Source organism: Microcaecilia unicolor, chromosome 10, assembly GCF_901765095.1.
Source record: "Microcaecilia unicolor chromosome 10, aMicUni1.1, whole genome shotgun sequence".
Lineage (NCBI taxonomy): Eukaryota > Metazoa > Chordata > Amphibia > Gymnophiona > Siphonopidae > Microcaecilia > Microcaecilia unicolor.
In genome coordinates this window covers 197,486,604-197,694,579 of record NC_044040.1, presented here as the reverse complement: position 1 = coordinate 197,694,579, position 207,976 = coordinate 197,486,604, and the positions used below count along the sequence as shown (strand labels likewise).

Below are 207,976 nucleotides of genomic sequence, written 5' to 3'. Positions count from 1 at the left end.
GTAATATCTGAGGAGCTAGGGAACATTTGTATCTACTGGCCACAAAAAGGCAAATGTTTCCCTTTAAAATATGAACAAAGCAATATACGTATTCTTATCAGATTCTGATGATAGAAATGAGGAAATTAGAATGACTAGATATATGATCTTGGGAAGATCCCCAAAACTGGGTAAGTCAACATTAACGTCAGATGCCAACACATCCAAACCCTCCTCCTGTTCAGACTCTTTAACAATATTCCTAGAAATATAATACATCTTTGAAATATCAATATCCCCTCCAATTAGGCAACTTCAAAGTATCATTAAGATACAATTTAAATAGTTCCTTAAGGAACAACAAAAGATATTGAGGAAAACTTAACAAAACGATTGCAAACACAGGTATTGAGCTGCTTTGCAGAATTATAAAGTTCAGACTTGTTTTGGTACAGTAATTGTTCATCTTTGTAGGATTTTCAAGTCCAGAGTCTGAATGCGTTCAGTGATAGCAAAGATTAAGCACTCATGTTACACGCGTATATTGACAAATTAAGAGGACCTATTACTAAGCCGTGGTAGGCCTAGCGTGTGCCTGCCATGTGCTAAAACAGTACCGCGGGACGTGATGAGGCATCTGGGGATGGAACGCCTCTCGTATGAGGAAAGGCTAAAGAGGTTAGGGCTCTTCAGCTTGGATAAAAGACGGGTGAGGGGAGATATGATTGAGGTCTACAAAATCCTGAGTGGTGTAGAACGAGTAGAAGTAAATTGATTTTTTACTCGTTCCAGAAGTACAAAGGCTAGGGGATACTTGAGGAAGTTACATGGCAATACTTTTAAAACAAATAGGAGGAAATATTTTTTCACTCAACAAATAGTTAAGCTCTGGAACTTTTTGCCAGAGGATGTGGTAACAACGATTAGCGTATCTGGGTTTAAAAACGGTTTGGAGAAATTCCTGAGGAAAAGTCTATAGTCTGCTATTGAGACAGACATGGGAAGCAACTGCTTGCCCTGGGATTTGTAGTATGGAATGTTGCTACTCTTTGAGATTCTGCATGGAATCTTGGTGCTCTTTAGGATTCCAGAATCTTGCTATTCTTTGGGGTTCTACATGGAATGTTTCCATGATTTGGGTTTCTGCCAGGTACTTGTGACATGGCTTGGCCACTGTTTAGAAAACAGGATACTGGGCAAGATGGTCTGACCCAGTATGGCTACTCTTATGTTCTTATATCCCATGGCAGTGTGCAGCTTAGCTTGCGTAATCCTGCACTGGAAAATATTTTTTATTTTCCAGCGCGGGAGGTGTGCCCATGGGTGGAGAGTAGGCTTGCCTGCGCTAATCAGGTAGCGCAGACACATTACTGCACACTGCCTGATTAGCACAGGATCCGTTATCGCCTAGTAAATAGGTGGCAGTAAGTTCGCCTGCCGTAATGGCCACGTGCGAAATGGGAAATTAGCACGTGGCTATTACAAAAAAAAGAGAAAAATGTGGCCATTTTACTGCCACACTAAAAGTGGCCGCAGCGCGTGGGAAACCCACACACTGACAATGCTAGCCACGTTTTAGTGTGGTTTAGTAAAAGGACCCTTCTAAGAGACCTTTTTACTAAAGTGTGCTAAAATCTGGGCTTAGCACGCTGCAACGCAGGATTTTCCTGCACACTAAGTCCAGATTTAATGTGTCACTTTTTGAGACATTTATTTTTGTTGTTGTTTTTCTCTAGATCATGTGTTAATGTTCTGGTTCGTGCGCAGAACCTGCAAAAAATTAACACGGGAGCCCTAACTGCCTCCTATTTAGGACTCGCTAAGTGCTCCAGTGTTAACTCTGCATTAGTGCACGCTTAATCAGAATGGGCTAGCTGGAAAACGCAGGAACGCCCATCAGGGCCGCCGAGAGACTGGGCCAGGCCCGGGACAAGGCCGCCCCCGGGGCCCCCCCCCCACCCGAGGTTGCCGGGCCCCCCTCCACCTGCCATCGGGCCCTCTTTCCACCCCCGGGCCCTCTGCACAGACCTTAAGCGCCTCACCTTCGAAAGCGCAGCAAGCAGCGGCAGACCACTCCTTCCGTGTCCCGCCCTCGCGTGTTACGTCAGGCGAGGGCGGGACACGGAAGGAAGGAGTGGTCTGCCGCTGCTTGCTGCGCTTTCGAAGGTGAGGCGCTTAAGTTCAAAGCCAGGGAGCGACGGAGGGCGGGCGGGCCGGACTGTGGTGCCGGGCCCCCCCCGGAGGCCCTCCCCTGTCCCCCCCCTCTCGGCGGCCCTGACGCCCATTCCCAAGACATGCCCCCATGTATTTCGTACAGTTTGTAACTTCCTTAACAAGTTCTTAGAGATACCAAGATAGATTATATTGCAGTAATCCAATATAGGGATCCTTTTACTAAGGTGTGCTGAAAAATGGCCTGCGGTAGTGTAGGCGTGGGTTTTGGGGCACGTGCAGAACCATTTTTCAGCGCACCTGTAAAGAGGCCTTTTTTAAAACATTTTTGCTGAAAATGGACGTGTGGCAAAAATGAAAATTGCCGCGCGTCCATTTCAGGTCTGAGACCTTACCACCAGCTATTGACCTAGCGGTAAAGTCTTCACGCGGTAACTGGGCGGTAATGACTTATGCGTGCCAAATGTCACTTGGCGCGCATCCAATACGCACTGCTGAAAATAACATTTATTTTTCGGCCGTGCGTATGGGACACGCAGCAAAAATAAAATTACTGCAAGAAGCCACGCGGTAGCCGTACAGTAATTCCATTTTGACGCACGATGGGCGTGCGTAGATGCGTGTGCGTTTTAGTAAAAGGACCCCTTAGACAATATCAAAGCTTGTACTACTAATCAAAATTTATCCTGCGTTACATATTTTTGAATTCATCTGAGATTATGCATCAGCCAGAAACATCACCTAACGTGTATTTATTTCCAAAGTTAAATTTGATCAAGAATAACACCTACCATCCTAAGAACAGCTTTAAAAGTGACCTTCATCTTTAATCTAGCATTTGACCATTTTATTGCAAGGCTGAGACTTAAACCCATACAGGGAGGAAGGCTAAATCAAATTAAAGTGAAAGCAGCAGAAGACTAAACTCACAAGTCACAATGCATGCACTTTTTTGCCCTGTCATTGAGTCCTGCATTCATCTAACATCTCTGGGAGTGGTTTTAACGTGTCTGGTAAATCCTATAGGTTCAAGGAACGAGTGGGCTGAGCAAAGTCTTAACGTGACTTCAAGGGAGTTTGGTCTGCAGAATTCTCACACTTAACTGGACTCTGAGAGCTGCTTTCTCAGATTCTGCCAGTACCGTGGGGTTACTTGCTGTTGGGGTTCCCCCCTCCCCCTCTTTGTGGCATTCTTTTTGGATACTTGGCTTCTCTGAAGAGTCAGATGAAAAAGGCAGCCATGCGCCCTCCACTCGCACGGGGCCACCAGGTCAGTGTTAAGGATGTGTTTGCTTCTTTGGGGACTAATTTTGCTGCAGAAATCCCCGCAGATTGTTGCATACGGTAGCGCAAACGTGATTTCTCCTCATCGGGGTGAGGGGGGAGGGGAATAAGACGCGCAGTTCAACTTTCTACAGAAAACTGAACCAGCAGGGCTCTTGGTAGCTTTTAGTTCTGTTTAGAAACTGACAACGAAATACTGTTTATTGTCCTGTGGAGAGAGTCAAGTCCAGCTCACGCTGGCCTGCTTAAAAACTGTATCATGGAACTGAGAGTGCCTCGAACCAAAATGCAGGTTTAGGAGAGAGAATGTAGCAGGAGGATCGGTAATGCATCACATTTTCGGATAGCTACACAAAATAAAATCACGTAGCCTTTGCACAGTTTTGCTACATTTCTTAAGGAGGAGCCTGATTTACAGTAACAAGAAGCCCTATGTGGAAGTGCTGGGGTTTTTCTTTTTCAATTTTTTTTTTTACGTGGACGTGTGTGTATTAATGGTGCCAATGCAATCCAGATCGTGCCTGTATGATACTGAGAGAGGCTGACTAGTGTTGGCAAACTTTTCTAACCCTTTCAGAAAAACCTGTTCTGCCGAACAGCAGCCCAGAATAGCTTCAGTGACGGTGGCCAGGTTTAGAAATGTTTAGTATACCAGCAGGACTCTTGTGTGTACTGATGGGTTTGCTTTAATTCTGTTTTTATTTGTGTGGCATCTCGCTTAAAGAAATAACCCTACAGGACTATGTCTGATCTTTGCAAAGAGATGCAGTTCCCGTCGAGTGTACTTGTTACGCTGGACCTCATAGCTGCTGAGGTCACCTGGATGTGACAGTTTTGCTGCATGTTTATAACAGCAATTAAGTATGCCATGGCTGTGTATATTTACTACAAGCATAGTTTCCCATGATGCCCTTTGAACCATGTAGCATAGGTTTTCACAAACTGAGACTACATTTACTTTGGACTTTTAGTGGATTACTGAATGCAAACCTTCGAACAAGCCTGCCCAAATGAACCACCCTAACTCTCGAACCTAACTCACACCATTAGTACTATCCAAACTCCAACCCTTCCCCACATCTCCCACTATTGTACTACTCTATGTAATTATGCCATCTCTGATACTTCGTTCCATACTGTATTATCTCTGTGATACTTTGTACCATACCTTGTAAGCCGCACTGAACCTGCCATCGAGCGGGAAAGAGCGGGGTATGAATGCCACAAATAAATAAATAAATAAATAAATAAATAAATAAATAATATTTATTTGTGTATTGGGATTTATTAATCACCTTGATGAAGAGATTTGGCCAAGGCGGTGTACAATAGGTACAGTTTAACATCAAATTTACAATTTAGTTGAGAGCATAACACAATGTAAAATGTGCACGCATATATGTTTGACCGATGACCCCACTTGTTGCTTTGTACCTGCACTTGAAAGCTATGTTAATCTTTTGACTTTCACACATTGTATAGATCCCGAACTGATTCTGTGGAGCTTTAGCACCTTTCTTTTACTTACCTTGGAACTAAAAGGGTTTTTCCCTATGATGACATAACTCCCAGCAAAAGTTTTCTCAACCCTTATTATTAAGTGACTACCTGGGTTGGAGGTTGGGTTAAATTCAGAGGCTTTCCCCATAATTCCTTTCAAATATAGATGCACTCTACAGAATCCATAGTCCATTGTTGAAACTACTATTTTCTTTTGCCATTACATGAGAGAGTTCTTTTTTTGTTGTATAAATGTACTACTACTACTACTTAACATTTCTAGAGCGCTACTAGGGTTACGCAGCGCTGTACAATTTAACAAAATGTACACGTATACACGTAACAAAATGTACACGTATAAACATAAATGCAATAAATGCAATAAATTGAAACCTAATAATAAGACTACCATGAAACAGGATCAAAACTATACACTTAAATGCACTGAAATTCAAATAAAAGAGACGTGATGTGATGCAAGCATAATAATGATAGAAGTGTATAAAATAATGAGTGGAATGGATCGGGTGGAGGTGAAGCGACTGTTCACGCTATCCAAAAATACTAGGACTAGAGGGCATGAGTTGAAGCTACAGTGTGGTAAATTTAAAACGAATCGGAGAAAATTTTTCTTCACCCAACGTGTAATTAGACTCTGGAATTCATTGCCGGAGAACGTGGTACGGGCGGTTAGCTTGACGGAGTTTAAAAAGGGGTTAGATAGATTCCTAAAGGACAAGTCCATAGACCGCTATTAAATGGACTGGAAAAATTCCTCATTTTTAGGTACAACTTGTCTGGAATGTTTTTACGTTTGGGGAGCGTGCCAGGTGCCCTTGACCTGGATTGGCCACTGTCGGTGACAGGATGCTGGGCTAGATGGACCTTTGGTCTTTCCCAGTATGGCACTACTTATGTACTTATGTACTTATGTACTTATGTACTACTACTACTACTACTTAACATTTCTAGAGCGCTACTAGGGTTACCCAGCGCTGTACAAATTAGTAACTAAGGACGATCCCTGCTCAGAAGAGCTTACAATCTAAAGGACAAAATGTCAAGTTGGGGTAGTCTAGATTTCCTGAGTAGAAGTGTTGTGATTAGGTGCCGAAAGCGACATTGAAGAGGTGGGCTTTGAGCAATGATTTGAAGACGGGCAGGGAGGGAATATCTAATAAGCACACAATTAGAAAATTAAAATAACATTGCTATGATACTAATACTTTCTGAGTGAGTGTATGTTTAGGAATAAATCTTTTTTATTGATATCCTGGTATATTTTTTCATGGTCATTTCCACCTTTTTTTTTGTGCTGTTCTTGGCGCGTCCTTATTACTTAAACAATCGGTAGGGATATGTGTTCATTAGCGTGCATTCAGTTCATTTAGATGCCTTTAAAAAAGTTATTTATTGGGATTTATTAACCACCTTGATGAACAGATTCACCCAAAGCAACGTATAGTAGGTCCAGTTTAACATAAAACTACAATTTTTTTTAACAACTTAACAATAGTAAATATAAGTACAATAAGGGAGTCTTTTTCTAAGCCGCAGTAGTGTGTTGTTTTTTTTAGTCTTAATATTTTTATTGATTTTGTAATAAAGCGAGAACATGAATAACAACAATTGTACTACAAAATGATATTTAAATTGAGTTAAAAAAAAGACACCTTAAAGTATGTAAGCAGGGTAAAGTTCATGCATGTGACACAGATGGTAATAATATACATGAAGAAAAAAAGAAAAAGTACAATATACACCTCTCACTTCACATCTTAAAAATAGGGTATCAGTGGAGCCCATTTTTCTTTATACAAAGCATATCGAGATGTTTTTTTAGCAAAATATGTTTCATATTTATAGGTTTGAAACAATAAATTCCACCATTCTTGATAAGTAGCTTGTTGTAAAGCTTTCCAGTGTGCAAAGACTACTTTCAAAGCTAGATTCAACATGGTATTAACAAGCAAACATTCATTAGTCTTTAAAATGGGTCTAAAACATTGATCTTTAAGTATCACATATTTATATACTATTGGAATAGAAAGATGGAATATACTACTACTACTACTATTTAGCATTTCTATAGCGCTACAAAGCATTCGCAGCGCTGCACAAACATAGAAGAAAGACAGTCCCTGCTCAAAGAGCTATGTAATAAAAGTGAGCCAAGTATAGGACAATCAAGCCATTGTGACATCACTGATGAGGTTGGCTCTTATTGGTGGACTGAGGCATTATGACATCACAATATTAGCTCTGGTTACAAGAGACTACTACTACTACTACTATTTATCACTTCTATAGCGCTACAAGGCGTACGCAGCGCTGCACAAACATAGAAGAAAGACAGTCCCTGCTCAAAGAGCTTACAATCTAATAGACAAAAAATAAAGTAAGCAAATCAAATCAATTAATGTGTACAGGAAGGAGGAGAGGAGGGTAGGTGGAGGCCAGTGGTTACAAGTGGTTACGAGTCAAAAGCAATGTTAAAGAGGTGGGCTTTCAGTCTAGATTTAAAGGTGGCCAAGGATGGGGCAAGACGTAGGGGCTCAGGAAGTTTATTCCAGGCGTAGGGTGCAGCGAGACAGAAGGCGCGAAGTCTGGAGTTGGCAGTAGTGGAGAAGGGAACAGATAAGAAGGATTTATCCATGGAGCAGAATATATCTACTAAATCGGACCATACGTCCTTCCAAAACTTTTGAATACATATACAGTCGTGTTCTTAGCTCACGTTAGAAATCAGCTGACAGTAAACGCCAAGGTGCCCATTATATTTCTGTGGGTGTCTCAATGTTTAAAGCCAGCTGATTTCTACCTTGAGCTCTAAACGCTACCACTAGTAAAAGACTCCCTAAATGAGGTAAACTTGGAAATGTGATGTTAGTACAATACAAACAGTACTATAATAGACAGCATTGAAGAATATTCAAATAACAGAGATATAAAACAATGTCAGCATAATACCAATGAAAAGCCTTATAAGCAATGCAATAGCATAGATATGATGTTAATACTTTTCTGTATAGCTGAGGGGCCAAGTGCAGATATATAGATGGGGACAAGATGGGTAGTACAGAGTCAACTGGGATAAATAGACGGGTGGCTAAGCTCAAGGCAAAATCTTTGTACAATTAAACAAGATATGAGGAACTGGTCTAAGTTATAGGGTGTGCAGCAAGTGAGTGTAGAGTCGGTCACCACATGTATTAAAGGCTTGGGAGAAGAGCCAGGCTTTCACATCCTTCCTGAAGTAGAGGGTCTTGAGTTAGATGTAGCCCCTCTAGGAGTAATTGCATGCAAAACGGATGGTATGTCTGTAAACTGCATTACCATATGAAGATTTAAACTGGACTTCTTTTGGACCTCATAAGTACATAAGTATTGCCACGCTGGGACAGACCAAAGGTCCATCAAGCCCAGCATCCTGTTTCCAACAGTGGCCAATCCAGGTCACAAATACCTGGCAAGATCCCAAAAAAGTACAAAACATTTTATGCTCCTTATCCCAGAAATAGCAGTGAAGTTTTCCTGTCAGTTTAATAATGGTCTATGGACTTTTCCTTTAGGAAACCGTCCAGACCTTTTTTAAACCCCGCTAAGCTAACCACCTTTACCACATTCTCTGGCAACAAATTGCAGAGTTTAATTACACTTTGAGTAAAGAAACATTTTCTCCAATTTGTATTAAATTTACTACTTTGTAGCTTCATTGCATCATATATCATCTGTATTTTAAACAGGTTTTTATGCCCCTTAGACGAATATGAACAGTTAAGGGTCTTCCTGCAAGGCTTAAAAATTGACCTTTTCATTGAGTCTGCACTGTGTAGATTCCTGCCATTCTTTGTATAACAGATTGACCCTGTCTTCTTTATATGGCTTACAATTGCTTCAAAACACCACAGTGAGGCTTCTAGCCTGTTAACAAGTTCCATCATGCCTCGCCCATATTCGAAAATCTATATTGGTTACCAATAAACTTTAGAGTTTGTTTTAAGGTAGTTGTTATTCTACATAAGGTCTTGAATACTGTTTCTTGATTCCATATCAATCCACCTGACCAACATGTTCTCAATGTATGAATTAACTGTATTACCACCATCTTCTAATTTTCGGTTAGAATTAGCTATGTATAAATCCTTCTCATGTTTTGGACGCTGATTCAAAGAGGGGAAACTAATTTAGCTTGGTTAAAATGGCTTTGAAGACTTTTCCTTTTGTGAGGCATTTGGAGAATCATGACGATTAGGGGTGGGTGGGGTGGGGTCCTGAGATCGCTCCATGTGTGCAATTCTGGTCACCGCATCTCAAAAGAAATATAGCAGAATTAGAAAAGGTACAGAGAAGGGCGACAAAAATGATAAAGGGGATGGGATGACTTCCCTATGAGGAAAGGCTAAAGCGGCTAGGGCTCTTCAGCTTGGAGAAAAGACGGCTGAGGGGAGATATGATAAAGGTCTATAAAATACTGAGTGGAGTGAAACAGGTAGATGTGAATCGCTTGTTTACTCTTTCCAAAAATACTAGGACAAGGGGGCACGCAATAAAGCTACTAAGTAATACATTTAAAACAAATTGGTAAAAATATTTCTTCATTCAATGTGTAATTAAACTCTTAATTCGTTGCCGGAGAATGTGGTACAAGCAGCTAGCTTAGCAGGGTTTTAAAAAGGTTTGGATAATTTCTTGAAAGAGAAGTCCATACGCCATTATTAAGATGGACTTCATATATCCACTGCATATTCTAAGATAAGCAGCATAAAATCTGTTGTACTGTTCCAGGATCTTGCACAGGTACTTGTGACCTGGAAACAGGATAGTGGACTTGATGGACTTTTGGCCTGTCTCAGAAATGGCAATGCTTATGTTCTTGTAATGCCTCTGTATTGTTCCATGGTGCGACATCACCTTGAGTATTGCATTCAGTTCTGGTTGCCTTATCTCAAAAAAGATATCGCAGAATTAGAAAAGGTTCAAAGAAGAGCAACCAAAATGATAAAGGGGATGGAACTCCGCTCATATGAGAAAAGGCTAAAGAGGTTAGGGCTCTTTAGCTTGGAAAAGAAATGGCTGAGGCAGTGGTGTACCAAGGGTGGGGCGATGGGAGCGGTCCACCTCGGGTGTCTACGGGTGGGGGGGGTGCTCTGCTGGCGAGTCCCTACCAGCTCCGTCCACCAGGCAGCTGTGTGGTGCGGTGCCTCGCGCGACACTGCACTGCTGTAAAAGAAGAAAATCGCTTCGTCGGCCCTTCCCTCACTGTGTCCCGCCCTCGAGGAAATAGGACGTTACATCAGAGGGCGGGGACACAGTGAGGGAAGGGCCGACGAGGCGATTTTCTTCTTTTACAGCAGTGCAGAGTTGTGCAAGGCGCCGGGTAGACGGAGCTAGTAGACAGGTGGAGACTGGGTTGGGGTGCCGTGTTGCCCTGCAGCTGGGGGGGGGGGGGGGGGGTGCGCGCAGCAGCGATCTGCCCCGGGTGGCAGTGAACCACAGAACGCCACTGGGCTGAGGGGAGATATGATTGAGGTCTACAAAATTTTGAGTGGTGTAGAACAAATAGAAGATAATCGGTAAGTGAACTGAAAACACCCAAAATTGAGAAAAATTCCTAAAAATCTGAAAATGTACCAAAGTGTGTTTGGCTGTGCACATCCCTACCAGGCTAGGGCAGGGCATCCAGAAGGTCAGGAACCAGGTGAGAGGAAATTTAAAATACTTCTCTGCTGCCATTTGCTCTCCCCAGAATCTTGGCGACCTAGTTCACCTAATGGAAGCTGTGGCCTATAGTCAACCCACTTGCAACTTTTAAGTGTATAAGTCAGGGGCGTATCTGCGTGGGGCCACAGGGGCCTGGGCCCCCGCAGATTTCGCCCTGGACCCCCCTACCATCGACCCTCTCCACCTCCCCCTCCCGCCCGCCCGCCACCAACCCGTCGCCGATATTTGCTGGCGGGGGACCCCAAGCCCCCGCCAGCCGAAGTCCTCTCTTCCGTGCAGGATGCAAGTTGCAACGCTTCCTGTTCTTCTGAGTCTGACGTCCTGCACGTCAGACTCAGAATTTGGAACTCAGTCTGACGTCCTGCGCGTTGTACATGCAGGACGTCAGACTCAGAAGAACAGGAAGCATTGCAACTTGCAGCCTGCATGGAAGAGAGGACCTCGGCTGGTGGGGGGTTGGGGTCCCCCGCCAGCAAAGGTAAGTGACAGCAGCGGGGGAGGGTTGGTGGCGGCGGGAGGGGGTGGAGAGTGTCATTGGTGGCGAGGGGGGGGTCTGGCAGTGGCGGGGGGGGGTCCGGAAATGGCGGGGGGGGGGGGAATCGGTGGTGCTGGGGTGGGGGCTAAAATGTGCCCCCTCCCTCTGGCTCTGGCCCCCCCTACCGCCAGAGTCCAGATACGCCCCTGGTATAAGTGCCAACCTGTGGCATAGCCATGGGAGGCCTTGGGGGCCTGCACCCCCCCCCCCCCCCAAGAAATTTGGGTTCAGTGCCCGCCAAGGTCTGCTGGTTTGGCTGGCGGGGATCCCCAAGCCCCACCAGCAGAAGTTTTCCTGCGGTGATATTTGCCGCCGCGCTGCTTGCCCTGCTTTCCCACTGCCCTGTGTGCATGCTCGTTTTTAGTGAAATTGAGCACGCGCAAGCTTCAATATGAACGCATAGTCCCACGTGAGCAATTTAACCAGTGACACTGAATATTAACCCCAGAATGTTACCCAAACAGAAAAAACACAGCCCAAGGCAAACCTGCAATCGAAAGCTAACTGTAAAAAAAACCCAAAACATGTTTTGAGTGTGCGACTGAGTATAAAAAGATCCTTTCCCTGTCGTACAGCTTAGAAAAGAGTTTTATGGTGTGGGGAATTGGGGGGGGGGGGGGGTGCTCTTGTAAAAGGTGACTTCTGTTATATGTCTAGATGTAGTGTAGATATTGTGGAGACAGAGAGGAAGGCTCTGTCCGCCAAACTATATATAGTGCGACAAATCTGGTCGTATTCTGGATTTGTGCATGCATATTAATTGGCTTAACAAGCCAATCGGCGCTGATAATTGCCACTTAACAAGCAATTATGAACACTGATTGGCTTTAATTATAATTTATCTGCACAACTGTCTAAGCGTATTCTATAAAATAATGTACGTAAACTCTACGATGTGGATTTGAAAAGGGGTTTTTGCCATGAACTTGTCGTGGCCATTCTTGGCATTTACGCACAGTTATAGAATATACCCATTCCACCCGTATCTTAGGCATCAGCATTTACACCAAGTTTCCATTGGCGTAAGTGACTGTGACGAAATATATTTACAGAAAACAGGCGTTAGGCATATTCTATAAACTAAGCCTAGATTTAGGCGTATTCTATAAACCGCACCTAACTTTAGGCATTGTTTATAGATAATGCCTAGGCGTATTTTTTATTGGCGCCGATATTTTAGGTGTTACAGTTATATAGGGCATAGAACATTTTGAACTTTAATTGCGAAATACAAATTTTGAATGTAGCATGATACCAGATAGAGAGGAAGGCTCTTACAGAGCTGCAGTAATTCTCTCCCCTCCCTCTGATAATTATTCTTCAGTTACCTGGCAGCCGTATTTTGTACGAGTCAGAATCCTATTATCGTGCAGACTTAGACAGAGTGTGCTGCAAAAATCAATTCACGAAGGTACTAAAGCATGAAGGACAGTTTGCAAGTTGTCAGATAAAGAATGCTTAATCTGCCATATGAAGTGACATTTGTGATTTCATAATAATGTGACTGTAATCACTGGGCCTAGTGCTGTGGCTAGATTGATCCGTTACTACTATTCCTGAGAAGCTTTCCCCCCCTCCTCAGTTATTTTTATTCAGTTTTCAACATTACAATAACACCACACAATAAACTCATATTCTCCAGACTATAACAAAGAAATGCAAGAGCTACAAGAGTCCCACCCCCAGCCCAATACACCCCTTTAAACCAAACCCACAGAGCATAACTACAGATGGGATGTCCAGACATCGATAAAACATTACACAGTATGCAAAGAACAAAAAACATCCAACGGAACCCAAACTCGCCGAAACTGAGTGATAGAACCCCTTTTGACAGCAGCAACTTTCTCATACTCGCACACGAGACAAACTCCAGACCACCATGCATGTTGTGATAATGTAGAGCTATTCTTCCACTTGACAAAATGTGCTGAATGGCCAAGCCAAGAAGCACGTCAAACAACCTGGCATTGGTCTTTCAGAGCAGAAGGGGCAAGGCTGCCGACCTTAGTTTAATAGGTAAGTTCTGCCTGAACGCTGAGGATATCCTGAACCCTCGGCCAAACCAAATCCCCCCCCAAATTTCACATTGCTACAAGCATACAGCATATGGCTGAAGGTACCCACACTCGTTCCACATGCCCAACATAACCCCGCCCCACTTCCCGCCATCCTGGAGACCATGCGAGGGGTCCACAGTGCCCTATGTGCTACATAGAAGAGAGATTGAGTTACCGATGCAGATAAAGTAGGCCTGCAGACCCTACCCCGAAACAATCTCCAGATTTTGATCGCAGCGCCTAATGCAGCGCACACTCGCCTGCAGTTAAACTTAACGTTTCAGTAGACTGCTGATGCCTTCCTTGACTGCCCAATAAGCTCGACACAAACATTATAAAGATCCACATCCCCAACTCACACCCACTCAAGACACCTAGAGCCTTGCCAACAATGCCGCAACAGCAGCCACTGGAAGTAATGCCAAGCATCCAGATGGTACTCCGCACACAAATCCTGGACAGCTCGGAAACGCCCACCCTGGAGCAGCCGCCTAACATACCACACACCCTTACACTGTCAATCTGCCCAAACAGCTGTAAATGTTCATAGGCCACATTTGGCTGACTACCCATCGGCATGGGCTCCAGCAAAGTTGAAGCACTTGGGTGTTTGATTTGGTAGGTTGGTGGACAGCTCTTTAGTGATTGATTGATTAAGATTTATTAACCACCTTTATGAAGAGATTCGCCCAAGGTGGTGTGTAGAGTAGGTACAGTTTAACATCAAACTTACAGTTTTCTTAATAGACCGAAATAGAAAATTTTTGCTCAAGTTGGTGGATGCTCTCATTCTGAAATGGTCGCCAAAAATAAAAATGACTCAAAAATGAAAATAATAAAATTATCAAAATATGAAAATCACAAAATATGTATTTAAAAATATAAAAACATCAAATAGACGACACTCTGTTTATAAAAATTAACTTTATTGGCCAAAAAATAGCAGGGAGAAAGGGACTCGACACAGCTAAGTGCTAACTGTGCAGGTGATGTGCTGTTACTGCTAAGTCAAACACAGTTTCACCCTCGCTGTGTTTGACTTGGCAGTAACAGCACATCACCTGCACAGTTAGCACTTATTAACAGCATCACAGATATATGATTCTGCAATAACTGGATAGAATTTATAATCCACACACAGTGAGCAGACTCCTGACGCAGGCTTATACGGCTGAAACACAGCTGTGTCGAGTCCCTTTCTCCCTGCTATTTTTTGGCCAATAAAGTTAATTTTTATAAACAGAGTGTCGTCTATTTGATGTTTTTATATTTTTAAATACATATTTTGTGATTTTCATATTTTGATAATTTTATTATTTTCATTTTTGAGTCATTTTTATTTTTGTTTGTGTTTTTGTGAGTCATCTTCGCTGTTTTGTTTTCCGCCATTGTTCTTGACCTGGTGGGGGAGGTTGGAGGTTCCATTCCCAGATGATTTTTATAAGCCTTTGGAGGGCAAACTCGTGCGTTTCCTTTGGAAGGGGTAAGCTACCCCAGATTGCATTGCGGAACCTTAAGTTGCTTAAGGAGTACGGGGCGTGAATTTCCCGGACTTCATGTTGCATCACTTTGCCTACAAGGTTGCTGCTGCAGCAGTTTGGTTTGCGCCTGATGGGGCTGAGGTGGGGGGGCCCAGGCGGTTGCTGTGGGAGATTGCAGCAGCTTATCCCTTGTGTAGTCTGCTCACAGTGCAGGTTTACTGGGTTGTGCTCAGTCCCAGATTTTGCAGGTGGTACCTCAGTGTTGAAGTAGATTGTGCAGGGGCTGGAGATGTTCTGGCTGATTCCTGAATTTACTTCCCTGTGGGGGGGAATCCGGAGGTCAGAATTCAGGATAGAGCAGTTGCTAGGGCATATTGACAGTGTAAGGGTGTGTGGTATGTTCCTGAGAAGCTTTTGTTACCGGGTGGGTTATCATTGAAAGTGTAATGATAATCCAAGGTTTTCGATTTTATTTTGGATACTACTTTATCCCTGGGGCATCAAGTTAATCAGGTTTTTCAGATTGTCTTTTTTTTTTTTTTTAGCTCCGACAGCTTCGTGCTGTTCATTATTCGTTTGAGGAGAAACAGTTCTCATTCTTAGCTTATGTACTTTAATTTAAGTATGAAATTGTGGAAACCCGGTGGTGGGAGGCGGGGCTGGTGGTTGGGAGGCGGGGATAGTGCTGGGCAAACTTATATGGTCTGTGCCCGGAAGAGGACAGGTACAAATCAAAGTAGGGTATACACAAAAAGTAGCACATATGAGTTTATCTTGTTGGGCAGACTGGATGGACCATGCAGGTCTTTTTCTGCCATCATCTACTATGTTACTATGTTACTTTAATTTTATCCCATCTAGATTACTGTTCTCTTACAGCTAAACTACATTTTAAGCTACAGATCCTCAAAAACATGGCTGCAAAACTAATTTTTCAATTGAAGAAGTATAATAGAGCGTCACCAACTCTGATTAGGCTTCATTGGCTGTTAGTGCTTGCACACATTTTGTTGAAATTAGCTCGTTTAATATTTAAACTTTTTGATGGCTCTAGTCTGGAATACTTAATTGGTCTCTTCTCCCTCCCACCTAACCCTAGAAATTCCAGAACATTAAAGTCACACTTGATTTATTTTCCTTCTTTTTCTGGAATTCGGTATTAGAAACTATTACTTAAGTACATAAGTGTTGCCATACTGGGACAGACCGAAGGTCCATCAAGCCCAGCATCAGTGGCCAATCCAGGTTACAAGTACCTGGCAAGATCCCAAAACAGTATAATATATTTTATGCTGCTTATCCTAGAAACAGCAGAGGATTTTCCCCAAGTCCATCTTAATAATGGCTTATGGACTTTTCTTTTAGGAACTATCCAAACCTTTTTTTAAACCCCGCTAAGCCAATTGCTTTTACCACATTCTCTGGCAATGAATTCCAGAGTTTAATTACACATTGAGTGAAAAAATATTTTCTCCGATTTGTTTTAAATGTACTACTTTGTAGCTTCATTTCATGCCCCCTAGTCCTAGTATATTTGGAAAGAGTAAACAAGCGATTCATGTCTATCTGTTCCGCTCCACTCCACTCATTATTTTATAGACCTCTATCATATCTACTACTACTACTACTACTATTTAGCATTTCTATAGCACTACAAGGCGTACGCAGCGCTGCACAAACATAGAAGAAAGACAGTCCCTGCTCAAAGAGCTTACAATCTAATAGACAAAAAATAAAGTAAGCAAATCAAATCAATTAATGTGTACGGGAAGGAAGAGAGGAGGGTAGATGGAGGTGAGTGGTTACAAGTGGTTACGAGTCAAAAGCAATGTTAAAGAGGTGAGCTTTCAGTCTAGATTTAAAGGTGGCCAAAGATGGGGCAAGACGTAGGGGTTCAGGAAGTTTATTCCAGGCGTAGGGTGCAGAGAGACAGAAGGCGCAAAGTCTGGAGTTGGCAGTAGTGGAGAAGGGAACAGATAAGAAGGATTTATCCATGGAGCGGAGTGCACGGGAAGGGGTGTAGGGAAGGACGAGTATGGAGAGATACTGGGGAGCAGCAGAGTGAGTACATTTATAGGTTAGTAGAAGAAGTTTGAACAGGATGCGAAAACGGATAGGGAGCCAGTGAAGCGACTTGAGGAGAGGGGTAGTATGAGTAAAGCGACCCTGGCGGAAGACGAGACGGGCAGCAGAGTTTTGAACCGACTGGAGAGGGGAGAGGTGACTAAATGGGAGGCCAGCAAGAAGCAGATTGCAGTAGTCTAAACGAGAGGTGACAAGGGTGTGGATGAGGGTTTTGGTAGAGTGCTCGGAAAGAAAGGGGCGGATTTTACGGATGTTGTAAAGAAAGAAACGACAGGTCTTGGCAATCTGCTGGATATGAGCAGAGAAGGAAAGAGAAGAGTCAAAGATGACCCCAAGGTTTTGAGCTGAGGAGACAGGGAGAATGAGAGAGCCATCAACAGAAATAGAAAACGGGGGGAGCGGGGAGGTGGGTTTGGGGGGGAAGCTGAAGAGCTCTAGCTGCTTTAGCCTGTCCTCATAGGGAAGTCATCCCATTCCCTTTATCATTTTCGTCACCTTTCTCTGTACCTTTTCTAATTCTACTATATCTTTTTTGATGTGGTGACCAGAATTGGAAAGGTCTGTTTGTTATCAAGGTGTTCAACTTTGGCAATCTTTGCCAGAAGACTTAAGAAGTGCAGGTTCTTATTTTTCTTTCTGGAAAAAGTGGAAAACTTGTCTATTCATTTTGCTGTGCTTTCTTTTTCTACTTTGGGACTTATTGTTAAACTACTAGTATGTTTTATCATTTTTATGTTTGCTTGTTAAATTACTATTATGTCTTATCATTATCATGTTACCCAAGATCCTTCCATAATACTCAATGTATAGTTTCTTATATGCTTCCACTATTCATGATGTATTGTAAGCCACATTGAGCCTGCAAAGAGGTGGGAAAATGTGGATACAAATGCAATAAATAAATATTTCATTTTTTGCTATCTGCTTTGAACATTTTGTTGAGGAGTTGGCGGAATACAAGAGCAATATTACATTACATTACAGTCATGCTGGAGCCCAGGACACAAATTTAGGAGGGGTCTTAAAATCTGCCTCTCTTAGATTTGGGCAGGCTTGGAGGCACAAAGAAATTGCCTTGGTTGCCTGCTGCCCCCTCCCCCCATGCCAGCCTTGCCCACAGAGCTGTTTTAAGGGTGCTCTGGGTGAAGTTTCAGGCTCCTAGACTCCTTCCCTGAGGTTTTTATAATTAAACTTAACAATAATGATCACTGGAACATCACCCTTCCCAGAACATTCCTGCACAAATGCAATATTGTACATTATCCCCCCAGATTGTATAAAGGTCATCCAAATTTGGGCATGGTCTCAGATTCGTGCACAAACTAATTAGTTAATGAGCTATTAACAATCAATTATTGATGTTAATTAGTGCTAATTAGAATTTGTGTACGGATCTGCCTGCATGCTATTCTACAACACTGCGCACCTAAATTGTCTTGCACGCTACCCAAAAAGGGGACGGGCAGGTCGTGGCATTCCCAAAATTTAGTCACAGTGTCAAAGAATACCTGGGGTTACACGCCCAGCTTGTGCGCCAGGATTTACACCAGGTTTCAGCAGGCATTTGGGTTTGGGAGTCCTCACTAAGCACTATTCTCTAAAACTCGGAGCTCCCTGTACAGAATAGCACTTATCATGGATTCTTCCTAGTGCCTAACCTTACTGAATCTGGCCCCATTTGGATAAAGATGTGAAGACTGACTCACCTGCTGGGGAACCATGAGATACCCTGGAAACCAGTCTAACCAGTTCGGCGTTTGAGTGCAAGTTCTACAGAGCTGGACAATGTCTGGACAGATGAAGCTACACTGACTATTGGCCAATAATGCATAGTCTAGTCATGTTTTTTTTCCATGTAATACTTCCGTACCAGTTTGCTAGGCAGAGGTATTGTGAGAGGGTGAATATTGTTTATACCTGGCTCTGATGCTCCTTCTTAAGTAAAATTGCCATGGATTTTCTCTACTGCTTTGTGACCCAACCTTCCTGAGCAATCAGTTTGGCGTGGTGGTTTAGAGCTATGAGCTGCAAGTGGGAGGGTGCCCTGTGATTTGTGATTTCCATCTCTAATCTCCGACGGGCTCTCTCTGCGGCCTTGAAGTCCTAACTGCACTACCTTGCTCTGCTTCAGTTTACCCAGGTGTAACTGGCTACGAGAGAATAAGAGGTCTTTTTACTAAGGTGCGCTGAAAAATGGTCTGCGGTAGTGTAGACACGTGTTTTGGGCGCGCGCAGAATCATTTTTCAGCTCACCTGCAAAAAATGCCTTAAAAATTTTTTTTTTGCCAAAAATGGATGTGAGGCAAAATGAAAACTGCCGCACGTCCAGTTTGGGTCTGAGACCTTACCACCAGCCATAGGCCTAGCGATAAAGAATTTGGGCGGTAATGACCTACGCGTGCCAGATGCCACTTGGCATGTGCCAGAAAATAAAAAGTATTTTTCAGATGTGGGTATTAGACACATGCCAAAAATGAAATTACCACAAGAGCCACGTGGTAGTTGGGCAGTAAGTCTATTTTGGCGTGCGTTGGGCACGTGTAGGCACCTTCACGGCTTAGTAAAAGGGACCCTAAATTTTAGTACACATTTTTTAAATCACATTTTGTATTTTTGTAAGCCTAGGCACACCTAAGAATACATTTTCTTCATTTCATTTCAGATCTGATATGGTTAAAGACACATCGTCAGGGCTGACAGCATGGGAATTTGAAATTCTCCTTATGTATATCATATCTTAGTGTTCTTTGATCCCGACCGTTGTTCAATGCTGAGCTTTTGTAGCCATGCTCGTGCTGAAGATAGCTTTTATTGGAGCTATATAAGAATTCTCCTTTGTCATATCTATAGAAGGAATCTACTGATTTTCTGAAGGGTGTCAGTGGCTGTTAGACCTTTATTGGGGTCAGTATTTCAAAGGTTTGGCCAAATAACTTGGGGAATTAACTGAGCAAATGAAATGTAACTGGTCAACTCATTGACTAGGCAAAATTTATCCAGTTGTGTTTGAGAAAAATAAGATGTATGCAAGGACATGGTTAACTTGAACCAGATATCAGATACATAAAATGTATTGTACTGTTTTGGGATCGTGCCAGGTACTTGTAACCTGGATTGGCCACTGTTGGAAACAGGATACTGGGCTTGAAGGACCTTCGTTCTGTCCCAGTATGGTAATGGCGGTTAGTGTATCTGGGTTTAAAAAAGGATTGGACACATTCCTGGAGGAAAAGTCCATAGTCTGCTATTGAGACAGACATGGGAAGCAACTGCTTGCCCTGGGATTTGCAGTATGGAATGTTGCTACTCTTTGAGATTCTATATGGAATCTTGTCACTCTTTAAGATTCCAGAATCTTGCTATTCTTTGGGGTTCTACATGGAATGTTGCTACTATTTGAGTTTCTGCATGGAATCTTGTCATTCTTTAGGATTCCAGAATTCTTTGGGGTTCTACATGGAATGTTACTACTCTGAGATTCTATGTGGAATCTTGTCACACTTAAGGATTCCAGAATCTTGCTATTCTTTGGGGTTCTACATGGAATGTTGCCACGATTTGGGTTTCTGCCAGGTACTTGTAACCTGGCTTGGCCACTGTTTGGAAAACAGGATACTGGGCTAGATGGACCATTGGTCTGACTCAGTATGGCTACTCTTATGTTCTTATTTTAACTCACCTCAAGCTATTTGGTCAGGAATGTGTATTCAAAACTGGAAACAGATACTTGATATTTTGACTGAATTTTCTTTCTATAACTGACTGCTTAATACTATTTGGTCATCCATTTTCTTTATGTTATACCAATTGTAACTTTTATTCTGGAATGGTGAATGCCATGGCGGAACATTGTAAGCCACATTGAGCCTGCAAATAGGTGGGAAAATGTGAGATACAATTGTAACAAATAAATAAATAAATAAATAAAGTGAGCAAACCAATTGATTTAGAGAGGATCTTACTTTGGATGGGTGTCCTGTCCCAGTTTCTTTTCAGGTAAAATATTTTCTTGATTATGCATTTTCCTTTTGACCAAAGATGAACTATGGAGTTAAAAAAAGCATTTTACTAGATATATATTTAGTTACTGCTTTTTTTGAAGAAATTCATGATATGCACTTGTCATGGAAGCTGAAGCCATTTTTGAGTGCCGATGACATTCATTGAGTAATCAAATTTAGATTATTCCAATTCTGAGTGTCTTAGGCTTCCTACTTGTTCTTTAAGTCCACCATAAATTGTTCAGAATGTGCTGCTAGGATTTTGACTGGACCTTGGTGAACAGAACATATTTCACTGGTTTTGCATGTGTTTCTGGGTTACAATGGAGAATTAAGATAAAGATCCTCAGGGTAGTCAGTAATGTCTTGAATTGAGAGGCACTGTTTTTGGTTCATTCTACTAAAAATTCATTGACCAACATGGCAACGAGATCTGCAGGTCATAACCTAGTGTTTGAGAAACTTGTAAGAACTTATGCCACTGTAGGCCTCCTCTTTGGAATGCTCTCCCTATGGATTTGAGGGCAGAAATTCGAACTGAAAGCCCTGTTTTTAGACCTTTGAAGGACCTCAGTATTCATTAGGCTGATATATGGACTTAGACATGGAAGTCTTAGTACTTTGAAAATGAGCCTCATAGTAACCCGTGTAACTTTGTAAGTCTATGTGCTTTAAAAATGAGCTTCCATATCCTATATAATAATTTGCACCTCCAACGTTCCATGTCTGGCTGCCGGGTTCGTAACATCTCCTGAACTCAGCCAGCCTCCAGCGTTCCATTCCCCCTCACTGTCCCGCCCTCGCGTCAAGACGTAATGATGTCAGAGGGCGGAACAATGAGAGGGAAAGGAACGCTGGAGGCGAGCTAACGTCAGGAGGGATGTTACGAACGGAACAAAGCCAGCGCCAGCCAGCCAGAGAACGTTCAGGTACAAATCGAAGGGGGAGGAGAGAATCGCAGGACATCGAGGGGAGGGAGGGAGGAAGGGAAAGGAAGGGGAGGGCAGAGGAGAATTGATGGACATGGATGGGATGAGAGGACAGTAGAGGAAAGAATCGCGGGACACGGATGGGAGGGCAGGGGAAGAGGAGAATCGCTGGACATGGAGAGGAGGGGAGGGAAGAATTGCTGGACCTGGAGGGGAGGGCAGGGGAGAGAGAAAAAAATAGCTTACATGACATTCTTCCTACAGCTCGTTTCATTGTTGAGGAAACAGGCATGGTTCCACTAGTGCCTTTATAAAATACTAGGGCCAAAATAGCAGCCTTCATACCTAGACTGAAGCTTTGGACATTTACTCCTGCTCAGGAACAGGCATAAATGTTCATCTGTATTTTATAAACATCTAGCTGTTAAGCCCGTTAAAACAGGCACGTTTTTTTGTTTTCAAAAATGTAATGAAAGAGCGTAAGCAACATTTGTGAGTTGATGTCTACAGTACACTTTTATATACTACTAGTAAGAAATGCCCGTTTCGTGAAAAAATGAAACGGGCGCTAGCAGGGTAATCCCCCCCCCCCTCCCACCGTCCTGCCTCCCTCCCGAGTTCCAGACACCCCCTCCGTGCCTCCCTTCGGAGTTCCACACCTCTCCTCTTTCTCCCTTCGTCCCTCAGTGACGTGGTTGCGAGTTTGTGAAGTTCGGAGCGCTCTCCCAGCAGGTGTCAGAGAACGTGTGGAAGCTGTGCGTTGTGTGTTCGCCGCCCTGCCCTCTGCGTCATCGCGTTTTGACGCGAGGGCGTAGGTACAGTGACTGCAGGCCCGCCCCGCCCTCAACGTCATCGCGTTTTGACGCGAGGGCGGAGCTACAGTGACTGGAGCCTGCAGGCCAAACCGGATATCTCGGGCGCCTCAAGTTTCCGGCTTGAGGCTTCAATGGAACGTTGGAGGTGCCTTTTATATATATATAGATGTTTTTTGTGTAAATAGAATTTGATCCTTGAATCAATTTTCCTTGTTCTGATGTCTGTTTAACTAATACTTTGACGTCTGAAGCCTTTCTTACTCTTGAAAATGCAACATATAGTTGTCCATGGCTCAATTTGAAAAACAGTGGGTTATGAGTCTCACCGTTACATCCCTGTTGAAGAACACAGTGTAGGTGAAAGATGTTTTAAATGTGTTGTTTAATAGAGTAATAATCTTTGGATAAACGGTCTGCAGCCTTCTTCCCTGTCTCTGTGTGTCTTGTGGGTCCTTCAGTGTTTCCCCTGTGTGGCAGTCCGTTGGTAGCAGGTGCGAACGCGGCTTGGTGAGGTAAAGGGGGGAGGGGTGTGCGTGGTGGAATTCTGTGTGCGTGATTTGTGTGCTGTGCTCGCGCTTCGTGATTTTGTCCTCCACATCATAGAGCGTCAACATTATTTTAAACTTTTGTATTTGCTTTGGATGTCGAGGAAAGAGCGCCGTGGGTTCTCTGTTCTTGTCTTCCGGTAGATGTTGAATGCAGAGGTCGCGTGTGCAGTTACCTTTCACGGCGTGCTGGACTCTGCAGTTTTGCGGGAGGTGTGCTTGTCTGCTGTGTTGCTGTCCCCTTAAGTGTCCTGCTCCGCAGCGAGTTATCTTCCAGGGTTCCTGCCCTCCGTCCCTGAAGTCTGGTGCTCCGATTTGCACGCCCCCTCCTCTCCCCTTCCGTGTCCCCCTCCTCCCCCTTCCTATTTGCTGGAGCCTGCGGTTGTGTGCGAGGGGTGCTTGTCTGCTGTTGCTCTCTTGACAGCTGTTCCGTGAGTCCAACGCACGCGCGGAACGTTGATGACAGCTGCTCTCTACTGCGCATTTGCGGGTGAGTCGGTCACCTCTCATTTATATAGTTAGATATGCATAAATCGCAACTCTGCTCATGCTTTGCCCAGACTCCGTCCCTGAACATGCCTACATGTGGGTCCTGTGAAAGTACGTGCCTTCTTGTCACTGTGTGCACTTTTATGCATGTAACCCTGGGGTAATTTTATACAAGCTGTTTTAAGTATTAAAACTCCCTTACAAAATAACCGGTGGCATGCAAGAGCATTTGTGTATTATTGGGTGGGTGGGGGGGATTGTCATTGTACAAGCTTAATTTATTCATGCACTTCTGTTGCCTTTTTGAACTTGTCATATTGCAGCCCTGTTAAGAAATCAAGCCCACACTGGGGAAAACCTTTTAGTTCTGTGATTCCCAGGACTAAAATACGTAATGTGGTCGGCCCTGGGAAAAGAAAAAGCTGCATTTAAAATGATATTTTGTAACCAGAAATCTCCCATGTTCTGCAGTGCTAAGAAAGAAATCTGTTTTACATTTCTAAGATTGACCCGAACTTTAAACCTTTCAGTAGTCCAAGGCCAGCCAGAAAGTTCCAAGCTTGAAGCTGATAATGACAAATCACTGAGAACACCCGTGGAATTGTAGAACTGCTATCTATTGTGGATCACTTTAACAGCTAATTAAAGATTTGAATAAGAAAATTAATCTTGTAATCTTTGCCTTTTTCACCCTTTCCATCATTTTCATTTCTGGGTCAATGTCTTTTTAAGAGTGTGTCCTCTTTGCAAAGAGGGCGTGCTGTTTTGGAAAGTGTGCACAGTCTTTCTTGATGGTTTGTGTATGCACGATGGTTCATACATGTGAGCAGTGTTTGCAAAGAGGGCACACGCTTTCCATCATAGTACACACTCTTTGCAAATATTGGGCACTGTTACTGACAAAGAAAAACCACAGAGGGGTATTTTCGATAGAATGTTGTTCGATTTTGGATGTTTTATAGAAATGTCCAAAACTTAAGTGCTGAACATAGCCATTTTGGAACCTGAAAAACATCTATGTCTCAAGCTTGCAGGTGTCATCTATATGTAGGTACATGTGGGTTTTGGAGGGCTCAGTGTACCAGTTAGAGTGGGATATGGGCCTGACTCCCCTTCTCTGTAGTCCACTGCACCGACCGCTAGGCTACTCCTGGGACCTGCTTGCTGCTCCAATAGGAATGGCCATCATATGTGAAGCTGTCATAGAGCCTGGTATATAAGTACATAAGTAATGCCACACTGGGAAAAGACCAAGGGTCCATCGAGCCCAGCATCCTGTCCACGACAGCGGCCAATCCAGGCCAAGGGCACCTGGCAAGCTTCCCAAACATACAAACATTCTATACATGTTATTCCTGGAATTGTGGATTTTTCCCAAGTCCATTTAGTAGTGGTTTATGGACTTGTCCTTTAGAAAACCGTCTAACCCCTTTTTAAACTCTGCTAAGCTAACCGCCTTCACCACGTTCTCCGGCAATGAATTCTGTTACATCCCAGGGGCTGGGAGGGGGGTCAGTGACCAATGGAGTAAGGAGGTTATGCCTTAATCCCTCCATTGGTCATTTAGGGCACCTTTTGGTCACTTAGTTGTTATTGAAAAAGGTCTAGCCAAAAATGTCTTAATTTTGGCCCCAGATATTTCATTTTGTTCCATTATTTGAGAAAAATGTCTGTCTTTTGGGGCCGCCCATCTCCCACCCAAAACACCCCCCCCCCCCAGCATGCCCCCTTGAAATTTGGACAAACCTGAGCAAAATGTTTAAAATCAGGGTGTTCAAAATTGCAACTTCGATGTTTTTGAGAGAAAAGTGTCCTCCTGCTACTTTAAAAAAAATCTTTTTGGACTTTTTTTGTTTTGAAAATGATCCCCAAAGTATCAAGTTCATTTTTTCTGCTGCTTTTCATTGTTAATGGCGTGCAGGGACATGGGATATGCTGTTGACATTTCCTATGTCACAGTGAACGAAAGCCCATCCCCATTGAGTATTTCCATTTACAGAGACAACAGAAATGAGGCCAGAGGAAGCTGTTGGGAAGATCAGGTTAAAGTCCACACAAAAGACAGCGCATGGAAAGCCCCACCTAGCCCGGGGCTGAGCATTTTTTAATGTCAATAAAGCACTCCTTTATGCTCATATGGGATTAGCTGTGGGGAATCAACAGAGAGTAAAATAAGGACAGTTATGGTCTGTGTGAAACAAGCTTCAGTATCTTTGAATCACCACTTTCCATAATAAGGAAAACTAAAAATATTGAGGGATGATAGGGTATGATAGGGATCTGCTCTCTACATAGTAACATAGTAGATAACGGCAGAAAAAGACCTGCACGGTCCATCCAGTCTGCCCAACAAGATAAACTCACATGTGCTACTTTTTGTGTATACCTTACCTTGATTTGTACCTGTCCTTTTCCGGGCACAGACCGTATAAGTCTGCCCAGCACTATCCCCGCCTCCCAACCACCAGTCCCGCCTCCCACCACCGGCTCTGGCACAGAACGTATAAGTCTGCCCAGCACTATCCCCGCCTCCCAACCACCAGTCCCACCTCCCACCACTGGCTCTGGCACAGACCGTATAAGTCTGCCCAGCACTATCCCCGCCTCCCAACCACCAGCCCCGCCTCCCACCACGGGTTCTGGCACAGGCCGTATAAGTCTGCCCAGCACTATCCCCGCCTCCCAACCACCAGTCCCGCCTCCCAACCACCGGCTCTGGCACAGACCGTATAAGTCTGCCTAGCACCATCTCCGCCTCCCGCCACCGGCTCTGCCACCCAATCTCAGCTAAGCTCCTTAGGATCCATTCCTTCTGCATTGACGGGAGTGTGTGAAACAATGGCAGAGGCTTATTTTCATTATTTCCTTCTGTGGTTCAGGAAGAAAAGGAGGAAGCATTTTAATTTTGTGTGGCCAAAGTATCATACATAAATTTTCCTCTGGCCCTGTAGTGTCTGCTCCCTATTGGAAAGGCGAGGCACGCATTCTCTACCATTCTGTGTATAACTGATGAATCTGCCCCTTTCCAACCTCTTATCTTAGCTAATTTCCATGCACTTAAGAAAATAGTATTTGTCAATCACATGTGTAGTGTCAGAATTATTGAGGCAAATTAAGTACTGTTCCTTATCAAAAGAGAAGAACCAAAGGGCACCACAAGGCACAGCAAACAGTGGGAATTAGCAACAAAATAGAGAAAGGGAAACCTGTGGCCCAAAAAGGTGTCCTTTGTTGAGATAAAGACAAATCAATCTCAGATGGTCAAGCACAAGAGGACGCAACGTGATTCGGCACTGCAGCATGCATCAGGTGTCCTATTCTCTATAACTGGGTTATCTCCGATATACTTTGTACTGTACTTTGTATTATCTCTGTGATACCTTGTACCATACCTTGAAGCCGCACTGAACCTGCTATTGAGCGGGAAAGAGCGGGGTATAAATGCTATAAATAGATAAAATAAATTCTGAGATAATATAGTGAACAAAGTAAGAGAAACACTCTGAAGTCCTTTTACAAAGGTGCACTGAAAAATGGCTTGCGGTAGTGTAGGCGCGGGTTTTGGGGGCGCGCCAATCCATTTTTTAGTGCGCCTGTAAAAAAGGCCTTTTTTTTGCCGAAAACGGACGTGTGGAAAAATCAAAATTGCCATGCGTCCATTTTGGGTCTGAGACCTTACCACCAGCCATTGACCTAGCGGTAAAGAATCTGGGTGGTAATGACCTATGTGTGTCAAATGCCACTTGGTGCATGTCCATTATGTGCGCCAGAAAATAAAAAAATATTTTTCAGACACATACCAAAATTGAAATTACCGCAAGGGCCACGTGGTAACTACTACTACTACTTATCATTTGTAAAGCGCTACTAGACATACGCAACGCTGTACACTTGAACATGAAGAGATAGTCCCTGCTCGACAGAGCTTACAATCTAATTAGGACAGACAAACAGGACAAATAAGGGATAAGCACAAAGAGTAACAAGATTCCAAAATCCCAAAGAGTAGCAAGATTCCAAAATCCCAGAGACTACTACTACTACTTATCATTTCCATAGCGCTACTAGATGTACGCAGCACTGTACACTTGAACATGAAGAGACAGTCCCTGCTCGACAGAGCTTACAATCTAATTAGGACAGACAAACAGGACAAAAATAAGGGATAAGGACAAAGAGAGCAAGATTCCGGAATCCCAAAGAGTAGCAAGATTCCATGCAGAATCCAAAACAGTGGCAAGATTCCGGAATCCTAAAGACTACTACTATTATTACTATTACTGCTTATCATTTCTGTAGCACTACTAGACATATGTAGCGCTGTACACTTGAAAATGAAGAGACAGTCCCTGCTCGACAGAGCTTACAATCTGATTAGGACAGACAAACAGGACAAATGAGGGATATGAACAAAGAGTAGCAAGATTCCGGAATCCCAAAGAGTAGCAAGATTCCAGAATCCCAAAGACTACTATTACTACTACTACTTATCATTTCTAAAACGCTACTAGACGTACGCAGCACTGTACACTTGAACATGAAGAGACAGTCCCTGCTCGACAGAGCTTACAATCTAATTAGGACAGACAAACAGGACAAACAAGAGATAAGGGAATATTAAAGTGAGGATGATAAAATAAGGGTTAGGAGTTAAAAGCAGCATCAAAAAGGTAGGCTTTTAGCTTAGATTTGAAGACGGCCAGAGATGGAACGCCAACTTTTTAATATCCAAAACAAATCTTAGTTGATCAGACTCTGCAAAAATATCTTTCACAGAAGTCGATAGTTGCAGTATATGATCTCTGTTACTCTTCTCAGTCTCCCCCATAAGGTCCCAACTGTCTGCAGAGAGGTTTCAACCTCCTCCAGGCCTCTGGCTTTTTGGCTAGAATGTAATAGTCCTTATTTAGAAGAGAAATAGCTGACTCCATGATTTTTATTACTTCTTGCATGTTTCTTGAAAAGATGAATAGGAGAAAGAACAGTTAACTTAGGAGTTGTAACACTTGCAGGTTCAATTGTGTCCACATTAATCACCTTATGGTTCATCAATATTTTATCCTTAATTAAATCCTTAATTAAACTTCTCTGTATTCTTCTGAAGATTAACTGTGCTCCTTATGTACCTTAATGCCCCACAGATATGCCTGAGACTTCTGCTGTTCTATAGTCAGTTTAGTTTAAATTAGAAATATAAGAATGAACTAAAGTCAAAGAGTAATCTGGACCGGTCTTACCAGTAGGAGAACACACACACATGAAGAGTTAATCCCTTGTCCTCTCAGAGAACATGGTGGAGACAAAAATAATGCATTCCAGGTATCCACTATCCCGACTTTGCTCCTGAAACTACTGTACCTCCTTGCAACTTCATATTATGATATCTAGTTGTACATCTTCCTTTCCTTTGGAAAGGAGTATTTTTCTTTTAATGAATTAATACTTTTCAAGTATTTAAATAGAAACAGAGAAAAGTGTAGGCAGATAAAGACCATCCAGCTCATTTTCGAAAGAGAAGGGCACCCATCTTCCGACACAAATCGGGAGATGGGCGTCCTTCTCTCAGGGCTGGCCAAATCAGCATAATCGAAAGCCGATTTTGGCCGCCCTCAACTGCTTTCCGTCGAGGGGACGCCCAAAGTTCAAGGGGGCGTGTCGCCAGTGTACCGATGGCCGTCCTCGGCCGATAATGGAAAAAAGAAGGGCATCCCTGACAGGCATTTGGCCGACTTTACTTGGTCCCTTTTGTTTCACGACCAAGCCTCAAAAAGGTGCCCGAACTGACCAGATGACCACCCCAGTGGTCACCAACCCCCTCCCACCCAAAAAAAACAATTAAAAAAACTTTTTTTGCCAGCCTCAAATGTCAGACCCAGCTCCATGACAGCAGTTTGCAAGTCCCTGGAGCAGTTTTTAGTGGGTGCAGTGCACTTCAGACAGGCGGACCCAGGCCCATCCCCCCCCCACCTGTTACACTTGTTGTGGTAAATGTGAGCCCTCCAAAACCCACCCAAAACCCAGTATACCCACATGTAGGTGCCCCCCTTCATCTCTAAGGGCTATGGTAGTGATGTAGAGTTGTGGGTAGTGGGTTTTGGGGGGCTCAGCACACAAGGTAAGGGAGCTATGCAGCTGGAAGCAATTTGTGATGTCTACTGCAGTGCCCCTAGGGTGCCCGGTTGGTGTCCTGGCATGTGAGGGGGACCAGTGCCCTACGAATGCTGGCTCGTCCCACGACCAAAAGCCTTGAATTTGGTCATTTTTGAGATGGGCGTCCTCGGTTTGCTTTATAGGCGAAAACCGAGGCCGCCCATCTCTAAGGTCGGCGATCTCAACATTTAGGTCGACCTATCAGATCCATACGGTGACTACATATTAGGGTTTATAAACATTTAGGGGCCTTTTCAACTAAGCGGCAGTAAGCCCAACTCGGGCTTACGGCTCGCCGTTCTGGAACTACTGCCGGCCCAATGCGGGCGCTGGCAATAGTTCCACCCCCAGTGTGCGGCATTTCCACAGGGAGTTACCGCCGGGTTAGTACAGGAGCCCTTATCGCCACGTCAGTGGGTGGCAGTAAATGCTCCCCTCCCCCACATGGCCACATGACCATTTTTGGGGGCCTTTTTACCTGCTGAGGTGAAAAGGGCCTCAGCTCATCCCCCGCCGTTAGCGCAGGGACCTTTTTTTACCACAGCTTAGTAAAAGCGCCCCTTAATTAAAAGAGGAAAAGAAGTGTTGTTATTCTAAATTGACTATCGGGAGCAGTATTAGTACTAGATAATTGTTAAGGGTTGTGAGCCGTCTTTCCTGTCACCCAGTAAAACAAGAGGGCAGCTCCCTTTTCACCTGAAGATTTTGCTTGTTTTTGTCCAACAGAAAATTAATAAATTGCAGGAGAATATTTATTTATTTATTTGTTACATTTCTCACGTGAGCACGCAGCTTTGGAATACACTGCCGCGCAACTTAAGAACGATTAACGATCAAGCTTCCTTCCGCAAGTTATTGAAGACCCATCTGTTTGAAACAATTTACGGAAAGAGCCAAAACACATAGAGTCCACACTCACTGTTCATCAATGTATCATACATCCACTTCTGATCTCTCAACCCCCGTAATTCCACATCACTCATACATTTACTCACAGAAATATATACACCATATGTCTTTGTGTCTTAATACTGCCCTTTATGCTTCCCATTGTCTCCTTCCAAGATATCAATGTTGATGTCCCATTGTTATTTTCCAAACGATACTTCGATGATCTCGCATAACTTGTACAATGTAACCCATAACCAAATTGTAACAAATGTATTTCCATTATTCATATCTTATTGTAAGCCACACTGAGCCCGCAAAGAGGTGGGAAAATGTGGGATACAAATGCAATAAATAAATAAATCCCACATTTTTCCACCTATTTGCAGGCTCAATGTGGTTTACGTAGTACCGTAGAGGCGATCGCCAATACCGGTTATAAAAAATACAAAGTGAGGTTGTGCTAAAGTAAAGTTCATGTGTTGTCAGACACATTGGGGAATCGTAAGAAGGAAGAGTTAAGTTATGTCCAGTATGAGCTTTGGTTTTGTTGTGTTGCTGGGTTAAGGCATTTAAGTTGGATCGTTAGGGTATGCCTTTTTGAACAAGTTAGTTTTTAGTAATTTCCGGAATTTCAGGTGGTTATATGTTGTTTTCATGGCGTTTGGTATTGCGTTCCATAGTTGTGTGCTTATATAGGAGAAGCTGGATTCATAGGTTGATTTGTATTTGAGTCCTTTGCAGCTTGGGTGATGGAGATTTAGGTATGTTGGTGTTGATCTTGATGTGTTTCTGGTTGGTAGGTCTATGAGGTCTGTCATGTATCCCGGGGCTTCTCCATAAATGATTTTGTGAACCAGAGTGCAGATTTCGAACCCGATGCGTTCTTTGATTGGGAGCCAGTGCAGTTTTTCTCGTAGGGGTTTGGCGCTTTTGAGTTTCGTTTTTCCAAATATAAGTCTGGCTGCTGTCTTTTGAGCAATTTGGAGTTTCTTTATGATGAGTACTGTTTTGTTGGGGCAGACAGTTTGGGATATGTGTTATGAGGAAACTGAAAGCTCTCAGTTTGAAAGTGGGAGTTTGAGGAGTTGCTATTAGAACACTATTTTTTTTTTAGTTCAAATATCTTTATTAGTTTTTCAAATCTGAACAAAATAAGGACAGTCAAATAAACACAACAAACGAACAAAAAGTAACAACATCCTGGCTGAAAAACTAAGCCAATAGGCTATCCAAATAAGCTGGCAAAGATTTCCGCGTTTTCTCTCAAGAGGGGAGGCAATTATGATATTCAGCAGCAGAACGGCCTTTATGTGCCGCTTCAATTAGTGAAAACTTTATTTTGTAAATTCATGAGAGGAGACTGCCAACTGGACCTGCGCCCAGGTACATTATTAAGGGAAACACCAGACAGTTTGTTGACTTAGGTAGCAGAGTTTATAAATTGCTCCCCGCAGAAAGGTTGTTTCCAGCTCCATTCAGGACAAGTTCTATTGAAACCTTTACTGAAAGGCACAGGGATGGATGAAACACAGTACTCAATTTATCATCCATTTGCAAAAATTCCTGTCTTGGCTAAAAGGTTGTTGAGTGGGCTGTACAATCACTTACAGCAATACTTGTTAGCAGGGCTTACTTTGTAGGCAGAAAGGAAGTGGAACTGGGGACATGGCCAGGGCCAGAAGTGAACTTACTCCTGCACACACAATACTTCGGAGGGCCTACGCGCGTACAGCATGCGCCAGATCGGCACTACTGCCCGGCTAGCGCGTGAGCTGGGCGGTAATTCTGAATTTGGCATGTGGGCTGCTTACCCAGTGGTATACAGCAGTTAGTGCGTGCTACATGCTTACTGCGTGGGTAGCATATGAGACTTTACCGCTAGGTCAGTGGGTCTCAGGTCGAAAATGGACACATGCTGATTTCAATTTTAGCGCACGTCCATTTTCTGGCCCCTTAAAAAAGGCTCTTTTTCCTAGACTTGGTAAAAAAATGGCCCAACATGCTTGCACTACAACAGGCCACTTTTTACCACGACTTATTAAAAGGACCCCGGTGGATAAAAGGAAGCTGGTGTTTCTATATATTTGGAAAATTCCTATATTTAATAAAAATTTGTTTAAAGACTATCACCAACAGTAGTATTCATATGCGACATTATGAACAAAATCCCGGACTAATCAGTGTTTTTCTCAGCATTTATAGATTTGATACCACAGCCACAAATAGCGTTTCTCCATAGGACTACATCCATCCCATACTGGATATTACATAGTAACATAGTAGATGACGGTAGAAAAAGACCTGCACGGTCCATCCAGTCTGCCCAACACGATAAACTCATATGTGCTACTTTTTGTGTATACCTTACCTTGATTTGTATCTGTCGTTTTCAGGTCACAGACCATAGAAGTCTGCCCAGCACTAGCCCTGCCTCCCACCACCGGCTCCGCCACCCAATCTCGGCTAAGCTTCTGAGGATCCCTTCCTTCCGAACAGGATTCCTTTATGTTTATCCCACGCGTGTTTGAATTCCGTTACCGTTTTCATTTCCACCACCTCCCGCGGGAGGGCATTCCAAGCATCCACCACTCTCTCCGTGAAAAAATACTTCCTGACATTTTTCTTGAGTCTGCCCCCCTTCAATCTCATTTCATGTCCTCTCGTTCTACCGCCTTCATATCTCTGGAAAAGGTTCATTTGCGGATTAATACCTTTCAAATATTTGAACGTCTGTATCATATCACCCCTGTTTCTCCTTTCCTCCAGGGTATACATGTTGTAAACAGTACTGCAACATCACTATACCAGAAAACTATAGCGATTGTGGCCCTCAACTTGCAGAATTGCAGAGTTCAGAAGTTTTGATGACCTGGGTGCGGGGATTCCCTATTTCAGTATCAGCAGATGAAAAGGATGATGTGCAAAAAAACAAACAAACAAAAAGCAAACTGAAATTACAGAAAAGAACAAAAACAATAGAACTAGTAACATAAGTGTGAGTACAAAGTGACTGTTCTGGACCAGGAGAAGATCTTCAAGTACCAAATGATGCGTTCAAAGGCCACACATAGAACACAGACAGACCCTCACCAAATAAGGTCACCCTCACCAAGTGAAAATAGAAATAAACAGACAAAATTTACACTGAAACACCAAGAAACTAGACACTGCATGCAGTACAACAGCAGAGAAATAGAAACAGATTGATTTCCCCCTGTACTTTTCGAAATATAAAGACAGCAGATACACATTGGGACATAAGAATAGCCATACTGGGTCAGACCAATGATCCATCTGGTCCAGTGTCCTGCTTCCAACAGTGACCAATCCAGGTCACAAGTACCTGGCAGAAACCCAAATTGTAGCAACATTCTATTCAGAATCTCAAATAGTAGCAACATTCCATGTAGAACGCCAAAGAGTAGCAGAAATTCCATGTAGAACCCCAAAGAGTAGCAACATTCCATGTAGAACCCAAAAGAGTAGCAACATTCCATTCAGAATCTCAAATAGTAGCAGCATTCAATGCTACCAATCCCAGGGCAAGCAATGGCTTCCCCCATGTTCAGCTCAATAACAGACTATAGACTTTTCTTCTAGGAACTTGTCCAAACCTTTTCTAATCCTAGATATGCTAACTGCTGTTACCACATCCTCTGGCAACAAGTTCCAGAGCATAACTATTCTTATATCTACCTCTTCATTTAGTGCTATATACGCTAACTCTCCCATCTTATTTTTTAGGATAAGAACATAAAAGTGATATATTACCCCCCAACACCGAGTCTAAGTTTTCTACCATAGGCAATACCAAGTTTAAATGATTTGTCCAAGATCACAAGGAGAGTCACTGGGAGAAGTGGGATTTGAACCCTCTCCTTTTCCCCAGGTTCAGCATCCCCTTTCTCTCTTCCCCCCCCCCAATCCAGTGTCTTACATGCAGCATCCCCTTTCTGTCTCCCAAGTACCCTACCCCAATTTCCAGCATTCCCTCTCTGTCCCTTTGGTCCCTCACTCCATGTCTAGCATCCCATACACATCTCTTTTCTTAGTCTCCCCTGCCCAGATGATTCGGCATCCCCTATCTGTGTCCCTATTCTCCCCCTCCCTTGTGATTTTCCCCACCTGTGTCCTTATCCCTTTTCAGTCATAGCATTTGACCTTTCTTCTAACACGGTGTCCCCTCCATCCACCCTACCATCTGCCAATACCGGTCGTCTTTCTCTTTCTAATCTCCCAGTCCAGCAGCATGTGTCCTTTCTGACAATATGTCCACCCCTTCCCAAAGTCAAATATCTCCCCTTTCTATTCCCTTCTCCTTCCCCTGTCCTGTGCCCAGCATCCTCCCATCTTCCCCTCCTCACCATTCCGCGTGTGACCCTACATCTCCCCTTTAGTCCTGCCCCCCCCCCCAATGTGGTTCATCGTTCCCCATACTTTCCTGCAAGCCCTAGCCAAGCTCACAGACAGGAACCTCATTTCAGGATGTATCAGTATACTAGACTGGATGATGAAAAGCAAACCAAAAATTAATTCAGAGAAGACAAACATTTTGGGCTCGATATTCCAAAAAAAAAAAAAAAATGAGGGCTCAATATTCAGAAAATGCTGAGCACCTATTCCTCCTAAATTTGTGCCCTATTTTCAGTCAAAATTAGGAGCACAACTTTGGAGCTGAAAATGCTCATATATTTAGGCCTGCCATTCATTTGCCTTCATTTATAAGCCTAGTGCTGAAAATCAGTGCTAAGCTCTAAACTTCTTTTCCCTACCCTAAATCTGGCCCTGTTGCCACCCACTTTTTATGCGCCTAAATTTAAGAGTTTAGTGAAATTTTGAGTAAAAATTCACGCACTCTGCCCTAGTAACTATTCAAAGAGGCCAATTTATGAGCATAACTCTCAAATTGATGGTCTTCCGGAGCAATAAGTAAATTGCTGGTTTTACAGAATGTGGCTGCAAAACTAATCTTGGGAGGGACTAACCTTGATAGGGCGACTCTACTGATCGAGTTATGCTTCCAATAAGAGCATGGGTAGAGTTTAAACTTTCGTTGATTGTTTTAAACAAATTTGTATAGCCTTGCTCCTGAATATTCATTGTGTTTTTTCCTCGGCACAGATTCATTTGCAGGAATACAACAGAGTAAGCAGAGCTGCTCCAAAATAGACAAGTTACTGCCCCCTCTTGCAACACAAGTTTGTCATCTCCTGTTCCTCCCTAGGAATAGGGTGGAAAGAGGGATGAGCACAAGGCTGACTCCTGAAGGGCCATCACGCACCTGCCAGGAAAGTGTGAGCAGCTCTACAAGCAAGAAAGCAAGGTAGTGCAAGATAATTCCGATACTAAGAATAGAAATATAATCTAAATAATTTCAGCCCATTTTAAATGCTCTCCTGGCATCCTTTCGCTTTCTTAATCTTAGTGGAAAATTGAGGGTGGAAATAATTGGCCCTACCCTGATCCTTTCATTGGCTTCCATTTCTTCTTGCTCCGCTCTGAATTGGTCACCTAAAATTTTAATGTCACTGAAATTTCTGAGCTGCAAGACAAAAAACTGCTCGAATTGTTACATAGCTAAACACTTCAGAACCACTGATGTTAGATAAAAATGCAAAACCAAAATAGTAAACAGATTGTGTAACAGCCTTAAGACAGGTACATGGGTGTGGTGTTATTGTTATGTCTATCAGAGCCCCAGTGGAACACAGATAGACACACCACCCTCAGAAATTCATCAGTTTGCAGCACTAGCACAACCCATAAATATCTTGCTGCCTATTTGAAGAGCAAGACTGGGACCAAGCTTTCACGAGGCTTCTTTTAGTTAGAATTCAACTAATGTTATTGTGGACTTTGTGACGTGATAAAACATAAGCCCACCTCACATTCTAACAAATGATTTGCCCAACAATCCTAATAAATAAGTAAAATTGGCCAGATTCATCTGACAAAGCAGTTCCATTTTGTTTCAACAGCAATGATCATTGATGCCACCAGGGCTTGCACAGGACCATTTTTCAACACTGCTCCAATGCTCGGGTATGGATAGCTCACGATTGATAAATCCGGTATCAGCTAGCTCCCTTCACCCTAAACTACCTTCTGACTCAGAGAGCTCCAGACTTACCAAATTACCCAGTTCCAGGAGTGAGATTTTAGACCAGTTCTGGATTCCTGACCACACCATCCTGGTGCATTATGGAGCCAGTAACAAGCAGTGAATTTACATGTTTTATCCGGTTTAATGCTAAGCAGGCGATGTAGGATTTATTTTATTATACATATACTAGCTTTCAGTACATTTTAACATCGAGTCACATTCGTTTTTTCATTTCCCACTTTTTTGGCGTTTAGCGTGTGACGTCATGCGTCTCCAGTTTGGATGCGCTTACATCTTTACAGTATATTCTTTACATGCCACAATTATTATATTTTTTTATCCTGTTCTCCTTTTGTTATTATTATTTTTCTAGTTTTAAAGTTTTTTAGCTTTCATTATGACTCTGGGTACAGCGTGTAGCACCATATTTATCTTTATGCATGCCAGACGATGGGGGTTATTTATAGCTCACTGCCGGTTACTTCGCGTAAGGCAGCGTGCGGCCATTTTTACTTTGCTTTTTATTTCAGTTTCATTTCCATCTTTATGTTACAGTCAATTTTACTTTCATTTTTTCTGTTTTAGGTATAATGACACTTGTATTTTTCATCATTTTTTCTTATTTTTATTTTTATTTTCATTTTTTATTATTTTTTTATTATTATTTTTTTATTCTAATCAATCACTTTATGTATTTTGATCCTGAGATCCCTGTTCAGTCCTCTGTGTCCTGTTTTCTGGTTAATATTTTTTTTATTTTTTATTTATGATTGTATGTATGGCATGTATTTATTAATTGATTTATATATCCATTTTATATATTTCTTTTTAGCAGCTCATATGCTGTTGTTCATCTGACTTACAAGGCATTTCTTTCTTCAGATATTTTTAGGTATGTCTCACATTCCGGTATTACATAAATTTTGTCAGCATTGTATCATATGTTTATCCTTATAGCTCTCATTATCTCTATGTATATTATTCTATTTCTCATCATTTACAATTTATATTTTATATATTATTTTACATTTTATTTGATATCATATTTTATTCAAGTGTTTGATGGTCCAAATATGTTTTTAATTGCAGTCACATGTTTATGTATATTGTTTATATTTTGTTTATTTTATTTTTTAGACCCCTGACGCAGGCCTTTACGGCCGAAACACGTCACGTGTCAGGCCAACTGTGTTACTTTCAATAAAGACTTTGTTCAGGAAGACACTCATTGTGAGAGGACTTTTTTTGGATCCACTGTTTGTTTTGCCTGTCTTGGGTTTCCCTGTGGAGAGCTCACCTTCTGTGGGCGTTTGCATTATGGAGCCCACACCACCAGTCAGAATCAGGGACTACAAATACTTGATAAATCAGCATCTCTGGTAATTGAAAACTACACGACAGCTTGTGAGACAAACTTACACAAAACCTTGAATTTTAAGCCCAATTCCTCTTTACGTGCCGAATCCAAAAGCTATTGCACTGTGTTCCCTCCCACTTGTCTCTGCCACCCAAATTGGTTTAAAGACAAATTCATTTTCTGCTTCTGCAGTTGACGACAGCTGTTCCTGGCTGCTGAATCTGAGCACTGAAAGAAGCTATTTCCAAAGAAATCCCGTGGTTGACTTGCGGTTCCTCATTCTCTCCCTGTCTTGCTTAGCTCCCACACTGATAATTACTGCAGAGGTCTGCACATTGAGCACTTTATTCTTTGTCAGCGTAGTAATATATCCTAATCTCCACAGTGTCAGCTTTTGTCTAAAAGGAAAACCAACATAAAAATGTGAGAAAATAGTCTAAACCCAATTGAAGTGAATTTCCTAGATTAAGGGGGAAAGTTAGCAACGTGAGCTACCGTTAATTAATGCAAGCCACATTGAGCCTGTAAAGAGGTGGGAAAATGTGGGATACAAATGCAGCAAATAAATAAATAAAAATAAATATTAAGACTAGGGCTGCAAGTTAATCACTGCTAACTGTGATTAATGCATTAATTGTTAATCATGATTTAAAAAAAAAAAATAAGCACAGTTTATATTTAAGTATGTTTTAGTAAAGTTAAACGGCCAAATATAATACCAGTGAATCGCCTCTTGAAGATACAGAATCGTATACATGAATCAATAACAGAATCGTGTTTAATATGTGGCATAGAAAAAAAAGAAAAAAAACCAACATGAACAAAGGTGAAGCAATAATCAATCCCTAACCACCTTCCCTCCCCCCCTAATCTTTATGTATGGAACAAGGTCCAACAAAATAAATACTTTGATCCCTCAAACATTAAGTAATCTACTTTGTGCTAACACAGGGTGAGTGAGTTCCAAAATGTTTCCCAAGTATGATGAATTTGAGTCCCACTGCTGTGTCAAGGTCTGTAATACCTCTTCACTTCAAACGTGCCTGAGTCACCATTAAGGATCACCAGTGAGACAAGGAAGGCAAATCTGAAGTTAACCAACACTGAAGGATACACGTTTCCCCATTAACATTGATCTCTTGACAAAGTTTCTGTAACCCTTCAAGAATGTTACATATAGGAATCTATATATATAAAACTCGCCCTCAACGTTCTATTGTCGGATGACGTCACTGAAGCCAAGGTTCGTAAGTTCGAAGCTCTGAAGCCAAGAAACTCACAGCCTCGGGGCCCCGCCCTCGCGTCAAACGTTATGACGTTGAGGGTGGAGGCGGAGCAATTCACTCACATCGACAACGGCCAGGGCGCCGCAATGGGCCACCCACTGACGACGAAGGTGCGTTGGGTAGGGGGGCCACAGTCACACATTGACGGCGGCCACGGCGGCGCAATGCCGTCACTAACAACCAAGGTGCATTCGGTGGGGGGGGGGGGGGGGGGGCACAGGAAAGCCTTGCTAGTGCCCGTTTCATTGGCTCCAGAAACGGGCCTTTTTTTACTAGTAAACTATAAATATAATTAGGGAACTGGTTTCCAACTATGACCATACATATAAATATAGAAACACAGTCTCAAAAATGTAAGCATGAATATAACTTACCCGGAGGAAAACGCCTCTAGAAGCACCTGACCGTATTCACAAGGCGAGGGCTAGGGCTTCATCATCATCGGCAGTTAAAACCCTCCTTGTTTTTTTCAATTTTTCAATTTATAATTGCATCACACTGCCATATGGTCCGCAAAATGTTTACTTAACTTAGGCAGACGAGCAGCCTATTTCAGCCAAGACCACGATCAGACCGTTTTGACCTGCACTGGCTCCCAGTCAAAGTTCGCATCATCTTCAAAGTCTGCTCTTGAACGCACAAGATCGTATTTGGAGAGGCCCCAGAATACATGCTCGACCTAATTGATCTGCCCTCAAGAAATGCTTCGTTGTTGTCGCACAACTTTCTGTGTTTACACTATCCCAGCAGCAGGACGGTCAGATACAAACATATGTTTGCTTCGTCCTTCCCGTATACCAGTGCTAAGACTTGGAATGAACTGCCGAAGCAATTAAAAGGGATATCAGACCATCATTAAGAAGGTCTTAAAGACATTCCTATTTACGAAAGCCTACTCCATACCGAACTCCTCCATTTGACTCTCTCATTGTCGTTTGAAGTGGGACTCTAACCCTATTGCATTTGTTGGACAGTTTTTTCCTTCCCTTGTCTTTTCTGTGAATTCATCCCAGCTCTGTCATCCTGTGTTTATACCTTTCTTTTATTACATAGTAACATAGTAGATGACGGCAGAAAAAGACCTGCACGGTCCATCCAATCTGCCCAACAAGATAACTCATATGTGCTACTTCTTGTGTATACCTTACCTTGATTTGTATCTGTCATTTTCAGGGCACAGACCGTATAAGTCTGCCCAGCACTAGCCCCGCCTCCCAACCACCAGCCCCGCCTCTGCCATCCAATCTCGGCTAAGCTCCTGAAGATCCCTTCCTTCCGAACAGGATTCCTTTATGTTTATCCCATGCATGTTTGAATTCCGTTACCGTTTTCATCTTCACCACCTCCCGCGGGAGGGCATTCCAAGCATCCACCACTCTCTCCTTGAAAAAATACTTCCTGACATTTTTCTTGAGTCTGCCCCCCTTCAATCTCATTTCATGTCCTCTCGTTCTACCGCCTTCCCATCTCCGGAAAAGGTTCGTCGTTTGTGGATTAATACCTTTCAATATATTTGAACGTCTGCATCGTATCACCCCCGTTCCTCCTTTCCTCCAGGGTATACATGTTCAGGTCAGCAAGTCTCTCCTCATACGTCTTTTATTGTAATTTTTCTTGAACTACTGTATGCCACATCGTGCCTGCGCTTGTGGGAAAATGTGGGATAGAAACGCACTAAAATAAATAAATAAATAATATATTTATTCTTCTATTTTGCGCATACCAAAACTGGTTCAACATGGATTACAGTGCCTAAGAAGCCGGGTACATCCTGGGAAATACATCAAATATCGCATCACAATAATTATAAAAGCAACAATAAAATACACTATACAGTAGTAATAATACATTGTCCTTTCATAAATCTGCAAATTATAATCTATAATATTACTGTGTTGATAAATCTTTGGAACAAAGAAGTCTCTAAAAGCTTTCTAAAATGTTTATAGTCTGTAACTGACCGTAACTCAGTTGGAAGAATCTTCCAAAGTTTCACTGCTTGAAATGAAGAAGACGATTCAAACAAACAGGATACTTTCATCCCTTTAGGACTGGGGAAAGCAAAAGGGTTTAACTCTCTCAGTGACCTGATTTTTGCTGAAGAAGTAAAATCAGATAGAGAACACATATATGATGGTGCTAAACCATACAGAATCTTATACAAAATACATTGCTGACCTCTTTCGGAAGCCAATGATGGCGTAAGATGAACATAGAGACATGATCAAATTTGATAATGAAAAAATCAACCTGACTGCTGTATTTTCTATCGGCTATAGTTTTTTAAGAATTCCTTTAGAACAGTTTAGATAAATCACATTGCAGTAATCTAAGTGAGAAAGAAGAAGTGACTGAACCAGTAGTCTAAAATGAGCAATGTCAAAATATTTATGAATTCTATGTAGTTTCCTCATTAGAAAAAAAGATTTCTTATCTATAGAATTAATTTGAACATCTAAGGACAATGTTTGATCAATCATTATTCCCAGGGTCCTAACTGATGGTGAAAAAACATATTTTAAATTACATTACATTACAATATACTTTTATACTGCTGATACCTTCAAGTTCTTAGTGGTTCACAATAATTACAAAACCAAGACAGTCTCTTAGGAATCAAAAAACAGAGACAAGAACTAATTTTAACAACTTCTTAAAAAGATAAGTTTTTACATTTTTCTTGAATAAGAAAAAAGATAACTGGGCAGCAAAAGAAATATTAAAATCACTCCAGGACCTCGGTGCTTGAACTGCAAGAAGTCTATCAAACATTTTAAATTTCTTTACTCCCTTAATAGATGGAAGGACGAAAAGTGAATTGTGAAATGATCTTCTATCACTATTATTACATCGTTTATAAAATTACAGAATTTATATGATGGATTACATGGAATTTATTTCCATGTGATCCATCATATGTTTGAATCTGTTTATTAAATAAATAAGAATACAATATACAGGGCTATACCAGAAAATATATAACAGAGGAACAGTAACCATGTAACAAACAGCTGTTAGCCTCTATTAGTCTAGACAGTTTTTCTTTTAATTTTGAATCCCCCCCCTTCCCCCCCTATAATCCCCCCTCCCATCCCCAAAGATCCCTTATTGATATGGAGTCAGATAGCTATTTTTCAGTCCTTCATCTTACAAGGTGACACAGCAGTAAGGTCATAGCTAAGCTACAAAACATGACTGTGTTTTAGGTCAAGCTGATACAACTTTCATCCAGGGTATTACCCCGGATTATAACTCATAGTTACCAAGGTCTTGAAGTGATAAAGGTAAACACCATCGCTTTCTTTTACATTATCTCCTTCATGGTATCACAGAACCATGTCACCTCCCTTTCTCTGTCACCGCACCGGGGCAAACCCATCGGCCCATACTTTAAGAATTCAAGATTCTACTTCTAGCCACCTCCGTTAATGAGTCCCAAAAAGGGGCCCAAGTCAAGCAAAAAAATTCCCCTCTGGGTGAGGCCAGGTCGCCCGCTGCTCTACGCTCCAAAGAACATAGAAAGATCATTCTCGCTCGCCAATGGGACAAAGTTGGAGAGTCTGGTGTGATCCATAAATTTAAGATGACCTTCTTACCCAGTAGTACCGTTCTTTTAAGAAACGGACGTAGCCCTTTAGGTGATTTGTGGGACAAGTGAAATTTATGGAATAATAGGTGTGGTTTTTGCCGCCAAGTGATCTTCCACAACTCTGACACATGATTACACACCTGTGCCCAAAATCGGGCTATTCTGGGGCAGGTCCAAAACATGTGGCCAAGGCCCGCTGGAGAGTGACCACACTTCAGACATCTGTCTTCCTGTCCCATATGGGCTCTCCATGCTTTATGTGGGGAAAAAAACATTCGAGACAGGAATTTATACGCCGTTTCTTGCAGCGCCACACTCTCCGAGATTCTGGGAATGTCTAGAAAGCATGCCCTCAAGTACTCGGATTGAATATTCACTGGTAGGTCTTTATTCCATTGTAAAGCCAATTGTTCATAGTCATTCTCACCCAGTTGTTCCCGGATTTCTGAATGATAGTATTTTAAGGGAACTGCCCCCTGAGCATCCAAAGCTAAACGAGACCGCAGTCTATCCCATATCTGTGAACTCAGGTGTTCGGGTGGAAGGGATCGCAGATAATGTCGTAATTGAAAGGAGGCAAAAAAATCTCTTCTAAGTGTACCAAATTCTCTATCTAGATCCTCCATAGTTTTTAAAGTGCCCTCTTCTGAGTATAACTGGTGAATGTATCTTATACCATGTGTTTCCCAATCTAAAAAAAAGCCGGGCTGTGATCCCCGGGGGGAAGTGGCTGTTGCTTCGTATCGGCAGTAACGGAGTACAAGTCACAGGGAAGCCGCATTTACGGCCTAGTGTGATCCATCGTATAAATTGTGTATTCACCATTTAGGATCTTATATAGAAAGCAAAAGAATTTGAACATAATCATCACCTCTATTGGCGATGTAATTCAACAAAATATGAAGACATTTTATCCTGCTTCTGTAGTGAAAAACTTAATCAGATTGCAGTGTTCTGGATTGTTTACCATTGCCGGATAACTTGTCTAGACGCACCCAAATAGATAAATACCAATAATCTAAATACATATAACAAACACTTAAAAATTTAAAGTGAAACTGTGTGTAAAGCAGTAACTAATACAATAAAATAAAACTACAAAAACAGTTATGCAAATGATATTCTAATGAAACTGAGGGGACAAGAAAAGAACAAGATAACGCTGGGGTTTACTAAGCCGCTAGCGTGACTGGATGTACACTAGTGCCGACACAGCCCACAGCTGCTAACCTGGCTTAGTAAACAGACCCATAAGTGTATTATGTATATACAAAAATGATCTCTATAAAAAAAATAACCTGAAACAGGAAAGTTGAATATGAGTCGGTTCAAGATGAAAACTGTAAAATGCCAGAACCTATATATATATATATCAAGATCAGAATGTATAAGCATTTAAGAATGGATTTAGACACTTAGGAGTAGCCTAGTGGTTAGTGCAGTGGACTTTGATCCTGGGGAACGGAGTTCAATTCCCACTGCAGCTCCTTGTGACTCTGGGCAAGTCACTTAACCCTCCATTGCCCCTGGTACAAAATAAGTACCTGTATATATGTAAACCGCTTTGAATGTAGTTGCAAAAACCTCAGAAAGGCAGTCTTTCAAGTCTCCTTTCCCCCTTTCTTTGCCAAATATTGACAGTTGCTCTAAGTACAATAAATAGTGCATTTGATTACACTGTAACATCAGCTTTGGCGGATCCTGCTGTGTCCACCATAGTAAGATACATCGTTTGGTTATTAAACATGATTTCCTGATAAATAAATGTTGTCTGTCGGTCTGATTTTTCAAATCATCCTTTAAATCCAGCAAACATAATTTAACACTTTTGGGAACTGGATTCTTCAACAAGTGTTTCAGATGTTTCAGGCAGCTGTTACAGGGTTCACCTTCGGAGGCTGCAACTGAAAGGACTGCAGTGTCTGGAAACAGGTTTTGAAAGTGGACCAGCAACAACAGGGAGGCCTTGGCCTGAAGGGGTCACTTACTGCTTTGTACTCCACTCCAAAAACAGCCCGTAATCCAGGTTTAGTTCCAAACCAGAGAATATTTGCTGGGAAAAATAACAAAGACACTGTAGGGAAAAGTTCCAAAGACTTCCAACTGAGCAAAATCCACACAGACTGAGATTTGGGCCTCCCACTGGTTACTTTCCGCTTTTCACCCCAGGAAACTGCAAAAAATTATTTTCCCAGCTATATCCAGACATTACTGAAATACCTTTGAGTGCACCAGAGTTCAAGATGAAGTCCATTCATCTTGAATTCCAGGATCTCACTCTCCTAGTCACTGATAGCAGCTACTTTCTTAACTTCTCCACAGCTCTCAGGAGAGGACTGTCTCTCTCCAAATGGGAAGCAAGAGTTAACGTCCTTCCCTTTTGAAAAAGTGAAATTACATCCACCTTGGCTTTCCTGGTCAATAATATCCAGAAATTCTTCATCCTCTCTTCCTAGAGTTCTGCCCCTTACCTACAAATGCACTCAGTCTGCTGCACCTCACTACCTGTCTACCCTCATCTCCCCTTAACGTTCCAGCCCGAAACCTCTGTTCACAGGACAAATCCCTCCTCTCGGTACCCTTCTCCACCACCGCCAACTCCAGGCTCCGCTCATTCTGCCTCGCCTCACCCTATGCCTGGAACAACCTTCCTGAGCCCTTACGCCAAGCCCCCTCCCTGCCCATCTTCAAGTCTTTGCTCAAAGCCCACCTCTTCAATGCTGCCTTCGGCACCTAACTCTCACCTCTCAGGAAATCCAGACTGCCCCAATTTGACTACCCCTATCGGACTGACTGTCTTTAGATTGTAAGCTCTTTGAGCAGGGATTGTCCTTTATGTTAAATTGTACAGCGCTGCGTAACCCTAGTAGCGCTTTAGAACTGTTAAATAGTAGTAGTAGTAGTAGAATAGAAGGTCCTTCTTCCTCCCTTACCTCACTCTCTTTCAACTCTCCAATACGTGGAAAGGTTATTTTCCTATTACACGAACGTTCATTAATATGGTGGAACCCTAGGGAGTCCTTAAATAATTGTATTTCACAAGTCAGAATGGGACTTGCTTAAGGGTCTAACTATCCAAATTGTTCAGGAATATAGGATACGATTATTTTTATTTACCAGCATTAACCTTAAAGCTTTCCAAATCCTGATTTTATATGAACTAAACCAATGGAATACTTGGGTTGGAAAGGAAGATCAATTTCGAACATATTTATTTATTTATTTGTTACATTTGTATCCCACATTTTCCCACCTTTTTGCAGGCTCAATGTGGCTTACATAGTACCGTAAAGGCGTGCGCCAATTCCGGTATGAACAAATACAGTAATGTTGTGGTAGAATAAGGTTCGTGTGTACAGTCACATTAGGGAATCGTAGAAAGGAAGAGTTATTATATACTCATAATAGACTTGAGTTTTTAAATGCCCCATATTAAATCGTATTCTGCACTAAAATTTGTCCTTTTAACAACAACCAGTGGTTTTTAAATATCAAGTAGCTAAACATTGAAACCCAGAACACGATAGCAGTTAAAAACCGTATGGCCATCACGTCTACCCAGCCTTACCAAATGCACAGCTCTACAATCCCTTCCCCTCCCTCGGAGATCTTCTGTATGTACACGCACCATCCTTGTCTCCACCTCATCCCCTGGGAGACTATTCCATACATCCACCACCCTTTCCTGCTCCTGAATTTGTTTCCTTTCAGCCCATCCTGACTTTTCTTTCAAGAGCTTCCGTTTATTTGAAAGAGGCCCACCTCCTCTGCAGTTATACCTTGGAGGTATTTAAATGTCCCTTATCCCACCTTCCTCCAGGGTACACATGTTTAGATAACATAACAGCTACTCATGTATACAGCTACCACCTCAAAGTTCTAACCAGTTAACAATTAAAAGAAACTAGAATATATGTCTAGGAATTATATAAAATGAAACAAAAAACCCAATGGGGCTGATATTCAGACTGCGGGAGGGAGCCTGGCTAACTCCTGCAGTCCACGGTAACTGGCATTGGCGGTTTAAAGTTAGTCGGCTAAGTCGATATTGAAAGGTAACTGGTTAACTTTAAACCGGCCAAAGATATACCAGCTATTTAAGTGACCCGATGTGGCTACTTACATTAGCCAGATATGGATTGAATATTTGGGAATAGCTGGCTATATCATGCAATAGTGGCCTAGTGGTTAGGGTGGTGGACTTTGGTCCTGAGGAACTGAGTTCGATTCCCGGCACAGGCAGCTCCTTGTGACTCTGGGCAAGTCACTTAACCCTCCATTGCCTGCCGCATTGAGCCTGCCATGAGTGGGAAAGCGCGGGGTACAAATGTAACTAAAATAAAATAAAAAATATAGCTGGTTATCTCCTAGGCATTACCTGGGAATATTCAGCGGGGATAACCAGCTAACCCTTGCTGGATAGCCAGCTAAGTGCCATTTAACCTGTTCCTGGCCAGTTAAATGGTTTTGAATATTGAGGAGCATGAGAGTAATTTACAATTCATTAACTAACATGTATCTTAAAAAGAGTAGAGTTTTTAAAGAATTTCTAAAATCTTTATAAGAATACAAAAGAATATTACAAATCTCCTTCCCTATTTTAGCTGCATGAAAAGCTTAATAAAGACTCATAAATTTTCATTCTCTTTTTCTTCAAAGATGGAAAAACAAATGGGCTATTATTTTGTATTTTACGAGGCCCAGAAGAATTGGCAAAATAAAAATGTTCAGCCATGAAAACTGGTGTATCTCCATGTAAGACCTCGTAAAAAATACAGGACAATTTAAACAGAATCCTTGCATCCGTGGGGAAATACTGTCATATTTGCCTATTGAAAAGATTAGACGAACTGCTGTATTTTATGTTGTTTTCAGTTTTTGCAAAAGTGGTTTTATACAACCTATATAACTGAGATTACAATAATCCAGGTGAGAAAGTATTAGAGCTTGTATTAATAGTTTAAACTGTTCAACTGCAAAATACTTACAAATCTTTAAGTCTGGCTTTATTTGCTTTATTATTGCGTCTACAGATCCTTTGAGTAGCCACTTTTTGGATCAGCTCCATCCAGTTTATATCCTTTCAAAGGTGCTTTTATAAAATTATCCCTGACAAAATATGCACACACTTTTACACCCATGCTGAGGAGGGTTAATGTATTTCTGTGCCCATAAAAATTGGTCTATATGTGCATATTTTTAATAAAATATAAGTACATAAGTACATAAGCATCGCCATGCTGGGACAGACCAAGGGTCCATCGAGCCCAGCACCCTGTCACCGACAGCGGCCAAAAGAACAAGCAATTTGTCCCGCCCATCCTAGAAATACTGTATTATTCCCTCGTCCATTCAACAACATTCTATGGCTTTTTCCTCCAGGATACCATCCAACCCTTTTTGAAGTCTGCTAAGTCAACCGCCTTAACCACCTTCTCCGGCAGCGAATTCCAGAGTCCAACCACGCGTTGAGTTTAGAACATTTCCTCCGATTCGTTTTAAATTTACCACACTGCAGCTTCATCGCATGCCCCCTTATCCTAGTATTTTTGGAAAGCGTCAACAGACGCTCCACATCGACCCGTTCCATTCCACTCATTATCTTATAGACCTCTATCATATCTCCCCTCAGCCGCCTTTTCTTCAAGCTGAAGAGCCCCAGCCTCTTCAGCCTATCTTGATAGGGAAGCCGTCCCATCCCCTATATCATCTTTGTCACCCTTCTCTGCACCTTTTCCAATTCCACTATGTCTTTTTTGAGGTGCGGCGACCAGAATTGAACACACTACTCGAGGTGCGGTCGCACCGTGGAGCGATACAACGGCAGAATAATATCCTTATTTTTGTTTTCAATCCCTTTCCTAATGATACCCAACATTCTATTTGCTTTCCTAGCCGCAGCAGCACATTGAGCAGTGCCAGTCATGCCCCCACTTTGCCTACTTTCTCCACCCAAGAAGACCTACATATATATTCTGCAAAATAGGTGTTATGTTTCTCTGCACCTCGTTTTTGCACATGCATGCCCCTTGACAGTTTTATAACGCTCGGGCCCATTATGAAATTGCCTCCAAGAAGTGCATAAACCATATTAACAAATTCTATGGAGTCAAAATAATTATGTACTGCCTGCTGCTGCCTCAAATGGTAACATGGGCTTCCATTTTTAACATGTCAGTTCCTATGCGAAGTCTTGCACTCTTTTCCAGTGGTCCATTTAGCCCAGTATCCTGCTTCCAACAGTGGCCAATTCAGATCCACAAATGAACCTTTTCCGGAGACGGGAAGGCGGTAGAACTAGAGGACATGAATTGAGGTCGAAGGGGGGCAGACTCAGGACTAATGTCAGGAAGTATTTTTTTCACGGAGAGGGTGATGGATATGTGGAATGCCCTCCCGCGGGAGGTGGTGGAGATGAAAACGGTAATGGAATTCAAACATGCGTGGGATAAACACAAAGGAATCCTGTTTAGAAGGAATGGTTCCTTGGAATCTTAGCGGATATTGGGTGGCGACGCTGGTAATTGGGAAACAAAACGGGAGCTGGGCAGACTTCTACGGTCTGTGCCCTGAGAATGGCAAGGACAAATCAAACTTGGGTATAAAGTATCACATACCATATAAAATGAGTTTATCTTGTTGGGCAGACTAGATGGACCATACAGGTCTTTATCTGCCGTCATTTACTATGTAAGTACCTGACACAATCCCAAATAGCAAGAATGAAAACTTCCTTGGGTGGAGACCGGTTTCAGCCTTGTGACATCTTGTCATCTCCTGTTATCAAACCTCCTTGGTATAAATAGTGCTGCTTGGGAGGTTAATCACAACCAATGTTGTTTATATATTACTAGTAAAAAAGGCCCGTTTCTGAAGGCAAGGAAATGGGCCCTAGGCAGGCAATTCCTCCCCCCCCATGCTAGGCCCCCTCGCCTCCCCCTTCCGCGAACCTGTCGACCCCCCCCCCCCCCGGACCGCCGAAAACCGCCCCCCGCCGCCGTTGTGGACTACTTGTGCTGACGGGGGACCCAAACCCCCGACAGCCGAAGTGTTGTTGTGCCCTTCGCGTTGGTTCCTCAATCATCTTCTCTGGAAGTTCCTCTGCGTGCGTCTGACGTCCATTGCCTCAGGTACAAACTTAGATTGTGAGCCCTCCTGGGACAGAGAAATATCCAGAGTACCTGAATGTAACTCACCTTGAGCTACTACTGAAAAAGGTGTGAGCAAAATCCAAAAAAATCATTTGAGATTCTGTTGCTACTATCTGAGATTTTACACGGAATGTTGCTACTATTTGAGATTCTATATGGAATGTTGGTCTACATGGAATGTTGCTACTATTTGAAATTCTGTTGCTACTATTTGAGATTCTACATGGAATGTTGCTATAGTGGAGGAGTGGCCTAGTGGTTAGAGCACCGATCTTGCAAACCAAAGGTAGCTGGTTCAAATCCCACTGCTGCTCCTTGTGATCTTGGGCAAGTCACTTAACCCTCCATTGCCTCAGGTACCAACTTAGATTGTGAGCCCTCCTGAGACAGAGAAATATCCAGAGTACCTGAATGTAACTCACCTTGAGCTACTACTGAAAAAGGTGTGAGCAAAATCTAAATAAATAAATAATATTTATTGTTGAAATTGAGGCAAATAATCAACCATGTTTTATATCCAACTTTTGTTTGGCAGGCTGATTTGGATAAATCTGTAAGCTTGTTTCCCATGTTATTTTTTTGATACCACATTATTAAGGCATACAGTAAGCCCCTGTGTATTTAAATGAAATATATTACTCCACCCCCGTCCCAGTTCATCTCCACCACTGTCTCCCCCAACACTTTCCTACTCTTATGCCCACAGTGATCCCTAGCGCTGTCTTTTCATCTGAATCCCATTTTGACTTCTAAAGAAAGACTGCAAGAGACTGGAACAGACATCTTTTCTGTTTCCAATTAAAACTGTTTTACATGAAACTTACAGCACGACAGGTTATAACCCTGCAATTGAGCCAGAATTAAAAAACAAAACAAAACTCTGCTGAAGGTCACATCACTGAAGAAATGTTAGATTTTCCCAGGCTCTAGCTGTCTTGTATACCAGTTCTTCCATCTCAACGCTGTCCTGGAAGCCCACTTAGCTAGCCTGGGTTTCAGGATTGCCACAGTGAACACGCATGAGAAACATATGTGTGTATCAGACACCCACCGTATGCAAATGTTTCTCATGCATATTCATTTGTAATCCTGAAAACCAGGCCAGTTAGGTGTACCTCCAGGACAGCTTTGAGAATCACTGTTCTGTACAAAAGGTAAATTTCTCTTCTTAATTCCATCTAAAAGTGCCCAACAAAAGTGTGATGGACACATTTGTAGACACAGATAATGAAAGGAGTGAAATCAAAGGAGTGAAGAGTGGGATTCATCACTCAGCAGTTCTTGGCTATTTTAATGGACACAGCTCTTAGGAAATAAAAGAAGGTGGTTAATAGTTCATCCATTAACTTATTTCAGTTCATCCCATTGGCATGGTTATGTAGTGCCTGGTACGATATATTTGTAAAAGGCAGGTGAAGACATTTATGACTCACACGATGTCAGTTCATATTAGGACACTTACAGGGGGATGATCAGAAGCAAACGCTGACGCTAGAGGCTGTTAGCGCCATACTAGCGCCTGCGTTTGCTAGTGCCCCATGATCAGAGCCCTCGAGCACATGAAACAACGCGCTCGAGGGCTCTGAACGCAACTAGCATGCAAATGCATGCTAAACAGGGCTAAACATATCCCCAATGATCAGCGGCCAGCGCGCCAAAGATTGGGTCGCTGGCTGCGGCAAACCCTACGCCAGCTCTGAGAAACTCCCTTATATGGTGTATAGCCCCGCCCAGCGCATCCCAGGATACACTGGGCTGGGCGTCGCCATTTTGCGGCGTCAAAGGAAGAAGAGGGAGGCAGGCTGCCCTCCCTCCTCCAACCCACAAGGTAGAGGGGTAGGAGGGTCTGGACCACCAGGGACCCCTTGCTAGGGGACTGGGGGGAGGGCTGGGGACCCACCAGATCTCTAGCCCTCCCTGAACCTGGGGGGGGGGGGGGGATCGTCGGGGGGGAGGGGGACCGGAGGTCCAGCAGACCTCCAGCCCCTCTGTAGCTGGGGGGGGGGGGTTGGTTGGTCACTCACTAGGCCAACAGGGACCCTTTGCTGGGGGAGTTAGCAGGGGCTGAAGACCCACTGGATCTCCAGCCCTCCCTGAACCTGGGGGGGGGGGGGGGACCGGAGGTCCTCCTGACCTCCAGCCCCCGTTGCTCGGGGCAGGAGTAGTTGGGGCCTGATAGTTACTTACTGGATTCACTTCAAAACTATATTGAGGGCAATAATTAAAACTGGTCACACTGGTACAAACTCCATGGCTACTGGTAGCTGTGGGTTTGTCTCAATAATGCAGACTTTTGCTGCGAGTATTGTCCTGGGAAGAAATTTATGCTGAGAAAACATCTGCCTTTCTGCATGCAGGTTTTCTGTTCATAAATACGTGCATAATTCGGTTATACAAAACTTCACGTGTATCTCTGAACTGCTCCCCTGCTGCTGCCTCAGTGCTCAGCAGGTAAAAGCATTCAAACTGGTGATCAACAAGCACAATTTTACCTGCCTACAGATGGGGCTGTAATCAAAGCCCCAACATCCATGGGTAAAATAATACTTTTCCTGAAGACAAGGCTTCAGTTATTCCCCTTCTATTTGTTGCCGTTGTCATTAAAAAACAAAAACTGATGTACACAATTAATGGTGCTGAAAATGCACAGTGCTACGTATTTTCAGAACTCAATATGCTATACAAAACGCCATTACGAATAAGTCTAGGCTTTGAAACAGATTTTGAAAGGGGGTTGGCAGGCAAGTTCCTGAAGTTATCCTATCAGTCTGCATGTAGTGGAGGAGTGGCCTAGTGGTTAGAGCACCAGTCTTGCAATCCAGAGGTGGCCGGTTCAAATCCCACTGCTGCTCCTTGTGATCTTGGACAAATCACTTAACCCTCCATTGCCTCAGGTACAAACTTACAGGCAGATAAGCATACGCTTGCGCTAAAGGCTGTTAGCGCCATACTAGTGCCAACTACTGCCCCATGATCAGAGCCCTCAAGTGTGTGAAACAACACACTTGAGGGCTCTTAGTGCAAGTAGCATGCAAATGCGTGTTAATCAGCGCTTAACACATTCATCCCCAATGATCAGTGACCAGCGCACCAAAGATTGGGTCACTGGCTGCGACAAACCCTATGCTAGCTCTGAGCTGGTGTTAGGGTTTACAGATCATTGGGGAGGAATGGTGAACCCTGTCCAGCATGCTGGCAGGCCCCCATTCCCCCCACAGCAAACTTGCCAGCGAGGGCAGGATGTCCAAAATTTGGACGGTTCTGTGACGGGGCAGTTGAAGACGTCCAAATTTTGGACGTTTCTATGAGAAAGACGTCTTTCTCATAGAAACAGCCAAACGTCCTTAACTGCCCATTGCAGAAACGTCCAAAATTTGGACGTCCTCAACTGCCCCGTCGCTATACCCCCGACACCTTCTTGAAATTTGGCTGTCCCTGCAACAGGGCAGTTGAGGACGTCCATCTTCCGATATAAAGGTGGGCGTCCTTCTCTTTTCGTTGGTCTCCAGCCCAGACCTGTCAAACAAGTGCGGGAGGATTGATCTGAGCGCATGCTCAGGCACAATTCTCCCGCACTTCTACCCCATGATCAGAGATAATTGCGCTGCTTAAATTTGCATGCATTATCTCTGATCATAGGTCTAATAGCATTCCATCGCTATTTTAGAGCGCTGTGTGGAACAGCGCGGGGCTTTTGATCATCTGCCTGTCAGATTGTGAGCCCTCCTGGGACAGAGAAGTGTATCCAGTGTACCTGAGTGTACTCACCTTGAGCTACTACTGAAAAAAGTGTGAGCAAACTCTAAATAAATAAATATTTAGCTGCCTTAAATGTGGACAGCCCCAGTGGCTAACTTTGGCCTGCCTATGTCTACGCAACCTAATAGCAAGACCAATTTATAGTTGGCCAGATTTTAGCTGCCTGGATTTAGGTGCGTTTTTGGCCTTAACTGTTTGGGGCTATATCGTTACCTATGATTGCTCCTGAGTTTCCAGTTGGTGATCTTAAGTGCTCTTTGACTGGCTGAAAAATTTGCATCTGTGTGTATCTAATTGCACCTTCCTATTATGCTGGCCTGATAACATTCTGCGGGTTTTCTCTACAGGCTCCTGAGTTGTTCAAGTGTTAACTTCTACCATGTCATTGAGGCCTGAAAGAACACTAGATTCTTCTGCACTGAAGAAAATTGCTGCAGATATGAGCAATTTAATCGAAAATTTGGACACAAGGGAGCTCGACCTTGAGGGGGAGGAGGTGGATTATGATGCATGTAATGATCCCAGACTTGCTGGTGAGTTAACATCTCTTCATTTGTCCCTCCTGAATGTAACAGCTTAATGACTTCGTGACTGGTGGTACATAAAACAAAGAGGTAGTTAAGTCTCCCATGTTTCTTAGAGTAAGGATGTGATTGTTTTGTGAGATGTGTGTTATTTGCAAATATTATGTTAGGAATTATTTGAAAAGGAATAGAAAATAGAATAGGTAATACAATGACATGTCTGTAGAAAGCGTTGGTATGATTGCATCTTTGAGTATTGTGAGCATCTGAAAATGAAATAAAGCAGTAGAAGAAAAAGCAAGGAGTCTGTGCAAGAAGACAAGTCACCACTGGTGCAGAAAAATTTTCAAACATAACACAGCCAGGATCCCAGCAGGTTGTTTAATGCTGCAGGATCCTAGACCAAACTCCAGCAGGACAATTCAGTTTCAGTGGCTCCCATAAAACAAATACTACTGCACCAGTCCAAAATGTTGGCGTTTATTCCAGGAAACGCAAAGCCAAGCAAAAATCAGAAGAAAAAGAAAAGGTAAGCCATATATCCAAAGTCAAGCAGCCTGCACTTGAGAATGCTTAAATCAGTACATAGAAAAATGTTCTTGTCCACCAGAATTCTAGGGCAAGCTTGCTCTTAGATCCAAGTTGAAAGCCCTATCAAGCAAACCATAAAGGTTTCAGCTGGGGCCTAGGGGGTTGACCTGTCCCAACTTTTACAGAAAAACAAAAAACAGAATCAGTTCTCCTTTCAAGGTTAAATCAATCATACTTTTATCTTGGGTTTCCCCTTTATTCAGGCTGCTTCACAGTCCCAGCAGTTACATTTACTAAACAAACAGTTCCAGCACACACATTCCCTCCCTCCCCCCATAGTGTCAGACAAATGGAACTGTGGGAGCAGCAACCCAAGGAGGTTTAATAAGACAGGAGACAGCATGACATCAAAAGGCTGAAGCCATCTCCTCGCGCAGCTGCCATATTGGTACTTCCTAAACAAAGCAAGGAGGCTATCAGCCTTATGTCCCATTATAGCCCCGCCCCCCCCAGCCAGTTTCATAGTGTTCCAAAGTTTTAATCTCCACCTCTCTCTGGATGAGCTCATTCCTGTATTAGTGGAAATAAGTAATGAAAAAGTAAGAAGAACAACAACAAAAATGGATCAGCTGCATTATGAGGAACACTTTAATGGGGTTACGAGCACCTCACTTTGGAGAAGAGACAACTGTCATAGGAAATGAATGAGGTTTAAAAGATTCTGAGTGGTTTTGAACAAGTTCATAAGAAATGTTTTATTCCACCCAAAAAATACTGGGATTAGAGGTTAATCCATGGCAGTGGCGTAGGAAGGGGGGGCGGTGGGGCGGTCCGCCCCGGGTGCACGCGCTGGGGGGGGGGGGTGTCGGCTCGCTGGTTCCCTGCTCTTTCTGCCACGGAACAAGTTACTTCCTGTTCCGGGGCAGAGAAAGCAGGGAAGCAGCAGAGCCGACGCAGCTCCCAGTGACGTGCACTGGGGGCGGATCGGCCCTCCCGCCTGCCCCCCGCTGAAAGGTAGGGTGCGTTTCGGGGGGGGGGGGTGCGCAGCGGCGACCCGCCCCGGGTGTCAGGCACCCTCACTACGGCACTGATCCATGGAACTAACTAGTAACAAATTTAAATTGCCCCCATTGTTCCACCGTGAGAGGAAATTTAATTGCACCAAGGACATTTTCAGACAACTGGTTTACACCGAGTGAAATTTTTTTTGTTACCTGTAGTAATGTTGAAAATCGACTCTCTTCCCCATTAGACCAGAAAATAAACTGTAACGGCATATTATATTGTTCCTCCAGTGACACATCCCTGCTTCTCATTGAGCCTACAAGATGTGACTAATGTCCAAAACATTTTTATAATACATATTTTGGGGTCTCGGATAGCGTCAAACAATTCTTGAACAAAGCTGTATTTACCACAGTCAAACTGTAAGACTGATGCTTATCCCTAAATCATAATTGATTTTTACTGCTCTAGTGTATTTCCATGTGTACATTAAAAAAATTATTATATGAAATATGGGGCTGATACATTTGTGAGATAAACATAAAGGAATCCTGTTCAGAAGGAAGGGATCCTCAGGAGCTTAGCCGAGATTGGGTGGCAGAGCCGGTAGTGGGAGGCGGGGCTGGTGGTTGGGAGGCAGGGCTAGTGCTGGGCAGACTTATATGGTCTGTGCCAGAGCTGGTGGTGGGAGGCGGGGCTGGTGGTTGAGAGGCGGGGATAGTGCTGGGCAGACTTATACGGTCTGTGCCAGAGCTGGTGGTGGGAGGCGGGGCTGGTGGTTGAGAGGCGGGGATAGTGCTGGGCAGACTTATATGGTCTGTGCCAGAGCTGGTGGTGGGAGGCGGGGCTGGTGGTTGAGAGGTGGGGATAGTGCTGGGCAGACTTATACGGTCTGTGCCCTGAAAAGGACAGGTACAAATCAAGGTAAGGTATACACAAAAAGTGGCACATATGAGTTTATCTTGTTGGGCAGACTGGATGGACTGCGCAGGTCTTTTTCTGCCGTCATCTACTATGTTACTATGTATTGAGACAGCGGGAGAGAGCCCAACTAACTCCCACGGTTGGCAATGAACCTGGAAATTCAATGCAGGGCCTGTATCTAGTGACCGGCATAGAATTTCCATTTTTTTTTCACTGCTTAAAACATAGCTGGTTAAGCCGATATTCATTAGCTGACCAGCTAAGTTATAGTGGCCAAAAATGGTAATGAGTAATGAGACATTATGCTGATGTTTTGTGTGTGAGATTGGTAATTGGGAGAGGTCTCAGGGTCTTGAAACTTGCTGACTTCCTCTCTTGTTTTTTTTTCTCTCATTCCTTGCCTGGGTCTTATTTGGTCTGGCGGTGGGGGGGGGGGGGGGGTGGATTATGAGAGATTGAAACTTTTGGTTTGGGTTTTTTTTTTCTACATGTGGGTGGGAGGACATATCATGGGGAGCAGGGTTGTGGGTTACAATAGTCATTTTCTTTTTTGGTTGACTTTGGCATTAATTTATTTTTCCTGAGGGGGTTGGGTGGAAGAGGAGCATAATTAATCTCTTGTTGTTTGCATTCAGGATGGAAGATGGTTTGGATTTGGGTTTCTGCCAGGTACTTGTGACCTGTCTTGGCCACTGTTGGAAACAGGATACTGGGCTAGATGGACCATTGGTCTGACCTAGTATGGCTATGCTTATGATATTATAGACCTGCTATTTACGTGGGTCTATCTGGCCACTAAAATTAGCTGGTCAGCCAATGAATATTGGTGCTAACTGGCTATGTCGCGTGACATAACCAGTGACCGGGCTAACCACTAAGCGGTAATATTCAGCCGAGATATCCAGCTATCTCGAGCTGAATATTACCGCGTACCTGGTTTAAGGCTACGTAACTATCCAGGAGCCCTTCCTGGCTGGTTAAATAGTTTTAGATATCAGCCGGTATGAGTTTGAAATGCTTTTAGTTTTTGTCAGTACCGTGAGTATGTGTTCTTTTTTTACTGCTGTGAAATGCTATCACGAATTTCCCACTATTTTATACCAAAATACGTGCAACCTTTTGTTTGGATGTTAGCTGCACAATGTTTTTATATTCACATAATTTAATTTTTAAGAATAGAACCAGACAGGTCTTTGTGCAGCTAAATATTTCACTACACCTGGAATAAATAACTTTTTGTACTCTGATTAGAAGTGAGTTAAAACTCTGTGTTCTGCTGTCATGCTTTTCATCAGGCACAGTTATACCTTTCTCCGCCATTTACGATACGCAAGGATTCAAAGAGCCCAACATACGAACCTATCTAACTGGATGCCCAATTAAAGTGCGAGTCCTGGAAGTAGAACGCTTCACTTCAACGTCAAAGGTCAGAGCTTCTACCCTAAGTTAATAGTAATGTCAAAATATTACATTAAAAGTCCATAATCCACTTCATGCAGAACTGGAAACACAATCCTCCAGTTTCTCTTTTGCAGCCTAAGAAAATGCTGCCATTCATATACCTCCTGGTATTAAAGGGCTTTGCACAGACCAAGAGTTTCGCAGAACTGGGGCTATCTTGATTGTATCCTGAACAAATCAATGTGCTTGTAAATAGCCAGACAGAAGATGAGAAGACGAAAGCCAGCGTTCTCGGGCAGTGGTTCTCAAGCCAGTCCTAGGGGACCACCAGTCAGGTTTTCAGGATACCCCTAATGAATATGCATGAGAGCGATTTGCCTATAATATAAGTAGTAGGCATGCAAATCTCTAATGCATATTCTTTAGGGATATTCTGAAAACCCTATTGGCAGGTGGTCCCCTAGGTCAGGTTCGAGAACCACTGTTTTAAGGGCACCTCCAGTCACAAATTCCTAATACCACAGTGTTCTAACCATTCCTGCTTTTCTTTGTTTAATAAAAGACTAGCCGTTGAGCCCGTGAAATGGGGGGGTTTCCGAGCCCCCCCCCCCCGAGGTCGGCGCCGCCCCGCCTCCCCCGGAGTCGCCGCCGCCGCCTCTCCACCCAGCCCGAGCAGCACTGTAAACTTACATCAGCACGCAGCAGCAGGCACATCAGCAAAGCTGCCGTCGGGGCGGGCTTCCTTCTCTGCCTGTGTCCCGCCCTCGTGTGACGTAACGTCGGCGAGGGCGGGACAAAGGCAGAGAAGGAAGCCGGATGGCAGCTTTGCTGATGTGCCTGCTGCTGCGTGGTGATGTAATTTCACAGTGCTCGGGCCAGATGGAGGGGCGGCGGCGACTCCGGGGGAGGGGGGGAGCGGTTCCGACGTCTGCAGCATGCCAGTAGAGACTTCCCTCTCTGTCCCGCCCCCGTCATCACGTATTGACGCGGGGGCGGGGCAGAGAGGGAAGTCTCTACTGCACATTTGCGAGTGAGTACGGTCACTCGCCGTTTATATGTTTGATATCACAACAGGCAATAAATTTAAACTCATCCAAGCAGAGAAAGTACCAGAGGACTTTAAACTCCATTAAAATTCTTAACTTACACGCTGGAAAAATCGTAATATGAAACTGCTTTGTGCCTCTTTTTTTTCCATTACAGGTACCAAGTCCAAATATTTACACTATTGAGTTAACTCATGGAGAATTTACATGGCAAGTAAAGCGGAAATTCAAGCACTTTGAGGAGCTGCACAGAGAACTTCTTCGATACAAAGCTTTCATCCGAATCCCCATTCCTACACGAAGGTAACAGCTTCGCTCATTGAGAAAAGAATCGTTTGGAGAATCTTTCTTAGTACAGTAATACCTAGGTTTTCGTTGACTTCGGTTATCGTTGTTTTCAGTTTTCGTCGATTTTTTTCGCGAAAAAAAATTTGTCTCGGATTTCGTTGGCGTGCCCATGTGACCTCGCTGCTAATTTTGCAAAAACAAAGGGCGACCCACGCGTTCTCCTGCGTAGTGTGGCGTTGTTTCTTGTCTAGCCAAACAATTCCATGTTAAATGTTCATTTATTTTTTACATTAGTCTTTGCCTCGGTTTTTGTCGGTTTGGGATTTCGCCGATTGTTTTCGGACTGATTATCGACGAAAACCGAGGTATCACTGTACTCTTTTTCTATTCGCTTGCTATTTTTAGAGGATGCCTTCCTCAGAAGTGTCAGGACAAGCTTCCACAAAATAATCAGTATGCAGAGAGAGTGGTTGATATTAAACCAAAGACAAGACAGTTGTAGAATACAGAAGTGCTTTTTTACTAACATAGTAGATGACGGCAGAGAAAGACCTGTACGGTCCATCCGGTCTGCCCAACAAGATAAACTCATATGTGCTGCTTTATGTGTATACCTGACTTTGATTTGTATCTGCCATTATCTGCCATTTTCAGGGCATAGACCGTAGAAGTCTGCCCAGCACTAGCCCTGCTTCCCAACCACTAGCCCCGACTCCCATTACCGGCTCTGCCACCCAATCTCCGCTAAGCTGCTAAGGCATGGGAGGGTTAACTCACGGGTAGCATGCGCCAAATCGACACTACTGCTGGGCTAGCATTTGCGCCCGGTGGTAATTCTGAGTTTGGTGCACACTGACTCCCACAGTAGAAAATAATTTTCCATTTTCTACTGCTGGGGGGCGTTTCTGGCGATAATCAGCAGTTGGCACGTGCTGTATGGTTACCACGCAAGTAGCGTGTGAGCCCTAACCGCTAGGTCAGTGGTGGCAGTAAGGGCTCAGGCCATAAATAGGTGCGGTCTACTTTTTGTTTCAGTGCACACCAGGGGCGTAGCCAGACCTGCGGGAGGGGGTTCCAGAGCCCGAGGTGAGGGAGCACATTTTAGCCCCCTCTCCGCCACCCCACCCCCCGCCGCCACCACCACCAGCAACAACAACAACTTTGACCCCCCCTCCCGCCGCCGACCCTCTCGACCCCCCTCCTGCCGCTACCGTCGCCTACCTTTGCTGGTGGGGGACCCCAACCCCCACTAGCTGAGATCCTCTTCTTCCCGTGGAAGGCTTCGTTCTGACGTCGTCAGAAACAGTCAGAATGAAGCCTTGTGTGGGAAGAAGAGGACCTCGGCTGGCCGGGGTTGGGGTCCCCCGCCAGCAGAGGTAGGCGACGGCGGGTTGGCGGCGGGAGGGGGGGTCGAGAGGGTCGTTGGCAGGGGGGTGCAGGGCCAAATCTACGGGGGTCATGGCCGCACATGGCTACGCCACTGGTGTACACCCATTTCCTGGCCCACTCTACTGCAGACCACTTTTTACCACGGCTTAGTAAAAGGACCCTGGTATTAGGAAAGTACTTCCCACCCCCAGCGCGCTGTCATATCCGGGTGTACCCGGTGGTAAAGTTACCACCAGGTTAGCGCAGAAGCCCTTACTGCCACCTCAATGGATGGCGGTAAGGGCTCCCTCCTGAAGTGGCAGTTCGGCAAGTGCTTTACTTGCCCCATGTCCATTTTCTGCAGAAAAGAAAGACTACCCTTTTACCAGCTGTGGGAAAAGGGGGCCTCGGCATGCGTCAAAAGCACTCACCGGCGCCAGCGCAGGCCCCCTTTTGCCAGAGCTTGGTGAAAGGGGCCCAGAATTTCCTGAAGAGGTAGGTCTTTAGGCCGGTAGCATCACGAACTACCTCCAGTTCAGAAAAGGCCTAAAGACCTAACTCTTCAGGAAATTCTATGAATAAAATATGCACTAATCATTCTGGAACAACAATACACAACATAAACTCTAACTGTAATTCATCAGTTCATTTAAGAAAAGACCTAAGACCAGGGCTGCCGAGAGGGGGGGGGGGGGCAGGGGGGACAAAATTCCCCCGGGCCAGCGCCGCAGTCCCACTCGCCCTCCGTCGTTGACCGTCTGCCACCGGGCCGGGCCCCCTGCATTGAAATCACAGCGCCTCTCACCTCCATGTGAAAGTGCTGCAGGCAGCAGGGCAGCAGATCGCTTCCCTTTGGGCCTCCTTCCCTCCCTGTGTCCCACCCTCGCGGAAGTTATGTCAGACGAGGGTGGGACACAGGGAGAGAAGGAGGCCCAAAGGGAGGTGATCTGCTGCCTGCAGCGCTTTCACATGGAGGTGCGGGGGGAGGGGAGAGCGGCAACCTGGGGGGGGGGGGGGGGGGCGGCAACGGGGGCGGGGCCCTGGGCCCGGCCCAGTCTCTCGGCGGCCCTGCCTAAGACATACCTTCTCAAGAAACCAATGATTATCCCATACACACTAATAGTTATCTTGCCAACCAGAGTGAAAACACAGCACCGTACAACCTTGTAAATGTAATTGAATCAATGTTAAATGTAAGCAACATTGAGCTGAAACTCATTTTTGGATAATTGTAGGATATATGTATAAATAGATAAAATAAAAATCATGTGCAAATGTTTTATTTCAAGTCACACAGTTAGAAGGCAAACTGTCCGGCGGGGAGAGGCGAGAGAGATGCCATCACTTCCACGGACCTCCGAAGCCATGGCCAGAGAAGAGCAGTTCTCCAGTAGACGGGTAACGGTCTTTTGTTTCCCATACACTGAACAGTGGGAGCAATTTTTTTAAATAACCTTAATTGCAGAGTATGTGGGCACTTTTAGCGAGCTCTCTTTGTGCTGATTTGCAAAGAGGACTTCCTGGGATACTTTCTCTTTGAAAATTGGTGTTCAAACATTGAAAATGGCAGCAGATAAAGACGTACAGGTCGATATTCGAAACGATTTAACCAGCCAGAAACAGTCACTGACCGGTTAAATCGCTTGTTCTGGGCTGTCTGCTCATTTTCAACGGCACTTTGCCGGTTATCGCTGCTGAAAATTAATGGTTAGCATCTAAGTGAAAGCCGGCTATTTTTTGAGGGCGTTCCAAGGGCAGAGTTAACACTCGGCCAGTGAAGTGCCGATATTCAGCGCTTAACTGGCCGGGGCAACCTCATAAATGGGACCACATAAAGCACAGTCCTGTCTATGTGGCAACCTGTGGCCAGTTAAGTTCTGAATATTGACTTGGCCGGCTGTGTGTTAGCCAGCGCTACATAAACTGGATATTCAGTGCTGAAGGCCGGACATGGCCCCGGCATTGAATATCCAGGAATAATGCCAATGGTGGTCGGCAAAACACTTCAGGCCTCTAGTGCTGCAAACAGGACAGATTTTCAGGATATCCTTAATGCATGTACACAAAATTCCTATATGGGTACCCTTATTTCAATATAATTATACTCCATTACTCATAATTATACATTTTGTTTAGCAATCTTTATTCATTTCCAATGTAAATACAGTAATACCTCGGTTTTCATTGACTTCGGTTATCGTCAGTTTCGGTTTTCGTTGATTTTTTTCCGCGGCTAATTTTGCGAAAACGTGTTCTCCTGCTCAGTGTAGCGTTGTTTCTCGTTGTGTGAGCATCACCCTGCGCGTCTAGCCAAACAATTCCTTTGCTTTCCAATATTTTTGTGCTTTTTTTATTCATATGGAAATAATTGCCTTGGTTTTTGTCGGTTTCGGATTTCGCCAAATGTTTTTGGATGGATTATCGACGAAAACCGAGGTATCACTGTATTCACATAAAATATTTATTCAACACTCATACAATCATGCATTCCCCTTTCACTCTCTTCTCGATTGCTCTCCACAATGTCTCTACAACGCTATTGCTTACTGTTTATATAAAACTCCCATAAATATTTACTAGAAGTACAATATACACCTTATTACATCATCTCTACTTATATTAATGTTCACAATTTCCTTTATAAATATCTCAGTCCAGAATAGATATATTTGACATTTTCCTTTCCTTCGTTCAATACCAGTTCCATATTCTAGCCAATCTTCTGTAATCTGGACCAATCAAATGTTCCTAATAAAAACTGTTTGTTGTGGCTCCATTGAGGGGTCCTTTTACTAAGGTGCGCCAAAATGGGCTGCGCTAGTGTAGGCGCATGTTTTGGGCACACGCAGATCCATTTTTCTACGCACCTCTTTTTAAAAGTTTTTGGCCGAAAATGACGTGTGGCAAAATAAAAAATGGCGCGTGTCCATTTTGGGTCTGAGACCTTACCGCCAGCCGTTGACTTAGCGGTAAGGTCTCACGCGGTAATCGTCTACGCACGTAGAATGACGATTACCGCCCGGTTTCTGCCACGCGCAGGAAAATAAAAAATTATTTTCCGGAGCATATAGTGGACGCGTGTAAAAAATGAAATCACCGCCTGGGCCTCACGGTAGCCAGGCGGTAACTCCTAATTGACGCACCTAGGGCGTTCGTACACGCCTACACGACTTAGTAAAAGGGCCCCCGAGACTCTTTTCTCTCATTCCTTTCTTATATCGTGCACGTCTTATGCCTAAAGAGTTATCCTGTTGTTCCCGCTTCTCTTATTATCGCGCTAGCAGCCTCTTTTTTCCAAACGCCTGTTGATCCCAAATGTTTCCACGGTCACATAACCCGACACAATTCGTCTTTTGCTCTAAGGCCTCATCAGGGATTATACTGAAAAGTTACATAAACATAGTAAACATAGTAGATGACGGCAGAAAAAGACCTGCACGGTCCATCCAGTCTGCCCAAGAAGATAAATTCATATGTGCTACTTTTTTATTTGTACTGTCCTCTTCAGTGCACAGACCGTATAAGTCTGGCCAGCCCTATCCCCGCCTCCCAACCACCAGCTCTGGCACAGACCCTATAAGTCTGCCCAGCACTATCCCCGCCTTCCAACTACCAGTCCCGCCTCCCACCACCAGCTCTGGCACAGACTGTATAAGTCTGCCCAGCACTAGTCCCACCTCCCAACCACCAGCCCCGGCACAGACCGTATAAGTCTGCCCAGCACTATCCCCGCCTCCCAACTACCAGTCCCGCCTCCCACCACCAGCTCTGGCACAGACCGTATAAGTCTGCCTAGCACTATCCCTGCCTCCCACCACCGGCTCTGGCACAGACCGTAAAAGTCTGCCCAGCACTATCCCCGCTGCCCAACCACCAGCCCCGGCACAGACCGGATTTTAATCAAATGCATCTATGGACTTGGATTTCTAGCTTGCCATACATATACAAGAAGAACTGGTATTAAAGAAGGAAAGGGGAATGTCAAAAATATATATTCTGGACTGAGATATTTATAAAGGAAATTGTGAACGTTAATATCAGTAGAGATTATGTAATAAGATAGTAAGGTGGATATTTATTTATTTATTGCATTTGTATCCCACATTTTCCCACCTATTTGCAGGCTCAATGTGGCTTACAATGCTCTGTTATGGCGTTCGCCATTCCAGAGTAGGAGATGACAATTGGTGTTACATAGAGATCAATGATGACATAATAGAGTTGGGCGAACAGATATAGGAAGAAAACAGTTCAGAATATCAAGTAAAGTGATATTGTACTTCTAGTAAATATTTATGGGAGTTTTATATAAACAGTAAGCAATAGCGTTGTGGAGACATTGGGGAGAGCGATCGAGAAGAGAGTGGATTGACAGTGGTAAGAAAGGGGAATGCATGATTGTATGAGTGTTGAATAAATATTTTATGTGAATATTTACATGTAATATGAATAAAGATTGTTAAACAAAATGTAAAATTATGAGTAATTAATATAATAAATATACACACGTTAGATCTGCATGGATACAACCTCCATTGTGTGTACTGGGTTTTTATTCATACACATTTCCTTTCTCTGTTTTGTGTCTTAGAATTTACTTCTTTGGTTTTACTGATTAACTGTTTCCCAGTTGAATTTGAAATACTAATATTTTATTGTAACCTAGGTATCTTTCGTTTCTTTCCCCCTCTTGTTTTCTTTAAACTAGTTTATATTTCTGGTGAAAATCTCAAGTGAACCGTGGGTAGTCAAGGTGTTTCACAACCTGGGAAAGCTTTGACTTTTATTCAGTTTGATTTCTTTGCTGCATGTCTTCAGCAAGGACTCCTGCGGGAAATCACACCCAGCGAAAGGAGAAACGGGAATGTTTCCCGATCGTGCAGAGATTTGCACAGGGTTGTGACAATCTTCATAATGTGAATTTTCATACAATAAGTGCATCATTAAATATTAACCAGAGCTTTTCCCTGTGGGCAAGAAATGAAGTCAGTTGTTGACCACCAGCAGTAATAAGTGGCAGGAGAGCTTTGAAAAATTCTTCATAACATCACTATGTACGGTACTTCCACCTCCCTGAGACTCCAGCTGATCTGAACTGGCCCCTTTTCCTGTAGGGAATTTAGAATAAGAAAGGACTGTTAGTGTTGGAGACATTGAAGACGCACAAATCAGGCAGTCTAGGCACGTGCCTAGGGTGACAGCTTCTGGGAATGGCTTCTGGGAATGGCAAACAGCATTTGCAGTTGAAGCAACATAATAGATCCTGACAAACCCACAGAAAGAACCATTAGTAAGCGGTTTTACTCACAGGGACATGGGCCAGCTTCCAAAGAGACCATTACCCAGATAAATGGTTTTGAAAATTGTCTTGACTTGTGTGTATATATATATATATATATATATATATAAAGAGAGAGAGAGAGAGAGAGAGAAAATAATTGTAATATTTAAATGTATGATATCAACTTTTGTAGTTTTATAGGATTATTTTGGGGTGATCATGACTGTTGAGTGTAACTATCACAATCTCTGGGAGGGTTCTTTAGGGGTGTTAAACAACTCATAAAAATAACTCCAGACCGCCCAAAATACAGCAGCCAGGCTGATATTCAGCAAAACACGCTTCGAAAGTGCCAAACCCCTCCGAGAAAAGTTGCATTGGCTCCCAATCAAAGAACGGATCATCTTCAAAATCTGCACCTTAGTCCACAAAATCATATACGGCGTATTCCCAGAATACATGACAGACCTCATAGACTTACCAATAAGAAACAAAGTCAGATCATCAAGATCCTACCTAAACCTACACTACCCAAATTGCAAAGGACTGAAATACAAAACAACTTATGCACCCGGCTTCTCCTACATAAGCGCACAACTATGGAATGGGCTCCCAAAAGCTGTGAAAACAATCCACGACCACTTGAACTTCAGGAAATCACTAAAAACCATGGATGGGCAGTCCTTCTTGTGTTTTCCTGTTAAACGTTTGTTAAATTTGGAGGTGAAACTTTTATTTTTTTGGGGACCCAAAACTATGAAGAAAGATGGATTTGGATAGGCTGGAGTGACGTGCAGGACGTCAGACTCACAGAAACAGAAGCCTGCGCAGCCTTCTACATGGAGTGTTGCTAGTGGAATAGCAACATTCCATGTAGAACCTCCAATAGTAGCAACATTCCATGTAGAATCTCCAATAGTATCTATTTTATTTTTGTTACATTTGTACCCTGCGCTTGCCCACTCATGGCAGGCTCAATGCGGCTTACATGGGGCAATGGAAGGTTAAGTGACTTGCCCAGAGTCACAAGGAGCTGCCTGTGCCTAAAGTGGGAATCGAACTCAGTTCCTTAGGGCCAAAGTCCACCACCCTAACCACTAGGCCACTCCTCCACTCCAGGAATTGATAATGAATGTGACTGTTGGGCAGATACTAACTAACTAACTAACATTTCTAAAGCGCTACTAGGGTTACGCAGCGCTGTACAATTTAAACATAGAAGGACAGTCCCTGCTCAAAGAGCTTACAATCAGATGTACCATTCATGTCTTTATCTGCCGCCATTTTCTATGTTACTATTTTTAGATTCTAAAAAGGATATTTCTGCTCAAGCTACTGGCTGATCAGGACTTCTTTATTTTAAGCACAGTTATACTAAGTTGATTCAATCTTCTGCCTAATACCTTGTCATTTCTTTCTTCCTTAATGGATTTATTAACAGTCTTCTGGGGTTAATTCAGCCTGCGGCTGGGAGCACTTTCCTCTGCAAGCTGAGTATTACCTCTGTAATTTCTAAAGCCCGCTCAAGACTTCCTTATGTTTGCGTCAGAACTCGGTTCTATACTGGTGTATCCAAAGAATAATGCTTTATTTAATTTATTTAATTTCTGTGACATAATGGGATTTTGATTCCTTTATTGCAGAAACAATTGGAAGATTATTTGACAAAGCTATTAAAAATGCCTATGTACAGAAACTACCATGCAACGGTAAGTTGAAATATGTAAATGTCATATGCAAATGACTACAATAACTGTGAAGGCTGCTTTTTCTCTCTTTCACAATATAGTTGTAAGGTGCAGTGCTGCAAGTTCACTGTTATCCAGATTCTTCCTGCTATTGAGGTGACATTTAGCATCGCTGCTTGTGCCAAAAACAGTAGAGAATTTTTTTAATTTATAATGTTTTATTGACGAAGTAACATAACAATACTTGTTCATCAATTGCCAAGCCATACATAGTGAAAAACACACATAATGCAAGCACATATAACATTCACAAGAAAATATTTCGTCATCAAACTTGTAATTTTTCACCCCTCCCTTCCCCCAACTTTTCTTTGAACCCAATATCCTATTACAACAAACCCCCATCCCTCTTCCTTCACTGAGAAAAACTATACAGTCTGTCATCTTATACTTGACCCAAATTCCCTCCTCCCTCCTTCCTTCTCTTCTTTTATATTTCAGCACTTTGTCGCAATAAATCAACACCATAACCTCAAAACCATCTGAGTGTAAACCATATAGTGATTTCATTGTCCAATTTATTGAGTCAGTAGCCTCTTCCTCCCCCCCTCCAATTCTATATCCCAACCCTTCCTCCTATCTAATATAGTAACCATTTCAATTATAATGCCATGAGACCTCTCCACGAACATCAGTAGAGGATTTTTATCTAGCGGATTAAAGATAAACATCTTTTTTTTTTTTGTCATTCCTCTAGCTTTGTTGGTCATCCAGTTCAATCACAACTGACCTCTAAAGGGCAAGTGAAACATGAGGCTTCATGCACAGCTACCTGGGGTATTTCCCCCTAATTTAACTGTCCTTAGTCCAACCATTACAATGAAGGCTCTTGGTTCCCTCTAGTCCTCAGTATATGTACATCCTAGTGACAGTAGGTGTCAGCACTGAGGCTTGTTGGCACCAGCATCGCTGCCTGTAGAGAAGCTGCAGCCTTCCTGTCTGACCTAGGGAGTGAAAATCAGATTTGGGAATTAAACCTGGCTTATTTGTGTGGTAGTGCACAACACTGTCACTGAGCCTCCAGATATGCATTGAGCCCAATATTAAAAAAAATAAAAATTGCACTTCTATATTTAGATTTCTAAGTTAGGTGCCTAAACTTGTCCCCTATTTTCAGCCAAACATGGGAGCCTAAGTTTTCAGCTGAAAATTTACCTGAGTTTAGGAGCTTAGCAGTTATGCTTCTAAGCTTCGGCTGCCATTCATTTGCCAAGATTTAAGCACCTAATCTAGGTGCCTAGAGCTGAAAATCAGTACTAAACTCCTAACAATGTTTTCCCTGCCCCAAATCCACCCCTGTTGCCATCCAGTTTTTAGGCTCCTAAATTGAGGTGTTTAGTGATATTTTGAGCATATTGGGCTGGTTCTTATGTCCACTTTCGGATAAGAGTCCACCGGGAGGGACTGCATGTACTCTTGATTGTTCTCAATATATAATGTGTTTCTCTTGCATTTTACTTCTGTACTACATCACCTGGATATTTTGCTGCTTGAATTCATAAATATATATTTTTTAATGTAGGCACTCAGCCCTAGTAGATTTTCAAAGAAGCCAATTTAGGAGCGTAAACTCTTTGAATATCGTGTGTCCCAACACCAGCTCAACAAGAGCCATCAGAACCATAGTTTCTAGTAGGGGTCTCATGCAAGTGCAAAGGCCTGACCTGGCTTCTGTCCCTCAAATGCCATCGAATTTCAGTTATTTAATATAAGCAAAACAATATTTGAATAAGATTTTAACCCTCAACCCTAGTTGAAAAATATTTTCTTTTAAGTTCAACCAAATTCCCATGATCCAAAGACAGGAAATCACTTGAACCAGTTCACTGTTCTGTAGTAGCAATGATATTATTGAAGGGAAATTCTTTCCTTTTTCTCTGAATAATCTGACCCGCATTTCTTTGAGACATTAGAGACACGTCCAATGACTACTACATAGCTCTGCTATGAAAGGATTCTGAATCCTAATGGAAAAGCTGTTTCCATTATGCCATAGAATGTTATTGAATGGACGAGGGAATAATACAGTATTTCTAGGATGGGCGGGACAAATTGCTTGTTCTTTTGGCCGCTGTTGGTGACAGGGTGCTGGGCTCAATGGACCCTTGGTCTGTCCCAGCATGGCGATGCTTATGTACTTCTGCTTATGTAGCTTCTCACTATTCCAGAACCTGTGGCATACTTGTGTACATCAACAAGCAGGTGGAGATAGAGAACTGAAAACTGAGCTGAGACATATCTCTTTTGGCATCCAGTCTAGCTCTTCAGTATTTTCTATCTTCAGCAAGTGGATGGACACACTTTTCAGCCTCTGGTTCTGAATGATTTGCTCCTGTTCCAGTTGCTTAACTGGTCTCCAGTTGAGCTTGGCAGGTGACTTGAGTCTGCAGAATCATATCTGGAGATCTTTAGATCCCTGTTTCTGGTGCCCCATAAATTTACTTCTTTCTTCTCTTCACCTGTCCCCTGTTTCCTGTGAAGCTCTCCTTTTCCAGAGTGACAATGGATGCCAGCAAGCCAGGTTGGGGAGCTCATTACAAGTTCCATCTGGTACAGGGCACCTAGGAGTCTCGGTAGTCAATAAATCACTTGAAGCTCAGGGCAGGAATCTCAGTGGTTGATAAATCACTTGGTACTCAGGGCAGTGTGGAATGCCTTATGCAACTTCGCTCCCTTTCCAGCGGGTGCCCCAGTCCGAGTTTCCACCGAGAATGCAACAGTGGTTGCTTATACCAACAAGCAAGCCGGGACCCGCAGCCATCCAATGGTGGTGGAGGCAGCTATCCTCATGAAATAGGCGGAGAAAAATTTTCTCTGCTTGTCGCACCTCACATCGCTGGGTCCTTGAATGTGGAGGCGGCCTTTCTCATTAGGTACTCCTTGGACCTAGGAGAATGGGAACTATCCAGCCAGGGGTTTCAGCTGATAGTGGACCAATGGGGTTCTCCATTTCTATATTTGATGGAGATGAAAAGAGATGCCAAAGTGCCCAAGTTCTTCAGCTGTTGGAAAGAACCAGGCTTGATGGGGATCGATACCCTATGCGGATCTGATTCTACCGCTTCACGGTATCTTCTCCGTCTTCTGCAGGTACACGCCTATGGAGGATCCGTGTCCCTTTGATCTTATGGCTTGGCCATTGAAAGGGCTCAGTTGAGATGAAAATGTTATTCTGATTCAGTTATTGCTTCATACTTGGAAATGTTCTACATCCATGTCGTATGTGAGGGTGTGGAGGATGTTCAAGGGCTGATGTTCTGAGCGCGTACTTTCTCCCTTCTCTGCTCACGCACATCCTAGTGTCTCTCCCGGCAGGTCTTCACCCACCTCTCCTCTTCCCCTATTCTATATCTCTGTGGTAACCTTGATATTGTCTTTGACTCCTCTCTCTCTCTTTCTCTGCACATATCCAACAGACTACTAAAACCTGTCATTTTTTTTCTCTATAATATCACCAAAAGTTGTCCTTTCCTTTCTGAGCGTACTACCAAAACCCTTATCCACACTCTTATCACCTCTCACTTAGACTATTGCAACTTGCTTCTCACAGGTCTCCCACTAAACCATCTCTCTCCCTTTTGATCTGTTCAAAATTCTGCTGCATGACTTATATTCTACCAGTGTCACTATGCTCATATTAGCCCTCTCCTCAAGTCACTTCATTGGCTCCCTATCCATTTCCGCATACAGATCAAACTCCTTTTATTGACTTACAAATGCATTCACTTTGCAGCTCCTTAGAACCTCTCCACTCTTATCTCTCCCTACACTCCTCCTCAGGAACTCCATTCATTGGGTAAATCTCTCTTGTCTGTACCCTTCTTCTCCACTGCCAACTCCAAACTCTGTTCCTTTTATCTTGCTGCACCATTTTGACTGGAATAGACTTCCTGAGCCAGTACGTCAAGCTCCTTCTCTTGCCGTCTTCAAATCTAGGCTAAGAGCTGCTTTTAACTCCTAGCCCCTATTCACTTGTACAGTACCCATATATGTTTTATCATTCCCACCTTAGTAATTCCCTTATCCCTTATTTGTCCTGATTAGAATGTAAGCTCTTTCAAGCAGGGACTGTTTCTTCATGTTCAAGTGTACAGCGCTGCGTAAGTCTAGTAGCGCCTTAGAAATGATAAGTAGTAGTAGTAGTAGAAAGGATTGACGCTGGGTTCTCTAAAAGTTCAGGTTGTGGATATGGCCTGTTTCAGGGGCCAACTACAGAAGAAATTTCTTGTGGTTCATCCAGATATCATTCAGTTCTTGCGGGGAGCAGGCCACTTACAGCCTTCCTTTTTTATGCCATATCCAGAGTGAAACCTTAATTTAGTCCTTCTGGCACTTCAGAAGCCTCCTTTTGAGTTACTCTGGAAAGCCGCCTTGAAAGATCTTACACTAAAGACAGTGTTCTTGGTGGCTGTTGTGTTGGCACTTAGGGTTTCTGAGCTCCAGGCTGTCTCTTGTTGAGATCCCTTTCTTCACTTTTCAGAGGCCTTCCTTTCTTCTGAAAGCGGATCAGCATTTCATCTCAACCAATCTGTGGAGCTTCCATCCTTTCACAGAGAGGACGAAGATGCTCAGTATTCCTCCTTGAAGCTTCTTGATTTGAATAAAGTCCTCAGATATCTGGAAGGCGCACAAATGAGTTTCTCAAATTGGACAGATTATCCTGTCAACTTATTTGCTTGTGGGCAAGCAGGCTCCTCAGGCCTTGTGGGCTCATTCTATGAGGCATACAGTGACATCCTGGGCAGAGACTACCTTACTGTATCCGGCAGATATTTGCAAGGTGGCAACGTTGATGCTGTATACCTTTGCCAAGCACTACAGGGTGGACATTGTGGCTCACTCAGAAGCCAATTTTACGACTTCGGTTCTCAGGATGATGGCGCCAGGATCCCACCCATTCTAGGGATTGCTTTTAAACATCCCACAGGTTTTGGAATAGTGGGAAGTTACATAATGGAAGGGGAAATTAGGTCTTACCTGATAATTTTCTTTCCATTAGTCCTTCCCACTATTCCAGAGGCTCGCCTGAGGTTTCTGAGGTGTTTAGTTGGTGTGAAGTACTGAGTCAAATTAACAACTGTCACCTTACATGGTGCTTCATGCATATCTCTTGTTCTCTACCAGTTGTCCAGAGATGAGAGAGGTCCACACATTTGCTCATCTGGTTAGTGTTAGGTTAGCGAGTTGTTTAAGGTTGTTGTGTTTATTCTGAGTTTCTCCTTAGTGCTTGTCTACGTAAATACGAAGAGCTGGACTGGAAGCCAAGAGAGAAATGTATCAGCTCAGTTTTCAGTTCTCTATCTCTACCTACTGGTTGATGGACACAACTGTCCCACAGGTACTGGAATAGTGGGAAGGACTAATGGAAAGAGAATTATCAGGTAAGACCTAATTTCTCCTTGTATCAATAAATGTCTGAACTGTATAATATTTTCATATGAAATTACAAAGATTCTAAATCATAAGATACATGGCACCATTAATTTTGTTTTTATTTTAAATTTTAGATGGAATTCATTGACATAAACCAGCTGTCATTTATCCATGACCTAGGACCAAAGGGCATGTAAGTCATGCTATGGTTCTTAAAGAAGCAGTAGGATTAAGAAGCATTTGTGATAAAATGGGTGTTTATGAAACCGTAATTAACTCATTCATTATTGCAAAAAACCTAATTAATTCTCTTGAGGTATAATTAGGTTTCTCGCATGGAAGGCTCTGCATTGTCATTTGTGCAATTTATCAGCCACTGTCAGGCTCATTTTTGAAAGAGAAGGACACCCATCTTTCGACACAAATCAGAAGACGGGCATCCTTTTCACAGGGTCGTCCAAATCAGTATAATTGAAAGCCAATTTTGGACGTCCTCAACTGCTTTCCATTGCAGGGATGGCCAAAGTTCAAGAGGACGTATCGGAGGCATAGCGAAGGCGGGACTTGGGCGTGCCTAACACATGGACGTCCTCGACCCATAATGGAAAAAAAAAAAGGACGTCCCTGACGAGCACTTGGATGACTTTACCTGGTCCAGTTTTTCTTACAACCAAGGCACAAAAAGTTGCCCGAACTGACCAGATGACCACCGGAGAGAATCGGGGATGACCTCCCCTTACTCCCCCAGTGGTCACCAACCCCCTCCCACCCTCAAAAATATTTTTCAAAATATTTTTTGCCAGCTTCTATGCCAGCCTCAGATGTCATACTCAGGTCCATCCAATTTAAGAGACCTTAATTTTATCGATGTGGGGATGGTCATATATATAGCACAGTTATATCCCAAACATCCACTCTTTATATATTCTATGCATATGTCAACTTCACTTTCAAATATATATAAAGAAGAACAGTACTTTTATGGGGGATCATCAGAATCTTCAACAGCAATCCCTTACGGGCACAGCGTTCCTCCTATTTAGGGCGCCGTATAACTCCTCACAGATCAACCCAGTGTTATATATTTTTTCCTTTTTTAAAAATTTTATTTAACTTTAAGTCTTCGTTTTTCATTGAACAATTTGAATAAATATTCAACTCTTCAACTCTTCAATTTAGAGTAACAAAATACTTAGCTTTTTCGCAGCAAATTTTGTAAAATCCAAACCTCCAACATGGCCAGGTCCATGACAGCAGTATGCAGGTCCCTGGAGCAGTTTTAGTGGTTGCAGTGCACTTCAGGCAGGTGGACCCAGGCCCATCCCTCCCCTACCTGTTATGTTTGTGGAGGAAACAGCGAGCCCTCCAAAACCCACCAGAAATCCACAGTACCCACATGTAGGTGCCCCCCCTTCACCCGTAAGGGCTATGGTAGTGGTGTACAGTTGTGGGTAGTGGGTTTGGGGGGGGGGGTTGGGGGGCTCAGCACACAAGGTAAGGGAGCTATGTTCCTGGGAACAATTGATGAAGTCCATTGCAGTGCCCCCTAGGGACCAGTGCACTACAAATGCTGGCTCCTCCTACGACCAAAGGGCTTGCATTTGGTCATTTCTGAGATGGGCGTCCTTGGTTTTCCTTATCACCAAAAATCAGAAACAACCAAGTCTAGGGACGACCATCTCTGAGGACGACCAAAATTTCAAGATTTGAGCGTCCCTGACCGTATTATCAAAATGAAAGATGGACGTCCATCTTTTTCGATAATACGGGTTTCCCTGCCCCTCCATCGGGACGTTTTGCGAGGACGTCCTCAACAAAACTTGGCCGTCCCTTTCGATTATGCCCCTCTATATCAACAAAAGTAGCACACTGATTATTTAATTATGCAGCTCGTTACCTATGTTTGCATAGATTTTATAGTGATTTTCACCACAATTAAAGAACATGTGATAAATCAGCAAACAACCTGTGTCAGATTTTGCAAATGGAATATCATATATTATTTGCAGGTTGATTGCTCATTAATTCATTTGCAGACATCACCACATTATAGTCCATTTTCCTCTAAATTTGAAACAAAATGCATTCAAAAATTTTAATGTAAAAAAGCACAATTATACATATCCACCCTCAGAAGCCCTAATTTAGGTGCTGGGATAAAACACACTCCGGCCAATATTCAGCCTCGGGAAGCAGATAAGCACATAAGCACTGTCATACTGGGAAAAGACCAAGGGTCCATCAAGCCCAGCATCCTGTCTCTGACAGCGGGCCAATCCAGGCTTCAAGAACCTGGCAACCCCCCCCCCCCCCCCCCCCAAAAAAAAAATAAAATTTTTTTTTTAATAATGTTCAATGGACTTTTCCTTCAGGAATCTGTCCAAACCCCCCTTAAACTCCGTAAGGCCAGCTAAGTTCCGTAATCAGCACAAAGCCTGGTTATTCAATGCTGAGGACTGAATATCTGTTTTTTTGGGGTTTTGGCCGGTTTAAACTTAACCAGCCAAGTTAATATTCATCGCTGTCTGGTTAAGTTTATAGTGGCCAAAGATAGGACTGCTATTTAGGGAGTCCTATTTGGCTACTAAACCTATAGCCTTGTTTACTAAGCCACGCTAGAGGCGCGTTAGAGTTTTTAGCGCATGCTAACTTTGTAGGCACCCACAATATTCCTATGGATGCCTACACAGTAAGCGCGCGCTAATTTTGTGCATACGCTGAAAACGCTAGCACACCTTAGTAAACAGGGCCCGTCGCCAGCGATGCACTGAATAGTCGCAGCTAGCTGGTTATATCGCATGGTACAGCTAGTTAGCCACTATGGACTAGATTCTTTATATAACGCCTGAAAAATTGGCGCCAAAATGAAATATGCCTAAGCGCATTCTAAAAAGTATGTCTTAATTTAGGCATACCTTATAGAAAAATCCTAAATTTTTACGCGGTTTATAGAATATGCCGAGCGACCGTCCGCGCGACTAAATTTAGTTGCAGGCAGTTACGCCAAGTAAAATGTGCTGTAAATCCCAACACCTAAATTAGACACGGACCGGGTATATTTTATAAGAACGCACATAGGTTTGAGAAATGCCCACGACCCGCCCATTCCAGGTCCATGGCCACGCCTATTTTCAATTATGCAACTTAGAATGTACGCGCATTACGTTACAGAGTACACTTAGTTCTATGCATAAATTCTAATTAATGCCAATTAGTGTCAATTGCTTGTTAATTGGAAATTATCAGCACTGATTGACATGTTAATTAAGTTGCGCACGCAAATACAGAATACAACTGTATTTGTGTGCGCAACTAAAGTCACGCTATATAGAATCTGGGGGTATGCGCTAAGTACTAATTCAGTGGAGATAACTGGCTATTTCATGCTGAATACTAGCGCTTAGCCAGTTAAGTGCTATTTAACTGGCCAGGAGCCGTTCCCGGCTAGTTAAAAAGTGCTAAATATTGGCTACACTAATCACAAATTCTATATCAGCAATTGCGCACACAATTGCCGTTATTATGCACCTAAATTTAGGGCCCCATTTACTAAGGCGTGTTAACATTTTTAACGCGTCTACAATTAGCATGAGCATTAACCGTGTAGGTGCGTATAGGGATATTGTGGGCGCGTATACGGTTAACACGCGTACATATTTAACACACGTTAAAGATGCTAACGCACTTCTAACGCAGCTTAGTAAACAGTGCCCTTAGGGAACAAACAGAGGCAGAGGATCTACAGTCCAGATGCAGCAAAACAAACAGCAGACCACCAATGTAGAAAATAGAAACAAGGGCTTTAATTTTAATCACCAAACACATTTGGCCAAATAGGCTGCGTCAGAAGAAGAAAGTGTCAAATAAAACAATCAACTTAAAGTAATATAAAAATAATTGTCCTTTGGAAAGTTTTGAATTAGAAAAGGTTTGGAAAGTCCCCTTTTTTTAAAACAGAGCTTTTGAGAGTAGTGACTTTTGACTCCCAGGAAAGTCATATAAACCTGCTGCTATTAAAGTTTGTTTGTATCACTGGAGAAAGTGCTGCCAACCAGTAAATGAATTTTGTATTTTTGTCATATTTTAAATTGCATATTTTGGCTGATTTTTACATCTTTTGCTATCCTTATGATTGTTTTCTGGTAAACCTTTGCAGATTTCACCTTGAGTATTAGTTCTAGAGGGACATATGTTGTTAATCCTTCCCCTCTAGGTATGTACTAATGTGCACACTGATATGCTGTCTGTATGGTCTCATTATAGTTGTTATTTGCTTAGGATAATGATGATTTTGTGCATGTTTTTATGAATTATAGTTTGATCTATAAGTTATTTAACTTTGTTTTATGTGTATGTTTTGAATTATTTTATATGATTTTAATTTTATTGTTTTATTTGACAGTTTTTGCCTCTGACGTAGCTTGTTTGGTGAAACGTGGCCACTTCAGCTATAAGCATGTGTTTGGTGAAATTAAAGCACTTGTTTCTACCTTCTACACTGGTGGTCTACACCTAAATTTAGGCACAATCGCCTAAGCTAGCTTAATGGCTGCTGTAAATGTTTGCACCTAATTGTAGGCAGTGTGTAACTGCTAGTATTCTATAAATTGCATGCGCCACGGATGGTCACTCCCCTAATACACCCATCCTCCTCTCAAGTTCGCTTGTTTCTAGAATACTGACTAATGGCAATTAGTATCAATCTTCACTAAGTATAGCCAATAATAGGTTGTTAATGCCAATTAGCAGCTAATTAAACAATTAACTTGTGCATGTAACTGACACTATTCTGTAATTTGCGTGCACAACTTTGTGCGCTCTGTATAAAATTGCACCTGCAACATTAAAGAATTAGGGGGACATAGAACAGCTGGCAATGCACTTAATCTAGGTGTATATCTCTGGCATATAAATTGCTATATTACATCCATATCTAAATTATGATTTCAGAAAGCCGGAATATACACATGTAGATCACATCTATCTGGGAACTCTCTTTTTCATTTCAGGGTCCAAGAATATGGAATAATTTACCAATTTCTATATGATTAATATCTAATTATGCTCTATTTTGTAAAGTTTTTATGTTTAAATCTTTTTATTAGCAAGATTATCAATGAATATACATGTCCAAGATTGCCATCAGATAATAACGAAAAAGCTTATACATCAATTAGCTACCCAGCATCCTTTTGTCATCAATGGTTTCCTTTTTTAACACCCCCCCCCCCCCCCCCACCATACTAACCAAGCAACCATCTATCCAGTCTCATAACTACTGAAACAACGAGCAAACGTTATCATTAGTCCATTGTACCAATAATAAAATCCCCATCCCCCCTCCCTCCTTTGCCCTCCCTCCCTCCCCTCCCTCTTTCTCTTCCGCCCTCTCCCCCTCAAGGTTCCGGGCTTGGGATCTGGTGTCACTTCTTTAGGACAGTTGAAGGTGCTATTGTTGTCTCGACACTCCATTTCAATCTGTGCAGAATCCACTGCCTGGTGTGGGGCTGAAGGGTAGTCCAGTAGCGCTCCCACACCCTGCGAAATGCGTGCCGCTCCTCTGAATGAGCAGACTTAGCAAATCCACTCAGTTCCAGGTGTAACAATTCTGTCAACTTTGTTCTCCACAGTTCTCTTGTGGGTGCCTGAGTCTCTCTCCAGCTGAGCAAAATCACTTTCTTTCCCGTCAACACTGCCCTTCTGAGAAAGCCAATACATCCCACTGGGATCGGTTTTGCAATTGCATATATCTATATATATAAAACTCACCCTCAACGTTCTATTTGCACTGACGTCACTGAAGCCAGGTGTAAGTTCGAAGCTCTGAAGCCACACAAAATCACAGTCTTTGGGCCCCGCCCTTGCGTCAAATGTTATGACGTTGAGGGCGGAGCACATTCTCAGCTCCAACGTTGTACTGCACTGTAGCTCTCGCACGGAGGCTGCAGGGGGGCCGGCGACACACGGAGACACAAAGGGACGGAGGGGAGCCTTGCTAGCGTCCGTTTCATTGTGATTTGAAACGGGCCTTCGTTACTAGTGTCAAATAATAACAACGGGGTGTCTCCCACTTCCCGCTTCCAGCATCGGCTAGGCTCTGCCAAAATTTGCATCCAAAATGTTTTAATCTGTGGGCACAGCCAGAACATATGGCCCAAAGTTGCCATTTGCTCTCCACATTTAGGGCAATTCCCTGTTCCGAAACCCGCCCTCCGTGCTCTGGCTGGCACTGTGTAGGCCCGCGTAGCAAACTTATACTGCTGCTCCCATTGCCGAGTAAATGCTGACCTATGCAGAGTGGATAGCAGGAAGCTTTGTAGCATATCAGCCATGAACTCGATCGTTAGTTCCTGCTTCCAACTTCCCGCTATTTTGCAATAATCAATATCTTCCGTTGTGTCCAGGAGATGTCTGTGGTGAAATCGTAGTGGCACTAAATTTTGCGATCCCAGTGTGAGTGCTGTTGATATTTTGTAAAGTTTTAAAGTCCTATTTGCTCACTCTCTAGAATTATCTTTTCAAGCTTAATCAAAATGAAAATGTATATCATATCTGACTAGGATATTCGTTCTGGTTGTGAATCACCTTGAAGACTTTGTTAATTGTGATATAGAAGCATCAGAGTAGAATAGAATAGAATCTCAAAAATGATATAGTGGAATTAGAAAAGGTATGGAGAAGAGTGACGAAAATGATAAAGGGGATGAGATGACTTCCTTATGAGGCAGGGGTTCTCAACCAGAATACAGCAGCCAGACTCATCTTCAGAAAACCAAAATACGAAAGTGCAAAACCCCTACGGGAGAAACTACACTGGCTACCACTCAAGGAACGCATCACTTTCAAAGTATGCACTTTAGTCCATAAAATCATTCACGGGGAAGCCCCTGCATACATGTCTGATTTAATAGACGTACCACCCAGAAACGCAAAAAGATCCTCCCGAACCTTCCTCAATCTCCATTTCCCCAAGTGCAAAGGAATAAAATACAAAGCAATGCAGGGATCGACCTTCGCATACAAGAGCACACAAGTCTGGAATACACTACCACGCAATCTGAAAACGATCTATAAACTGACCGACTTCCGCAAACTACTGAAAACCTATCTGTTTGAGAAAATTTACGGCAAGAATCAAAACACATGAAGTCCATACAAACCAATAGATACGCACCAAAACACTCCATCCTGAAGTCTCTTCTCCCGTATCATCACCACCCTTAAAACCCTACCCAAAAATAAGAATATTAAACCTTGATGTTACCTCGATATTATTTGTCCCCCTCTCGACTCACCACTGTTATCTTCTGATGTTCTATTCCCAAATGATATCCTGTATTTACTCTGTCTTCTATAACTCATCATAATGTAATCCATAATCGTACTGTAACCAATTGTACTTCCATCATTCTCAAAGTATTGTAAGCCACACTGAGCCCGCAAATAGGTGGGAAAATGTGGGATACAAATGCGAATAAATAAATAAATAAATAAACCCAACCCTCGGGACCCACCTAGCCAGTCAGGTTTTCAAGATGCCCCACAATGAATATGCATGAGATAAATTTGAATACAATGGAGGTAGGGCATGTACATTTTATCTCATCCATATTCATTATGGATATCCTGAAAATCTGACTGGCTAGGTGTGTCCTGAGGGCTGGGTTGAGAATCCCTGCTATGAGGAAAGGCTAAAGCAGTCAGGGCTCTTCAGCTTGGAGAAGAGACAGTTGAGGGGAGATATGATAGAGGTCTATAAAATACTGAATGTATAAGTTATCCAGATAGTGGCTGAATATCTCCGCTGTCTAGATATTTTGTGATATGGCCATCACTTCGCCTACCTAGTTATGGCCCAATACCATCCATGGAATGGCTGCTGGCTGAAAATTTACAGATAGTAGTTTTATACGCTCACCAGCTGTCAGAGAATATAATAACAATGCTTGGATACCTGTCACATAATTTTTATTTTGCCGAGTCCTCACCTTCCACCCATGGAGTAATTTTGGCAGGCTGGCCACTCCTGGGAAGATTTATCACTGTTCCACATCTTCTCTGTTTGGCGATAATGGCTCTTTCTGGTTCCCAGAGCTTTATAAATGGCTTTGTAACTCTTTCTGGACTGATATATTCTCTTGTGGAATTTCCCTTGATCTTGGTCTAATGTTTTTTTTTTTTTTTAGAAATCTTATGGTGTCTACTTCACTCTCGTGGGAAGGTTCAATGCATAGTACAGTTAAGAGTCAACAACAGGGATAGCCACAATCAAGCCTGGCTGTGTTCAATCAGCTGCATCTAATTATCAATTAAATTGGGTCTGTTGGTTGAGTGAGTAACTAAGGGGGCATTTACTTTTTCACATGGGTGATATGGTTGTTGGATAACTTAGGGGTATGTGTAGTAAGGCGCATTAGCATTTTTAACGCGCATTTAAAGTTAAGGCGCATCAAACGCTAACACGCCTATACATTCCTATGGGCGTGTTAGCATTCAACGTGCGTCAGAAACGCTAACATGCCCATAGCGCGCCTTTGTAAACACAGGTCTTTGTTCCTTAAATAAATAATATAATAATTAAAAAAAACGTGTTATGTGTTTATTCAGGCTCCCTTTGTCTAACGTTACATTGTGTTTAAAAATCAGAAACCATTCAGAGTGACATATATGAAATAATAGGGGAAATCAGGAGGGGGGGAAACTTTTCACATCGCAGTATACATATGTATTATGTAAACATTATTGTAGACATGATTTGATATCTATGCATATTTTTTATTCAGAGAGGGGATGATAATGAAACGCTCTGGAGGCTACAGAATACCTGGATTAAACTGCTGCGGGCAAGGAAGGATCTGCTACCGCTGGTCAAAGAGGTATTCTTTTATGAACATGTCAATCAGTTAGGGGCCCTTTTACTAATCTGTGGTAAGTACTAGCACGCCCTTACCACAGCAAAAACGTGCTTACTGCGGGGTGCGCTGAGACCTCCTGTGGTAATTTTTGTATGCACACCCTTCTCACATACTAAAAAATAAACTTTGGGGCCATAACGTGTGGCTGAATTATTTATTTATTTCTTCCTATGCGCAGCACGCCCTCCAGGCAGTAATTTCAGATTTGACGCATGCCCATAATGCGTGGATTAATTAGTTATTTATTTCCTCCTGCGCGCGGTGATCGGCACTTGGCGCGCGCCAACCTGTCACCGTGGCGTTAAGGGCTCAGGCTGGTTTTGGGCTCAGGCTGGTTTTGGCCGCGCGCTAGTTTCATTTTTACCGCGGGCCCTTTTCCTGTCCCATTAAAAAAGCCATTTTTTGTAGACGCGGTAAAAACTGGCCTGACATACGCCTACACTACCGCAGGCCACGTTTTACTGTGGCTTAGTAAAAGGGCCCCTTTATTTTTTAGGATTGGGGTCAGAGAATAGGCGTGTTCTGTGCTAATCGGTTAGTGCAGCTACAATGCCACGTATTAACCGATTAGCACACTGTTAGCGCATGAGCCCTTACCGCCTACAAAATAAGTACATAAGTAATGCCACACTGGGAAAAGACCAAGGGTCCATCAAGCCCAGCATCCTAGGTGTAGTTAAGTGCTCACGAGCTAATGGGAAAAATCTGCCATTTTACCCACATGGTAAAAATGGTCTTAGCGCCGATTTTTTTTAAGTCAGACCAGCCAAGTTTGGCGGCCATGTTTGGCCATGTGAAACCCTGAAACAGCTGGCTGGTCTGACTTTAACCGGCCAAGCGTTGAATATCAGCTTGGCCGGTTAAAGTCAGACTGGCCAAAGTTAAACTGGATATTCAATGCTGGTCACTGTAAACAGCCTGGCATTGAAAATCGACTCTCAGTGCCATGCGCGGGAGTTAGCCAGTTGTTGTTTAAGCTTCAGTTCCCCTCAACTCCAGGTCACCTTTGGTAAGCCAGGCCACGTGGAACATTGTCCTTTCTCAGAATACGCACAGCAGAGAAACCAATCTTTCCAAGCAGAACAGGCGGAGAGATAAATGGATTATTTTATCACTCCTGCACCTTTGTATTTTCAGCTGAGTAGGAATCATGACCTTGGATCTGACTCCATGAGCCTTCATTCCCAACTACCTGATGATTTTTTCCTATTTTATATTCTCCCCATTCCCCATAACTTATCTGTTCATTGCAATGGTGGCTATTTATCAGGGCTTGTGCTCCCTATGGAACCCTGCAATTATATACCCTGAATCCAGCCTCTAGGTATCATTCTTGAACGGTAATCATGGCTTCCCCCTCTCCCAGGAGCTATGAATTCTGCCTCTGTAGTATCCCTTCCCCAGCCGATCCAGGAGCAGAAGAACCAAGCCCAGATTGATCCAGAGACCTTTCGCATGGCAGTGCCACCAGAAAGGCTCAGACGAATATTTTTAAAATACTCTGTCTGCTTGATCCACCGTTTATTTACATACAGATTTTATCTGTTTCAAATTAAAATTTGAATGGCTTCCTAAAGAAAAAGTCTATAGATCATTATTAAAATGGACTTGGGGAAAATCCACTGCTTATTTCTAGGATAAGCAGCATAAAATGTATTGTACTGTTTTGGGATCTTGCCAGGTATTTGTGACCTGGATTGGCCACTGTTGGAAACAGGATGCTGGGCTTGATGGACCTTCGGTCTGTCCCAGTATGACAATACTTATGTACTTATGACCCATCAGATATTCATTGGATCTTGGGCAAATATCGTGCATTGCTCTGATCCCTGAAAGATTCTTATGGGCTGGGTCTTTTCCATCAGCTAGCACACTTATGTTGATACTTGGTTTAGTTTGGCTCTCTCCTCTAAACTAAGAGATCCAAGAAACTTCTCACTTCCTCTTTCGCCTATCAAGCTTCGCAGGCATGGAATAGACTACCAGTTGAAATAAGATCATTATCTACATAGTAGCATAGTAAGTGATGGCAGATAAAGACCTGAACGGTCCATCTAGTCTGCCCAACAGTCTCATTCATTCTCAATTCTAGATTGAATCAACAATGAACATGATATTATATACTTGATCATGGTCTTCTTTGTTGTTTCCGGGACATAGACCGTAGAAGTCCGCCCGGCTCTATCCTTATGTTCAAACTACAGGAGTTGCCGTCAAAAGCCTATTCAAATCCATCTTGTCATTTGTGGGACGCAGACTGTAAAAGTCTGCCCAGCACTGTTCTCATGTTCCAAATTACTGGAGTTTCTGTTGAAGCTCTCTCTAGCCCATCCTAAGCCGGATTGCTATATGCGGGACTCAGACCACATATAGCAACTATAGAATCTTTAGAAAGTCTATACAAACATTTCTGTTCCGTAGATTTGTACTTTTCCCCCAATTCTATAAAAGTCACCAAAAATTGCTCCGGCAAATTTAGGCATGCGCCCCCAATTTGTGTGTGCAGTTTAATAGAATAATGCCAATTGGCTTTTAAACAAGCAATTATTGGCACTAATTAGATTTAATTGGGACTTATCCTTGGCCACCTTTAAATCTAGACTGAAAGCCCACCTCTTTAACATTGCTTTTGACTCGTAACCACTTGTAACCACTCGCCTCCACCTACCCTCCTCTCCTCCTTCCTTAATTGATTAATTGATTTGATTTGCTTACTTTATTTTTTGTCTATTAGATTGTAAGCTCTTTGAGCAGGGACTGTCTTTCTTCTGTGTTTGTGCAGCACTGCGTACGCCTTGTAGCGCTATAGAAATGCTAAATAGTAGTAGTAGTAGTAATAGTAGTAATGTGTGTAAATTTATGTGTAGGGTCTGCACATAAAATGTATGCACGGGGTAGAAGAAAAACTGAATCCTTTGAAAATGCTGTAAGAAATAATAATCTTCGTTTCTTTGAATTTCCCCAAACAATTTACAACTTCTCCAAGGGATATGTTCAGGAAATATATAAGAGATATACTGGGAGAAGCCAAGGAGGCCATTCCCCCGTTTTCACAAATATACTATTTGCCAACAAAAATGAGAGAGAGTCAGTTTCAAGAATTTGATGTCTCAGAGATTCTAGAAGCTTCTGATAGACGGTAATACCATCGACTTTACTTGCAACCGTGGTATTAACGCCAGATAAAAACTGGTTAATGAGACTATTCTTTCAGAATAGGGAAAAAAGTTTCCTTGGACTGAAAATTAAGAGTTTTTCCCTGATGTAACTAAAGATACTCAGAAGCGTAGACAACAATTTCTTATGATGAATCCTAGAGTTCTTCATTTAGGGGCAACATTTTTTCTAAGATATCCTTGTAAGTGCATTGTTAAATATCAAGCCAATAAGTATGTTTTTTTTTTTTGATCCACCACAACTCACTGCCTTTTTAACACCTAAGGAGCTTATTGGAAGGGGGTGAGAATAGTTCAGTGTAAATAATACTGGAACCTTTTAGGGAATCAGACTCTGCAAATTCCTGTTTCTTTTTTAGTCATTTGAAATAAATATCCCTATATGTAACATCTTGAATCTCCAGTTGTGGACTTGAGGATTATCTGGTGAAAATATTTCCTTATGTTTTTTCTAAACGTAAAACTTTGATTTTATATATTGTATAATGAAACCAGGCAACCTTTCTGTACAAGTGTTATGCTTGAAAGTTATTTAAAATTAATAAATAAAATATAAAAAAAAAAGTATGCATGGCCTGAAAAAGGGGTGTGGAAATGGGTCATTTGAGTTACATGCATAATTTTAGAATATTTTTTTTTGGTACATTTGTACCCTGCGCTTTCCCACTCATGGCAGGCTCAATGCGGCTTACAATGGAGCAATGGAGGGTTAAGTGACTTGCCCAGAGTCACAAGGAGCTGCCTGTGCCTGAAGTGGGAATTGAACTCAGTTCCCCAGGACCAGAGTCCACCACCCTAACCACTAGGCCACTCCTGTACTACTATACTACTACAGACTCACAGAAACAGAAGCCTTCTACATGGAATGTTGCTAGTGGAATAGCAACATTCCATGTAGAATCTCCAAGAGTAGCAACATTCCATGTAGAATCTCCAACAGTAGCAACATTCCATGTAGAATCTCCAATAGTATCTATTTTATTTTTGTTACCACTAGGCCACTCCTCCATTGGTTCTCCATGCATAAATTTAGGCGTGTGCATTTGCCCCACATTTTCGTTGGTGTAAGTAGTGGTGCTGAAATTGGGTGGTGGAGCAGTTGGGGGGAAGAGGGGGGTGGTTGGGAGGCGAGGATAGGGGAGGGCAGACTTATACGGTCTGTACCAGAGCCGGTGATGGGAGGCGGGACTGGTGGTTGGGAGGCGGGTAATACTGCTGGGCAGACTTATATGGTCTGTGCCCTGAAAAGGACAGGTACAAATTCAAGGTAATGTATACACATATGAGTTTGTCTTGGGCAGACTGGATGGACCATGCAGGTCTTTTTCTGCCGTCATCTACTATGTTACTATGTTACTATGCCTAAATTTATACACACGCTCTCCGCATACACGTCATTCTATAAACCACTTTAGGCAGTGCTTATAGAATACCGATTAAGTGGGGGGGGGGGGGGGGGGGGGTGTTCAGAACAGATTTTTTTTAGGCGCCATTTATAGAATTTGCCTCTATTTTTTTACATGTAGGACGGATGGGAATTTTTTATAGGATTGTGTAGGGTGGTGTTAGGTTGAGTTTAATTAATATATTAGACTATAAAAGCAGATTTTTAATGGTAGCAAGGAACCGCTTAGATAACTACATAAGTACATAAGTAATGCCACACTGGGAAAAGACCAAAGGTCCATCGAGCCCAGCATCCTGTCCAGCATCCTGTCCAAGGGCGCCTGGCAAGCTTCCCAAACGTACAAACATTCTATACATGTTATTCCTGGAATTGTGGATTTTTCCCAAGTCCATTTAATAGTGGTTTATGGACTTGTTCTTTAGGAAACCGTCTAACCCCTTTTTAAACTCTGCTAAGCTAACCGCCTTCACCACGTTCTCCGGCAATGAATTCCAGAGTTTAATTATGCGTTGGGTGAAGAAAACATTTCTCCGATTTGTTTTAAATTTACTACACTGTAGTTTCATCGCATGCCCCCTAGTCCTAGTATTTTTGGAAAGCGTGCACAGATGCTTCACATCCACCCGTTCCATTCCACTCATTATTTTATATACCTCTATCATGTCTCTCCTCATCCGTCTCTTCTCCAAGCTGAAAAGCCCTAGCCTCCTTAGTATTTCTTCATAGGGAAGTCGTCCCATCCCCGCCAGTACAGTGATACCTCGGTTTTTGTTGATAATCCGTCCGAAAACAATCGGCGAAGTCCGAAACCGACGAAAACCGAGGCAATTATTTCCATATGAATCAACAGTGGAAAGCAATGGAATTATTTGGCTAGACGTGCAGGGTGATGCTCACACAACGGGAAACAACGCCACACTGAGCAGAACGCGTGGGTCGCCCTTTGTTTTCGCAAAATTAGTAACGAGGTCACGTGGGCACGCCGACAAAATCTGAGGCAACCGATGAAATCCGAGACAAATGTTTCGCAGAAAAAAATGGACGAAACCCGAAACCGACGATAACCGAAGTCAACAAAAACCGAGGCACTACTGTACTCAGTCAAATTGCACAGAGAAGCATTTTCTGGAGTCAGCAGTGTAAAATTAATGTTTTACATTTGTATAAAATAATAGATGATTTATAAATATTGTATTGCCATCTTGAAAGGTTTTAAATAACATAAAACTTTATAGTCAAGATTCCTTAGGTTTTATAGTTTTTCAGTGTCTTACATTTACTAGATGGAATTGCCAGAGCTTTCCAAGCAAAGCAAAACGCCCATCGCTCTGCTCCAATACACACATTTATTCCCTGTTACAAGGAGTTCTATGGCAACGCAATTCTCCTCTTTTCTACAGCCTTCTCTGTCCCAGGGCTTTCTTTTCAGAAAGCAGTCATCGCTGACACTTTTCTGTATCGCTTTCACATGCCTTTCCAAATAAAGAGAAAGAACTCAAATGGAACATTTTGGTCATCATCTCATTTGCCTCCACAGATGGATTCACAGACGAGTTTCTCTTAGAGGAACAAACAGGCTCTGACTGGTCTGCTCAGTCCTACAGTGGAATTTCTCATGTTTAGTAGTGTTTTCCATACCTACACAAGTGCTTTCTGTACCGTACCTTTGTACACGTGTGTACAGATACCTTGGAACGTATTCCACTCTTTAGCCCATGAACCAGTGATTTAAAGACATAGGAAGAGATTTCTAAGTTATGCCTAGCAATGTTAAATGCAGCCAAATCTTTCAGGGACAATGGATTTCACGTCCTTTTGATTGCCTTTGCTCCTCACTTTGCCCTGTTCCATTGTCCAGGGATGTTAAAAGGCCATGTACCATCCTTGACTTTGTTTTGGCTGTTATGTTGCATTAGATGAAGGGAGAATTAACTGGGAGGAAGAGGATGGGCGTACAGAAAGGTAACATGGATTACTTTACGTGGGCATACAACATGTATCACATTTGTGTGCATTAACCCCTTGATTCGGTTCAGGTTGCCTCTAGCGTACCTAGGGTGGGGCGGTCCTCCCCAGGTGCCGGGAGCAAGGGGGTACATGGAACAGGCACGCAGCTATTGGCTCTGCCAATCCTGTGCCCTCTCTGACATCAACTTCCTGTTTCAGGGCAGGGGACCGGCAGAGCTGTCAGCCGCGCACCTGCTTCTCACACCCCCCTTGCTTGGAGGAAGGGGTGTGCTCCACCTGGGGATGGTGTGTGCTACCCGGTGGGGGGGGAGGGTGCGGCTCCACCCTGGGTGCCATATAAGGTATGTACTTCACTGCAGATTGCCCAGATTTGAGTGGAGATCCCAGATCTGCGCATCAACTAATTAGTCAATTAGGTGCTAACAATTGTTGGAGTTAACAAGCACTTAATTGGCAGTAATTAGGAATTAAGAGCAGTTCTGCCCTACGCCCTATTCTATAACATGCGTGCCTAAATTTCATAATGGGCAACTCCAAAATGGGTGTGGCCATGGGATGGCCATGGGTGGGTTAGGTGCGGTCCCAGAAATTAGGTGTGATGTTGTAGAGTACTTGCATTTGCGCCTCTGTTACCAGTTGGGTGTCAGCATTTACGTCAGCCTTTGGCAGGCGTAAGTGCTGGCGCTCAAATTTAGGCGTGAAATCTGCGCTAAGCTAGTATATTTTAAAGGGAGCCCTTTACAGGATGCTAGCGTAGCACGGATCAGCTTTTGGGCACCATTTATTGAATCTAACCGTGTTTCTGTGGTTTTGCAGGTGGTTGGTAGTGAAGGACTCCTTCTTACTTTACATGAAGATGGACAGCGGCGCCATTTCTTTTGTCCTCCTGGTAGATAAAGCATTTAGCATTAAGATCGGCAGAAAAGATGCAGACACTAAATATGGACTTCGCATCGACAATCTGTCAAGGTGAGAACCTTAAGAACATTAAGACATTCCGGCTGATTTTTAACAGCATTTAACCGGCCAGGAACGGCTCCTGACCGGTTACATGGCACATAATCAACTATCCCGCAGTATTCAGCGGGAGATAGCCACCTGTCTCCCGCTGAATATTGACGGTTAGCACTTAGAGGATAGACAGTTATAGCACGCGATATAACCGTCAATATTCAGTTGCATTACCAGCTAAATTTGGCGACCAAATTAGGCTGCCGAAATAGCTGAAATATCTTCGACCAGATTAACCTTAACCAGTCAGTGCTAAATATCGGCTTGGTCGGTTAATTTTAAACCAGATAGTCAATGCCGGTCACTGGAAATTACTACTACTACTACTACTTAGCATTTCTATAGCGCTGCCAGGGTTACGCAGTGCTGTACAAGTTTAAATATGGGGAAGGACAGTCCCTGCTCAAGAGAGCTTACAATCTAAAGGTAACAAGCTATGTAGTCAGTGTAGGTATCATGAATGGGGAAGGTGGTTAGGCGCCAAAAGCAAGGGAGAAGAGATGGGCTTTGAGTAAGGACTTGAAAATGGGCAGGGAGGGCGCATGGCGTACGGGCTCGGGAAGTCTGTTCCAGGCATAAGGTGATGCGAGGCAGAAGGGGCGGAGTCTGGAGTTAGCGGTGGTGGAGAAGGCTACAGATAGGAGTGATTTGTCCTGGGAGCGGAGGTTACGGGTGGGAACATACGGGGAGAGGAGGGTAGAGAGGTAATGGGGGGCTGCAGATTGAGTGCACTTGAAGGTCTAAATCACGTCTATAGCGCTACCAGTCGTACGCAGCGCTTTATGACCCAGTATTGAATATCCGGGCTCAGAGCTGACCGCAGGAGGCATCCCAGCTACCTCCCAGGATCTGAATATCAGCCCCATTGATATTTTAAATAGCATGTACAATATGTTGGTGTCTTTGAGAGAGATAGAGCATCTGACTCTTCTTTATCCTTTTGTCTCGTGCTCATATAGAAGCTTATTATTCTTTTTTGGACTTTGCGAAATCCAGCAATAAATAGAGTAAAGTGCTTCAAGGGATTCTCGTCTGTTAATGAGTCATTAAAAGTTGGCTGGTTTGAAATCGTCCCAGAGGATGCACCGTTCTTAAATATGGCATTTTACTCTGTGAGCCCAGGCTTGCTCGTATATGGCAAACGCTCAGCCATCTTCTAGTTTCTTGAGGAATAAGCAACAGCTTCAGAAGCACAGGGGTCCCAGACAGGCACTAATTCTTTAATACAGGTACTAATGTTTATGAACCGCTTACATGGGTAAATGTTTAGATTAAGGGGCACTTAACAGCCCAGATTCCGCCTTAGCACTTTTCTGTAAATACCCGCTTAATTTACATAGCACATATTTGTTAGGGGGTGTGTACATGGGCGGAGTTTGGGTGGGCTCAGCCTTAAGTGCATAACTTACAGAATACAGTAAGTTATGCGCATATCTGCAACAATCAGGCAATAGCGTTTATGCCAGTTCTACGTCTGGCGTGTGTGCTCTTGCCTAATTTTTATGGAGATCAAAAAAGCAGAAGGTACCCCCAAGCAAACTAACGAAGGAAAAAATGGGAGACAGTAAGACCAATTAAATTCCAACGCAAGAGTAACTGTTTATTTAAAGCAAAACAATCAGACACAAATGTGCAACACAGCATGTAGATATAATAAGCTCAGACTCTCTAGGTTCAGACTCTGATAGGTTGGGACTCGCCAGCAACACGGTGAGAATAGCTGTTTGGCGATATTCTCACTGTGTTGCTGGTGATATTTTCACTGTGATTTTTGTCACATCGATGGTGCAAATACCTGTACTTTTTGATTGGACTCATTGACTGATATCCTTGAATAGACCAATGTCCTTATATTACCAACCAGACATAATTAACTCCATTTAAAATAGACTTAGGGGCCCATTTACTAAGCCACGTAAGCGTCTATGCTCGCCCAACACACGCCAAAATGGAGTTACTGCCTGGCTACCGCGTGGCTCTTGTGGTAATTTTATTTTTGGTGCATGTCCAATACATGCATCCGAAAAATATTTTTTTATTTTCGGACACGTGCCAAGTGGCATTTGATGCGCGTAGGTCTTTACCGCCCGGTTACCGCATGAGTCTTTACTGCTAGGTCAATGGCTGGCGTTAAGGTCTCAAACCCAAAATGGAATCGAGGCCATTTTGATTTTGCCGCACGTCTGTTTTCGGCAAAAATTAATAAAGGCCTTTTTTACAGGCATGCTGAAAAATGGATCGGTGCGCACCCAAAACCCGCGCCTACATTACCGCAAGCCATTTTTCAGTGCGCCTTTGTAAAAGGACCCCTTAAAAACCTAGCTTTTTTTTGTTGGATGCATATATATAGGGCGCTGATCTATGCAGGTCCTGGGAAGGCAAGAGTATTCTGTTATGTGTAATCCCCCCCATGCACACTTTTTACCAAATACTGTAGTTCTACCCTTTATCCCCCCCCCCCCCCCCTGTGATTTTTACCACACACTCTTCTTTTACTATGCTTTAGAGTGTAAACCGCCGAGATGGCATTGCCGTAGAGTGGGATAAAAAGTATGGAATAAACTTGGAAACAAATACATGGTGATGTTGTGGTCGATTAAGGTTCAGGCACAATGGGGATCAAAGAGAGGAGAGGTTATATAATGTCCTTTTCGAGCTTTGGTTTTGCTGTGTTGCAGAGTGTAGACATTTATGTTGGGTCGGTAGGGTATGCCTTTTTGAACAGGTTGGTTTTTAGTGATTTCCTGAAGTTTAGATGGTCGTAGGTTGTTTTCACAGCTTTTGGCAGTGAGTTCCATAGTTGTGTGCTTATATAGGAGAACTGGATGCGTAGGTTGCTTTGTATTTGAGTCCTTTGCAGTTTGGGTAGTGGAGGTTTAGGTATGTTCGTGATGATCTGGTTGTGTTTCTGGTTGGTAGATCTATAAGGTCTGTCATGTAGCCTGGGACTTCGCCGTAGATAATTTTGTGGACCAGGGTGCAGATTTTGAAGGTAATACGTTCTTTGATTGGGAGCCAATGTAGTTTTTCTCGGAGGGGTTTGGCACTTTCAAATTGTGTTTTACCAAATATCAACCTGGCTGCTTTGTTTTGAGCGGTCTGGAGTTTCTTCGTGAGTTGTTCTTTACATCCCGCATGGCTTAGTACCATTGATTGTATTAGGTTACGGAATATTTCCCTCAGTTTTACGCGTTTAAGTTTCCACATTTTCTTTGTTGTGGTTTCTAACGTGCCCTTAAATTTAAGGTGCATTAAACGCTAATGCGCCTATACATTTGTATGGGTGCGTTAGCGTTTTATCGCGCATAAACCATTTACGCACGTTAAAAACACTAACACGCCCATAACGCGCCTTAGTAAACGTAGGCATAGGTGTGCTAGGGTGACATTTTAAAATAATAGCTGAGCACCCTTTATTCTATAGACCCCTTATATGCATTATACAAATCAAGATAATAATGCAAATCAAAGGCTTAGATCGCCTGTCCTAACCCTGTTGTCACAGTTTGACGTCACAGCCTGGAAAACCAGAATGTTAAATTCAAACCTTGTGGCATATTGTTTTTCTGATTGAAAAAGAAGGTGGTAACAAATACTTTGTTGATTTTTTTTAGGACGTTAATTCTGAAGTGTAACAGCTACAGACATGCTCGATGGTGGGGGCAGGCCATTGAAGAATTTATTCGAAAAAATGGCCAAAACTTCCTCAGAGATCACAGATTCGGGTCCTATGCGGCTGAGCAGGAGAACACACTGGCAAAATGGTAAGAGATTTAGGACCTAATTGAGACGGGATTTTTTTTTCTCGTTTGGTGCCTGTGGGAATAATCTATGATGAGGCCTTTAGAGGACTGTTAATTGCCTAATTAGTAGCTTGTATTAAAGGAGCAGTGTAAGTTGCATTCATAATTAGCCATGCACACTGTGCCTTGTAAATTGCTGTTTTAAAATACTGAATACAGAGAAATAGAATTATCAGAAAAAGTGTGATGTGAAAAATTGTAGCGAACATGCTGGTGACATTACCAGTGTTGCCAATTTTTCACAGCTCCTTTTTACGTTCCTCTTGCCAAGATTCCTCCAGCTGACTGTTAGGTTTCATTTTCGTCCACAGTAGCCTTCTTTCATACTCGTATGGTCCTCCAAAGTCTTGCATAGGGAGACAAAGCTGCTGATGTTGTAGCAGGTTTTTCCCGTGCAGCAGATGCCGAAAGTCTAAAAAAAAAACGGAATCCACTGAACTGCCTTCAGCTGCGTCACAATAAGTTACTAGATAAAATAAGCCAGGAATAGGAAGGCGTCCCAAGATTGTGGTGCAGGAGTCGAGCAGCCATTGGAAAAGGTCTGAGGAAGAAAATGAATCCTGAATGTTGCCAGCAAAATCATCCAAAAGAATACGCGAGTTCTGATTCATTTATCTAAAGCAACTCTACTTCAACAGACACATTTATAATAATTGTAAATAATTAAGAAAAAAAAATGATATTTATTTATTTATTTGATACATTTGTATCCCGCGCTTTCCCATACAAGGCAGGTTCAATGCGGCTTAAAAAGTAAATAGAATTACAAACCTGCTTATAATCGAACGAGAAAAACACCCAAGTTCCGACCTAAATCGGGAAATGGACGTTTATCTCACAAAAACGAATAACGCGGTATAATCGAAAGCCGAACTTGGACGTTTTCAACTGCACTCCATCGCGGAAGCGTACAAAGTTGACGGGGGCGTGTCGGAGGCGTGGTGAAGGCGGGACTGGGGCATGGTTATCACCCGAACAGAGATGGGCGCCTTTCGCCGATAATGGAAAAAAAGTATGCGTTTATAGCTAGAATTTAGGGCACTTTTCCTGGACCCTGTTTTTTCACGAATAAGGCCCCAAAAAGTGCCCTAAATGACCAGATTACCACCGGAGGGAATCGAGGATGACCTCCCCTGACTCCCCCAGTGGTCACTAACCCCCTCCCACCACAAAAAAGATGTTTCACAACTTTTTATTTTCACCCTCAAATGTCATGCCCACCTCCCTGGCAGCAGTATGCAGGTCCCTGGAGCAGTTGTTAGGGGGTGCAGTGGACTTCAGGCAGGTGGACCCAGGCCCATCCCCCCCTACCTGTTACAATTGTGCTGCTTAATGCTTAGTCGTCCAACCCCCCCCCCCCCCAAACCCACTGTGCTAGTGGAATAGCAACATTAGTATTCCACGTAGAATCTCAAATAGCGAAAGGGAAATGGGACTTGATATATTGCCTTTCTGTGTTTTTTGCAACTACATTCAAAGCAGTTTATATATATTCAGGTACTTATTTTGTACCATGGGCAATGGAGGGTTAAGTGACTTGCCCAGAATCACAAAGAGCTGCAGTGGGAATCAAACCCAGTTCCCCAGGATCAAAGTCCACTGCACTAACCACTAGGCTAGTCCTCCACTAGCAACATTCCATGTAGAAGCCTTCCCTTGCAGATCAGCAATGCGGCCGCGCAGGCTTCTGTTTCTGTGAGTCTGTACGTGCAGGACGTCAGACCCACAGAAACAGAAGCCTGCGCGGCCACGTTGCTGGTCTGCAAGGGAAGGCGTCTACATGGAATGTTGCTAGTGGAATAGCAACATTAACATTCCATGTAGAATCTCAAATAGTAGCAACAGAATCTCCAATAGTAGCAACATTCCATGTAGAATCTCAAATAAGGAATGGGAAATGGGACTTGATATACTGCCTTTCTGTGTTTTTTGCAACTACATTCAAAGCAGTATATACAGGTGCTTATTTGTACCTGGGCAGTGGAGACAAAGGGGGCTTTAACTGCAGCCCTCTTTCAAAAGCCGTTCATTGTAAGTAGGGGGTAGAGAACATTGCTTGAAATGGATTCTGTTGTTTAAACTAAACAAAGTTCTTTTTATTTTTTTTTTTATTTGCCTGCTGCAATGATCCTGCCAGTTTATTTGAAAAATAATCAGTACGATTATTTCCCATGTTTTTAGGTATGTCAATGCGAAAGGATACTTCCACGATGTGGCAGATGCCATGGAAGCAGCCAAAGAAGAGATTTTTATCACAGACTGGTGGTTAGTATTTGCACACTGGAAGTTTGTCAGATGGACATACTCCAGGAATCATGCTTAGGGTGCTCATTAAAACCTGGCACTGCACAAACGTCTTACTGTGTGGAAACTTACTGTAAGTGCAGCCAGCTAGTTTGGCAACAGATCTGATCATCCAGCATTAAAAGACTATTTGTGAAGAACCTTTGCATGAGATGCGGTACATTATGCGCTTTCAGAATCATATAGGTTTTTTTTTCTAAAAGGAGGAATTTCCATGGCATAAGACTTATTCCTTGCAATGCAGGTCGTTCTCTTGCACGTTGAAGCATTTCCTCAGTAGCCATGGTATCAGGGTGGCTGACTGTATCCCTTACCCTGAATGGTAGTGTAGGATTAAGCATAACAGACATAATTCTATAAATTAGACGCTGACATCTAAGCAAGAAACAACAGTGAGGTAATCAAACAAGGAACAACAGAGGACCAAGCTGGAAACCAAAGTGGAATACAAATAAAGCCTTTACTTCATAGGCTTGGCACAATGAGGCTGAACACTTCCATGTTTCGGCAAAGCACATGCCTGCATCAGGAGTCTAAGATGTGTCATAGATTGGGTATCGGTGATGATACCATAAACAGCCCACTTGAACTGCCTAATACGGCAGAAAATATCCAGTCAACGGACACTCAAAATGGTCATGCACGATAATGTACCTTCCGTACAACTTCATCCACAACGTATTGCAGAAAGCAAACGAATGAGAGCAGTCGACGCGGGCATATGTTTTGCTGAAACACGGCCGTGTCGAGTCTCACTGTTGTTTCCTGCTATTACCTCGTAGAGCCCTTTGCCTTCTTTTTATATACCTGCTAACACCTAGCCACCAGCTACACGCCTAAATGTTTAGCATACTGGCAGACTTGTGCATTTACGCACTTTCATGCCTGTGTGCCAGTTATTCACTCACCTAAGTGCTCTTCTCGTGCATATCTCTGAGAACGTGTAATTTGCAGGTGGGTGCAGACATGGGAGAAATGTGGGTGGGGTCTCATGGTGCTGACATAAGTTATAAAATACGATGTGTGGCTATATATATTAATAACATAGATGAACACATTCCGGCTCTTGTATAAGTACCAGTGGCGTAGCTACATGGGGCCAGGGCCCCCATAGATTTGGCCCTGGACCCCCCCTGCCGATGACCCTCTTGACCCCCCCCCTCTTCTTCCGGCGCAAGGCTTCGTTCAGTTTCTGAGTTTTGCGCCGGAAGAAGAGGACCTCAGCTGGCAGGGATTGGGGTCCCCCGCCAGCAAAGGTAAGTGATGGCGAGGGAGGGTCGTCGGCGGAAGGGGGGGTCAAAGTTGTTGGTGGTGGTGGCAGCGGGGGGAGGGGGGCTAAAATGTGCCCCCTCACCTCGGGCTCTGGGCCCCCCTCCCGCCAAAGTCTGGCTACGCCCCTGATAAGTACTCATCCGAAATGCATTCATGTGTATCTACCAGGTTACATTAGTACTCTATAAAGGAAATAAGATGTCTATAGAATATGCACCAATCAGGTGGTGTCTGGGCTATAGAATTGGCCCCAGTGAGAATAATTATATAATAGGGCCCCTAATAAATGCATTAGTTATGGCGTCCATTTCAAGCCTATTCTATAAAGAAAAGTAGACACTTTTCTTAATAGAATACTAGTGCAAATGTCTGAAAACTCAAGATACAATCACAGCAGTTCTGTAGCTGGTCAAAATGCCCACATCTAGTTGGTAGCACGAATTGACGTAAATGATAGAATTCTATAATTTTTACAGGTACTTGTCAGGTCCGCCTAAATGCCACTCATGCGCATACCTACCAGTAAAATACATGCCATTTAATGACGTACTTTTCTGCTATGCTCAGGGGGTGCAAAGTTGTGACAGTAATCTGCTGCTAACTCTTTATCGGCTAGTGGAGACTGAGAACAGAACATGCAGGACTGTTGAATGGAATAATCTGGCAGTAGAAATTAGAAGGGTATTCAGTTACCGTACTTCTAGGAGGCAGGTGAAGAAATCTTTATTTTGTAAGGCTTTAGGAACCTGGCTTGTTGTGGCAAACAGATAATCTTAAGAACAACGTATAGATTGTGATTCTGGTTGTGTTTGTTTTGTTCTTATTTTTATGTACACTGTTTAAAATCAAACTATACAAAGTCAAACTGTGTCAAACCTTGACCAATTTCAATAAAATTTGGGATATATCATCCCCTTGCAATAAGCGTACAGTAAATGTTCAAAATAGCCCCTGTTGTTACGGAAACGTGCTTGAAGTCATTTTCTCCACTGATCATCCACAGCATCAATGAATGACTTCCTGACTCAAGTTGGCTCACACCTCAGCCAGATGTTGCTTGAGGTCATCGGTGTCACAAATCGGCCTTTCGTAAACACACTGCTGCATAAGATCCCAAATCCTAAAATCAACGGGGTTCAGTATGGACTGTTAGGGGGCCACAAGTCCAGTGAAATGAAATTCGGAGTCATTCCCCAGCAGCTGGGTTGTTTCACGACTACGTTGAGTAGCGCACTATCTTGCTGAAACAAGTAAAGGTTGCCAGCGATATGCTGAATGGCCGGTAACAGTTGAGTGATAGAAAACTTCATAATAATACTCGCCATTAATCTTTGCGCCTGGGTCGATGAAGAAAAGCTCCATGCATCTCATTTTGGAGGAGTGGCCTAGTGGTTAGGGTGGTGGACTTTGGTCCTGAGGAACTGAGTTTGATTCCCACTTCAGGCACAGGCAGCTCCTTGTGACTCTGGGCAAGTCACTTAACCCTCCATTGCCCCATGTAAGCCGCATTGAGCCTCCCATGAGTGGGAAAGCGCGGGGTACAAATGTAACAAAAAAAAATGGAGAGCATGCCAATTTACTGAATGTCAAGCATGTACGCAGAAGATAATTGGCAGCAATATTGTGCTTCTTCACTGCAGTCTGTGTGTAAAATCGGTCATTTTGGGTGTTGATAGGTGGCTCAGCCATGAATATTTTCTCATCTGTAAACCAAATGAAACCAACAGCAAGTGGGGAAACTTGTGTAGGAGTTGCTTGGACTGTGGTCATACAAGCAATGAGGTTGTTTCTAGTTAGCTGTGGATGATTTGAAACACCACTGACTGAGAAATGTCGATTGCACAATTAATTTGATGAATGGACTTGTGAGGCTTAGTTGCATATTCTTGACTCAGCACAAGCTCTTCAGCTGTTGAGATACACCATTGACTGAGAAATTCCGGTTGCACAATTAATTTGATGAATGGACTTGTGAGGTTTAGTTGCAAATTCTTGACTCAGCACAAGCTCTTCAGCTGTTGAGATGTTTTCTTCAGTGCAAACTGATCAGGACCTGCCGCTTCCTCGCTTGCGATCAGTTGAGCCCATTTCTCGCAATTTCTTCAACCAAATAGGAGAAGAGGATGAATAATGGACACTCCAACACAGGAACTAGTGCTTAAAAGATACTTTATTCGATGCTTGTACAGCAGGACCTGACACGGTCCATGTTCCGGCGTAATCAAATGCCTACCTCAGAGGTCGCAATGATGTTCAAACAGATGTGAATAGACAAGACTATCCAAAGAACTTCGTTCAAAAAAAGTCCAAACATCCAGCAAAACCCGAAGGCCATCCTCTACTCCTATTTGGTTGGACTTTGTACATGGAGGTGTTTCCTGTTTGTTCGTTGTTCCTGATCGCAATTTCATCAAAACGTATTCTATGCTTATCCTCTTCCATCTCTTTTCTGGAAACTCTTGCACCAGTCTATGAGAACTATTACATTTTTCAAGATACAAATTTTTAATGAGGATCAGATCTTCCTGACTGAAAACCATGGTAACTATTTATGTTTAAAGCAAAATGGCGTCTGCTTGTATCATGACAATCACTAGGCGGTGGCAACATTGTTCAGGTGAGGTGGCCGGCTTGAGTGTAGGCTTACTGCAGATTTATTCCGGATGATATATCCCAAATTTGATTGAAATCGATCAAGTTTTGACAGTTACCCAGAAAACAAGCTTGGAATAGTTTTAACACAGTGTATATTACTCCACCCCATCTGAAGAGTGTAGACCAAGATAGTTTGCAGGACATGAACATTTACAATACATAATAAATAAATGACCAGAATACTGTTGTGTTTGTGCCTTCCTATGATCTAAACTTAAGCAGCTCCGTAAAGAAATGTGCCCAGCACAGGCTGTTATGGATCAAATGTGGGCTTCAGCTGCCTCTTATGTGTTAGTGCTGTTCCCTCCTGGCCTAGACCACTCACTCTGAGTTATGTTCAGCTGCGGTGAAGAATGAGACGGTGTGATGCCAAACATCCATTAAGCAGACAAAAATATTGTGGGCATTGCTGGATCTTCAGGTAATTCTAGTCATTAGAAGCAGAGAGATATATTTATATGGAAAAGGCCCTGGAGGGAGGGGGCAGGAGGGGAAGAAAGTAGAGAAGTATGGAAAATCCTGATTAAATTCACCTGCCTTTTCTTTCCCAGAATTGGAATAGTTAAGAACATAAGCGTTGCCATACTGGGCCAGACCGAAGGTCCATCAAGCCTAGTATCATGTTTCCAACAGTGACCAATCCAGGTCACAAGTTATTCAAAGTCGTTAAATCGCGACAGGATTGTGAAAAATTACAAGAGGACCTTACGAGACTGGGAGACCGGGCGGCTAAATGGCAGATGACGTTTAATGTGAGCAAGTGCAAGGTGATGCATGTGGGAAAAAAAGAACCCGAATTATAGCTACGTCACGCAAGGTTCGACGTTAGGAGTTACGGACCAAGAAAGGGATCCGGGTGTCGTCGTCGATAACACGCTGAAACCTTCTGCTCAGTGTGCTGCTGCGGCTAGGAAAGCGAATAGAATGTTGGGTATTATCAGGAAAGGTATGGAAAACAGGTGTGAGGATGTTATAATGCCGTTGTATCGCGCTCCATGGTGCGACCGCACCTTGAGTATTGTGTTCAATTCTGGTCGCCGCATCTCAAGAAAGATATAGTAGAATTGGAAAAGGTGCAGCGAAGGGCGACTAAAATGATAGCGGGGATGGGACGACTTCCCTATGAAGAAAGACTAAGGAGGCCAGGGCTATACAGCTTGGAGAAGAGATGGCTGAGGGGAGACATGATAGAGGTATATAAAATAATGAGTGGAGTGGAACAGGTGGATGTGAAGCTTCTGTTCACGCTTTCCAAAAGTACTAGGACTAGGGGGCATGCGATGAAACTACAGTGTAGTAAATTTAAAACAAATCGGAGAAAATTTTTCTTCACCCAACGTGTAATTAAACTCTGGAATTCGTTGCCGGAGAAAGTGGTGAAGGCGGTTAGCTTAGCAGAGTTTAAAAAGGGGTTGGACGGTTTCCTAAAGGACAAGTCCATAAACCGCTACTAAACGGACTTGGAAAAATCCAAAATTCCAGAAATAACATGTATAGAATGTTTGTACGTTTGGGAAGCTTGCCAGGTGCCCTTGGCCTGGATTGGCCGCTGTCGTGGACAGGATGCTGGGCTCGATGGACCCTTGGTCTTTTCCCAGTATGGCATTACTTATGTACTTATGTACCTGACAAGATCCCAGAACAGTAAAATAGATTTTATGCTGCTTATCCTAGAAATAAGCAGTGGATTTTTTAGGAAATTAGCCAAACCTTTTTTTAAACCCTGCTAAGCTAACTGCAATTGCCACATTCTCTGGCAACAAAATCCAGTGAAGAAATATTTTCTCCGGTTTGTTTTAAACTTACTATTACTTAGCTTCATTGCATGCGCCCTAGTCCCAGTATTTTTGAAAAGAGTAAACAAGCAATTCACTTCTACTTGTCCACTCCACTCAGTATTTTATAGACCTCTATCATATCTCCCTTCAGTCATCTCTTCTCCAGGCTGAAGAGCCTTAGAGGCTTTAGCCTTTCCTCATAAAGAAATCATCCCACCCCCTCTATTTTCATCGCTGGGACTGGTGGAAGGCAGTTCTGTAACTGAGTGTCTCTGTTTAGGCCTAATGAGGTGCATGGCAGGGACCTGCTCTATAAAGAACCTAGGCACTCAAATTCATTATACAGTTCTAATGTAAACCAGTAATGATGCACCTAACATTTATGCCTTTGCAATAGGCAGCCGTAGAGCTGGAGTAAGTGCAGATTCCTAAATGTGGCAGGGCTTGCATAACATAGAGCATTCTGTGAGTTACACGTGTAAGTGGGAGCCCTACCCATGTCTCACCCATTCCTCACCCCGGTGTACATCCCCTTTGTAATTAAACTGTGGTATTCATTGCCAAAGAATGTAGTAAAAACACTTAGCTTAGCGGGGTTTAAAAAAGGTTTGGCTGGACTTGGGAAAATTCACTGCTTATTTCTAGGATATAACAAAATGTTTAAACACACATGAATACAAGTGTATTGCTTCTTCAGCTTATTGAGAGTGGAGTAGTCTCATATGTAACACACGATAAAGATTATTTGGCCCCACGTAGCTACACCCCTGGTTGATAATTAAGCGACGATATCTGTGCTCATCCATTAATGCCAACGAAAACCTGGTGTAAATCTCAGCGTGTAGATTTAGGCTCACTGGGCCATATTCTATAACTAGGTGCCTAAATTATGAAACGCACATTTCCCCACCCATAGCTACTCCCCTTTTTGCCTCCACGCGTTAGTAGTTTGGCGCACATTGTTACAGAATACACTTAGTGAGCTGCTCACCTAAATTCTAATCAGTGCCAATCAGTGCTCATTATGGCTTGTTAAGTGCTGTTATTTGTGCTCATTAACATGTTAAGCCAATTAAGTTACGCAGGGTGTTATAGAATCCGCGCCAATTTCGCCACCTAAACCTAAGCTCACTATATAGAATCTGAGGGTCAGCGGGTGTGTTCTATAATAATGTGCATAGATTTTAGAAACGCCCACGTCCTACCCATTCCACACCCATAACCACGCCCCCTTTTCAACTATGCAACTTGGAAATTAAGCACACCACGTTTCAGAATACACTTAGCGAGTTGTGCACGTAAATCTTAATGCCAATTAGTGCTGATAATTGCTTGTTAGCATCCAGTTAACAGCACTGATTAGCTAGTTAACCCAACTAGTTACGCGCACTGTGTAGTATACGCTTTGATTTCTGGAAATTAAGGCGCAATATATAGAATTTGGGGGATAGTGTGTTTGTGCACACATACCCGTGCATATTCTAGTATTCTAAACATTTACGCATATACTTGTTAGCACCTAGCTTATGGAATTGCTCCCATAGTACTGTTTCATATCTTGGTCTATATTGTATTCGGTTCTGCAAGCATACATATTATATTTGTGAATGCCCCCAAGCAGCGGCGTACCAAGAGGGGGCGGTGGGGGTGGTGCGCCCCAGGTGCATGCCGCTGGAGGGGTGCAGAGAGCAGCGGCGCACCTGTCGGCTCTGCTGGTTCCCTGCTCCCTCTGCCTCGGAACAGGTTACTTCCTGTTCCGGGGCAGAGGGAGCCAGTGGATCCGAGAGCCACGCAGCCGCTCCCAGCAGCTAGGAATGCACCCGGGGGGGGGGGGGGGGTGTCATGCTGCACCCGGGGGGCAGCCGACCTAGAATCGTCACTGCCCCCAAGTGGGCCTTGTATATAGAATATTATATTTGTCAGACACGGTTAACCCCGCCCACACTTGCACACACTTTGTGCATCCTGCGATTAACCGATCATGTGATCTTACAGATTCCTGTGATTGCTGAAGCTGCCTTTCCGTACATTTTCAGGTTGAGTCCAGAAATATTCTTAAAGAGGCCGGTGGTAGAAGGAAATCGCTGGAGATTAGACTGCATTCTTAAGCGAAAAGCTGTGAGTTCTTTTATGAAGCCGAAGAAACTTTTCAGTGATTTGGAAAGTAGTTTTATAGCACAAGTTATTTTTACTGTAGAAAATGTCTCATTTTATATGAAATATGTAATTCATGATATACTTTTTCCAGTGCAAATGGTACGCACTGCACAGAAACATAGAGAACGGCAGCTGGAACAGACATGGGGGTAATTCTCTGTAGATCACCCAAAATTAGGCGCTGGGATGATGTACACTAAATGCAAATTCTATAAAGGCAATTGGCAATTCTCGTTATAGTGTAATAAATCCACAGTGATATGCCTAACTTCAGGCACGAGCACATACACCAGCTCAGTGGCTGCAATAAATGCTTGCACTTAACTGTAAGCATTGTATAACCTTTATGCACGCGTGCTAGGCGTGCACCTAACCTGCCTATGCCCTTCCTAGGTCCACGCCCACATGCATTTGCAGGCTGTGGATTTGCACACACAATGTGCAGAATCTCGACTAAACACAATTACACATGTAACTGCTAATATGTGCCAATTAGCAGCAATTAAAAATTATAGCCAATAATTGGTCATTAGTGCCAATTAACTATATTAGTTTATGCACGGAACGGACAATATTCTTTAACTTGCACTTGCAACATTGCACGATAAGTGTAAAATCATGCGCACAGGTTTGTAGAATTACCGAGATACTGCCTATCTAGCCTGCCCTTCCAGACTTCCATCCCAGTCTCTGTAACCCTTTACTCATCCTCAGAGATCCTCTGTACTTATACTGTTACCCTCCCCGCGCCCTCCAGTGGGAGGTTCTGTGCATGGTGCATGCTCAGGTGGTGGGTGGAGCATGCATGAAGTTGTAGTGTACATGCTGTTTTGTAAAACATAGTAACATAGTAGATGACGGCAGAAAAAGACCTGCACGGTGCATCCAGTCCAACAAGATAAACTCATATGTGCTACTTTATGTGTATACCTGACCTTGATTTGTATCTGCCATTTTCAGGGCACAGACCGTAGAAGTCTGCCCAGCACTACCCCCGCCTCCCAACCACCAGCCCCGCCTCCCACCACCGGCTCTGCCACCCAATCTCGGTTAAGCTTCTGAGGATCCATTCCTTCTGAACAGGATTCCTAAATACATGTGAACGTGCATGGGTTGCATGCACACATTTGCACTTTCTTTGGAGGAGGTGGAAATGAGTGTGAATGCATTTGTGCACTACTGGGTGTCACTGTATGAGCCTGTTTTATGAAGGTACAAAAATGCAAAACGCTGCCCGATTCTGGGACCATTGGACACCTGAACCTTTTGTCAGTACAGATACGGCCTAGTGTGTACAGTCTTAAAATTCAGTCATCAGTCCCAGGTCTTATTGTCATGTATGCAAGATATGCATGCGACACTCCAGAATTAGCAAAATTGTATTGCTTTTGTATTAAAAGTTATGTAGTGTAGGAAAATTCCTCAGCAAGCGCTGACTGAAGGTCCCTTACAATTATCAACGTGCAACTCGTGCAAACTTGGTTGTGCTGCTGCAGGGGAAAATATTCAGTCAGCGGCGGTCAGCGATGTTCTAGCATCCGGCAGCTTTATGACCAGATATTTAATGACGGGACATGTCTGAGCACTGGCATTGACTATCTGGTATTTATTTATTTATTTAGCGGATTTATATCCCGCTCCATCCACAGTTCTGGGCAAGTTACAAAAGAACATACATACTAATTAAAAATAACATTACTTACATTAAACATCATGATAAAACTAACACTGATTTTAAACAGATATACTAATTATTACCACTCATTGTCATATGGCCCTTGAAATAACCATGTCTTAAGTTCCTTCTTGAACTGATCAAAAGAGGTAATCCTATGATTGTGAACCCTCCTGGGACAGAGAAATATCCAGTGTACCTGAATGTAACTCACCTTGAGCTACTACTGAAAAAGGTGTGAGCAGAATCTAAATAAATAAATAAATATGAAGCGATACAGGAAGTTCATTCCAGAGCTTGGGACCCCTTACTTTAAACATAGATTTCCTATTAGCTTCAAGCCTGATTAGATGAAAAGAAGGAACTTTGAGTAAGTCCTGACTGCAAGAACGAAGAGTTCTGACTGGCTGTTAGAGTCGCAAGCTTGAGGCGTTTGGTGCGCGCTGGAAACGCTAGCGCGCCTTAGTAAACAGGGCACAAAATTTAGCAGCATAAAAATTGGGTGTCAAAGGGGCAGATTTAGGGCAGGGAAAACAAGTTATGAGATTAGCAATGATTTTCAGAATTAGGCTCATAAATTAGGCCCTGAACGTTGGCAAATGAATGGCAGACCTAAATTTATAAGCATAACTTAAGCTCCTAAATTAAGATTTATTTTTAGCTAAAGGGCATTAAGCACTAACATACACTGGGTGTACGTGAAAACGTTCACTGCAAAAAGTGTGTTCAAGTTTCAAATTCATCTATTATTTGATACACCGCAAATCAAAACAAAAATGTCCATGCGGTTTACAAATCCATTAAAAGAATTATTAAGGGAGTGGGAGGGCCAAGACATTATCAGGACAAACAGCAGAGATGGGTTTGTTACTTTTTACAAGTACTTAAGTAAAAAGTAAAAGTACTGGCTTCAAAAGTAGTGAATTAAAAGTAGAAAATCTTATCCCCAAAAATACTCAAGTAAAAGTAATAGCTGTTAAAACTACTTTTTTACTACAAAGTAAAAAGTATTCTTAGCATGTTGGACCACAGAATCTAGTATGTTTGCAAGCAAACTTCCTGGAAGGTCCTTCCTAGAAAAAGAAAGCAACACACTGATTATTGCAGTGAGCAGAAGAACATTAATACACCTGTTGGAAAGCAAAACAAGCTGGATTAGTACAGATTAGTCCTTCCCAGACACTTGACACGGAAAGGGTGGTTGATGCGTGGAATGGCCTCCCGGCGGCGGAGGTTGTGGAGATGAGAAGTCAGAGTTTAAGAAGGTGTGCGACAGACACGTGGGCTCTCTTAGGAAAAGGAGGAGTTAGTGGTTACTGAGGATGGGCAGACTGGATGGGCCATTCGGTCCGTATCTGCCATCATGTTTCTGTATTTCTATTTGAGAAATCATTTGATGTCGTTCTTTAAATACTAAGTAGACAATCTTAAACTTTATTCGTTGACCAATTGGCAACCAATGGAAGTTTTTCAAGACGGGTGATATGGGTAAACCTAGATACAGCAGCCAAAACTCTAGCTGTAGCATTTTGTGCCGATTGAAAGGCTTTCAAAAGAAATTTTTGGTTCAATATGTTTATTAATTTTCAGTTCTAACAAGAATACACTTGTTTTGAAATACAGCCATATTAAACAGAAGAAGAATAACTCATCATACAAAATTTAACAAAAGAAAAAAGTACTAACATACTTTTCAGTGTCTTAGAACCACAAACATTCATGCTTCCTTAGACCCCATTAAGTTCATGGGCGATCTGAGTTTGGGAAGAAATATTACTAATTGATTATCCAAAAGAAACAGGTGGCGTAAATATTCCCATCTTATTCTATCTATAGTTGTTTAAAATCTAGAAATGCTTTAAGTCTATCTGGCGAATTAAAGGTGTATTTAACTTGTCCCAGTCTAACTAAACATTTACAAAAAAAAAAAAATTGGGGGGAGTCCGAATAACAAGCTATTACAATAGTCAAAACAAGGAAAAAAATCAAGGCCTGCACCACCATTCTAGAATTAAAAGAATTTAAACGATCTCTTAAGTGTCTTACAAACCTCAGTTTGGCTGGAACAATATCCGGTTAAGGACCAATAGTCAGCCCTTAACTGTATAAGCGAAACTGAACAAAGAAAGGACTGTGTTTTATGCAGTACAATCTGACTGATTACCTTTTTGAATATTGACCCTTAACTGCATAAGTTCCATCTATGCCCGCCTAGAGCATCATCGGCTTAGGTAGTTACAAAGGATATTTTTTTTCTTTGTTACATTTGTACCCCACGCTTTCCCACTCATGGCAGGCTCAATGCGGCAGGCAATGGAGGGTTAAGTGACTTGCCCAGAGTCACAAGAAGCTGCCTGTGCCGGGAATTGAACTCAGTTCCTCAGTTCCCCAGGACCAAAGTCCACCACCCTAACCACTAGGCCACTCCTCCAATATTCATTGGCACTATCCACTGAATTTTGCTGGATAGCCCTGCACAGGTGACTTAACCAGGTGGGACTTTAAATCACTTTGAATATCAACCCCATAATGTCTTTTATGGAAAATAGTGAAACTTTTTCAGTCGCCAAATACTCAAACAACATCAATGTAATAGTCGTTTTAAGCAAAACTCAACATTGAATGGACAAAATCTCAGTATTCTTTAGTGTTAATATTCATAATATGAAATGGGTGCCTATGATTTTCCGGTTAGATGTGCTCTTTTAAACTTTCCCTTTTTGTGTCGAATTTTGAAAGTGTTGTTTTGGTTTGGTTTTTTTCTATAGGCACAAGGTGTGAAGATTTTTATTATGCTTTACAAAGAAGTTGAACTTGCTCTAGGGATCAACAGTGAATACAGCAAGCGAACACTTCAGCGTATCCATCCCAATATTAAGGTATTTACATGGACATCTGGCGTATTTGCACGGGAACTACAAAATGTTGCTTTTTGTTCTCAAATATGCCCTCGCACACTCAAAGACCTGCTGGTATACAGCTGCTAGTTGATGAGGTTCAGAAAAGTATTCTAACGTAGCTGCCAACAGGACTCTAAAACATTGAACCGCCTTGTAATTTTGTGTGAATCACGAAGTAGATTCATCAAAAATATTCTAAATGCTGTTTAATGACTTGGAGCACAAATGAGGCAGAAATGCCAGGCTCTGTAGGTTGGGAAAGTCTGAAACTCTCAGGAACTTAGCTCATTTATAAGCCAAGCGCAAACAAGATAGGTAGTGTTTGACCTGTAGAGTACTAGGTGGTAGGAGATGCCAGTGCCCACTACCGATGTGACTGAAAAAGAAAAACTGCATCCCTGGCTATAACCTGCTGACCAAAAAGGAACTGCCACCTCCACTGCTCACCCTTCCGGGGTCCAAGAGTTGTTTCCACAGCTGTGGCCCACAGGAACAAAAATGCCGCCACCTTCGCTTCCCACTTGTCCCTCTTCAGTCTTCCTCCCTAAGGTGGCACAGCTGGCAGGATATCACTAGTGGGACCCAGCTCATTCCTTCATAGTCCAGCTTGAATGGCATTTGATGGGGGGGGGGGGGGTAACTGACTGCAGAAGGCGGTATTTAGAAGTGACTGGTTCCAGCAACTGCTTTCTAGCCCATGGGACTAGCAGTTCCTTTGGCTATTACATCCTAAGGAGGAGTGGAAGAGCAAGAACTCTTTGGTCTCATAGAGATTGAGAATGGAAGGTGAGAGAAAGAAAGATGGGGGAGACATAAGTTAAGAGAGAAGAGAGAGTGGGGAGACATAAGTTGATGGAGAAGAGAGGGTTGGAAGAAGAGAGAGAGAGTGTGTTTAGGAGGTAGAAAGAACAACACTGACATTCTGAGGGGAAAGGAGAGTGGCTTGGTCTGGAGGTCAGGAAAATTGAGTAAGGGGTTAGGTAGGTCTCGGAGAACAGAAAATAAGAGGTTAAGAATATGGAGGGGTTGAGAGATCAAACGGAGAAAAACAGAGAAGAAACAAAACAGAAAAGAGACCCTGGAAAAGGAGGTAGGAGAAGACTAATATGAGCAAAGCAGGGAAAAAGGAGACTAGGGCCAAAGTGATTAGAATAAAATTCACAGACATTAAAGATAGAAAGAGGAAGAAGACATTCACAAATGGCTTGGATGGTAATGCTGGTGGGGTTTATGTGTGTATGTGAGAGAGGATATGAGCTGAGACTATTTTCCTTGATCCCACCATTCCACTTTGAATAGTTCCTCTTTTGGGTTAAGGGTCATGTGACCAGTGCAGACGCACAGGCCATTACTATGGTGCCCTTGGCACATCATGGGAAATCTCCCACCCTTTACATGTATGAGGGACCCTCCTAACCACACATGACGCCAGTCCCCTCACCAGTGCAATACCCCACTTGGGCAAAGGCCTGCCTTTTGCCTGCAGCACCCTCAGTCTGGCTAGCCCAAGTGGCAGAAACCAGGAACTGAACCCAGATCTTCTACATGGCAATGAGCAGCACGTTTTTGGAGTCTAGTAAAATGAAGAACCAGGAGCTTAGTGCTCAGTGACTAAAGGCTTAATTTTTTTTTTTGTTTTAGGTCATGAGGCATCCAGACCATGTCTCATCTTCTGTGTATCTGTGGGCTCATCACGAGAAACTTGTTATCGTTGACCAGTCAGTGGCCTTTGTTGGTGGAATTGACCTGGCCTATGGAAGATGGGATGATGATGAACACAGGCTGACAGATGTAGGCAGTGTTAAACGAATCACAGCAGCGTCATCCATGGCCGCAGTAAACACATCTGTAAGACAGAGTTATACGTGCTATATTAATATGCATTTGATATGTATGGGTGAGACATACTTCAGCTGGATGTTGTAACACCTAGAGTTTTACACATTTCTTGTTTTTGCATTGTTCAAAATCTTTAATACGATCTCAAAAAAGGGGGGGGGGGGAAGAACGGAACAGTTTCTTCAAAATATCAGCTTAGCTGTGTTCTCACTCTTCTTCTGGTTGTTTAATTCATTTTGAATATCGGGCCAAAATCAGACTGCAGAGAACTGACCCTAAGAATTCATAGAAACAGAGAATAGAATATCGGTAAGGCCCCCCAAGGTCCATTTAGTCTGCCCATCTCTGTTCCGATCAGGTGTTCAATGTAGCAGAATCAAATTTGCTGCATATAGCTGTTACAACAACTTACCATATTGTTTCTAATAAGAGCCCACCTCTAATAACGGCCCAGCCCCCTGTTTCAGCATTGAAAAACCCTGTACATTTCATCGTAAAGCCAAATTTAGATTCCTCCAATAGCCCACTCCTCCGTGATGACCGGATCTCACTTTTTACCTTTTCTCACAGTTCTGGTGCTGGGCCGGTGCAGGTCATTCAGCATGTGCACCATAATTATGAGAAAAAGGTGAGAAGAGCGATCTGGCCACCACAGGTGGGGGGGGGGGGGGGGGGGGAGGGTGGATGGAGAAATGGCGCCTCCATTAATAGCTCAGCCTAGACTTCAGAAAACCCATTCTCTCAGGGGCCCCTTTCCTAAGCCGCGTAGGCGCCTACGCACGTCCAACGCATGCCAATTCGGAGTTACCGCCCGGCTACCATGTAGCCCGTGCATTAATTTCATTTTTTACGCATGCCTGCTACGCGCACCAGAAAATCGGGCAGGTAACTCCGACGACGTGCATAGGCGACTACTTCACAGTTAACGTGAGAGACCGTACCTCTAAGTCAATGGCTGGCGGTAAGGTCTCAAACCCAAAATGGACGCGCGGCAATTTTTATTTTGCCGCACGTCCATTTCCGGCAAAAATTTTAAAAAGGCATTTTTTTGCAGGCACACTGAAAAATGGATGTGCGTGCGCCCCAAGCCTGCACCTACACTACCGTAGGCTATTTTTCAGCGCACCTTAGTAAAAGGACCCCTCAGTATTTAAAACCATTTAACCAGCTATCTGGCAGTATTTAGCGGGAGATCACTGGTGAACTTGAATATTGCTGGTTAGTGCTTAGCGGATAACCGGTTATATCGTGCAATATAACCGGCTATCCGCTAATATTCAGTGCATCACCGGCAGGTATAGCTTTGAATATCGGCTTGGCCGGTTATGTGTAAACCAGCCAAAAATAGACCAGATGCTCAATGCCGGTCAGTGGAAATGCCTTGGCATTGAATATCCGGGCGCAGCACCAGCCACGGGAGGCACCCAGCTAACTCCCGCGGTCTGAATATTGAGCCCATTGTTCGTAATAAGCACCCTGGCATTTATTAGAAACAACACGGTAAGCAACAGGGGAAGCGTGGCCAGCAACATGGCTGCAGATGTTTGTTTAATTTTCAGCACCCCCTCAGATGGTGGCTAATTTCTCTCTTTCAGCCAGTCATAAGAATTCACTGCATTGAAATGTGGTTCTGGGTTATGGCGCATCAGTGAAGGGTTTAATATGAGACCTTGATGCTCACTTCATGGTACTCAGTGGTGTTTCTGTGTCTCTAGTCCACTGAAGCTCTAAATGTCAAGGAAACATCTGAGAAACAAAGCAACTCAGCTGGCAGGATCTTCGCTGAAGATGTGCTGGATGCACCAAAGCTAAAAGGCATCGGAAAATCCCGGAGGTTTTCCAGATTCAGCCTCTATAAGCAGCTGTATAAGCACAACATACACCATGCAGACAGTGTGAGCAGCATAGACAGTAATTCATGTAAGTATGTCCTTTCTAGCATAGCTTGAAAAAAGAGCGTAAACAATGGAATGTTTCTATAGCAACAAGATTCAGCAAACAATGGTATGAATAACAGAATGTTTTCTTCAGCATCTAGATCCAGCAAACAATAGCTTAAACAATGGATGTTTCTATAGCAACAATGGGGATAATTTTATAACAAGGAGCCTATTTCATAAAGGCAACATATGTGCCTTTATAAAATTACAGCTACCAATTAGAGCAACTTTTGCAGAAAATGTGTCAATAACAAATAACATCCTTGCAAAGTGCCAATATCAGAAGATCCTGTGCAAGTTGTGTCATTTTAAAAAAGGATGAAAAGACCTGATTCATCTAGAATTGGGTATGAACGCCAACAATTAGACTTAAACATTTTCTTTCATTGGTCAAAAACCTCCAGTTGCAATAGTGTCCGTGTAGTAGCTTTTTTTATTTACCAAGGGGTAAATGCTAAAAAGGGCACCAAAAATATGGGCACTGCGAAGTTGCCATTTTGGAATAGGGCATAAGTCAGCATGTGCACGCCTAACTGTAGACACGAGCATTTACTGTGTGCAAGGCTGCTGTAAATACTGGTGCCTAACGTTAGCAGTTGTGCAACTGCAAGATACACCTATGACCTGCCCATAGACACACCCCTTTTGTAGCTGCGTGCTATAGCGTTCAGGTACTATGTTTAAAGAATAGCACTTAAGTGCAGTTCCACATATATCTACAAATTAGTCTCAATTAGCACCACCCAGGGGCGTAGCCAGACCTTGGCGGGAGGGGGGGCAGAGCCCAAGGTGGGGGGGCACTGTTTAGCCGCCGACCCCCCCCCCCCCCACTTCCACCCGCCCCACCGCTGCCGCATCAGGTACCTTGTTTGCTGGCGGGGGTCCCCAATCCCCACCAGCCGAAGAGTCTTCTTCAGCGCCGGTCGACTCCGGTGCCTTCGTTGTGTGATCTTATGTTTATGACACCTTACGTCCTGCACGGGGCTACATGCATGGTGCAGGACGTAAGGCGTCAGAAACTGATGATCACACAACGAAGGCGCCAGAGTCTACCGGCGCTGAAAAAGACTGATGTGGGGGCGGGGGAGGGGTCAAATGTAGAGGGGGCCAGGGCATAAACTGTGGGGACCCATGCCCCCGTGGCCCCACGTAGCTAAGCCCCTGGCACCACCTACTCCCTAATTCTAAAAAAAAAGTCACCAAAACTTGCACATTCAATTTAATTTAATAATGTGCCAGTTAGTGCCAATAATTGGCTTTTTAATCATTTATTATTTATTGTTTATTCCATTTGATATACCGTTTTACTTGTAGTCAAATCAAAACAGTTTACAGTATGCAAATAAACAAATAATGCAAACAATGTATAATATATAAAAAAAACCCACAAAATTATAAAAATAAAACATAGAACTCCATTGTTTGATAGTAAAGCACACAGACCCAAGACCAGACAGTCACACAGATATACCAAACACTTGTATCAAATGCTAACTTGTATTAAAAATCCAGATATCATCTGTATATATTAAGTTGCAATTAACAATTGCAGTTATCTCTTCTCATTGAAGAAATCGGGTCAAATAATTCAACATCTCTGAAACTGAACTGGAAATAGTTAGCGTCCAAAAGCCAAGTTAAAGAAACAAGTTTTCAGTAGTGCTCGGAATGATTTGTAGGTATCTGCTAATTGCAGATACTTAGGGAGCGAATTATTGGTGCTAACTGAAATCAATTGACATTGATTTCACTTATAAATTTAGGTACATGATCCACACCTACATTTTACATGTGTCCTGGAAAAAGGGGTGCAGAAATGAAGGGTCGTAGGCATTTCGGGGCGGAGCACGGGTGTGGATTCGAGTTGTGCATACAGAATAAGGGGGTTCTGTGCCTAAATTTAAATGAGAGCATTCGTATCACCTTCTCCTCGCTGGCCTCCCGCTTAGCCACCTATCCCCCCTTCAATCTGTCCAAAATTCCGCCGCACGTCTTATCTACTGCGTGAACCGATACTCTCATATCACCCCTCTCCTCAAGTCGCTTCACTGGCTCCCGATCCACTACCGTATACAGTTCAAGCTTCTCCTATTGACCTTCAAGTGCACTCAATCTGCAGCCCCCCATTACCTCTCTACCCTCCTCTCCCCATATGTTCCCACCCGTAACCTCCGCTCTCAGGACAAATCACTCCTTTCTGTACCCTTCTCCACCACCGCTAACTCCAGACTCCGCCCCTTCTGCCTCGCATCACCTTATTACTGGAACAGACTTCCTGAGCCCATACGCCATGCGCCCTCGCTGCCCATTTTCAAGTCCTTACTCAAGGCCCATCTCTTCTCCCTTGCTTTTGGTGCCTAACCACCTTCCCATTCCTGATACCTACACTGACTACATAGTTTTTATCTTTAGATTGTAAGCTCTCTTGAGCAGGGACTGTCCTTCCCCATGTTTAAACTTGTACAGCGCTGCGTAACCCTGGCAGCGCTATAGAAATGCTAAGTAGTAGTAGTAGTAGTACCACGTTTTTGTTGGTACAAATCGATGTGCCTAAATTTATATAAGATCCCGCGCTTAAACACTATTCTAGTTAGGTTTGGCTTACAGAATGGCGCTTAAGTTGGGGGGGGGGTGGTTGTGTCAACATTTTAGGCTTGATTTATAGAATTCACCCCTTATGGGCTATTATTGATACTTAATGGAATGGGGGAGTAGCCTAGTGGTTAGTGCAATGGACTTTGATCCTGGAGAACTGGGTTCAATTCCCACTGCAGCTCCTTGTGACTCTGGGCAAGTCACTTAACCCTCCATTGCCCCTGGTACAAAATAAGTACCTGAATATATGTAAACCGCTTTGAATGTAGTTGCAAAAACCTCAGAAAGGTGGTATATCAAGTCCCATTTCCCTTTCCCTATTTGAGATTCTACATGGAATGTTGATGTTGCTATTCCACTAGCAACATTCCGCGTAGAAGCCTGCCCTTGCAGATCAGCAATGCGGCCGCGCTGATCAGACGTCAGACTCACAGAAACAGAAGCCTGCGCGGCCGCGTTGCTGATCTGCAAGGGCAGGCTTCTACGCAGAATGTTGCTAGTGGAGGAGTAGCCTAGTGGTTAGTGCAGTGGACTTTGATCCTGGAGAGCTGGGTTCAATTCCCACTGCAGCTCCTTGGGACTGTGGATAAGTCACTTAACCCTCCATTGCCCTCAGGTACCATGTAAACTGCTTTGAATGTAGTTGGAAAAACCACAGAAAGGCAGTATATCAAGTCCCATTCCCTTTCCCCTTAATGCCAATTGACGGCTAATTTAACAATTAAATTAGGCACATAACTGGCACTGTTCTATAACTTGTATGCCTAAATTTGCTATCTAGTTGGAAGTTTGGGTGCCTGACTGTGTAGAATCTGGGGACAAATGTCTAATAGTTAAGTTCTATCTTAGCTCATTTTCCATTTTGTTTTGAGTGTTGTTTTTCTGCATTGGTAAATAAAAAAGTTAGTACATGGTCAATTTTGCAACTGGAGGTTTTTGACCAGTGAAAGAAAATTTTTAAGAAGTTCATGGCCAATTATGTAAATGACTGAGGTCTTTTCCTCCTTTAGAAAATTACCTCCAGGAAAGTGGATGCAGGAACTTACATCTGCTCTGAGGCTGGTGTGATTGTGTACCTGTGTGAGCTGCAACAATAGGCTCATTCAAGTTAGTTTACTCAATACACTTCTATTAATGAACTCTGGCATTACCATGTCACCAGTGCAAAAGAACAATAAACACATGAACAGGTAAATTAGGAAAGATGACAGTGGGAGCAAGAATGATAACAAGTTTGACAGATTTTGACTGAGGTCCATGACTTTCCTTGAGGCAGCGATTTAAAAGCTGTGAAACGCTGGCCAGCGTTGGAAAGGATCCATTCTTTGGAAGCTAAGTTTATTTTATTTGTTACATTTGTAGCCCGCACTTTCCCACTCATGGCAGGCTCAATGCGGCTTACATGGGGCAATGGAGGGTTAAGTGACTTGCCCAGAGTCACAAGGAGCTGCCTGTGCCTGAAGTGGGAATCAAACGCAGCTCCTCAGGACCAAAGTCCACCACCCTAACCACTAGGCCACTCCTCCACTGTTGCTACTATTTGAGATTCTACATGGAATGTTGCTATTCCACTAGCAACATTCCATGTATAAGTCGGCCCTTGCAGATCACCAATGTGGCCGCGCAGGCTTCTGCTTCTGTGAGTCTGACGTCCTGCACGTACGTGCAGGACGTCAGACTCACAGAAACAGAAGCCTGCGCAGCCTTCTACATGGAATGTTGCTAGTGGAATAGCAACATTCCATGTAGAATCTCCAATAGTAGCAACATTCCATGTAGAATCTCCAATAGTATCTATTTTATTTTTGTTACATTTGTACCCTGCGCTTTCCCACTCATGGCAGGCTCAATGCGGCTTACATGGGGCAATGGAGGGTTAAGTGACTTGCCCAGAGTCACAAGGAGCTGCCTGTGCCTGAAACTCAGTTCCTCAGTTCCCCAGGACCAAAGTCCACCACCCTAACCACTAGGCCACTCCTCCACTCTAATGTCCCATAGGCAGCTTTGCAATTGTGCCATATACACAGCTTCCAGAAATAAGCCATACAGAAAACTGCTGGAACTCTGATAGTCAGGCAGCTGCTGCACATATAGGGTAACAGAGTAGCCATGCTACACAGCTGGCTACTAGAGCAGCACTATACAGCTGACTTGGAACGCTACGAAATGTAGGCAATTGCTGAAGGAAAAGAAAGAATTTGGCTTTTTCAGCTGCACAACATAGCCAATTGTGCAACTGTATAAGACAGATGGTTCTCGCATCTATGAAATACTGGTACTGTGTGACCGAGCTGGTTTTTACAGGGATAAAAAATAGGCAGCTCACTTTCTAATATAAAAGAGCTTTTAAAATAATGTTATTTTCCTTTCTCTATGTGTGGGTAAGGAAGTTTTTTTATGTCTGTGAGTGAATGTGTTAAGCACGGTTTTTGAAACGATGTGCCGTTGAACGGTTCTGAGGCTTTTTCCTTCCTGTGTGTTTATTGATTGTCTGGTTTTGTTTTTGTGCACTGGTGAAATAGTAATGTGATAGTTTATTGTTAGAAGTGTGTTTTGATAATTGTACTCCATGTCCTCATTGTTTAGTTACTGTAACTGTTTTTATAAAACACATGCATAGGTGTCATTCCTGGTCCCGGTACGCCTGATCTCTCTCTGGGAATGCCTACGTGGATATCCTGTAAGAGCAGGCACTCTGTTTCTGTGTTGCCTTCCTTTTACATGTGTATTCCTCCGAGCATATCTTGTCCCTAATAATGTTGACCCATTTTCTGATGGTAGAAGCCCTCTGAATCTCATTGCCCTCAAGAGGGTTTTTGAAAAATTATTGACGTAGGTAGTGTAGTTCTGTAACTGAGCACGTACAGTTACATGCATCTTGCATGCTTGAGTGGCGCCTTAATTGGCGCTTACTATGCAAGTGCACTACGCGTTATTCTATAAGGTAGCGCATTAAGGGGGCCTTTTACAAAGCCGCACTTACGTTTTTAGCTCGCGGTAAAAATAAGCTGGGGTAAACGCTTAGATGTCCGTTATATTCCTATGGGTGTCTCAGTGTTTACCGCCAGCTGATTTTTACCACAAGCTAAAAACGCTAGTGCGGCTTTGTAAACTGCCCCCTAAGTGCTACAACGTGTAACCAGGGGCGTAGCCAGACCTCAGCGGGAGGGGGGTCCAGAGCCCGAGGTGGGGGCACAGTTTAGTCCGCCTCCTCCAGCTACCGACCCCCTCTGCCGCTGGCGACCTCCCTCGTTGCCGGCGCTGAAGAAGACTTTGGCTGGCGGGGAGTTGGGGACCCCCGCCAGCAAAGGTGCCTGGTGGGGGAGGGTCGGCAGCGGGGGAGGGTTGAAAGTAGAGGGGGCCGGGGCTAAATCTGTGGGGATCCATGCCCCCGTTGCCCCACCTAGCTACGCCCCTGCGTGTAACTGCAGTGGGGTGTACATGGAGGGCACAGCGTGGACAAACCTTGGATGTGCTGCCAAGCAATGCATACAACTCATTGAATGCTATAAGTTAACTCACGTTGCATGGTGAACTTAGGTGTGCCAACTTATGCCAGCCATTGACCTGGCGTAAGTGGTCACGACTAAAGTTTGGTGCACCAATACTGCTTTAAGCTAGCATTCTGTGAGGGCTTAGGTGCTCCTGGATGCCGTTAAAGCTCACACCATTGGCGCCTAGTTATAGAATTTGCCCTCTTTGTTTTTTCTTGTATTTCTTAAAAGCACTGGCTCCCTTCTCATGTCACTGGACCCTTTTAACAGAAGATGACTCTTGCCTTCATCTTAGGAGCGGTTAATGTTTTGATCAGGCAGGTTGTTTGGTTTGTTTGCTCACTCACTCGGCCCGTTTTATGAAGCTGCAGGCAAAAGGGAGCCTGCGCTGGCTTCGGCTCGTGTTTTTGATGCCCGCCGAGGCCCCCTTTTACCGCAGCAGGTAAAAGGCAGGTCTTTCTTTTCTTCAGGAAATGGCCATGTGGCACGTGAAGCGCTTGCTGCGTGGCCATTTTTGGGGGGGAGCACTTACCGCGGTAAATAAAGGGCTTCCGAGCTAACCCAGTGGTAACCGGGCATCGAGTAGCACTGCCCGATTACTGCCGGGTACACACCGGTGCTTCAAAAATAAAATAAAATATTTTTGTAGCGCCAGATAGGATGCACACTAGGGGAGGGAACTACCGCCGGGCTGCTCCTGCAGTACTTCCGTTTTAGTGAGCGGTAAGCCTGAGTTGGGCTTGCCGCCGAACTTTTTACTCGGCAGAAACAAGCGTCCTCAAGTTGAGGGACAGTTTAAAAACATATAGATCTAAATTCTATAAGTGGCATCTAAAAAAATCAACCCGCCCCCCCCCCCCCAAAATAGCACTAAACGCTATTCTATATATGGCACTTAAAGTTAGGCACTGTTTATAGAATAGGGTTTAGCGCCGGGAACTGCGACTACATTTAGGTGCGACTAAATTTAGGCGCAACCATTTACACCAATCAAACCTTGTTGTAAATCCCTGCACCTAAATTAGGCATGGACCCCTTTTATACTATAACAACGTACATAAAATAAGGAACGCCCCTGAGCTGCCCATGACCACGCCCCTTTTTTGGACCTGGATGTAAAATTTACGCACGTAAATTTTAATTCTAATTATTACCAATAATTGCTTATTAAGATCGTTAATTGGCTTGTTCAATTAAATTGTATGTACAAATTATCAGACCATTAAGGTCCTTGCATATGAATCATCAATTCACACCTCTTCTATGCAAAAAGGCTTCAGTTTTTTACATCTGTTTCTTTATCAGAACTAAGCAAATGATATGGTATAGTCTGCTCGTAGTTTTCCTTGGCATCGCTGAAGCAGTTTAAGGTCCAGATATGATCTAAAATGTTTGCAAGTGTTTGCTTCAAAATGCAAGCAGTCTTGATACAGGGTAGCACACCTCCAATCCAGGGACGTAGCTGGGTGGGGCCACGGGGGCATGGGCCCCCACAGATTTAGCCCTGCCCACCCTGCTTTCACACACCCCCCGCCGCCGACCCTCCCCCTCCTGCCGCCGCCAACCCTCCCCCGCCGCCGTCAGGTACCTATGCTGGCGGAGGTCCCCAACCCCCGCCAGCCGAAGTCCTCTTCAGTGCCGGTCTCCGGCGCGTTGCTGATCTGGATTCTGAATGCGCTGGACTCAGAGACTGGCGCCAAAGGGTTGGGGACCCCCGCCAGCAAAGGTACCTGGTGGTGGAGGGGGAAGGTTGGCGGCGGGAGAGGGGTCGAAAGGGATGGGGAGGGGTGGCGGCACCAGGGGGGGGGTCAAAAGTAACAGGGGGGATCGGTGGTGCCAGGAGGGGCTAAATTGTTCCCCCTCACCTCGGGCTCTGGACCCCCCCTCCTGCCAAAGTCTGGCTACGCCCCTGCTCCAATCTAACCCCTGTGTAACAAATTCAGGGTCTGGTTACAAAGCAGCACTAGCATTCGCTTTGAATGGGCCATGTTAGCACTAGCGCATGGACAGCCACTAGCGCTGCTTAGTAAACCAGAGCGTCAGATAAGTGTGAAGCTTGCAGTGCATGGTTTGTCTCAGTGTAATTTACAAATAATGGGATGTACATAACAACTGAATAACCCAGATAGGAAAACAATCAGTCTACGTAGCATTTTCTCTTATAAAAAAGGTGCATTTCCACTCTCAACAGGTTATTTTAACCCTTATAGCAGTCATCAGAATTTAATCTATGGTTTAAAGCCTCATCTGAAGATTTTTCATCATTCGGGTGAGTCTGAGCGAGATCTCACTCATTCGAAGGATGGTGAGTGTCATGCCATCGCAGGCGGGGGCTCCCTGCTGGCTTTAGCTGTTGTTGTGATGTGTTGTGCAGTCACAGTGAGCGTCACGTGCAGCTTTTGCATTGATAGAATATTTCTCACATGTTTAGAAACACTTCCGTCTTTGTTGTGAAGATATGGCATGTCATCTCTGTTTGTACGTTGGTAAACTCATGTCATCATGGCTAATTTGTAATTAATGTTATTAACATAGTAACATAGTAGATGACGGCAGAAAAAGACCTGCATGGTCCATCCAGTCTGCCCAAGACAAACTCATATGTGTATACCTTACCTTGAATTTGTACCTGTCCTTTTCAGGGCACAGACCATCTAAGTCTGCCCAGCAGTATTTCCAGCCTCCCAACCACCAGTCCCGCCTCCCATCACTGGCTCTGGTACAGACCGTATAAGTCTGCCCTCCCCTATCCTCGCCTCCCAACCACCACCCCCTCTTCCCCCCAACTGCTCCGCCACCCAATTTCAGCTAAGCTTCTGAGGATCCATTCCTTCTGCACAGGATTCCTCTATGCATATCCCACGCATGTTTGAACTCCGTTACCGTTTTCATCTCCACCACCTCCCGCGGGAGGGCATTCCAAGCGTCCACCACCCTCTCCGTGAAAAAATACTTCCTGACATCTTTCCTGAGTCTGCCCCCCTTCAATCTCATTTCATGTCCTCTCGTTCTACCGCCTTCCCATCTCCAGAAAAGATTCATTTGCGGATTAATACCTTTCAAATATTTGAACGTCTGTATCATATCACCCCTGTTCCTCCTTTCCTCCAGGGTGTACATGTTCAGGTCAGCAAGCCTCTCTTCATACGTCTTGGAACGTAAATCCCATACCATCCTCGTAGCTTTTCTTTGCACCGCTTCCATTTTTTTAACATCCTTCGCAAGATACGGCCTCCAAAACTGAACACAATACTCCAGGTGGGGCCTCACCAACGTCTTATACAGGGGCATTAAAACCTCCTTTCTTCTGCTGGTCACTCCTCTCTCTATACAGCCTAGCAATCTTCTAGCTACTGCCACCGCCTTGTCGCACTGTTTCGTCGCCTTCAGGTCCTCAGATACTATCACCCCAAGATCCCTCTCCCCGTCCGTGCCTATCAGACTCTCCCCGCCTAACACATACGTCTCATCTTTGACATAGCAACATTGTGACAGTTGAACAATGATGAGAAACAGTACAAAACCATACAAACATTCCTACCCCCTCCCCTAAACGCCCCCGTAACCCTAGGGAACCTCAAATCCAGGCCAAACCCTCACTTGCCCCACCCCCAACTGTTTAGGGAGGTGCCTGAAAAGGACCTTGAAAGGCATTTAAAAGCCAACCGCACGCTGGATGATGTTGAGTTCAAATAAGGTTCCCAAACTGATCAGAAGCATTTTTGTCTCCTAGAATGCTTCTGTACCCCACATGATTCCTTGAACATCAGGGCATGAATCTTACTCCGCTAGTACCAGAATGTGGTAGGTGTGTCTTGCAACCAGTGGTTTAATATACATTTTTTCCCTACCACTTAAACCTTGCCTAAAAAATGTCATTCACCTGGACCCCAAACCCCAAAGAATGAGCTCTGATTAAAAATGATCCCCTCTTCTGTTCGCTGTAAGGAATGCCCCAAAAGGTGCTGCAAGTAGGTAAGAACAACAACAAAGTGTAAACCAGAGGTTACAAAAAGTGGATATCTAACACAAGAGGTGGAAGGATGTTAACTCACAATGGTCTATGTTATTTATTTATTTATTTATTTATTATTCAGAGAAGCAGAGGCTTGCCTTCCGTTGGATATTTTAAATCATACTGGAGTTCCTGAGGAGGGCTCTTGTTGATTGAAAAATAGAACAAACATGATGTCAATGTGAGGTTGACAAACAATGGGACAATATAATATGAGAAGGCATTCGACTGTAGCTAAAAATAGAGCCAATCGACGTAACATCAACAGAATGAGACAAGTGCCTCTTTTTTTGTGTTTTAGACCTTTTTTGGGTCATTTTTGATATTACGGTTATCAATGGAAATCAAACAAAATAAAACATGGAAAAGAAAATAAGATGATACCTTTTTTATTGGACATAACTTAATACATTTCTTGATTAGCTTTCGAAGGTTGCCCTTCTTCCTCAGATCGGAAATAAGCAAATGTGCTAGCTGACAGTGTATATAAGTGAAAACATTCAAGCATTACTATGACAGTCTGACAGGGTCGGAGGATGGGGGTGGGTCGGAGGTATGCATGGGGACATCAAAGCATATCATTGATATTCTAACAGGATGGGAGTGGATAGGTGAGGGGAGGGTGATCAACAGAGACATACAGCTTTATGGTTTATAATGGGCTAGGAACCCCAGATCCTTGTTAAGTCCCATAAAGCTGTATGTCTCTGTAGATCACCCCACCCCTCACCTATCCACACCCATCCTGTTAGAATATCAATGATATGCTTTGATGTCCCCATGCATACCTCCGACCCACCCCCATCCTCCGACCCTGTCAGACTGTCATAGTAATGCTTGAATGTTTTCACTTATATACACTGTCAGCTAGCACATTTGCTTATTTCCGATCTGAGGAAGAAGGGCAACCTTCGAAAGCTAATCAAGAAATGTATTAAGTTATGTCCAATAAAAAAGGTATCATCTTATTTTCTTTTCAATGTTTTATTTTGTTTGATTTCTATTGATAACCTTAAGAGTGGACTAACACGGCTACCACACTCCTCTACTTAAGATGATATTACGGTGTAAGAGGACAAGTGGAACAAGAGGTGGAGGTGAACGTTTTTCACATTAAGTTATTTTTGAATTCTGGAATATATATCTGAGCACTGGTGAGTGGTTTTCAGAAGTATAAATTTAAAAACACCACGGAGAGGTTCTATGATTGAGAAGCTCAACCACCCCTAGAGGCTAACAGTTGAGAGTCCCGTTTGGGTGAGTTATTACTCTGAGAACTCTCCATAATAAATAAATAACATAGACCATTAAATGGTTTAGCTTTGTGAGTTAACATCCTTCCACCTTTTGTGTTAGATATCCACTTTTTGTAACCTCTGGTTTATACTTTGTTATTGTTATTTACCTTTACCAGAGAGTTATTTTTGGGATTTATTGTTAATTAAGTAGGTAAGAATAGCCACCCAAAACACTTGTATTTGCTGACACCGCTGTATGCCATGATAAAAAGTATTGCTACCAGTGTTACATTTCAAACAGAAGGGTAACGGCCAACCCTCTGAAAAGCCCGTCTCTAGGAGAAATAAGCTCTGTGGATTACACAGTATTGGCATTCTTGTAATTCGGCGCTATGGACCAAAGCTGGTATTGATTTAAACGTAGCTGGATCAAGTGAGATGCGGAGAGGCCTACCCATGTCTCTATGCCATGCTTCCACCAAAGAAGTATATTGGTGCAAAGGCTGAACCAGGAGATGGAAATTTAACCGGCATCATCCCCTTCCAAAAATTCCTTCAAGCGGCTACTAAATTGAAGAGACAAACTTGCGGGGGGTAAGCCAGCAAAGTAATGCGAGATTTGCACGTAAGTGAATCGATCAGCTGACAAGCACTTCTGCAAATCTACATATGATAATAAAGACCCATCTTCCTGTGTCAAATGTTCCAAAAGTAGAATACCTTGAGACTTCCACCTCTGAAATACCAGATTGTCTAAGCCAGGTTGAAAATCTTGATCCCAAATCTGTAACAAATCCCTCCACAAATGCCACGAAGGACACGTTTAAAGTGAGGAAGCCATGCATGCAAGAAATCAAGTATTTATTTATTTATTGCATTGGTATCCCACATTTTCGCACCTATTTGCAGGCTCAATGTGGCTTACATAGTACCGGAGAGGCGTTTGCAGATTCCGATGTGAACAAGTACAAAATGATGTTGTTGTAAGATAGGTTTTCGTGGAGCAGTCTCGTTAGGGTGTCATAAAGCGGAAGGGTTGTGTTGTGACCATTACGTACTTTGGTTTTGATGTGTTGCAGAGTTTGAGCATTTAAGTTGGATCGGTAGGGTATGCCTTTTGGAACAAGTTAGTTTTTAGTGATTTCCGGAAGTTTAAATGGCCGTATGTTGTTTTCACGGCTTTCGGTAATGCGTTCCACAGTTGTGTGCTTATAAAGGAGAAACTGGATGCGTAAGTTGATTTGTATTTAAGTCCTTTGCAATTGGGTAGTGGAGATTTAGGTATTGAGGTTTAAAAAAAGCCTCTTCAAATGCAACATCTGCTTACAATGTAGACCTCAAGACCCAATCTCTCAAGTGGCAGAGCAAACAAGCATTATTATACTGTCATATATAGTTTATAGTTTATTGAGGTTTGCTATACCGCCAAGCCTAACTGGCAGATCTAGCTGGTGGACAATAAAATCAAAGTTATCAGAAATCAAGAAAGGAACTACAATATTTAATAAGAAAATAACCAGCATAAAGGATGACAAGCATGCAGAGGATGAACCACACTGAGTAGGGAAGGAAGAGTAGTTGGGGGGTGGGGGGTAGAAAAGAGGAACAGTGTATACAGGAATTCCCAACCCTCCCTCACCCCAAGAGCTGACCAGATAGTTCCATTTCATTTTTGGCTTCATTCAAGGCCAACAAAATTGACTTACCAACCTCCTCAGCGCTGCCAAATCTTTGTGCAAGAGATGTAGTGGAAGAACCTGCACCACATATAACCACCAGGGGGAAATGATCTTACAAAACAAATGGATTTTGCCCAGGACTGAGAAAGGCAAATGCATCCATTGCTCAATCTGCACTGTGGTGCCTTGCAAAAGTTTAGTTACATTCAATCTATAAAGCTGACAAGGGTCATGAGACAATCTAATCTCTAAATAGCAAAAAGAATTCTCCGCCCACCAAAAGGGAAATGTAGGCCCCCATTCCCTACGCAGCACGGCTGTCCCCACCAGTGCTTCCGATTTTATTGAAGACCTATTTGTTCAAAACAATTTTTGGATTTGATGCTTGGAGTAATGTATTGCTTTTTCTAATAATGTGTTTGTTATTAACTCATGTTTTGTATGTTGACTTGTGATCCGCCTAGTTGTAGGCGGAATACAAATTTTTAAATAAATAAAATAAAATCTAGATTTAGTCAGAAACCCGAGAAAAATTTTCAGGAGAATAGGAAAGGATGTCTGGGGTTCCTGGAGATAAACCAGCAAGTCATCTGCAATAGCTGTGATCTTAAACATGTAAGCGCCTAACGAGAAACCTCTGATCTCCGGGTTGCCTTGGATTTCCCAAATCAAAGGTCAAGAGTTAAAACAAAAAGTAACGGGGACAAAGGGCAACCCTGATGGGTACCTCTATGAATGCCAAATGGAGTGGAGAAGCAGCCATTCGCCCACACTCCAGTCTTAAGCTTATTATACAGGGCAGCTGTGGCTTTTACAAATAGGCCTCGGATCCCATAAGCCTCCAGTGTCCCATAGAGGAGGCCCCACCTTATCAACTGCTTTCTTAACATCAAAACTAATGAGTAGCGATGGGACCTCCTCAGCCTGGGAGGATTCCAGTGCTGCTATAATTTTCCGAATATTTTTAGATGTCATGTGACCCTTGACAAAACCTACCTGAGGTTCAGCAATTAGAGAGGGCAACACTTGGGAGAACCGGGTAGCCAGAATACCTCTGCTAGATTAAGTTCAATCTAGGTAAATTTAATGAAGCTAGTCCTCTTTTGAACAGTTTGCACTGGTTAAAAATTGAGTCTCACGTTCATTTTAAAGTTGTTTGTTTGATATACAAAAATTTATATGGTTTAAACTCAGAATCTGTGGAAGGACTTCTTCCTTTTGCAAATAGTAGAACCCAGCTCAGAAGCTGGAAAAATCTACCATTGGACTTTCCTTCTACCAAAAGGATGACCTCTAAGTCAATCTGGGAGCGCACATTTGGATTCCAAGGCACCAAGATTTGGTACTCCTATCACCTTCTCCCACTACTCCAACCAGAGTTACACCTAATCACACTGACCACCCTTCAACATCTTCTGTCCTTCTGTGACTGTTCTCTTGTGCTTGACTGCTTAAATATTTTAAATTTAAATGCTTTACTTTTTGTCTATTAGATTGTAAGCTCTTTGAGCAGGGACTGTCTTTCTTCTGTGTTTGTACAGCGCTGCGTACACTTTGTAGCGCTCTAGAAATGTTAAATAGTAGTAGTAGTAGTAGTACTCTATTCCTGCTGAAATTTGTCTTATTACACCGTACATCTCTTTACGTAACGTGCTTAAAAGTTATTTGTCTTTACATCAATGGTCTTGACTGTTCAGAGCCGGTGGTGGGAGGCGGGGCTGGTGGTTGGGAGACGGGGATAGTGCTGGGCAGACTTATATGGTCTGTGCCCTGAAGAGGACAGGTACAAATCAAGGTAAGGTATACACATGAGTTCATCTTGTTGGGCAGACTGGATGGACCGTGCAGGTCTTTTTCTGCTGTCATCTACTATGTTACTATGATTGTAAATTGATTATGTTTCTGTAAATTCTATCTGACTGGGATTCTTTTTTGAAAGTTTTGTAATCTGCTTTGTACTGTAATCTGCTTTGGTTAAAGGCGGAACAGAAATCACATAATACAATACAAAAAATGCCGGATGGTCAGATTAGCGAAGGTCGGATAATCGAGACTGTACTGTATTTACATGTGTAAGTTCTGACTAGGGCTTCTAGAATGAGGGCCTATATCTCAGATACTTTGAGGATTTTCAAATCTCACAGACTTCTTTTATTTTCTACATATGCCACAGACCGAGGATCTGTTCGCAGCTTACAAACAGGCGTTGGGGAGCTTCAGGGTGAAACCAGATTCTGGCATGGCAAGGATTACTGCAACTTTGTCTTCAAGGACTGGGTTCAACTGGACAAACCTTTTGATGGTAAGGGCATTTGTAGACATTTCTGAAATTCTAACCTACAGTACTGGAAATCACTGTACAATCCAAAGTGTCCGATTCAAGGACTGGGTTCAGTGGGAAAGTGTTTGGTGGTAAGGGCAGTTGTAGACTTTTCTGGAATGCTAGCCTACAATACTGGGAATCTCGGTACGATCCAAAGAAATCTGTTAAATTGATATTTGGGATCTCCAAATTAATCCATAAGGTTGTCAACGTGTTTATAGATGTGGAAACAGGTTTTTGAAAATTAGAATAACAACAAGGTTCTGGTACTTACTGAAAAGAGGCCATTATTTGGACATCACTTGTCGCCACGCACTGATTTTTGGAGAATTTTGTTTTCAAAATGAAGGGGGGAAAACCCTTTACATTTGGGTTAGCCAGACATGTGTCTGAAATGCAATGAGTGAAAGCCCATATACCTTGAAGTATATGTTTAATAAAGAAGTTTGATATAATATATATATAGATATAAGTGATTGCCTTAGTCAGTAGATGCACAATCATTAGAGATATCCTGAAAACCTGACTTGCCAGAAAACTTGGTTGTTTAATAAGTATCTTAGTCATGGCATTGATTATCTAAATTGTAATCCTTGGATCTATTGGGGCTTGTATTCAGATTGCAGGAGTTAGCCTGGCAATATCCCACAGTCACCGCTAAACCAGGGATATTCAATGCTGGGCTGTTTCTGGTGACCGGCATTGAATATCCGGTTTATGTTTGGCTGGTTAGAAGATACCCGGCTATGTTGATATTCAGACTTAACCGGTTACCTTCTGACTGGCCAAAGATATCCCACATATTCTTGCTACCAAATATAGCTGCTAAACTGGGGCTGAAAGTCAGCAGATGGCCGATTATGTCGGCCGATATAACTGGCCGTCTGCTATCCGCTAACTGATGATATTCAGTGGGAGATAGCCAGCTATCCCCCGCTGAATATCACCGCATAGCTAGTTATGGGGCATTTAACCAGCCACTTAAATGCTTTTGAATATCGGGGGCATTTTGTCCAGTTTCTTGAACTTTACAGGTAGTTGCGGAATAGAAGCGAAGTGTAACATAACATAAATTTGCAATAAGCCTACACTCATGCCAGCCACTTCATCTAAATGACGTCACTTCACTACTTGGCTCTTCAACTGTTGCGATATTTTCTTCAGTGCAAATTGATTGGGACCTGCTTCCTCCTGACTGGCGATCAGTTGAGCCCGTTTCTCACCGTTTCTCCAAATATATTCTACACTTACCCTCTTCCACCTCTGTTCTGGAAACTCTTGCACCAGCCTGTGGGAACCATAACCTTTCTCCAGATACAAATTTTGATAAGGATCAGATCCTTCTGACAGAAGACCAGCAGTCTCTTCCTGATGTTTTGGGCAATCAGAATCAGTCTGTAGTAGACTCCAATAGTCTAGAGTGGGGTGCATAACGATCTGACTCCCAGATTATTCCAATTACAACTATTATGGAACCCTTCTATTTGTTCATCTTAATTACATCCTCGTGACTGAATATTATATCTTGTCTTGATATCATTATGTTATGTGTATCTATCAATCCACTTCCAATCCTGCATGATTTACTTATGCACTCTTATTTGTAACAATTGTAAAATTATTACTCCGTTAATATGATTGCGATGATATTCTTATGCACCTGTCTGTATCTATATTCTGAAATTCTTATTCTATAATGTGTATATGTCGTTGTAACATTTTGTAAGCCACATTGAGCCTGCAAATAGGTGGGAAAATGTGGGATACAAGTGCAGCAAATAAATAAATATATAAGTACAGAGAACATTGGCATTTGCAAGTGTAATTGCACTACGCACTATTCTAAGGTAGCACTTAAGTGCCTTAGAGGGGAAGTTATCGAGCTGTGTCACTGCGTTAAGTTGCATTATTTGTCTTACCACAGCGATATTTAAGTCACTGCAGGTTACATAGTAACGAGGTGCAAAATATGAAATCAGCTCGTTATTTTCTAAATTCCATAATGTGACTTGCATTAAATATAAAAGCAAAATGGCATGTGTGCGTAATCATAAGGACATAAGAATAGCCAAAATGGGCCAATTCAGGTCACAAGTACCTGGCAGAGACCCAAAACGTTGCAACTTTTCACGTGGAACCCCAAAGAGTAGCAACATTCTTTTCAGAATCTTAAATTGTAGCAGCATTCCATGCTACCAATCCCATGGTAAGCAGTGGCTTCCCCATTCCTGTCTCAATAGCAGACTATTGACTTTTCCTCCAGGAACTTGTCCAAACCTTTTTTTTAAACCCAGATATGCTATCCACTGTTACCACATCCTCCAGCAACAAGTTCCAGAGCTTAACTATTTGTTGAGTGAAAAAATATTTCCTCCTATTTATTTTAAATGTATTTCCATGTAACTTCATTGAGTGTCCCCCTAGGCTTTGTATTTTTGAAAGAGTAAAAAAATGTTTCGCTTTTACCTGTTCTACACCACTCAGGATTTTGTAGACATCAATCATATCCCCCCTTAGCTGTCTCTTTTCCAAGCTGAAGAGCCCCTCTTTAGCCTTTCCTCATATGAGAGCAGTTCCATCCTCTTTATCATTTTAATCGCTCTTCTTTGAACCTTTTCTAATTGTGCTGTATCTTTTTTGAGATACAGCAACAAGAACTAAATGCAGTACTCAAGGTGAGTTGCACCATGGAGCAATACAGAGGCATTATAGTGGTTAGGCCAGCGGGCTTTGATCCTGGTGACCTGGGTTTGATTCCCACTGCAGCTCCTTGTGACTTGAGCAAGTCACTTAACCCTCCATTGCCCCAGGTATAAAAGCTTAGCCCTCTAGGGACAGAGAAAGTATCTGTATATAATACGTATAGTGCTGCGTATGTCTAGTAGCACTGTAGAAATGATTAGTAGTAGTTATTTACCATCCCTTTCCTATATAATTCCTAGCATCATGTTTGCTTTTTTGGCCACCACTGCACACTTGGGCAGAAGATTTCAGCATATTGTCTACTACGACACCTAGATCTTTTTCTTGGGTGCTGACCCAAGGTGGACCCCTAGCATCAGGTAACTATGATTTGCATTATTCTTCCCAACGTGCATCACTTTGCATTTGTCCACATTAAATTTCATCTACCACTTGGATGCCCAGTCTTCCAATTTCCTAAGGTCTTCCTGCAGTTTTTCACAGTCTGCATGCGTTTTTACAACCTTTATGTCATCTGCAAATGTAATCACCTCATTTGTTGTTCCAATTTCCAGATCATTTATAAATATGTTAAATAGCACCGGACCTAGTGCAGATCCCTGCAGCACTCCACTATTCACCCTCCTTCGTTGAGAGAAATATCGAATAACCAATTCCTAATCCACAGCAGAAAATTGTCCCATGACTCTTTAATTTTCTTAGGAGTCTCTCATGAAGAACTTTGTCAAAAGCTTTCTGAAAATCTAGATACGCTACATCACCTGGCTCACCTTTATCAACATGTTTATTCACACCTTCAAAGAAATGAACCAGATTGGTAAGGCAAGACTTCCCTTGGCTGAATCCATGCTGGCTCTGTCCCATTAAATCATGTTTATCTATGTTTTCTTAATAATGGTTTCCACTATTCTACCTGGCACTGACGTCAGGCATACCGGTCTGTAATTTCCTGGATCACCCTTGGAACCCATTTTAAAGGTCAGCATTACGTTGGCCACCCTCCAATCTTCAGCTACTATAGACAATTTTAATGTCAGTACTAACAGGAATTCAGCAATTTCATGTTTGAGTTCGTTCAGTACTCTTGGATGCATGCCATCCAGTCCAGTTGATTTGCTACTCTTTAATTTGTTGATTAGGGTCAATACCTCTTCCAGGTTCACTGAGATTTCTTTCAGTTCCTCCACACATCATCACCTTTGAAAACCATTTCTGGTACAGGTAGATCTTTTACATCTTCTTCCATAAAGACCGAAGCAAAAAATTAATTCAGTCTCTCTGCTGTGGCCTTGTCCTTCATGATCTAACAGTCCCATGGATTCAGTCACAGGCTTTCTGCTTCTGATGTATCTGAAAAAGTTGTTACTGATAATTGCTAAGGATGATGACATTGTTTAGGTGAGGTGGCCAGTGTGAGTGTAGCCTTATTGCAAATTTATTCAGGATGATATACCCCAAATTTTATTGAAATTGGTCAAGTTTTGACAGAGCTGTGTATAGTTATTTTTTCAAACACAGTGTAGAATACTAGAATAACCTGTTATCAATGTTTGTAATATTTATTTTGACCTCAAACCAAAGTGGACATCAATATAAACACCAAGCTTCAACTCACTAATAAATATCACATATCTGTAGTTATATAAATAAGGGGAAAAGACCTCAGACGTCTGTGGTAATACAGCACCCTACGGACCGGTGTGTGGAGTGCTCAATTGGAACTATATAGACCCCCAAAATCATTGTCAACTTAGCCTTTAATTAAAGCATAGGGAATACTGTGTAGCATGCTGTGCACTTATCTTTTCCCAACGGGACCCGTTTCACCCTCAGGCTTCCTCAGGGATACAGTGCTTTAACTGGCTTCCACCATTTTGTTTCCCAGTCTATCTGGCCGATGATAGACTGGGGTCTATAGAGTATAGCTCCAATTAAGCACTCCACAGACCGGTCTGTAGGGTGCCATGTTACCACGGACCTCTGAGGCCTTTTCCCCTTATTTATATATTTATATAATTACATGTGTGTAATATTTATTAGTGAGTTGAAACTTGGTATCTATATTGATGTCCACTTTGGTTTGGGGTTTTGTTTACATTGTTTGTGGATTGAGATTCAATTTTGTTAGTAACATTTATTTGGCACACGTGCCAACCATAGAGCTGGCATAAGTGGAAGTGCCTAAATTTGGCACATACCCACGTAACTTATGGCATTCTGTAAAATATATGCATAAGTGTGACCTGCCCCTACTGTGCCCATTTGTTTGCTCTCTTTGCAAATATGTTCTCCGTAAGTTAAATGGGTATCTGCAAAATAGTACATAGGCAGAATTTTTGCATTTATCCGCATATGTGCAGACATTCTAAACCGGGGGTGTGCAATCTCGGCCCTCGCCACGTCGGGTTTTCAGGATTTCCCCAATGAATATGCTTGAGAGCTATTTGCATACAATGGAGGCAGTGCATGCAAATAGATCTCGTGCATATTTATTGGGGAAATCTTGAAAACCCGACTGGATTGCAGCCCTCGAGGACCGAGGTTGAACAACCCTACTGTAAACATTGATGTACATAATACATGTAAACGTGGGCACCTAGGTTATAGAATCGCTCTTCAGGATTTCTCTAATCTGCCCTGGGAACCCCACAGCCAGTCAGGTTTTCAGGATATACCTAATGAATATGCATGAGATACATTTGCACACAGTAGAGACAGTGCATGCAGATCCATCTCATGGAGTCTGGGGTGTTCCAGTAACTGGATGGATTGATCGTACATTAAGCTGAGAACTTGTGGTACTGAGTATGCTACTCAACTGAGAAGCCGTTGGTCTATCAAAACTTTTAAGATACGAACAACTGAAGGTTGACCACTGGGATTATATATTTGTCACGTCATTACAAGATTGCAGTGATGTGTGAAGGAGAACCTATTGGGAACTGTAAAGACTTTATATCAAGTGGACATATAAACCAATTTAAGTGGTGGACTGCGGATTTAGCAGTGTTTTTGATATATTCAATGCCTTGGACTAATGGGTTTGGAGGGTAGTCAGTAGAGTTTTTGTATTAGTTAGTATCCTTAATGTGTGTAAGAGGTTGAATGAAGGGTGAAAGTGTATGAATGTAGAATATGTTGATTTGTTAAATAAATATATTTGATATAATTTTTGTATTAAGAAATAAAGAAGTTTGAGCATAACTGGGTTAGTTCTGCATAGTAGTATATTAGGTGCAGTTATTCTGAAAAGTTGTTAGCCCATTAGAGATTATGGATATTAATTGCAGATATCTTGAAAGTGGCTATAGGATCTCCAGGACAGGGATGGGGGAGCCCTGAGAACCATTTGGTTACAGTGGTATGCAAGAGGAATTCTAACCATTTTAACTTGGCTGCTCAGATTTTATTGACAGATATACCACCCCAAGAATGCCCTGGCACGACATCTCCTCAGTTGTGCATGGAAAAGCAGCACGCGATGTCTCACGACACTTCATCCAGCGCTGGAATTTTACAAAGGTAGCACAAAGTCAACTTGAGGATGGCACAGCCTTCACACTGTGTAATTTTTAGTCTAGAAAAGTCCAAGTACTGTGAAGCTCCTGTTTAACTGACCAGTCTGATTTCATCAAAAATAGATCAGATATTAGCATGCCCAAAAATGATGAAGACTTTTTGTAGGTAATTAATTTCAGTAGTAAACGTAAGCCAGTGGCATTCTTGGCCTGGATGGCACCCGGGGCGGAGCGTCGATGCGCCCCCCCCTGGTAAATGACACCTTCCTCCCCCCTCCGGCGAAATGACACCCCCCCCGGGTGCATGCCGCTGGGGGGGGGGGTGCCGCGGCGCGCGCCTGCTCCGAGCTCGCTAAACTTCGCTTCGCTGCAGCTCCCTCTGCCCCGGAACAGGAAGTAACCTGTTCCGGGGCAGAGGGAGCTGCAGCGAACAAGCGACGAAGTTTAGCGAACTTGGAGCAGGCGCGCGGCGCCCCCCCCCCCAGCGGCGTGCACCCGGGGCGGACCGCCCCCCCCCCCCTTGGTACGCCACTGACGTAAGCAAAGGCTGAATATGTAGCTGAGCATCTGAGTCATTTGCTCAGACGCAGAATCAGCTCATGTTAATTTTTAATGTAAAGATTTGCCTAATTGTTTTTGTTTTCCTCCCTGAAGATTATGAAACCCAAGTACAGATCCCTTTCCTATCCATTCCTGTTGCCAAAAACTCATAAGACAGCCAAGGAACTGAAGTATCAAGTGCCAGAATCCGTAAACACTAAAGTACAAGTAAGTAATTACATACTCTGGAAGAGAGTTGGTAACGTCGCTTGCAAGAAGTTAGCAAGAAAAGTGGGTTTTGTAACGGATTTCTCTAAAGATTGCGCTGTTGTTCTCCATGTTAGTAGTTATCGCTTTAAATATTCTCACCCAGCAGTTTCTCCCCATAGTATAAACACTTACAGGGGAGTTCCATAACTGGGTGTATGGTGGCGTGTATAAGAACAGAGAACATTGGCATTTTGCATGTCTAATTGCACCACACACTTTTCTAAGACAGCACATAAGTGGGGACGTTATTAAGCTGTGTTAAGGCTTTAAGTTGCATTATTTGTCTTGCTGCAGCGTTACCATGGGTTACTTAGTAATGAGATGCAAAATATGAAAATGCACGTAGAGCAGCTCCATACGTTCTAAATTCCATAATGTGACTTGGCGTTGAACACTGAGTGTACACCACAAATCATATTACAGCCCTAAAATCACAGTAAAATAACCTCAGCTTTTAACTGGGGTCATTTTACTTCCCCCCACCCCAGGAGCATCGACTTGCCAAGCCATGGCCTGCTTATCCCAACTGTAACCTCCAGGGTCCTCCCCCATCTGGCCCCCTCCCTGAATTTGAGGTCCTTCGTCAAGACTCCACCCTACAAAAGTAGAGGCCTTTCTGAAGTAGACCCCGTGCCCCAATCAAGTTCCCACCCCCACCCTTATGCCCTAATTCCCTGGTGATCTAGGGGGGTCCCTGGACAGCGGTAATCCCTAGTCGCGCCTGCCCTTCCACTGCCATCCATCAAATGGTGCCCCTAGAAGTAGTTTTGTGTGACTTCCACTAGGGGTCGTACTTTCCAGCAGATTGGTGACTCCATGGATAAATCAACGTGCAGTAAAAGCTCATCTGGTAAGTTAAATGGGTATCTGCAAAATAGTACTTAGGCAGAATTTTTGCATTTATGCGCATATGTGCAGACATTCTAAACTGGGGGTGTTCAATCTCGGCCCTCGCCACGTTGGGTTTTCAGGATTTCCCCAATGAATATGCTTGAGAGCTATTTGCATACAATGGAGGCAGTGCATGCAAATAGATCTCATGCATATTTATTGGGGAAATCCTGAAAACCCCACTGGATTGCAGCCCTTGAGGACTGAGGTTGAACAACCCTACTCTCAATATTTATTTACATAATACATAACTTAGAGTGTAACTGCAAGAGAGTGTATGCATGGACCGAGCATGGGGAAGGGCATGTTAATAATGCATATGTTACTAACATACGTGCATAACTTATAGAATGCCTGTGTTGTATAGCACACTTAGTTTTGTGCCCAGTTACAGCTGCTGTTTTCCTAGTATAATTGGCCGTGCCAGTTTACACTAGAATTGGTGCTTAGCCTTTGGTCTTCACTCCCAGTCTGTGGGCTGCCAATAGGTCAGGTTTTCAGCCTATCCCGTGCTAACTGTAAAATTGGTCTCCGCCCATACTTGCTTAAGCATCTGCAGCTTATTCAGTCAAAGTTAGGCTCCTCCACTCGGTTTGATCATGTCACACCTCTTCTGCGCTCAGTGCACTGGCTCCCAGTCTTATAAAATTTAAGCTACTCTGTCTCATCTTTAAATCCTGCTTCCCGTCAGCTCCTGCCTACCTTCACTCTTTTCTGCTTCCCTATGTCCCTTCCTGCTCCCTCTGCTCTTCTAACATGAACCTTCTGATTGTCCCCTCTCTCCCTTCCTTCCATCTGACAATTTCTCGAGAGTCCTCCTTCAGATTCATCGGTCCCTCTCTCTGGAATGCCTTGCCCTCCCAGCTGTGTCTGGAGCCTTTGTTTGCCAAATTAAAAGCTTTGCTTAAGACACAATTGTTCTCTGAGGCCTTCAGCTGATCTATCCCTCCTCAGCCCTACCCTTTGGTTTTTCTGTCCCCAGATTTTATTGTATTGTAAAAAACGCAGAAGTCATGTTTTGACCCGGTGCGGTATGTCAAATGTGGGCCACCGAGAGACACAGCTGGGCCTGGGGCAGAAACGGACCGCTGGGCCTGAGGCAGAACCGGATCGCAGCGTATCGCCCCCCCCCCCCCACACACACACACACATGCATACACTCGTTCCATCTCTCCCTCCTGCCCGCCCACCCCCTTAATCTGGAGTGCAGGAATAGCCTAGTGTTTAGTGCAGTGGACTTTGATCCTGGAGATCTGGGTTTGATTCCCACTGCAGCTCCTTGTGTCTCTGGGCAAGTCACTTAACCCTCCATTGCCCCTGGTACAAAATAAGTACCTGAATATATGTAAACCGCTTTGAATGTAGTTGATATACCACCTTTCTGAGGTTTTTGCAACTACATTCAAAGCGGTTTACATATATTCAGGTACTTATTTTGTACCAGGGGAAATGGAGGGTTAAGTGACTTGCCCAGAGACACAAGGAGCTGGGGAGGACAGATCGTGGGAGCAGGCAGGCAGAAAGAGGCTTGCCAGCACCAGACTCCCCCTTGAAGGCAGAAACAGAAGAGTAAGGGAAATGGAACTTGATATACCACCTTTCTGAGGTTTTTGCAAGTTCCATTTCCCTTACTCTTCTGTTTCTGCCTTCAAGGGGGAGTCTGGTGCCGGCAAGCCTCTTTCTGCCTGCCTGCTCCCACGATCTGTCCTCCCCTGCTCCTGTTTGTGCCAGGAGAGAGAACCTGGATGACTGCATTAACGTGATATCTCACTAATTCAATCATCCGCGTTCTGGGCGGCACACAGGAGCAGGAGAGGAAGACAGGCAGAAAGAAGCTTGCCGGCGCCAGACCCGGGGAATTTTCTCCCCCTGTCCCCTCCCCCGGTGGCACTATGTTAAGAATCTGGAAATAAATAAATGACAGGGAAAGTGTAGAGACGGACTTTAAAGAAATTTAGTGGCCCTGTCTGGATAGTGCAGCCGAATATCTGTCTTAAGAGGCATTTATCTGAGTAACAGATGTTGCTACATGGAGAAATGCTTTAAAATATCAGCACCGTAGACTCTTGAGGGCCAATATTCAAAGCGATGTCACCTGGCTGGTGAAATCACTTGTTTGGGGCTATCCACTGATATTTAGCAGCACGTAATCAGTTTGTGTCACTGAATATTATTATTATTATTAGCATTTGTATAGCGCTACCAGACGCATGCAGCGCTGAACACCTGATACAAAGAGACAGTCCCTGCTCAAAAGAGCTTACAATCTAAATAATACAGACAGACAAGACAGTTACAGGTGGGGGAAGTAATGGGTGAGAAGGAAGGAAGGGACAAGGGGAGGGCAATTGAGTAGTGGCTAGGAGCTAAAAAGCAGCAGTGAAAAGGTGGGTTTTCAGCATAGATTTGAAAACAGGTAGAGATGGAGCTAGACGTATAGGTCCAGGAAAGTCTATTCCAGGCATAAGGTGCCGCGAGAGAAAAGGAGTGAAGCTTGGAGTTAGCAGTGGAGGAGAAGGGGGATGACAAGAGAGATTTGTCCAGTGAGCGGAGTTCACAGGGAGGAATGTAGGGAGAGATGAGAGTGGAGAGGTAATGGGGGGCTGCAGAGTGGATGCATTTAAAGGTCTGTACGAGAAGTTTAAATTGAATGCGGAAGCGGACAGGGAGCCAGTGAAGTGACTTGAGGAGTGGGCTAGTGTGGGTATATCGCCACAGACTGCTAAATTCAAAGCTGGCTATTTTGTGGGTTGTTCCTGGGCGGAGTCGACACTTTTATGGTTAAGTGCTGATACTCAGATTAGTGGTCAAGTCGGACCGCATAAAAGCCTGTCCATTCTTTATGTAGTTAAGTGCAGAATATCGCATAACTTAATGCAGAGAAAACACAATGTCTTGTACTAACATCACAATAATATAACGCAAATATATTCACCATTATATCCACACCAAACTTTACCCTTCCTGTTTCAGACACCCTTAAAATTCTTGGAGTAACCATTGATAGGAATCTTACACTTGAAAGCCATGTGAAGAATACAACAAGGAAGATGTTCCACTCAATGTGGAAACTCAAAAGAGTAAAACCTTTTTTCCCTAGGGGAATCTTTCGTAATCTAGTACAATCAATGGTATCAGGCACAGGCAGCTCCTTGTGACTCTGGGCAAGTCACTTAACCCTCCATTGCCCCATGTAAGCCGCATTGAGCCTGCCATGAGTGGGAAAGTGCAGGGTACAAATGTAACAAAAATAAAATAGATACTATTGGACATTCTACGTGGAATGTTGCTACTATTGGAGATTCTGATGCTACTATTGGAGATTCTACGTGGAATGTTGCTACTATTGGAGATTCTGTTGCTACTATTGGCGGTTCTACATGGAATGTTGCTACTATTGGAGATTCTACATGGAATGTTGCTATTCCACTAGCAACATTCCATGTAGAAGGCTGCGCAGGCTTCTGTTTCTGTGAGTCTGACGTCCTGCAGGACGTCAGACTCACAGAAGCAGAAGCCTGCGCGGCCACATTGGTGATCTGCAAGGGCCGACTTCTAAATGGAATGTTGCTAGTGGAATAGCAACATTCCATGTAGAATCTCCAATAGTAGCAACAGTAGAGGAGGAGTGGCCTAGTGGTTAGGGTGGTGGACTCTGGTCCTGAGGAACTGAGTTCGATTCCCACTTCAGGCACAGGCAGCTCTGGGCAAGTCACTTAACCCTCCATTGCCCCAGGTACAAATAAGTACCTGTCGTTTCTTTCTCTATAATATTAACAAAATTCGCCCTTTCCTCTCCGAGGACGCTACCAAAACCCTTACCCACACCCTTATCACCTCTCACCTAGACTACTGCAATTTGCTTCTCGCTGGCCTCCCGCTCAGCCATCTTCTCTTGAATCTGTCCAAAACTCTGCTGCGCGTCTTGTATTGCGCCAGAGTCGCTATACTCACGTTAGCCCTCTCCTCAAGTCGCTTCACTGGCTCCATATCCGCTTCCGCATACAGTTCAAACTTCTCCTTTTGACCTACAAGTGCATCCATTCCACAGCTCCTCAGTACCTTTCCGCTCTCATCTCTCCCTACACTCCTCCCCGTGAACTCCGTTCGCTGGGTAAATGTCTCCTGTCTTCCCCCTTCTCCCCCACTGCTAACTCCCGGCTCCGTTCCTTCTATCTCGCTGCTCCCTATGCCTGGAATAGACTCCCTGAGCCAGTACGTCAGGCTCAGTCTCTGGCTGTCTTCAAGTCTAGGCTTAAAGCCCACCTCTTTGCTACTGCTTTCGACTCCTAACCATGGCTCTCTTACTCAACACCCTCACTTATCACCCCTACCACTGCAATTTCCCCACCCCTAGCTGTCTGTTCATCTGTCCAATTTAGATTGTAAGCTCTGTTGAGCAGGGACTGTCTTTTCATGTTAATTTGTACAGCGCTGCGTAATTCTAGTAGCACTATAGAAATGTTTAATAGTAGTAGTAGTAGTAGTAAGCCGCATTGAGCCTGTCATGAGTGGGAAAGCGCGGGGTACAAATGTAACAAAAAAAAAATTTAGACTACTGCAATGGACTTCTTGCTGGCTGTAAAGAACAAATCATGAAAAAACTTCAAATAGCCCAAAACACTGCAGCCAGATTTATATTTGGAAAAACAAAATACGATAGTGCCAAACTCCTAGGAGAAAAGTTACACTGGCTTCCTCTTAAAGAACGTCTAACGTTCAAAATATGCACTCTGGTGCATAAAATAATTCACGGAGCTGCCCCGGCCTACACGTTAGACCTTATTGACCTACCACCCAGGAACGCCAAAAGATCAGCATGTACGTTCCTGAATCTTCACTTCCCCAGCTGTAAAGGTCTAAAATACAGATTAATACATGCGCCCAGCTTTTCATACACGAGTTCGCAGCTGTGGAATGCTCTACCATTTGACCTGAAAATAATTCACAACCTAATTAACTTCCGTAAAGCACTGAAGACTCACCTCTTTAACAAGACATACCATAATGACTCATAACAGGAACTGGAATGCATCATCGCTTACTTAATATTCGGAATATTTTCTCCCTATACCGGATTGTTTACTTTTATTATGTATCTGTACTCTGGAATGGCGTAAGCCATGACGGAAAATTGTAAGCCACATTGAGCCTGCAAATAGGTGGGAAATTGTGGGATACAAATGCAACAAATAAATAAATAAATAAATAAATAAATAAATAAGAGAGAGCTGGCATGGCCCGGCATTGAATGGGAATAACTCTGACAGCAGGTAAACAAAAATAACCACTCACTGCTGCAACTGGAATATCTGACCCTTTAGCATTTGTATAAGAACCAAAACTGGGCAGTGAACAAGAGACTACAAACAGCAGTGAAATTACTTTTTCGCTACTAAAAAGACACATGGGGGGGAGGGGGTGAAAACGCTGCAAATCTAACCACCATACTAGGGCAGATTAGAAGAGTCACTTTGCTCTTTATCTGCTGTCATTTACCAACTTGCTATGTAATAGATTTCTATCCTAAATAGCTTTCCAGCTGCAGGAGGAAATGGAAGATAAGGGCCTTGTCCTAGGTCACCACCAGTAATTAGGGGGAGAAATAGGATTTGAACTCTAGCGAGCCGGCCACTGCCTCTGTCTGATTTTCATTTTCTGGTACAACAAGGAAACTTGCTGAGATTTCGACGCCGGCTTTCTGATTCAGACAATAATACTGTTACTGCACTCCAGGGGCAACCGTCAGAAACTCTTTTGATGAGCTTGGGAAAATAAGTCGAATCTCTCTGCCGTAGTCTTTCTGTTTCCAAATAATTACAGAAATGCACTAGAGGCTGACAGTGACCACAAGGCTGAACTAGAAAACCCAGTTAAGGAATAGTCAGTTCCCAGCATGCCACCAGCTGTATGAACTTAAGACAAATCACTTCACTACCCTATGCTGGAGCTTACATTGTGAGATATCTAAACCAGTGATCTCATAACCATATGACTTATGTTTTACAATACTGCATACAAAGATATGCTTTATGTACATTTTGTTCCATTCATAAATGATAAAGCTTTCATTGTTGTCAGAGGTTCCAAAGATCTGACCATCCATGGAGCGAAAAGCCAAGTGGTTCGAGTTGTTACAAATGCTAATAATAATAATAATAGTAATTAAAACTGTCTGCATTTTGTTTTGTGCAATGCTTTCTGGTTATATGCTTCTTTTTCTTTACCTTCTACCATTACTACGGCATTCGGGAGCTGTCATTGGGGAAGATACATTTAAATCTTCTGCTCAGTGTGCGACAGCAGCCAAAAAAGCAAATAGAATATTAGGAATTATTAGGAAACTAAGAATGAAGCAAAGAATATCATAATGCCTCTTTATTGCTCCGTTGTGCAACCAACCGTTGATGTATTTCAACCAGAAGTAGAAAAGCTTCAAAGAAGGGTGACCAGAATGATTAAGGGTCTGAAACGCCTCTCATACGAGGAAAGGCTTAAGATCTAGGTGTCGTCGTCGATAATACACTGAAACCTTCTGCTCAGGGTGCTGCTGCGGCTAGGAAAGCGAATAGAATGTTGGGTATTATTAGGAAAGGTATGGAAAACAGGTGTGAGGATGTTATAATGCCGTTGTATCGCTCCATAGTGCGACCGCACCTTGAGTATTGTGTTCAATTCTGGTCGCCGCATCTCAAGAAAGATATAGTAGAATTGGAAAAGGTGCAGCGAAGGGCGACTAAAATGATAGCGGGGATGGGACGACTTCCCTATGAAGAAAGACTAAGGAGGCTAGGGCTATACAGCTTGGAGAAGAGACGGCTGAGGGGACACATGATAGAGGTATATAAAATAATGAGTGGAGTGGAACAGGTGGATGTGAAGCGTCTGTTCACGCTTTCCAAAAATACTAGGACTAGGGGGCATGCGATGAAACTACAGTGTAGTAAACTTAAAACAAATCGGAGAAAAGTTTTCTTCACCCAACGCATAATTAAACTCTGGAATTCGTTGCCGGAGAACGTGGTGAAGGCGGTTAGCTTAGCAGAGTTTAAAAAGGGGTTAGACGGTTTCCTATATAACAAGTCCATAAACCACTACTAAATGGACGGGAAAAATCCACAATTCCAGGAATAACATGTATAGAATGCTTGTACATTTGGGAAGCTTGCCAAGTGCCCTTGGCCTGGATTGGCCACTGTCGTGGACAGGATACTGGGCTCAATGGACCCTTGGTCTTTTCCCAGTGTGGCATTACTTATGTACTTATGAGGTCAGGGCTCTTGAGCTTGGAGAAGAGACTGCTGGTGCGGGGGGGGGGGGGTAAATGTGAGGTGATTGTTTAAACTTTAAAAAAGTGGTAGGCAGATGGGACCAGTCCCATTAGCCAGTGTTAGCCAGGTACTGGCCCTGGAACTGTATGTGTGTGTGTTTGAGGGGGGGGGGGGGGTTGTTAGGTTCAGGCAGAGATTGTTATATTTTGAAATTGAAGGTAGGAAACTGATTGGTTAGAAGATAGGAACTATCGGAAGTGAGGGGAGGGGCACTTGAGCTGGACATGGAGCTCAGCAGAAACCAGCTCACTCGCCTTCATGCCCGGCTGTATGAGCTGGTCCCATCATTTTATGATCAGATATCTTCCGAGGCTGGCACTTAAGGACAGAAGAGGTGATTTAAGGGGCTGGTAAAAATCAGTTGACAGGTTAGTCGGTGGATGGAGGAAAATGGGGGTCAATAAGTATGACATGAAAGGGTTGACTTGTATAGGTTTGTTCTTGAAGGATGGGATACAAGAGGCCTTTGAGTAGGTTGTCTACCCTCATTCTGTTTGTCTACAGCTTTATTCAGAGGGGGAGGAGGGAGTTGTATTGCAATTGAGCTTTAGCAGGGTCCCCAAGCCATTTTTGTGGCAATGGGAACATGTGGTAATGGGAAAGTGTCCATAAACAGGGGATGGGTTAAGTTACAGTTTTGTTATGGTGTATGGAGCTTGGTACCTGCAGTTCACAGTTAATAGATGGTGCGGTCTACAGTTGAGGTTCTTTGATCTATCCAGTGGGGCACCAGGTAGATTGGCAGGGCTTTTAATGTTGTTGGTGGCCATCATTATGCCTGATGGTTATTTGTTTTTTAACTAGTTTGGTTTGTACTAGTTGTTTGGTGTAGCCAAGGGTGGGCCGGGGTGGGCCCAGGCCCACCCACTTTAGGTTCAGGCCCACCAAGTAGCAGCACACCTATAATGTGGCTAGCAGGGACCCCCAAGCACCACCAGCCAAAAACTCCCAACAACTGTTTGCTGCCGGTGAAAATCTGCTATTTAAAAGGTATACGGGGGGGAGAGGGGATGTTTGAAAGACCATATGGCACGCAGGCAAGAGAGGGAGAAGCCAAATCACTTGTAGGACAAGGCGGAGTTCTGCCCACCCACCTTGGGTCCAGGCCCACCCAAACTTGGGTGTCTCGCTACGCCCCTGATCCTGTCTGTTATATATTCTATCTGTAGATAAAGGGGTTGGGGAAGGAGGATGTGTGGAAGGGACAGGTGCCAGTTACCATGATTAGTACACAGACCAGTTATTTCGTAATACTTTTAAAACAAATAGGAGAAAGTATTTTTTTCACTCGGTTCATATTTAAGCTTTGGAACTCGTTGCCAGAGAATGTGGTAAAAGCAGTTGGTGTAGCTGGATTTTAAAATGGTGTGGATTGTGAAACTGATGAGGCTACTGTGATGATGAAGCTCCCACCTCAGGATCCCAGATCCCTCTTTCACTCAGGGTGAGCTGGTTCTCCATATGCAGATTTTATGCAAATTACTCTACTACCCTTTTCTGCTCAGGGTGACCTGCTTCTCAAAAAGCAAACATTGTCAGGTTTCACCAATCAGGCTATTTTCATACACAAATTTATTCCAGCCTCTGGGGCACACTTCTTTTAGCTTAAAACACTTTCACAAGCTTAAACAGTTCTTCCAGCTTAACCATTTCATTTCTTCCTACTCAGTGCAATCTTCCATTTTAAACATTTCTTCTTGCACAGTTCATTATCCATAGATTTCTTCCCCCTGAGCCCTCTCACACAGGCATTTGGGCTCAGTACTAACTCAGTCCCTGGACACACAGTCCCTCCTTGTAGCACACAGCTCTAGACACAGTCTTTTCACCTTGGACACCCAGTCCCTCTTCACTGTTCTAGACACACAGTCTTTTCACCTGGGACCCACAGTACCTCTTCACTGCCCGAGACACACAGTCTTTTCACCTGGGACACACAGTACCTCTTCACTGTTCTAGACACACAGTCTTTTACTCAGTCCCTGGACACACAGTCCCTCCTTGAACACATAGTTCTTATTCTTGATACTCCAGGGCCTTCTTACCCCAGCCAGCTTCCTTGCCTTGCACACAGTTCACCACCAGTCCAAAGGGCTCAGCCAGTACTTCCCATGGGGACCTCCTGCTTCAGCTACCAGCTCTCTTCCTCCCTCACACGCTGGTGGGGTCTTTAAGGGATTAATGGCCAAACAGGACCCAGCCCATAATCCGCTGCACCTGTTTCTATCCCCAGGATTCTCCTCGGTCCTAGCGACCTCCAGCTATACCTCCCCTCACTGGCTCCCTTTCGTGACTCACCCAGCCCTTCTCCCTGGACATTTTAGGGGGGCAGCGCCCTCTAGGGGCCTAACCAGGGTAGGACAGCCTCTTCCTTCTTACAGGATACATTTCTGGAAGGAAAGTCCATAAACTGCTCTTAAGGTAGACCTGGGGAAAGCCACTTCCTAGTCTTGGAGACTGCCAGCATGGAATCTTTTATCTGACCCAGTATGGCAGTTCTTACTCATCAATCTATTACATTTCTTTGAAGGGGAGAACAAACATGTGGATAAAGGTGAGCCGGTCGATATTTTGTATCTGGATTTTCAAAAGGCATTTGACAAAGTACCTCATGAATGACTCCAGAGGAAGTTGGAGAGTCAGGGGATAGGAGGTAGTGTACTATTGTGAATTAAAAACTGGTTAAAAGGTAGAAAACCGAGAGTAGGATTAAATGATCAGTGTTCTTATTGGAGAAGGGTAGATAGTGGGGTTCCCCATGGGTCTGTGCTGGGACTGTTGCTTTTTAACATATTTATAAATGATCTAAAGTTGGGAGTAACTAGTGAGGTAATTAAATTTGCTGACAACACAAAGCTATTCAAAGTTGTTAAATCACAAGAGGATTGTGAAAAATTACAAGAGGACCTTACGAGACTGGAAGACTGGGTATCCAAATGGCAAATGACCATTAATGTGAGCAAGCGCAAAGCGATGCATGTGGGAAAGAGGAACCCGAACTATAGCTATGTAATGCAAGGTTACACATTAGGTATCACCAGGAAAGGGATCTAGGTGTCATCGTTGATGATATGTTGAAACCGTCTGCTCAGGGTGTGGCGGCAGCTAAGAAAGCAAATAGAATGTTAGGAATTATTAGGAAAGGAATGGAAAACAAAAATGAGGACGTTATAATGCCTTTGTATCGCTCCATGGTGCGACCGCACCTCAAATATTGTGTGCAATTCTGGTCACCACATCGCAAAAAGATATGGTAGAATTAGAAAAGGTACAGAGAAGGGTGACAAACATGAAAAAGGGGATGGGACGACTTTCCTATGAGGAAAGGCTAAAGCGGCTAGGGCTCTTCAGCTTGGAGAAGAGATGGCTGAGGTGAGATATGATAGAGGTCTATAAAATAATGAGTGGTATGGACCAGGTAGATGTGAATCTTGTTTACTCTTTCCAAAAATACTAGGACTAGGGGGCACACAATGAAGCTACAAAGTAGTAAATTTAAAACTAAGAGAAAATATTTCTTCACTCAACATGTAATTAAACTCTGGAATTCGTTGCCAGAGAAATGTGGTAAAGGTGGTTAACTTAGTGGGATTTAAAAAAGGTTTGGATGGCCTCAATAGCAGACTATGAAGTTTTCCTTCAGGAATTTGTCCAAACCTTTTTTAAACCCAGATACGCTAACCGCTGTTACCACCTCCTCCGACAAAAAGTTCCAGAGCTTAACTATTCGTTGAGTGAAAAAATATTTCCTCCTATTTGTTTTAAAAGTATTTCCATGTAACTTTATAAATGCATATTTCCACACAAGGGGGTAAATTCAGTAAATAGCACCCAAAGTTAGATGCCGGGATGATCCGCCAAAGTTGTCTGCATGGAACATTTACAGAGTACTAGCTTAGCGCAGATTTTGCACCTATCTTTGGGCGTGATCGTTTATGCCTGCCAAAAGCTGTTGGGTTGTGTAAATGACATTATGCTATAACATTGTGCCTAAATCCTGGGAATGCCGCAGACCTGCCCATGCCTTTCCCATGACCTCACTCCCTTTAGAGTTGCATGCCATAAAATTTAGGTACATATGCTATAGGGTGTAGGGCAAATCCGCGCGTAACTTCGTATGATTGCCAATTATTGATTGTTACAGCCTAATTTAGTTTACGCACAAATCTGTGGTCCGTGCCTAAATTTGCATGTCCAATATTAGAGAACCTATATAAACTCTTGGGGTTTAATACTGCATTACATGCAAACCTGGTTTTTAAGATTGCCCTCCCTCTGAGAAGCTGACAGACAGGTTGAACTGGAGAATATTGAAGGGCTGTGATCACTATAGCTGTTCTTCCCTTACCTCCTCTGCCTCTGGCAACCGGTGTCAATGCAGATTGGTTAAAGGAATTCCAGATCCTCAGAAGGAGAATTACTGTAACACATGTCTTTTAAGTACATGACTGCACTTAAAAGACCGGAACAGTCCATCCAATCTGCCCAGAAAGGTGGCTAGGGTTGTACCTGTGCCTCTGTCTTTCATCACCCGGCATTTTGGTTTCTTGAGAAGGAAACTCCTGTGTGACTTGATGAACACGCTGACTTTTCAATGGGCCGTGACCCTGACTGTGTCTATCAGTTCACTCCCCTGTTGCCTATCAACGCAGGTGCTACCTTGCTTAAAAATGGTGCAAAATGTTCACAAATCGATGAAAAGGGTAAAAATGCGTGTTGAACTACAGAAGAAAGCTTGTATTCGTGTGATTCAAAGTGATTTTAAAGCGTTTGGTGCATTGCTTATATGATTCATATACATGTGCTAGTAATGACTTCTGCAACTTGATCTGAGGACCTTCTTTCCTGTTTGGATTTTGGACGTTTTTTTGTAAAAACATCCAAAGTCGGACTTAAATGTCATATCGAAAATTCCCCTCCACGTGACTGTGTCTCTGCTCGACCCAGACTACACCCTGAACATGCCTGCACGTGGGTCATGTACAAAGAAGTGGGTTTATGCCATGAGGTAGTTGTATACTAGACATTTTACATGTGAAAACACCTTTATAAAATTACCCCCCAAAATGTGTTATTAAAAAGTAAAAATGTGTTAACTTACATTTTTCTGTTTTATATTTATGTATGTTTGTTTGCTTCTTTTCTTTTTTTTTTATTTATGGTTTTTAAAATTGTACACTGCTTAGAAAGTTCCACTTATAGGTGGTATATCAAGCTTTTAATAAACGTGAAACGTTTGTAACATAGTAACATAGTAACATAGTAGATGACGGCAGAAAAAGACCTGCATGGTCCATCTAGTCTGCCCAACAAGATAAACTCACATGTGCCATTTTTTGTGTATACTTACCTTGATTGTTAAATGGAGATCAGCGTAGAGTTGAAAGCAATAAGTTCCAAAGCTCTCTCTTTTGCAGGTGTTACGTTCTGCCGCCGACTGGTCAGCTGGTATAATGCACCACGAGGAATCAATTCACAGCGCGTATGTCCACGTGATAGAAAACAGCGAGCACTATATTTATATAGAGGTAAGTTTTCTCATTTGCTGCCCTGTGAAGTTGCTCTTGGCTTATTGTTGATCATTTCCCCCCTTGTTTCTGTCGTTTTGTCTGTGTACCTTTTAGTCTGTTTATCCTTTTAGTTTCCTTTTACATTTTGTTTCTATTTCTGTTCGTAACTTAATTGTTTAATAAGCCAATCAGTGCCAATAATTGACCGCTAGCGTGCAATTATCAGCACTAGCTGGAACTAATTGACAATTACACATTCAACTTTCTAAGCGTATTCTGGAAAGTGGTGCTTGTAAGTTCTAATATGCTGATCTCAAAAGGGGGCGTGGCCATGGGAGGGGCATGGGTGGGCATTCTGAAAAATTACGCACACTGTTATAGAATATGCCCAATCTGTGCCTAACGTAGGCATGGGCGTTTAGGCCAGGTTTTAGTTGACAAATGGTTCTGCCTAAATATTAGTCGTGGGTGCTATGTATCAGGGGCGTAATGACCATTCAGGCAACTGGGCAGTGCCTGAGGACCCAGAGGCGCTCTCCTCCCCCACTGTCGCCGCCGCACACTACAGCCCCCCGAGCTTCAGTGGGCCCTCCCCACTCGCATCTTGAAGGGCCCTGGTGGTCTAGTTGCCTCTGTGAGGGCAGGAAAGAACAACACTCTTTCCTGCCCACTGCCGCTATTCTGCACGGCACTGTGGTGTTTTAACAATGGTTGCCAAGATTCCCTGCAGCAGTCTCACGAGACTGTCGAGACCCGTGAGACTATCGTGTGAAGTCTCAGCACCCATTTTGAAAACATAGCGGTAGTGGGCAAGAAGGAGTGGGGCTCTTTCCTGCCTCCAAAGAAGCCACTAGACCACAAAGGCACAAGGTGGGACCAGGAAGAGTCCATTGAGGCTCAGGGGACTGTAGTGTGGGGGATGGAGGCAGCAGCTGCGGTGGTAGGGGGGGACTGTAGTGTGTGGGAGAGGACCCAATGACCCTTACTACCCAGGGGCCCAGATCACTGTCAGTCCGCCCCTGCTGTGTGTATTTTATAAACTGCGCCTAACTATAGGCAAGGTTTATAGAATAGCACTAAGTGTTTTTTTTTAAAGGCACAGTATATTGATTCTGGTCCTAAATGGATTCACATACTTCACAGATACACCAAGTAACTGAAAATTGCTCTGGTGATGTACACCGATATGTATTTGCCCAAACCTATGTGATTTTTGACTTATTTTTCTAATTATTGTTCTTAGAACCAATTTTTCATTAGCTGTGCCGACAACAAAGTTGTTTTCAACAAGATTGGAGACACCATCGCACAGAGGATCCTAAGAGCACACAGGTGATTTAGATATGTTGTATAAATCTTGATCTCCCGCCATCACCATGGCACTGTAGGCAGCAGACTGCATGAATTTCAAGGGTACCTCAAACTATATTTGAACAGTTATTGGCAAGACACTTGAGTTTCATTCGTAGAGAATATACTTCAGAGTGAGAGCCACCAAATTTGGGGCTAGGGGGTCGCGGTGGCTAATTTGAGGCCAGACCCACGATGAGCATGAGCAACTGGGCGTTTTGCGGTCTTAACTTTAGCCACAACTCTCAGGAACCTGATACATTTTGTCCAGCCAGTCTTCAAGGTATCCCTGGCCTTGGCAGGCGCAAGGAATAGAAGAATTCATCAATAATCAAACTGAGGTCCTCATAAAAGTTAGTTCTATCTTTATGCAGTTCACCATTGCTGGTTAAGTGCTAAATATCGCTCTTTACGGGCTATGTTTTCACTGAATTAGTAAATCCGGAAATTCAGTACCAGAGTCGACCTGCTGGCAGCGGTCGGCAAAACGCATTTCACTGCCAGCTGAATTTCGGGCCCAAAAATTATTAGTGAGAGACACTTGGACACATAAACAAGCAGGGTGATCTCATAAGCCTAATGTCCTTCCTTTGGAAAAGTAGGCCAGTGAGCCCCAACACAAGGAAAGAAGAAGTGCCCCGACACAAGAAAGGAAGAAGTGCTCCGACACAAGGAAGGGAGAAGTGCCCCGACACAAGGAAGGAAGAAGTGCCCCGACACGAGGAAGGAAGAAGTGCCCCGACACAAGGAAGGGAGAACTGCCACAATGCCTTAACAAAGTCACAATGCACAAAGACACTGCCACCACGGTAGCGTAGGCACCCTGTGGTAGTTTCAAAGTTAGTGTGCGCTGTTTACCATGTTAAAAAATCATTTTCTACCACAGGGAGCATTCCCAGTGGTAATTGGCAGTGCGTCCAAATTACCGCGCACTGTCTTATTACTGCAGGAGTAGTGCATGAGCCCTTAGTGCCAAGTAAATAGGTGGCGTTAAGGGCTCAATCAGTAAATTGCCGTGCGCTACTTTTACTATTAGTATATGGCCATTTACAGCCTCATTAAAAAAAGGCCTTTTTACCCGCCGCATTTAAAAATGGCCCAGTGTGTGCTAATTTTCACGCATCCAAACTAGCACAGGCCACTTTTTACCACAGCTTAGTAAAAGGGCCCCTTAGATAGACAAGTACTTGGGATGCTGGATAATATTCTAAGAAAATGATTTATAGTTTCTGGTTGTGTTTATTATCTGCAGGGAAAACAAAAGATACCGCGTGTATGTGGTGACCCCTTTGTTGCCAGGATTTGAAGGAGACATTTCAACAGGAGGAGGCACTGCGCTGCAAGCAATAATGCACTTCAATTACAGGTACTGGGGATAGTTTTGATATTCCCTGTGTAAAACAGTGGCGTAGCTATGTGGGGCCAGAGGGGCCTGGGCCCCCGTAGATTTGGCCCCGTAGATTTGCCGATGACCCTTTCGACCTCCCCCTCCCGCCGCCAGCCCTCCCACACCGCCGTCGGCTACCTTTGCTGGCGGGGGACCCCAACCCCCGCCAGCCGAGGTCCTCTTCTTCCGGCGCAAGGCTTCGTTCTGTTTCTGTGAGTCTGATGTCCTGCACGTTGTATGTTGGGGTCCCCTGCCAGCAAAGGTAGGCGGCGGCGGCGGTGGGTTGGGGGGTCGAGAGGGTTGTCGTGGGGGGGGGGGTCAAAGTTGGTTGTGGTGGCGCCGGGGGGGGGGGGGTCAGTGGCGCCGGGGGGGGGGGGCTAAAATGTGCCCCCTCACCTCGGGCTCTGGACCCCCCTCACGCCGAAGTCTGGCAACGCCCCTGGTGTAAAATCATCATACATTGGTGATGATTTAAAAACTAACTTTCCCAAGTAGAAATTATTGTTGCCTCTCCGTTAATTTGGGGTTTCTCCAAATGGCTCTTGTTGCCAAATCCAAGGCCAGTTTAGTGGTCGACTTTTCAGCTTATCGTTATCCATTTTTTTCATCTGTTATATACTGAAGAGTTGTTTGTCATGTTTTTAATAAAGCATAGGGTGGGCAGCTTGTTTTCTTGTGCCAGCAGTAAAGGATACAGACACGAACAACTTATTTTCATTTGTTATATGAATATACTGTATAGTTCACGAAGCCGCAAAGAAAAAAGATGATCCCTAGGTAGCTAAATGACTCCTCCCACCCCCTCTGAAAAGAATGAAGTGTATACAATAAGAAAAGCAATGGATTTGCCCAATTTGTGCCTCTTGTGAAAGATAAATCCATAATTGGCAAATTGCATTTTATGTGTTAGTATATATTTATTCAAGAGAAAGGCGACCTGATGATTTTCTAAATTTGGCTTCAGGAGGAAGAATGCTTTCTGGTCAGCATGCTACAGATTGCTCAACAGAACCATCCAAGTATATTAAAAAATATGATTGCAGTAAATCAGAAGTGCTAGAAATTTCCTTCATGATACTTTCCAACCGCTCTGTTCAGTGGCTTCTCCATTTTCTCTTTCTATGTTTTGTCGTTAGTTAAATTTGATTCAAATATTTTGATATGTCTCATGTTTGTTGATCGTATAGACCCTTATGGAGAAGCATTTCAAACTACAGTAGCTAATCTGTAAATTGGCTAAGCTGCATTGGGGGGGGGGGGGAGGTTGGGGGGGTTACACCAATGTAGAATGTTAAACAGTAGCCCTGTACAACCTTCCCTATAGTTTTGGGTTTATCCCATATGCCATGAGCTCTTTGTTAGAAGCTCCCCAATACCTGCTGAACCCAACCAATAGCCAACATTCCCTAATACTTTCAGTAGGTTTAGGTAGTAGAGAACAACACAGTGTATTTTTTCTAACGAAAAAGTTGCTGGTACTCAAATGCCAGGCCACCCTTCAGGGGTGGGGTGATCACTAAGGGACCCACCCCACCCCACAATAGCCAGGCCCCCTGCAACCAGTCACAGAATCTATGACAAGGCAGAATTGGTGTGTAGAGCCTGAGCTCTTTCATTAAAATTTGGGGTCCACAGGTCAATTTTAGCAGACAATGGAAAAGGTGCCGGTACTCAGTACCCCCAAGTACCCCCTCAAAAAAAGCCCTGGAACGACATAACCGTCCCTCGTGTAATATGTAAGCCACATTGAACCTACCAATGGGTGGGAAAATGTGGGATAGAAACGCAATAAATAAATAAATAGCACCTTGAAGAAACATTCAGAATTACATTTCATGGGGTCAATGTTCAGCCGGTGGAAGTCAGTGGTTTTTTTGGCCGCCACCAGCAATGTCCGGGCACTGGTATTGATTATCCAGTTATACATAGGCGAATAACACTTATCCGGTTCAGAACTTAACCGGATAAGTTAAATCAGATAAAGATAAGACTGTGTCTTATGTAGTCCTATTTATCCAGTTAACCTATCCGGTTAAGGGCTGAATATTGACACTTAATTGGATAAGTGCCGGCTCCATCCCTGGACAGGCCACAGAATAGCCAGTTTTGGTTTAGATGCTAACCAGGTATGTTCAGTGGAACTATACAGTTAACAGCCACTGAATATACCTGGTTAACCCTAGACTAGAGAATGACCTGGGGACAAAGTTTGTCCCTGTCCCCATGGGTTCTGTCTCTGTTCCCACCCCCATCCCCGCAGGTTCTGTCTCCGTTCCCATCCCAGCAGGTTTTGTCCCTATCCCTGCCCTGTCCCCGCAGATTACGTCCCCCATCCCTGCGGGCTTTGTCCTCATCTGAAGAAGCCTCGAACACTTATGATTTTATATTTAAAATCTTTTTATTAAAGTATAAAGAGGAACAATATGCTGTGTAACTGTTGTTTATAAATCACAAATAGAAAACAATAATAACAACGAGCGACTATAATAACAGCCTTCAAATTAGAGAATGAAACGAGGACAAAGTTTGTCCTCATGGGCTCTGTCCCCATCCCCGCCCTGTCCCCGCGAGATCTGTCCCCATGGGCTCTGTCCCTGTCCCATCCCTGCGGTTACCTCGGGTCCCCGTCTCATTCTCTACCCTAGACAATATAAATGTCCAGGACTCTCTGCTGGCTATTTAAATTGCTTTGAATGTCAACCCCAATATTTTTAATTAAAGAATGATTTTCTCCTTGGAACAAGGATACCACTATTTATTTATTTTTTATTTATTTTATTTATGTATTTATTATTTATTTATTTATTGCATTTGTACCCCGCGCTTTCCCACTCAAAGCAGGTTCAATGCACCTTACATAGTAATTGGGATTACAAAGACGAGAGCAATACCTTTCTGCCTCGCTGGATTGAAATCTGTTTCGAAGCTGTTGCATATCTCATCAAAAAAGAATAAATGGTAGAAAATAAAAACAAGGTGCGTAGGAAAATTAGAAATTAAAATGAGAATAGGCTACACAAAGAAAACTTCTTTCAAGGTTGAAAATTGAACCTGTGGAGACCATTTGCAACTTAACCTTTTAGAACGACAGGTTCCTGATTGCTTTGTAATTAAAAGCAGTAAGTCAGCAATAGAGAAGCAAGCTGTTGTGGAAGGTTGATCTGACCTGTGCATGCCACATCCATTTCAGGTTGTAATTAATGCTTTATTTTGTTCAGGACCATGTGCAGGGGAGAGAATTCCATCATTGGACAGGTGAAAGTGGAAAGTGAGTACTTGCAGTCCGTTGGTTTGTGATGATCAAGGTTACAGCTGCAGATCGGCTGCTGGGGAATAAGGCTGATGTTTGCTTTGGTGGCTGCACCATGTTTTGTAACCCTGCTCGGCAGGAGCATAGCCAGACCTGCCATTTTGGGTGGGCCCCAAGTTAACCCCCCATACATACAATTATTTTAAAAACCTTTTGTCTCTGCCCCTGCTATTGCCATATTTCTCCCCCTCCATCCGGCATCTGCTCCTCTCCCTCCCCCCGCCTGGCATCTGCCTGTCTCTGAAACGCCGCCCTCCCTGGTCTACCTCCAAGTCACTGCTGGTAGTGATTCCTGTAAGCAACTTGCTGGCTTCCCTCTATTGCGTCCATGCCACTAAACAGGAAGTGACACCATTGAGGGCATGACACAATAGAGAGAAGCCTGCGGGGCTGGTGCAGGTCACTTACAGGAATTGCTGCAGACGACGACTCAAAGGTAGATGGGGGAGGCAGAGATTGACAGTTGCTGTGAAAAAGAGAGAGAGAGGAGTGAGGCGCTGCCAAAAGGTGCTTTGGGGGCCACTGGACTAGGTTGGCCTGAGGCAAGAATGGGTGGGCCTGTGCCCACCCAGGCCCACCCATAGCTACGCCACTGCTGCTCGGCAATAACGGGGAGAAGAATTTTCCAAAGCACATCTAGACAACAAGATTAAGAAAATAAATAGCCTAATGATAGTTTCAAAGGCAGTACCCGAATTAAAATGTCTGCACGCTTTCCAGAGTTATCTTAGAGCTTAGTCTTGCCGCACCAAAGAGAAACAATCGGCCCTTTAACATTAACAGAACCTGTATTGAAAGTTGTGTATATTAAAACAAGCCGAGGGTGGAAGAAGACCAAGTCCAAATGAGCAGCCCAAACAAGGAAGTAAGAGCTTCAGACAAAGTTTATTAGGACCCTACACGGTCCGTGTTTCGGCAACAAGCCTTCCTCAGGGGCCGGTAAACAAGAGTCCTCTGCTCAGTGCCAAAAAACCGTGAAAGTGCTACCAACGCACAGGTGGGAGAACGCTGAATCGACAGATCGTACAATCGCGGGGAGACAGCTTCCCGCGATTGTACAACTTGTGGATTCAACGTGTAGAGGAGTAGCCTAGTGGTTAGCGCAGTGGACTTTGATCCTGGGGAACTGAGTTCGATCCCCACTGCAGCTCCTTGTGACTCTGGGCAAGTCACTTAACCCTCCATTGCCCCTGGTACAAAATAAGTACCTGAATATATGTAAACCGCTTTGAATGTAGTTGCAAAAACCTCAGTAAGGTGGTATATCAAGTTCCATTCCCCTTTCCCTTATGACATCACAATATCAGAAGTGAGCCAAGTATCGGGCAATCAAGCCATTGTGACATCACTGATGAGGTTGGCTCTTATTGGTGGAATGAGTGGAGGAGTAGCCTAGTGGTTAGTGCAGTGGACTTTGATCCTGGGGAACTGAGTTCGATTCCCACTGCAGCTCCTTGTGACTCTGGGCAAGTCACTTAACCCTCCATTGCCCCTGGTACAAAATAAGTTCCTGACTATATGTAAACCGCTTTGAATGTAGTTGCAAAAACCTCAGAAAGGCAGTATATCGAGTCCCATTTCCCTTTCCCTAATAAACTTTGTTTGTTTTGCTTGTGCTTTTGTCAAATGAGTGGACCCCTCCCTTTTCTCTCCTTATTCCTTTAGTTGTGAATATTAAACATTAAAAATCCATAAAGTTTAATTATTTATTGTTGGCATTCATTTGCCTCAGATAAGTGTCTGTCCTATCTTATCAACTCAACTTGACCCTCTCATTACCCCCTTGGCCCCTCATTTGTAAAGTGGGTTAATGTGATTTGTCGCACATTAAATAACACAAATCCCATTATTCTCAATATGGCCTATTTACTCAAACTGTGGGAATAATTTTATACAGGCCCAAAAGCGGAGCCCATTTAGGCAACTTGTTATAAAATTGGCCTTCAGATGCTTATCTCGAATTAATATGTGTCAGTAAATGGAGCACATGCCAAGGACTCCACATACTTTATAAGGACTTGTTTATCCACTCCTGCCCTAGCTGAGATTAGATTCAAGCACCTTTCTTTAAATTAGTCTCCTTATTTTCCAACTCTTGACGCTCTATCTTATCTGTCTGCGTGTTCCACCTTTGCTTACACACTATGCTGTCTATTAAAATGTTTTATTTTGTATTGACAATTTTATTTTATTTTTTATTTATTTATTTGCTGCATTTGTATCCCACATTTTCCCACCTCTTTGCAGGCTCAATGTGGCTTACATTATGCCGTAATGGCGATCGCCATTTCCGGAATGAGAAGTACAGAATATTATTGTAATTAAAGTACAGAAAATAAAGTAAATTTAGAAGTAAATAGATATACAATTCATTTCAGATACACAATTCAGATATACAAATTCAATTCATTTACAATTAAGTAGGCTACCATGCCATACTTTGTACTGTAATATTAAAGCTTAATCATACAAAATGCATGTAGCAATGTCACAGTCATCAAAAAGATTACTAAACATCAGATAACAATCAATAAGCGTAACCCCCCTCCCACCTGAACAATCCCCCCACCCAGTTAACCGACTACAAAATGGATAGAGAAGAGTCAGGACGGGCAATCCACTCCACATTAGGGTCCCAGATGCCAGAGTAGGCCAATAGTTGTCCGCTATGCAGAGCTGTTAGTTTAGACATCAAATGAATATGGGCTAGTTTCCGCAAAATAGCCCCAAGTCCCGGGAAGATAGGTTTCTTCCAGGCCGCAGCTAGTATCAACTTACTCGCTACAATCACATGTGAGACTAGCTGATGGACAGCCACCTTCACACCCCGCGGTCTGAAATGCGGGAGACCAGTTCTGGTGAGAGAGAAAACAAATTTCAAAACATTAGTTCAGAATTCTTGTGCTTGAGGACAGGACCACCGTATGTGGCCCGTGTCTCCCACCATGCCGCACTGACGCCAGCACATTGGAGACTATGGGGCAGATGCAGCAACCAAACGTAAAAAAATCAAAATCGTTAAAGTCCCTAACGATTTTTAAAAAACGAAGAATGCACCAAAAAAAAAAGTCACACATGCTCAGATCGGTATTCAAACGTACAATGTATCAAAGAATCACAATACACATCGGTAATCGGCCCCTAAATCATGCGCAGAGCAGCCAAGCGTTTTGCTGGCTGCTCTGCGCATGCTGCAAACGTAAAAACAAACAAACAAAAAAGCCACAACACATACACGTGGCTACCCGGTCAGCAAAATCCAAAAACAAAGGATCAGGAGGGGCAAGGGCGCTCGTCCGAGGCGTCCTGTATGGACGGCCTTGCCCCCCCGGCTGCTCCCCACTTTCCCCCGCTTTCCCACCCACCACGAAAAAGCAAAATGCTAGCTGCCCCGGTCCCCCTCCCTTCCTGTTCTTGTGTTCTGCAGAGCTAACTCCGCCTCCTGTCATTCTTTCGCCCCGTGCCCCGCCCCCGCTGCCCCCCTGAGGTCGACTACGCCGCTCCCCCCCTCCACCGAGACCCCCCTCCCTATTAACGACCCGAGCAGCGCCTCTCACCTCTTTCTGAAGCGCTGCACGGGCAGGAAGATCTAGTGTGTTGGTTGTAGAGTCTCCATTACGTCTCTTCTTCCCTGGCCCAGGCCCCGCCTCCTTCTGACGTAGGTTACTTACGTCAGAAGGAGGCGGGGCCTAGGCCAGGGAAGAAGAGACGTCATGGAGACTCTACAACCAACACACTAGATCTTCCTGCCCGTGCAGCGCTTCAGAAAGAGGTGAGAGGCGCTGCTCGGGTCATTAATAGGGAGGGAGGTCTCGGTGGAGGGGGGGAGCGGCGTAGTCGACCTCAGGGGGGGCAGCGGGGGCGGGGCACGGGGCAGAAGAATGACGGGAGGCGGAGTTAGCTCTGCAGAACACAGGAACAGGAAGGGAGGGGGACCGGGGCAGCTAGCATTTTGCTTTTTCGGGGGGGGGGGAGCGGCAGAAAGTGGGGAGCAGCGGGGGGGGCAAGGCCGTCCATACAGGACGCTCCTGATGAGCGCCCTTGCCCCCTCCCGATCCTTTTTTTATTTTTTTTATTTGATGTGTTTTCTGACGTCCTTTGGACCAATCACAGCGCTTTTAGCTCTGCTAATGCGCTGGGATTGGCTCAAAGTTTGTTTATTTTTTCACTTAATGATTTTTCCTGGCACAGAGCTGTCCTAACGAGAGGTCCAGACCTCTCGTTAGATTTCCTGCCTTTTTCCTGCGTAAAGGCAATCGGAAAAGGTTAGTGCATGTCGTTTCAATGGGGTTTTCACACTAATTGCTCATCTCCATTCCGTTTTCGTTAGCTGCTGGCTTCCTCGGTAAAAGCCCTTTGATGCATGCAACGGATCAAATTTTCCTCGTTGGAGGGTCATTAAAGGCTCATTTAGCTTTAGTGCATCTGCCTCTATGTACTGTAAATTTTAACTGGTATAATTGTCTTTTGCCTAGCTTATTCTTGCTGTACACCGCCTTGGGTGAATTTGTTTCAAAAAAAAAAAAAAAACAGTAAATCTATTAAGTAAAGAAAATTTTGTTGACATGTCTTCTCTGCAGTTGGTGACCAGTGGATGAATTACATCTCATTCTGTGGACTTCGAACCTATGCAGAGTTGGAAGGAAAACTTGTCACTGAGCTGATCTACGTGCACAGCAAGTTGCTTATAGCCGATGACAAAACAGTCATAATTGGTAAGTGGGGCAGGCTTGCTCGTATTTATAGCGATGGGTGATCCTTTGACCAGGGCTTCATATAAAAGTCATTTTCTAAAAATAAGGCTTGTCTTGATTCTGTGGGGCTGTCCTGTAACTTACAGGATGTAGCCGATGTTTTAGAACCGTGGTGTAGTTCTCGGGTGGGCCTGGGTGGGTCCTTACTTCTCACTTTCCCTCTTCTCTATTGGCGGCCTGAACCCCCCTGTTCCACCACCCCCCCCCCCCCCCCGGTGTCCCTCTGCCATGTCCCACCAGTAAGGAAACAGGAAATGGCATCAGCAAGGGTGGGACATGGCAGAGGAAAGCCTGTGGGGGCAGGCACAGACAGTGAACATGAATCGCTGTTTCCACCAGCTTTGCTTCAGAGGTACACCAGGGAGGGAAGAGAGGCTCAGAGAGAGAAAGGGAGTTGCTGGGTCATGAGTGGGGGAGAGAGATGTAGACCAAGGACAGAGGGGGGCGGGAGGAAAGACAGAGGGAGAGATTTGGATGCAGGGGTGGAGGGGAAGGTAAAAATAATTCATCTCTATATACCTAAGAGGGGGGTTGGGGAGGGCAGGGTAGAGTCTGAGCTAAAGAGGGGGCAGGGTTGCAAAAACCCACCCAAGTTCACTCTGGGCCCTGCCAACCTAACTGTGGTCCCACCCAGAATAGCAGGTCTGGCTACGCCACTGTTTTCAAAACATATCTACGGGTAAATAGCACCATTTACGTATGTATATCACCACATTGATGTTTAAGTATCAGTTTCAGAAAGCCGCTATTTGCACATGGTGATCCGTACCATGCAGAGATCTCAATGGGGCATGGTTTCTGCATGACTTGGGCGGGACTAAAATCTGCATATGGATTGCATTTTAGAAAGAGAAAACAATTCCACCTAGAGGCAAGGTGGGGCAGCCGCGCATGGAAGTGGTACCACTTCTCTGTGTAAGTATTAACACTTCCACGTGGAAGCTGCTGGGTTTGTGCAAATCTGTGAAATGGCTGCTCCCGTTACACATTCTGGTACATACACGTGCACACCTGGACGTCTCAGTTCCAATCGCTGTAAAATGGGCCTCTGTATTTGCTCAATTTAACGGTTGTAAAACATTCAGACGGCAATTTTAGAACTTGCAAGCATTCGGAATATGGAACGTTTTGCTTCTTTCTCATAAGGGTTGACAGACTTTGGATTAGTTCTGATTGTACGATGACCTAATATGCTCTTTGAATATGTTACTTTTTCATTACAAAGTCTACATTTACTATGTCAAAATTTATTTTATTTATTGCATTTGTATCCCACATTTTCCCACCTATTTGCAGGCTCAATGTGGCTTACAAAAACCTGTTATGGCATTGCCATTCCAGGAGACAAATACAGTTGGTGTTACAACAGGATCATGGACGAGGAAAAAGGATCTAAACAAAGTTATAGAAAGAGAACTCTCAGAATAGGGTGTTGTGGTGTAGTGTAATGGTTAAGCTATGGATTCTCATTGTAGGCCTTGTTGAAGAGATAGGTTTTCAGAGATTTGCGAAAGTTAGTTATTTCGTTAATCATGTTCAAGTCAGTTGGTAGTGCATCCCATAGCTGCGTGCTCATGTAGCAGAAGCTAGTCGCATGTGGGGTTTTTTTGTTTGTTTTTTAATTACATTTGTACCCCGCGCTTTCCCACTCATGGCAGGCTCAATGCGGCAGGCAATGGAGGGTTAAGTGACTTGCCCAGAGTCACAAGGAGCTGCCTGTGCCGGGAATTAAACTCAGTTCCTCAGTTCCCCAAGACCAAAGTCCACCACCCTAACCACTAGGCCACTGCTTGTATTTTAATCCTTTGCAGTTGGGGAAATGCAGATTAAGGAATTTGCGGGCTGATCTTTTAGCATTTCTGGATGGCAGGTCCACGAGGTTTACCATGTAGTTTGGTGCATCTCCGTGGATGATTTTGTGAACAATCGTGCAGATCTTGAACGCAATGCGCTCTTTAAGTGGGAGCCAGTGAAGTCTTTCTCTTAGGGGTTTTGCACTTTCATATTTTGTTTTGCCAAATATGAGTCTAGCTGCGGTATTCTGGGCTGTTTGAAGTTTCTTGATAGTCTGTTCTTTGCAGCCAGCGTATAGTGCGTTACAGTAGTCCAGGATACTTAGCACCATTGACTGTACCATATAGTTAGTTTGTAAAGCTTGTTCCGGAACCGCAAAAATTAATTCTTCCATCTCCTTCTTGAGGGCACCCAGCCGCAGCCATTGCCAATTCCTGGTTCTGTCCATGTTATTTACAGTTTCGCTAAGACATTGTCCATGTAAGGTCTTGTATTTCCAGTTAGCCATATGGGTTTCCAGTTGTTCAGTTCTTAACTCATTTTTATTTACATTTTTGTTGTACCCCACGCTTTCCCACTCATGGCAGGCTCAATGCGGCTTACATATTGTATACAGGTACTTATTTGTACCTGGGGCAATGGAGGGTTAAGTGACTTGCCCAGAGTCACAAGGAGCTGCCTGTGCCTGAAGTGGGAATCGAGCTCAGTTCCTCAGTTCCCCAGGACCAAAGTCCACCACCCTAACCATTAGGCCACTCCTCCACTGTTGCTACTATTTGAGATTCTACATGGAATGTTGCTATTCCACTAGCAACATTCCATGTAGAAGTTGGCCCTTGCAGATCACCAATGTGGCCGCGCAGGCTTCTGCTTCTGTCTGACGTCCTGCACATATGTGCAGGACGTCAGACTCACAGAAACAGAAGCCTGCGCAGCCTTCTACATGGAATGTTGCTACTGGAATAGCAACATTCCATGTAGAATCTCCAATAGTATCTATTTTATTTTTGTTACATTTGTACCCTGCGCTTTCCCACTCATGGCAGGCTCAATGCGGCTTACATGGGGCAATGGAGGGTTAAGTGACTTGCCCAGAGCCACAAGGAGCTGCCTGTGCCTGAAGTGGGAATCGAACTCAGTTCCACAGGACCAACTCTTTCAGGCTATTATTATTATTATGTCTTTATGTTTGGCACATCACAGCCAGTGTTGACCAGTTTTAATTCCATTAATCTGTGTCCTGCCCATGGACCTCAGAATCACAGAGATATCAATGCAAAATAGATGCTGCTCTGAGTAGGGTAGTTTTTCTGCAAAATTGATAGGGTTATATCTTCTAAATGTAATATTTCCAAGTAGTTTTGGAGTCCATCTAGTATTGCTGCAAGAGCTCCAATCAAAATTGGTAATGATGTCCCAGAAAACTTATGGACATAATCAAACAGAGGGAACCTCTTTTTTTTTTTTTATTTGCAATACCAGAATTGGCCAAAAAATGGCAGTATGCTATTATTATAATAGATGAGACTGACATCTTGTGGCCACTTTGAGTACTGCAGCTCATGCAGGTAAATGGATGAGTTCCTAAAAAAAATCAGTGTTGTGAGAAAGGAAAAAAAAGTACCTCTTAAGAACTGTCATAACAATTTGTTAGTTAAATGTAACAGATTTTTGGAGGTCCTAGTGTATACTAGAGAAGATACACTTACGAGGGAGATATACTTGAAGAGTGAGCAAATCGACAAATGCTGTCCATCTGTCTTGAACCAAAGCCAATCGCAGAAAAAAATAGAGCCTTAAGACATTCATTTTCTCTGAAGAACAGATAGTGCTTTGGAATCTGAACAATGTTTGGCAGGCTGTGTACTGCATCAGTTCCTAATTTTGACTCAGTTGAAAAACTGTACCCTAGCTAGCAACAGTGCAATTCTAAAGTCATTTTTTTTTTCATTTAAGCTATGTCCCCAGAATTCAACCAGGGGGATCTTATTATCTGCACTAAGTTCAATATTTATACATCCTTTGTACTCAAACATCTTCAAAGCTGAGACAAGCTCAAAAGAGGGATGTTCTTAAGCAGGGGCGTATCTGCTATGGGGCCACGGGAGCCAGGGCCCCTGTAGATTTGGCCCTGGACCCCCCTACCAACGACCTTCGCAACCCCCCCTCCCGCCGCCAACCTGCCGTCGCCGTCCTTTGCTGGCGGGGGACCCCCAACCCCCACCAGCCAAAGTCGTCTTCCTTCGTTCATTTGGGTTTCTTCTTTCTGAGTCTGACTCTGACATCCTGCACGTACACAACGTGCAGGACGTCAGACTCACAGAAGCAGAACGAAGTCTTGAGGGCTTCGTTCTGTTTCTGTGAGTCTGACAAGGGGGTCGAGAGGGTCAGCGGGCGGGCCACAGTTGTTGGAGGTGGTTCTGGTGGCGGGGGGGAGGGTGGCGGCAATGGCGGCGCCGGGGGGGGGGGGGGCTAAAATGTGCCCCTTACCTCGGCTCTGGACCCCCTTACCGGTGAAGTCTAGATACGCTCCTGTTTAAGGCACTGGATATTGGGTATTTACCAAATTTACATATAGGAGGGCTCGATAATTAAATGCACTTATTCAGATATCAGCTCCCCGGATAAGTGCCATTGCCCAGGGCTGTCCGTCAACGTTCAGTACAGTGCTGCTGAAAATCATTACAGACCTCCCCAGTGCTATCCGGTTGGTGCAGTTAGCGGTGATATTCAGTCTGCTAACCAAAGTTTGGACAGTAATAAAAGTTTTCTGTTTTTCTGGTTAGCAGTGCCAGTCACTTCTGAATCCAGATGTGCAGCGCCAGCCACTGTCTGGATACTGGCGCTGAATATTCATATTTCTTTTGGACCACCATTTTAAAAAACGCCAACTGTGGCAGCTGAACGCCAGCCCAATAGAAGTGTCATCTTCAGCTAGCTAGTAATAGGTATTTATTGTGTGTTTTGGTGGTGCGAGCACTTTAAGCTGGGTACATTTTTAGGTTAATTCAAAATGCTGTGCTACCAGTCTGCTACCACACCACGAGACACAGTCCTTCCATCCCAGCCCCCTAGCTCAGCACCCACAAGAAAATAAAATGACACTGGGGCCGATGCACAAAGCTTACTGTGCTAGGAATGTCCAATTTTGATTGGTTCTAATCAGTTCGGCGTGCATGTTATTTAGCGAGTAATGCACAAAGGGCTTCTGCGTCCATCTTACCAGGGGCGTAGCCAGACCTCGCCGGGAGGGGGAGCCAGAGCCCGAGGTGGGGGGCACTGTTTAGCTGTCTCCCCCCGCTGCCGACCCCCCCCCTCGCCACTTTGGACCCGCCCACCACCGCCGTCATCATAGCAACCCAACGCCAACCCTGCCGCCGCATCAGGTGCCTTGTTTGCTGGCAGGGGTCCCCAATCCCCGCCAGCCGAAGAGTCTTCTTCAGCGCCTGTGTGGACTGCGACGTCTTCGTTGTGTGATTTGATCATCTGTTTCTGACGCCGTACGTCCTGCATGGGGCTACATGCACGGTGCAGGACGTAAGGCATCAGAAACAGATGATCAAGTCACACAGTGAAGGCGCCGCAATCCAGAGGCGCTGAAGAAGACTCTTCGGCTGGCGGGGTTTGGGGACCCCCACCAGCAAACAAGGTACCTGATGCGGCGGCGGGGCGGCGACGGTGGCGGGGGAGGGTTGGCGGCGGGAGGGGGGTTCGAGAGGGTCGTCATGGGGGGGTCAGGGCCAAATCTACGGGGGCCCAGGCCCCCCTGGCCCCACATAGCTACACCAGTGCATCTTACCGATCACGGTAGCAGGCAACAATAATCCTGTGCAAGTGTATTACAACAAGCTGAGCATTCCGAGTGATGCACAGAAAGGAGCGCCTACCTTTAATGTGCAGAATTTTCCATGAGGTCTGGAGCTGTCTTTGTGTGAGGATGGCTTCCGGGTGAAGCACTCTGCTTGCATTTTTGAATAGCAAAACTTGTCCGAGAGCAAATAACAGCTTAGAGGGGCAGAGAAACAAGCTGGGGGGGTAGAGTTGCTGTAATGCTGGGTGCACCTTCCTCCTGGAGCTTAGTTGCCTTCCCTCAGGCTGCTCTCCCCCCCACTGATATTTCACTTGGGAATCTCCTCCTAGATGAAAGTTTCCCCGGCTGACATCATAGGGACTTTCCCCCAGCCAATTGGCTGTCTGCTTCTCTGACCCCTCCCAGCTGACATCATTGGAGCAGACAGCCAATCGGCTGGGAGAAAGCCCCTATGATGTCATCACACAAAATTCAAAAACTTCAGAGTTAGTACTTAGCTCAAAAAACTTGACAGGTCGTCTCTCCTGAAGTCATTACTCCCGCATCAACCGGTCCCCCAGACTTCAGGATTGAATTTTGTTCCGTGTTGAATTCAGGCATTAGCGAATTTCAGCAATGTGTGTCGCTGTTTGATGCTATGCACATAGACAGTTTGATTTAATTTACACATTAATTCTTTAAACACTGGGAAGGTTTTTTAAGCCAGTGATGAAGAACAGATCATTGTGATTGTCTTTAGCTCTATAGATTGATTGATCTGGAGCTCTTTGAGGCGTTTTCCTTCCTTTAATGTACACTCCTGTCATTTATACATATTTTTGAAATTACGGTGGGTCATTTTTTGATTTTTGGTTTTGATTTTTTTATTGGACTCCACATCCTTTTGAATTAATTTTTAGCGACTTTTTTTTAAAATGGCCATGTGCTAATGGGACATTAGCGTGTGGTCATTAATGAAAAAAACAAAATAGAAAATCGGGGGGGGGGGGGGAGGGATTTACAGTTGCAGTAAAAATGGCCTTAGTACGCAGGAATGCCCTGCATAGGGGTGCACTAAGGCCATTTCTTACTGCAGCTTAATAGAAAGGACCCCTAAATCAATTATCATCATTATTGGATTCCAAAGGCAAGGGTAAAACGAAACACGTCCACATGATGCAGCAGAACAACGCAAGGGGTGGAGGTGACCTTCCTGTTCTAGGAAGCGTGTCATTAAAATGTTTATCACCAAGTACAGAGTTCACAAAATCCAATATATGTTATGTGGGTGGATCCGTACACAGTTCACAAAATCCATTACATATTATCTATGTAGGTGGACCCAACACGGCCGTGTTTCAGCCTTCAAGCCTTCATCAGGAGTCCTGATACATAAAACTCAGGGTATGGCCCTGAAATAGAGCACAGTGATCATGTGACTGCCAAAAAGTTGAAATGCCTCTGCTGGAGGGAAGGAGTTCTGTAGACTTGGATGGGAGGGCTGAGCGGATTGTGCGCCTGTGAAGCGGGAGTGAAGTTGTAGGGGATTTTTATTTATTTATTTATTTATTGCATTTGTACCCCACATTTTCCCACCTCTTTGCAGGCCCAATGTGGCTCACATTACATTATGAATAGTGGATGCCAGCATTCATCTCCCTTCCACCAGTTACAAAAGTGCTTATTCATTTCTTAGTGTCAAAGATAAGTTACACACAGTGTCCAAGTGAAACTGGGAGTTGGTCTGAAACTTCATTCTCATTGCCAGCCCCGCTCTGTTGCTGCAGCCATTTGCCTGATACGAGCTACTAAGCTTCAGAAAACCATCAAAAACGGAGGAGGATTTTTGTCTGAGGTCCCATTAGCTGGCAAGAGATGTCATGTGAGCTTAAAAAATTGGATTTCTCTCCTGTTATCTCTAAGGCAGACATGCCTCTAACCATTCTGAAATGGTTCCAGGAGGATCTATTTAGCTCTAGGCCAAAGAAAGGGGGGGTGGAGAGAAATGTGCATTTCCAGCTGTTTAAATAAACCTTGGAGGATGGAAAGTAACCTGCCAACACTGAATCTGATTTTCAGTGCGAACAAAAAGAGAACTGAGAAATGAAGCAATTCAATATCGAGATCAGCAACACCGACTGATAGTCCCAATCAGTATTAAAAAATGGGTATATTTCTCATTTGTTTTGTGTTTTATAGAGGCTCTTTGCAGCCTAATTGATTCATGATATAATTTTTATCTAAAATTGTGTTCTTTCACCGTGTTTCCTCTTGCTCCTTTTCGACTGCCAGTGATGGTTCAAAACCAGGGCCAGGTTCTAGTGCCATGAGCCAAGGATTCCCCCCTCCCCCCCTCCCAATTTACATGACCCCAGCATTCCGCATTATCCCACCCCCAAATCACACAGCCTAACCAATGCAGTGACAATCTGCACTGCAGCATCTTCAGACCGAGCCACCCACGAAATGAGCCCAGGAATTCCTCTGCATGGCTGACACCCCCCCCCCCCCCACACACACACACACAGCACCAGGGCCAAGGCCAGAGCAATACTTTGCCCAACACAACATTGACAGTTACAGAGTTTGTGGATGTGGTCGGAGAATGGGGGGGGGGGGGGGGGTTGCCTCTCAAACCAAAAAGATGTTCCACTGCCCCTGCCCAAAGTAATATCCACAGCAGCCACACATTTCATGGATGGGTTGCTCCAAAGAAGATTTGATACTGACATTTCCAGGGAAAAGTTTGATGATATTGGTTCACTTTTCTGCTGCTATTGATAGATAATGTTACATACACTATGGACAGTCAGCCTGGTGAGGATTTATTTATTGCATTTGTATCCCACATTTTCCCACCTCTTTGCAGGCTCAGTGTGGCTTACAATACATCATGGATAGTGGAAATAAGAAGAGAATAAACATTTGGTATTACAGAAGGATTTTGGGTTGCATGGTAATGGAATACATGATAGTAATATAGCAGACGGCATTATTACACATTTCTGGATATATGTGGGGAATTTCACATGTGTTGATCTTTGTGGTATATCTTGTCAAAGAGATGGGTCTTCATTAGTTTGCGGAAGTTGGTCAGTTCATAGATCGCTTTTAGGTTGCGTAGCAGCGCATTCCAGAATTGCGTGCTCATATAGGAAAAGGTTGATGCGTGCATTAATTTGTATTTTAGACCTTTGCAATTGGGGACATGAAGATTAAGGAATGTGTGAGATGATTTTTTAGCATTCCTGGGTGGTAGGTCTATCAGGTCTGACATGTAGGCTGGGGCATCGCCATAGATGATTTTGTGAACTAGGGTACATACTTTGAACGTGATGCGTTCTTTGAGTGGGAGCCAGTGTAGTTTCTCTCGTAGGGGTTTTGCACTTTTGTATTTTGATTTTCCGAATATGAGTCTGGCTGCCTTGTTCTGGGCTGTTTGGAGTTTTTTGAGTATTTGCTCTTTGCAGCCAGCGTAGAGTGAGTTGCAGTAGTCTAGATGACTGAGTACTAATGATTGTACCAGATTACAGAAGACGGTCCTTGGGAAGAATGGTCTTACTCTTTTTAATTTCCACATTGACTGGAACATCTTTTTGGTTGTGTTTTTCGCGCCAGGACACCAACCGGGCACCCTAGGGGGCACTGCAGTGGACTTCAAAAATTGGTCCCAGGTGCATAGCTCCCTTACCTTGGGTGCTGAGCCCCCCAAATCCCCCCCAAATTCACTACCCACAACTGTACAACACTATCATAGCCCTAAGGGGTGAAGGGGGCACCTACATATGGGTACAGTAGGTTTGGGGGGGGGGTGGAGGGCTCCCATTTACTACCACAAGTGTAACAGGTAGGGGGGATAGGCCTGGGTCCACCTGCCTGAAGTGCGCTGCACCCACTAAAAACTGCTCCAGGGACCTGCATACTGCTGTCATGGAGCTGGGTATGACATTTCAGGCTAGCATAGAGGCTGGCAAAAAAAATGATTTTTTTTTGTGGGGGGGGGAGGGGGTTGGTGACCACTGAGGGAGTAAGGGGAGGTCATCCCCGATTCCCTCCGGTGGTCATCTGCTTAGTTGGGGCACTTTTTTGAGGCTTGGTCCTAAAAATAAATGGACCAAGTGAAGCCGGCAAAGTGCTCGTCAGAGGCGGCCTTCTTTTTTCCATTATCGGCTGAAGCTGGCCATCTCATAACCATGCCCCCATCCCGCCTTCCCACCTTCCATACCCTGCGGAAACACCCCCTTTAAGTTTGGCTGGCTCTGTGACGGAAAGCAGTTGGAGCTGGCGAATATTGGTTTTTGATTATACTGATTTTGCTGGCTTCAGGAAATGGCTGGTCATCTCCGGATTTGTGTCAGAAGATTGCTGGCCTTCTCATTTGAAAATAAGCTGGATAACAACTACATTCAAAGCGGTTTACATATATTCAGGTACTTATTTTGTACCAGGAGCAATGGAGGGTTAAGTGACTTGCCCAGAGTCACAAGGAGCTGCAGTGGGAATCGAACTCAGTTCCCCAGAATCAGAGTCCTCTGCACTAACCACTAGGCTACTCCTCCACTCATTCCACCAATAAGAGCCAACCTCATCAGTGATGTCATAATGGCTTGATTGCCCTGTACTTGGCTCACTTCTGATATTGTGATGTCATAAGGGAAATGGGACTTGATATACTGCCTTTCTACTACTACTATTTAACATTTCTAGATATACTGCCTTTCTGAGGTTTTTGCAACTACATTCAAGGCGGTTTACATATATTCAGGTACTTATTTTGTACCTGGGGCAATGGAGGGTTAAGTGACTTGCCCAGAGTCACAAGGAGCTGCAGTGGGAATCGAACTCAGTTCCCCAGGATCAAAGTCCACTGCACTAACCACTAGGCTACTCCACTCCACTCCCCCTCATGCTTCTTCCCCTCTAGGAGGCTATGATGGATTTTTTTCAATGCCCAAATGCGCCTTGGTGGTCTCACCCAAGCTCCCAGCAACCCAGTTCTGGCTGTGCAGATAAACCAAGATAAGAACTTTGCTTTCTTGGAGGTGAGTAGCAAGAATTTTTTTTTCATTCACTTGGTCACTGCACAGAGTGGCAGAGGGAAAATAAGCCTAAACTCATGTAAAATGAGTTTATCTTGTTGGGCAGACTGGATGGACCGTACAGGTCTTTATCTTCCGTCATTCATTTACTATGTTACTCTGTATTTGTTTCATCACCAGAGGTGGCTAACACCTCACGGTACTATGTAAGCCACATTGAGCCTGCAAATAGGTGGGAAAATGTGGGGTACAAATGCATAAATAAAAAGAGGGGTGACTAGCAGGAAAAAGGAGGTGATAGTGCCCTTGAATAAGTCTCTGGTGAGGTCCCATTTAGAGTACTGTGTGCAGTTCTGGAGACCGCACCTACGAAAAGATATAAACAGGATGGAGCAGGTCCAGAGGGCGGCTGCAAAATTAGTAAGTGGTCTGGAAAACAAAAAATATAGGGACGGGCTTAGGAACCTCAACACGTATATGCAGGGAGATGATATGATAGAGACGTTGAAGTATCTCAAGGGCATTAATGTACAGGAAGTGAGCCTTTTTCAACTGAAGGAAAACTCTGGAACGAGGGGGCATACGATGAAGTTAAGAGGGCATAGGCTTAGGAGTAACCTAAGAAAGTATTATTTCACGGAAAGGGTGGTGGAAGCGTGGAATGGACTCCCGGTGGAGGTTGTGGAGTCCAGGACTGTGACAGAATTTTAAAAGTAGTACAAAAAACAGAAGAAACCAGTCTTCGCAAAAAAACACCAAAAAAAGCAAAACAGCGAAGATGACTAACAAAAACAAAAATAATCCAAAATTAAAAACAAAAAAAGATCAAATTTGTACAAATACATAAAAGAATTAAAAAATGAAAAAGACGAGACGCTGCTCTGATGCTTTTTGCCTCACTTTGTTACAAGGATCATTTAGCGCTACAGTTTTAAAAAGAGACACACATATTTTCTTTATAATTGGATAGAATTAAAAATCAACACACGGTGAGAAGATTCCTGACGCAGGCCGAAACACAGCTGTGTCGAGTCCCTTTCTCCCTGCTATCCTTTAGTTAATAAAGTGTTTTAATTTTTTTATAAACAAGTGTCGTCTTTTTCATTTTTTAATTCTTTTATGTATTTGTATTTTTAAATACAAATTTGATCTTTTTTTTGTTTTTAATTTTGGATTATTTTTGTTTTTGTTAGTCATTGTCACAGAATTTTAAAAGGCATGGGATAAGCACGTGGGAAAAGGAAGAGTTAGGAGTTACAGAGGATGGGCCATTTGGCCTTTATCTGCCGTCATGTTTCTATAGATCAGAAACTAAATAAATACCCCTATCAGGATTCCCTTGCATTCACTGACGTGTACTGAAAATTTGATGAGGATAGAAGAGTGAACACAAAATTGATTTGGGGAGGGTAATACAGATACACACACGGTAAAGCACATTAGCTTTTCTCCCTTTGTACTGTACTCTAAAATTGGCCTGCTCGGTGATTGCCACCTTATCTCTGGTCTTCATGTTGCACAATCCTCTGTTTCCTTTCTGTATCTTGGTCTAAGGTAAGTGAATAGTTTGTGTAGAATTTTGTAATTCCTCTGAACTTCCCAAGGGCAGAGAGAGGCTTCTTACACACTGGTACAGTGTTTGTTGTATCAATCAATACTACATTTTTCCCATTCCAATCCACCACCTCCTGCCTTAAGCGCAGAAACACCCCCAAGAAATCCAATTTTGGACAGTCTAGAATGTTTACAGCTGACGCGGTGAACACGGTGACACCGAGACAGGCAGAAAGCCCAAAGTTGATAAGCTTCTCCCTAGAAATATTTCAGCAGCTGCCATTTCCAAAGGTAAAAACAAAGTCTGATTTACTGAGAGAGCCCACTGGCTTCAGGAATGAAATACCTAGGATCAGTTTCCAGATAAGGCTGGCAGGAGCTGACATTGCTGTCGAGGTGTCATGCAGAGCCTGCAGGAATAGGCTGTTGCCAAGAATTTCTCTTTGTGGTTTTATTTTTTCAAAAAATCAGATTCTAAATACATATATCAAAGGAACTGCTGTTTCAGGCAAAGGACTGTGGTATTTATATAGGTGATGGTGTAATGGGGGTTCTGTCAGGTGAATGACACAGACAAAACGTTTCATGGGGAGAGCTCCGAGTTCAACCACTTAGGTTCAAATATAGCGTGATCGCGCCTTAAACTGAACACTTTGGAAGATACCTTTTTGATGATTGCAGCAGAATTTGGCTATTAGAGTATAGAAAATATGGTACAAAGTTTATATTAAAAGTTTAACGCCTGTGTTTACTAAGGTGCACTATAGGCAAGTTAGCGTGGTTAACGTGCGTTAAATGCCAACGTGCCCATAGAAATATATAGGCGTGTTAGCGTTTAACGCACCTTAATTTTAAAGGTGCGTTAAAAACGCTAACGCACCTTAGTAAACATGCCCCTTAGTGTAAAAAAACCCTTAATATTAAGAGCAAAAGATTTTATTGTAGGCAGAAAAAACAAAATGTTTATGTTGCCGAAAAGACCTCAGAAGCCTTTCCCTTGCCAACTTGTCATTAGGCTTATCTACTTCGATCATAGGTCAAAAGCCTCCATTTGTTTTGACTTTTTTTTTCTATTTTATTTATGCTTTTTTTCCTCTTTTTATTCTCCTAAAATGATTTTTGTGACAAGACTTATCTTAAAACCTGACAGAGGCCTGCCGTTTCACTCTCAGGCTTCATCAGGAGTATATCTTCATATCTCTCTATAAATTACAAAAAAATAGGAATTTTTGATGGTACAACTGCTTGTGTCTGACTTGGACTCTAAGCAGGGGAAGCAATTTAAAATGATTTAGGAACCATTTTGGTCCATGCTGACGTCGCTGGCATATAGTACAGTTTTGAACACTTAATACTCCTTGCGTTGCAGGAGCCACGATGTTATTTTCTGGACCTGGGAGGTGGGAGAGGAGGGTGAGGGACGGAGAGGGGTTGGGTGGGCCAGATGTTGGAAGTGTGTATTTTGCTTGATTATTTTGTTTTGTGCTCAATAAAAATGAGTTTAATCATAAATTACAAAAAATAGTTTTGATATTCTCATTCACAATCTTCAGCGTCTCAAAACACATCATAAGAACACTTCCAACATCTGGAGGAAAGGAGAAACAGGGGTGATATGATACAGGTATTAATCCGCAAACGAACCTTTTCCGGAGATGGGAAGGTGGTAGAACGAGAGGACATGAAATGAGATTGAAGGGGGGCAGACTCAAGAAAAATGTCAGGAAGTATTTTTTCACAGAGAGAGTAGTGGATGTTTGGAATGCCCTCCTGCGGGAGGTGGTGGAAATGAAAACGGTAACGGAATTCAAACATGTGTGGGATAAGCATAAAGGAATCCTGTGCCAAAGGAATGGATCCTCAGGAGCTTAGTCAAGATCGGGAGGCGGGGCTGGTGGTTGGGAGGCGGGGATAGTGCTGGGCAGACTTATACAGTCTGTGCCAGAGCCGGTGGTGGGCAGCGGGACTGGTGGTTGGGAGGCGGGGATAGTGCTGGACAGACTTGTACGGTCTGTGCCAGAGCCGGTGGTTGGGAGGCGGGGATAGTGCTGGGCAGACTTATACGGTCTGTGCCAGAGCCGGTGGTGGGAAGCGGGACTGGTGGTTGGTGTTGGATTATTTGTAGTAAATAATTAGCAGATTTTAGTACACACAGCTTCAGCTTTAGAAATGTTAATTTCTTTCTTCATCTCTCTCTCATTCACCCCTGAATAATTCACTGCTGAGTCACTTTAAAGTTGAAGTAACAAAACATCTGTTTACTCACAGTTTGTAGTTAGATTATAATCAGACAGGCTTATATATACATATTACTATACATTTGTATTATCAGCTCCTTCCATGTGCTTAGATGGTAATGGATGCTCACACCACCATAGATCCTCTCAGGTTAGGAGAGATCATGAGCTCCATGTGCTCCATGTGCTGCATGTGCTGCATCTAACCCCCACAGGAAGTTGCATAGCTGTGTGACCTCTCTAAGTAATTCACATCAGAGGTCACAGAGTAATCACAGAGAAATAATAGGTGACAGGCAATGCATGCAAAATACAATACATTCCAACAAACCCCTTCTCATGCATAACTGTCATGCAATTATTTATTCATACAAAGTCCAAGCTTTATACGCAAATTCACAAAATGTTCTCTGGGTAACGGTTTGGTCATGATGTCAGCTGTCATCTCACTGGTGTGACAATAGTGTAGACTGATGACCCCTTCTTTCACCAACTCTCGCACGTTGTGGTATTTCGTTGCGATGTGCTTGGTACGTGACTGAACCTTGTCATTCTGTGACAGTCGGATGCAGCTCTGATTATCTTCCATTATCTGGATTGGTCTCTTTTCAGCTATTCCGAAATCCAGCAAAAGTTTTTCAATCCACATCAGTTCTCTGCACGCTTCCGATACAGCCACGTATTCAGCTTCTGTAGAAGACAGACTCACAATACTTTGTTTATGACTGCCCCATGAAATTTGTACATTTCCATACATAAACACATATCCACTTGTGGATTTATAATCAGAATGATCCCCTGCCCAATCTGAATCACAGTAACATATTAGTTTTGGATTACTATTGGCTGAAATCTTTAATTTACAATCAATGGTACCCTTTAAATACCTTACCATCCTTTTAACTGCAGTCCAATCTGATTTGGTAGGTGAGCTGACCCTTCTGCTCAAAATTCCTACTGCATTTGCTATATCAGCCCTGTATGTGGTAGTTAGATATAAAAGCTTACCTATGGCTGATCTATATTGGATGTTATCTGGTAAAGGTTCTCTTACTGTTTCATCCTTCAGAAAATCAGTGATCATGGGAGTGCTTACAACTTGGGCATCTTGCATACCTAAACTTTCAATAAGCTCATTTATTTTCTGCTTCTGGCTTAGAAGATAAGAACCATCATTTTGTTTCTCAATTTCTATACCAAGATAGTATGACACATTTCCAAGTTCTTTTATCTCAACATTGAGGTTTAAACACTTTACAATGTCCTTGTACTCTTGCTCACTTTTGCTTGCAATGAGCAGATCATCAACAAAAGCTAAAATGTATGCATATTGTCCATTTGTGCACCTAGTGTACAAGCATTTATCTGCTTCACCTTGCTTAAATCCTAAATTTGTCAATATTTCATGCAATTTATCATTCCAACATTTTGCACTTTGCTTTAATCCATAAAGACCTTTGTTTAATTTACACACTAGCTGTCTTTGTTTTGTATTTATGAAACCTGTTGGCTGTTCCATGTACAAGTCTTCAGTTATATCTCCGTGAAGAAACGCTGTTTTCACATCAATGTGGTTGACTTGCATGCCTTTTGAGACTGCAATGCTCAGAAGTGTTCTTATTGTCGTGTGTTTCACTACAGGTGCAAACACTTCATCAAAATCTTCTCCATATTTTTGAAGATATCCCTTTGCCACTAATCTGGCTTTATACCTTTCCACTTTTCCTTGTGCATTCCTTTTTAACTTGAATACCCATTTGCATCCTATAGCTTTCTTGCCAGGAGGTAATTTTGTAAGAATCCAAGTATTATTTTTATCCAATGCATCAATTTCTTCTTGTGCAGCTTTATGCCATTCAGCAGCTTCTTCTGCTGGCATTTTCTCAATCTCATCCCATGTTAAGGGCTCTTGAGCTTCTGCTGACTTTGTTAGGTAAGACAGTCTTGGGGGTGGAACACCTTTGTTTTCCCTGGATGAGCGTCTGACAACAGGTTGGTCTGACCTTTCCGCATCCTCTAAATCTGAGAGTCCTTCTCCAATTGATTCCCCTTCTCCAACTGTACTGTCTTCTTCAATGATCCTTTCTGTGTCTGCTTCCTCTGCCTGTTCCTCGTTAGATACAGGTGAGTTGCTTTCAGACATCTGCCTTGGTATGGCATTTATATACACTGGCATGTCTATTATGGTTCTAGTTTCATATTCTGGATGATAAGGCTCATCTGGGATAATCCAGCCTTTATCAACCCTTTTGTTTTCATCAAAATATGTAACATGTCTTATGCCAACAATGCCAGTTTTCAGATTCAAAATTCTATATCCTTTGTGTCCTGGAGTATAGCCAACTAAAATGCCCCTTTCTGTTGTGGAATCCAGCTTATGCCTTCTTTGCTTTGGTACATGAGCATATGCTGTACTTCCAAATGTTCTTATGTGTGACAGGTTTGGCTTCCTACCATGCCATGTCTCATGTGGTGTGCGCTCAGCGCCTTTAGTTGGCATTCTGTTTTGTAGGTACACTGCTGTGAGAATGGCTTCCCCCCATAGTCTTTTAGGGAGATTGCTATCTGACAGCATACATCTGGTCATTTCCACAATTGACCTAAATTTTCTCTCTGCAACAGAATTTTGCTCTGGTGTATAAGCTACTGTTGTGATATGTTGAATGCCTTCTTGTTCTAGAAATGTGCGCATGCTTTGTGAAGTGAACTCACCACCATTGTCGGTCTGAAGAACCTTTGGTTTTCTTTCAAATTTATTGCTCACCATGGCTACGTATTTCTTCAGCATGTCTGTGACTTGACTTTTCTCTTTCAGCAAATAGGCCACACAATATCTAGAGAAATCATCCAAGAATATTAGCACAAATCTGTTATTTCCCAATGATGGGATATTAAACGGTCCACATAAGTCACTGTGTATTAAGTCCAGCACTTTATTACTCCTATTTCCTGTGTATGCAGGAAATGAGGGTCTTACACCTTTTTGAGTAACACAGTCTATGCATTTCTCCATTTTACCAGCATTTGCACTTATCTGAATGCCGGTGGCCAGTTGCTTACTGTAAAGATCCTGGATCACCTTAGAATCACGATGTCCCAGGCGGCTGTGCCAGATTTCCAGACTACATTTACCATCATTCTTCCTTACTTGCGCCATATGTGAGGCTTCACCTGAAATGTTCAGCTTATAAACATCATTATGCATAAAAGCTTCAGCATACACTTCATCATTTTTAGAGATTGTGCACTTACTGTTTTCAAAATGAATCACAAATCCCTTCTTATCTAATGTAGATACACTAAGCATATTGCAAACTGCTTGGGGAATATACAAAACATCACTTACAGGAATTTCTTTAACTTCATTAGACACTTTGCATTTTAAGAATCCAATACCTTTTGCTTGGATCTTAGCAGTCCCTGCGTTTGCAGTTTTAAGAATACCTTCCTCTGGACACATTTCCTGAAAGAAATTCTTACAATTGGTTAAATGGCATGTGCTCCCTGAATCCAAAATCCAAGTACTTTCATTTGAATTATTATTTACCATAGTCAAAGATTTTTCTGCCATTAGAAAACCCTTGTGTTTATCTTTGTCCTTCATACATTTCCTGGTTTGAAAATTCTTTAGTTCCATTGGCTTAGGTGAGCTAGAGGGAGTGTTTTGTGTTTCCTTACACCATTTAGATACATGTCCCTCCTTTCCACATGAGTAGCAAATCAGCTTGCCCTTGGGTGGAGTTTTCCCATAGCTCCGCCTTCCTCTGTTCTTTGCCAAGAAATTTGTTTCATTTCTCTCTGACTTGCTTTGAGAACACATCTCCTCAGAATCATTTATTATGCATTCCTGCCTTAGTTTTGATGTTGTCTGTTCAAAAGATTGCCCTTCAATGGCCTCATTTACAGACCTAAAAACATCAAACTTCTTTGATAGTGAGGTAAAAAGAAATGCTCTTTTCAATGCATCACACATGGGAATTCCAGAAAGTTCTAGCTTTTGAAATGAAGACATAAGATGCATAATGTGATCATTACATTTACTTTTATCCCTTAATTTGGTTTCATTCAACTCTGCCAGCCAAATTGGTTGCTGCTTTGCATATGTAGTTGCATACATAGTTCTCAGTTTATATAAAATGTCCTTTGGTGTATCTTTTCCCTCCACTAATATGGCTTGTTTCTCTGAGAGAGCTTCCAAAAGCATGCACTTCACATAATAGTTTGCATTGTCCCATTCAGCCATATTTTCAGCTGTTCTGTCTTGGTCTAAGCATATATGTAATCCTTTTGCTCGAAGGAGACATATGAATCTTAGTTCCCACTGCCGATAATTAAACTCAGTTAATTTAGGCACCTTGAGAGAATAGAAAAATGGTGAATTTCTTCCCTCAGCCATTTTCTTAGCCTTCTGTCTGCTGTGTGGGGGGAGAGAGAGACAGACTGAATCTTTCCTTTAAAACTTAAGAGAAAAATGTGGCCTTTTTTACTGCCTGGTAATATTTCTCTTCTTTTTCAATTCCTGAGCCCTGGGCCCGTAACCCTTTTGTTGGATTATTTGTAGTAAATAATTAGCAGATTTTAGTACACACAGCTTCAGCTTTAGAAATGTTAATTTCTTTCTTCATCTCTCTCTCATTCACCCCTGAATAATTCACTGCTGAGTCACTTTAAAGTTGAAGTAACAAAACATCTGTTTACTCACAGTTTGTAGTTAGATTATAATCAGACAGGCTTATATATACATATTACTATACATTTGTATTATCAGCTCCTTCCATGTGCTTAGATGGTAATGGATGCTCACACCACCATAGATCCTCTCAGGTTAGGAGAGATCATGAGCTCCATGTGCTCCATGTGCTGCATGTGCTGCATCTAACCCCCACAGGAAGTTGCATAGCTGTGTGACCTCTCTAAGTAATTCACATCAGAGGTCACAGAGTAATCACAGAGAAATAATAGGTGACAGGCAATGCATGCAAAATACAATACATTCCAACAGATGGGAGGCAGGGATAGTGCTGGACAGACTTGTACGGTCTGTGCCAGAGCCGGTGGTTGGGAGGCAGGGCTGGTGGTTGGGAGGTGAGGATAGTGCTGGGCAGACTTATACGGTCTGTGCCCTGAAGAGCACAGGTACAAATCAAAGTAGGGTATACACAAAAAGCAGCAAATATGAGTTATCTTGTTGGGCAGACTGGATGGACCGTACAGGTCTTTTTCTGCCGTCATCTACTATAATGGGACCAATTTACTAATAGCACTTTGAAAATGATGTGTGATAAAGACCATTTGGCTAATCCAGTCTTCCCATCTGTAGCATCTACTATCCCTTCTTCTCTCTTAAAGATCCTACATACTTGTACCACACTTTCATGAATTCAGACAGTCCTTATCTCCACCAGGAGGCTGTTCCATATTTCCAGTACCCTTTCCATGAAAAGCTTTTCCATAGGTTACTCTCAGTCTGTCGTCTTTCACATTCATCCTACACCCTCTCATTCCAGTTCCTCCTTTCAGTTGAAAGAGACCTGCCTCCTGTGCACTTATGCCATGGAGGTATTTAAATGTCTCTTTCATGTCTCCCTTTTGGTGACTTTCTTCCAAAGTATACATACTGAGATTAATTTTTTCCCCTTATACCTTATGTCAAAGACCACTGTATTTTAGAAGCCCACTGTATTTTAGAAGCCACCCTCTCTGCATATCCTGTTCAGAAGGATCCTCAGAAGCTTAGCCGAGATTGGGTGGCAGAGCCGGTGGTGGGAGGTGGGGCTGCTGGTTGTGAGGCGGGGCTAGTGCTGGGCAGACCTGTACGGTCTGCGCCCTGAAAATGGCGGATGCAAATCAAGGTAAGGTATACACAAAAAGTAGCACATATGAGTTTATCTTGTTGGGCAGACTGGATGGACCATGCAGGTTGTCATCTACTATGTTACTGTGTTAACAACGTAGCATATTTTAGTAAATCCAGTCTCTTTCAGTCTCCACTTGCCACCTCCTCCAGGCCTCTGTGTGGGAATTCCCACCCTACTAAATTCTACTGGCTATAAATGCTACCTTTCATCAGCCTTACTGTCACATCTGAGCAAGATGACCCATGTCTCCAAAGTCCATGCACTGCAACCATCCTTTTGTTTTCCTTGGTCCACATTGAGCAAACATTCCAACACTTTCTGTTTGCTGGGTTGACTGGGATGTTTCAGAAGCAGTGTTCACGGCCCCTGGGGGGGTGGAGTCATGGTCATCTGGCAAGCATAATATCTAGATGTTGGTTTTGGTGTCCATGGTGACAAGTTTCCAGATAGAATCCTGATACTTCTTCTTTGCTGAGGACCATAGCTGCGTTGGTAGGTCGAATATCTTTCCGTTTCCTCTTCATTTTCTTTTTTCCTTCTTTTCTATTTTTGATTGTAGTTTTTTTCATTTTTTTTTCCCATTTTAGTCTGTACGCTGTTTTGATTTCAGTTCTGAAAGGTGGTATAACAAGAACCTAATAAACATTGACATAACATAGAGGAGAAAACCCCAGGACAGTTAGATATTACAGAGCAAGACACCAGTCTTGATTTCTCTTGAGCTGGATGCCCAGAGGAACAGGAGAAAATGGTTGGGTTAAAAAAAAAAAAGTTCCTTTGCTACTTTACCTTTTGACTTTTTAAGTATTTACTAATCAGTTCTGCACAACAATATTTACCTGTTAAAAATATCGAGCCCCTTTTACCACGCTGTGGTAAAAGGGGGGCCCATGGTGGCATCGGGTTTGCCACATGCCGAGGCCTCCTTTTACTGCAGCGGATAAAAGGCGCTTTAAAAAAAAAAAAAAGGAAACGGCCGTTTGGTAAGTTAACCACTTGCTGCAAGGCTGTTTCCCGGGGGAGCCCTTACCGCCATCTATTTAGGACGCAGTAAAGGCTCCCGTACTAACCTGGCGATAACCAGGCAGTGCATGGTGCTTCCCGATTACTGCTGAGTAAGCCCCTGGTGCTAACCCCCCCCCCCCCCCCCACCCTCAAAAAAAAATTCAACACACCAGCAATGGCGTACCACCAGGCTCCTGTGATAGCCCGGCAGCAGTACCGGATCCCCATGCGGAGAGCCCACAGTGGACTTACCACGCTTTAGTGAAAGGGTCCCCTAATGTTTGCCATTTAATTTCTTCGTAGGTTCTGCTAACATCAATGATCGGAGCATGATGGGAAAGCGCGATAGTGAAGTGGCGGTCATTGTGCAAGACACAGAAATGGTTCCGTCCATGATGAATGGAGAGGAATACACAGCTGGAAAATTTGCGCAAGCGTTGCGACTCCAGTGTTTCAGGTATTATTTCTGGCTAAACACTTCTGTATGGTATGTGTGGTGTGCTATTCTAGCAGCCAGAAGGAGATGCTTTGGGAAATTCATTCTCCAAATGCCAGTTAGTAAGGAAAAAGCCTTCCAGTTTCTGGGGCAGAGTTAGGTTCCCCACACGTGTTTATGAGATGTCTGAAGGGATATCTCTGATCAGATCTCTTCTTTTGTCACTCTTTGAGGGGCCCTTTTATTAAGCCTCATAAGCACTTAGGCATGCCCAATGCGTGCCATTTTGGAGTTACCGCCCAGTTACCACGTGGCTCTTGTGGTAATTTCGTTTTTTGCGTGCGCCCGATACGCGCGTCCGAAAAATATTTTCTGATGCGCATAAAGTGGCATTTGACGTGCGTAGGTCATTACCACCCGGTTACCGCATGAGACCTTACCAAGAAGTGAATGGGTGATGGTAAGGTCTCAGACCCAAAATGGACACACACCAATTTTTATTTTAACGCAAGTCCATTTTCTGCAAAAATGTTAAAAAAGGCCTGTTTTTACAGGCGTGCTGAAAAATGGACCTGCGCGCGGCCAAAACCCGCACCTACACTATCGCAGGCCATTTTTCAGCGCACCTTAGTAAAAGGATTCCTAAATCTTTTTTGCCTCAGTGCAATAGAATTGAGAGACTTGTAAGTTCATACTGAGTAAGTATTTTATTTATTTATTTATTTATTTATTTATTTGCATTTGTATCCCACATTTTCCCAACTATTTGCGGGCTCAGTGTGGCTTACAATACATTGTAAAGGATGGAAGTGCAATTGGTTGCAGTACAATTATGGGTTACATTGTGAAGAATTATATAAGACAGAGTAAATGCAGGATATTATTAGGGGGTGGAACAGTGGAATATAACAGTGGTGAGTTGGAGGGGGACAGAGCAGTATCGAGGGAACAGGGAGGTCTGACAATTTTATCTGTGGGTAGGGTTTAAGAGTGGTGAGAGCGCGGGAGTAGAGGTTCAGAGAGTGTATTGGCGCGTGTCTATGAGATTGTATGGGCTTCATGTGTTTTGATCCTTGCCGTAGATTTTCTCGAAGAGATAAGTCTTTAGTAGTTTGCGGGAGTCGGTCAGTTCGTAGGTCGTTTTCAGGCTGCGTGGTAGTGTATTCCAGAATTGTGTGCTCATGTATGTGAAAGTCGATCCTTGCAGTACTTTGTATTTTATGCCTTTGCACTTAGGGAAATGGAGATTGAGGAAGGTTCGGGACGATCTTTTAGCGTTTCTGGGTGGCAGGTCACTTAGGTCGGACATGTATGCAGGGGCTTCACCGTGAATGATTTTGTGGACTAAGGTGCATACTTTAAAAGTGATGCGTTCCTTGAGTGGTAGCCAGTGTAGTTTCTCCCGTAAGGGTATATGTGCTGCAGTTTGTGTATGTTTACTGCATTGCCCCCCCCCCCTCACACACACACACAAACATAAGTGTGGAACAGGGGCATAGCCAGACTTCGGCGGGAGGGGGGTCCAGAGCTCGAAGTGAGGAGGCACATTTTAGCCCCCCCCCCCCCCCCCGGCGCCACCGACCCCCCTCCCGCCACTTTTGACACACACCTCCAGCGCAGCCACCCGTCCCTTTCGACCCCCCCCTCTCGCCGCCGCTAAACCTCCTCCGCCACCGCCAGGTACCTGATGTCCTGCACAGAAACAGAATCCAGATCAGCAACGCGCCGTAGACCGGCGCTGAAGAGGACTTCGGCTGGCAGGGGTTGGGGACCCCCGCCAACAAAGGTACCTGATGGCAGCCACGGGGGAGGGTTGATGGCGGCGGGAGGGGGGGGTCGAATGTGGCGTGGGAGGGTCGGCAGTGGGGGGTGGGGTGTGAAAGCAGGGGGGCCAAGGCTAAATCTGCGGGGGCCCATTCCCCCGTAGCCCCACCTAGCTACGCCCCTGGTGTGGAATGACCTAGCTTCTATAAACTTTGTGTGGCGACTTTGAGAGGACATATGATTTTTCTATTTTACAAAGTAAAGGAGTCTTTTGGGGGCAGGCATATGAGGGGGGCAAAGATGACCGTTTTCTCATAAGAAATTCACGTAGTTCATGTGTGTCTTCCCCACTTCACTCATCTTATAAATTTGGCACAGCCGGACCTAGCGGCGCCAAACCTTTTTGTGGAGCTTGATTTTGTTGAGGGGGGTTGGGGGGAAGAGAAGGAAAGTTTTCAATGATTTGAGGAGGGGGCTAAGCGTGATCCTTCTGAAAAATATATACATGAAGGGGAGGTTGATCTGAGGCAGTCTAGGGTGTCGCACGCTCTGCATCTCCCCATGGCTTTCTCCTTTTTCTTTAATTTCCCTTTTTTCTCCTCCAGTCTGCCCTCTCATTTCTTGTTACATTTGTACCCTGCGCTTTCCCACTCATGGCAGGCTTACATGGGGCAATGGAGGGTTAAGTGACTTGCCCAGAGTCACAAGGAGCTGCCTGTGCCTGAAGTGGGAATCGAACTTAGTTCCTCAGGACCAAAGTCCACCACCCTAACCACTAGGCCACTCCTCCACTGTTGCTACTATTTGAGATTCTACATGGAATGTTGCTATTCCACTAGCAACATTCCATGTAGAAGTCGGCCCTTGCAGATCACCAATGTGGCCGTGCAGGCTTCTGTTTCTGTGAGTCTGACGTCCTGCACGTACGTGCAGGACGTCAGACTCACAGAAACAGAAGCCTGCGCAGCCTTCTACATGGAATGTTGCTAGTGGAATAGCAACATTCCATGTAGAATCTCCAATAGTATCTATTTTTTTTTTGTTACATTTGTACCCCACGCTTTCCCACTCATGGCAGGCTCAATGCGGCTTATATGGGGCAATGGAGGGTTAAGTGACTTGCCCAGAGTCACAAGGAGCTGCCTGTGCCTGAAGTGGGAATCGAACTCAGTTCCTCAGTTCCCCAGGACCAAAGTCCACCACCCTAACCACTAGACCACTCCTCTTCTCTTTTTGATTCTCTTTCCCTCTTTCTTTCTCTTCTTCCATTCCCACTTCTTCTCACGCTATCTCTTTCACTTCATTTCATTCTCAGGCCAGACATACCCACTAGTTCTATAAAGGGCGCGCGCCCAAATTGTGTGCACATCTTAACTGAATAATTAGCCAATTAGTGCTGATAATTAGCTTTTTAACAAGCTGTTATTAACGCTAAAGATCTACGTGCATACATTTAGGTGCCTAATCCGCATTTAAATTTTATGCATGTCCTAAAAAAGTGGGCGTGGAAATGGGAGGGCCATGGGCGTTTCAGGGCAGATTGTGGGCGTGGTTTTTGGTTACGTGCGCAGTTATAGAATAAGGAAGCTCCGTGCCTAAACATTTGCACCATGTTTTTGTTGGTGCAAATGGATGCACCTAAATGTAAGCGCGACCCCCCCAGGACTTATGCACTAGTCTATAAACCGCACCTAACTTTTATTTATTGCATTTGTATCCCACATTTTCCCACCTTTTTGCGGGCTCAGTGTGGCTTCCAATACATTATGAATAATGGAAATACAATTTGTTACAATTCAGGTTATGGATTACATTGTGAAGGGTAAGCGAGATAAAGTCAAAATCGATAAGGAATAAATTAATTGAAAGGAAAAATGAGAGAAATGAGACATTGGAAGGAGAGAACGGGAAATTAAGGGGCGCTGTATTAAGCATATGGTATACATTTTTCTGTGAGTAAAGGTATGAGTGTGGTGAGATTAGGGGGTTGCGAATTCATAAGTGGATGTATTGATGTATTACTGAACAGTACGTGTGAGCTAATAGAATAGTGCTCAGTTTTTTTTGTCTGTTATTAATAGAATGTAGTCCTTATTGTGTTAGCGCACAGCGGGGCCCTTTTACTAAGCCGCGTAAGTACCTCTGCACATCCAGCGTGTGCCAAATTGGAACTACCGCCCGCTTACCGCATTCCATTTTTGATGCGTGTCCAAAACACGCGGTAGAGAATATTTTCTATTGTCTACCATGTGGCGCTTGCCCGGCAGTAATCTGCAGTTTATGCACACTGGCCGCTTATCGCCCAGTTAGCGCCTGAGACCTTTCCACTAAGTCAGTGAGTGGTGGTAAGTTCTCAGGCCAAAAATGGACGCAGGCTGGTTTTAATTTTGTCCATTTTCGGCCACAAAAAAAATGCCTTTTTTTCCAAGTGCGCTGTAAAATTGAACTGCGTGCGTCTAAAACCGGTGCAGGCCATCTTTAGGTGCGCCTTAGAAAAAGGGCCCCTGTATTAATAAATAGGTCCCATTGCATAAAATGGGACTGCGGTAAGTGAGATGCATTAATGCATGTTGATCCACGGTAACATAGTAATGTCTTTTAGTGAGTCTCAGTTCTCGACCATTTTCAGTCTCACTTCTTTCCCTTTTCCCTTCTCCCTTAGTGGATTCTTTCATTTGGTCTATGCAGCCCAGCAGGAGCACATTCATTCCTCTATACACTTGCTGTCAGCCATGTAGATGCCACAAAGATGTATAAGGAATTTAAACAGCGTAGGGAGCAGGTCCCGAGGGATTAGGGGCACAGTTAGTGCCTCTCACTAACAAGCATCCCAGCTTGCACTTTGCATAGAATTATCACTGCAAGGACAGGGTGAAAGTTAACAATCACCGAGCCAGAGTATTCAGCAGTACTGAATTCGTGGCCCTTTTGTTTTGCCCTTTCAGAAGCAAGAATTGCATCGTAGTCTCATTTCTACAAAGCCTCACTTGTTTGGACTCTTTTGTTACCACCGCTGTTTCCTTCTTTTTCAGGGTAGTTCTCGGCAGTGCTTCTGACCTCACTATCAACATCCAAGATCCCGTTAGTGACAAATTCTTCAAGGAGGTCTGGGTAGCCACAGCAGCTCGTAATACCACGATTTTCGACAAGGTAGAGTGGTTTAGTTTTTCAGTATCGAGCAATACCACTAATTAAGAACAACTACAGTATGCGAGTGGATTTGGATATACAACCAAAGCAGTGGTGTAGCTGTGGGTGGACCTGGGTGGTCCTCTTGGCTCAGGCCCACCCAGTCTGGTGGCCATTGAGGCCCCCAGAGCACCTCAGTGGCAGCTGCCTCACTGCCCTGTCTCCCGTTCCTCCAACCCTGGATCTGTCATCTGCCCCTCCCCCAACCACAGTCCAGCAACTCCTCCTCTCTCTGAATCTTGCTCCTCTCGCTTCCCGCTCTACCTGAGAACCTCCAGCTGCAACAGCAATTCACACCTGCAGCCTGCACTGGCCCCGCAGGCTTCCCTTTGCTGCATCCTGCCAGAGAGGAAACAAAAAGTGATGTTTGTGAGGTCGGGATGCAGCAGAGGGAAGCCTGTGGGGCCAGTGCAGGCTGTAGATGTGAATTACTGCTGCCATCATTAGTTCTCAAGTAGAGTCAGGAGGGAAAAAGGCTCAGAGAGAGAGGGGGTTGCTGGGCTGCTGGTGGGGTGGAGTAGATGTTGGATCCAGGGGTAGAGGATAGGGAGAGAGATGAGCAGGGTTGCCAGCTGGGAAAAATTTTCCCAGCTCGAAACTAGCCATAAACCCGCCCGTAGCCAATCCCCGTCTTCCGCTTCACTAACCCCGCCCCGCGTCACTAACCCCGCCCCCTACATCATCCCTGACGTCAACCCCGCCCCTGAAAGGCTTCTATTGGACCGAATTGGACCAATAGAAGCCCCGGTAAAAACCGCCGAACTCGCACAGCGGCGACGGGAAAACCGCCCAAAAAACCGCATCCCGCGGCCGGCGAAAATTTCCCGCCGCCGCTTGCGAAAACCCGCCCAATTGGCCGGTAAAACCGCCCACCTGGCAACCTTGGAGATGAGAACAAAAGGTGGTGGGGGGAGGAGTTTTGGAAGGACCCACCCATGTTTACTCAAAATGGCAGGTCTGGCTTCACCACTGAACCAAAGGCCCAGATTTCTGCATTTCCTGAACTGAATTCTTTTGACTAATGCCTCTGTAAAATATTAGAAGCAAACCAAATTAGCTGACAAGGTGCCATAGACTCGATGTGTAGCCTCTAGTCCAGTTCTTTTTCTGACTTGGGGGCACAACTAAGGGCCATGAAACATTCCACAGGGCTGCTGGATCCTTTCCCACATGAATAGGGTAATCTTGGAACAGGAAGTAAACTGCTTACTCCTTTTCACTAAGGGTCATCTTCCTATTGGTTCATTTCCTGGATGCCAAACCCTGTCTCTCTCCTGTTGAGGTATCTCTATATATGGCAGCCCCAACGTTCTAATGAAGCCTCCACGGAAGTTGAGGCACCCGAGATATCCGGTGTGCCCCTGAGTGTCTGCACCGCCCTCGCGTCAAAACGTGATGACGTCGAGGGCGGAGCAATGACACTCGAGGGCCGAAACGGCACAGGCACGAAGGCGCAGCAAAAAAAAAAAAAACCCTCCCCACACAGAGCGAACCACGAACAACGTCCGACAGTCACACGGAGGTAGGCAAGCAGCTCGGAGGGACGGAGGGAGGGGGCCCCTATCATTATAGAACCTTGCTAGCGCCCGTTTCATTGCGCTCAGAAACGGGCCTTTTTTCCTAGTATTAAATATTGCATTAAGTTAATGTGTGGTACCGTACTGCACTATACGTTAAGGATAACTTTATACAGCAAAATGGTACCATGGGAAAGTAGCTACCCAGATGCCTACCTAGGCATTATTTTATAAAGACAAGTAGGTGCCTGTGTCTTTGTAAAATACTTTGCATATCTGGCAGAGAATGCGCCCACAATGTAGAAACCATTTCTTACATCTGCTGAAGAGCAGACGTCAATGAAGGCATGTACAATACACACCTATGAATGTAAATTAGGGGTTTTAATAATCTATGCATGTGCTTGTAAACTCCAGCATTGTGCATGCCCACTGGCAACGTATGATTCTATAAGACGCCATTCACACATATAGGTCGGTACATAATGAACAGAAATGAATTTATAAGATTCCCTTCTAAGTGCAACGCACAATCCCTGCCTATTCCCTCTGCCCACCCCCCACCCCCACTTCCAATGTCATAGCCGGGAATTTTTAACAAGGGATGCGTCTCCCATGCCCCCCCCCCCTTTAAAATCACCTCTGCTCCAGTCTTCACCAGGCAGCGGCAGCAACATTCATAGGCTGCCTGCACCGGGACTTTCTCTCTGAACCGTCCGGCCCTTCACAAAACAGGATGTTGCGTCAGAAGGCAAGAAAGTCCTATGAGTGCCGCTGTCCAGCCGAAGATTGGAGCAGAGATGATTTTTAAGGCACAAGCGGGGGGGGGGGGGGGGGGGGGGCGATGAGAGGGGGCATGGGGGCCGGGTCTGACAGGGGGTGAGTACTCAACACATGCACCTCAAATAAATACTCCACTGCTTCCCCTCCCCATTTCACATTTGTCAGCGTGAGAATTAGAGAATTTTGTTTCTTGGGTGTGTTCGGGCAGGATGTGCTAATTCTTGTGTCAACTGCTCAGTGTGCTTTAGTAAAAGGGCCTAAATCTTGTAGCATTTCCGATTTTCAAATTCTGACTTGATAAAATATATGAAACTGGTTACAGAGGCGGTCCTCCAGTACTTCTAGGCTGTTAAAAGCACAGGTCGCAAATCTTTCTTTAGGCAAATGTTATACTCAAGCTTTTTGTTTTTGGATCAGGTCTTCAGATGCCTTCCAAGCGATGAGGTCCATAACCTACTCCACCTGAGGGAATTCATAACCAAACCAGGACTAGCCACGGAGGACCCAGCTAAAGCAGCCGAAGAGCTGCAGAGGATTCGAGGTTTCCTTGTACAATTACCTTTTTATTTCCTTTCTGAGGAAAACTTGCTTCCTTCTGTTGGAACAAAAGAATCGATAGTGCCCATGGAGACGTGGACCTAACAAGGATTTAAGTATCCGAGGATCCTATGCCTTGTGCATCGGGATATACGCAGTGGGGTGTCGTGAAGATTTCAATCAAGCTGGGGAGCTTTATCTCCACGCAACTAATATGCTTTTCTTTCCTCGAAGGGCAAAAGACAATATATCATTTTGCACTACCAAAAACAAAAAAGATATTTAAAGAAGAAAGTCATTAAAAATGACAGTTTGTTTACATTCAGCAGGCACGATCTAAGCATATGTTTCCATGACATGAAAGCATGCGTGGTATATTATTACCGAACTCTAGAAATTAAGCACATGACTTGAGATACAGTTGATCAGTTTACAGTAAGCTCCTTGTGTGTCCCCTCAGTATCGGGTTCAAGAGCCACAGACAGCATATATTTTCCTTGTAGATGTGTACGTTTCCTGTTCTTGCATAGCAGCCAATGAGATTGGCTGGTCCGCACACGTAGGAAATACACATCAGCCATAAATGTTGAACTTAGGCCTATTTGGGTCCAATATTCAAACCGCAGGAGGCAGCCGAGCTAGCTCCTGCGGTCGGTAGTAAACCCGGAAATTTAATACCAGGCTGTATCCAGTGAGCGGCATCGAATTTCCGGGGGGGTTTTTTGGCCGCTATGAACATAGCAGGTTAAGCCGATATTCATCGGATGACTGGTTAAGTTATAATGGCCAAGGATAGACCTGCCATTTATGCAGGTCTGTCTGGTCACTAAAGGCCAGATGCACTAAACAATCGTTAGAGCCTTTCCCTTACCGATTCCCTTAGCGAATCGGTAAGGAACGGGCATGGATTAAGGAAAGGGAATGCAAATGAGCTGCTCATTGTAGCTCACTTGCATTCTCTATTCCATCGTTAAACAGTCAGCCAATCGGCCGGTCGAGCATGCGCAGAGCAGCCAAGCGTTATGCTGGCTGCTCTGCACATGCCAAATACGTCTCCCTGTGCCGCCCGAAGACACCGCTCCGCTTCAAAAAAGATGTCCATTTTGGCCGTCATACCCCCCCCCCCCCAAAGACGCCACTGGTTGTGATTAACATAGTAACATAGTAGATGACCCAATCTGCCCAATAAGATAAACTCACTTGTGTCATTTTTTGTGTATACCTTACCTCGATTTGTACCTGCCTTTTTCAGGGCACAGACCGTATAAGTCTGCCCAGCACTATCCCCACCTCCCAACCACCAGCCCCGCCTCCCACCACCGGCTCTGGCACAGACCGTATAAGTCTGCCCAGCACTATCCCCGCCTTCCAACCACCAGCCCCGCCACCCACCACCAGCTCTGGCATAGACCGTATAAGTCTGCCCAGCACTATCCCCACCTCCCAACCACCAGCCCTGCCTCCCACCGCCGGCTAAGCTTCTGGGGATCCCTTCCTTCTGAGGAGGATTTCTTTATGTTTAAGCACAGCCAAAAAAGACGTTTTTATTATTGCAGTGGGGGGGAAATGACGGCCAAAATGGACGGTTTTTTTGGATGGGCGTCCTGGAGCGCTATTTTTTTTTTTTTTTTTGAGAGAAGGACGTCCCTGACAAGCACTTGACTCCCCCCCCCCCCCCCCCGATTTATTTTTTTTAAACTTTTGTAGCATTTTTTTCAATCCCGCACAGCCCCAACGAGAGGTACAGACCTCTCGTTAGATTTTCCAGCGTTAAGGCAATCAGAAAAGGTTAGTGCATCTCATTATGATAGGGTTTCTACACAATTTGCTCATCTGCATTCCGTTTTCGTTAGCTGCTACTGTCCTCGGGAAAAAAAGTCTTTAGTGCAAGCCAGGGTTTACTACTTGCTCGTTAATGGCTCGTTAAGTTTAGTGCATCTGGCCCTAAATTTAGCCGTACAGCTGATGACCGGGCTAGCCGCTAAGCGTTAATATTCAGCCGAGAGAGCTGGGTACCTTGCGCTGAATATAAGTGTTTAGTCAGCTTAAGGAACAGCTCCTGGCTGGTTAAATAGCGCTAAAGTTTGAGCAGGTTAGCAGTTACCTATTTTGCTCTTTTTGTACGTGTTTGGTTTTTATTTATTTGGCACCATGAAACCATTATAATAATTGCTGATTACTTTCTAAATTAGGCTCACTTACTGCAGGTCATGTTTTAACTGTTATCCAGCTGATACAGCAGAGGCCTTACACCGTGACTTTAAAGTAGTATCGGAGTCTCGTTGTCCTAGTCAACATGTCATTTGCTATAAATTAAATTTGCAAATAATGATAACATTTTATCTTTCTGACCTCTGGCAGTTCTGGCCCAGATCTGGTTTACTTGGTAGTTCAAGGTGGTGACCCACGAATGAGAAATGAATTAAACTGACATGACAGGTTTTAATTTTCTTCAGCTGACGGAAGCTGAACCATGTCCAAGTCATGTGCATGTGGAATGTCCAAAATCTTCCTTTTTTTTTCTGTTTCATTGCTAGAATTCACAGTTTTTTGAAGGAAAGAACTATGAAAGCACATTTGTTTTCCAGTCCAGATGTTTTCGTGATCTTTAGTGTTATGAGTTATCTTTGGTTCAAATGCAAAGAAAACGCAGAGAACATATTTCTGAAGTACATCAGACCACAGGTGCATAACGGGTACTTTCTGTCCTCTTAAGAAGCTATAATTAAATGCAAAAGAATTTTACATGCCGTATCATTGAAATTATGAAGGTTAACATTCCTCAGGGTTTTTGGGCAGCCCTGATCGTTGGTGCGTTTGCTACTATTTATGCCCAACCTCAGACAGAAGACTATGGAGACCTTGGGACTCGTTTTCAAAATAAAAAAATGTCCCAAAAAATTCATAAGGTGGCAGAGCTCTCAAGAACGTCCAAATTGTGATTTTTGACACCGAACATCCAAATTGTGATTTTTGATACCTCAATTTTAGTTGTTTTGCTCCACTGTTCGTCCAGATTTCAAGGGGGCGTGTTTTGGATGGGACGTGGGTGGCACCAAAACATAGACTTTTTTCTGCAATAGTGGAACAAAATGAAAACGTCTAGGGCCAAAATGAAGATGCTTTTGGTTAGACCTGCAGTCATGACTAAGTGACCAAAAGGTACCCTAGGTCAGTGTTACCCAAGTCGATCCTGGAGTAACCCCTTGCCAGTCAGGTTTTTAGGATACCCACAATGAAGGAGGAATGGTCTAGTGGTTAGGGTGGTGGACTTTGGTCCTGGGGAACTGAGTTCGATTCCCACTTCAGGCACAGGCAGCTCCTTGTGATTCTGGGCAAGTCACTTAACCCTCCCATTGCCCCAGGTACAAATAAGTACCTGTATACAATATGTAACATGCCATGAGTGGGAAAGCGCGGGGTACAAATGTAACAAAAATAAATAAATAAATAAAAATATGCATGAGATTGATTTGCATATACTGCCTCCATTGTACACAAATCTTTTTTCATGTATATTCATTGTGGCAAGGGGGTACTCAAGGACCAAATTGGGAAACACTGCCCTAAATGACCAAATGACCACTGAAGGGATTTAGGCATGACCCCCCCTCTTACTCCTCCAGTGGTCACTGACCCCCTCCCAGCTCCCAATGATGTGACAGTACATACCAGGCTGTATGACAGCTTCAGATATAATGGCTATTCCTATTAGAGCAGCAAGCAGGTCCCTGGAGTAGCCTAGTGGTCAGTGCAGTGGACTGTAGAGAAGGAGTCCCAGGCCCATGTCCTACTCTAACTGGTACACTTGTGGTGGAATGTGTGAGCCCACCAAAAACTTACTGAACCTACATATAGGTGACACCTGCAGGCATGGAACAATAAGGTCTATTATAGTGGTGTACAGTTGGGTACAGTAGGTTTTTGGTGGGTTTTGGAGGGCTCAGCATACAGTATAAGGGGGTAACTGTGAGATGTGTACCTGGGCCCTTGATGTGAAGTTCACTGCATTGCCCCCTAGGGTGCCCCACTGCTCTGCTGGGGATGTCTGTGTGGCCAGTCTATTAAGAATGCGCCCCCCCCCCCCCCCCCCCATACGTCCCAATGGCTTCTTTTTGTGCGTTTTTCCTTTGGACTTTTTTTCTTTTTTTTTTCAAAAATGGTCCTAATAGATAGATGCAGTGAGCACAAAAAATCTAGCAAATGGCCATTTTAGAAACAACATTTTTCTGGTTTGAAAATGTCCTTGTTCGCTGCTGGATTTTTGGACTTTTTTTTTCGCAAAACATTCAAAATTGGATTTGGACATCATATCGAAAAAGCCCCTCTACATCATACTTTATACCCTGCTTGGTTTTATGGGTGTTAATTTCGATGCGGCTTAGAGAGCTTTTATTTCAAGACTCGTGGCCTGATGGGTATATGAGTTTTGCGACTGTAGGGAAAATGTTGAGCGCACAGGCCACTAAATGGTTCGATTACACTCTGCAGTCAGTGGATTCAGTCTGAAAGAATAATCAGACAATGAATGGTTCAATTACACTCTGCAGTCAGTGGATTCAGTCTGAAAGAATAATCAGCCACTGAATGGTTCAATTACACTCTGCAGTCAGTGGATTCAGTCTGAAAGAATAATCAGCCACTAAATGATTCGATTACACTCTGCAGTCAGTGGATTCAGTCTGAAAGAATAATCAGCCACTGAATGGTTCGATTACACTCTGCAGTCAGTGGATTCAGTCTGAAAGAATAATCAGCCACTAAATGGTTCGATTACACTCTGCAGTCAGTGGATTCAGTCTGAAAGAATAATCAGACAATTGCTCAAGTCTCAAGGCTTTTGCAACGTGCCTTTTTTTCCTCCTTGATATCTTCGGCAAGTCACTTAACCTTCCATTGTCTCCACTACCAGCTTAGATTGTAAGCCCTCTGGGAACAGGAAAATACCTATTGCCTTGAGCTAATACTGAAAGCAGTGGCGTAGCCACAGATGGGCCTGGGTGGGCCAGGGCCCACCCACTTAGGGCTCAGGCCCACCCAACAGTAGCACACGTTTAGTGGTAGCTGGTGGGATCCCAAGCTCAGCCAGCTGAAGACTTCTTCCTGATGGTAACGAAAACGCTACTCTCCATGATACCGGCGCCTGCGTATGTTCAATTTTCAGCGCATGCCTGCTGCAGACTGCCAACGTGAAAAGAAGCGTTTTCCCACCAGCTGAGATATTTTTTGGTTGGGGGGGGGGGGGAAGAACAATTGGTGTCCACCCACTTCTTCCCTAGGCCCACCCAAAATCTGTTGTCTGGCTATGCCGCTGACTGAAAGGCAGGAACTAAATCCAAAATCCTCTGGCCTCTCCCTCCGTGGTTCCATTGACGAGGACACTCAAACTCAAGTCTGCTGTATAATGTTGTGCGCAACAAAGCCAAGTGTAATTACTAACAATTTTGTGGAAGAGTCTAATGTAAATGAGTAGATTACTACCGTTTGATGTGAACACAATGCTTAGTTTATGTCATATATAAATGCAGGGCTATAGGCCAGATTTTTAAAGAAGATGAAACACTGTTAATATTTACATAATTGTAATGTAGATTTCTTTACTAAATTCCATCTGGGATTGTAATGTGTAATGTTAACACTTAACTGTAAGTATACAAATTATTTTTGGTATCTGTTTACTATAAAATAACTCTCTCATACAATATTATAAGCATTTATTTTATAAGGTAGAATCAGAAATCTACCAGCTCGCAGACTTATATATGCATCCAAAAAAAATCTGCTCTCACATTGCACAAAATTGAAAAGTATTTCAGGTGGAGGAAAGACTTCAGTAAAACAGCTGCTGCATAAAACATTATTAGTCAGGAAATCACCCCTTCCCTATTTTTTTATTTTTTTAAATGTATTTTTTAAAAAATCTAGTTTTATCCTTTATATTTTGTATTTATATAAAACTCAGATTTTACTCCAGCAATTTAGCTTTGGCAAGAGTAATAATGATTCTGGTCAGCTCTACGGAGCTCCCTCCATTTCACTGCAAAACGCTTCTTCGGGAGCTGCCGGCTTACTGGCTAGCGTCGCACACATTTAATTCTTCAGGATTCTCCTACAATGTTCTAAAAATAAAGAAATACATTTCAATTAGTACCTCAATATAAAAAAAACATCTTGGATTTGCCTTTTTTGATGACCCTGGACTCATTCTGTATTGAAAATGGGGCTCCCTTTTCTTAGAGACGCCAATCCGCTGATAACCTATCGGAGCCCGCTGGAATTCTCATTCAGGTGTCAAGCTTTGGGATCACAAACCCACTACTCACGTTAGTGATTTGGAACAGTTGAAGCTTAATAGCAAAATTTAAAGAGATATGAAAGCTAAATAACAGTTTTTAGAAGAATATTTTCCATTCTATGGTTACATTTAAGCCTATTGTCTCTAACTTATTCAAGACATTCATAAGGTTTAATCAGACATAATGAATTTAGTAATAAGTTGTATCAAAACATTTTTATTTTGTCCCTGTATCTTGTGTATTGTGTTTAGTGTATTTAAAATCAGACTTCAGTCATGGCGAGAGCTATGTCCTCCTTTTTTCCTATGATGTTTCTCGAGTATCCATCTGTCACAACTCTCTTCGTTAAGCTTAAATGGACTGACTCGAGTACAGGGCACACATTTTGTCATGTTTCAGGTAACAGAAGTACTACGTCTGAAACTGTGCATCGTCTAGCTGAAACAGCTAGTGACCACTCACCAGATTGCTGTTTCCCGGTTAGCCCCTGCTGTGTGTAATAAGCTTCCTGATCATCTCATGTTGGCGTCTCTAGCATACCAAGGGCGGGGCAGTGGGGGCGGTCCACCCCCGGTGCAGGCAGCAAGGTGGTACGCGGAGCAGGTGCATGGCTGTCGACTCTGCCAGTCCCCTGCCCCAGAGCAAGAAGTTGACGTCAGAGGGGGCAGGGGATCGGCAGAGCCGAGAGCCGCATGCCTTTTCCGGTCAGCCCTTGCTCAGAGGAGGGGGTGCTCCACCCTGGGTAGCAACTAAGGTAGGTACGCCTCTGGTTGGTGCCATCGTATAGTAAATTTAAAGCCACATTGAAAACGTGGTTTTTCACACAAGCCTTCTTTCCTCAAGGATGCCAGTAGCTCCTATCTTTCACTTTGACAAGTCTACTGTGAGTAGATAGCAGAAGCCTGCAAGTAACAAGGATTTCCAGTGCTGCCTGTTTTGACCCTTTTCCTTGGATATTTTCCTGTGGACTTTGTGTCACTTTAGAGATGTTTTTCTCTTTTGAAAATGAGCGCCATTGGGTTGAGCAAAAAAATTCCTTACAGTGGTATATCCAGGCTTAGAGCTTCTCAGCATCTATAAATAAATCTCTTCATTGGCCAAGCCTGATTTAAAGGTATCATCAAATTTATTTCCATTCCTGGCTCTCCTGGGTATTCAGTTCAGACACCTTAGCACTGTTAGGCTCTAGAAGTCCAAATCTTTCCCTTATTTATTTATTCGATTATTTAGCTTGTCCTTACAGCACGCAGAACAGGTTACAGAATTACACTCATAATATAATAATACAGTACAACATGTAACAAAATAAAATAAAATTAGACAATGGTTCCAGCCTGACAATTACAATTTCAACTCATCAAATCACTAGATCAGTGGTTCCCATACCTGGCCCTGGAGGCACCCCAGCCAGTCAGGTTTTCAGGATATCTATAATAAATATTCATGAGAAAGATTTGCATGCAGATCTCGCTCTTGAATATTCATTATGGGTATCCTGAAAACCTGACTGCCTGGGGGTGCCTCCAAGAGCAGGTTTGGGAACCACTGCACTAGATTAAAACAAGTAAATTGTAACAGCCTTAAGAAATCCCAAAATATCATTAATAGAGGAACCTGTGGCCTAGTGGTTAGGGTGGTGGGCAGAGGGTTCTTCATCTGTTCTTTTAACTCCACAAACTCTTGTAATTTCTTGGGTTCAACAAATAAGTAATCAGGAAATAAAACACTTACAAAGGAATCGCTCTAGGAAGGTCCCACCTAGGGCAATGATTCTTGGCTTAAAAGCCAAGAGTTCACACCTTCTAGTCTGCGATTCCCTTGATATATCAGGAAATATATTTATCTTTGAACCCAAAAAACTATCAGCCATGTATCGGAAATACAATTTCAAAACATTGTTCCTATTTAAATCAAAGGCAAAAGTCACTAGTAATATAACTCTCTATATATAGAATATTTTTTATTGATATATGCTTTATGCAATTCAATGCTGGTAGGAGTCTTTATCAGTGAAGATTTCAGTTGTAGTTTATTATATTTTTTGTGGTGTGAGCTATTTTGTGTAGGGTCTATTTTGTCAAGGGTTATTTTGTGGGGGGGGCTATTTTGTTACAAGGCTGTTATGTCTGGGGATTTTTTTTTACTGGGTGCCCTTGGTGCCGTACCATGAAAACACTTTAAAAGCCAACACCGGAGTTTTGAAAATGCAGAGTTCTTTGAATTGGAAGCCATTGATGGCCATCAATTCACCACGCAGCTTTTAACAAGCTACAGAACAAGAGATTTGATGCTCCTCCTCCAGCCACCTGTTTCCTGAGATAAGCCAAAATAAAAATATTGTTGAAGTCCTTGGACACTTGCTCCCCTTTTCATGGTTACTTACTACCTTGAGGCAGCCAGTCTAAGCAGCATCCCCCTCCCGTAGCAAAACCTACTTTTCTTCACTTGCACCACCCGATGCTGCTGGCAAACAATGACAAAATCTCAGTATAAAGAAGTTTAAAGTTTGTATGTCAAAAAGCTGATGCTGTTAGCTGTAGTCAGTGCCTTGATCCAAAAATTCCATCAAGTTAGGCTCCAGGTCGGTGGGACTGGGGAGCTCTTGTTTAATTTCCATCTCTTCGGAGATTGTTTCAGGCACAGGTTGTTCCCACAGCACTTGCTTAGCTGGAGGAAGTACCGCCAGGCTACTGCAGCAGCCCGGCGGTACTTCCCACCCTTAGCGCGCCATCATTTCTGGAGTGTACCTGGCGGTAATCGGGCAGTGATTAGTCACCACACCAGGATAAGATGCTCCAATGAAAATTTTATTTGGACCCAACACGGCCCGTGTTTCGGCTATAGCAGCCTTGCTCAGGGGTGAATCGATGAGTGCTCAGGTGTGTATCGATTGATGGTGGAGCGTTTTAATATCTTGGTAAAAATTCCGTGTAGCATGACCCCTGAGGAAGGCTGCTATAGCCAAAACACGGGCCGTGTTGGGTCCAAATAAAATTTTCATTGGAGCATCTTATCCTGGTGTGGTGACTGATCACTTGAAATTGGTTCCTTTCCACCCTCTTACTGCTGTGTTCTGTCCTTGTGGAGAGTGTGAACCCCGTTTGTCTTTTCGTCGGTAATCAGTTACCACCAGGTTAAAGCGGGAGCCCTTACCGCCACCTCAATGGGTGGCGGTATGGGATCCCCCTGAAATGGCCACGCAAGTGCTTTACTTGCACAGCCATTTCCTACAGGAAGGCGGGACTTCCCTTTTACCAGCTGCAGTAAAAGGGGGCCTCAGCATGCTTGTAAAACACACACCGACGCCAGCACCGGCCCCCTTATGCCGCAGCTTGGTAAAAGGGGCCTTTAGTTTTCCTTGCTGTCCCCCTCCCCAGTCCTTAAAGGAACGGCTAACTGCAGCGCTTTCTAAATTTGCTAGAAACTTTTTTCTTTCTTTTTGCTACCTTAGGAATTCTGCATGGAATGAGACCTAAAATTATATTTCTTAGCTGGAAGCGCAAGGGAGACTGGGAAAAAAAATAGAAAACTGGCCACAGGAAATATTTGTGAGGTGTTATTTCTGCCAAAGGAGATGTTACAAAGGATTGACCAAAAGGGGTGTCCAGACCTTTGCACCTGCCGTATTCACTGTTTTCTTAGTTTGAATCTGTAAAATAACTGCAAGTAAAAAATTACATATTAAAATTTGCAGAAAGTTTCTGTGTTTAACTTTGTCCAATGTTACAAAAAGTAAAAAAAAATATATATATATCGCTATGGGGCCCTTTTACAGAGCAGTGGTAATCCCAACGCAGGCTTAGCACTCGCTCTTCTGGGGCAAAAAGAAAAACCCTGGAAATGACTTGCACAGCGATAACCCAGCGGCAGTGGTGTAGCTACGTGGGGCCTGGGCCCCCGTAGATTTGGCCCTGGACCCCCTGCCAATGACCCTCTCGACCCCCCCCCCCCCGCCGTCGCCTGCCTTTGCTTCCTTCCTTCCTTCTGTTTCTGACATCCTGCACATACAATGTGCAGGACGTCAGACCCACAGAACGAAGCCTTGCAGATCAGCTGACGTGCAGGACATCAGAAACAAGGAAGCCTTTTGCGGGAAGAAGAGGACCTCGACTGGCAGAGGTTGGGGTCCCCCGCCAGCAAAGGTAGGCGACGGCGGTTTGGCGGTAGGAGGGGGTCGAGAGGGTCATCGGCAGAGGGGGGCAAAGTTGGTGGTGGCATCGGCAATGGCGTGGGGGGGTCAGCGGCGCCGGGGGGGGCTATAATGTTCCCCCTCACCTTGGGCTCTAGACCCCCCTCCCACCAAAGTCTGGCTACGCCCCTGCCAAGCGGTAATCGGTCATTGCCACACACTGCCCAGTTACCGCTGGGTTAGCACGGGAGCCCTTAGTGCCACCTCAGTGGTTGGTGATAAGGGCTCCCTGCTGCATGGCCATGCGTTTAGAGTTCTCTTACCACATGGCCATGTGCGCTGGGGACTTTTTTTTGTTTACCTGCTGCGGTAAAAAGTGACTTGGCACGCAGGGAAAATGGTCCCACTGCTAGCGCAGGACCCTTTTTCCCCGCAGCTTTGTAAAAGGACCCCCATGGGTCCAAAAAGCAGCACAGAGCGGCAGATGGACATTTTTCTTGCAAAATCGTCCACATCGTTATTTCGAAAACGCATTTTTAAGATGTTTTTCTATGCAGTTCAGCTGCAGTGCATCCAAATCACAAGGGGGGGGGCATCTCGGGGGATGGGATTTGAGTGTTCCCACAATTTTGGTCATTTTTCTGCCATAATGGAACGAAGCAAAGGTTGGACCTTTTGGTCTGGACCTGTTTCAGTCACAACAAAGTCATAAAAGAGTGCGCTAAATGACCAGTTGACCACGGAAGGGATTAAGGCATGACCTCCTTTACTCCCACAGTGGTCACTGATCCCCCCTTCCCCCCCCCCCAAAGATGTAAAAGAAAAAGCATATACCAGCATCTATGATAGTGTCAGATGTTAGAGCAGGAAGCAAGGCCCAGGAGTAGCCTAGTGGTTGGTGCAGTGGAAAGTAGAGAAGGGGACCCAGGCCCATATCTCACTCTTAACTGTTACACCTGTTGTGGAAAGTGTGAGCCCTCCAAGACCCACCAAAAACCTACTGTGCCTACATATAGGTGACACCTGTAGGCATAAGCACTACTGTAGTCATGTGCAGTAGGTTTTTGGAGGGGTCACCATACAACAGGGGCGTAGCTGATATGGGGCCACGGGGGCCTGGGCTCCTGTAGATTTGGGCCTGGACCCCCCTGCCAGCGACCCTCTCAACCCCCTCCTCCCGCCGCCTGCTACCTTTGCTGGTGGGGTACCCCAACCCCCGCCAGCTGAAGTCTTCTTCCTTCGTTTGGTTTCTGACTGAGTCTGAGAGGACATGAAATGAGATTGAAGGGGGGCAGACTCAAGAAAAATGTCAGGAAGTATTTTTTCACGGAGAGAGTAGTGGATGCTTGGAATGCCCTCCCGCGGGAGGTGGTGGAAATGAAAACGGTAACGGAATTCAAACATGCGTGGGATAAGCATAAAGGAATCCTGTGCCGAAGGAATGGATCCTCAGGAGCTTAGTCAAGATCGGGAGGCGGGGCTGGAGGTTGGGAGGCGGGGATAGGACTGGGCAGACTTATACGGTCTGTGCCAGAGCCGGTGGTGGGAGGCAGGACAGACTTGTACGGTCTGTGCCAGAGCCAGGGTTGGGAGGCAGGGCTGGGGAGGTGAGGATAGTGCTGGGCAGACTTATACGGTCTGTGCCTGTGCCAGAGCCGGTGGGTGGGAGGTGGGGCTGGTGGTTGGGAGGCGGGGATAGTGCTGGGCAGACTTATACGGTCTGTGCCCTGAAGAGCATAGGTACAAATCAAAGTAGGGTATACACAAAAAGCAGCAAATATGAGTTATCTTGGTGGGCAGACTGGATGGACCGTGCAGGTCTTTTTCTGCCGTCATCTACTATGTTACTATGTTATTATGTCCTGCACATACAACGTGCAGGACGTCAGACTCACAGAAACAGAACGAAACCCTGCAGATGGCAAGGTTTCGTTCTGTTTCTGTGAGTCTGACGTCCTGCACATTGTACATGCAGGATATCAGACTCGTCAGAAACCAAATGAAGGAAGGAGACCGGCTGGCGGGGGTTGGGGTCCCCGCCAGCAAAGGTGGGCAACGGCAGGTGGGGGGTCGAGAGGGTCATCGGCGGGGGGGGGGGGTCAAAGTTGTTGGGGGTGTCGGCAATGGCGGGCAGGTGGGGGGAGATGTCGGCAATGGGGGGTCGGCAGCACCGGGGGGGGGGTTAAAATGTGCCCCCTCACCTCGGCTCTGGACCCCCCTACCATTGAAGTCTGGCTACGCTCCTGGGGGGTTATGGTGAGATGTGTACCTAGGACCTTTTATGTGAAGTCCACTGCCGTACCCCCTAGAGTGTCCCACTGCTCTTCTGGGATGTCTAAGAACACTGGCCCCCCCATACGTCCCAATGGCTTATTTTGGTACTTTTTTTTTTTTTCAAAAATGGTCACAAATGAAAAACGCACTGCGCACCAAATGTCTAAAACCATTCTAGGAAATGGCTATTTTCGAAACAAAAAGATAGACATTTTTTCAGGTTTGAAAAAGGCCATGTTTGCCACTTGATGTTTGGACATTTTCAGAAAAACTTCCAAAGTTGGATTTAGACATCTTATCGAAAATGCCCCTTCACACATGTAAACCAAGACCAATGTTCTAACATCTATTTCAAAAACATATTTAAATTGTATATTTGCTCAATTCAAAAATTATCTAAAGGAATTAACATAAGCTGATCTTGCAGGCATCTGCGGAAAAAAAATCACTGCTCACCTCTATTAAAATTGTAATCATCTTCTTCATTTCCTATCATATGTTATGTCCATTTCCAATTAGTGGAATACCAAAAGCGAATATAGCAAGATCATGTCTTTAAAAAAAAACCCTAACCACTTGAAATGTGTGCTGATGAATACATATCCCTATCAATGATCTTTGCCATTGAGGCCCTAAGATACATTTCCTTGCACACATTATCCATCCAGGGTATGGATTACTTTTTCAAGCCCTGGCAAACAAATATAAAGGGGGGCAGACTCAGGAGTAATGTCAGGAAGTATTTTTTCATAGAGAGGGTGGTGGATACATGGAATGCCCTCCCACGGGAGGTGGTGGAGATGAAAACGGTAACGGAATTCAAACGTGTGGCATAAACACAAAGGAATCCTGTTTAGAAGGAATGGATCCACGGAATCTTAGCGAAGATTGGGTGGCAACGCCGGTAAATGGGAAGCCAAACCAGTGCTGGGCAGACTTCTATGGTCTACACCCCGATCGTGACTGAATAGATAGGGATGAGCTTGAGTGTAAATTTTAAGGGGCTTCGACATTAGCTTCAGAACTTTTAGTACAAGGAGAGTGCTAGGCAGACTTCTACGGTCTGTGCCCTGACAATGGCAAACAAGTCAAACTCAGGTATACATATAAAGTATCACATACCACGTAAAATTAGTTTATCTGGTTGGGCAGACTGGATGGACCATACAAGCTCTTTATCTGCCGTCATTTACTATATTACTCTTTGGGGTTCTACATGGAATGTTGCTACTAATTGGGATTCCAGAATCTTGTAACTCTTTAGGATTCCAGAATCTTCAGAACTTTTAGTACAAGAACAGTGCTGGGCAGACTTCTACTGTCTGTGCCCTGAGAAAGGCAGGGACAAATCAAACTCAGGTATACATATAAAAGCGAGGCGCAGTGCCCCCGGTGCATGGAGCTGACATTAACATGGCGCTGTGCACCGAAAGGCCGGCCTGCCCCGAAGCAGCGGGGAGCAAGCGAAGGGGCGAGGTCAGGAATCCGCCTCGCAGGTGCTCCCCGTTGAGAGGGGCTGGGACAAAGGGGGGGTTTAAAACCCCTAGGTGGGACTCGGACAGCCTCTTCGGCGTCCGGCACCAGCCAGATTGAGATCCCTTGCTGCACGGCGGGGAGCTCTGTGCGCGATTGGTCAGTCTTGCCGTGACGGCGGACTGGATTGGCTAGTATGCCGCGAGATGATTGGCTTGGGTATACCTGAGGGTTTATGTTTATAAAGTGTTTGGATTTAAAATAAAGCTGCGGCCGAGTTGTGCCATGTTAAGAATTTACCATGTGTCTTGAGTCATTATTATTATGCAATGTATCAAATGTCTTAGGCCCGAGGGTCTCGGTTGCCTATGTTAAGTATCACATACCACGTAACATGAGTTTATCTTGTTGTGCAGACTGGATGGACCGTCATTTACTATGAGGCAGATGCATCAAGCAAACGTTAAAAAATCTAAATCGTTAAAGTCCCTAACGATTTTATGTTTCAAAGTTTTTATTGATGATGCCACAGATTAACACAATCATTTGATTAAGTACATAACAGTTTAAACTTTGTCAGTCATATGTACACCAATCCGCGGTCATTATCATCAAATTTGATTTACAATTTCCTTCCCAATTCCCCTCTTCCCCCCCTTAATACTGTCTTTAACATAATCCTTGTATCAAAATAGAACAATAAACAACAATGAACATTACCCGCTATCTGCACTTTCCAAGAATAATAACTTGTATTTGTATCGCGGTTAACCCCTTATCTAATATCTCCCTCCCTTTGTCCCTAACGATTTTAAAAAAATGAAGAATGCACCAAAACAACAAGTCACACATGCTCGGATCGGTATTGAAAAGTACAATGTATCAAAGAATCACAATACACGTCGGTAATCGGCCCCTAAAGCATGCGCAGAGCAGCCAATCTTTATGTTAGCTGCTCTGCGCATGCCACAAACAGCCAAAACACAAGCACATGGCTCCCAAATCAAAACAAAAATAAAAAAAGAGTGGGGGGGGGGGCAAAGGTGCTCGTGAGGAGCGTCCTGTATGGCTGTCCTTGCCCCCCCCCCGCCCGAGGTCGCCATTTACCCCCCCCCCCCCCCCCACACCAAAAAACTCAAATTTTAGCAGCCCCAGCCCGGGGCTGGCCCTCCTCCCTTCCTGTGTTTTCTCCCACACTAGTTCCGCCTCCCGCCATGCTCCGGTCCCGTGCCCCGCCCCTGCCGCCTCCCCTTTGGTCGTGGCTGCCGCTCCCCCCTCCAACGGCCCCCCCCTTAGCCTTACCGGCCCGTGCAGCGCCTCTCACCTCTGCTGCACGGGCAAGAACAGCTGATCGGCGAGTCAGAAGGCCTCCTCAGACGTCCCTTCTTTCTTCCTGGGCCCGCCCTCCTCTGACGTAGGTACAGACCTCTCGTTAGATTTCCTGCCTTTTTCCTGCGTAAAGGCAATCGGAAAAGGTTAGTGCATCTCGTTTCAATGGGGTTTTTACACTAATTGCTCATCTCCATTCCGTTTTCGTTAGCTGCTAGCTTCCTCGGTAAAAGCCCTTTGATGCATGCAACGGATCAAAATTTCCTCGTTGGAGGGTCATTAAAGGCTCATTAAGCTTTAGTGCATCTGCCTCTATGTACGTTAGATATACCACCACCTTGCCAATGCTATACCTTTTGGTAGGATTACACACATTCATAGCACAGTGCTCCTTGCTCTTGCCTCTTTCTGCAGCTCAATGCTGCAAATGGGAAAGAAATGTGGCGTTAATTGAAGGTTGAAGACTGAAACACTGCAATTACTCTTCCTTTGAACTTGAGTAAGCCAGTGTAATTGTAATTCTGATGGAAATGACAATGCATCTAGCTCACAGAAAAACACTGGGCAGGCACCTATTTGTTTCTTACTGTTCCCTTTTGAAAAAGTTCCCTGCACTGCAAGATATTGCTGAATCATCTGAGGCTCTTTTCCAAGTGGTCGGAGGAGAAAGCTTTTAATTTTTCAAAAGAATTATTCTTCACGGTTGTTAAATTTCTTTTGAAAGAGGGACCGATATAGTTCTTACCTAGTGGAGACAATAATCTTGCAAAGAAGCATTTCCCAGAAATACTTCACATTTATACATTTTTTCCACTTTTCTAGTTTTAATCTCAGTGTGCTATTAAAGTAAATAAAGGCCTCGTTTACCTGGATTAGGAAGAAAGGAAGGGCTGAAAATTTGGTTGACGTTTACTTGGTTTGATTATTTGTTTTCCTTTATTCTTGAATTTCATTAAGCGAAAGTGTTATTTGTTTTCCTAATTGTAAATGATAAAATTTTCAATAAACATCTCTATATATAAAAGGCACCGCCAACGTTCTAAATTTGTAGTTGCAAGATCCCATGAGTGCCTGCCCCGCCCCCGCGTCACAACGTGATGACATTGATGACATCGGATTGTCATTGGGTAATCTCTGTTTCCACTCCCCCAATGCAGCCGTCATTCCCATACACTCAAAACCAACCACCAACGGCGCAGGACCCCATCCCCCCGCCCACAGTCCCCCTCGCCCACCCTCCCGCAGCCGCTCGCTCACCGTTCCACCGCCCTCCCTCTCCTCTCCGACTCCGGCCATGGTGCACGACGATTACTACACACGAGCAAGGAAGCCCATTGGTTAATCTCTGTTTCCACTCCCCAACACAGCCGTCATTCCCATACACTCAAAACCAAGCACACAGACGGTTTTTTTTTCTTCCGAGGAGCACACACACACACATTCACTCTCTCTCTCACACACACTCACTCTCACATACACTCTCTCAAACATACACACTCCAAGGAAAACCTTGCTAGCGCCCGTTTCATTTGTGTCAGAAACGGGCCTTTTTTACTAGTAGTAAATAAAGAACCAACAGAAGCCAGTACCACACTTACTAAGTACAAACCTTCCCTCAGTTTCCCACAATTCCCTGGTGATGCCACAGCTCCTTGTGAAATTCTAGGAAACTGGCTGTTCACAGTCATCCTCAGTCTCACTTTGGCTCGTCTTCTTTCTCTGTCTCCTGACTCTATTACCCACTGGCTTCTGCTTCTTCTTGCTGAGCTATTGGCATCCATTTTTCTTTCCTGACTCTCCTTTCCAGTCTGCCACTAGTCACGTTCACTGGTCCTCTGCTATGCGGTAGGAACGACAAGTTGCATTTCTTGAGGACAGACTAGTTGAGTTCTGGTTTTACCTCATTGCATGCATGGACATCTATAAAGAAGATATGTCCTGAAAATACGCCACCAGTTAGCAACTCAACCTTCCAGACACCGTTTGACTCTTTCAACACTCTTTCGGTGTAGAGTGAGCTTTTGTTCTACGGTCTATGACGAAGGTTGCGAAACCTGGGCCATTGTTGGCCGTGGAATAGAAATATATGGAGATATGAGGAGTCAATGTGTCTCCAAAAGCTAAGTAAAAATTTGATTGGACTTTATACATAAAATAAATACAATTTTGAGGGGAGGATTTTTAGCCATTGATGACTGCATGAACTCCCAGATTTGATCGGCTTCTGTAGCCAAGGAGTCAGTTGAGGCTTTTTCCTCCCGTTTTTAGTATAGTAAGTGTGTTTGATTGATTTAAAAAGTTGACGTAAATGTATTGGAAGAGGATTACTTTGGAGTTGTACATTGCCCATTGTCAGGACCATCACTAAACCTAGCAGTATCCTAGGCAGCTGTCAGGGCTCTCACCCAGTCTCTGAAATTGTGAGCCCTTGGGCCACTGCCAAGGAGTGGCAGCGGCAGGCAAATCACCCAAGCAGAAAGCAGTGCTGAACACAACAGGCAGGAACCACAGAAAATAACTAGAAGAGACTTTAATAGTAGACAGTAACAATATCCAGTAGCACAGCAAAGTCAAAGGGCAGGCAGCAAACACGGGTAATCCATAAACTAACCAGAGTCTTTTAGGCAGGCAGAAAGCAAAATCAAAGTCCAGGTCCAGGCAAAGGGTCAAACACACAGGAAACTTGCAAAGCAGGAGCTCCAACGAACCAACAGGAACTCAGGATGACCTTTGATACCAAGGCAAGGCAAGGCAAGCAAGGCTCACAGAAGCTAATAAGCCCCTCAGCAGCTGACCCACAGCTGCAGTAAATCACCAGCCAAGTAAGGGTGCTGTTCCAGAACAAACCAGCAGAGCAAGTCTGGCAACCTGGAAAATCCGGACCGGACTCACTGAAGTCTGGAACATGGAAGACAGCAGAAAACAGTCCATAGCAGCCACCAGTTCTGGCCACCAGAGGGCAAGGAGAGCACCCACATGGAAAACAGTCACAAACGTGACAGCAGCCAAAGGGAGTATTCACTTCTGATGATGTGGCTGGCCCATGGTTGAGAACTGATGCATGGGGGATATCTCCAACACAATGTTAGCAGTAGCATGGTACCCTGAAGCCAGATGTACATCTTTCAGCTGCCTTGCCAGTACTTACTCTTTGTTGTCATAAATGTACAGAGCCTCTTGTTTCTCATAAGAACAAAGACATAAAAGGCATAAGTACATAAGTAATGCCATACTGGGAAAAGACCAAAGGTCCATCAAGCCCAGCATCCTGTCCCCGACAGCGGCCAATCCAGGTCAAGGGCACCTGGCAAGCTACCCAACCTTACAAACATTTTATACATGTTATTCCCGAAATTGTGGATTTTTCCCATTTAGTAGCGGTCTATGGACTTGTCCTTTAGGAAGCTGTCCAAACCTTTTTTGAACTCTACTAAGCTAACTGCCTTTAGCATGTTCTCCAGCAACGAATCCCAGAGTTTAATTACGTGTTGGGTGAAGAAAACTTTTCTCCTATTTGTTTTAAATTTACTACACTGTAGTTTCATCGCATGCCCCCTAGTCCTAGTATTTTTGGAAAGCGTGAACAGACGCTTCACATCCACCCATTCCACTCCACTCATTATTTTATATATCTCTATCATGTCTCCCCTCAGCCGTCTCTTCTCCAAGCTGAGAATGTCTCCAACATATGCCTACAGCTTATAGAATTGGTTAAGGGTTTTGCATGGCCATTTATGCTTGCCATTGACTTGGTGTAAATGGTCACACCTAAATTTAGGTACGCCAATCCATGTTTATGCCAGCATTCTGTAATAGCATCTTGGCCCCCTGATGCCTTTGTAGAATTGGGGCTCAGCATGCGGCATTAATGTGCCTAACCGGAGGAGTT

General features: G+C 43.8%; 1 protein-coding gene across 1 annotated transcript; it reads left to right on the top strand.

Annotated features, from left to right (window-relative positions):
• The first annotated feature begins 3,269 nt into the window (after positions 1-3,269).
• PLD1 (phospholipase D1) lies at positions 3,270-189,454 on the top strand. The gene is made up of 27 exons (XM_030216519.1): positions 3,270-3,421; positions 54,233-54,418; positions 58,165-58,295; positions 59,474-59,619; positions 62,262-62,370; positions 67,897-67,962; positions 73,509-73,567; positions 82,158-82,250; positions 89,658-89,810; positions 93,467-93,616; positions 95,837-95,920; positions 103,701-103,782; positions 108,265-108,375; positions 110,038-110,244; positions 111,951-112,155; positions 120,456-120,533; positions 127,370-127,498; positions 133,626-133,744; positions 134,395-134,508; positions 148,190-148,300; positions 149,526-149,614; positions 150,885-150,998; positions 154,238-154,287; positions 158,910-159,044; positions 180,664-180,817; positions 185,593-185,710; positions 188,467-189,454. Exons 2-27 carry the CDS (start codon positions 54,265-54,267, stop codon positions 188,689-188,691), a joined length of 3,186 nt encoding a protein of 1,061 aa, XP_030072379.1. The 5' UTR covers positions 3,270-3,421; positions 54,233-54,264; the 3' UTR covers positions 188,692-189,454.
• The last annotated feature ends 18,522 nt before the right edge of the window (positions 189,455-207,976 follow it).

Coding starts and splice junctions, on each gene's coding strand:
- PLD1 (XM_030216519.1), top strand. CDS start 54,265: ATGTCATTGAGGCCTGAAAGAACACTAGATTCTTCTGCACTGAAGAAA. Junction 59,620..62,261: donor ATCCCCATTCCTACACGAAG/GTAACAGCTTCG, acceptor TTTTATTTCAAG/TCACACAGTTAGAAGGCAAA. Junction 95,921..103,700: donor ATTTTTATCACAGACTGGTG/GTTAGTATTTGC, acceptor GTACATTTTCAG/GTTGAGTCCAGAAATATTCT.